At 41.4% G+C, this 288,358-nt stretch overlaps 6 protein-coding genes across 14 annotated transcripts in view; 4 read left to right on the forward strand and 2 right to left on the reverse strand.

Moving 5' to 3' along the window:
- Nucleotides 1–10,975, forward strand: part of LOC142141004 (serine/threonine-protein kinase Nek3-like) — an 18,873-nt gene extending 7,898 nt beyond the window's left edge. For all 3 annotated transcript variants that reach the window (XM_075199054.1, XM_075199055.1, XM_075199056.1), the window contains 7 exons: nucleotides 172–226; nucleotides 3,192–3,392; nucleotides 4,251–4,341; nucleotides 6,762–6,887; nucleotides 7,618–7,752; nucleotides 10,198–10,327; nucleotides 10,714–10,975. In XM_075199054.1, coding sequence (XP_075055155.1) covers nucleotides 172–226; nucleotides 3,192–3,392; nucleotides 4,251–4,341; nucleotides 6,762–6,887; nucleotides 7,618–7,752; nucleotides 10,198–10,327; nucleotides 10,714–10,786 — 811 coding nt within the window. In that variant the 3' untranslated portion in view covers nucleotides 10,787–10,975. The remainder of the gene's footprint in view (nucleotides 1–171; nucleotides 227–3,191; nucleotides 3,393–4,250; nucleotides 4,342–6,761; nucleotides 6,888–7,617; nucleotides 7,753–10,197; nucleotides 10,328–10,713) is intronic.
- A 6,105-nt stretch (nucleotides 10,976–17,080) lies between these two features.
- On the forward strand, nucleotides 17,081–71,513 carry LOC142141005 (serine/threonine-protein kinase Nek5-like). Of its 5 annotated transcripts, none has more exons than XM_075199058.1 (23): nucleotides 17,081–17,127; nucleotides 24,997–25,133; nucleotides 28,064–28,160; nucleotides 29,132–29,229; nucleotides 33,677–33,760; nucleotides 33,849–33,919; nucleotides 35,880–35,966; nucleotides 36,238–36,292; nucleotides 38,267–38,467; nucleotides 39,370–39,460; nucleotides 40,706–40,839; nucleotides 40,936–41,105; nucleotides 42,718–42,781; nucleotides 47,443–47,556; nucleotides 48,720–48,803; nucleotides 50,010–50,105; nucleotides 52,166–52,243; nucleotides 53,565–53,657; nucleotides 65,620–65,716; nucleotides 66,469–66,603; nucleotides 67,653–67,772; nucleotides 68,178–68,292; nucleotides 69,769–71,513. In XM_075199058.1, exons 2-23 carry the CDS (start codon nucleotides 25,017–25,019, stop codon nucleotides 70,031–70,033), a joined length of 2,466 nt encoding a protein of 821 aa, XP_075055159.1. In that variant the 5' UTR covers nucleotides 17,081–17,127; nucleotides 24,997–25,016; the 3' UTR covers nucleotides 70,034–71,513. The 5 variants fall into 5 exon arrangements, with proteins under 5 accessions (XP_075055159.1, XP_075055160.1, XP_075055158.1 ...); XM_075199059.1 differs by lacking the exon at nucleotides 17,081–17,127 and adding an exon at nucleotides 19,833–19,888; XM_075199057.1 differs by lacking the exon at nucleotides 17,081–17,127 and adding an exon at nucleotides 20,487–20,579.
- Nucleotides 71,514–84,676: 13,163 nt separating this feature from the next.
- Nucleotides 84,677–96,191, reverse strand: ALG11 (ALG11 alpha-1,2-mannosyltransferase). The gene is made up of 4 exons (XM_075199062.1): nucleotides 96,087–96,191; nucleotides 91,457–91,690; nucleotides 89,606–90,531; nucleotides 84,677–85,083 (listed from the first exon to the last, which is right to left on the reverse strand). Exons 1-4 carry the CDS (start codon nucleotides 96,119–96,121, stop codon nucleotides 84,812–84,814), a joined length of 1,467 nt encoding a protein of 488 aa, XP_075055163.1. The 5' UTR covers nucleotides 96,122–96,191; the 3' UTR covers nucleotides 84,677–84,811.
- Nucleotides 96,192–96,312: 121 nt separating this feature from the next.
- On the forward strand, nucleotides 96,313–167,704 carry ATP7B (ATPase copper transporting beta). 3 transcript variants are annotated; one of them, XM_075199065.1, is made up of 22 exons: nucleotides 96,313–96,386; nucleotides 111,986–112,113; nucleotides 127,291–128,494; nucleotides 132,750–132,998; nucleotides 134,812–134,975; nucleotides 135,956–136,117; nucleotides 137,717–137,793; nucleotides 138,912–139,086; nucleotides 140,288–140,521; nucleotides 142,099–142,190; nucleotides 145,225–145,352; nucleotides 146,330–146,484; nucleotides 148,927–149,061; nucleotides 150,246–150,440; nucleotides 154,885–155,067; nucleotides 155,373–155,568; nucleotides 156,924–157,070; nucleotides 157,269–157,411; nucleotides 158,013–158,216; nucleotides 159,994–160,111; nucleotides 161,362–161,464; nucleotides 167,235–167,704. In XM_075199065.1, exons 2-22 carry the CDS (start codon nucleotides 111,991–111,993, stop codon nucleotides 167,491–167,493), a joined length of 4,446 nt encoding a protein of 1,481 aa, XP_075055166.1. In that variant the 5' UTR covers nucleotides 96,313–96,386; nucleotides 111,986–111,990; the 3' UTR covers nucleotides 167,494–167,704. The 3 variants fall into 3 exon arrangements, with proteins under 3 accessions (XP_075055166.1, XP_075055167.1, XP_075055165.1); XM_075199064.1 differs by lacking the exon at nucleotides 96,313–96,386 and adding an exon at nucleotides 96,445–96,583; XM_075199066.1 differs by lacking the exons at nucleotides 96,313–96,386; nucleotides 159,994–160,111 and adding an exon at nucleotides 96,444–96,583 and having other exon boundaries at nucleotides 167,235–167,343.
- Nucleotides 167,705–184,841: 17,137 nt separating this feature from the next.
- On the forward strand, nucleotides 184,842–205,692 carry DHRS12 (dehydrogenase/reductase 12). Its single transcript, XM_075199067.1, has 10 exons — nucleotides 184,842–184,937; nucleotides 188,206–188,339; nucleotides 189,579–189,661; nucleotides 189,989–190,081; nucleotides 193,449–193,530; nucleotides 196,903–196,964; nucleotides 199,502–199,606; nucleotides 200,227–200,317; nucleotides 201,599–201,736; nucleotides 204,652–205,692. The coding sequence occupies exons 1-10, from the start codon at nucleotides 184,882–184,884 to the stop codon at nucleotides 204,771–204,773; spliced, it is 966 nt and encodes a 321-aa protein (XP_075055168.1). The 5' UTR covers nucleotides 184,842–184,881; the 3' UTR covers nucleotides 204,774–205,692.
- Nucleotides 205,693–213,906: 8,214 nt separating this feature from the next.
- WDFY2 (WD repeat and FYVE domain containing 2) lies at nucleotides 213,907–271,867 on the reverse strand. The gene is made up of 12 exons (XM_075199070.1): nucleotides 271,616–271,867; nucleotides 248,884–248,951; nucleotides 239,990–240,063; nucleotides 228,048–228,102; nucleotides 226,651–226,801; nucleotides 225,015–225,127; nucleotides 222,925–223,051; nucleotides 220,680–220,785; nucleotides 218,413–218,514; nucleotides 217,730–217,860; nucleotides 217,526–217,634; nucleotides 213,907–216,785 (listed from the first exon to the last, which is right to left on the reverse strand). Exons 1-12 carry the CDS (start codon nucleotides 271,750–271,752, stop codon nucleotides 216,756–216,758), a joined length of 1,203 nt encoding a protein of 400 aa, XP_075055171.1. The 5' UTR covers nucleotides 271,753–271,867; the 3' UTR covers nucleotides 213,907–216,755.
- Between the last annotated feature and the right edge of the window lie 16,491 nt (nucleotides 271,868–288,358).

Below are 288,358 nucleotides of genomic sequence, written 5' to 3' on the forward strand. Positions count from 1 at the left end.
TCCTAACAAACGCTGTGTATGTGACTCCGAGTAATGGAAGACAAATAATGGATGTAATGTGAATAAGAATAGCAAACATTGTGCAATATTTGGGAATATTCTGACAGTACTGTTCTAACATTGTACATGTTTATTACATTGGTTAAAATGTAACTGTGTTCTCTGTTTCAGTGATATCTGGTCATTGGGATGTGTGTTATATGAACTATGCGCCTTAAAACACCCAGTGAGTACACTGACGTACAGTTCTCTAACAATATTAATCCATGTTTGACAAGTAGTTGAAACACGACTGTTGGTCTACAGTATTACTTACACTTTAATGATGGATGGACCATTGTTTGACGGTTCAGAAGCTAGAAGATAAAACCACAAACCATTTTAACCACAAGCCCTGCTAATATATAATCCAAATGTTATTCTCAATCCTATAATGTGCCATTTTGTAATAGGACAACCTGCACACAGTGGTCAGCCATGGTGGCTGCTATATCTATTGGTTGCTCTGGATCAGGGCCTGATCACCAGTTAGGTGCCCTGACGGGCATGTCAGTCACCTGACTTACCCTAATCAGTTCAAAAAAAAAAATAAAGTATAAAAAAAAACAAGGACAGTGAAAAAGAGAGGACCTTACATAGTATGAGCACAGCCCGTAGTGAGAGGTGAAGAAAGGGGAAAGGGCAAGGAGGGCCTCCCAAATCTACTACGAACTCCGCTATATTTTACTGGGCAGACCTATTTTTTTCTCATTAAAAATACTAAACAAAACCTACTTGGAGGGCTGTGGTGAACCTGGAGCCCAGATCTAGGCAGCCTGGAACTATCTGGGTCGCCCCAGCCTAAGGGGCCTGCCATCACTGTGCTTGCTGGTGACTTGCCCCTGCCCCAGGTTGTGGGTATTAATTTTATGTGGTAGCTGATGAGGAGATATTAATGTTATGTGAGGATGGAGTATTAATGTCATGATGTGGGGGCATTAATGTTATTTGGTTTGATTAAATGGGGATATTAATGTAATGTAGTATTAGTAGGGTTATTAATAGTGCAGGGGCTGTTAATGCAATGTGGGATGTCTATCATATGTGGAGGATATTAATGTAATGTTTGGTTAGAAATATGCCTAATGCTATTAATTTGATATTGCGGCTGGTTGGGGGAAATAGGCCTCATTATTACATTTTAATGTTATTAATTTAATTGAGGCTGGTTGGAGGGAAAGAGATCATTAGTACCTATCCCTTTTCCAAACAAGTCCCCAACATTCCAGGATCCGTGCAAAAGCAGTAACAAAGCTACAGACACCAGCAGCAGGTATTCCAAAAGAGCAGCATAGTCTCTCAATTGTCCTGATTTTAGTGGGAAAGACCAGTGCTATCTGGACTTTGTCCCGAATCCATGGGTAGTTGGGAAATATGTCAGGCTTCACACTGTTCTGCTCGTTTTCACTTAATCTTCCCCTGCCAGTGCTATATGCTGCACCATCCTGATGCTTCTGTTATTACGTGCTGAGCTCCTCCAATCAAGGCTAAGCATTCTCTCTTTTGAGAGTCTCTTGGTACTCAGCCCTACATGAGAGAGGCTGAGTGACTCACAGCAAGCTTACAGAACAGACATAGGCACTGGTATCTGACTGCAATCACCCCCCAGCACGGCAAGATCAACAGAGGGAGTTGTCTGGGAGTAGAGTTAAGTAGAGCATTTTTATAACACTTGATGGCAGAGCAACTTAGTGTAGTCAGATTAAGCAGACTAGTATTAGTCTGGGCAGCACAGTGGCCTAGTGGTTAGCGCTTCTGCCTCAGCACTGGGTTCGATTCCCGACCATGGCCTTATCTGTGTGAAGTTTGTATGTTCTCCCTGTGTTTGCGTGGGTTTCCTCCTGGTGCTCCGGTTTCCTCCCACACTCCAAAAACATACTGGAAGGTTAATTGGCTGCTATCAAAAATTGACCCTAGTCTCTGTCTGTCTGTCTGTCTCCCTCTCTGTGTGTGTGTGTGTGTGTCTATATTAGGGAATTTAGACTGTAAGCTCCAATGGGGCAGGGGCTGATGTGAGTGAATTCTCTGGACAGCGTTGCAGAATTAGTGGCGCTATATAAAATAAAATGATGATGATGATGATTATGCAGCCTGTTGCCTGGCATGCTGTGAGTTGCAGTTCCACTGGAGCATGATGGGGAAGTGGGTTGCAGGGGAGGATCTCTTTAGTATGATTCCTGACCGAGTGAGGCTAGTGGCCAGGGGGCGGCAGGGAATTAATTTCTGCAGTATCTGCCATAAAATGAAAGAATCCAAAAAGGATAAGGATAAAGAATTTTTATCATTCAACTCCTCCTTATTGTTTGTTGGGTCATCTGACTCTCCATGGGGGGTAATGCAGGGGTGGGACTGGGGACCATAATAAATTTGTGATGAAGTAAATTAAAATATATTTTGTGGGGGAGAGAGGGGAATTCTTTGTGAGTGACACTGTGTCTTTGGAATGGATTTGGCGGCAAGCACAGAAATGTATATTTATGCTTATGTGAGGGGAAGGGAGACACGAGGAGGAAAAGGAGAAATAATATAATATTAAATAACATTAAGTAATATCAATATTGTCATTTAGTAGAGGGCTACATTGTGAGCACTGTTCCCCAGGCGTCAGTGCACAGTGCTTCGTAATTCTCCCCAATAATCTGATTAATAAATATTTGCTTTGTACTTTCCCTTGAACAAAATAAGAAGCATATTTAGGAATAGTGAAAAGACTAATAGGTTGACTAGATTTGCCCATCTGAATAGACTATTTGATTAAATAACTGCTTCAATTAGATAATGATTTAACAGTTCAGATATCTTGGCTTATTATTACTTTCTATTGTCTTCTTATTAAACAAATGCGAACGTTTCTTTTGTGTATGTTTCAGCCTGTTCTGTATTATGTAAAGTGTATTATATTTTTCATGAACTACACAAGTCTGCAGTATATATACTGTATATATATATATATATATATATATATATATATATATATATATATATACTGTAATGTAGAGCACAGGTAGGGAACTTGTGCTCTTCAATGGTTGTGGAGCAACTACTAAAGGCTGACGAGGCATTCTGAGACTAGTAGTTCTGGAGAGCCCTCGATAACTCAAGGCTACTGTAGACTATACAATGAATTATACTATTTGTCTTTCTCTTTCAAGTTCCAGGCAGGTAGCTGGAAAAATTTAATCCTGAAGATCTGCCAGGGATCATACAGTCCGCTTCCTCCTCAATATTCCTACGAGCTGCGCAGTCTCATTAAACAGATGTTCCGCAAAAACCCCCGGCAGCGACCTTCAACCAACACTATACTCAACAAAAGATCGCTTCTCAAAGTGGTGAAATCATGTGTGCCCGCACAGGTAACACTACTCCGCAGAGCATAATTGTTTTTCCTTTCTGTATCGAGGTGTGAAAGGTATATTGTATTTGTTAAGTAGGTTCCTCATGCTAATTAGTGCTACCAGCATGTAGCAGAGAGATGGGGAAAATGCATCAGTAGTTTAATATTGTGTATCCCCAAAATGACCTGGAAAATGGGAAACTCTTTAAATCTCATAATGTGACGCTTGTCATTTCAACACAGCATCTCCATTCCTGCGAGCTGGGCTGGACTCTCTGCTGTCTGATGACATACAGCAGATTATTCCTTCGTTTGTCAGCTTGGAATAATTACAGAGTTTGAAAAGGCTTCTGGGAAAATGTTGCTGCAGGCCATTCTGGGGATCTACACTTGTTATTCAAGATACAGCATAAAAGATCATATGAACAAAAAAAGAGTGACGGTATTAGGCAAATATATCAGATCAGACATTATCTGGATAAATGATACAAATGACTTACAGGCCCTACAGCAGGGGTGGGCAAACCTGTCCTCAAGGGCCATATCCAGTTCATGTTTTTAGGATTTCTGTCTGTAGAAACAGGTGGGATAATTACTGACCCAGCCAAATAGATTAACTCAGCTGTACATGATTAAAGAAATCCTAAAAACATGAACTGGATATGGCCCTTGAGGACAGGTTTGCCCACCCCTGCCCTACAGTGACTATTTGCCAATGTCCAATGAATTCTTCTATAATTTAATATTTCTTAGTGTTTCTTATCCTTGTCTATGGGCTGATCCTGTTTTTGGTATTGCAGTGGTTATGTACATTGGTATGGATTCTTTTTAACTTACACATACAGTTGAATTGACATTGTATCTTTTCTTTTAATAGCTTAATGATGACCCATCCGAAAAACTCCTAGATGATGAATCTGCACCTATCATTCAGCCTTTAAATGAACAGCAAAAAGCTTCTACTGATGGTATAAATATGAGACATGGATCTTTGTTCTTGAAGTGTGTTCTAGTACTACTGTCATGAACAAAAGTTTTGAGAATGACACAAGTATTGGTTTTCACAAAGTTTGCTGCTTCAGTGTTTTTAGACCTTTTTGACAGATGTTGCTATGGTATACTGAAGTAAAAGTACAAGCATTTCATAAATGTCAATGGTTTTTATTGACAATTTCATTAAGTTTATGCAAATAGTCAGTATTTGCAGTGTTGACCCTTCTTTTTGAAGACCTCTGCAATTCGCCCTGGCATGCTATCAATCAACTTCTGGGCCACATACTGACTGATGGCCGACCATTCTTGCCTAACCAATGCTTGGAGTTTGTCAGAATTTGTGGGACTTTTGTTTGTCACCGACCTCTTGAGGTTTGACCGCAAGTTTTCAATGGGATTAAGGTCTGGGGAGTTTCCTGGCCATGGACCCAAAATTTTGATGTTTTGATCCCTGAGCCACTTAGTTATCACTTTTGCCTTATGACAAGGTGCTCCATCATGCTGGAAAAGGCATTGTTTGTCACCAATCTGTTCTTGGATGGTTGGAAGAAGTTGCTCTTGGAGGATGTTTTGGTACCATTCTTTATTCATGGCTGTGTTCTTAGGCAAAATTGCGAGTGAGCCCACTCCCTTGGCTGAGAAGCAACCTCACACATGAATGGTCTCAGGTTACTTTACTGTTGGCATGACACAGGACTGATGGTAGCGCTCACCTTTCCTTCTCCAGACAAGCGTTTTTCTAGATGCCCCAAACAATCTGAAAGGGGATTCATCAGAGAAAATGACTTTACCACAGTCCTCAGCAGTCCAATCCCTGTACCTTTTGCAGAATATCAGTCTGTCCCTGATGTTTTTCCTGGAGATAAGTGGCTTCTTTGCTGGCGTTCTTGACACCAGGCCATCCTCCAAAAGTCCTTGCCTCACTGTGCGTGCAGATGCACTCACACCTGCCTGCTGCCACTCCTGAGCAAGCTCTGCACTAGTGGTGCCTCGATCCCGCAGCTGAATCAACTTTAGGAGACAGTCCTGGACGTGAAGCCTTTTTCACAACTATTGAACCTCTCTCCTTGCAGTTCTTGATGATCCCATAAATGGTTGATTTAGGTGCAATTTTACTAGAAGCAATATCCTTGACTGTGAAGCCCTTTTTGTGCAAAGCAAAGATGACTCCACATGTTTCCTTGCAGGTAACCAACCCTTGTTAACAAAGGACAATGATTTTAATAACCACCTCCTTTTAAAGCTTTCAGGCTGTTATTCTAACTCAATCAGCATGACAGAGTGATCTCCAGCCTTGTCCTCGTCAACACTCTCACTTGTGTTAATGAGAGAATCACTGACCTGATGTCAGCTGGTCCTTTCGTGGCAGGGCTGCAATGCAGTGGAATTGTTGTTTTTGGGATAAAGTTCATTGTCATGGCAAAGAGGGACTATGAAATTAATTGCAATTCATCTGATCACTCTTCATGACATTCTGGAGTATATGCAAATTGCCACCATAAAAACGGAGGCAGCCAACTTTGTGAAAAATAATATTTGTGTCATTCTCAAAACTTTTGGCCATGACTGTACATATATTGAAATATATGTAATATAATGTAATCTACATTTCCATATTCCCTCGTGTATGTTAAAAATGCCTTCTACTAAAAATCAGTAATATCAGAATAAAATCTTGTTGAGTAAACATAGATACTTCTCTTTCAAAGGCATGTTTGATAAATGCTAGGCAAACACTAGGTGGCGATGTTCTGTTGTGTAAAGATGGTGCTTCAAAGTTAGCTATTGGGTGATTGGCCTGACGTTCGTTCTGCCCAGTGCCTGGACACAGTTTTCTTTTTTTTTTTGTAAGTATTTATTTAGAAGTGGTCCGAACAATACAGACAAGAGCACTGGCCACACAGAACACTGCCATGCAGACACAGACACTCTGCATATTTCTATATCTATACAAAGTTGATTCTGATCAGAAGGATTTTTCCTGAACTTTGAACTATAATATATATCATTATAATATAATATACAGGCAGCACGGTGGCTAAGTATTTAGCACTTCTGCCTCACAGCGCTGGGGTCATGGCCTTATCTGTGTGGAGTTTGTATGTTCTCCCTATGTTTGCGTGGGTTTCCTCCGGGTGCTCTGGTTTCCTCCCACACTCCAAAAACATACTAGTCGGTTAATTGGCTGCTATCAAAATTGACCCTAGTCTCTCTCAGTGTGTGTGTATGTTAGGGATTTTAGACTGTAAGCTCCAATGGGGCAGGGACTGATGTGAATGAGTTCTCTGTACAGCGCTGCGGAATCAGTGGCGCTATATAAATAAATGGTGATGTTGATATATTAAACCTAGTTATATAGTTTATGATTTTAAATGATATGTTTGTCCTTACACAGCGCATCGGTCCAGCTCTACAGTACCTGGAAGGCGACAGTGGGAGAAGGAACCTACAGGCACAGTCTTAAATGTTTTAGAAAATGCTTCTATCCTCACATTAAGCCTGGGAGCAGACAGAAGTGAAGGTGAGTGCAGGAACATCACAGGGATGGCTGATGTGTCTTTTATGTAATAATAATGATGGAATAATATAAATGTTAACTTTAATATCAACTTGGAAGACTTTTTAATGTTGCCTCAGAATGTGCTATGTAAATGGTAAACTAGTTATATACTGGCATATATATTTGTGTGTTTCTGTCCCTTTATTAAACAGTTGCGTGCTTTGAGCTGTGAAGGGTTGTTATACTTATAAACTGTACAATATTCTAACATACAAAATAACATTTCGGTTCGGAATTTTCAGGTGCAAACTGTCCACTGCTTCTGCAGGAATGTAATATGCATTCACTGTATCAAACTATTACTTTAAGCGGTTTTATGACTAAATATTGAGATATAATACAGGCCACATGGATCATTACGTACAAGTTGTAAATTATAGGTGCTGAAAGTCATGGGCTATATATCTCATTTTTAATAATAAACTTTTTTAAAAATGTTTTAAAATAACCGGACTTATCTTCCCATTGTAGGTTCAAAATGCTGTGGTACAAATCCCTTGTTACTTTATATCATTTTATGCTATGGATTCTGTGCTAACATCTGCAGACACTTTCTGTACTCAGCTTATGTCTGCTCCAGTAAACCAGCATTTACCTATATAGACTGTATCCAGAATGCAACTGACAGACTCCACTGTTACACACTCCTGTCTCACCCCTTCTGTGTTCTGTGCTCTGATCCTGTGTATAGGCGGACTTGTCAAAAAGTATGGCCTGGAAGACCAAAGGAAGAAGTGGAATAAGGAGGCACCAGAAACGCTGCTTAACATCCTAAACAATGCGGATCTCACCTCAGCATTTAAAACTTACACCATCTATAGATCGAGTAAGTATGTATACTGTGTGCTACTGCAGAGTATATTGCATTTTGTTTGCACTTCCATTTGAGAGAATTCTACCAACAGCATATGGAGACTGCACCTCAAAATGCTATTTATACATAGATTTTTGCATATGGAGAGTGTGCAACAAATTTTATGTGTGCATGTAGGGGATACCCACCCCCTGACATTCAGTTACAAAGGAGGTTTTGGACATATGGCTAAACATATGCTAAAATTAATATTTAGATCCTGTAGCAAGTTAGTGCATATATATCAATCATATTCTTTGGTATTGATGAGAGTGGATATACATATTCTTTGGCTTTTTGAAAGATCCTGCAAACGTTTGGGCACCCCTGGTCAAATTGCATGTTCAACTTTAGGTGAAAAGAAGTTAACACAGCCTCTGCAGCGTACAACCTTACAGCGGGCATATTTTAGCACATTTCTATGTACAAATACTATTTATTGCGAAATTTAAAAGGTTGAAAAAAGATTAAACAGTGAATGTGGATTGCGAAATCACAGCTTTCAAACGTTCCTTGTAGCCTGTTCTTGCTTTAGGAATTATCCGCACTTTTCTTAGGTATTCTTAGGTCTCCTTTGCATGCACTACATGTTTGAGATCTCCCCACAGAATTTCAGTAGTACTTAAGTCTGAAGACTGTGAAGGCCAAAACTTTAATATTTTCCCGTGTAAGGATTTCATGGTTGATTTAGAGGTAAGTTTTGGATGGTCTTGCTTAAGTAACCAACCTGTTTTCATTTTCTTCATTGACTCTGGGACATTGGCTTCTTGGATATGTTGATATTTAGTTGAATCAGTATTTCCTCTGGGAAAATATTTCCTGCACCAGTGGCTGCCACAAAGCATAATAGACTCACCCCTATGGTTACTAGTTGATATGATCTTCAAGTGCTTCACCTGTCTTCTCCAAATGTATCTTTCTCGGGCATCTATTCTGGGACATCGGGTACATTGAGGTATAGTATAGGGATGTAGCCATGTAGGCACTTTATGACTCAATAACATGTCCTCGTAGAGTGGTATGCCCCAGGGATGGCTGCCTCTGTTTGTAGGGGCAGCCATTAGATTTCTCGGGTCAGGCTCAGGTGCAGATTACAATGTAAGCCCCTGCTAGACACTGGATTGGGGGAGGGGGCTGTCCTTCAGGACAGCTATCAATCCAGTTCTGGGCACTGGGGGGGAGGAGGTGCTTTTTCACGCTTCCTGCGCTTCTTCCCTGGTGGTCTCTCACTCCACATGTGCAGACACCAGAATTCCAGCCATCTTGGAGCTCTAGCAATCCTCTGTCCTTCCATCTGTAAGGTACCAGGTAGTGTGTTTGGTTTTCTGAGTGGTTAGTCCCTCAGATTGATTGGGTTCTAGGGCTGCAGGCTCAGGCTCACTTTCTTTTTCCTGATTGTGTGCTGCTTCTGTCTTTTATTATATTTTTTTCTTCTATCATTGTCTATCATGTCAGATAAGGGGAGATCCTCGAGGACTAAAGCTGGGGTCATTTCTATGATCAAGGATTTAACCCTAAAATGCCTTCTGAAAAGCCGGGCACAGATGCTTTGTGTGCAGCCTGCCAGTCTGAGGATCTATTGGCATGTGCACCTGGTGGCTCTGGGTCTGACGAGGGGGAGCCAACCTGATCTAGGTCTCTCTCTCTAGCCAACTGTATGGTTGTGATTACTCAGCAAGTCCGTTCCCAAATGAGGGGTGGTCTTTCCCAGGTTCCCTTAGGCTCTTAATGGAGTCTGGTGTTTTTGGATGGGAAACGGCTTGGGTAAGAGGTCTAGCGACTTGCAGGGACTGGTAAAGGTTTCCTAATCTTTAGAGAGAATGTTGAAATCCACTACACCATCTTCCTCACGAAAGCCCAAAAAGCATCTACTCTCAAAGGCTTCAAGCATGCCCTTAAGACTCATTTCTTTATTCAAGTCTATCAGTCCTCCTCCTAACTCCCTTGTCCCGGCTCTCTCCCCCAGTTAGTACCACCCTATTTGTGTCTCCCCCATCCCTTTAGGATGTAAGCTCTCAGGAGCAGGGCCCTCTTTCCTTGTGTGCTCTTTCTACTATTCCATCACCCTCTGTACCTCTTGGCCTGCTTCCCTAGCCCTGTTTTCCCTGTTTTCTTAAGCTTCGGCCTTCTCGCTGATTTCTACTATCCCTTTCACTATCTGTCCCAGAAATAATCTGATTTGCTTTACCCTGTCACCTGTGTTTGCATATATATTTGTATCATGTTGTGTCTCGGTTCTCTGTTTTTTGTATATGTAATGTACGGCGCTGCGGAACCTTTGTGGCGCCTTATAAGTCAAAGATAATAATAATATATTACCGATATTATCTCATTGTGTGGCCAGCTTTAACAATGACCTGGAAGTTATCTATGTTACTTTTATTACTAAGCCAATTTTCTTCTATTTATGTACAATAGAAACTTCTGAAGATTGTCTGAGAGGGCCACTATTCAATAGCAGTCAAGCCCCAGATGCTACAGACAGCAGAGAAGTTGAAATTGACATAGATCCAGAGAGATTTGAGACAAGATCTGATGATGAAGACACGTAAGTTACATATTAATTTCAAACACAAGATCTTGAGGTAATGATATCTGGTCAGTCTCTACAGTGATTGTTTTAGGAGCAACCAGCCCAATCATGATGTTTGGCCAAGTAGACTTTGACATTGTCACAAAAGAATAAATGACTATCACGGTGTTTGGGTGGACAGATAAGTCTATTTATTGGAACAGTAGAATCGATAAAGGACACTGGATCCAGACCCAGTAACTTTATACCCTGAGAAATTCATAACAATTATTAATGAAAGCCTACATGTATAAAGCGCAGTCCATAGCTATAATCTTCTATTTATTTTAGAATTGACATCACAATTACTATGTGCCAGGGCTCTGTGTTCAAAAGAACCTATTTTCCTCTCCTATCTGCAGGGACTTTGAGGAAGAGGATATGGATCCAGACTGGGTGTCTGAGCTGAAAAAGGTGACAGAGGCTCAGCTATAATGAAGACAACTTTGGAATATGTTCTATATCCCTCCCACATAATATGCACCATGAGCCAATGTGAAGAAGTTTTATAATACAATTACTTATGGTCAGACTGTTTTTTATGCATTTCAATATATTTAAATGTTAGAATTAACACTACAGTAGTATGTAAATATTATTAATAAAAGGTATCAAGTATTTATATTTATTGTGACATTGTCTTTGAATAACACAATTTCACTTCTTGCTATAAAGGAAAAAAGCTGCAAAAGTACTAGAAATTGTGAAATGTTTGACATTCACAAAAACTTTTTTACATTTATTTTCTTTTTCAATAACTGTCAGCAGTACTTTTATTTACACAATGCAACTCTTTTGCACATTATTATTTATTTATAAGTCACCACATATTCCGTAGTGCTGGATACAGAAGCAAGGTGAGGTAATACATGTAAGCAGCACAGATGAGTGTGAGTAATGCTATGAGGACTTACACAGAGTGCAGCAAAAGACATGACAGGACGTACGAGGGACAGTAGACAGACGTGGGACAATAGGTAGAGAGGACCCTGCCGCGAGGGCGTACATTCTAAAAGGAGGGGTGATGAGGCAGTAGGACCAACTGGCAGAAAAATGGAGATGGCAGACGAGAAGGAGGAGGTGATGGATAGAATGGTTAGGAGGTGGTAGGATATGAGAGCTTGAAAATGTTAATTTTGAGTGAGCGTTTGAAGTACTGAAGGTTGGAGAGTCGAGTGACACAGGGTAGGGAGTTCCAGAGATTAGGGACAGCACAACAGAAGTCTTGGAGGCGAGCATGGGAAGAGGTAATGAGAGGTGAACTGAGGCAGAGTTCAGAGGCGGAACGGAGTGGCTGGGTAGGTATGTACCTCGAGACAAGGTCAGAGATATAAGGGAGAAAAGTGTTGGTAAGGGCTTTGTAAGTGAGGGTAAGGAGATTGAACTGAATTCTGAAACAGAGAGGGAGCCAATGAAGGGAGTTACGCAGAGGAAAAGCGGAAGAGGTGCGGTGGGAGTGGAAGATGAGTCTAGCTGCAGCATTCTTTATGGATTGAAGGTCAGAAGTGCGAGGGAGACCAGTGAGAAGGAGGTTGCAATAGTTGAGACGAGAAATGATGAGTGAATGGACCAGGCTTTTGGTTGCTTCCTAAGAGAGGAAGGGATGGATTTTCATAATGTTACAGAGGCAGAAGTGTCAGGATTTGATGAGGGACTGGATAAGGGGTAAAGCTGAGGGTTGAATCAAGGGTGACTCCAAGGCAGCGGGCTTGGGTGACAGGAGAAAGAGTGATGATGTCAATCAAGAGGGAGATATTGGGAGGGATAGCAAGATTGGCAGGAGGAAAGATGATGAGCTCAGATTTGGAGATGTTGAGTTTCAGGAAGCGCTGTGACATCCAGGTAGTTACAGCAAAGAGACAGCTAGATACCTGGGATAGGACAGCGGGAGAGAGGTCAGGGGAAGAGAGATAGATTTACGTGTCATCAGCATAGAGGTGGTATTGGAGGTGAAATGATTGAATGAGTTCACCAAGAGAGGTGGTGTAGAGAGAGAAGAGCAGAGGGCCAAGGACAGAGCCTTGTGGGACTCCAATATAAAGTGGAAGAGGGGGGAGGAAGAGTCAGAAGCAGATTTGCCAGAGAGGTAGGAGGCAAATCATGAGAGAGCTGTTTCGCAAAGATCTAGGGAGTGAAGGGTGGTGAGGAGAAGAGAATGATTGACAGTGTCAAAAGTAGCAGAGAGGTCGAGGAGTGCAAGAAGGGAGAAGTGACCTTTGGACTTAGCTGAGAGTAAGTCATTTGTTACTTTAGTGAGGACAGTTTCAATTGACTGAAGGGGACGGAAGCCAGACTAGAGGGTCAAAAGGAGAGTGGGAAGAGAGAAAGTTGGTCACACGATTGAAGACAAGTCGTTCAAGTATTTTAGATGCAAAGGCAAGCAGAGATATGGGGCGATAATTGAATAGAAAGCATGAGTCAAGGGAAGGGCTCTTGAGAATAGGAAAGATGAGAGCATACTTGGAGGACAAGGGGAAGGAACCAATGGAGAGACAGAGGTTAAAGAGGTGAGCAAGGTGACAACAGGCATTGGAAGCAAGGGAGCAGAGGAACTTGGAGGGGACAGGGAGTGACCATTATGGTGGGTGGCGGAAGTTGTCCATTGGAAGAGGCCATGGGAGGAAGTGAAAGTGAGGAATTTAGAGACAGCAGTAGTAATAGGAGAGTCGGTATGGATGTTAAAATCCCTAATGATAATAGTGGAAAGATCAGAAGAGCGGAAATGGGAAAGCCAGGTGGAAAAGTTATCAAGAAATTGAGAGGATAGGCCAAAGAGAAGATAGATGACCTCAACATGAAGGTGGAGTGGGGAGAAGAGGCGGATGGAGTGAACTTCAAAGGAGGAGAATAAGAGGGAGGGTTCAGGGGGAATAACGCTGAAGGTGTAGCCAGGAGACAGTAGGACACCTACACCACTTCCTTGGTGGTCCCCAGGATGGGGAGTGTGGGAGAAGGAGAGAAGCCCGTGGAAGAGTGCAGCAGGGGAAGCAGTATCAGAGGGGGAGATCCACATTTCTGTAAGGGCCAGAAGACCAAAGGAATGGGAGAAGAAGAGGTCATGAAAGGGAGTGAGTTTTCCTATAACAAAGATAAATGCTGATCAGTACAAGAGAAGCCTACATATATACATCAGCATAAACAATAACTAGACATAGTGCATTTTGTTCCTTGGGTACAAAGCGTAGAACGTCCAGGCCAGAGGATCTCAAGACGGCTCAGGGTTCAATTCATGAATAGGGCAGGGAATAACGAAACAGTAGGCGTGTGGCGCTGGACAGAGAGTCAAGGCTTTTATGTTGTTTGCCATGGAGGTAGTAGGTAATAGATACCATGCCTGTAATATGCCATATATAGTTTTTAAGGGCTGCTACGGTAGGGGAATAACTCACTTTTAAACATAACTTTTTGCCAGAATCTCCCCTCTACCTGACTAGCAGAATCTTGTGGGCTCCATGCAATGTGACCCTTGAAGTTTAGGAAAACTTGCCAACTTACCATCACTGCAACACCATACTGACAATCATCATTATCATTTATTTATTTATATAGCGCCACTAATTCCACAGCGCTGTACGGAGAACTCCGTCACATCAGTCCCTGCCCCAATACATTTTAAATTCCCTAACACATGCACAGACAGACTAGGTCAATTTTGATAGCAGCCAATTAACCTACTGGTATGTTTTTGTATTGTGGGAGGAAACCGGAGCACCCGGAGGAAACCCACGCAAACACTGGGAGAACATACAACACAGATAAGGCCATGGTCAGGAATTGAACTCGTGACCCCAGTGCTGTGAGGCAGAAGTGCTAACCACTGAGCTACTGTGCTGCCCACACAATCAGAAGAAGCAGAGGTTAAAACAGCACTTTGCCAGTTTCTAAGCCAGCAGGATGTCTTATTTTTATTAAAATCACTGTGCATACAAATGCGTTTCCTCATTGAGTTAATATCTGTGAGCTTCTGTCTGCTGCGTCCAAAAACAGAAAAAGTCTCTTAATATCTGAAAAATTTATTTTAAAGTCTATACAAAATGTTACTATGAGTATGGACTAGTTGAAGATGGAATCATAAACAGCACTAAACGGCATGAGTTATGGTTTCCATGACTGTCCGGGACACTTGTTTCCAATCTGGGAGGGTCACCAATGTCTTCTCAGATTTGCCGTTCAGTCCCGACGGGGTGATATATATGCCTTGGATGAACTTTTAATCAAGGCAGAGTCCCTGACTTTCCTGTAGGCACATTTCCAGGAGACTGCACAGATTCTGGTGCCAGAGTTGGATTATCAATTGTCAGAAATCCAGTCTGGTCCCTACCCAGAGGCTGTTTTTTTCTGGGTCTGCTGTTAGACAATCTACAGCAGAAGATTGTGTCGGTCGCTCCTCTGGTGCTGTGGTCATTTGCCATTTACAGTTTGACAGTTTTGAAGATGGGCGCCAGCCTGCAGGGCTGTCATTCTTCATTGCAAGTTTCACGGTCTGTTCCCCGGTAGAAGTCATGTTTACAATGTCTTAGAATTAAGGTGGTACTAATCGGTTCAGTTCTGGGACAACTTCTGTTGCGGTGAAAACCAGTAAGGGTTCAATCATACAACAATCTTATTTAAACATTCTACCCGGCACTCACTCACATCAAACACTGAAGTCACCTCGCTGAGGTGCATTCCAGAAACCTAGATGCTCCAGCATAGATATATTCAACAGTAAGTAACAAAACAGAGAAAGAATCGGGGCACTCGCAGACTTCAACAAAGGCTACACTTAGTCATATATATTAACGTTCCACAGCTTGGGACATAGCTGAGATAAACAAAACCAACAACAGTTTTGGAGTGACTTCCTTCCCCAGCTGCAAAATATGTGAATAAACACACCATACCAAAACCTTCCTTATATCACCAGTAAAGCTGCTAATTAGAGCGGAGATTACATTTCTCTTTAAACATTTAACACATTAAGGAATAATGAAGCAGCAATATCGGGGACACACATAAACTACACAGTTAGGAATTATACATCAATAGGTAGCAAATACATATACTGTTAAAAAAAGATGTGTACAAATTACATTCTTGTTTGATTTCACTCAATATCCTTTTTACAAATATAAAAGGAAAATAAAATGACAATACCCCCCCTACTTTACATCTTTGCATAGTTACTGTACCGTACAATTAAACACAGTAACACTTAATTATCACATATGAATAAGCTCCTAAATTTAATCATGTCACATATTAAGGAAACAAGACGTGATAATTCTTATTAAGTCCCATAGGGAATAAAGTGCCCAATTTTCCTTGTAATAGGAGTAACTTCCTACCTCCTCCTCCTCCTCTCCTTGAAACCTGTTCTAACACACCCCACCTCACCTGTGAGCGGACATGTCTAAACTAAGATAAACCTTGTTCTACATACATTTCATAGTTTGTCATATCAGCAGCATCAGTACTGAGGAAAGTCCCCATTTTACTTTCATGTTCTGTTTCATCACAGCTCAACCTTTCTCAATGTCTGGGCAATATAAGCCTTTCTACATGGAGATTTTAAGGTAAATTACCCCCTTGGAATCACAAGAAAATAAACCATTCAGTAGTAAGTAACTGACTGAGGATATGAAAAACTCTCTCCGTAAGGGGCAGATTTACTAAACTTTCTAATAAGGAGAATTGGAGGTGTTGCCCAATAACAACCAATCAGATGCCAGCTATCATGTTCTAGAATGTAGTAGATAAATGATAGCTAGAATCGGATTAGTTGCTATGGGCAACTCCTCCACTTTTCCTTTTCAGAAGTCTTAGTAAATCTACCCATTAGTAATGGCAATACAGGGGCCACAAGACAAACAAGGGAAGGTTCCACATCTTTGCATAAACAAAAAAAAAACAACTTTATTTATTCCTTTTTTGTGACACATCCAATTTAACCAACCTATTTCCTGAAGTCCTACCCTTCTTAAAGGCAAACACAGGTGATTTATAGGAAACCATTTCCTTTTACTCATGATTCTCTTGAGATTATATCTCGTCTTCACAAACTTGTCCACAAATTCAGTTGCATATCTACCCTTTTTTAATCAAACTGCTGGGGTGAAAGCTATCCACCCTCAGCAGATAATTTTTGTCCACAGATTTAACATACAGATCTGTTCTCAGAACTCGCTTTACATTTGTCAATTATGTCCAAGAAGTTCACTTCATTACCAGCGCCACTGACGGTAAATGTAATAGTTGGATGTTTTGTATTCATTTCGGTCTTGGACACAAATTCTTATTGGCTGCCACTTCTTATTGCAAACAAATTATCTATGAAACAAAAAAATATCTTATATCCATTATTAAACTTTGATTGGGCAAAGAAGAGAGACTTCTCAACTTCAGAATTATTAATGTTTGTATAAGTAGGTGCCATGACCACACCCTGTAGTTATTGTAAAGAGCAATCACTAAAAGTAAAAATTGATATATAACAATACCACTTTTTTCTCCTACCTACCACCCGCCCTGCTTGCACTGCAGTAGGGCAGGTGGTAGGTAGGAGAAAAAATTTAGGAGAAAAAATATAAATGTGATACTTCCCCTTTAATTCAGATGGTTATTTTATGATTGTTTACTGCAATGAACAGCACGTGTTTGATTGATAAACGTAGTAGCTGCCTCTATCTCATATCAGTGTAGAATGTTTTGTACTGGGAGGAGTATAGGAGGAAACTTTTCATTTCCTGGTTTTTGAGAGGGTTTGGAGCAGCCCAGCAGAAACAGGAGTTAGCTACGTAAGTGACCTGTTTTCACACCTAGTTGCTACTTGATATAATCTACTGACAGCTCTCTATAGGTTCCTGTGGGTTCTTGTCTCTATAGATTCTGGGAGACATGAGTCAAACAGATAACCCGGTAACGCTGAAGGATTGATCTTGAGGCTCTGGCTTTTGAAGTAGAGCACATGGTTTATGGCTAAACTCTCAGGATCACTTCACTTAGTGTCCCTTATACCACATTTTTTACTGACTGCAGGAGGCATTTACAAATTACAAAAACTAGAAACCCTCAATGCTTCTTTATGTGCCTAATTGCACGTTCTTGTACACCAATCGCATTTCATAGTGTATGTACCCAATTCACAGTCTTTGGAAATATACAAACGCAGTTCTCTTAGCGCTGCCTGGTGGGGGTGTATGTTATGTTGTGCTGCTCTGACTATGGGAGGTAACCCTTCCTCAGGTATGAATGGTAACGTAGCAGGGGCAGGTCTAAGTGCACAAGTGTAGCTGATTACAGGGGCGGACCTAGACTTTAGTTTTTGCTGGGGGGGATAAGCATAGCACGCCCCCTTATTCTGATTGGCTGGTCCCGGTTTGATCTGCCCTCTTTGATCAGCATCTTGACCATTTAAAAGGCGGGGTGGGGTGATTGCCCCGATCACTTCCCCCTGGATCCTCCACTGGCAGATTAAGGTATATGGGTGGACTTGAGAAAAAGGATATATATGCCTTTGAGAGTAAATTTCTTTAAATTAAAATCAATTCATGGATTGGTTGAATTAACGCAATCAAAAGGAACTCAGAATACATAGATGAATCTTAAAGAAACGCCAACTTGATGAGGTTTAGGCCTATCCCTACTGAGGAAACATTATCAGGCTTCACAGCTGAGCCATCTAGTTGTGTGGGATGCAATCCCCGGAGTTAAAAATTGGGTTGAAATTGAAAGGGCCCTCCTGGGAGAGGACAGCCTGGGCTCTATCACTTAGGGACCGAAATACTGGCCTGATAATTAAACTTACACTAACAACTTGGAACACAACTAACCCATATTATAAATGATCAACTACCCTTCACCTCTCACCCCACCTTGGCATCACCCAATGTTACCTCCAGGAAATACAATAAGTTTCTCTCTTCCATGGCTTAAAGTAGATGTTTCCTTCCTTTTTCCATTCAAACGCAGATGAAATCCTGTAAATTAAGACAGCGAACCCAGACTGAGCTCATCGGTACTTATGTAATATAATGCAAAGGGCTGATCTCTATCCTCTATAACTCAGTACTGTGCTCTGAGTCCTGAACCTCAACCAGAGACATGGGAAAGAGACCTAAATATCACACTAGATGAAGAGGACAGTGAATGCATCAGACATTGGGCGGAATTCAATTGTTACTGCTGAAAGTAACGCAGCCTGCGCACTATTACCATTACTACGGCAATAGTGCGTATTATTACCGTTAGTATGATAATCTTTAACGCTGATCTTTGCTCGGGGCTCCAATCCGCGTTAAACTTACTGTATTAACAGTAATAGAGCGTAGACCACGTTACTGCCAAAAGTAACGTAGCCAACTGAATTCCCCCCATAGAGTAGTCAAAGCTTCAATTAATGTATCTCTAAATAAAAATGCTTAGAAAAGTTATACCAAATGGTATCTGGTACAATTTAGGTTACACAAGATATTTCTCCAAACCTCTGATCTCTACTGGACAAAATTGTGGGAACACTCAGTCATCCATATGCATTTGTTTGGATTGCCCCTTAATAGTTCAGTTCTGGAATATGCCATTGATTTAATTCACCAAATAACAGAAATCCAACTACCTGTAGAACCTGTAATCCTACTTCTTAATAAACTGATTCAATCGGTTAACAAACATGTGCATAAGATTATCACTCAAAAGTAATGCAGCCAATCTTTTAATTGTGAGAGAATGGAAGAAGCATGCTCCTCCGACTGGGAACAGCTCATTAAATCGCATCTGGTTTATTTATTTAATGGGATGTCTATCCAGTTTACTTAACAATAGAGTCCATCCATCCATCCCATGGGATAGGAATAAACTGATGTCCAAATATTTAATTCTTAAATGAATAGGTTTGTGGATCTTGATTAAATGCAGATAATGATTGGTCACCTGGACTATCCTTCACTCTCAGATTGAACATTTAATCAAGCTAGTGTTTGTAATCATCATTCTTGTCATTCGTCCCCTTATTTTTAGATTGATATCAGTAAAAACATACTTGCACTTGGTGTAATTTACATTCACCTTTAAACACCAGATTTTGAGTGTTTTTCTGCCACACATTAAACCATTAATTAAATTTGACCTAAATTTGTACTAGAGATTTGTGTTACCATAAAATCCAATAACAGTCCGTAAGCTAAAATGGGAGCCATTGGCATGCTGGATGTAAAATTAACATCTCAAATATGTTCTCCAAACATCTGCATTCTATATATTGGCTATTGTATTTAGGGTGTTTAAAATATACAGTTGTACAATTTATTCACTAGTTTTCACCTAACAAATTATTGGGACCTATATACTAATCCAGCACTGATTTTAGCAAAGTTTTATTTATGACTATTTTATATGCAGTATGCAATAAATTTGCTTTAATCAGGTTGCACACCTATAAATACATGTCCCAGGAGCATTGGTTTAGAGGTTTGTTATCCTTCCTCAGGCATACTGTAATTGATGAGATCTGAACATGACAGTTGATTGCATCACACAAGTCTAGGCTGACATACTAGACGGGTAAGATCATCCAACTGATATAGGTTCTTGCCGTACATAAATTATATACCATGCCAGCCTGGGTAAGTCTAATTCTCCATATGTTGTAGTATATGTTATGAAAGTAAGCATACCACATATGACTTCTGCAAGTCGGGACTGTCCCAACTAAATCAGGACAGCTGGCAGATGTCAGAGAAATTGCAGCATTACAGACTAACTTCTTATTTTAAACATAATTTCTTGCATGGTGGGTCTCTAGAGGGGGCAATATACATATATATATATATATATATATATATATATATATATATATATATATATATATATATATATATATGTATATATATATATACAAATATGTAAATAAGAAATATAAATATATAAATAGTTAATACTGTCTAAAACTGCAATGAATACTATATTTAATTTCTGTTTAATTACATCATGTAATATGTTAGATTGCATCTTGGGTGTTATACATCCTACGTACACTGTTGCGTGTCTCCTTGTTTAGATGTGACAAAGTAGTGACTTGTGGTTCCTTTCTGCTGTCAGTGAGGGGAGCAGCAGCCTGCAGATGAGTGTTGCAGGGTAGGACTACATCTCCCATAATGCAACTGGTTATAGCTTGTGCTCATAGACCAGGAAAGGTTCAGTTTCTGATCAGATTAGCAAGGAGCAGCGGGAGACAGGCTGCCAGGAGCTCTCTGTGAGTATGACTCGGGTGGGTTATTATCTGGTAGTGCCGGGTACTGTGCATACACTGATTGCTGGAGGGACTATATTAAGGATTATATACTAGAGAGTGATAGGGGAATTTGGAGGCGATCTCCCTTGATGTTTGCATCTACTGCCCATAGTAACCAGAAGGAGGAGCTGCCAGGAGTGACCCATCTATATAATGTAACAAGTGCTGAGTAATTTATGTGGGCAGTAGTCTGGCACAGATGGATCTCTTTCACTTCCAATTTACAGTTTGACATTGTAAAATTTTCAAAGTAAAATTCAGTAACTTCAGTAAGTTCTAAAAGCAGCAATATTCAGCAGCACTACTGTATGATGTGATCTGTTTACATAGGGACCTGTGTGGTGATAATAACTGTTATTACATTGTTATATTTATTACACTAACAACTGACTGCACCTTTATTTACATTGTAACATTACACTTTTTTTAAACCATACAATTAAATCATTTATTTCCAAACCAAGTGCAGTCCGAAGTCGTTTACAGTATGTTTATAAATATGGTAGACTGTCTTGACAAAACAGGGGTGGTACCTGTGGGTTGGATGTTTTGGAAATAGCATCAGTAGCTATAGGGCTTTTTTTTGGCATTACAGATGTTCGCTTTGGTTGCCAATTTCAGAGTGAGGTTTAGAAATAACCACTTCTTTGCAAGTCCTTCAGTTTTTCGTTTCAAATCCTGACCCTAAAATGCAGCAGCATGGATCACCCACCTGTATGCATTAATATTTAAAGTGAAATTAACTTAAAAATTTTTTTATTTATTTAATGGGACATTATTTTACTATTGCAAGGTTTTAGGCTTTAAATAGTGCATGTTCTGTTATCAGTGTTACAAAAATAACATTTCAACTTGGCATTTTCTCTCTGTTTTATTAATTAGGTCTGACTAATTAATAAAACAGAGACAATGGCATTAATTTGTTCCATTCATTCAGCAGGAATGGAGCAGAGCTAAAAAAAAAACCTGGGCCTCACAGGCCCGGCGCTCCCATTAGGCAAGGTTAGGCAGTTGCCTAGGGCGCCGGGCTCTGGAGGGCGCCACAGAATTAAAATTACTTTAAAACTGTGCGGCAACCGCTGACCATACCTTCCACGGCCGCCGCACAGCTTCAGATAAATCCACGGGAAGGGGGAAAGGGGCTATGGATCTCCACCGCCGCCCTCCCCTCCAATAGCTGATGGAGCGCTCTGTCTCTTCCCCTCCACTCACTGACTGTCGGGCGTGACATCATCATCACGGCCCGACAGTGTCAGTGAGTGGAGGAGGAGGAGCAGCTTTATGGAGGCAAGTTAAGGTAAGGAAAGACGTGGGGGGCATGGATTTTGAAAGTGTGCCTGGGGGGGCGCGGATTTTGAAAGTGTGCCTAGGGGGGGCAGCGGATTTTTGAAAGTGTGCCTAGGGCGCCAAGGACCCTAGCACCGGCCCTGGGGCCTCACCATTCATACTGCAGACTAACCAGGGCCGACACTGGAATTACCTCACCAAAAGTCCTGGGTCTAAATCCTGGGTTTTCAGACCCGGGATTTTTCACTAACACCATTCATACTGCGCCTAAACCCGGGACGTCTGAGCTTGCCCCTGGCAAAAACCCAGGTTGTTCAGGCAGTATGAATGGTGTATCAGCCAATTTTACCACTCTGGCAGCTTGCGATTGGCTGGTAGATGAAGGGGAGTTCTAAGGATTCCAGACTTTAGTCACTTAGAGCTGTTCAGCGCTAGTATGTGGGTGGGATTTTTTTATGGCAATTTTTTTATTTATTTATTTTTTTTGTCATTTGGGCCATTTTCTATCAACAGAGATAAATTAAGGGATTTGTTTTTACTTAATACAGTAGTGAAAAAAATATTATTTTCTGGAGCCCTTTATTCAATTAAAGTTTATTTCAAAATTCTGCGTAATTTTTTTTTTCCACTTCTTTTTTTTGTTACTTTATTTGTCTGAGGGTCCAGGGATCCCAGTTTTGCTTCCGATCCCCACAGCCAGTCTTCTCACCACCCAGGGAGGTTGGGAAGTGTCCCAGTGCTTTTCATTTCAGGGCTTTCTCATTTTTATTTTTTTACTCTAAGCAGGCAGTGTGCATGGAGTCTGTCCTTCTAGGTAGCAATTTTGTGTTTGAAGTGTGTTATACCAGTATCACATGCAGGCACAAAACAGGTCCCAATCAAAGTATAGGACATAACCTATATATACGGTTATGAGGAATCGCACATTTATAAAATGCATGGGACAAATAAAAGGATATTGTGATGATTTATAACTAAAAACCTCCACTCCCTACTTTCATAGGGAAAAACAAAATCTAACACGAAAGTGAGCAGACCAGATGAACCAGTTTATTTTTGCTTTGCAGTGTTTTGATATATGTTTTGTGCAAAATGTTATCCACACAAAATAACTAAAATGACCGACTATACACCTGTAAAGATTACATTTTAATATACAATCAAACTATACAATTTTAAGAATAGTGTCACTTTAAATAATAAACTATCAGTTCTAGAACCTCACAGTTCCTGATAGGGAGCTGCCATAACGCTCTTATTCTGCAGTATATGCAGAGAACAAAGTTTATTTTAGTTTATTTAAGTCAGTGACTTGGGATGTTTTAGTAACTTATACATACCTATGGCAGGGTGCTGTGACCAGCTTCAGAATAATTTTTTGATTAACTAAAGCCATACTTACCCACTTTTGAAGGCAGCTGTCCGGGAGGGGGTCTGTCGAAGGGGCGTGGCCACGCGTGGTGCACTATTAGGCTCTGCCCCCTGTCTATCTTATGTAATTTTGGCCAATTGCAGCAGGGGGTGGGGCCACAATGGCACATTTAGCCCCGCCCCACCCATCTTCAACAATGGAGACAGCTGGATCCGGGATTTTTGCCTGCTCTCTCGGGAGTCCGGGAGAACTCACACAAATTCGGGAGTCTAGGCAACTATGACTAAAGCTCCCTCTCCACTGCAATGGATAGATTGTTTGTTTAATTTCAGCTAATCAGGGGATTTGTAAGTTATCGTCTCTCTAAGAGCAGAGACCAAAGGGTGTCTTACAGCGCCTCAATTTCCTAATCAGGGTACTGCTGTATACTAAAGTGAGAGTCAGGGGCTGACTGGCAAATTTAGCCTGGGGGGGATTGGGAGAGTCAGCTCTGCAGCCTATTAGGAACATTTTAAAGGAAGAACAAATGCTCAAGGTAGCCCACTATGGGACCGGGTCGGGGGCCAGATGCCCCCTGTTGCCCAGCCAGTACACTCGGAGTATCATTATAGTGAATGGGGGACACTTTTTCCTTGTTGCACCATAGTAATTTTGTCAAAATACTGCAAGTGGCTCTTTTACAGCAAAATCACTTTAGTGTGGTAGTTAATCTTCATTACTTGCGGTCTGAACCTTCATTACATGCTATCTGAACCTTCATTACATGCTGTCTGAGTGCATCGTTCTTTATAACACCACAGTTTCCTGGTAAGAAAATCAAGGTATTCTGAAGCACCTCACCTGAGTGCTCTAATACTCTCCATGTTCATGTGTTCAACATTCTTTGTTACCTACAACATATCATTTCACGCTATTAATTTCTGCTACACACAGAAGTAATAATCTAATTCTGAATAAATTATACATATCGTTTTCCTCTTCTTGCTCAGCGAGGCAATGCATTACCACGTCTGCGAGAGGCTTTGCTCAGTAGTTACTGTTTATCAAAGGCAAACTCCGTTTTCTGTGATTATTTAGCAGAGGTGGGGGAATATGAATTGTTCATTATGAGTCAATAATTCACATAGCAACAACTACGATATATTCACCTCTAAATTACCTATACGTACTAGAATGAAAGGGGAGGAATAAAACGTAGGGATTTTATTAACTTATACGTGTCATCTGCACAGAACAGAAGCAGCCATTTTGTGGACCGAACTATTATTAGATATCGGTTAGATATCGGTTCACTAGGGACTGTTGACAGGCAGAAAGTACAGGACAGGCCTTTGGTAATCATTGCTGATGTTGAACTATTTTATTCAATAGAGGAACTGTCTTCACCCTCATTCACATTATTTTAATCCCCATAATAATATGATTTGTTTGTAAATCAAGTTTGTATACTGTAAAATAGTAATTTACTGTTTATTTATAAATGTGCAAGGTTTTTGAATGTCTTGATAATGCACCCGTGTTAAAGTGTTTCTTCCCTCGGTTATGTCGCCAGTTATGTGTGAATACATGGGGCTTTTTTCTGATCAACATTGGTTCACCCACAAAATGGCTTCTACCCTTTGTGTAGGTGATGGGGGCATTTTACCTGGTCTCTCTACAATTGTAGCGTGTCTTATAGCCTACTGCCTTAATAAATAATTATTTGGTTCCTCTTTTAAGGTGTAATCTGACAGAAAACGATGGATAACTATGAAATCATTCGGATGATCGGGGAAGGATCATTTGGAAAAGCGTTTCTGGCAAAAGGAAAAAAAGACAACATACAATGTGTAATCAAGGAGATAAATCTATCAAAGGTGACATGTTCTGGTACACTATTTTCCCTAATGTGTTAGTATACTAATAATTTGTGTTGCAGAATAGGTTATTGCCTTATAAATAAGTAATAAGGTAGGTATCCGTTATAGCAAGCTCGCACTGACCATTTAAACCAGGTCTCCGTTCAAATTACATTATTGACTGAAACGTGGCAGCCGTTCAGTAGCTTCACTCAACACACTGTCTGAGTTCTGGTTAGATTTAAATGTGCAGTATCTCATGAACCAAAGAGGTACAATGCCCCTATATTAGCTAAGGGAATGTGTCATCATTTTGTGTTGACTGGAGGTCAAATTTAGATTATTTAAGAATCACTCAACTACCCAAGTCGTTCTCTTACCATAACAGAGTATCACAAGTGTTTTATATTGCGTGGACTCCTCTGTAGGGCAGTGAGCAAGGTCATCAGGAGTTGTTTTTTGGCCAATTAGAACCTCCTACTTCTACACTGGAAAATCTTTGTACAGTTAATAGCAAACAATTGGCAATGCCAAAGTGTACAAAGTCCACCAGGAGATGGTTATGATTCTGTTTAGATTTCCCAACAATAAAATTATTTTCCAGTGTGATTCACAGAACACTTTCGCCTTCAGTCAGGAAATGACTTAGAAATCCTCATCTACTGACCTGTAATCAGAGTAATGTGTTAAGTGGTAAATTCTCTCTGTCGGACATTTTGTCTCAAACTGAGATGTCACAATGCTCAATATCTTAACAGTGCTCTGTCTGTTCCACCACAACACCGGTCCATCAGATGGTAGCATGTAGAATCTCAGGTAATGTTTTGCCCAGGGAACAAAGGGATCCGTTTATGAAATTGAAGCGATCAACAAGGATTTTCTATTGCTGCTTATCGCAGAGATAAAACATCTTGGGGTATATCTACTAAACTGCGGGTTTGAAAAAGTGGAGATGTTGCCTATAGCAACCAGTCAGATTCTAGCTGTCATTTTGTAGAGTTCACTAAATAAATGACAGCTATAATCTTATTGGTTGCTATAGGCAACATCTCCACTTTTTCAAACCAGCAGTTTAGTAAATCTAGCCCATTGTCTCGCCTCAATTTATCACTTAAACTTAGGCTGGCAGGTGCAAGAGGAGCCATACCACTCGCCAAGCCAGTGCAGGGTCCATCTGCACATGTATGAGCCAACTTGCGGTTCCAGATGTGTTAAAAAAATAAATAAAGTATAATAAAAACGAATACAGCAGCAGGACTTGTTCTTGTCCTTTACAATTAGCCTTCCCCGATACTTAGCAACAGTCTTCACCGGCCAGGGGCTTTGCTAGATAGGGAGAAACCCTTAAATGGAAGTTTTTGCTGGATTAAGGGCTTTTCTCCCTGTGATAACTAGACCCCTAATTGCCAGATATTAGTTAGTATACTAATGATGTTTTCAATTATTGCATCAATGTTTCATGGGTTGGGAGGGGGTGATATTTTTCTACACATTACAGACTTCGGGCTAGATTTACTAAGCTGCGGGTTTGAAAAAGTGGGGATGTTGCCTATAGCAACCAATCAGATTCTAGCTGTCATTTTGTAGAAGGTACTAAATAAATGAAAGCTAGAATCTTATTGGTTGCTATAGGCAACATCCCCACTTTTTCAAACCCGCAGCTTAGTAAATCTAGCCCTTCCTCTCAGTTATTACATTGATGGACACTGCAGCCAGTCCCTGTTTGTCAACTTTTAGACAAAATCGCTGATAAGAGAAAACAATATCTTGCACGAGGCAACACGGATAATGTAAATAGAATTTCAAACATCTCAAGTTATTTCAAGGAATGGGAACATGTATTTTATATCATCAATTGTTCGAATAAAATGAACAGACCAGCAGAGTACAAAAATACAAAACGATTTTAATAGAAAAATATAAAAAAAAAGACCAAAATAATGAAAGAAAAATATACATTACAAAACATTTCCTACCCAGCGATCGTTACATTTCCCTTTACTTTCATCAGGGGCAATGGTTAGGCACCACTGCTATCCTTCTATACCATTCTGAGGCACCCAGAATCATCTGTCCTAATTATATATACCTGTCAATACAGTGACTAAAACACACTATAAACTGCGTTATATTGTAATAGAAGTATCAAAAAAGCAAATTGCAAACATATCAAACACAAAATCAACATATTAGCAATTGTATAGTAATGCTAATATATATATATATATATATATATATATATATATATATACAGTCAAGTCCATAAATATTGGGACATCGACACAATTCTCATATTTTGGGCTCTATACACCACCACAAATGGATTTGAAGTGAAACTAACAAGATGTGCTTTAACTGCAGACTTTCAGCTTTAATTTGAGGAAGTTTAGATCCAAATCAGGTGAACGGTGTAAGAATTACAACGGTTTCTATATGTGCCTCCCACTTTTTAAGGGACCCAAAGTAATGGGACAATTGACTCAAAAGCTATTTCATGGACATGTGTGGGCTATTCCCTCGTTATTTCATCATCAATTAAGCAGGTAAAAGGTCTGGCGTTGATTCTAGGTGTGACATTTGCATCTGTTGCTTTCGACTCTCAATATGATCCAAAGAGCTGTCACTGTCAGTGAAACAAGCCATCATTAGGCAGAAAAATCAAAACAAACCCATCAAAGAGATAACAAAAACATTAGGTGTGGCCAAATCAACTAAATCAAAATAATAAAAAAAAAAAACATTCTACAAATGAACAGAGAAGGAAAGGTGTACCCACTTCTGGAGTCGGTAGTGCACCCAGACACGTGGCTCACTTTGTATTATCATCTTTTGCACATTGCAGTGTTATGTTTTCTGTTTATTTTTATTGAATATGGTCATCAACACCACTAGATTAGTACAACTGAATGATATTTCCTCTCCAATCTTCCTTCTGCTTTATTCTATAGATGCCCCGAAAGGAGAAAGAGGCGTCTTACAAAGAGGTTACCCTTTTGTCCAAGATGAAACACCCAAATATTGTAACATTTTTCACGTCAATAGAAGGTTTGTTGCTTTTTGAAATCAATTAACTACATTCATGAATGCACTGGTGGAAAGAGGTGAAGGTAAACGACAAAAGCAGTGATATGAAAATCTTTAGAATTTAAATTTGCATCAAATACTTTGGGCAAACATAAAAACATTGCATGCTAATGACAAATTCATATCAATTGTCAACTCGCTTTTATCGTTTGCTTGTTTTTCTTCCACATCCATTGACAGTTACGTCCAAGCATTTACTATACTTTCAGTAAATTATGTAATGACACTTGGCTGAAAGAGGCAAATTGAATATTATAATCTAAATATGCAGAATAGCTGTCATTTAAAATAAAACCTGGGGGGACATTTAAAAAAACTTGTGCACAGAAAAAATGGTCTTTAGTCCACAGCAACCAGTCAAGATGTGTAATTGTCTAGTGCAGTTTCAGGTGGTTGTCACTTCAGCGACTACCCAAAACCTGACACCAATTTACCCTTTAGTATAACACCGATTGTCATGATACCTACCTTGTGTTCATAGCGACTGCTTGTAATACATACTTGAAACAATAGTGGCGAATCAACATTTAAGGAATGCGCCGCGTGTACAGTGTAGAACGGTTTTTAAAAACACATTGTATACACGTCGCTTCCTTAAATCACCACCTGAATACCAACAATCTCAGTGTCGCTGTTTAACGTAACGCCATTTTCCCCAGGATGGCATGTTGCTTTGCCGCTATTGTTTCAAGTATGTTTTACAAGCAGTCGCTATGAACACAAGGTAGGAAACATGACAATCGCTGTTATACTATCGGGTAAATTGGTGTCGGGTTTTGGGTACTCAGCGTTTAGTATCCAATCTTTCGGGGGTGGGGGGTGGGGGGGAAAGGCCTAATTGGTTCCTATGGATCACAGTAGATTTTTCCAATGCAACAGTTCTCCAAAATGTCACTCTGTCTATTTACATAAAGTAAAATGTTTAATTGCAGAGAAGAATAATCTGTACATTGTGATGGAATACTGTGACGGTGGAGATCTGACGAAGAGGATAAAGAAACAGCGAGGTGTCCTCTTTGATGAAGACCAGGTAGGGAATGTTTATGCTGAAATATTAATTATCTTTGGTGCAATGATTTCCTTATGCTGCCTACATGATGTACTTTTGGCTGGTTACTGTGATCATACTGTTTAGTCTAGCAATGCTGGCAGGGAATACAGGAGCAAGGTGCAACATGGTCTAATAAATCGCACTGGGTACAGCCACAGCAGAGATAGGTCTTAGCTTGTGCCAACTGTCAGGAGTTGAGTAGAGAATAATCAGGCTATGAAAGTTCTCTTGCATATCGCTATGATACCATAGGTCACTTACATCTATTTGCCCCACCCACCCCATCTCGGGTCAACAACCGTCAGCTCTCCCTTAGTAGGGTCATTGTTTGACCCTTCCCTGCAAAGCACTGTGAGACCACATTGCAGGTGATCTATGCAGCAGAGGCCAGATCACAATGTGTGAGGGCAGCTTTATAAATTATCAATTCAATAACACTGACCTGATGATCTTACAACCTATGTTGTGTTGTCAGCATTTAAAGGTCACACATTGTCTGTCGCACGAACAGAGGAGAAATGATGCAACGCAATTATTTTTGTTCAATATTTTTTTGATGAAAGGATTTCAAATATATCAGCACATACATCAGTGTATTCTGTTCATATAAATAAATCAAACAGTAGCGTTATACAATTTACACCAATCCAATCTAAATACAACAGCCACACATATTTTTCTCTGAAAGGGACAAAAAATAGTAAAGGCCACAAGAAGAAATAAACAAAATGTTTAAAACCAAAACCCCCAAATTCATCCGGCTCCCACTTTTCAGTATATAGAAGCTAGTTCATGTGAGAACTGTTGCCACAAACCAGAAGGCATTGTTCTATAGTATCATGTAAAACGGCAGTATTTTCAGACTATTACATAATCTTGAAAGTTTGGGAATGGATTCTAAGATGAGTGAATGGATAAGATCTTGGTTGCAGGATAGAAAACAGAGAGTTATAGTAAATAGAGTACATTCACAGGAGGGAAAGGTTACCAGTGGAGTACCCCAAGGATCTGTACTTGGGCCAGTGGTTTTTAATATCTTTATTGGAGACATTGCAAGTGGTATTGAAGGGAAAGTATGTCTTTATGCAGATGACACAAATATATGCAACAGGGTAGATACACCAGGAGGGGTATAAAAAGTAATTGATGATCTAAGTAGACTAGAGGAATGGGCAAGAGAGTGGCAACTACAGTTTAATGCCAAAAATGCAAAATCATACACTTGCATCTCGAAAACCCTAAGGCTAAATATATAATTAATAGCACTATAATGGAAACTACCGAAGAGGAAAGGGATCTAGGAGTCACTATTTCAGGTGACTTAAAGGCAGGTAAGCAATGTAACAAAGCAATGAGGAAGGCAAGTCAGATGCTTGGTTGTATAGGGAGAGGAATCAGTAGCAGAAAGAAAGAAGTAATAATGTCACTGTATAAGTCATTGGTGCGGCCTCATCTAGAATACTGTGTTCAATTCTGGAGGCCATATCTCCAGAAGGATATAAATACATTAGAGACTGTACAAAGAAGGGCAACTAAAACGGTGCATGGTCTACAGCACAATACTTACTTAGAAACTTTCAAATATATCAAGGGTTTGAACAAGGTACAGGAGGGAAACATTCTTCAAAGAAAGAGAAGTACTAGAACAGGAGGACATGAACTGAAACTGGAGGGAAGTAGGTTCAGAGGAAATGTCAGGAAAAACTACTTCACAAAAAAGGGTAGTGGATAAGTGGAATAGCCTCCCATCAGAGGCTAATATAGTAGGGCAGTTTAAACATGCTTGGGATAGACATAGGGATATTCTTACAAAGATAAACACAATTCATTCCTTTGAAAATGTGGCAAAGTGAAACAAAACAGTCACTCTGATTGTGGAAATGAACAGACGTTGCTTAGACAAATACTTCATTTGTCCCTTCCGTAATTCAGTTAAATCTGTATTCTACTATATTTGTTATAAATGTATTTGATGTATAAACGCCATTCATACATGGACACAAGTGGATTCTTTAAGTATATGGCAGAACGGCGATACAGTCACTCCAATACTGGAAAAGTGGACACCGAATACTCACAATGATTTTCATCTGTCCTTTCCATGCATAAAATGTATGTTCCAGCAGCCTTCCACTGTGTTCCTTGGTAAATCCAAGCAGCATATAAAATAAACACTCTTCACTCAAAGTAACAGTAGCTACAGTCAATTATTAACGTAAAATACCACTCACCCGATGCCTAGAATAATTGCAAGTATCCTTTTCGTTGCACATATGTGATAAATGATTGTTATTTATGGACATGTTTCATCAGCTATCAGAGATTTATATAGAGGATAAATAAAAAAAATTGTAGTTCAAATCCAAATACGCAATAGACTTTTCACCCCAATGCTGGGGGTATGTAAGCGTCATCTGAATTAATTGCCAAACGCAGTCAGCTGTGTGGTCTCTTTATACTACCAAAATAACCATCCTGGATCAATTCCTAAAGGCTTACCAATCCCTAATATAGAGCATTAAATCCGCATCACCAATCCTTAAACCTTTTAGATAAAAAATCAGTCAGATTGCCCCAAACTAAGGCCGTTTTGACTGGAGCTTAAGAACTTTGCGTCCCTCTTATTACACCTCAATGTCCACCCCCCCCCCCAAACCCAGGTTCTCCCTCCTACCACTTGGGACACCGTCTCCCACTGTTCACCAGAACAAACTGTTTAGACGTATAGTTTGAGCTGCCTTGTGCCAAATAGCTACTGATTGGAAACAGCCTAGTGCTCCAACACTTTAAGGGTATATTTACTAAACTGCAGGTTTGAAAAAGTGGAGATGTTGCCTATAGCAACCAATCAGATTCTAGCTGTCATTTATTTAGTGCATTCTACAAAATGACAGCTAGAATCTGATTGATTGCTATAGGCAACATCTCCACTTTTTCAAACCCGCAGTTTATTAAATATACCCCTAAGTGATTATTGTCAGACTCTGGCACACATGTACAATGGAATATATGACCAGCATTCTTCACAACACCTCTACATCGTTCCCCAAAGTGTGGGAGCCGTGGGCTCCCTACTTCCATCTTCATAAGCCCTTCTCGGTATAATTTTACAATCTCTTAGTTAGTCCACCTGGTCCTTACCTCGCTCTCCTCTCCTTCCCCTCTTTCTCTTTCTCCTTAGCACTTCATCTTCTCCCTCTTCCTCTCTGCCGACAGGACACACCGCCTCCCTACTTGAATTTATATTTTCTACCTGACTCTCTTTCTCTCATTTAATAAATAGAATAACCAGTTCATTCTTTTCTTTATATTTTCTCAGCCTCTTAAATTATTGTCTGTTGTCATTTTCTCCGTTCTGGTACTCATTATTATGACACATACTGTTTATGCATATGTCCTTGTAGCAGTGTGTATGTATTTCATATCTTTCTGACGTTGTTTGCGATTGTAACGTACTGAGCTTTGCATAAAAAAGTTTTGTAAAAAAAATTAATAAAAAAAAAAAAGTCACTCAGATTGGGCTATAATTACTGTGCAACATTTGGAGTTTATTTAATACTTGTTCTAATAAATCTACTCCACAAAAGGGGTTATGGGCATATATTCGCATGTTTGCCTATGCAATTGTCTCTGTATTAACAATGTCACTTAGAATTATTTCTCTTGCAGTTTCTATGTCTGTTTATTTTCTGTATGTCATGCTTGTTAGTATTTCGCTCTGTGGGCATGGAAGAATAATTGCTGAAATTACTGAACCAATGAAATATTAGTCCTGTACATGAGCAAGGAAAGCCTGAAATCAACCTGCTCGGTGCACAGTGGAAATGAAAACCCCTGGTGTTTGTAGTATACTCAGATTTAATTTAGATGACTACACTATGTTCAAAAGGACCGTGTTATGACCATGGGTATATCACTATACAGTGTTCTCCCCAGAACATATTACCAGCCAGGTGGCATTAAGAAGCAGCCGGGTGGGGGCAGTTGTAATACTTTGTACTAATATTGAAAAATGTTGGAGGTTATTGCCCACACCTGCCTGGACTGGTCAGACTGGTGGTCAGTGGTCTAATACACACTGCTGGCTGTAGTGCTCACATACTGCCTGTTCTAATAGGAGAAACAAAGGGATATTCTATTATAATAGGACTATGCTGGGCTCCAAGAGCCGGGTAACAAGTAAAACCAGCCGGGTGGAGCATCCGGGAAATAGGTGCTGGGGAGAACACTGCTATATGAAGTGTATATAATCACCTGCCCACATTAAGTATGTGACACCAGTATCACTTCCAGAAGTGTATTCATCATCCAACATGTTTATTTAAGAAAAGGTGCAAAAAAAGTATTTAAATCATTATTAGCGCTCTGCTGTAGACCTCACTGGACCTAACACACATGTAAGTGTACATGTCTATTCTCATTACAGATCCTCAGCTGGTTTGTGCAGATTTCTTTGGGTTTGAAGCACATCCATGATCGCAAAGTCCTTCACAGAGACATAAAGGCTCAGGTATAGCTGTATATTACTGTGCACTGAGCCCATAATCTTCCACAGAACGTTGCTATCGTGCCCTCATATCACCTGTCTTACATTGCAGAATATATTTCTTACCAATAATGGGACATTGGCCAAACTGGGAGACTTTGGCATAGCTAAAATGTTGAACAAGTAAGTTTGAGTTATATATTTATTACTAACAAACAGTAATGGTAATTTATACATTTGTTAACATGTGGACCCACTGTGAATACATTTCTACCCAAATGTGCATATTTGATTTTGTGACTGGAACAATGTAAAAAGTCACTTTAAAATACATGTGTACAATTTGTAGTTTTTACATTGTTTTACATGGCCAGCATTGCACATGGGTTGGGTATGCTTTACCGATGTCCTCTACTCCGACATGGAGAAGGCCTACAAGAAAATCTGAAATTCTGAAAAAACAAATTGGAAAATAAACAGACTTACTTTCAACCCGATGCTGGAGATCTCTGATGGAAGCACCATGCTGACAGCAAGTGATTCCGATTGGAGAAGTGTTCGTCACTGCAGGGTGACATCATGGTGACGTCTGTCAATAGAAATTTATTGCCCTTCCTGTGACAGTAGGGATTCCAGTGACCGCGGAGACATTTGAAGTGGTGGGTCCATCATCCTCTCTCGCTAACCCATGCCTTTCCTCTGGAGAACCAGCCTGGTGCTCAGCCTTGGTCAGAGGCCTAGATAGATTAAACCGGTTTCTAGATGCACCAGGACCTATACTGTCTAGAAATAAGAGGCTGCGGTCTGCAAATCCTCTCCTATCCTTCTCTGATTCTGAATGATCATCAGAAGAGGACGGTGAGGCTATTATTGACCCGGAAGAATCCCCTAAATATCAGGGCATTTCGTCTATCCCATCTCCTGCCATTCCTCCAGGTTGGCCTGGATGCAGGTCTCCATTTGGGCTCTTTAAAAGTACACATATCCGCCCTTTCGGGATTTCTTTCACCTTCGATTGGCGGACATGCCGGATAATAGGGCGTTTCTGCAGGGAGTCTTGCATATCCAGCCACCTTCTATCCCGCCTCTTTATGTCCTGCCTACAGCACCATGGGATCTCAACCTTGTACTTGATTTGCTTAAGGGACCTCCTTTTGAACCATTACATTTAGCAGATTTAAGGTTCTTAACGTGGAAAGTAACGTTCCTTCTGGCAATTGCATCGTCAGAAGGAACGCCAGTGTCAAAGTTAGGAGCACTTTCTTGTTGTGAGCCATATTTGTTTATTCACGAGGACAGAGCAATTCTACGATCCCTTTGTTTGAACCGAAGGTTGTTTCTGCATTTAACATTAACCAAGAGATTGTGGTTCCAATGTTTAAGGCGGGGGCATCGTCTTCTGGACAAAATTCGATGGAGTGTTCGGATGTGGTCAGGGCTCTCCACATTCGGTGCACAGATTCTTTTATTTATTATTTTTTATTCCCATAAACGAGGATGGCCACCCTCAAAGCAATCCATTGCAAGATGGATTATGGCAACCATTAGACAGGCTTACGTCCGTGTTAACCGACCTGTGCCAGGTTGACTTACTGCCCATTCCACCCATTCGATGGGGGCATCTTGGACAGTGAAGAATGGGGCCTCTGTAGACCAGCTTTGCAGAGCAGCCACCTGGTCCTCGGCCCATACTTTCACAAAATTCTATCAATTCCATGTCTTTGCGTCTACAGACGCCAATTTTGGCCGTAGTGTTCTACGTGCTGGGCTGTCAGAGCGGTCCCACCCTTAGGGGGGGCTGCTTTTGAACGTCCTAATGATAGCAGTGTCCCCCAGATAGGATGAAAGAGAAACAGATTTATTGTATAAAAATCTTCTTATTTTGTGCTACAAAACGTGTGTGTCTGCCACTATCTCACATTCTTCAAAGAAGGCTCCAATAGTCCCCCCGAGGTCCATCTTGATATTCTAAGCCACCCACTTTTCTGTACACATGAAATATTGTATAAATAGATGTGTGATGTCATAAACCAACAATTATGCTCTGCACCCATATTTTAGGAGATTTGTAAATGATTCTTAATAATTGCTAAGATGATGATAATTATACTGATGGTTTTGCTTATTGTTGTTTCCACCAAAGCACCATGGAGCTGGCCCGGTCATGTGTAGGGACGCCTTATTATCTTTCTCCAGAAATCTGTGAAAATCGACCCTATAACAATAAAACGTAAGTTACAACAAGACAATGTGGTTTTATTTTAGTGTTTTATGCACAAACACATGGGCCCCATCTACTGAGTCTTCATTCTGGGCTATATTTACCATGAGTCCTGGGGCAGAACTGATATCTGGTAATTGGATTTACAGTTTTCATTTCAATATACATTTTTTTTGCTTCCCAGCTCACAATACAGGTAATACAAGAGGGGGAGTTGGTATATTCACTCCAGTGTCCAGGCTATTACTTAAGTTAATTTTCTATTCCCTCTTTGTTTTAGGGATGTCTGGTCTGTAGGGTGTGTGCTGTATGAACTGTGTACACTTAAACATCCGGTGAGTAGCATATATTGCAACGTAGGCACATTGTATAGTTGTGGATACTAGTATTTAGAAATTGCATTCCAAGCATAGAACGGCTGTAGTTTAACAACAGTCACTTGTATTCTGTGGAACATACAAGACAATAAAATACATGTTTCATCAGTTTGCGGTCTTATCCACTTTCATTTCTCCATCTCTTACCACAGATTGATTTAGTTATGGTTTCCTAAAAATGTCTTAAATCTCTGGCTATGAATTTTTTTCCGATTAAAAGATTTTCTTTCCAGTATTAGAAGTTAAAGTAGACCTCTCACCTGCACACATTGAGGACCATGAACAAAGCAGAAGGCAGCGAATGCACAGCTGAAAGTTTTCTGTGGACATTCTGTATGCTTAGATATCTGCCAAGGCGCATAGGAGTTCAGAGTAAGAGGATCGTGTTTATGGAGGAGTGGAAGCCGATGGGAGTTGGGGCGAGGGATGGGGGGATGTTACTTGCTAAGCATTTAGTGGGCACACCGGTGCGGCTAGTAGTACGGAACAGGGCACAAACAAGATTTCCATTTGCAGAGCAGAATTATTTAAATAAGATAAAAGGCTGAATTTTTTTACTAGTGGTCCTTGATGTGCTGAGGGTGCGTTGCAAAAGGGCTTGGTCTCATCCTATAATATTAATAGTATGAATCTTACGCCTTCTGGGTACACTCCAGCAGAAAAGTCCATTTCTAGGTGCCCTTTGTGTAAAACAAAACTTCAGACACAGAAAAGTACCAAACTTGATGTCTCCTGATTAATTTTATCCCAGGTTAGGCTAAACCGAGCAGTGAGTAACGGCTACCAATTTCATTTTTGCTTGCATTTTTCATCATCACCAACATTTTTATTTTACAACTCTGGACATTATATTTCCTTACATTTTCTTTTTGCGGTTCATATCAATTGTCATTTCATATTTTAGTAGCTTGCAAGTGCACTCTAACCATATTTGCAATCACACTGAGTTTGTAGTGTTTTTTACCATTATCATTGTTTTCGGCAGTGTCAATTGATGCATGTTAATTGTTTAACACATCTAAGCTGTCTCGTTCCGGCCGGAGCGTATTGTGGACCTATCCATATTAAATTGATATATCTTTCCTTTACAAGCGCCCAGAACCTGACTATTTTTATACATAAACCGAGCAGTATTTTACCAGAAAAACAGAAATTATTATATTATACATTGTGCACAGTGTTTTTCCTCCTTCTTATACATCTAGGTGCACTTTTAGTTTGCAAAGGCGTCATCCAAGAGTGGAGAACAGGTGTCGTGTGCACAGGACAAACCTAGGTGCATGGCTGCAACATGAAAAAGAGTTTTGTGCTGCATATTGATTGCCTCCTTTGGGGCAACTGTTTTGTAGGCTGACTAATATTCAGGCTGTATAGCCCTCACATTCACTAGGAATCAGCACTGTGTGAATATCATCATCACCATTTATTTATATAGCACCACTAATTCCGCAGCGCTGTACAAAGAACTCACTCACATTAGTCCCTGCACCATTGGAGCTTACAGTCTAAGTTCCCTAACACACACATAGACACACACACAGACTAGGGTCAATTTGATAGCAGCCAATTCACCTATCAGTGTGTTTTTGGAATGTGAGAGGAAACCGGAGCACCCGGAGGAAACCCACCCAAACACGGGGAGAATATGCAAACTCCTCACAGATAAGGCCATGGTCAGAAATTGAACTCATGACCCCAGTGCTGTAAGGCAGAAGTGCTAACCACTTAGTCACCGTACTGCCCAATATGTAAGGATTCATGAATATTAGTCAGACATTGCCTCAGTGATGTCACTGGTTCAGCCCCCAAGATGGGTACCTCCAATGTGTGTAGGTGGCAGGCCCAGTTTCATTGTTGTCATTTTCTTCATAACTGTAGCATCTTTCTTTATGTCACATTTAAATCACCAAATATTGTGCATTTTTAACCAAGTTTGAAGCTGACAGCATGAGTCAACTGGTGCTGAAAATCTGCCGCGGTCGGTATGAGCAAGTTTCTTCAAGGTATTCGTACGATCTTAGGATCCTAATCTCTCAGCTCTTTAAAATATCCACACGGGACCGACCATCCATCAACTCCATATTGAAGAAGCCTTTTCTACAAAAGTGCATCAACAATTTTTTGAGTCCAGAGGTGCGTAAGGTTCCACTTTTATAGTGCTCTTATTTTGTCTCAGATTTCACGTAGCCATTTAATTCAGAATTCTTATCTCCCCCATATTCCGTTTTCTGATTTGCTCGGATTGAAGTGTATCTACACCACACAATGAATCACTGGTTCCTAGTAAATTGATAGATGGCATTCTAAAGAATGTTTTAAACAATGTTCAGCACAAGTAATGTCTGCCTCCATTGTGTGCTGTTGAGGAGTACACTGGAAACAGACACATTTAATTTACTTCACTTGATGGCCACAAAATAGCACAGGGTAGGTTTTGAGGAATGAGGAAACTTTTTGTCTGGAGTGTCCAGTTTATACAGGAAAAATACAATGTAAAGACCAGGGCCGTCTTAACAGAATTATAGGCCCCCAGGCAAAGCAGTGCACTGGGGCCCTACTTGTAGCATGTGTGAGCGGTGGGGGGCGAGGGGAGGAATTGTAAGAAAAGGAGATATTTTTGCATCAAAGGGTGCAGAACAGGGTAAAAGAAAACCAAAACAAAGCCACTGCCTCGTTATAGCCTTCAAACTTCATTGCGCTCTGTTACATTTATTTCATTATTTACATTTAGTAGGTAGGGGGAGGCAACTGATATGGACTGTTTAAAATATTAGAAGAACTTTACTTAACAGTTGATACTGAGGTGATTATTCTACCTAAACATTTTAATAAAGAGGGTTTGAAGGGTCTGAATAACTCTTCCGAAATTATATACTGAAAAGTTGGCAAGCTAATGGACCCTATGCTTGTAGGGCCCCCGGGCAACTGCCCAGCGTGCCCATGCGTTAAGACAGCTCTGGTAAAGACCTAACCTTGTTCTAATAAACACTGTTTATACATCAATCTATAAATAACACTATCTACTGGCTTTCTAGCTATTAAAGGAGGAGTTTAGCCATACAGTACTACACAGGAAACCGCCTGCACCAGTGAAACAGCCCCGAGAGCCACCTAAGCAGTCACCAGGTAACTGACAATTATTTAGAGGGAACGTAACACTGTATTTTTTTAATATTCCTATGTATTATATAATCAGTTTTTTTTCTATTAGGCAGTAAAATATTCTAGCATAATACTCAACAAATGACCTCTTCGCAAATGTTTCTTAAAATGGTGGTTACAAGACCAACCACATGGTTTAAATGTATTCAAAAACAAACTCTTCTTTTCTGTTTTTCGGATGGAATGGTTGGAGGCATCAAAGCCTAAAGACTCACATATTAAAAAAAAAATAAACTTTTTGAAATATGGGACCTTTTATTAAAGGTCTGCCACCTATAATTCAGAAACATGTTTATCATTGCCTTAAAGACACCACTTGGTATGAGACGAAACTTCTACCTGAAGATCCCCCAATCTTGATGGCAGAATAGGAGTAGCACAGAGATTATTGTAAAAGGAAACAACAATAACATTCACTTTAATATTAGACAAGTTACTACAAATCCATCACATAAGGTTATGGTGTCAACAAATCTGGCCACAACTGGAACGCATCAAACACTGTTCAGCAAAAATGTTGGCAAACTATTTGTTATAATTTCTGTATATTTAAGTTGTTGATATTTTTGTTATTGTTAACAATCCATTGCTCATTCATTCATTTTAAACATTGTTTATTTATTAATGTTTTAAATTATGCAGAGATACGTTATTGTTTTTTTTTTTTGCATTGTTTGATATGTTTTGTGATTATTGTTAGATTTCTGTTACCCCAATCAAAAGTTTATAAAAAACAAACAAAAACAAATGCCCTTGTGAGCTGAATAAATTTTCATCTACATATTGGCCCTAATGAAATAAATGGTCCTGTCTGTGAGAGCCTGTATTTCCATTGCCGCTGAAGATTTGCAGGCTGCTTACCTTTACCTTTTTGGGGGTGATTTATTAATGCATGTGATTTTTGACAGAATGAAGGATCCATCCTCCCCAGTAGGGTGTTTTTTTTTTCTTACATTGGACAAGATGAATGACAAACCAGTATGTCAAACTATGTGCTTTAGCAGTACTCCCCCTTTGCCTACAGAAATGGTTTTTCACAATAACATATAGTACACAATACGCCGATCGGCTGATGCACAAAAAGTGGTTTCAGTTACGAACCTAAATATCTGATGCTGATTGCAGCATTCAGAAATTGGCACAGAAGGGCATTTTTTTTATAGAAACCTCTCAGATCTATACCTATTTTATTTATTTTTATATCTTAAGTTCCAAAAACTGAAAAGGTCAGAGTTCCGGATCCTCAGAGACAAAACGTAGTGACACCTTCAAGGCGAGTGGAATACCATTACAGGAATGAATGGAAACCACCTTCACAATTGCAGCAATACAATCCTGTCAAGGTGATTCATTGGTATCTAGTAATATTGCATGAAACATTTCCTACACCTCCAGCTTGAGGAAATAATCGAGTTTGTGCTTTTTGCTGATTTCATTAGGTGCCTGAACAGAATAGGATGGAGGTTCTACAGAAGGTAGCAGCTGGACGGCTACGTGGACAATATGACCATTATTATGCCAGGCTGAACAATGTACAACAGCGACCCTATGTGTATCAGCCTCACTATGGGCCACAGATAAATCAAAGAGTCAATTCCCCATCTCAGTGGTTAGTAATGCTCCAATGTAAATCAAAAGCAACATATGGATCACTTCTGTTGTAATGTGTAGGCTTACTGTAACAAGTAATGGTGGAAATGGTAAATAGGAGTTGCTCAGGGGGGGGTTGCCAAAACATCTTGTCTCAGCATTCAGAATAACTATCATGTGTTGCACAATTTTAAATTGCTTCTATACACGAATATGCATATAATCCCTAGCTGCTACCTCACACTTTCCTGGCACTTGTCTGTCATGCATATGCAACAAGATATTTCCTTATACCAAATTCCCCCCACCTTCTCCATTTCCCAATCCTCCCTCAGTTCATTTTCTTCAGTAACCGAAGACCTAGTCTCTGCAGTCAACTTATCTCTCCCTACAACCTGTCCCCTGGGCCATATTCCCTCCCAACTTCTCTGCTCCATCTCCCCCTCTACATGCCCCCACATGCCCTCATCTCGTCATCCATTCTAAAAACCCATGTCTCGCCCGAACCTTTCTCTCCAACTACCGCCCTATTTCTCTCCTCCCTTTTGAATCCAAACTTAGGTACGCTCTGCAGTCAGGCTTCTGCCCCCAACAATATACTGAAATTGCTCTCACAAAAGTGATCTACTTACAGCAAAGTCAAGGGGTCATTACTCCATACTCATCCTCCTGGACCTCTCTGCTGCTTTTGAATCTCTTGAATACCATATTCTCCTACACACCCTTCACTCCATTTGGCTTTGTGATACAGTTCTTTGTTGGTTCACTTCCTACTTTTTGAACTGCTCTTTTAGTATCTCTACTTCCCCTTCTGTACTATCTTGTGCAGCTAACACACTATCTCCATGTGACCTCCAGAATCCAATTAAAATTACTCTTCTTACACCACCCCTTCATACATCTCAACTCTCATCAAAATAATCTCCCTTTTGCCCTCTTAGATCTACCTCTGACCTGCACCTCGTCTCTCGTAACCACCTTTCACTCCCGCCTACAAGACTTCTCCCGTGCTGCTGCCCCCTTATGACATTCCCTACCCGCCCAATCAGACTTTTCTGTAGCCCTCAAATATTTAGACGCTCTCTGAAAACCCATCTCTTTATTAGAACTTACCCTACTCCTGATACTGCTCACACTAATGCACTCTACACCTGTCCCAATCTCTAACCTGAGACGCACACGTTCTGATAATAATAATAACGCATGGGGAAATAGTTGAGAAGAAAGCGGTGGGTGAGCATAAGTCCTCACCTGCCCTAATGGCTGTAGGGTTCCCATGCCAGTTATCCGTGTAGTTCCAGAGAAGCGCTAGCCGCAGAAGTTGTTTAATTAGCTTTGTCAATACATTTGCACAGAGTATTGTTTTCATTGAAGGTTTCCAGGGTGTTCAGCCCGGAAGAAGAGACTGTTGCACATAGAGGCAGATTTAATTTTCTTAGGAATTGCAGGGTACCCGGGTACTGGAATCCTGTGACTGGCATTTGAGGGGAGGAAAGTTGATTTAAAAAAATAAAATAAAAAATAGATTTGTCCTGATTTTAAAAAAAGTGGACTATTTTCTTTTAAGTTTAGAGCCCTTTTAGAATTAACTTACCTGCTCTTGATTATCATACTTTATTTTATTTTTCTAGGAATGAGTATTTAGAAAGAAAACAGGAGGCAGAACGGATTAAGTTAATAGTTGAAAAACAGCTGGTAAGTAAATGTGATTTTTTTATAAACTTAATAACACATTTGAGAAGGCATTTAAAAATTAGTGAATATAAAGTGCAATTAATTTTAAATACTTGTATTTCATAGTTTTGTATCATTTAAATCAGGGTATTCAATAACAAACAATTCTGTTGATACAGCTGGTTAGTGCAAGCTCTATTTAACAGGAGGTAGCAAGCGATTTCATTGAGCTTGTGATTTCACTGCTTTTTTGATTTCAAGTGCTGTTTTTGTTTAAAGTGTGGAGTTGGTTCCATTAAGGAGTTGAATCCAGGAAGGGGTTTAATCTGGTAAGTGGCTAGGAAAGGCTAGTACTAAAGTTCACTGTAGGCTATAAGAAGTTAGGTTAGCCATAATAAGATGAGTAGTAGCAGGCTTGATGATCTCACTCAATGCATATCTTGTCATATGTATGCACACTTGGAGCAAGTGTTCCAAGGTTTATACCTCTGTGAGAAATGTGAGCAATTGGTCTCTTTGGAAGCCCAGGTAACTGATCTAAAGCAGACCATTGCAACATTGAGAGACATTGCCAACCTGGAGCAGAGTTTACAGCTCACCGTTGATGCGTTATCTGAGCAGGGTGGAGCAGAGACAGAGGAGGATGCACAGGTAGGCAGCTGGGTAACAGTTACTAGGGGTAGCAGAGGGAGGAAGAGGCAGGCCAGTTCTGAGCTAGGCAATCCCAGCAGATTTGCCAGATTGGATGAAGATACTGTGGAAGGCAGTTCAGAATTGGTAGAGTTGGATGACACTGCTTCCTCTAGCAACCAGGGGAATGGTCTCTCCAGCATAGAGGGGACCAAAGTTACTCAGGGACCCAGGCAGATTGTGGTGGTAGGGGATTCAATTATTAGGAAGGTAGTTAGGGCAATCTGTTACCGGGACCGTGCATGCCGAACAGTGTGTTGTCTCCCGGGTGCTCGGGCTCGGCATATTGCGGATCGGGTGGACAGATTGTTGGGAGGGGCTGGGAATGACCCAGCGGTTTTGGTGCATGTTGGCACCAATGACCGAGTTAGAGGAAGAAGGGGTGTCCTAAAGAATGATTTCAGGGACATAGGTCGCAAACTTAAGGCAAGGACATCCAAGGTAGTATTTTCGGAAATACTACCTGTGCCACGCGCTAGTCCAGGGAGGCAGCGGGAGATTAGGGAGGTTAATGCGTGGCTAAAAGATTGGTGTAGGAAGGAGGGTTTTGGATTCTTAGAGCACTGGGCTGATTTCTCGGTCAGTTGCCATCTTTATTGTCGTGATGGATTGCACCTGAATGAGGAGGGGGCTGCAGTGCTAGGGGAGAGGATGGTTAGAAGGTTGGAGGAGATTTTAAACTAGGCTCCGGGGGGGAGGGGCAAGCAAGTATTTATGGGATAGACATTGAGAGTAGTAAGGAGGAATTTAACAAGAGTAAAGGGGGTGGAGAGGGGGGAAAGGGAAGCATAGCCGATAAGGAGCGGCCCTTTTTAAAGCTAAAATAAATACCTAAGGGAGGCAATAGACTTAAGTGTATGCTTGCAAATGCAAGAAGCCTGACAGGTAAAATGGGGGAGTTAGAACTAGTAGCAATGAATGAGCAGTATGATATTATAGGTATTACTGAGACCTGGTGGGATGATACACATGACTGGGCAGTCAACTTGGAAGGCTATTCTCTCTTCAGGAGGGATAGGGTAATTAAAAGGGGAGGAGGAGTATGTCTTTATATTAAGCCAGAATTAAAACCAAGTATTCAGGAAGTTATATACGAGAATATTGGTGATAATATAGAGGCATTGTGGGTGGAAATATCCAGCGGAGGAAAAAGTTCAGAGAAGTTTCTGATAGGGATATGCTATAAACCGCCAGATATTAGTACGATTGAGGAAGCCCAACTTCTACAGCAAATTGAAAAGGCTACACAACTAGGTCAAATTTTAATTATGGGGGATTTTAATTATCCGGACATTGATTGGAGTACTGAGACCTGCGGTACAGCTAGGGGAAATAGGTTTCTGAGCACGCTAAAAGACCATTACATGTCCCAATTAGTTGAGGAACCAACTAGGAACCGGACTATACTGGACCTAGTAATAACAAACAATGTAGACGTAATATCAAATATTCAAGTAAAGGAGCACTTGGGAAAGAGTGATCATAATATGGTCTCATTTGAAATTAGTTTCCAGAAACAACAGTATAAGGGATCAACTAGGACTTTAAACTTTAAAAAGGCAAATTTTAATATGCTAAAGGAGTCTATAAAGAGCATAGACTGGGACAAAGCCTTTGAAGGAAAAAATACGGAAGAAATGTGGGCTGTCTTTAAAATGTTGTTGGAAACATACACGTATAAGTTCATTCCTATAGGAAATAAATGTAAAAGAATTAAGTCTAAACCAATGTGGCTAAATAAAAAGGTAAGGGAAGAAATGCAAAGGAAGAAGCGTGCATTTAAATTGTTTAAGTCTGAAGGGTCAGAGGAGTCCTTCCATAGGTACAAGGAATGTAATAAAACATGCAAAAAGGAAATTAGATTGGCTAAATTAGAAAATGAAAGGCACGTTGCAAAAGAAAGTAAGACAAACCCCAAAAAGTTTTTTAAGTATATAAATGGCAAAAGGATTAAAAAAGATAATATAGGACCACTAAGAAGTGAGATGGGTGAATTGATAAATGATACTAAGGAAAAAGCAGAGATATTAAACACGTTCTTTTCTTCAGTATTTACCAGAGAGGAACAAATGGCAGGAGTAATACATAAAAATGGAAATGAAACCATGCCATTAATTAATACTTGGTTGTCAGAGGAAGAAGTCCAAAGGCGACTGAAGAATATTAAGATAAATAAAGCTCCAGGTCCAGATGGCATACACCCAAGGGTCCTTATGGAATTAAACTCGGAAATAGCTAGACCGCTATTCTTAATTTTCAGAGATTCAATCTCATCAGGCTCAGTACCAAGGGATTGGCGAATAGCAGATGTGGTGCCGTTGTTTAAAAAGGGGACGAGATCACAATCAGAGAATTATAGACCTGTAAGCCTGACATCAATAGTGGGGAAACTACTGGAAGGTATTTTAAGGGACAGTATTCAGGATTACTTGGTACGCAATAAAATTATTAGTGGGAATCAACATGGATTTGTGAGGGATAGGTCATGTCAAACTAATCTAATTAGTTTCTACGAGGAAGTTAGTGGGAACTTAGACCAGGGCAGGACAGTAGATGTGGTCTACTTAGATTTTGCAAAGGCCTTTGATACAGTGCCACACAAGAGGTTGGTTTACAAAATAAGGGAACTGGGTCTAGAAATCAAAATTTGTACTTGGATCGAAAACTGGTTAGAGAATAGGGAACAGAGAGTTGTGATAAATGGAACATTTTCTAATTGGTCAAAGGTCTTAAGTGGAGTTCCTCAAGGTTCCGTGCTGGGACCACTCCTTTTTAATATATTTATTAATGACCTTGGTGATGGTTTAGAGAGTAAAGTTTCTATTTTTGCAGATGACACTAAACTCTGTAAGGTAATAAAATCAGAGCAAGATGTAGCTTCTCTACAGAGAGACTTAAATAAACTGGAGGATTGGGCGGCTAAATGGAATATGAGGTTTAACACAGATAAATGTAAGGTTATGCATTCAGGGATCAAAAACAAGAACGCAATCTATAAATTAAATGAAATTAATTTGGGAGAATCTATAATGGAAAAGGATTTGGGAGTGCTCGTAGACAGTAGACTTAGCAATAGTGCTCAATGTCAAGCAGCAGCTGCAAGGGCAAACAAAGTATTGGCATGCATAAAAAGGGGCATAGATGCAAGGGAAGACAGTGTAATTTTGCCACTGTATAAATCATTGGTAAGACCTCATCTTGAATATGCAGTACAGTTCTGGGCACCACTCTATAAAAAAGATAATTTGGAACTGGAAAGGGTTCAGAGAAGGGCGACAAAATTGATAAAGGGTATGGAGTCATTAAGTTATGAGGAAAGGTTAGCCAGTTTAGGCATGTTTACTTTAGAAAAGAGGCGTCTAAGGGGAGATATGATTACTATGTACAAATACATTAGGGGTCAATACAGAGAGCTTTCATGGGAACTTTTTACCCCAAGGACCATACACAGGACACGTGGTCATCCCCTAAGGTTAGAGGAGAGGAAATTTCACAACCAGCAAAGGAAGGGGTTCTTTACAGTAAGGGCAGTCAAGATATGGAATTCATTGCCAGGGAAGGTTGTGATGGCAGATTCAATAGATATGTTTAAGAAAGGGTTAGACAAATTTTTAGCGGAAAGGTGTATCCAGGGATACGACCGTTAATTTAAAATAAAGGATAATAGTGGATATAGGGTAAAAATTGGATTGCAATATTGAGTCTGGGGGGATTTTCAAAATTGAAACAAATGGGCGGTTGCCTACTCTGGATTAATTACAAATATAAGTGCAGGATCGCAGGAGATCCATAATAGATTGAACTTGATGGACTGGTGTCTTTTTTCAACCTCATCAACTATGTTACTATGTTTTTAAATAATAATCCTTATTAATGTTCCCCTTCTCCACTCACTCGCTCCCACACACTCCCTCTCCTTCATAACTTTATCCATAGAGAGTTGTACTATAAAGTAAAACGCAGCATCTATATAATGTTTTTTTTATACATAGGGGCTGCGTCCATCCTCAGCTGATTACTACGGTCAACACAGACCAGTTTCGAGGCCAGAGATGTGGCTTGATCAGGCAGTGAACAAACAGAAACAAAATGTCAGAAATAATGAGGTACTGCTACTTCCAGTGTAGACCTGCGACATTTAGTGAGTTAGTATCAGTGACTGCAATAAAATATCATTGTCACACTGCCATGGAGAACAGATGAAGAACAAACATAAATGACTCCGATTCAGCATTTGCTTATCGGTCATTCTTACAAAAAACGTGGCTGGTAAAACGCCTTCCAGTCTCCAAGAACTGGATTTTTGTTCCCCGATGGCCTAAAGCTGAATGATATGCATGAAATAACTAGAGTGCTTGTACTTAACTAAATATATGCATCATGTTAGGATCCCTGCTACCATTATGGACACATTTAATTATGTAAAACCACTCCAGCGCTTCTCTAACACACAAGACAGACAGTGACTGACAACTGTACTTGCCTAGATTTTAGGCATCTCCTGGGAGGGGGAAGGTCTAGGCACAAGTACTGAGGCGTCACCACACAATTTGCGTCATCATGGCCCCGCTCTGCGCAATGCTGCGATTATCAGTGAATTGCATCATAAATGCCCCGCCCACTTCACTAGAAAAGTGAATGGAATCCGGGAAGGTAGCCTTTACTCCCGGGAGTCCGCAAAATTCAGGAGTCTCCCAGACGTTCGAGAGTAGACAAGTGCTGACTGCTTGTCAGTTTTGCTTCTCAGAAATCCAATTGGTTCAGAAACGGGGGATGGTCCAGTGATGTCATAGTAGCTCACATGCCTGCATTCTTCGCCTTTTGACCAGTACTAGATCCTATTAGGACACGGTCCTAAAAATGTGGGAGGAGCTTTAGCAGCGTGTAGTAGAGTGGAGAGGTAATACGTAGTTGCAGCGGAATGTCAGAGTAACTTTGAACAATGCTTTGTACCTTCATGGTCATGTCTGAAAATGTCTGTTTTGTGGTTTAGTGGCACTTTATGTAAATAATCATAATCTTACTTTGCCAATATACAATCCTCATTTCTCTAATTCCATCAGCCAACTATCTTCTATGCTGCACATAGAATGTAAATATGATTTAGTTATATATTATGTACTAATTCCAAACTCTGTACTTGGGTTCAAAGTAAGATCTTATAAATAACATGAATATAAACTAGCATTGGATATTTTGCAGTATTATATACGTTAGTAATTATTCAGTGTACACAAATAGATTATGCTAAATAATGTTTACTTGGCAGGATCATCTTAGGCAACTGGAAGTCATCCGCAAGCAGTATCACAATGAAGTCAGGGAGATAAGAGATCGAGTGGATGGAAACCAGGTAAAGGGACCATTCTTCACCAGTGTGTGATTGCAAGCTGCCATTGTTTATGGTCATTAAATGGTTTATGTAGAGACAAAAAGAGCAAACTAAATGATCAGGCATACCATGGTCTGCAAAAGCAGAGAAGAAATAAGCCCGGGCTTGATATATCCCATATTATATATGGTACCAGCTGTGTAGCAATGTAAATGTCCACATATGTATACAAAGCAAAAAGACAGTTGTTGTCAGCTCTTATCCTTAACACTGCATATCTGTGTATATCTAGAAAAATGAAAACATGAGGTATTGGTTCATATTTTGATCAAAACATTTAAACCTGCATCCCAGCGTCAAGGGCACCTCATTGTATACCATGGTCTGCAGCCCTAGGAGGGGGTAGCATTAATTTGTGGCCTCAGAACAAACAGTGAACCTAGACCCCCCCCCCCCCCCCCCGATTCTCAGTTTGTCTTTTAAGCTCATTGTACTTTATTGTCCAATCTTCTAAAAAGTATTCAGAAATGATTATCTTTTAAAGATGTTGTCATTAAAGTGACGTCACTGAGGCACAATATGCCTCTTTTTTCAGTGATATCATTGGTTCCTAGTAACTTGATAGGTCGTAGTAATATTGGTTCAACTCATAAAGGGGGTCGTTTAGAGTTGGCCGCAAGCCCCAATTTTTAATGGTAAAATACACTTTTGTGCACCTTTTTTGCACTTTTTTGTTTCTCTCCGTCCATACTAAGATTTTTTCGTATCCCTATCTTGCTCCTCCTTCTGTCTGTAGAGGGGGAGGGAAGGGCGCATAAGCGCAGGACATGTACAATAACCTAATTGCTGTATAGTTAGAGGTGGAAGGAACTGCACCTTTTTTTTTTTTTTTTTATGTTTTAAAGCTATTTTTAACCCTAAAATGCCATTCATCATCAAGTTGATGGTGGCCATCTCATCGTGATACACTTAAAGCCGATCCTAATGCGCTTTATCGGTATCTTCATTTGGACACATTTACATGATTATTTTGAATGGAACACATGGCAAGATGGGAGCATTGTAGAAAACATTCATCTGTCTGGGCTATTGCGTAGTTGAAACACAATCCGCATATAACCCCTAGACTATGTATTTTGCTTCTATGAAATGTTTGTTATCACTATGGTGTACATGGAAGCATAACAATGTATTGGATATTATGATTAATTACATAATTTTGCACAGGAGGCTCCTAAGACAGATGAGACTTACCTTGTTAAACCAGGCAACGATGGAGGATCATCTCCCAAAGACCAGATTGATAGTAAAGAACCCACTGAGGTAGGTACATAGACACAACGGTACCAGTCTTGGGTGGCCCTGAGTTGGTGACGTGGGTGGTATATGGAGTATATGACAAACATTCACACCCCAATTTACTGCACATTTGCTTGGTTTTTCCTCCCACAAAAGAACTTCATGTTTACACATCAATAGAAGTGTCTGAGATTGAGCCTGGTCTGTCTGATCAATGGGATGCCTTTCCAACCTTCCAGCACGGGTTATATGCATTACGCTACTGATATAATATGTCGTGTACAGTAGTGACACAAGAAGTCCTAATGAGGCTCAGCCAAGCGGTGTTTTAGGAGAAACATGAATATCTTTAAACTTTGCTCCTAACGTTCTAGTAGACAGGACTTAGAAGTGATGTTCTTAGACTTTCCACCAAGCCCATTTCCAACTGGGTCCTCTGTCCCGGCAAGTAGGCACTGAGCAAGATTCCATAGACCTATGTAAGGCGGTACATAAGCTCCTTTACACATAATGTAAAGTTCTGTGGAGGAGTGTGGTGGGGGGTAAATTGTTTCTGGCCCCTGAAAAGAGCCAAATTGTGACTCATTTTATAACCTGATAAAAAGAGCACTGATGTACTGTAACCCATATTAACCACCTTCAGGGGACTTTAAATTATGGTCTTGCTCTTGCCGTACTGTAATATTTACTAAATACATTGCTTTTAATTGCTCTTTCTGATTGTTAAAAATGTCATTCGGATTCTTAATAATTTGATATATACTTAATAAGTGACTTAATGATGATTTAAGTAAATGGTTTAAAAGAACAGAAGGAATGTAGAAAACAAGTTGTTTAGTAAATGTTGCAGTTAAGTGTGCACAAACCAATACATGAAATCATCTGGAGCCGGAAACCCCTTTATATAAATATAACTATCTGTAGGACTGTTTGGGCCTTGGGTCAGCCTCCATCCGGCCCATCTTTCATTTGTGACACACATAGAAACATGTTACATTGAGGGCCACGTTAGATGGACTGTACTTGCCACATGCAACTGGTATCTCTTCAATACTATAGTCACTTAATACTAATAGCTATAGTCACTGTGTCCTAGGAATACATACACCTGATGGTTACTTTACACGTGCCAATATATAAATCTATATAGTTTGCTGTCCTTTCTCACCAGTGCCGCATTCTACAGCAGCCATAGAAATTTTTCGCTCGCATATAAGTTTGTTTAGCAGCAACATGGTATCTAGTCCTCTCTTCTCCTGCATCTTAAAAAGTCAATTTCCACCATCCTTATTTAGCAAAGGACACAAGACACCAACAAGTGCGGAGTCTGCAATGAAGCATCAGAGACTTGTTATTATTGTCTAACTTGCCCTACACTGCTGATTGATTGATGTGGTCCAATGCAAATTTTGCTTGTAAATGAGACCTAATAACAAAATTAAGAGCTAGCACTGTGCCCCCAATAATCAGTATAATACACTTATCAGATTGACGTATCTTTCTTAGATACATGCGCCTGCTTGTCCACTTAACGTCTTTGGCACATTCGTGTTTGGGCAGTTGCTGCCAGAAGCGCACTCTTACATCATGACGTGACGCGGTCAGGTCTGGCATTACCGGATGTTCTCTATTCTTACCTGGCTGTAATTGTTTGTGTGACTATAATGTTGCCTACTGTTGCTTTGTCTCCTGATCGTTGAACCTTGCCGTCTGCCTTGACTTACTGACCACGACCTTTTCTTGCTGGTTTGGTACCACTTTAACTGATTTGACTTAACCCAGCTTGTTTGACTACGCTTGACCCTCTGTTGTCCATTAGCTGAAGACCAGGATCAGCAACTATAGTTGTTTGCGCAAGACCTAGGGGAGAAGTGAATACAGGTGATCACATATAGCTGTAATATAAATAGGTGCTACTAAAAGTGAAGAACATCACTAGACCTGGCTGCAGATCTACTGGTATCACTTGTGGACATCACAATAAAGACACATTCATCGTGTCCTTGTCATAGTTCAGTAGTTGTTTTGGCATTTCAAATTCAAATTTTCAAATTCAGGTCTTGTTTCTTATCACTATTTTTAAGGAGATGCAACAATTCAATAAAATCATCATACAAAACCGACAAGAGAGAAAAGCATTAGAAGAAAAGCATAAAGTAAAGGTATGTTCAATAAAAATATACAGAATATTATACACCATTCATTACATTTTTAATGGCAAGATACATGCAGACTGACTTCACCTTTCAGACACTGGAAACAAAGGACAGTAGCATGCGCATTTCTAGTACAACTTGAAATATGTTGAGCTGCGATATGGTTGCTCATCCTAACTACTGAATGATGAGATCTGTGGGCAGTTCAGCCTCACGTTATGTTCTGGTTATTCAATGGGTAGGCTCAATGACTGGAGAGCAAGGAGCACAATGTTCCCACACATGAGGCAGTTGCCCGAAGCAGTTGTCAGACAACAATGTTTACTGTCTGGTACCAACAAAGTTCCAGCCCATACAACCACATTTATTATTATTATTACCATTTATACCACTTTCATACTGCCGCCCCGGCAATATCCCGGGTTTTTGCAGGGGCTCGGAGCGTCCCAGCTCAGAAACACCATTCATACTGCACCTCGGACCCGGGAATTTCCCGGGTTGACCCCATTCATACTGCACAAGTCTGTGCCCTGGCAATTTGTGGGAGTCATCACCAGAGCAGTTTTCATTGGCTGAAAGCTGGAATATGAAAAAATAAAATCTCTCTCTCCCTCTCCCTCTCCCCTATGCAACTATGCAAAAACCCGGGTTGCACCATTCATAGTGCAGGCAACCCGGGTCCGACCCGGTAATTACCCCTCGATAAATCCCGGGTTGAAGACCCGAGTTTTTAGACCCGGGATTTTTCACTTGTACCATTCATACTGCACCAAGACCCGGGTCGTTTGAGCTCGCCCCGGGAAAAACCCGGGATTTTGGTGCAGTATGAATGGGGTATTATTTATATAGCGCCACTAATTCCGCAGCGCTGTACAGAGAACTCCCTCACATCAGTCCCTGCCCCATTGGGGCTTACAATCTAAATTCCCTAACAACATCTTTATTGGTTGGATGATGGTTTTGAGCAGTTTGGACCAATTTTAACTAAAATGATTAAAATGTCTGCTAAAATCACCACATGGTGGCCAGGTATGAGATGGGAACATTTGTGAATGTGGCATAATACCCTTTCATGTTGGATCAGCATGTATTTGAGGTTGTGTGGCCCTTTACTTTGGTACAGATAATTTCATTCAAGAAACGTATATTCTCTCCTCATTTCCCATTTAAAAGTGTATAGATTAGTGGGAACCCTTATATTGAGACTATACAAAAGCACCATCTCACTGTCAGGAAGTTATAAGTGTAATGAGAAACTGTCTCCTCCCCCCATTACTTGAAAATCAAATATTTTGTAGTACAGATTATAATATTTGGTGTTTTGTAGGGTGGAATAAGATTTGATATAAATGACGTCATCACAGAGGAGTATGAGGTAGATGGACCCCCTGCAGAGGACTCGAACAGAGAAGATGAAGAGGTGGGAACAGTTTGATTCCTATAACATCAAGGTTTCTAATTCTATTTAACTTTGTTCCATTTGTTTATAATTTCATATACTGGGTTGGATTAACAGGGTAACTGTGCTCTCAGGCTCCACGTGTACATAAACTAGGCCACAAGATCTTTCTCAAAAATCAGTTTGTCTCCAGGGAATACGAGCTGGAAAATGCTTGGAGCAACCTCCAATCAGTGGTTGGGGATCTATATACATTCATAATTTGTTGAGGAAATCCATCTATTTGTATTCACATTGGAGAGTATGAGCAGTTCAGTGGTGATAACAGGACCACCATAGTGTTCAACCTCAAGCCCAGCAGGCCTTAGGGGAGGGGGTTTGCGATCAGACAGGATCATAATAGTCGCATCCTATTTGGGATGGTCCCGTCAGTGGAGAGCAACAGGCAACGATTCGTGAGGCTGCTTGTTGCTAAGTGGGATGGGGGCTGCGGGCTCACACTGAAGCCACGCTGTGCTGTCCCTGGACATCTTATGGTAAGTCATTTTTCAGAAACTGAAGTACATTCACTGGGACAGACACAGTGTGCACACATTACAGTCTTTTGATGAAACTAAGGGATTTAATGAAAGGGGTTAATGAATATGAATGGAATTAATAGATGACGTGGGGATTAATAATGTAACTGGATGTGGGAGTTAATAATTAGAAAAGGTTGATGATGAAGGAGTTCTGATGATGAGGCTGGAGACAATAATTTGACAGTCACAAGGATGCGCTCTGCTTTGTATGACGGTCACTAGGATGCGCTCTGCTTTGTATGACGGTCACTAGGATGCGCTCTGCTTTGTATGACGGTCACTAGGATGCGCTCTGCTTTGTATGACGGTCACTAGGATGCGCTCTGCTTTGTATGACGGTCACTGGGATGCGCTCTGCTTTGTATGACGGTCACTGGGATGCGCTCTGCGCTCTGCTTTGTATGACGGTTACTGGGATGCGCTCTGCTTTGTATGACGGTCACTGGGATGCGCTCTGCTGTGTATGACGGTCACTGGGATGCGCTCTGCTTTGTATGACGGTCACTGGGATGCGCTCTGCTGTGTATGACGGCCACTGGGATGCGCTCTGCTGTGTATGACGGTCACTGGGATGCGCTCTGCTTTGTATGACGGTCACTGGGATGCGCTCTGCTGTGTATGACGGTCACTGGGATGCGCTCTGCTTTGTATGACGGTCACTGGGATGCGCTCTGCTGTGTATGACGGTTACTGGGATGCGCTCTGCTTTGTATGACGGTCACTGGGATGCGCTCTGCTTTGTATGACGGTCACTGGGATGCGCTCTGCTTTGTATGACGGTCACTAGGATGCGCTCTGCTGTGTATGACGGTCACTGGGATGCGCTCTGCTTTGTATGACGGTCACTAGGATGCGCTCTGCTTTGTATGACGGTCACTAGGATGCGCTCTGCTTTGTATGACGGTCACTGGGATGCGCTCTGCTTTGTATGACGGTCACTGGGATGCGCTCTGCTGTGTATGACGGTCACTGGGATGCGCTCTGCTGTGTATGACGGTCACTGGGATGCGCTCTGCGCTCTGCTTTGTATGACGGTTACTGGGATGCGCTCTGCTTTGTATGACGGTCACTGGGATGCGCTCTGCTGTGTATGACGGTCACTGGGATGCGCTCTGCTTTGTATGACGGTCACTGGGATGCGCTCTGCTGTGTATGACGGCCACTGGGATGCGCTCTGCTGTGTATGACGGTCACTGGGATGCGCTCTGCTTTGTATGACGGTCACTGGGATGCGCTCTGCTGTGTATGACGGTCACTGGGATGCGCTCTGCTTTGTATGACGGTCACTGGGATGCGCTCTGCTGTGTATGACGGTTACTGGGATGCGCTCTGCTTTGTATGACGGTCACTGGGATGCGCTCTGCTTTGTATGACGGTCACTGGGATGCGCTCTGCTTTGTATGACGGTCACTGGGATGCACTCTGCTGTGTATGACGGTCACTGGGATGCGCTCTGCTGTGTATGACGGTCACTGGGATGCGCTCTGCTTTGTATGACGGTCACTGGGATGCGCTCTGCGCTCTGCTTTGTATGACGGTTACTGGGATGCGCTCTGCTTTGTATGACGGTCACTGGGATGCGCTCTGCTGTGTATGACGGTCACTGGGATGCGCTCTGCTTTGTATGACGGTCACTGGGATGCGCTCTGCTGTGTATGACGGCCACTGGGATGCGCTCTGCTGTGTATGACGGTCACTGGGATGCGCTCTGCTTTGTATGACGGTCACTGGGATGCGCTCTGCTGTGTATGACGGTCACTGGGATGCGCTCTGCTTTGTATGACGGTCACTGGGATGCGCTCTGCTGTGTATGACGGTTACTGGGATGCGCTCTGCTTTGTATGACGGTTACTGGGATGCGCTCTGCTTTGTATGACGGTCACTGGGATGCGCTCTGCTGTGTATGACGGTCACTGGGATGCGCTCTGCTGTGTATGACGGTTACTGGGATGCGCTCTGCTTTGTATGACGGTCACTGGGATGCGCTCTGCTTTGTATGACGGTCACTGGGATGCGCTCTGCTGTGTATGACGGTGACTGGGATGCGCTCTGCTGTGTATGACGGTTACTGGGATGCGCTCTGCTTTGTATGACGGTCACTGGGATGCGCTCTGCTGTGTATGACGGTCACTGGGATGCGCTCTGCTTTGTATGACGGTCACTGGGATGCGCTCTGCTTTGTATGACGGTTACTGGGATGCGCTCTGCGCTCTGCTTTGTATGACGGTCACTAGGATGCGCTCTGCTTTGTATGACGGTCACTAGGATGCGCTCTGCTTTGTATGACGGTCACTAGGATGCGCTCTGCTTTGTATGACGGTCACTAGGATGCGCTCTGCTTTGTATGACGGTCACTAGGATGCGCTCTGCTTTGTATGACTGTCACTAGGATGCGCTCTGCTTTGTATGACGGTCACTAGGATGCGCTCTGCTTTGTATGACGGTCACTGGGATGCGCTCTGCTTTGTATGACGGTCACTGGGATGCGCTCTGCTTTGTATGACGGTCACTGGGATGCGCTCTGCTGTGTATGACGGTCACTGGGATGCGCTCTGCTGTGTATGACGGTCACTGGGATGCGCTCTGCTTTGTATGACGGTCACTGGGATGCGCTCTGCGCTCTGCTTTGTATGACGGTTACTGGGATGCGCTCTGCTTTGTATGACGGTCACTGGGATGCGCTCTGCTGTGTATGACGGTTACTGGGATGCGCTCTGCTTTGTATGACGGTCACTGGGATGCGCTCTGCTTTGTATGACGGTCACTGGGATGCGCTCTGCTTTGTATGACGGTCACTGGGATGCACTCTGCTGTGTATGACGGTCACTGGGATGCGCTCTGCTGTGTATGACGGTCACTGGGATGCGCTCTGCTTTGTATGACGGTCACTGGGATGCGCTCTGCGCTCTGCTTTGTATGACGGTTACTGGGATGCGCTCTGCTTTGTATGACGGTCACTGGGATGCGCTCTGCTGTGTATGACGGTCACTGGGATGCACTCTGCTTTGTATGACGGTCACTGGGATGCGCTCTGCTGTGTATGACGGCCACTGGGATGCGCTCTGCTGTGTATGACGGTCACTGGGATGCGCTCTGCTTTGTATGACGGTCACTGGGATGCGCTCTGCTGTGTATGACGGTCACTGGGATGCGCTCTGCTTTGTATGACGGTCACTGGGATGCGCTCTGCTGTGTATGATGGTTACTGGGATGCGCTCTGCTTTGTATGACGGTTACTGGGATGCGCTCTGCTTTGTATGACGGTCACTGGGATGCGCTCTGCTGTGTATGACGGTCACTGGGATGCGCTCTGCTGTGTATGACGGTTACTGGGATGCGTTCTGCTTTGTATGACGGTCACTGGGATGCGCTCTGCTTTGTATGACGGTCACTGGGATGCGCTCTGCTGTGTATGACGGTGACTGGGATGCGCTCTGCTGTGTATGACGGTTACTGGGATGCGCTCTGCTTTGTATGACGGTCACTGGGATGCGCTCTGCTGTGTATGACGGTCACTGGGATGCGCTCTGCTTTGTATGACGGTCACTGGGATGCGCTCTGCTTTGTATGACGGTTACTGGGATGCGCTCTGCGCTCTGCTTTGTATGACGGTCACTAGGATGCGCTCTGCTTTGTATGACGGTCACTAGGATGCGCTCTGCTTTGTATGACGGTCACTAGGATGCGCTCTGCTTTGTATGACGGTCACTAGGATGCGCTCTGCTTTGTATGACGGTCACTAGGATGCGCTCTGCTTTGTATGACTGTCACTAGGATGCGCTCTGCTTTGTATGACGGTCACTAGGATGCGCTCTGCTTTGTATGACGGTCACTGGGATGCGCTCTGCTTTGTATGACGGTCACTGGGATGCGCTCTGCTTTGTATGACGGTCACTGGGATGCGCTCTGCTGTGTATGACGGTCACTGGGATGCGCTCTGCTGTGTATGACGGTCACTGGGATGCGCTCTGCTTTGTATGACGGTCACTGGGATGCGCTCTGCGCTCTGCTTTGTATGACGGTTACTGGGATGCGCTCTGCTTTGTATGACGGTCACTGGGATGCGCTCTGCTGTGTATGACGGTCACTGGGATGCGCTCTGCTTTGTATGACGGTCACTGGGATGCGCTCTGCTGTGTATGACGGCCACTGGGATGCGCTCTGCTGTGTATGACGGTCACTGGGATGCGCTCTGCTTTGTATGACGGTCACTGGGATGCGCTCTGCTGTGTATGACGGTCACTGGGATGCGCTCTGCTTTGTATGACGGTCACTGGGATGCGCTCTGCTGTGTATGACGGTCACTAGGATGCGCTCTGCTTTGTATGACGGTCACTGGGATGCGCTCTGCTTTGTATGACGGTCACTGGTATGCGCTCTGCTGTGTATGACGGTCACTGGGATGCGCTCTGCTGTGTATGACGGTCACTGGGATGCGCTCTGCTTTGTATGACGGTCACTGGGATGCGCTCTGCACTCTGCTTTGTATGACGGTTACTGGGATGCGCTCTGCTTTGTATGACGGTCACTGGGATGCGCTCTGCTGTGTATGACGGTCACTGGGATGCGCTCTGCTTTGTATGACGGTCACTGGGATGCGCTCTGCTGTGTATGACGGCCACTGGGATGCGCTCTGCTGTGTATGACGGTCACTGGGATGCGCTCTGCTTTGTATGACGGTCACTGGGATGCGCTCTGCTGTGTATGACGGTCACTGGGATGCGCTCTGCTTTGTATGACGGTCACTGGGATGCGCTCTGCTGTGTATGACGGTTACTGGGATGCGCTCTGCTTTGTATGACGGTCACTGGGATGCGCTCTGCTTTGTATGACGGTCACTGGGATGCGCTCTGCTTTGTATGACGGTCACTGGGATGCACTCTGCTGTGTATGACGGTCACTGGGATGCGCTCTGCTGTGTATGACGGTCACTGGGATGCGCTCTGCTTTGTATGACGGTCACTGGGATGCGCTCTGCGCTCTGCTTTGTATGACGGTTACTGGGATGCGCTCTGCTTTGTATGACGGTCACTGGGATGCGCTCTGCTGTGTATGACGGTCACTGGGATGCGCTCTGCTTTGTATGACGGTCACTGGGATGCGCTCTGCTGTGTATGACGGCCACTGGGATGCGCTCTGCTGTGTATGACGGTCACTGGGATGCGCTCTGCTTTGTATGACGGTCACTGGGATGCGCTCTGCTGTGTATGACGGTCACTGGGATGCGCTCTGCTTTGTATGACGGTCACTGGGATGCGCTCTGCTGTGTATGACGGTTACTGGGATGCGCTCTGCTTTGTATGACGGTTACTGGGATGCGCTCTGCTTTGTATGACGGTCACTGGGATGCGCTCTGCTGTGTATGACGGTCACTGGGATGCGCTCTGCTGTGTATGACGGTTACTGGGATGCGCTCTGCTTTGTATGACGGTCACTGGGATGCGCTCTGCTTTGTATGACGGTCACTGGGATGCGCTCTGCTGTGTATGACGGTGACTGGGATGCGCTCTGCTGTGTATGACGGTCACTGGGATGCGCTCTGCTTTGTATGACGGTCACTGGGATGCGCTCTGCTGTGTATGACGGTCACTGGGATGCGCTCTGCTTTGTATGACGGTCACTGGGATGCGCTCTGCTTTGTATGACGGTTACTGGGATGCGCTCTGCTTTGTATAACGGTCACTAGGATGCGCTCTGCTTTGTATGACGGTCACTAGGATGCGCTCTGCTTTGTATGACGGTCACTAGGATGCGCTCTGCTTTGTATGACGGTCACTAGGATGCGCTCTGCTTTGTATGACGGTCACTAGGATGCGCTCTGCTTTGTATGACGGTCACTAGGATGCGCTCTGCTTTGTATGACGGTCACTAGGATGCGCTCTGCTTTGTATGACGGTCACTGGGATGCGCTCTGCTTTGTATGACGGTCACTGGGATGCGCTCTGCTTTGTATGACGGTCACTGGGATGCGCTCTGCTGTGTATGACGGTCACTGGGATGCGCTCTGCTGTGTATGACGGTCACTGGGATGCGCTCTGCTTTGTATGACGGTCACTGGGATGCGCTCTGCGCTCTGCTTTGTATGACGGTTACTGGGATGCGCTCTGCTTTGTATGACGGTCACTGGGATGCGCTCTGCTGTGTATGACGGTCACTGGGATGCGCTCTGCTTTGTATGACGGTCACTGGGATGCGCTCTGCTGTGTATGACGGCCACTGGGATGCGCTCTGCTGTGTATGACGGTCACTGGGATGCGCTCTGCTTTGTATGACGGTCACTGGGATGCGCTCTGCTGTGTATGACGGTCACTGGGATGCGCTCTGCTTTGTATGACGGTCACTGGGATGCGCTCTGCTGTGTATGACGGTTACTGGGATGCGCTCTGCTTTGTATGACGGTCACTGGGATGCGCTCTGCTTTGTATGACGGTCACTGGGATGCGCTCTGCTTTGTATGACGGTCACTGGGATGCGCTCTGCTGTGTATGACGGTCACTGGGATGCGCTCTGCTGTGTATGACGGTCACTGGGATGCGCTCTGCTTTGTATGACGGTCACTGGGATGCGCTCTGCGCTCTGCTTTGTATGACGGTTACTGGGATGCGCTCTGCTTTGTATGACGGTCACTGGGATGCGCTCTGCTGTGTATGACGGTCACTGGGATGCGCTCTGCTTTGTATGACGGTCACTGGGATGCGCTCTGCTGTGTATGACGGCCACTGGGATGCGCTCTGCTGTGTATGACGGTCACTGGGATGCGCTCTGCTTTGTATGACGGTCACTGGGATGCGCTCTGCTGTGTATGACGGTCACTGGGATGCGCTCTGCTTTGTATGACGGTCACTGGGATGCGCTCTGCTGTGTATGACGGTTACTGGGATGCGCTCTGCTTTGTATGACGGTTACTGGGATGCGCTCTGCTTTGTATGACGGTCACTGGGATGCGCTCTGCTTTGTATGACGGTCACTGGGATGCGCTCTGCTGTGTATGACGGTCACTGGGATGCGCTCTGCTGTGTATGACGGTCACTGGGATGCGCTCTGCTTTGTATGACGGTCACTGGGATGCGCTCTGCTTTGTATGACGGTCACTGGGATGCGCTCTGCTGTGTATGACGGTCACTGGGATGCGCTCTGCTGTGTATGACGGTCACTGGGATGCGCTCTGCTTTGTATGACGGTCACTGGGATGCGCTCTGCTGTGTATGACGGTCACTGGGATGCGCTCTGCTGTGTATGACGGTCACTGGGATGCGCTCTGCTTTGTATGACGGTCACTGGGATGCGCTCTGCTGTGTATGACGGTCACTGGGATGCGCTCTGCTGTGTATGACGGTCACTGGGATGCGCTCTGTTGTGTATGACGGTCACTGGGATGCGCTCTGCTGTGTATGACGGTCACTGGGATGCGCTCTGCTGTGTATGACGGTCACTGGGATGCGCTCTGCTTTGTATGACGGTCACTGGGATGCGCTCTGCTGTGTATGACGGTCACTGGGATGCGCTCTGCTGTGTATGACGGTCACTGGGATGCGCTCTGCTTTGTATGACGGTCACTGGGATGCGCTCTGCTGTGTATGACGGTCACTGGGATGCGCTCTGCTGTTTATGATGGTTACTGGTATTGTCAGTCTGCGATGGATGATACCATAGGTGTGCAGCAGGAGGTCTCATAGATAAAGAATCACCTCAGGAGTTACCTTATATTCAGACAGAACGAGTCTTGAGATGTATATATTCTTTATATAGTACTAAGTACCAGGATCAGTATAACAACAGCTTTCAGTAATAGCTTCTTAACATAACATATCAGTAACATGAGCTGCTCAGCTCACCTCCTTTCCCCGGAGAGAATCTTCTAGAACACAGAGAGTGTAGACAGGAAATATACAAACAAGTACATGCATATACAGCAGACAAACAATACACCTCTGTATGAATACAGCGCCATCTGCTGACCCTCCATGGTAACTACATGCATATAAACAAACCCATAGTCTGTTGTACATATTTCAACAACTGGGATGCTCTCTGCTGTATATGACGGTTACTGGGATGCGCTCTGCTGTGTATGACGGTTACTGGGATGCGCTCTGCTTTGTATGACGGTTACTGGGATGCGCTCTGCTTTGTATGACGGTCACTGGGATGCGCTCTGCTTTGTATGACGGTCACTGGGATGCGCTCTGCTGTGTATGACGGTCACTGGGATGCGCTCTGCTGTGTATGACGGTTACTGGGATGCGCTCTGCTTTGTATGACGGTCACTGGGATGCGCTCTGCTTTGTATGACGGTCACTGGGATGCGCTCTGCTGTGTATGACGGTCACTGGGATGCGCTCTGCTGTGTATGACGGTCACTGGGATGCGCTCTGCTTTGTATGACGGTCACTGGGATGCGCTCTGCTGTGTATGACGGTCACTGGGATGCGCTCTGCTTTGTATGACGGTCACTGGGATGCGCTCTGCTGTGTATGACGGTTACTGAGATGCGCTCTGCTTTGTATGACGGTCACTGGGATGCGCTCTGCTGTGTATGACGGTCACTGGGATGCGCTCTGCTGTGTATGACGGTTACTGGGATGCGCTCTGCTTTGTATGACGGTCACTGGGATGCGCTCTGCTGTGTATGACGGTCACTAGGATGCGCTCTGCTGTGTATGACGGTTACTGGGATGCGCTCTGCTTTGTATGACGGTCACTGGGATGCGCTCTGCTGTGTATGACGGTCACTAGGATGCGCTCTGCTGTGTATGACGGTCACTAGGATGCGCTCTGCTGTGTATGACGGTCACTGGGATGCGCTCTGCTGTGTATGACGGTCACTGGGATGCGCTCTGCTTTGTATGACGGTCACTGGGATGCGCTCTGCGCTCTGCTGTGTATGACGGTCACTGGGATGCGCTCTGCTGTGTATGACGGTCACTGGGATGCGCTCTGCTGTGTATGACGGTCACTGGGATGCGCTCTGCTTTGTATGACAGTCACTGGGATGCGCTCTGCTGTATATGATGGTTACTGGTATTGGCATTCTGCGATGGATGATACCATAGGTGTGCAGCAGGAGGTCTCATAGATAAAGAATCACCTCAGGAGTTACCTTATATTCAGACAGAACGAGTCTTGAGATGTATATATTCTTTATATAGTACTAAGTACCAGGATCAGTATAACAACAGCTTTCAGTAATAGCTTCTTAACATAACATATCAGTAACATGAGCTGCTCAGCTCACCTCCTTTCCCCGGAGAGAATCTTCTAGAACACAGAGAGTGTAGACAGGAAATATACAAACAAGTACATGCATATACAGCAGACAAACAATACACCTCTGTATGAATACAGCGCCATCTGCTGACCCTCCATGGTAACTACATGCATATAAACAAACCCATAGTCTGTTGTACATATTTCAACAACTGGGATGCTCTCTGCTGTATATGACGGTTACTGGGATGCTCTCTGCTGTATATGACGGTTACTGGGATGCTCTCTGCTGTATATGACGGTTACTAGGATGCGCTCTGCTGAATATGACGGTTACTAGGATGCGCTCTGCTGTATGTGACGGTTACTAGTATGCGCTCTGCTGTATATGACGGTTACTAGGATGCGCTCTGCTGTATATGACGGTTACTAGGATGCGCTCTGCTGTATATGACGGTTACTAGGATGCGCTCTGCTGTATATGACGGTTACTAGGATGCGCTCTGCTGTATATGATGCTGTATATGATGGTTACTAGGATACGCTCTGCTGTATATGACGGTTACTAGGATGCGCTCTGCTGTATATGACGGTTACTACGGTTTGTATGGCAGTCACTTGGATGCGCTCTGCTTTGTATGACGGTCACTGGGATGCGCTCTGCTGTGTATGGCGGTCATTGGGATGCTCTTTTTATTGTATATGTATCACTAATACTGGCCAAATTATCATGCAGAATAGTATAAACCATTCAATACATTTTGTATGGTGCATCAATGGGAGTATTTTTGTTTAATTTGGGGGGGAAAATGCCCATGCTAGCGTATTTACAAGTAATCACAGTTTTATTTAAAAGTAAGTGTTTTTTATTTTTGAATACCCACTTCTAACCCCAATAAGAGGTATAGATGGCATTGAGGGGGGTGAGTGTCTACTTGTGGGTTAGGGCACACTCCTGCTTCTCCACTCACATAACCAAAGTGTGTACTTCACCCACTGGTGTGCCTACTTGTGTTTGTCCGCCTACCAGTCCAATGCTTTGCCCGGGTGTTTGATAGCTCTGCCAACTGTGACAAGCAGACTCTGCCTACCATGGCGTTTTGTATTTGCTGTGTCTAAAACCGATGTGGCTAGGGCTAATGGTGTGCTAACCAGTGGGGGATCCAGGTGGGGGGGCGATCGCCTTCCCTAGCAGGGGCTTGCTGCCAGCAGCTGCACACTATGTGCAGGTCCGTTTGGCAGAGACAAACTATTACAGTAATAGTGCGCGTAATTACCGTTAATACGATACCTTTAATGCCAGCTTTCTGCTTGCAGCTCAGGGTTCCGGGTTAGAATTACTGTAATAATGGTAATACTTTTAACGCCGCGCGTTACTTTTGTGACTAACGCAGACAATTAAATATGCCCCTAAGTTCCCAATCCGCTTCTGGATATTACTATTCCTCTTGGTGTCGACAATATATATCTACACTGCGGTTATATACAGTATGCTTATTACTTAGATTCCTGCCAGAGTTATCGAGGGCTCGGAGACTGTCCATGACTCTATTTGTAACCAGTTAGCTGTGCTGCTACATTTTATATTTGTGAGTTAGTATCTAATATATTAATGTATCGCAGTTAAAGTTCTTCAATTGGATATCTCAGTTGTGTGTCTGATTGTCTATAATCTTAGGTGCATTAACTTTTATCAGTAGCCATATAATACCTTAGATTATCGATTCTACAGATATTATTACACTGTTTCACCTGTTAGTAGGGGATCTCTGATCCATCTATTCTATCCCTCACAATCACTACATCGCTATCTAATCCTGGAACTTCCTCATTTTTTATCTGTCTGGCTACTAAATTTAATAATTTAACAAAATGTGTAATAGACAAAATGTAGGTTGATTCTTCTGATTTGGATTTGAAGTTGTCTGTTGTATTTTTATTTTTATTTTTATTTTAGAGTGTAACAGTTGTAGGGCTGGATGGCGCTTCCCCTTTTAAAACTGAGCTAGAGGTTTGGATGGTTATGTAAAAATATTCTAAAATATAGACTGTCTCTGAGTGCTCTGAGGGGAACATAATACAGCTGTTCACACGTCTTACCATATAAAGCAGCCACAACTGAGCTGTAATATGGTGCATATATCTCACTAATTATATATTATTCTCATTAATGTTGTTTGTTTGTTTTTTTACAGGAAATCGATCCTCTCAATGATACTTTAACCTTTGACCATGGAAGGGCACTGGAGGGTAATAACTGGCACAAGATACATGAGGATCAAGGACAATCCGGTACAAGACCATATTATTTCAAGACCATATTATTTTGTGACATATTTCTATGAAAATGTTGATTTTGCACCAAAGGTTTTACAAGTGATCGATGTTCAAATGATTTTATGTTATTTATCAGGTGCAAATAACCCAATAAATCTGATCAAGTTATTACATTTGCTAAGCAGTGCTATAATATCATGTTCATATGCTCTATGTGCATCATTGTCATGTGTCATTGCATAGAGCTGCCAGCAGCACCTCCAGGGGGTAAATTGGTGTACTGGAAACTGGGCAAAGATCAACTGCATGGTGCAGTGTTATATAATATCTATGTAAAAATTCATACCAACTACTGCACATTGTCACAGTAATACTTAAATACGACTGTGTATGTAAATCCAGTGAACGCATTAAACACACAGCAGACATACTATATTATACTACACCTGGACAGGTGCTTTTATCTATATTATAAGCCTTATATTTTGCTCCTGTTATGTCCAGCAGCGTTGAACATGTGCTGTCCTCATTTTCCAAGTGTGTACATTTTTATTTTACAATCCTATTCAAGTGAATGGAGAAGCGTTTCAGGAGTGTTTACTTCTGGTGTCAGAATTGCTTTAAATACACTAAAGGGGGCTGGGGGATGTGGTCCATTTGGATGTACCCTAATAATGTGGACAGTATGTACAACAAGTCTTTACCTTTTATAGAGGTGTCTCTATCTCTCTGCGGGTAATATATGACTATATGTTGTTATTTTACAGATGATGGGAATCTGGACCATAAACCATTGAGGAACAGAAAGCAGTGGACACCAGGAGCGCCTGAGACCCTTCTTGGTAACCTAATGGATGCCGGCATCACATCCGTGTATGATACTGTGGCTGACACAGTGCGTGGTGAGGATTCACAGACACTATGTCAGAACATGCATCAGTAACTAATATCATAACCTATTATAAGCCTTTCATTGTATTCATCTTATTCCCCCGTCACTGCAGCTAATGTTAAATCTCACTCCCTTAACTCATTTTAAACCTATTTTCTAGCTGTACAATTAATAAGATTAATCCTCTGGGCATTGTTAGGCCACTACCAAATGCTCTATCATCCAGCTTGTTAAAATAACTTTCCATAGAGGTCGGTGATCTTCTATATGTCCTTTGTTAGTTTGTCAAATATGAATCGTAGGAGGAAGAATTGACTTAACTAATGCCTATATGAAAAAGGCCCTAAAGACAAATAAATTGACTTCAATATGGATCTGTTTATTAGACTGGGAACCAGATAGGTCTCAGCGTATTTGACTTGGCAGTAGATATGACTCAGATCATTATACTTGGTATCACGTATGGTTCAGCATATCCTACTTGGCACCAGATATGGCTCTGTATACTGTATACTCTGTACTTGGTGCTTGGCACCAGGTACAGCTTAGCGTATGGAGTATAATACCTTTTTGGAGCTGGTGTGTAGGTTTTAGAAACATGTGTAAATGCCTGCTCATACTGTACATGCCTCTGGAGCCTGCTAGTGGTTTACGGAACCAGAGCTGAACTTTGTGAGATGTGACTTATTGCAGGTAGCATTAGAATACTCAGAGTGTGAATAATAAATGATTTAGGCTACCCAGCAAGTTTCGCTGCCCTACTCCACTTTTGTGGCATTTTCAAAAATTGAACATTGATATCTGCAGTGGGATTAAAGTTAAATCCTGCCTGTTTTGTTGGAGTGTGGCGGGGTGCTTCTCTTTGTAGACTGTTACATTGTAGAATTTTTATATAGTGTATTTACCAACAATCTAGGGCAAAAAATTAAATAAAACTGTCCAAGCACGGTCTGCCCACTAAGTACTGGTGTCCCATTTGCTCCTACATAGTGTCATGTATCAGTTATAGGGTATGGGCTCCATCTTACTTTTCTGACGCATTTATTTATTTCAATGAAGATGACGACGATACATCAGGAAACAGGAAGCAGTGGGGACGGAAGACACCTGGCACACTGATGAGGGTCTTGGGCGAGGCGGACATGGATGATTCCATTATACCTCCAGAAGACGTGCATGGTAACAATATATCTTTCATCTTCCTTAAAATAAATAAATAAGTTGTTCAAGAAGCGATGACTAAGACTTGGGACTTTGTTTAAAGGAGCAAATAAGCCTCAAAAACAGTTGTTGTCTTAAGAGAATTTGTTTCAGTTTAATCACCGTAATAATTAAATCATTATTTTGCTTTTTTAGTTTTTGTTGGTCAATAACTGTGATAAGAAACTGATTGCAGTGCTGCTAAGTGGGCTTTTTTTTTTATCCTGCAATGACAATATATACCGTAATAGGATTTCTCATGTTACTTTTTTTTTTTTAATCAAAGCTATATTCCTTAAGGTTTTATTAGACCATACATCTTTGTATAAGATTGGCAGTCCAGCTGCATTAGATAATGGTATTTATGAAATATGTCTTGTCTAGATGGAACATTGCGAGAATGGCCTCCACAGCAGAGGGGGCTGGAGGAGTCGGACATAACCTCAGATGATGATTTGGATGAAGATCGATTTGAACCAAGATCGGATGATGAGGACACGTAAGAACGATAGGATTAAAACTGATATGAGCATATTTAACAGTACTAAAAATATAAGATCTGCACTCTAGTAAGATCCTAGAGCAGTGTTTCTCAACTCCAGTCCTCAGGACCCACTAACAGTGCAGGATTGCCAGGTGACCAGTGAAATAATTATACCACCTGCTACACTGTGTCAGTCAGTAATGAATACACCTGTGCTCCAGCAAGGAGATATGGAAAACATGTACTGTTAGGGGGTCCTGTGGACTGGAGTTGAGAAACACTGTCCTAGAGGAAGGCACTAGCTTAATGTATATGGTTAAAGCCAAAATCTAACAGTAAACCCACCAATATTCATCGATTTGCCTCCAAGAATTTACTGTTATGTGTAACCATGGAAAGATAAACCGAGCAGGGCAACATAAGAATCCCATCATAAATAATAAAATATAACATTAATATTACAGGAGAAAAGGTGAAGTGATTCATAGGGGGAGATTTAGTCCAGTGCGATGTGTCTCCGTAATGCCCACTGACACACATTGCGCCGATGTTATAGCAGGAATCTACACTCCTTCTTCTTCCAACCCCTTGGAGATGCGGGGGAAAAAAGCGGAGATTTCTACCGTAAGGGGTGGCAGTGTGCGCTGCTGAACATCGCGGTGATGTCCACTCGGCACATCGCCAGCAATTGAATACCCACATAAGCTTTTAATGACTCTATTTGTATAAACAAGGTAAAAAATGACATTAGCCGTTATTGTAACAAAAGAAAAGATAAAACAAACGATATACAAATCCCTATTTGTTGGCATATACATAAGGAGAATTTTGTGCAAAATATATCTATATTGGGATGAGCTCACTTGCCAACGTTAAGGCATCTCCTTTAGGTGAGTCCCTAGCAAACCTAGCATGTGAAACAAAGGTATACACAGGGTGTCACTATTAAAATCTTTCCTTCTTTAAAGCCTGCACCACTTGAGGGGAGGGGTCTGACTCCCAAAAAACACATTAGAAATCTGTGAAACCAGTGAATGAAATGTGTATGTGAAATCAAAAGAAAAGATAATCCAGCGCTCTGAAACAAACAATATATAAATCACTATGTGTTAGCTTATACATAAAAAGGGTAATTTCAGACCACACAGTCTTAATTGTCCTGGCTGCACTTTTTCAAATGATTTTATTCACATTTCACATTTATTTAAATAAGTGCGACTTGGTTTCACTGTTTTCTGATGTGTTCTAATATGCATCAGATTAATATTGGCATTGTGCTGACTCTGGGCCATACACGTGGCGGTACCAGGCCGTTTGATGTCACCTGTGCCAAATGTGTAGCCAGCTTTAAAAGAATCCTGGCTCAGATTTGTGTTCTGTACATTGTAAATCTAAATAACATGCCTAATGATGATTCACTCTTAAGCTAATTGAAATCTATGGCGCCTCTATCAATTTTGCTTTGATGTGCAAATATTCTCTTTTAAATAGCACTTTTGAAGAGTCTGAGGATGAGCTGGAAGTCATGGAGATGATGGAAAAGGTTTTAACACCCAGAGATGATGAATCTGATGTTAATGAAGATAAAATAGACAAATGGCTCATTAAAGAAGATTCTCCTGTGGAAACCTCCAGCGAAAATGTGCAAAATCCAAATAATCTGCATGCAGCCAGTGTAGACCAGACCACAGTGGTGGATGCAGTAGCTAAAGAGCAGAATGCAGTGGGGAGAACAACAGATGATGTGGCGTCCTAGCCTGTGCTGGGGGTGCATAAAGTCCTGAGTCTAAGACAATGAGCAGTTTACTATTTGTTCTATAGATTATATACAGCAATGGGCACAGCTGTTAAGCTATGACTTCTGCGCAATGAGAGATCTGCTTTATAGTTGTGGAGAACAATAGTGAATGAGAAACATGACATAACCATACGGTATTTACTTATTTTATTTTTTTAACAACCACACTTCACTAGATATGTCATATATTAAGTGTACCTGTCACATACACATAGTGGAGGCAGTCATTATGTTGGCTGAACTAATACTCTTGCTTTATGGCTTTGAAATGATACTGCTCACTAATGAATATATAGGCTTGCTCCAGCTGCAGGGCTAGTCTACGTCCTGATCTCGTATGCATGCTATAACATGTGTTTGCAATCAGGTGCAACTGTAAAAATGTACTTTATGTTCAGTAGACATTAATATTTTTTTTATTATTTGTTTTGTTTTTAACTGTCATTAATGCTTATATTATTAACATGTGAAATTGTTTTTTTTTTTTATGTGCTTTCTTTTGCGAATGTATATTCCACAGGATTTGGACGTATCCTTCAGTGTCTTGTGTATTAGAGCAGAGCAGACTTACACCCAAATTCATCAGATCTGTTCCTTGTTGAATTCGGGAGTACTCTGAGCTGATTTACATGCGTTTTTAAATTAACACATGTTGTGCTATATGCGTATCGTGATGAATCAGGGTCTTACACTTTTGCACAATGCCCCTCTTCAAATTTTTCACCTCTTTGCACACCTAGGCATACTTCTACTATATGGCGGTGTCTGCGAGCGGAGAGTAGACGTGCATCAGTGCGCAGTTGGGCTAAACCATGGGACATGTCAAAGGAGGCTCACTGAGTTTAGGTGACTGGTACACTTTACCCTATGAAGGCTCACAGGGTTAAGCATTATGATGTTAATGGTTCCTAGTGAGTTGATAGGCTGAGTCATGAAAATTGGTTCAGTCTGCCAAATTGCTTCCTCCACTGTTTGTTGGCAGTAAGTGCACTTAAATATTCTTTCCTGTATTTTGTAGAGCTGTACATAGATTTGTCAAAACGATCTGGTGTATTGTTTGTTGCCCAAAGGAAAAATGTACACATTGCCTCGTTTATTTGTGCTAGCAGTGCTAATACCTTGCAAGCCACTTTTGTAAATGGTCAATGCGATCCAGAAATAGCTCCAGCATAGGACATATATTGGACAATAGTCATTGCCTCACAATTGTTGTCTCCGTTACACTGAAATGCCCAGACCTCATGATAAATCTCCATTTGATACTTTATGAAACCTGCTGGATCAGGTCTGAGTACAGATGAAAACGTGTCTTTGTTTATACGCGTGTGACTGACATTAATAGCTTTAAACGGATTGCTACCTAAACACTGTGATGAGGAAAAAACATTGACATTTTTTTATTATATATTATACTTTCAGTTTGACTGATTAGATATAAAACTGTACATTTCTTTTTGACATGTTCAAACAACATACTGTAGTGATGTGTGATTATCATAAAATGTCTTTTGTTATGGTTACAATGCTGTACTGTTATTTATTTCAACCCTCTCCTCTAGTACCTCTAAAGGAAAACGTTGTGCTTACTGGTCTATTAATTGCCACTACTTTGTTACCGACATCCACAAAACATGGTCACTTTAGGTTACCTGGAAACAAGGATAAGAGATGTTAATAGTAAATAGGATGGCTGCTCCCTAGTGATTTTGAACTTGCTGATATCAGGCATATGATGATGATGATGATGAAGACGAGGTGGTGGTGGGGGGAAATGTATGCAGAGAACTGCACTGCAATAACAGGTACCTGTTAGATACACTCTCTGGAAGCGGGGATGTAGTCTAAATGTCGACAATGAACATGTTGATATTCAGAAAGTTGACACTATAATGTTGACAGTTATTATGTAGACAGTTAAAAGGTCAACATTCAGATTGTCGACATGTTCATTAGGTCAACAGGGTTAAAATATCAACATTCTAAATGTCGACCGGTTGGAAAGTCGGCAGTCACAATGTTGACATGTAGGGTTAGATTTAAGCCAGCATTTAAAACCCAACACCGGGCATAGAGTATCTGATAATTAAAAAGTAGGAATTCAGTTGACAAAATAAACCCTTTGTGCTTGTTATGCATATTTTAAGGGGGTAAAAGTCCACAAAGATGAAACTATCTGTCGTGAAAATAGTGAACTTACAGTTATTTTATAAGGGTTATTCCATCACATAATTGTGGGGAATAAGGCCTAAATCATAACTGCAGTGTAACTACGGTATATCAAATGAATCCATTGATAAGTTGAGCTACTAAAATGTAAACTGTGGAGTCAGAAAGTCTGTTGTGCCTGTATTTGGTGGCTCTGCACATCCCAGTGCTAGAAGACAGTAGTGTCACCTGTAGGAGCTTCAAAGGGCCCCTGCTGTGAGCTGTATCCTGACACAAGTTAGGTTTTGGACACCTGAATAGACTTTGTGGGGCCGGTCACAGCTGGACATCCTTGCAGCTAAAGGCAGCATTTGAAGGCCTGTACAGGGATATAGCAATATGAGCTTCAAAGGAAAATGTCTTCATAGTTCATATTTTGGAAAATCTGGGTGGCACTCCATATTGAAGAGCAGAAATCACAGGTGCTAGCGGAATCCGGGAACAGCAATAGTAACATAGTTGATGAGGTTGAAAAAAGACACCAGTCCATCAAGTTCAACCTATTTTGGATCTCCTGCGATCCTGCACTTATATTTGAAATTAATCCAGAGTAGGCAACCGCCAATCTGTTTCAATTGTGAAAATCCCCCCCAGACTCAATATTGCAATCCAATTTTTACCCTATATCCACTACTATCATTTATTTTAAATTAACGGTCGTATCCCTGCATACACCTTTCCGCTAAAAATTTGTCCAACCCTTTCTTAAACATATCTATTGAATCTGCCATCACAACCTTCCCTGGCAATGAATTCCATATCTTGACTGCCCTTACTGTAAAGAACCCCTTCCTTTGCTGGTTGTGAAATTTCCTCTCCTCTAACCTTAGGGGATGACCACGTGTCCTGTGTATGGTCCTTGGGGTAAAAAGTTCCCATGAAAGCTCTCTGTATTGACCCCTAATGTATTTGTACATAGTAATCATATCTACCCTTAGACGCCTCTTTTCTAAAGTAAACATGCCTAAACTGGCTAACCTTTCCTCATAACTTAATAACTCCATACCCTTTATCAATTTTTTCGCCCTTCTCTGAACCCTTTCTAGTTCCAAATTATCTTTTTTATAGAGTGGTGCCCAGAACTGTACTGCATATTCAAGATGAGGTCTTACCAACGATTTATACAGTGGCAAAATTACACTGTCTTCCCTTGCACCTATGCCCCTTTTTATGCATGCCAATACTTTGTTTGCCCTTGCAGCTGCTGCTTGACATTGAGCACTATTGCTAAGTCTACTGTCTACGAGCACTCCCAAATCCTTTTCCATTATAGATTCTCCCAAATTAATTCCATTTAATTTATAGATTGCGTTCTTGTTTTTGATCCCTGAATGCATAACCTTACATTTATCTATGTTAAACCTCATATTCCATTTAGCCGCCCAATCCTCCAGTTTATTTAAGTCCCTCTGTAGAGAAGCTACATCTTGCTCTGATTTTATTACCTTACAAAGTTTAGTGTCATCTGCAAAAATAGAAACTTTACTCTCTAAACCATCACCAAGATCATTAATAAATATATTAAAAAGGAGTGGTCCCAGCAGGGAACCTTGAGGTACTCCACTTAAGACCTTTGACCAATTAGAAAATGTTCCATTTATCACAACTGTCTGTTCCCTATTCTCTAACCAGTTTTCGATCCAAGTACAAATTTTGATTTCTAGACCCAGTTCCCTTATTTTGTAAACCAACCTCTTGTGTGGCACTGTATCAAAGGCCTTTGCAAAATCTAAGTAGACCACATCTACTGTCCTGCCCTGGTCTAAGTTCCCACTAACTTCCTCGTAGAAACTAATTACATTAATTTGACATGACCTATCCCTCACAAATCCCTGTTGATTCCCACTAATAATTTTATTGCGTACCAAGTAATCCTGAATACTGTCCCTTAAAATACCTTCCAGTAGTTTCCCCACTATTGATGTCAGGCTTACAGGTCTATAATTCTCTGGTTATGATCTCGTCCCCTTTTTAAACAACGGCACCACATCTGCTATTCGCCAATCCCTTGGTACTGAGCCTGATGAGATTGAATCTCTGAAAATTAAGAATAGCGGTCTAGCTATTTCCAAGTTTAACTCCATAAGGATCCTTGGGTGTATGCCATCTGGACCTGGAGCTTTATTTATCTTAATATTCTTCAGTCGCCTTTGGACTTCTTCCTCTGACAACCAAGTATTAATTAATGGCATGGTTTCATTTCCATTTTTATGTATTACTCCTGCCATTTGTTCCTCTCTGGTAAATACTGAAGAAAAGAACGTGTTTAATATCTCTGCTTTTTCCTTAGTATCATTTATCAATTCACCCATCTCACTTCTTAGGGGTCCTATATTATCTTTTTTTAATCCTTTTGCCATTTATATACTTAAAAAACTTTTTGGGTTTTTCTTACTTTCTTTTGCAACGTGCCTTTCATTTTCTAATTTAGCCAATCTAATTTCCTTTTTGCATGTTTTATTACATTCCTTGTACCTTTTGGAAGGACTCCTCTGACCCTTCAGACTTAAACAATTTAAATGAACGCTTCTTCCTTTGCATTTCTTCCCTTACCTTTTTATTTAGCCACATTGGTTTAGACTTAATTCTTTTACATTTATTTCCCATAGGAATGAACTTATACGTGTATGTTTCCAACAACATTTTAAAGACAGCCCACATTTCTTCCGTATTTTTTCCTTCAAAGGCTTTGTCCCAGTCTATGCTCTTTATAGACTCCTTTAGCATATTAAAATTTGCCTTTTTAAAGTTTAAAGTCCTAGTTGATCCCTTATACTGTTGTTTCTGGAAACTAATTTCAAATGAGACCATATTATGATCACTGTTTCCCAAGTGCTCCTTTACTTGAATATTTTATATTACGTCTACATTGTTTGTTATTACTAGGTCCAGTATAGTCCGGTTCCTAGTTGGTTCCTCAACTAATTGGGACCTGCAATGGTATTTTAGTGTGCTCAGAAACCTATTTCTTTGGGAAAGGTATGTCACATTGTCATAATTCCATCATGTTTGGTATTTAAATGTGCGGAAGATTATGACTGGTTTATTGAAGGGGGAGTTATGTCTCTGGGATATATCTGTGATGAATTACCCAAAGGTCAAAACCCCGCTATTAGCATTAACACTGCCCCTGTGAAGGCCGTCCCATTTAATTTTGCTTAAGAAAGCTGTGTTGGGTAGGGTCAAATTGTCAGCTTCTTGGGGATCAATCTAATTGAAATACTGTCCATCTTTTCTGCCTACCCCCAGGCCTACAGATTATTATAGGTAAGTGATGTTCTCTACTTTTATTCCATTTGCTTTTTAGAACTGTTTGCAATTTTTTATTTGTATGTCAAATCTTTATCTAATTGTTTTTTATTATCTGTAAGCATTGTACATTTTGTATATTAAATCTAAAATTTAATAGTTCATGTCCTTATTGCTCTGAATGAATCCATTGATTGTTTGGAAGACAGATTGCTTGGTTGGATTAACCCTTTAGAAACCAGTGTGTGAAGGGTTAACTGTTTATTTACCAGAGCACAGAGTGTGCGCAATTGGGTGATTAAGTCATAGGTTTGCTACAGGCCTTATACGTAGCTGGTGGCAGTTGCTGAGAGGTGTGAAGCGTGCATCTGTTGGGAAAGGGACCAGCTATATCTGTAGCCTTAGAGGAAGAGGTGAGTGTGAAATATGGGCTGGAATCCTGGGTGTTCCCTTACAGTAAACTTCCAAGTCACAAGTGCGCAGAGGGCCGTTTGTAACAGATAAAGGGGTTCAGGAGCGGTTTCTTGACAAAAAAAGGTGATATATTGTATGACTGTTGGAATATATGATAAGATATCTAATCAGGGAGTAGGTAGAGAGGCTTATCGCTGACACTATCCTTTAATATACCTACTGAGAAAATATATAAATCAAATTTTATAGTTATAGGGGCCAATTAGGTTCAGCATTATGTGCCACGGAGTGCCTCTGGAACGCACTCCACACCGATGTAACATCATAGATTTTGCCTCACAGCCCATAGAGTTCTGTGGAAGTGGGAACCAAGGACCATGTTGCTGCTCAAATTAAACTCTGTATTCCCTAATCTGGTAGAATGCATCTTCACATAGAACAGGTGTTTTTATTCCAATATAAAAGTGTGACTAATCGCAGAAATGCCCCATCCAGCTACAGGCTCTTCTGGAGGTGGTCAACCTCTTAGAGGCAGCGTGCAAGACCAGTAGATCATCACTTATACTCAAATGTTTTTTTGACCTATGTCCTTAAGGCCCTGACTGCATGTGGCAAGTGAAGAGATCCCTCGTCCTCTGAATTTGAACCAATGTCAGAAACACAATGTCCTGATTTAAGTGGAACCTAGAAACCACCTTAGGCTGAAAAGATAAGTTTCATACAAAGAATAGCCCTATCCTCATGAAAAAGAGATTGGGTGGTCTGTAAAACAGAACCCCCATTTAGAGACCTTCTAAGCTGTCGCAATGGCCATGTGATGACACGAGATCCACGGATTCTAGCAGTTCAAAGGAAACCTGCTACAAATATTCTACCCTAAATTAAAGTCCTAATGGCTAAAGAAGGACTGAATAATAGTCCCAAATGCATCACCCCTTGCAAGAAGGTCTACACCTTTGGTAAGAGTGCGGATATCGGATCTCTGAGCGAATGCTATTTTTTAAGCATCCAAACCATCCTGTAAGAACGATAATAGATGGTCCAATTGGAAAGAAATTGTTGGGAACTTCTCATTCACTCACCAAGAAACATAGGTCTTCCAGATACTTGATAATTTCTAGCCGAAACAAGAATCATGGCTTCAAATGCCACTCCGACCAAACCAGTCACACTAAGCACTTCGACAGCTTCAGATTGTCCCTGTACCATGACTGCCTTGTTTAATCTGCCGCTGCCATCAGCACACAAACTTTTTTTTTTTAATTCTTTAAATCTATTGAAAACCTATGGTAACATTGCCATCAGTGGAAATAAGAGGATTTTTATACTCACGATAAATTCGTTTCTCCGATTCCATCTGGGGGACACTGCTACCATGGGGTTGTGTGAGGGGAAGAGGAGTTTGGCACTTAACTAGTTAACTCTGTTTATGTATGCTGCTGACAAACCCTCCCCTCCGCAACCGCCCTGTAGCCTTCAGTTTAAGTATAAAGCCCCCAGGAAGGGGAGTCAATCAACCAAAGAGCAAACAGCAGAAGGGAGGGATGGAATCAGAGAAACGGATTTATCGTGAGTATAAAAATCCTCTTCTCTCTTTCATCCTATCTGGGGGACACTGCTACCATGGGGACTTTTTAAAGCAGCCCCCTTAAGGGAGGGAGGGACGGCTCTGACAGCCCGGCCCATAGAGCACTACGGCCAAAACTGGCGTCTGCAGACGCAAAGACATTGAATTGGTAAAATTTAGTCAAGGTATGGACTGAGGACCAAGTGGCTGCTCTGCATAACTGGTCCGCTGAGGCCCCATTTCGCGCAGCCCAAGACGCACACACAGAACGGGTAGAATGGGCAACAATACGATCTGGCACAGGTCAGTTAGCATTGATATAAGCCTGCTTAATAGTCGACGTAAGCCAACTAGCAATAGATTGCTTGAGAAGCCAAATAAAATAAACAAAGAATCTGTGTGACGAATCTTTGATGTTTTATGGACATAGAGTCAGAGAGCTCTGACTACATCCAGAAATTCCATAGATCCTGTTAGACACTTGTGGATTGTCCGTGAACACTGGAACCACTATTTCTTGGTTTACATGAAAACTGGAAACTACTTTTGGCAGGAAAGAAGGAACTGTTCTGAGAACTGCCCTATCGTCGTGAAACACCAGATATAGTTCTCAACATGATAGCGCCCCCAGCTCGGAAACTCTACGGGCTGAGGCAATCGCAAGAAGAAAAACCACTTTCCATGTTAAGAACCGTAACTCCGCAGTCTGCAACGTTTCAAAGGGAGGTTCTTGAGGCATATTAAGGACCATATTAAGATCCCAGGGTGCCGTGGGCGGAACATATGGAGGCTGGATATTCAGGACTCCTTGTAGGAAGGTCCCGACATCCGGTATGGCTGCCAGGCTATGGCGAAAAAACACTGAAAGAGCCGAAATCTGCACTTTTTAGGATCCTAGTGGAAGACCCCCATCCAGGCCATCCTGGAGAAAAGCAAGAAACCTTGAGCGGCGAAACAAATCCGAGTGGCAGGTTCGGTTCTCACACCATCTAATGTATGTAAGCCAGATACGGTGGTAGATCCGAGCAGGTTTCTAGCTTTAAGGAGGGTATCCACTACTCATGAAGAGAACCCTCTGGATTTCCAAAGGTTGGCTTCAACAGCATGCTGATAAATTCAGCCTCGGTAAGTCATGATGTAGGAATGAAGTCTCTGAAGTAGAAGGTCTTCTCGAAGAGATAAACGAAGACCTGGACCTACCGTCATCCACGGTATTTCTGGATACCAGACCCTCCGCGGCCAAGCTGGAGCCATCGGTACGACTGGTAGTCCGCCCTGCTTGACTCTTCGAAGGACACGGGGAATCATGGAAATGGGAGGGAATAGGTATCCTAACCTGAAGTCCCAGGGCATTGTCATTAAATCTACGGCCACTGCCAAGGGATCTCTTGCCCTTGGGCAAAATTGTAGAACCTTTCTGTTGTAACGAGATGCCATTAGTTCTCGGTCCGGGGTCCCCCATCGGACGACCAGAGACTGAAATACCTCTGAAGAGACCATTCCCCCGGCAGAATTGTAGATAGTCTGCTTGCTAGTTCTGGATGCCAGGAATAAGGACTGCGGAAATGGCGGGGACCTGGTTTTCGGCCCAGGTGAAAATCTGAGTAGTCCCCTCCATTGCTCTTACACTCCTGGTGCCTCCCTGTCTGTTTGACGTACGACACAGCCATGGCCATGTCGGACTGCAGACGGACCGGTTGGCCCTGAAGGATGGACCCCCTCGAAAGGGCTGTCTAAATGAGCCTAACCTGGGTGTCCTAGGCTTTGGGACATTGACTGGTAAGAAGGTACTTTTGCCTCCTGTGGCCTGGGAAATTATGCTATCCAATTCCGGCCCAAATAACACTCCACTGGAATAAGGGAGAGACTCCAAGGACTTCTTAGATTCAGTGTCCGCATCCCAGGACCTCAGCCATAGGGCCCTCCTTGCTGAAACAGAGGAGGCAATAGAAGCTGCGTTCTGGGGAGCTTCATACACGTACCCTGAAGCCTCCTTGAGGTGAAGGGCCAGGGGACGTAGGTCAGAATCTCGCAAAGCTGGTCAGCCCATGTTGCCATAGCTCTGGTAACCCAGGCTGATGAAAACTTGGGTCTGAATGAAGTACCTGCTGCCATGTAGATGAACTCTATCTATGAAAGCCTCTATCTTACGGTCAGTGGAGTCCTGCAGGGATGCTGTCCCTGGAACAGGGAGTGTGGTGTGGCGAGCTAAGCGTGCCACTGGCGTATCCACCCTTGGGACCTGTTCCCAACGGATTAGATCATCTGCCTGTAGCAGGTTTAAAGCCAGGTACCTTCGTGGAATAACAAACCTACGGTCAGGATGCTTCTGCGATCTCTTAAAACTTCACAAATGGAGGGAAAACGGATCATCCATCTTCTGACCTTTTTAAATAGACTACGATCTATAGATCTAGTCTCCTATGTCTAGAAGTCCCAGTGCCTGACGCACTGCTACCACCAGGTCATTAATCCCCTGATATCTGCTAGACTCTGGGTCCGTAACCTGTGCGGAATCGAAATCTTCCAAAATCTCACCCTCCTCTTCTGAGGATCTCTCCGAATTAGAGAGGGACAGAAGTGGGTTAGTGGATCTGTGTCCAAAAAACAGTTTAACCTATCTAGGCCCCTGACCAATGATGTAGACCAAGCCGGTTCTCCTGTAAGGGGGGGCTTGAGATGTTAGTGCGGATGGCTCTTCTGCTTGTCCAGAGACAACGGACTCAGTTTATTTGGGACCACGGAGACTACTAAGGGGGGCCATCGATCCAGAGGTTGAAGGGAGTACCACAGCAACCGCTGGAATTTCTATGGGTTTAGAAAGCAGTTGCACCAATTTGGTAACCCACTGCATCAGGACAGCCACCCAAGCTGGTGTTTCCATTATAGTTTGGGCGTTAGTCTGTGCCTACGCTACCATGGGATCCCCACCGCAGTCAGTACAAAGCTCCCCAGGTCCTGCTGTTCAATGGGTAATTTAAAATTACATTTGAAGCAAGTATAATATTTAGCACAAGGTGCTTTCCCCTTGTCAGACATTTTCAGGTAAGAGTACAGCAATAAAATGTAATACAGGCAATCACACAAATAATAGACAGAAGATACTAACTAATCTATGACAGGAATCAAAAGATAGTATCCCTGTAGAGACTATGTGAAAGCAAAAGTATTTATGCAAATAATATTCTTACTACTTATATATATGCATAAATAAGTTTTCTAATACCCCTTTGTCTATTCTAGTGAGTATTGAAAAAAAATAAAACCTTTTGGTGCTTAGCGTTCCCAAGGCTAAGCTGGAGCAGGAGAAGTTTGTCAGCAGCTCTGCATATTTCTCAGAAGGAGCTGATGCTTTTCCGGGCAGATCTTGGTGCCTTGGATAGTCCAATATTACTCTGCAGGCGGGGGAGCGCCATTACCCTAGCTCTCCCCGTCCTGCATTTGCTCCATTTTAGCAGAGTAACGATGTTAAAGGCGATTTACTGCTTCTCTGTAAGCAGTAATCACCTCTGTGTTTTTTCCTGGCCCCTGCAGATAAATACCAAGTTCCCCCCACCTCCTTTTCTGAGGGGACTTGGAACAGTCCATCATCCTCCGACGGCGGGTGTTACCGGCGCTCTCTGCCTCCGTGGCAGTGCCGGTAACCTGTAGCGATCAGTGTGACAGCAGCTAATATAAGCCGCCTGTCATCACTGTATAGAAGCCAGCACAAAAGTTAAAAAAGAATCTGTCTGCTGTCTGTGAGCCGTCCGGCTCTCAACTGACAGCTGCTTCTTCAACAAACGAGTGTGCTCTGTAAGAGTACAGAGCATACCTCTGTTAAAAAAATAAAAAATAAAATCAAATTTAAAGAAGAAAAAAAAAAACAACTTACTGCCTTGTTAAGTGAGCCCAACTCCCTTTAGGCACTCAACAGAAACTGAAGGCTACAGGGGGGGTTTCGGAGGGGAGGGGTTTGTAAGCAGCATACATTAACGGGGTTAAGTGCCAAACTCCTCTTCCCCTCGCACAACCCCATGGTATCAGTATTCCCCCAGATCGGCTGAAGGAGAGATAAATTAACTGAAAATCCCACAGAACCATCATGGCATCTGCAAGAATAGTCTGCTGAGCAAATATGCTCTATCTTGTGTTAACACAGCCCAAAAAAAAAAAAAACATATTTGAGTGAAGATAAGGTATTTAATAGTTGCTGAATTCAAACAAGTTTTTTTCAAATTGTCTATAATTCTTGAGAAAATGGATACTCTCAATTAATAGGGAAGATAGTCATAAGGCATGCGTATGGGAATCTACCACTCAACAAAACTTCTATGAAAATATCAAAATGGTCTTGCAGAAGCTCTGCTATCATGCGCACCAGTTGTCAATTTGAGCTGATCTAAAGATTGTATATCCACTTTGGTGCCCAAGCAAGAAGTTTACTAAGAACTCTTGTTTCACCTGCTTGTGGGATAGTAGGGCTAAGCAAGATGGCTTTCAAGGAAAAAAAAAAAAGATGACTGTTGGTTCAGTGAACATCATTAATGGGCCATTGGTAAACAAGGAAAATTAGTATAGTATACCAAGGAAGGTAAGGGGAAAGAGGGAAAAAAGTCAGTGTGATATGAGGCACTACCAAGAGGCTCGTTAAAATATAACTTTTATTAGGTTTTATTAAAGGAAAGATTGAGCGAAATAGTTAAAAGAAGATAAAGTAAAAATGTGATTGGTATATAATAAAGCAACCCTAGATTGCATAAATAAACCTCTGATGCCTTTGTTATAGGTTCAGCCCGATGCAGGTTAGCATTTTCAAGGGTAATTGATCAGTAACCTCGGGCTGTCAGTGTTGTGATACACCGCTAACTGATCTCCGCAATTTATGCAATATAGGGTTGCTTTATTATATACCAACTTTAATGCAGCCTTAAGCGCTATTTAGCGGGTATTGATACGATTAGGAGGTCAAGTGGGACATTGCAAATTATTTTGCATTTTAATCACATATCACGTTTTTACTTTATCTTCTTTTAACTATTTCGCTCAATCTTTCCTTTAATAAAAGTTATATTTTAACGAGCCTCTTGGTAGTGCCTCATATCACACTGACTTTTTCCCCTCTTCCCCCTTACCTTCCTTGGTATACTATACTAGTTAATACAGGGTTGGGTGCACCCCCCCCATTTAACTTGTCTCTAATCGGGTAACAATTGTTATTCATTGAATGCTTGTATTATTTTGCCTTGTGCGGTTCTCCACCGTTGTGTTTTTTGTTAAACAAGGAAAATTACAAGCAGTTGATGAAGCTGAATTAAACAACTGTCTACATGAACTTCATCATGTTCTTCCACAAATATACCCTTCTTGGTTTCTGTATATCAGACTGTGGCAGTAAGCCCACTGAAGAACACAGCAAGTAGCCCCTTTGTAGCTTTATATGAAGCTATAAAACAATATGAAATACATTTTGAAATGTCTCAAAGAAGAACTTCACTGCCCTGGAACATTCCCCCCAAGTTAAAGTCCAGCACAGGGTCCCTCCTTTAGGACATCATTCCTTATCTTACAGTTGAACTTGAACAGCAGCTGCCATCTTCTGCTTCCTGCAGATGCTGGGAATAATGAGCCCATGGGTTAGGTTTAAACATTTGTGAATATGGAGTGTGCTATAACAGGTAAACATAGATGGACGGGTGCCCCTGTAATCCAAGCCAGGGCCATTTCCAGTGCACACTTGTCATTCACAACTCTTTGGATTTTACCCACTGACTCAATGATTCCACCATTCTGAGGGATTAAAAGATGACAGCTTCTGTGCATGCGTCAATCATAGGATGAGGCTAGGTAACCCAAGTGAGGGACCCTCACCACATGATGGGCTTCCATCTTGAGCGTGGGTCTTCTAAAAAACAAATGTTCTCATGGAAACATTTATACATTAGCTATTTATATAGCACCACTAATTCCCACACTAATTTTATAGAGTATGTATGTATGTATATATATATATATATATATATATATATATATATATATATCTATATCTCACACACACACAGAGCATACTTTGCCCTTTCAAATAGAATAAACTTGTATTTTGGTTCCCTCTTGTACCACTTATTTGCAAGCTGCTGAAAAACAGAAAAGGAGGAAACTTTAAGAAAAGGCAATAACCAAAAATTAGCATTTCAGTGAGAAAACATGCCATATAGATGGTTTTGTTTAAAATTTGAAGGGAGAATACATGATCTGCTATTACCTTGATTTCCCACTTCCTCTGTTTAAAAGGTAAAGTATTACCTCTACTCTGAGCTGGGCTATGCCAACATCTGATGGGGTCTGATACAGTGGAGAATTCAGTACTTTCAGATACTCACGGACATCACTAGCCCTGCGTGTATGACTTCACAGATCCGTACACTACATTTCTGAATGTCTGCCAAAGGGTCATTCACCCTGTGTCTGCTTTGTTGGAGAAGTACCACCCTCTTAACATGGCAGATTGCAGCAAAGAGCATGGTCAACTTATTTGGTTAAATAAAAACAAACTTTCCTGTTATTTCATGTACAGTATTCAGCTCAGGTATATATATATTTTACACAGACAAAGAACTCATTAACAGTAACATTGCCTAGTGCAAGAAAGCCCTGCAGATCATTATTAGCCTGGAGTTCACTCCTGGAATATTATATGCCATATGTTCTACACAATTTGCCAGGCTTTGGATTGGTGAAGCCAAGTTTTTATAAATAGTCTTGTAACCTTCTCTAGCCTGATGAGTATAGAGCACTTTGAGGTCCTCCAAAATCTCCTTTGATCAAAGCATGGCATGTGTCCTCTATCCTGTGTGGTGAAGGCTTTGGTAGGGAAGACTCAGGTTTATTTTTCAAAATAGGGCAGAGCCACCCCAAGTGTCAGTCAATGTGATAACACTCTTGACTCTAGGGGGGGGGGTATTCAATTGTTCCTCTGGGCACCGCTGGAACGAGCACGTTAAAACTATTACCGTTTATACGGTAATATTGCGCGTAATTACCGTTCATACGGTAATTTACTCGTTCAATTTCAGCTCGCTGCTCAGGGAGCAAAACTGTAGTCAGTAGTTTATAGTTTGGGTAGTTTGTGTTATACTACTATATTATATAATAAAAAAATCCAAAATAAACCACACATAAAAAGTAACTATGAAAAATAATCCACCTTTTGAGGAATTACTTTTAATTTACAGCAGATCAATATATACAACTAGAGTGTTAAATATAAAAAATGTACACTTTTTCCCCCTCCCAATTCCCAACAAAAACTCCCAAAAGGGTTGTTAATTAAATAGTAGCTCAGTAGCAGAGAGAAAATTGGTTTCAAACTCCTGGTCTGAGAATCTAGAGACGGAAGATCGCGCATTTTGTCTGATCTGTAGTCTACTCTGTTCAGACATGGAGAGGATGTGGTCCATAGCAGAAGCATAACTGTCCTCACTGTCAGCCAGGAAGCCAGTTTCATGTCCTTCATATTTGACTACAATGTCGAGTTTGGGACCTCCCGAGTTGTGAGCCAGAATTATTGTCCCTGCGGCCATACATTCAACCACACCTACAAAGACAAACAAAGCACAGAAAAGGTCATTTACAAATAAGCAGGCATGCAATACATTTCTATCTCTGCAAACACACCCAACTGTCCATCTTGCACGTATTGAAGAATACAACTTTGTCAGGATGAGGGCATAAAATATGATACAATAGAATATTAACATCAGGGCCCAAATAAAATCTTACATTGATAAATAGAAGTGAACATGATTGTCCCCTCAGATAAGTTTGTTTTCTTTTTAAAACATTTGGTCAAGTAGCCTAGTAGGAGGTAATTAGGTTGAGAGGACACTCTGGGAGGAAACTAAGAGAAGCAGATCACAGACATCCTTTGTTTTTGATCATATATTCCACTTCCTAATTGACTTCCTTTCAATAGGTATTGTAAATACAAAATAACCACTAGGTGTGAATCAGGGAGAGCCATATGTCTAGGTGAGAATCTTGGAGACAGAAGGCATAACCTGAATGCTTTCTAGGCAGGTATTTAGAAATAGTAACTTCCAAGAAAATGCCTTCATATTTCGGGAAATCCATGTGGCACTCCGTACAGAGGGGCAAAAACCACACAAGGGGTTTAAAACATAGATACTAACTATACAGTGAACAACCATAGTCACATGTATTGTGGGATGAGATCTGATATCGCTGTAACCCCATCATATTTGGTATTTAAATGTACTGGAAGTTATGACCAGTTTATTGAAGGGGAAGTTATGTCTCTAGGATATATCTGAGAAAAGTTACCAAAGGTCAAAACTTTAGGCATTGTTTTGAACAACCCCTAGATGACACCCAGGGGACATTTCTGCCCCCCACATTAGCATCCACACTGCCCTGTGAATGCGGTCCAATTTAATGTTGCTTAAAAACCTGTGTTGTGAATGGACAAATTGTCAGCTTCTTGGGGATCAATCTACTTGAAGCACTGCCCATCTTTTCTGCCTATCCCCAGGCATACAGATTATTATATGTAAGTGATGTTCTGTACTTTCATTCCATTTGTTTTTATAACCGTTTGCAATTTTTTATTTGTATGTCAAATTTTTATAGAATTGTTTTTTAATATCTAAGCATTGTACATTTTGTATATTAAATCTAAAAATTAATAGTTCATGTCCTTATTTCTCTAAATTAATCCATTGCCTGTTAAGAAGACAGATTGCTTGGCTGGATTAACCCTTTAGAAACCAGTGTGTGAAGGGTTAACGGTTTAGCTACCAGAGCACAGAGTGTGTGCATTTGGATAATTAAGTCATCGGTTTGCTATGGGTCTTATAGTAAATCTGAAAAAAGGAGGAATATATACCCAGCGCTGGTCAGGATAATTAATATATATTGTATAAGTGTTATTTTAGCAGGATAAAATATGCGTTTTGATATGCACACCTGCAGCCAGCCACAAATGACGAGTACTGGTCTCATCAAGCAATTGTAAGAGCAAAAAGATATATAAGTGGCAGCGCTGGTGTGTAAAATATATCTAATTTATTAAAACATATAAACATACAAGTATTAAAAGATGGTTAAATCCGTGGATCGAATTGGATGATGAAACACCTTCAATATTTATAAGGCTCTGAAGATATATGCATAGACAGAGTATGCGATTGATCAATAGCGGCAAATGGGTAATAACCAGCGGAGAAATTTTGGAATAATAATCAGTTTAAGCAAATCGTAATTACTTTGAAAACAACTCCTCCTTCAGAATGAGAAGCGATTTTACATATCCAGCTGTGGACAAGATAATCCAACCAATGAAGCTCACACGCTCCAAGCACATTGAGTGCAGCAAAATGTCACATAAGTCCACAATTTATAGGTGAAATACCTTGCTGGAACTAGGTTCTACTCATCGCTTTCCTGTAAATAAGTCCTCCTGTGTCGCTATGAAGATATCGGGTGCCACAGCCGTGGGATGTAATATCTCTATGTCTCCATATGCAGATACTAACAAAAAACACGTGTATACACGGAAATCCAAAAAGGTAGGTGTGTCCAGACTCTTCCATGTGGAAGAGTGTCAGTATGAGGAAACAGGGGCCGAGGCAGGAGAAGGGGACTTTCTCCAGTTACCAGGGCACAGCCCTGGAACCACTAACATATATATGTATGTATAATATATATATAATATATAATATATTATACATATATATATATACACACACACACACACACACACACACACACACACACACACGAGGATGGATTTATTTGGGTTTTCTACAATGGACGGTATAACAGATACAATTGAATGCCTATTGGGAATATTTCAAATCAAATGACAATGTAACCTAGTTTACAGCTAATTGGAAGTGGGTTATAAGAATGGATATATTATAGTGAAGGAGACCTACTATATTAAAGAGTGATTTTTAAAACAAAAATTGGAACAGATGTAAGTTTACATATAGTGTTACTGAATACTAGTAACTAGTTGTACAATTATGGATCATTGCTCCCTATAATAAGTCTTCATTAGTACAACTTTATTATAACTGGTAGATCATTTTTATTTATATTGGCACAAAGATCTTTTCATTTTAAGTGTAAAATTCAAGATGAAATATGAAAGAATATATAGGACAATAAGAGTAATATACATGAGAGTAAGTGCCACATACTGCATATTGGTCCAGCCAGGTTGTAATAGCAAAGTGTGTTTAATGGCCTATATGAGCCAGTCAAACCAATGTTGGCTTGAGGGTCAGTATAGACGGTAAATAAACGTTTTGAGCAAACTGTATACAGGTAGAGGGGTAGTAATTGGGTACAATATCCTAGCGAGATTAAGGATGTGGTTCTGGGATTTGATAAGCTTGGAGTTGAGACTCCAGGGACCACTAGAAAGTTTGGAGAGTTTTGTTGTATGGGAAAAGGAATTCTGCAAAGTGGGTGCAGCACAAAATAAGTCTTGTTACCAGGAATAGGGGCAGGAAATTCATGCGAATGAGACACAAATCATGGGCAGAGCAGAGAGGCCGAGTCGGGAGATATTCTAAGACAGAGGTGCTCAAGCCCAGTCCTCAAGAGCTACCAACAGGTCATGTTTTCAGGATTTCTGTCTGTGGAAACAGGTGAGATAATAACGGACCCAGAAAATAGAATAACTCACCTGTGCATGATTAAAGAAATCCTTAGCACATGAACTGTTGATATCTCTTGAGGACTGGGTTGGGCATCTCCTGGAAGACGTGTAAGTTGGTGAGCTTTTGCTAATGGTTTTTTATATTGAATTCTGTAGTTATTTTAAGAACTGGAGCAACAGTAGAGGAATGTTTTGTGAGAAAAATTTGTATAGGCACTACATTCAAAATAGCTTGTAGGGTGAACGTCTGGTCAGGGTAAAAAATAATTAGTAGGGAATTGCAGTAATCAATGTGAAATAATTAGCCAATTCAGTTTTTGCAGTGTTTTGTGCGAGATCTGTGCATGTTCTGGAAATGTTTCTTAGATGTAAGTAACTGGATTTGGATAAAGATATAACAAATATTTGTACTTCATACAAGATCTGACATAACTATGGGGCTAGAAACCAGAATGTTATTTATTTTACAATTTTATTTTTAACCAGACCTTCAGGTATCATGGGAACCACCAATAGTATTTCTAGCATTCAGTGTACACTAGATTTATAGGGAAATTACACCTATGTTTTTAGGTAGAAAATAGACCCCAATTATAACCACTATACTATCTTCTGCAGCGCTTGCCATCTTTGGTGGGCTGGTCATATTAAATCCTCCATCAATGGTCATCACTGACCAGTGCGTCATCTTGCAGACATCGGCTTTGAACAAGAATAGAGTGAAAAGTAATTTGCACTACTCGGTTCAAGCCGGATGACATCATGTTTGTGATGCAGTGGACAGGAATGGCCCTAGACCAAGGACATGCCAAATGCTTTTAAATGTGTTGTAGCAATGGTCTATTAGTACTAGTCAACAGTCCTGGTCCTGCATTCACACAGGACAATACTCAGCGCAGCATGACTCCTGGCTCTTCCACATTTAAAACACACAACGTACAATTTGATCACTGTGTGCTAACATCAAAAAGCAGTCACTGACAGCAGGATGATGCAAGTGTGTTCTGGAGCTTAAACATCCAAGCAGTAATAAGTAGTTATTGAAGCTATTGTATTTCATGCCTAGACAAGTCCTACATGCCAGGTAGCTGCATCCTTCCCTTAGGATGTAAGCTCGCATGAGCAGGGCCCCTCTCCCCTCCTGTCTCCATACCGAATCTTCTGCTCCGTATTTACTCCATACGTCTGCCCGGAGTTTCTGAAGCATTGGTACTCTGTTTATTGTTCTGTAATGTTTCACCCTGTATGGTCTACTGTTTGTACTATGTAAGGCGCTTCGGAAACCTTGTGGCGCCCAACAAATAAATGATAATAATAATAATGTGCCTAGAGTAGATACAATAAGGGTCTATGGCTATTATACTTTCCATATAGCCTCAGGCTGCTCAACTGTTTCAAATATAAACAAATGTGAACCACAAGAGATTCTTACCAATTCCAAAGTGCTCGTTCCACATTGTATGTAACCCAATGGTGGCTTCACTGAGATGTTTCTTCAACTCCTCAAATGGAATGTTTACTTTAAACTCCACGGAAACTCCTAATTCTGCAGACAGTTTCTTCAGTTCCGACACACGAAGTTCATCTTGTCTGTTGCGGCACCCACCAATGAGGAGGAGTTTCAGATTTACCCTTTCCTCTGGAGTCTTTTTTGACAGCAATGTGCTAAAAGCACGGATCTGCAGTCCATGGTCTTTCTCCGGTCTGAATTGACCAACAGACACCACGGATTGTCCTTTTCTCTCTTGCTCCTGGTTCAGACCAATATCCAAGAATGTCTGCACATCACAGGGTGGGTAGACAATGCTGATGCAGTTACTACATTTCCATAAATCCATGATGTGGTTGAATGTCCACGTGGAGTTGACCATTACCAGATCACTACAAGATCCAACCCATCCATAAATCAGCGCAAATAAATAATAGTAAATCAATTTCAGTCGGCTCAGGACAGGGTTGTTTGAGATGAATGCAGAGTTGTTGAATCTAGAATGGTGGTCCCGAACCACAGACAGCATATCTGTACTGATAGTTGGGTAGTGCACATAGCATCCCACTCGGCAGCCCCCCAGATATTTAAACAGGGGCAATGTAAATGCATAGCCCATGGAATCAATATACACATCAGGCACGCATTTTACCAATGCTTCCCACCCTAAAACAATGGAACCCAAGCTCTGTCCCAGCAGAGTGAAATGAGGATAAAGTCTGTCTTCAACTAAGTCACGCTTTTCCAGGAAAACAAACTTAACAGGATACGATAACTTGATGTTAAATCTGCCAACTGCCCCATTAAGAATCTGTTCTCCAGAGACATCTTTGTCACCAGTGTAAACAACATATACAGCATCTTTGTACCTGGGATACAAAAAGATAAAATTCATGCTTTATTTAGCAGCATATACCACTGAATTAACACACACACACTTTGCTGCAGTACAGTCTGACTGCTGACTGTAGTAGAGCAAATCAATACACAGATATAATGTGCTGATCTCTATGGACAGTATACTTGAAAGCTGCACTTCTGGACATTACTGGAGTGGGTGGGTATAAATATTTTTTAATTCACAATAAGCTCTGTGTATAGAAACAGCCATCACGTTATTGATGGGTCTGTAGCAACACCAGAATTTTCTAGCATGAATGTAACTACCATAAGGCTCATCCAGGAAGCATTAAAGAAATTCCTATAAATGTTATTTTATTTCTGTTGGTTGGTATGGACTAGGCACACATTTCTGCAAAGTGTGTAAATGGTAGATAGTCGTGCAGAAAGAGAATGCAGCTCATAAATGACCAAAGGATTGTTTAATCACATTGAATGAGGGCAATACAATACTGTAAAGCTTGTCTGGATGCAACATGCCCCATGAGTGTCTCCCATCTTTAAATTACTTTAAAATTAGTTTGTACATGGTCTCCTGAAAATTCTACTAAAGGCATTATTTAACTTTCCGATTTCGTTCTGTGATTTTAATAATCCAAACAGAACTGTTTAGTTTGGTTACCCTTGGATACGACACAGAGCTGCACCCTGGATGTAACTCTGTCTTGATCAGATAAAGACATGGCTGAAGAGCGTAGATGAATGAAGCATGGGCATTGCAGGAGGACAGGTGCAAGACAATACAAGTGGTAAAAAAATAAATACCTTAAAGCTAACAGTAAATGTGCCACAGAGAGGATATAAAAGTATTAAGCCTTTTAGTCCTTACATCATGTCCATGAACATTTACAATAAAGGATTAGATGGAATACACATTACACAGGAATTACATACCTTTTCTGTAAAGCTCGCAGTGCGCACCAGAGCACTCGCTCTCCTCCTCCTCCTGCGTTGCAGTACGGGTGAAAGAAAGCCACTACTTTTTGTGCCTTACCATCTTTACATAATTTCACAGATGACTTTTTCTTCTGCGCAATCCACAATCGGAGGCAGCAGAAAAGAAAAGCCAAAACCAGGGTGACGGTGACACTTGCAAAGAGTGCAGGAATAAACAGGGAGGTCAGCAACCTGAACAGGAAAAACATCATTTACATCTTCAAAATTTAGAATATAAAGAAGTGCACAATTTGAGATAATCTCTGTATCAGCCCAAAAACATGTTAATGTAACCAGAGTTTTATCATATCATGTAGATTCATCAACATGGAATATTTTTAAAGTGCATTTGAATCAGGTCAACGTCCCTTTTTATCATCATTCTTAATCTGATGTGGAAGCAGTTTTGAAGTGGGTGGAGACAGAACAATATGTAGCCAATCAGGTCATCAGAAAGCTCCCAGAAGCACATATAACAGGAAATGAGTGCACTGTATTTATGGGAGGCACTGAACGATCCACTCATATGATTGCCCAAGGTCAGGACAGCTCCATCATATGTAAAGGGACATGGAGGCAAGCAGGAAGCCACAAACTTATTTTACAGAGGATTATAGTGGAGGGAGTAAGGTACTCCAAAAGCACAAAGTAGTGATCAAATTAAAGCAAGAAGATTGTGGTGTGAAACGCACCTCTATATGGAGCAAAGTTCACAAAAGCAGCTCATTAGTCAGAGAGCATGTGAGAGGCAGTACATTACTGTACATGACCCACATATGTGCACATGCATCTCTGATATGATCATTAATTTACAACCATGTTTATTGCTTCCACCTCATAATGTGCATGATCACATGAGTACCATGTAATCTATGTGCCAATGTCTCACTGACAGCACAAAGTATAACCATACACACCACCCTGATGATGACGACTAAGGGATGCTGCATATGGTAATGGATAACTAGGGAAAGGTGGGGGCATTTTAACATGGTAAAATATAGCTAGAAAAGATTGTGGTGCTGATCAACCATGTATCCCAAACACAGTTAGTGATTCCAGCTCCTGCAGCTGTGAAGAACCTGAGAGTTCTTAAATGAATCAAAATAGACCTGAAAAGAACCACAGCACTGAGAGCAGCACTCAATTGTGAATAAATCCACAAAACTTGATATAAATAAATCACATTTAAATAGAAAATTAATACAAACAAAATAAAAAATAAACAGCATAAATTCATATTAGTTCCTATGATCAGTGCACTGATCTATAAACATCACACATGAAAAAAATCATTCAAACCACAACTATTGGTGATCTCCTAGATTCAACATTCAATAATCAATAAGTATTATTTCAGAAATCATCCATACTTCTAGATCTCATCCACCTCGAATATATTATTCCACAGAGTCCAAAACAAGACCTTATCAGAGGGCAGTTGTAGGTCTTGCTAATAATTAATAATGGGCTATTGTGCAAATAAGATATTTCATGTGATTCTTGTTCCTCCTGCGGGCAGTGTATAACTCTCCTAGAAAAACTCACAGAGAGAAAGGGTACTGAGTCTGTACAGCACCGTTTCCCATACACTGTCTAGCAGCCTTATATTCAATAATCGTAGCCAGCAGGGAATGGAATAGACATGATATATATTATTACAGAATGAATATAGGGGGTACATCCTGCAGGGAATGGACATGATATATATTATTACAGAATGAATATAGGGAGTACATCCTGCAGGGAATGGACATGATATATATTATTACAGAATGAATATAGGGGGTACATCCTGCAGGGAATGGACATGATATATATTATTACAGAATGAATATAGGGGGTACATCCTGCAGGGAATAGAATGGACATGATATATAGTATTACAGAATGAATATAGGGGGTACATCCTGCAGGGAATGAAATGGACATGATATATATTACAGAATGAATATAGGGGGTACATCCTGCAGGGAATGGACATGATATATATTATTACAGAATGAATATAGGGGGTACATCCTGCAGGGAATGAAATGGACATGATATACATTACAGAATGAATATAGGGGGTACATCCTGCAGGGAATGGAATGGACATGATATATATTATTACAGAATGAATATAGGGGGTACATCCTGCAGGGATTGGAATGGACATGATATATATTATTACAGAATGAATATAGGGGGTACATCCTGCAGGGAATGGACATGATATATATTATTACAGAATGAATATAAGGGGTACATCCTGCAGGGAATGGACATGATATATATTATTACAGAATGAATATAGGGGGTACATCCTGCAGGGAATGGAAATGATATATATTATTACAGAATGAATATAGGGAGTACATCCTGCAGGGAATGGACATGATATATATTATTACAGAATGAATATAGGGGGTACATCCTGCAGGGAATAGAATGGACATGATATATAGTATTACAGAATGAATATAGGGGGTACATCCTGCAGGGAATGAAATGGACATGATATATATTACAGAATGAATATAGGGGGTACATCCTGCAGGGAATGGACATGATATATATTATTACAGAATGAATATAGGGGGTACATCCTGCAGGGAATGAAATGCACATGATATACATTACAGAATGAATATAGGGGGTACATCCTGCAGGGAATGGACATGATATATATTATTACAGAATGAATATAGGGGGTACATCCTGCAGGGAATAGACATGATATATATTATTACAGAATGAATATAGGGGGTACATCCTGCAGGGAATAGACATGATATATATTATTACATAATGAATATAGGGGGTACATCCTGCAGGGAATGGACATGATATATATTATTACATAATGAATATAGGGGGGTACATCCTGCAGGGAATGGACATGATATATATTACAAAATGAATATAGGGGGTACATCCTGCAGGGAATGGACATGATATATATTATTACAGAATGAATATAGGGGGTACATCCTGCAGGGAATGGACATGATATATATTATTACAGAATGAATATAGGGGGTACATCCTGCAGGGAATGGACATGATATATATTATTACAGAATGGATATAGGGGGTACATCCTGCAGGGGATGGAATATACATGATATATATTATTACAGAATGGATATAGGGGGTACATCCTGCAGGGAATGGACATGATATATATTATTACAGAATGGATATAGGGGGTACATCCTGCAGGGATTGGAATGGACATGATATATATTATTACAAAATGAATATAGGGAGTACATCCTGCAGGGAATGGACATGATATATATTATTACAGAATGAATATAGGGGGTACATCCTGCAGGGAATAGAATGGACATGATATATATTATTACAGAATGAATATAGGGGGTACATCCTGCAGGGAATGAAATGGACATGATATATATTACAGAATGAATATAGGGGGTACATCCTGCAGGGAATGGACTGGACATGATATATATTACAGAATGAATATAGGGGGTACATCCTGCAGGGAATGGACATGATATATATTATTACAGAATGAATATAGGGGGTACATCCTGCAGGGAATAGAATGGACATGATATATATTACAGAATGAATATAGGGGGTACATCCTGCAGGGAATGGACATGATATATATTATTACAGAATGAATATAGGGGGTACATCCTGCAGGGAATAGACATGATATATATTATTACATAATGAATATAGGGGGTACATCCTGCAGGGAATGGACATGATATATATTACAAAATGAATATAGGGGGTACACCCTGCAGGGAATGGACATGATATATATTATTACAGAATGAATATAGGGGGTACATCCTGCAGGGAATGGACATGATATATATTATTACAGAATGGATATAGGGGGTACATCCTGCAGGGAATGAAATGGACATGATATATATTATTACAGAATGAATATAGGGGGTACATCCTGCAGGGAATAGAATGGACATGATATATATTATTACAGAATGGATATAGGGGGTACATCCTGCAGGGAATGGACATGATATATATTATTACAGAATGGATATAGGGGGTACATCCTGCAGGGAATGGACATGATATATATTATTACAGAATGGATATAGGGGGTACATCCTGCAGGGATTGGACATGATATATATTATTACAGAATGAATATAGGGGGTACATCCTGCAGGGAATAGACATGATATATATTACAGAATGAATATAGGGGGTACATCCTGCAGGGGATGGACATGATATATATTATTACAGAATGAATATAGGGGGTACATCCTGCAGGGGATGGACATGATATATATTATTACAGGATGGATATAGGGGGTACATCCTGCAGGGGATGGAATATACATGATATATATTATTACAGAATGAATATAGGGGGTACATCATGCAGAGATTGGAATGAACAGGACATATGTTACTGCAGCAGTTCTTTCAGACCAAGTGTTATCCAGAATAAATGACATATTCCCAATACCACAGTACATGACGGACACCATTACCGCACACTGCACCTCCCCACCCATCAGAGGGAAGTTACTATACATGGAGAGCAGCGCCCGGGTAGGTATAAGAATAACAGAGACATCCTCACCTCATCACACCACATACGCACAACACTCCGGCCATGATCACATGACACGGGCTCACACGTCACCGCAAACAGCAGACAGTACTGTCTGCTCTCTGATTGGCTTGCTGCTTGTTAATGACGTCCCTGCGCGATGACGTCACACGGAAAAGGGCAAGCAGACAGCAACGTGTATGCAAAAGGGCGTGGCGACACGGCGGGCGTGTCCTGACATGGGGAAGGCGTGGCCGGTCAGAGCCTCAGTGGGCGTGCATGTGTTTGAGTGACAGCGGAGAGGGCGTGGCCGGTTATCAGCCAGAGATGGTAGGTCTGTCTGTGTTACATGATTAACCTGTTCTGCAGCAGTCTGCTGGTAATCAATGCATGTTATAATAAAGGCATCACAGGCTGGCTCCTAGTCATCACAAAGTTTATGAGTCCATAGTCCAAGTCTCTGCATACAACACTGAATGGCAGAAGTGCACAACTTGTCCTGGAGGGAGCTCAGAGGGAACTGCCTGGTAAATCTCACATTATATATATATATATACCGTCATTATTCAGTACTTTATTGTATATTCAGCACACTACTACCCATCCTGTCATTTACTATCCAGCTGCAGCTACTATGTCTCTGATGGTCATTAGGACAGATTGCAGATTCATATTTCTTCACTGTAAGAAGAGAGCAGAGTAGTTTAGGATTAATGTGCAGAGAACTTCCTGAGAGTTTGTTTTTTATGGAACGATTTGTCTTCCTCATCTTATTAGGAAAATTGTAAGTTATGATGATTCCTAACTACTAGTATTAACATTGAGGTATTGCTAATTATTAATTGTGTTCAGGCCAGGGGCTAGTGGGCTACCTTGGGCTCGTGGGACTGGCTACCTGCATTTATTTTCTTTAAAATATTTCTAATAGACTGATGAGCTGAGTCTCGCTTCCCACTCCCCGGTCTAAAATTTACCAGCCTCTGAGTGTATTGCTGTTGTTTGTTATCATCTACATCTATTTTTTTTTTTTTTATTATTATTATTATTATTATTATTATTATTATTATTATTGTACTATATGGCCTACGTCGTAAAAATAGATTTTGCCTGTCTTTTGTACGTCTGTCTATTGCCATCTGTAGTCATGAATGTGTCCTTAACCATCTATAAATATTGTCTATCATGTAGTACATGAAAGAGTTAGGCTGGTATACACTACAGAAAATTTCTCATGATCTGCAATGCTTTTGCCAATGATTGAAAGTGTCGTTGATCATAACGATTTCTGTGTACACACCTAGACGATTTGCCTTCATGATCTGTGCTCTATGATCTGTCATAACCAGGGGCTGGCTGGCAGACTTTAGCCCGGGGGGCAAGCACACAGCACTGGCCCATAAGTAGCGGCCCTTCCTTAAAGGGTGGTTTTTGGTACAATATATATTTATCAATAGAAAAAGAGCCTATTTTAGTGTTGCTTAATCCAGCGATACTTTATTATTATAAATAATAAATCTTAAATAATAAAAATAAATAATGCAACAAAATATAAGACCTCCCTTTATATTGCATTTTATTTTATATGTTCCTTCTCCCTACACCACTTTTTTTTTTTTTTTTTTTTTTTTAAATACCCGGTTAATTATAATGGGAAGTATCTAAATGCAAAAAGACTGTTTGCTTTAAAAACCTGATGTTTTTGGTTCACCCTATATACTAACAGGGTTATTTGATTTAGGGTTTACCTAAAGCAAATAATATTAGCGGTGGTACTGGAAGGAGAAGTAGAGCACTAGGTGTCAATCTGACACACTGGCCCAGGGCTGGATTAAGATGCTGGGGGGGGCTGGGGCACTTTAGGCAGGGGGGGGGGGGGTGCTATGATATAACCCGGTTATTATTTTAGACAAATACACAGGCAATACTGTGTGCACTACTTTTAGGTGTACGCAGCTCTGCCTTCACGAGCAGTACACAGTGAAGCAGGACATACCTCCCAACTGTCCTAATCGAGACAGTTACCTAAATTCAGGACAGTCCCACCAGATACAGGACAGTTGACAGACTGTCCTGCTCTCTCCTACCTGTTCTTGTCACTTTCACAACTTGTGAGTGCTGGTTTTTTAACTCATTTGCTGTTTGTCTGAATCCTGGAATGTTGGATGCCCTATTTTGGAAAAAAAATTGGAAGTGTGTACACACTGCATAATTTGCACGACATTGTTCCATCATTTATAGAGATTTTTATTCTGGTTATAAAATCAAATGATACAATGTGCTTTGAAAGCATGATTGTTGGAGTGTACACATTAATGCAATATCACACCTAGGAGTCGTTTATTGTGTGCTTGACATGGTAATTGGTTGAAAAACCTGTAGTGTGTACCCAGCTTTAGACTAAAGTAATTTACATTAAAAATATCATTATCATTTACTAGAACTGCTGAACCTGTAGGTTTCTCTCCAGAAAGTAGGATAACTGAGTGTTCTTGAGCAATATGTACTTGAAAAAGATTTAGTGAAATGTTCTCTGGCATGTTTACAAGGCTATTAGTGGCACTAAGAAGTGTGTGAGGATCCTTACTAAGTGAGGCACTGTAATTATGACCACTGGGTGGCAGTGCAGAGCCCTTGCATGCATTTTAAAACTGTGGGTGGAATCTACTAAAGGTCGACCTATAAATTACCAGTTTTCCAAACCTTCTCAAACAATGCGCCAAACTAACATCTGCAGTAAATTACCTCAGTCACCGATTCTAAGTTAAGTATGGAACAAGGTGAATCCATACCGCACAACTGTCCAGATGCTTTATGGAGATTTTCTATTCATTTCAATAGCCCATTTGCTTCAGTGCAATTTTCAGTGCATGCATCAGGTGTAGAAACCTATTTAAAGTAATGGGAAAAGCTCAGATAACAAATAAATAAAAGACTGGGAAGCATGCACCCACTCCCTAATCCTGAGCCAGCCCCAGCAGCAGACAGCCTTGGCTGGTTTCCACTATAACAGGAGGATCATATCAATATCTGCATAAGCCAATAAACAGGCTGAGCTTGAGGATTTGGACTCATTCTTGTAACAGAGTCTATTGAGGTTTGCAATACCACCTTTGTGCAAGTGTGACCCTACTTTCAGTAGCTGCTGGTTATATATATATATATATATATATATATATATATATATATATATATATATATATATATATATTGACTCTCCAAACAAAATACGAAGATAAATTGCTGCACTAACATTTCCAGCACTGTACAAGCACTTGCACTGAGTCCTTTTTTGCTATGGGGTTTCATTTGTCACTCATGAAGCGAGAGATAATTTGTTGTTATGCCACAAAATCAATCTGTCTCGCACATTAACTTTCTACCATAAAAAATACTCAAAATCCACAACATTTGCAAAATAAAATAATTTTGGGATGCTATAATATAGATTTCGTGGCACAAAATAAAATAATTTGCTACTTAATAGACTTTGGGGGGTATTCAATTGTTGCTCCGGATCGCAAAAAAACGAGCGCGTTAAAACTATTTCCGTTTATACAGTAAACTTGCGCGTAAAAACCGTTAATACGGTAGTTTACTCGCTGAATTTCACTGAGCTGCGAGATGAAATTCAGCGAGTAATTACCGTATAAACGGTAATAGTTTTAACGCGCTCGTTCTTCCGGCGGCCGGAGCAACAATTGAATATGCCCCTTTGAGTCACAGAGCCAGTTTTGTGAGTTCCGGAATATTTGTGTGCCTTTGTTTGGTACAATAGATTTTTGTACCAGAAAATCAAGTGTATGTTACAAAATGATGCCTGAATACAAAATAATTAACCTTCAACACAAGTTAACATTATTTGGAGGATTTAACTAATTTGGCAACTTTGCCTGCTGTAAATTTAGAATTACTGTGTGTGTGTGGGGGAGGGCATAAGGATAAAATAATTATGCATCATTGTAAGACACAGTAGTAACAATGGGATGTCAAAGCTTTGTTTGTGTATGTTGTTCACTTTTATTACTGATTTGTGTTTTGATTTGGTCTGCATCACCCCTGGGGCGGTGCCAAGCACTATGATAGCGGTAGGCTGCCGCTTAACCTCCACAGAATACCCTTTCGTAGCTGCACGTACCAGTGCATTGAATGGATATACCTCCCAAAATTCTGGCCAGAGTGGTACACAGCTGACCCGATTGGGACAGGGGGACAGAGCCCAGAAATAGGGACTGTCCTGCCTAAATCAGTACACCTGGGAGGTATGTATATTCACTTTTAAAACCTTGCTTGTATGATCTACACACGCTTCAGTTGGTTGACATGCATGTGCATTGGCTGCAGCCTTTATTTATGGCATAAAGCAGTTTCTGTGTGAACTGAAATAGAGAATTTGATGATTCCATATGAAAATAGATGGCCTATTGTGATACACCTAGATTACTTGCACCCTCTTCACACCCTGCTCCAGTCCTTCTAACAGAACTCTCACAGTTAACCTTGACAAAGTCTCTGTATCAATACTATAAACAGTATATCATCATCATCAGTTATTTATATAGCGCCACTAATTCCGCAGTGCTGTACAGAGAACTCACTCATATCAGTCCCTGTCCCATTGGGGCTTACAGTCTAAATTCCCTAACACACACACACACAGACCGAGAGAGAGAGAGACTAGGGTCAATTTTTATAGCAGCCAATTAACCTGCCAGTATGTTTTTGGAGTGTGGGAGGAAACCGGAGCTCCCGGAGGAAACCCACGCAAACACAGGGAGAACATACAAACTCACAGATAAGGCCATGGTCGGGAATGGAACTCATGACCACAGGGCTGTGAGGCAGAAGTGCTCACCACTAGGCCACTGTACTGCCCATATGCCCATATATGGGTATATTTCATTGTTACGGTCATACATAAACTTGCTATGGATACCTTCAGGGTTGTGCATTGTACCGGGTCTTACTCCAGTCCTGACTGCAGCATCATCACCTTACACAATAAAAGAATACTGGATTATTGTCACAGTGCCGATTGCTCCCAGGAGAGAACAACTTGGCTGGGATAGTTATCAGAGACATGACCTGCCAAGCTGCTTTGTCCTGAGAAGACGGGTCATGAGGGACATAGCTGGAGTCGATGGGTTGGAGAATGTAGAATCCAAAATCAATACAGTAAAACAAAACAAGACACCTTGAAGCACCAGCAGAGATATTAAATTCCAACTCTGCCCATGCAAAGATTGGTAACAATTAGAGCCTTATAAAGGCTACACACAGGTGAGGTCCTGATTGACTTGACCTTCAGCAAAGAGCTGATTGCATTAAGTGAAAAATAATGTGCAGTTGACAGACCTATCGTCTGGTAGCTGGTATTGTGGAGGATCCTCACAGTGCTCCCCCACCCCCTCCACATTTTAGGAGCAGACTCTGGATGCAACTCTCTATTAGCACAATGCAGCCTGAAGAATTTGGTGAGCTGGTGCGTAAACATCAGTTGACCTAATCTAAGAGCCACCCTCAGGACCGAAGCCGTCCAGGTTCTGCACACCTCATCCAAATCTGTGGGAGTCATTGGTAGACTGGTTGATGTAGTTCTTATTCTACCAATACTGTGGTAGTAGGAACCATCCACAATGGCGGCACAAGAACTGTTCATCGGCAGCTTCATAGGTTGGTTTTCCATGGTCGAGCAGCCACACATATGCCTCAGATCACCATACACAATGCCAAACCTAGATTGTAGTGGTGTAAAGCACACCTCCATTACACTCTGGAGCAGTGGAAATACATTCTCTGGAGTGACATATCACACTTCACTATGTGGTAGTCTGACGGATAAATCAAAGTTTGGCGGATGACAGGAGAACGCTGCCGACCTGAACGCGTACTGCCAACTGTAAGGTTTGGTTGGAGGAAAAGTAATGGTCTGCGGTTGTTTTTCATGGTTTGGCCTGGACTCCTTAGTTCAAGTGAAGGGAAATCTAAATGCTACAGCATACCGTGATGTTCTAGAGAAATGTGTGTTTCCAACTTGTGGAAACAGTTTGGGGGAGGCCCTTTCCTGTTTCAGCATGACAGTGCCCCTGTGCACAAAGTAATGGCCATCATCATCATCATCATCACCATTTATTTATATAGTGCCACTTATTCCGCAGCGCTGTACAGAGAACTCATTCACATCTGTCCCTGCCCCACTGGAGCTCACAGTCTAAATTCCCTGGTATAGACACACACTCACACACACACACAGACAGAGAGGGAGACATACAGACAGGTACAGACTAGGGTCAATTTTTTTGATAGTAGCCAATTAACCTACTAGTATGGTTTTTTTTTTGGAGTGTGGGAGGAAACCGGAGCACCCGGAGGAAACCCACGCAAACACAGGGAGAACATACAAACTCCACACAGATAAGGCCATGGTCGGGAATTGAACTCATGACCCCAGTGCTGTGAGGCAGAAGTGCTAACCACTACGCCACCGTGGAAAAATGTTTTACACAGTTTAGCATGGAAGAATTTGACTGATCCGCACAGAGCCCTGACCTGATGAATTGGACACCTTTGGGATGAATTGGAACACTGACTGTGAGCCTGGCCTTATCGCCTAACATCAGTGCCTGACCTCACTAATGCTCTTGTGGCTGAATGGATCCAAATCCCTGCAGCCATGTTCCTAAATCAAGTGAAAAACCTTCCCAGATGAGGGGGGAACAACTCCACATTAATGCCCATGGTTTTGGAATGAGATGGTCAACAAGCAAATATGGATGTGCGGTTCGGGTGTCCACTTACTTTTGGCCATGTAATGTACATACTCCACACAGATAGGGCACACAGATAGGGTACTGGTCGGATCGTATTACAAATACATTATGGTAATTATTGGCTGTTCAAAGTAACTTTTGTTCTACACATTTAATTTTGTGTTACAGAATTGATTTTCTGGCTCAACATTTGTGAACCCAATTAAAAAAATTATTTGCGAGTGTAAGGTGAATTGTGTTACAATGTTTTGTTCATACAGTTGATTTTGTAAACAAAATATACCATTGATAAACGAAAGCTCACATTTTGCGGGGCAATGTATAGTATAACATTTGCTGCATATGTTGTATGAAATACTTCGTATACATATACAGTATATACAATGACTATCTGGTGAAAGACAAACGTGTAGTCTCCACCATTGGTCCTGGGATTTAGTGAGTATTCCTTTCTAGTAGTTCCACAAGCTCCAGCATACTGGTGGCCCCTGTAGTTTTACAGTCACTGACTGTCAGGCTTGCTGGAGCTTGTAGAACTATAAGAGAAATGAACACTCACCCATATCCCTCCGTTACCACTTTGTTATTCTCCTAAACACATGTGGAATCTCCTGTCCTCTGCTCCTGGTAGAGATGTGAAGCAAATTAATGAAGGAGGTCAACAAATGTACTTGTGATTTTCTACCCTTAAACCATTACCCTGGCACCCTCCATCCAGTGAGGGCCTGCATGAGCCCCATAGCGTTTCAACACGTGACTGATTTGCCCTGGAGGAGGGGGCACACATTTTTGCGGGCCTGTTTCCACTTGAGCTGAGCAGACTGGGGCTGGTATCACAATATGAAAAGGGGTCTCCAACCTACTAGTCTCAATGTTATAGTGTGAGCAGCCCAACTTGTCCTAGTCTGGTGCTGGTTGCCTCTTTTTCAGGAGAAGCCTGTTGTCCCAGTTTTAGCGGTAACCAGCCCAGGCTATAGGAATGGTGCTAGTTACTTATTTTGGGGTGGGGATGTTGGTTTGTATTTTCATTGACATTATTTTTGATCTAGTGAAGATAAATGCTGATTTTTAACAGAGGTAACAGGGCCCTGCTCGCAAGTTTTCAATCTAGCAGTTTGAAGAGTCTTTCTCTGCCAAATTGGATTAGCACTGGCAGTAACACATACTTGCCAACTCTTCCAGAATGTCCGGGAGACTCCCGCATTTTGGATGAGTCTCACGGACTCCCGGGAGAATATGGCAATCTCCCGCATCTGCCCACTTCTTAGTGAAGTGGGCAGAAATAGGTCCAAAATGCATTTGGCCCCATCCCCGCTGTAAAATGTTTGCGTCATTACCTCACGGGGGGTGGGTCAAAAATGACGCGATTTTCAAAGCCCCGTCCCCCGCACGTCCACCACCCCACGGGAGTCTCCCGGGTGCCAACTACAGAAAGTTGGTAAGTATGCAGTAATAGAGGCGCAAATTCTAACAAACCCCCAGTTGTCACCAGGGATCCATCCCCACAAGGGGATTTGGGCTTCGCTGCTGCTGGGTTCTCAGACCTGTGCCCTGCCTCCAGGTATGACAAGCTAGTATCAGATAGCAAGCAGGGACTGATACAAGATGGACTGCAGAGTACTAATAACAGGTAGGAGTGTTAGAACAAGCCGGGTCTATAATCAGTGAGGTAAGCTGAACCCCAGGACAGTCAGAAGAGAGGACAGGAACGGTCCAGGTCAGAATTCACAGAAATCAGCCACAAGATGTACAGGAATGTTGGAGTAAAGGTTTGGAGCTAATACACAGGCCTGAGCACAGAGCAGGGATACATAGCTGAGCTGATGAATAGGGTGGGACTCTGGTCAGCAGTTACATGCCGATATCATCATCATCATCATTTATTTATATAGCGCCACTGATTCTGCAGCGCTGTACAGTGATCTCACTCACATCAGTCCCTGCCCCATTGAAGCTTACAGTCTAAATTCCCTAACACACACACACACACACACACACACACACACACACACACACAGACTAGGGTCAATTTTGATAGCAGCCCATTAACCTACTAGTTTGTTTTTGGAGTGTGGTAGGAAACCGGAGCACCCGGAGGAAACCCACACAAACACAGGGAGAACATACAAACTCCACACAGATAAGACCATGGTCGGGAATTGAACTCACGACCCCAGCGCTGTGAGGCAGAAGTGCTAACCACTAAGCCACCATGACCATATGTTCAGATCTCTTACAGGACCACATGTTCCCTGTAGAACAGAGTGCGGCTGTGGCACAAGAGCAGAGGGAGCGCACCAGACAGCGGATTTGATAAGTGACAGACTGATTCCAGCGGGTGACAGTAGCCTACTCTAAATAGGCCACACTTACATGTAAACGCACCCAGGATATTTCATCCCTCTTCTTATAACGTATTTTGTTTGTTGTTCAGTATTCATTTCGGTCCCCTCATTAATGGATCATTGGCCGCCGGGAGTCTCGAGTTAGGTCTAAGTACTTCCCCCTACCCACCCCCTTCCTACTCTCCCCCCCCCCTTCCCCCTCCACACTTTCCTCACTACATTATAGAAAGAAAAAATAAAAAGGCCTCACACTCCTATACATTGGTTAGTGGTATTGTGTTATTATTTTTTTGCACTTTTCATGCCTGCTAAATGCATGTGTTTCCAGTGTTTTTTTTTTTTTTTTATATTTTTTAATCTTTGGCACAATAAAATCTTAACACTGTAGTTTGATAGGCTGGTGAAATGTGACAGTAGGCAGTGAGAACATGTTTACCTCTGCAAAACATGCGCGTTTCAGTTACCGCCCAAAATATTGCACAGCGTGCTTAAATGCATGCTGAATATCATCATTATCATTGTGTATTTGAATGCAGCTGTTTGTGCAAATGGCAGTAAAATAGGTGCAATAATAGTACATCAAAAGAGCGCTGTGCTGCCGCATTTTTAGCTTAGTTTCTTTTTATGTAACACCGTACTTGCCCACTCTACCAGTATTTCTGGGAGAACAATAAGTTGGCAAGTATGTGTAACTTGTTATGCAAAATAAGCATCCTGAGAAAAAGAAGTGATAATGTGAATGTACTGGGGCACTAGGGATGTGTGCAGTTCAGAGGTGCAAAGTCATACTTGCCTTATTCTTTCTACACAGAGAAACATGTGGAACGAGGTCAATATTCTGTGGAATATTAGTAAAGATTTTGCTCATTGCTTCCTGCCATCATGCAGAGCACATACAATGTCTAATCCGTCTCTTCCTGTGCTTTTCCTGTCAGCAAATGCAACTCCTAGCCAGTTTGAGGTAGTTTTGGGGACAAGTTTGAGTTTTTAACCTGCTCAGCTAGATAAATATTGAATGTTTGGTTATCCACCCTGGCACTACATAAGCTGTACACTGACTCTTGTTACTATAAAGGCAGGGGGGAGTATTTTCCAACTATGTGTAGAATAGCAGAGATTGCGTACCTCCTGCTGCTCTGTTTACCCTCAATGGTGCATTGCCCTTAGTTGCTAAATGTCATCCAAAGTTCATTTTCTGGATCACTAGTACTTTTGATTGAATATGTGATGTAAGATTTGATTATTAAAAAAGATTTGAGTATTAATTTCCATTACAGACCTGAGGGTAAATCTGTCAAGTGGAGATGTTGCCTATAGCAACCAATCAGATTCTAGCTATCACTTTGTAGAATATACTAAATAAATGATAACTAGAATCTGATTGGTTGCTATAGGCAACATCTCCACTTTTTCGAACCCGCAGCTTGATAGATTTAGCCCCAGGTGTTCTGGAACTGCATATCCTATCTTTTGATGCCTCTCGTTGACAGGGCATGATGTGATTTGTAGTTCCACAGCCGTTAAAGATCCATAAAGTGGTCTACATGAATAATGAAACAAAAATACCAATTTATAATTGTGCTATTTAAATAACACATGTATTATAATACAATACAGATGTAGCTTGAGTATACTGCTAAAAACACTAGTCTGTATTGTGGCAGCTAGGGGTGCAGTGTTTGAGCATTTATAGCAGGCCTGTCCAACATGCGGCCCTCCAGGTGTTGTGAAACTACAAGCCCCAGCATGCTTTGCCAGTAGACAACCAGTTGATAGCTGGAATGGCATGCTGGGACTTGTAGTTTCACAACACCTGGAGGGCCGCAGGTTGGACAGGCCTGATTTATAGTATTTGACCATTGTCTCTGCAGCCCATCATCCACGTGTATCTAACAGCTTTCTGATTGCCATTTCTGTTATATGGACCGTGTGGATTTTTAAAGCAATGAATAAAAACTGGTGCTTTTGGCAATTGACTTCTACCTGTATTGCGTTATTATACTTCAGTTGCTTGGAGCTTATGCAGTACCTGTTCCTACCCTCCATATTACACAACATGTACAGAGAATACTTTAAGCATTCACACCCCAGTCCTTGCCCCAATGTGCAGCCGAGCTTAGAATACTTTGAATGTTTTTTATACTACTCACAACTTAGACATTTTTATTTCCACAACCAGTACAAGTATCTGTGGTTGGTGACCCTTGAAAATATATTTTCCTGACACACTATTTAAATAATATTAAAGTATTTCAAAAAGTAGTAAGAAAAAGGGTGCAGGAGCTGAAAATAAGGGGTGCATTACCTTACACATATCCTAAACCAGATGTAGTATAAATACTAATTGTAACTTATTACTATAAATGTCTTATCTCTACTGATCTGGGGTTTTTTCTTATTAACTGGCAACAATATGACTTTTTAATGTCTGTCAATAAACTCACTGACGGTTGTCAATCATACTGACATTTGTCACAAAAAGTCGTTTTTCCATACATTATTTTTTCTGACAAATGCTGGAAGTAAAGTGACATAAATTCAGTAATTGACTTTAAGCTGGCACAAGAGGTAATATGAGCACATACTTCCAACTTTTTGAGCTGTGGAAACGGGACGTGCGCACGCCTCAAATTGGGACAGTCCCACTTATATCTTCAGGCCTGGACAGGCAATGTGGCAGTTCTGGTGTTTGCTTGAAGGGCTGGTGTAGCTGAGGGGATCAGTAACCTAATTTAGGTTCCCAATCTTTGTTTTAACTGGCTGTCAACCCTGCAGACCCACTTTTAATTAAAATGTCATGGGCTGCAACACTGATCTCGGCCTCTATTGGTGTCCTGAGTCAGCAGTGGCACCAATGATAAAGTCCTTTGTTACGTTTTTATTGAATTCGTTCCCTCCTTGTAATGACAAGACATAAACTTTCAGCCTGACTGTAACATGTGGATAATATGCTCAGCAAATCTAACAAGAATCTATAGCCGATAATGTAATAATCATGCGGTCTAAGATGTTAGATCATTGTGGAACGTTGGAACTTGAATTGTCAAATGGAAAAACATGGTCATATGACATATTGTATGCTGCCTGTAAGACCCCATTCATACTGCACCAAAATCCCGGGTTTTTGCCGGGGCAAGCTCAAACGACCCGGGTCTTGGTGCAGTATGAATGGTACAAGTCAAAAAACCCGGGTCTTCAACCCGGGATTTATCGAGGGGTAATTCCCGGGTCGGACCCGGGTTGCCTGCACTATGAATGGTGTAACCCGGGTTTTTCAACCCGGGTTGCACAGAAAACAAGCTGATTGGCTGTCTGCTTGTCTCTGGAGGTAAACAATCACCACCCACTTTTGCATCATCTTTATGCGTCAAAAAACCAGTCACCTTTCAATGACATCGCCATTTTTCAGCCAATGAAAACTGCTCTGGTGATGACTCCCACAAATTGCCAGGGCACAGACTTGTGCAGTATGAATGGGGTCAACCCGGGAAATTACTGGGTCCGAGGTGCAGTATGAATGGTGTTTCTGAGCTTGGACGCTCCGAGCCCCGGCAAAAACCCGGCTTGAAAAACCCGGGATATTGCCAGGGCGGCAGTATGAAACAGGGGCGGATCTAGACTTTATGTTTAGGGGAGGCGACTTTGCATAATCCCGCCCCTCCTTCGCTCTGATTGGCTGGCCTGCGTTAACCCCGCCTTCCGCCCGCGATTGGCCCCGCCCCCTCCCGTTGTGGTCGCCGGCTGGGACCACTCTGATTGGCTGGCCCACATTTAGCCCCGCCCCCCATTCGCGCTTAGCCCCGCCCCTCCCGTTTTAATCGGCGGCTGGGACCTAGCTTTTTGCTGCTAGGGGGGCAAATGCCCCGATCGCCCCCCCCTGGATACGCCACTGGTATGAAAGCGGTATAAGACGGCGTAGATCTGATTGTATCATCATTGGGAATAGAGTTTCACCAAAGCTGGTTTATAGAACACAATCATATATCAGAACATAAGTCCAATGTTGATACAATTCTGTTTCACAATTATTTAATAACATTCCACTAATTAACACATGGGGGTATATTTACTAAACTGCGGGTTTGAAAAAGTGGAGATGTTGCCTATGGCAACCAGTCAGATTCTAGCTGTCATTTTGTAGAATGCACTAAATCAGGGGTCCTCAAACTTTTTAAACAGGGGGCCAGTTCACTGTCCCTCAGACTGTTGGAGGGCCGGACTATAGTAAAAACAAAAACTATGAACAAATTCCTATGCACACTGCATATATCTTATTTTGAAGTGAAGAAACAAAACGGGAACAAATACAATATTTAAAATGAAGTAAATTTAAATGAACAAATTTACCAGTATTTCAATGGGAACTATGGGCCTGCTTTTGGCTAATGAGATGGTCAATGTCTGGTTCCAGTGTATGTGTGCCCAGGGTGTCTGTACCAGTGTATGTGTGCCTAGTGTGTGTACCAGTGTATCTGTGCCCAGTGTCAGCGTGCCAAGTGTCTGTCCCTTTGTATGTGTGCCTAGTGTGTGTGCCAGTGTATGTGTGCCTAGTGTCAGCATGCCAAGTGTCCATACCTGTGTATCTGTGCCCAGTGTCAGTGTGCCAAGTGTCTGTACCTGTGTATGTGTGCCCAGTGTGTGTACCAGTGTAAGTGTGCCCAGTGTGTCTGTACAAGTGTATGCGTGCCTAGTGTGTGTACCAGTGTATGTGTGCCCAGTGTCAGCGTGCCAAGTGTCTGCACTTTTGTATGTGTGCCCATTGTCATCGTGAGAAGTGTCTGCACTTTTGTATGTGTGCCCATTGTCATCGTGAGAAGTGTCTGTACCAGTGTATCTGTGCCCAGTGTCAGTGTGCCTAGTGTCTGTACCTGTGTATGTGTGCCCAGTGTGTGTACCAGTGTAAGTGTGCCCAGTGTGTCTGTACAAGTGTATGCGTGCCTAGTGTGTGTACCAGTGTATGTGTGCCCAGTGTCAGCGTGCCAAGTGTCTGCACTTTTGTATGTGTGCCCAGTGTCATCGTGCCAAGTGTCTGTACCAGTGTATCTGTGCCCAGTGTCAGTGTGCCTAGTGTCTGTACCAGTGTAAGTGTGCCCAGTGTGTCTGTACAAGTGTATGCGTGCCCAGTGTGTCTGTACAAGTGTATGCGTGTCCAGGATGCCTGTCCCAGTGTATGTACCAGTATATGTGTACCAGTATATGTATGCCCAGTGTAAGTGTGCCCAGTGTGTGTGCGCCTAATGTATATATCAGTGTATGCGTGTCCCTGTATTTCTTGAAAATTACTCACTTTAAGATTCCTAGCTGTTGTAAAGGACGGCAGGGCACAGCCACAGGTCAGAAGAAGTGGGCCCCACCGCGGAGTTTGAACAGGAGTGGCCATCAGACGTGAGGTAGGGGCTGTGCACTGTATCAATAGACTGCACAGTCCCCACTTTGAAAAGGAAGCAAGGAGAGACTAGGGCGCGCTGCACATTCATTCATTCATTACTTAGGCAGACTCCGCGCCCATCCTCCCGCGTAGTACCCCGCACCAAGCGCTGACGTGCGCGCTGCGTGTACTTGGGGAAAAAAATGCCTGAGACTGCCTCTTGGCGGCGCTGCAGGGTACCCCTCCCTCTCCCTTGCGCCGACTGCCAGCACACACGCCGAGTGTATTTGAAAAAAAAATCCTGCGCTGCTGACAGGTGAGATGATGTGGGCGGCGGGGGGCTCTTGGAGAGAGGGGGGCCCGGGGCACGTGCCCCCAGTGCCCCCCCCTTAATCTGGCCATGCCGGCGGGCCATATAAATGTCCTCAGCGGGCCGCAGTTTGAGGACCCCTGCACTAAATAAATGACAACTCGAATCTGATTGGTTGCTATAGGCAACATCTCCACTTTTTCAAACCCGCAGTTTAGTAAATCTAGCCCATGAAGTCTAGTTGCTTTTATTAGTGACATTACACATAAGAAGGACTCCGGATTCCACAAATGTAGTTCTAGTAAAATACAAAGCTGTAAGTTTATCAGAGGGGGTGGGGTCAAATACGTTTAATCACAAGGAATTCTGTAGTATCATCCCGATCATCCAACTAGTGGCAAAGGTTTTGCAAACCAATAGATTTTTTACCATCCACACAGAAATTTGTGTGGATCCTCCCTATAACTCATATATGTGAACATTCCCTCTTATTTGTTATGGGTATTCTCCCAGAGCATAGTGGGTTTGAGTCATTAAGGAGAGCAAAGCAAAAAAAAGGAGTAAGTTTGCTCTTGGAGAAACTATGTTACAATGCAAGGGGTGCAGATTAGTTTATTATTTTGCACATAAGTTAAATACTGGCTGCTGTTTCATGTAGCACACAAATATTTGATAGCTTTATTCTTACACTGAAATTTAAGGTTGATCTAGGACATGCCCTACCCAAACTATAAATCTGTCTCCACATTTTAAATTTACCTCCCCCTGCAATGCAACGTGGTTTTGCCAAGGTGCAAAATTACTTTTTTTTTTATTTTTTTTGCTTTGTTCTCCTTAATTACTCAGGTCCAGAGAATTAATTTGATATTATTAATTATAGTTGCAAAGTTTTCTAAGCTTCCATCAGTAAAGTAATGCGTAGACAAAACAAGGTGAGTTTCACTTCCATCCTTAGCAGCTGGAGGGAGATGTCAGGGTGCAACTTTTCTGTAGAAAGGACCAGGAAGAGATAAACAGGAATTTGTATGCAAGCATACATTAAACACACACAGAGAAAGGCATATAGAATCCTGCTCATAGGAAATTACAATTTTACACCTATCAATAAATAATAATTTGTGCATTGTCCTGTTTTCCAGTAAAGATGATGCCTAGAAGAACATTTCTGGAGGATGAGGAGGAGGAGGAAGTACGATTATTACGTACTGAAGAGGAATATGTAAAGAAACCTAGTGCGAATCTTTCACCTCACCGCTACGTGAGCAAGGTAAGACAGAGACGTAGTATTACGGAGTGATACATCACCTTAACACTACCAGACCTTGGTCTATAACCCAGTGCCAGAATGAGACTTGGGGTATATTTACTAAACTGCGGGTTTGAAAAAGTGGAGATGTTGCCTATAGCAACCAATCAAATTCTATCTGTCATTTTGTAGAATGTACTAAATAAATGATAGCTAGAATCTGATTGGTTGCTATAAGCAACATCTCCACTTTTTCAAACCCGCAGTTTAGTAAATATACCCCTTTGTCTTATGGACAGCTGGGACCTATGTACCACTTTCATACTGCCGTCCCTACAATATCCCGGATTTTTGAAGCCAGGTTTTTGCAGGGTCTCGGAGCGTCCCAGTTCAGAAACACCATTCATACTGCAGCTCGGACCCGGGAATTTCCCGGGTTGACCCCATTCATACTGCACATATCTGTGCCCTGGCAATTTTCATTGGCTGAAAAATGAAGACTGGATGCTGCCCCAGTGTTTAAATCCTAGCAGAAAAACCTGAACTTTGCTTCCTTTCACACAACTAGTATTTCCCAGATAGATAGAGAGTCTCTCTCTCTATCTCTCTCTCTCTCTCTTTCTCTCTTTCTCTCTTTCTCTCTTTCTCTTTTTCCATTCATAGTGCATGCAACCCGGGTCCGACCCAGGAATTACCCCTCGATAAATCCCGGCTTTTTAGACCCGGGTCGTTTGAGCTCTACCCAGGAAAAACCCGGCATTTTGGTGCAGTATGAATGGGGTATAACCTGACACTAATTCCAGTGTGATGCCAGTTGGGAGGAACATAACCACAGTACTTACTGTCCACAGAACACATCACCCTGGTGCCAGTATGTGCCCTCTTACCTGTTTGTTTATTAATTTGGATTCTTATTTTATTAATGTGTTTGCTTTGAATTGTAAAGTGCTACGGAGTAGTAATACTATATAAATGATGTTAATAGTCACACTTAAATGGTTGTATTATTATTTCCCTACTTAATATAATAAGTGTCAAGCAAAGCAGTTGGGAGTAGAACCCAGTTTGCCTGGAAAGTTGAGCAGTTTTGACGGTGTTGAAGGCTGCTTGTCAACGCCCAGGCTGGTTCACACACGTTAGAGTTACATTTTAAGCATTTTGGTGTTTTTTTATTGCAAACCTCGGACTGCAGATTAATTTAAAAGAAAATTTATTTAGCTGAATCACTAATGTAATTTTTTATATTAGTTGTTAATGACGAAATGATAATTTCACAGTATTGTGTTTCTGATGACAAACTTGACCTCTCCCCCTACCCTCCCCTGTCTTTCGTTATGATAAGGAGGTTAACTTTGATACAGCTTGTAGGCAAAGATTGTAACTTGCACACAATGCGCTGTTTACTATTCAGCTACAGTACAATTTAAAAAAAATTTTTTTTATATAAAACAAAAATATGATATTGATTCGTGTTTTTTTTTTTTATAAAAAAGGGAACATTAAATGCGATTGACAAACATGAGCTACAAAATTTGAATTGAAACTTCTTCTAATCGTGGTCCAAAACCAAAAATACCATAAACATGTTCTAGGTTGTCAAACCAGTAAAATGCAATCAAATGTCAAAATATTCCATCACCTCTAGTGGTAATGGCATCTTACGCAAACTGGATGTGACACTGTTGTAAAACTGCAGCCCTTAAACAAAATATACAGTTATCCTTTAACATAGGGCAAAGAATTAGATCCAAGCTCAAACCAGCCCCTTCCCTCCTCCGCACCCTCTGCAGTTACTCTTTAAAGTAAACCTTTTACCCATTTAAAAATAATGTCTCTTATCCAGTAGATGTATTCCTTTGAACACTGATGGAAAATATTTTATTCCACATCCACATTTTGGGCCTGATTCATTAAGGCACGCAAAACGTGTTTTTTTTTTTGTTTTGTTTTTTTTAAACGCACATAATTAGGGCACACACACAACTATATGCAACTACAAGTGGACCTGAAGAAACGTCTCTTTTTGATCACGGTTGTAGGTACGCTCAGCATATACGGCACTTGTTCTATTGAGACAGACACAATATATTGCAGGGTACGTACAAGACATATGTGAAATATAAAGTCCAGCAGAACGCAGAGAACATAAAGAAAATGGAATAATTGTCACCTGTGACAATGATCATTAATGAAAAAACATAAAAAAAAATACATTTATCAGGATGTTATTCATGTCTACTGTACATAAAAGGCATCTTTACAGTTGCTTCAGATTGCAAAAACATGTTCTAGCTGCATATGTGACCGTCATCACTATCACTCAGCACTTACACCTAAACTGTATCTGGAGCAAGTGATACGACTGAAACACACGTACCTTAGAGATGCCCAAAGCTTGAGTCGGATGTTGCTGTGTGCACTCCAGCTTGGCACACCCTTACTGTACATTGATACGTGCATACACCACGTACCTCCTCCGTTCTGTCCATGAAATCATAGGCTGTTTTGAGTGTTCTTTGTGCTGGAAGATGAATTGCATACACTTGTGTTCTCTAGCGTATTGTCTGTTTCTGGCCATGCACAGAGTCATATGGCTCTGTGCATTAGTCTTGGAGCCTGTTATGGCTCTGTGCATTAGTCTTGGAGCCTGTTATGGCTCTGTGCATTAGTCTTGGAACCTGTTATGGCTCTGCGCAGTAGTCTTGGAGCCTGTTATGGCTCTGTGCATTAGTCTTGGAGCCTGTTATGGCTCTGAGCATTAGTCTTGGAGTCTGTTATGGCTCTGAGCATTAGTCTTGGAGCCCGTTATGTCTCTGAGCATTAGTCTTGGAGCCCGTTATGGCTCTGTGCATTAGTCTTGGAGCCTGTTATGGCTCTGTGCATTAGTCTTGGAGACTGTTATGGCTCTGTGCATTAGTCTTGGAGCCTGTTATGGCTCTGCGCATTAGTCTTGGAGCCTGTTATGGCTCTGAGCATTAGTCTTGGAGCCTGTTATGGCTCTGTGCATTAGTCTTGGAGCCTGTTATGGCTCTGTGCATTAGTCTTGGAGCCTGTTATGGCTCTGAGCATTAGTCTTGGAGTCTGTTATGGCTCTGAGCATTAGTCTTGGAGCCCGTTATGTCTCTGAGCATTAGTCTTGGAGCCCGTTATGGCTCTGTGCATTAGTCTTGGAGCCTGTTATGGCTCTGTGCATTAGTCTTGGAGACTGTTATGGCTCTGTGCATTAGTCTTGGAGCCTGTTATGGCTCCGAGCATTAGTCTTGGAGCCTGTTATGGCTCTGTGCATTAGTCTTGGTGTTTAATATGGCTCTGTGCATTAGTCTTGGAGCCTGTTATGGCTCTGCACATTAGTCTTGGAGCCTGTTATGGCTCTGCGCAGTAGTCTTGGAGCCTGTTATGGCTCTGCACATTAGTCTTGGAGCCTGTTATGGCTCTGCGCAGTAGTCTTGGAGCCTGTTATGGCTCTGTGCATTAGTCTTGGTGTTTAATATGGCTCTGTGCATTAGTCTTGGAGCCTGTTATGGCTCTGCACATTAGTCTTGGAGCCTGTTATGGCTCTGCGCAGTAGTCTTGGAGCCTGTTATGGCTCTGCACATTAGTCTTGGAGCCTGTTATGGCTCTGCGCAGTAGTCTTGGAGCCTGTTATGGCTCTGAGCATTAGTCATGGTGGCAGGTATGGTTATGCAGGTATGGTTCTGTGCATTAGTCTTGGTACATGTATGGCTCTGTGTATTTAAACTTGGCAGCAGAGGTCGTCAGCTCCAGTTCATTGAACATATAGCAAGGTGGGGCAGAAAGAGAAACACGAGGCAGGAGCTATAACATTATGTCAGACAAAGCACTAAATACCATTTCAGACCATCTACTATAGCACGTACTACACAGACCTAATTATATTCCATCACATCTGAATCTGACTTTTTCTTCTGATGTTTAATTCTATATTAAGCTAACAAGTTATTTTTTGTGTTTTTTTACAACTATCATTTGAAGTTTGTCAATTTGCAGAAAATTGCAGTAATGTGAGACTTGTTGTCAATCTGCCATAAATGGTTCATAGTAAGCAATGGCAGGTTTGAAGAAAGGCATATGCTAAATTAGAAAAGTCACTTACAAAGTGCAGACATGTATCTGCGCAGAGCTTTACTAAATGCGGAAAATGGACATATCTGTCTGCCTAGTGCATTTATTAGTGCACACCAACATCTCCTACTTTCCCACAAAAGACCTGCAAATCCCAGAAATCCATGTTCTTCCACATAAAAACAGATGAATTTGCACAAATATAGGTGCAAGTGGCATAAGCACTATGGAGAGTGCACATTTTGCACTTTCATAATTACTTGTTATATGTCACATAACTTGTTTTAAAATAAGGGCTTATGGACGATAGCATTTTTTTAATTGCTTGCATTGATTATTTTTTACCATACTTCCAAGTTTTAATTACCGGATGACACATCAGTGATCCCTATTCCTGCAGCATTTTGTCTCTTTTTTCACTAGAGAGTTTTAAATCACTCCTGTAACACTCCTTAATCCATCTATCCATCTCCACATTCACCTGCATAGTAAGTAAACACAGATCAGTCAGATGCTTTGAATCTTGAATAACAACCCTTATGTAATTAATCTGGGTTATTATCTTTAAAATTACCTTATTGAAAATGAACTTGAAAGGACAAAACAAGTAATGAATGTGTACAGTCATGACCAAAAGTTTGGAGAATGACACAAGTATTGGTTTTCGCAAAGTTTGCTGCTTCAGTGTTTTTAGATCTTTTTGTCAGATGTTGCTATGGTATACTGAAGTAAAATAATAAGCATTTCATAAGTGTCAAAGGCTTTTATTGACAATTACATTAATGCAAAGAGTCAATATTTGCAGTGTTGACCCTTCTTTTTGAAGACCTCTGCAATTCGCCCTGGCATGCTGTCAATTAACTTCTGGGCCACATAGTGACTGACAGCCGCCCATTCTTGCCTAATCAATGCTTGGAGTTTGTCAGAATTTGTGGGTTTGTTTGTGCACCCGCCTCTTGAGGATTGAGCACAAGTTCTCAATGGGATTAGGGTCTGAGGAGTTTACTATTTAGTTTCTGCAACAAATACTTGCAGAAAAGTTGTATACGATCATTTGTGGGTTGTTGTTGTTTTTTTTAAAAAAGAAAAACAAAAAACATATCTTGTAAACATATAACAGAGAGTGAGATTGTTTTTCTACCGCTATGATTATGTGCGTATATGATGCATACAGGTCTTTGTACTAACCTAGTACAGAAAAATGAAACTTTTGCCTGATAATGTAAAGTAGTTGAGAAAAAAAATACAAAAAGAGATAGTGAAATGTGTTTGTAGAAATACCAGGAGCCATGTGCAAACCAATCAGTGCCGGATTAACCCGAGGTCTAACTGGGCTATAGCCCAGGGGCCTCGGGCATCCAGGGGGCCCTTCAAAGTCCTCAGCAGCATTATTGATCGGTCCGGGGGCGGGGGCGCCCCCAGCCCGATCAATGCTGCTGAGCACTGTCACTGTAGTCCTCCGTCCCCGGCGCTCAGTAATCTGCTTACTGAGGAGATCTCGCGAGTGAACTCTCGCGAGATCTCCTCAGTAAGGAGCTTACAGCGCGCCGGGGACGGAGGACTACAGTGACAGGTAAGCGCTTGGGGCGGGGGGCCCTCACGGGGTATGTGGGGGGCGGCGGGTGGCTCACATTGGGGGCCTCACGGGGGAATAGAGGCGCCCTTAGCCCAGGGGCCTCCATTCCCTTAATCCGGCCCTGAAACCAACCAATTAAAACTGTATGAAGATCTAAAAAAAACTATCTTGAATAAAAATGACCTGGATCTACAGAACTCAGAACTTAGGTTAACAAATTATACAAGAAGTAGCTTTTTGTTTTACCTGCAATAATAAACATAATAATAATAATAGTAATGAAAAGAAATAGCCCTATGTTAAGGTATGAGAAGAGTGCGTTGTGACTGTGATTTTGCACACGGGTGAAATGCAGCCAAGTCACTGTGCACACACACAGTTCACATGTTACCTGATATGCATACGAGGGACTGCCCTCTTGTGTTCAGCAGCCCGGCTGTGTGCAGAGACCGTCGCTTCTCAGTGTAGTTTGTCAAAACACCAAAAATGCTAATTCATGGGAAGAGATTTAAATATTACCAATGTATAAATAGCTGAGTGCAAACCTTTCCAGCATATAAAGCCTACAGATAATGATCAGTAATGCTCCTCTCTTCTATGGATTACATATTTATCAAGAGATTTGTAGTTTAGATTTTTTTGTTTTGTTACCAAAGTGAGAATTTCAAGGCATTTCTTCATCCTGGCATTTTTGTAGGATTCTCTTTTTTTCCAGAATGAATGAGTTTAGACAGCAATGTAGAGGGAAAAAGTGAGCAGGTTAAAATGAAAAGCAGCAATGTAACTCTGATTAGCTGCGGAGAGCTGAGCGCAATGCAGGGGGCCCAGGACCGAGCAGAGACTGAGGAGGGGGGCGCATACATAGGAGTAATGACCGCAGATCCCAGAGCCCCCCAGGAGCAGGTCAGTGAGTTTACATTCATGATTATTTACATGTATCTTATTCATATTGTGTACTGTAATGCACAAATAACAATAAGTGTCATACAGCATATTCAGCAGTGTTGTTTGCAGCCTAAACAGCCCTCCAGTGACAATCACTGTATATCAGAGAGTCCAGAGCTGTAACGTAGAATTCTAGCGCCTGGGGCGAGAAAGACAAATGCCGCCCCCCTAGCCCTCAATTTTAACCAAATTAACCTAAAATATTCCTAAATTGCACCGCCCTTCAGCGTTGCACCCTGCGCGGTCGCCCCTATCGCATAGCCCTAGTTACGGCCCTGTCAGAGACAAATAAAAGCATGGCAGCCCAGCAGCACACGAGAAGAGACAGCGCCTCCACTTCGTGATGTCATTAAATAGAATATTTTATCAGAAGTCCAGTGTCCGGAGAAATCTGTTCTATGGGAATATCACTGCCCACTGGAGCCATAAAAGGATTAATTGTACTCGCTACGAACAATGTGCAGAGATGGAATTACTGCTAAAATGTATTTGCTATTAAAAATGTCAGATAATCAAGGAAGTTGAAATAAATTCATTGATGGGTTTTCTCCTAATTTTCAAGTATAAAATGATTTTTGTTTAACCTACATAAATGCAAGGATGAGTCACAATTCTGGTTTCCACTTGTTTTTAGAACTGAAAGGGTTAAGGGCAAACAGGAAATAAATATATGAAAGTTTTTTCCAGGCTACAATTCCTTTGTTAGATTAAGAAGAATAATCACATTATATAAATTTTCTCTAATGAAGGTACCAAACCCTATCACCATTCAGATACTCTCAGATTCTCCTCTCAGTTGAAGCAGCTTTGGTGCAAGGCAAACGTAGGTAAAAGCAGAATCCGGGTCATAAGACAGCCAGTACTGAGTTCTGCCCATATAATATAGTCGTGTATATGTTTTTCTTTTTCCAACACAGGTTCCAACTGTGTCTACAGTGTAAACTAATTATCAACATTTGCAGCATATCAACATTTTATATTTACGCCTTATCTATAGTGTATATATGTGGCAGTATATATCTACTACTGTGTATTATAGGAATATTATTAATCACCAAGGAATTCTAATTCCATATTAGGTCAAAAGCTGAATGCTTTTATACAGGTCCTGGATGTCCGATCGTAGGCAATGATGTCAGAAGTCACTGTTTATATTATTTACAGGAGCTTTTACATATATTAGCCTCAGTTATGTTTTCTAAATTAATGACCCACTTAAGAGTCACAAGTGGTTGGTTAACTCGAAAAACTTTTTACATTTGTTCGTTTGTTATTAGTTAATATTACAACCATTTTTCTCTCCTACCTTATCCACAATGAACATGGTACCACTTTCTCTAGTAGTGTAGAGAATTAACTTTCACACGCAATACAGACAGTGCTTATGGAGCACTACAGACAAATGTACTGAATGTAGCACAGGAAACAGGCTATAAAGTTAGTTATATGATTATATATGATACATAAAACTTTCAGTTATTTCTTCAATTTAGTGAAGAGTATCAAACCTGATGTAGAATATTCACTGGGCAAGATGGAAGTTGATTATTGCTTAAAGCAGGGTTTCCCAAACCCAGTCCTCAGGGCTCCCCAACAGTGCAGGTTTTCTGGATCACATGTGACATAATTAGGACCACCTGTGGATCTGTTACAATGTGTCAGTCAGTAATGAATACACCTGTGCTCCAGCAAGGAGATATGGAAAACCTGCACTGTTAGGGAGCCCTGAGGACTGGGTTTGGGAAACCCTGGCTTAAAGTCTATGGGGTAAATGTATCAAGCTGAGAGTTTTCCGGCGGGTTTGAAAAGTGGAGATGTTGCCTATAGCAACCAACCAGCTTCTAGCTGTCATTTTGTAGAATGTACTAAATAAATGATAGCTAGAATCTGATTGGTTTTTCAAACCCGGCAGAAAATTCTCAGCTTGATACATTTTCCCCTAGATGTCATTTATAAGCAAAAGAAATAGTGTAGTTTATCGATGTAGCTGCATAATAATGTATGCATGAATGAAATGAAACTTAGACATTTTAATGTTTTTTTCCTAATATGTTTTGATCCTCCCTCTCCAATTCTTATGTTAGCTTTGCTGTCAGCGTGATGCAGTAATGGCAGATGGGAACATAGTGCGCTGCCTGATCTGAGGCTGAATACACAATGGTGTAAATATGACCACACTGTGGAACTGTAATAAGGGGCAGTTGTGGGTGCATGGTGCGACATAATTTGGAGGGCAAACATGTCAGCAAAAAGGGGGATTTTAGTAGCTGGGTAGACATCTAATATAGACAATGGAAATTATCATAACATTTTAGATATACTGACAAGTCCACTTTAAAAATTCAGGGCCTGATTCATTAAGGCACACAAAACTAATGCATTGTGCTTTTTGTTGTAAAATCGCATGTAAATTGCCATAAACACTGTATTCAACAAGGAGCCAATCTGAAGATACGTCTGTTGATGAATATGGGTCTAGGTCCACTCTGCTCTAACAGACAATACACTGCAGGATACGTCCAATACATCTGAGGAATATAATGTTCCAAAAGAACGCACAGAAGAAAAAAATATATATTAATGCACTAAAACAAAAAAAAAATATATATTTTTTTATCAATAACATACGTGTATTAGTAGGTTATGAATGTCAATAAATTGCATTTTTACAGTTGCTTTTGACTGCAAATACATGTTGTATCTTGTATATATGACCGTCATCACTATCACTCGGCACTTACACCGACCTGTAGCTGGTACAGGAGATACCTTTCATATGTCCAGAGCTTGAATTGGACGCTGCTGCTCTATCTATCTATCTATCTATCTATCTATCTATCTATCTATCTATCTATCTATCTATCTATCTCTATCTCTATCTATCTATAGAATATCTATCTATCTATCTATCACATATCTATCTATAGAATATCTATCTATCTATCTATAGAATATCTATCTATCTATAGAATATCTATCTATCATTCTATCTATCTATCTATAGAATATCATTCTATCTATCTATCTATAGAATATCTATCTATCATTCTATCTATAGAATATATATCATTCTATCTATAGAATATCTATCTATCATTCTATCTATCTATCTATCTATCTATCTATCTATCTATCTATCACATATCTATCTATAGAATATCTATCTATCTATAGAATATCTATCTATAGAATATCTATCTATCTATCTATCGAATATCTATCTATAGAATATCTATCTATCTATCTATAGAATATCTATCTATCTATCTTTCTATCTATCTATCTCATATCTATCTATACAATATATATCTATCTGTCTATCTGTAGAATATCTATCTATCTATCTATACAATACCTATCTATCTATCTATCTATAGAATATCTATCATTCTATCTGTCTATCTGTAGAATATCTGTCTATCTATCTATACAATACCTATCAATATATCTATCTATCTATCACATATCTATCTATAGAATATATATCTATCTGTAGAACATCTATCTATACAATACCTATCTATCTATCTATAGAATATCTATCATTCTATCTATCTGTAGAATATCTGTCTATCTATCTATAAAATACCTATCTATCTATCTATCTATAGAATATCTATCTATCTATAGAATATTTATCTATCTATCTATCCATAGAATATCTATCATTCTATCTATCTATCTATAGAATATCTATCTATCTATCTATCCAATATCTATCTGTCTGTCTGTCTATCCATCCATCCTACTGTATCTATGTAACCTATTATTATTAAAGGTAATTGTGTCTCCTGCTGTTCAGGCAGCTGTTCAATCAACTCACTCTCTGTGGGACCAATTAATTTATCTCTCACAGTAACTAAACACAGTCACTTCCGAGGCCAGAGACCTGTCTTCATTATCCTCATTTCCCTATTCATCCTTCCTGTGATTACTGTGTTTTACTTCTGTACAAGGAGTCCATGGGTACATTTATTTAGTCATAGCCCAGCTAAACACAACCTATAATGTGACTTTCTTGGCTCTAAAAAGGAAAACACTTCTTGTTTGAACAAGAGTTACTCCGTAAACTGTATTTCTTATCATCCCTGGACCTGGCCCAAGTCCTACCTTTTACTCTAAACCTACTCTCAAAGATAACCCTAACTCTAGCTTAAGTTGTAACCCAATTGCTGTAGAAACCCTGATGTTACTTCTGCACCTCAAAGACTGCTAAAATATATAAGAGCCCCTTCATGCTGCCTAATTTAATCTACTGGATATAAAAACTAATGTTGTAGCTATATTGGCTGAAAACACGCAGATAAGTTTTGGGCTTTCTATGTGAATTAACCCTTATTCTATGCATCTGCTTGTCCAGTTTCTGAAATTGTATTATTTGCTTTGTTTCTAAGTTTTTTAAAAGTATATATTAGAATTAAAGCGAAAGTACGTCTTTTGTCCAGAAATTTAAAAAAATCAAAAGTGGCATGGGCACCTCCCAAACCTGTATTTAGTAACTGTCATAAAAGTTCTCACATTCCAGATCTGATGCACTTTTGTATGTTAGGAGCACCCACAATAACACAGTAGACAGAGGGAGAGAAGAGAAGTAGTGTAACTAATGCAATCCATCATCAACAGCTATTTATATAGCGCCACTAATTCCGCAGCACTGTACAGAGAACTCACTCACATCAGTCCCTGCCCCATTGGAGCTTACAATCTAAATCCCCTAACATAAACAGACCGAGAGAGACTAAAGTCAATTTAATAGAAGCCAATTAACCTACCAGTATGTTTTTGAAGTGTGGGAGGAAACGGAGCACCTGGAGGAAACCTACGCAAACACGGGGAGAATATACAAACTCCACACAGATATTGAACTCATGACCCCAGTGCTACCCACTAAGCCACCGTGCTGCCCTGTATCCGTACAGGGGCAGTCAAGTAACTTGGCCAGGTCTATAACCAAATCACATTTCAGTGTTCCCTACATGCTTGAAAAGTGTCCATGTGAACATAATCTTAGACATATAAAAGAGTGATAATAATTGATAAAGGATTTTGAATAATATTTAAACACGCAAAGAGCTGGGAAAGCCCCTTCCTGCCCATGTTTCCTCTTTTGATTTCCTGGCACCGTTCTATTATCCAGTGACTGGAAGCGACTCTTCTGTGCCTTTATCCGTATCATTGGCTAATAATAATGAGCGTGCACATCATGTATTTAAGCCACGTAGCAAGTGTACACTGGGCAACGGATGCAGTCTCTGTGTAAGTGTAAAACTAATGGGTGGATCAGAGTGCAGGATAGACACATGAATGTGCCCTGTTATACTCCCACATGCAAGAAGGTTTTGAGGAACAAAATAACTCAAATGAGATTAATGGGATGGAGAAGACACATTTGTTGGGGATTCCCATTTTAAAATGCTCCAGAGTATCTTTCTACATGCTCAAGAACTTTTATTATACACGTCCAGGGAGGTAGTAGAAATAATATCTTGGTCTATACTTTCAGTGTGTGCCCTCTACTGCTAAGCATGATTCTAAGTGCTCCTCTGTGAATGCAAAACAAACATCAAACAAACATGACTCCTGTATTGAAGACAGTTCCAATGTTCCCTCACTGATGGCTCCTCACGCTTATGATTGATTTTAGGTAAACTTGAGCAGGGCCTGATAGTCCCATAGGAAGATTAGGGCACAAGGCTTTTGGGGGTGCAAAACTTTTGGGGTGTAAAGCTGTGTGAAAGAGAGAGGTATAAACTGAAACTGATTTTAAAATATAAGAGAATAGTTGTTCTCCAAAGTATAAATAAATCATGAAAGAAAATTGTAGTAAGGTTTTAATCTTGACATATTGCCAGGATAATGTTCGAAGACAATGAGTCATCCTTGGACACGCGCTTGCAGATAAGTGAGTAGGGGGGACAAGGATGGTGACAGGTGCGGGCATGACAGCCCTCCCCCTTCACACCCTCTGCAGCGCTTGTTCATGCCCCCGTTCTGTTATAGAGTTCGAATTTGAATGAAAATTAAATGATTGACAAAGATTACCGTGACTCTTTTAAAAAGCCAAATGGAGCTGAGTTTTGAAAACTCAGGAACATAAACACCAGTGGGAGGTGAATGAAACTGGATTTTAAGTTAAGGACGAGTTTGTTTGTAACTACAGTGTATTAGCCTGGCGTGGAAGGCGAAGACTAGGGCAGTCTGAACCTTTATCAGGCCCTGTACATGAGACTAGAACAAGCAGGATAGATACTTAGGTGACCTACATCATGCCCACTTTACCCTCCTTTTCTATATAAGTTCTACACACAATCAGATTGCAAGTATTTGGATATGATAATAATGTACATATGACCTGGAGGGTACAATAGTTGTTTACTATAATACAGTAGATGTTGCTTCAGATAACAAATGAGGACACTGTGTGTATCTGACATGTTTGTATCTGAAATCTGTGTGTGTTTAAATAACGTCTTGATTTTAATCCTCTGCTATTTAATAGCTGTTATTTCATCATAGAGTTATTCAATATTTGGCAACAAAGAAATAGCCCAAATGCCAAATCCAGATTAGTATGTCATTTAAAACGCATCACGTTTATTTCCTTATAGATGGTGACTTAAAATATGTAAATAATATGAACGAGGTGTCCCTGGCAACTTATATCCCCAAGCTTTGAAGTTGTTGTGTGAGAATCATTGGCCAGTGTGAGACTTTCCTAATACAGACCACCAAATGAAAGGACCACAAAACCCCAAAATTGTAATTTGCGCATATGAACCATGAAGGTTAAATATATTGATTTGATATTTTGCTGCAGCTCTGTTAACAAATACATTATCACCCGTCTCCCCATTATCCCTGATTATAGCAATATGATTTTCTACATTAAAGGTCATGGTCTGTCAGAATGGAGGTGTGGCTTCAGTAGAATGAGGGCGTGATTGGGCAGATCAGGGTGTGATTAGGAGCATAGCTAAGACAAATTACTAAAATTGCTATGTAAAAAATCTCAGTTTGACCGCCCGTTGCACTCCAGGTAGCTCACAACTGTTTCCACTAGGCCACGCCTCTTTTCAGAAAGATAATTGGGATTGTCACGCCTAAATTTCTACTATTGGAATTTATGCATTTGAAGTTTTTTGAAGAAATTGCTAAATAAACTGCTCAGAGTTTAAGACCGTGATGGGCAACCTGATACACTTTGGGGGCCGCTCTAACCTCGATAAGGGCCGGAGGTTCGATTAAGCTCAGTAATAAGTTGAAATAATACATTTTATCAAAGAAAGACAACTATCTGTAATAACATCAACAGAGATTTTAAATAAGTGTTACAATAAGCTACAAGAAACACATCTGACAATACAGCAGGAAGGAGCTGGGGGCCGCAGGTGAAGGCTCTGGGGTCCGCATGCAGCTTTAGGACTTCCTAAACATATACATTGCTTTAGGATGTGTTCTAACATTGTATTTGTATATATTGCCCTGTTGTAGATAACAGGTTACTGATAATTTTATTGGTTGTTAGGGTTTCTGAATGAAGATCGTGATGGAATCTCTCACTCACTGCACAATACATGAAACAATCACAATTTGAAAGGTTTTATTGTTTCAGCTCAAAGACAGATATGCTGAGCTCATCTAACTGCATGTACATTAATGGAAATTAAATAACACATTTTGAACAAAAAGGTGTAACAGAATAGAAAATAACAGTTGTTTGTTAAGGGATAGCAATCATATTTTAAAAAAGTTATATTTAAAAAGGTATATTGTTAGTAATGCATTGTAGATCCTCATTTGGACAAAGGTAATAAACTTGTGCTTCAATTTTGTCATGAAATGATATTCAAAGAAATCGACTTTGCATACAATTTTTTTCAGTTCAAATGCATCAAACCTGATAATTAATTTGACACATACATCATCAGCTATTTATATATCACCACTAATTTCACTGCGCTGTACAGAGAACTCACATCAGTTCCTGTCCCATTAGAGCTTACAGTCTAAATTCCTTAACATATATACACACACACACACACATATTAAGGTCAATTTAATAGCAGCCAATTAACCTATTAGTTAGTATGTTCTTGGAGTGTGGGAGGAAACCCACGCAAACTTGGGGAGAGCATACAAACTACACGCAGATAAGGCCATGGTTGGGAACTGAACTCATGACCCCAGTACTGTGAGACTATCAATAACAGTCACAATTACCAGAACATTTTGCATATTTGTCACCAGCTTTGGCCAATTTATTGACCATTCTCTAAGTCTGTAGTTTGATATTGCCACTTTGATGTGTTTTAGTACCGTGTTCCTAGCTTTGATGAAGAACATACTATGCTCTTACCGCCAAGCAATTGTTCAAGTTCCAAGTCTTCAGTGAGGAAACTCCAGGATGTTTCAATAAATGTTGGTGTTATCAGAGTACACTAAGGCATAAATACAGGGTCACTTGGCATAATTTAACAATAGTACATCTCATGTCTCTTTGAATAGCTGACACCCCACACAGTTAATAGAAGAATGGCCATACGCAACTCTCGTTTATTTTTTGTTGTTCATATTTATTTGTCTTTTCTTTTTAGACTTCAAGTTATGGTGTTTCCAAGAGTAACCATGCACCAGCATCAACAAAACCAAGATTTGCTTTCGACAACAGGGGCTACGAAGGTAGCCTAGATAACCTTACCCACTCCTCTTCTGATGTCAGTTCCTTGGTGGTGGGAATAGAAGGCATGACCTGTCAATCGTGTGTTCAGTCCATTGAGGGAAGGATCTCCAAAATACCAAGTATTATTAGAATAAAGGTGTATCTGGAACAAAGCAATGCCACAATATACTTCATACCTTCAGAAATAACACCACAAAAGATTTGTGAGGAAATTGAAGATATGGGTTTTGATGCAAACATACAAGAGTGCAAAGAGACCTCAACCTTTACCAAAGGCATGCAGTATAGAGAAGATCTTGTAAAGATAAGAGTAGAGGGCATGACGTGTCAGTCTTGTGTCAACACCATTGAAGGGAAAATTGGGAAAATTCAGGGAGTAGAGAAAATAAAAGTGTCTCTTACAAGCCAGGAAGCTGTGATTATGTATTATCCACAGTACATTCATCCAGAAGAGCTGAGGAAACACATAGATGATATGGGATTTGTGGCATCAGTCAAAAGCAAGCCAGATCCATCAAAGATTGGAACGATTGACATAGAGCGTTTGCAGACTCTCTCTACTCAACACAAGGTCACAAACTCTGGTGGAGCTGCAATAGCAGGCAGTAAAGAGGAAATAACTATTCATATAGATGGGATGCATTGTAAATCTTGTGTGCACAGTATAGAAGGATCCATATCTGACCTCCCTGGTGTAGGGAGTATCAAAGTCTCCCTTGAAAACAAAACTGCTGTAATTTGTTTTCTCAAAAGCATCACTGACCTGTTGACTTTAAAAAAAACAATTGAAGAACTTCCTCCAGGAAATTTTAAGGTTACCCTTCCAGTGGGGGGAGATCTGAGCCCTACATCACGATCAAAGTCTAACCTTCACTTATCCTATAAACAAAACCAGCTTGCGGCTACAGACAAGGCTGTTATCAGCATCGGAGGAATGACCTGTGGATCCTGTGTCTCATCAATCGAAAGCATGATCTCACAAAGGAAAGGCATACAGTCCATATCGGTTTCATTACCTGGAGGGGTAGGAACAATTTACTATAGTCATACGGAAACAAACTCTGAGGAATTAAGAACAACCATAGAAGACATGGGCTTTGACGCTACACTTGTTTCTGGTATGTTCAGAGTTTTTATTTATGTGGCATCGTCATAGTTTATATAATCCTAATTTACCTTACAGAAACATTTAGTATCGTAGTTTAACATAATATATATGTTTTGTGGTTATTATCTTCTGATATATTAGGCGGATTCATAAACTATGTATAGTGTATTGCCATGTTAAGTATTCGGTTTGGATGGAGCAGATCTGCAATGGGTGCGTGTAATTTTATTCACTGAGCAGAGTTTATAAGTAGCTGATGTCTAGTTCAAATGTTTACTAATTTCTAGATACCTTTACTAGGGACCCAGTAATTTCTAGGTACATGCCTGGGGGCCTTCACTACTAGCATAGTAATTTCTTGGTACATGAATGGGGGCCTTTACTAGGGGCCTAGTAATTTCTAGGTACATGCATGGGGGCCTTTACTAGGGGCCCAGTAATTTCTAGGTACATGGCTGATGGCCTTTACTAGGGGCTCAGTAATTTCTAGGTACATGCCTGAGGGCCTTTACTAGGGGCCCAGTAATTTCTAGGTACATGCCTTGGGGCCTTTACTAGAAACCCAGTACTTTCTAGGTACATGGCTGATGGCCTTTACTATGGTGCCCAGTAATTTCTAGGTACATGTCTTGTGGCCTTTACTAGAAGCCCAGTACTTTCTAGGTACATGACTGGGGGGTTTTACTGTGGCACCTATTCATTTCTAGGTACAAGCCTGGGGGCCGTTACTGTGGGACCTCTTAATTTCTAGGGACATGCCTGGGGGTCTTTACTGTGGGACCTCTTCATTTCTAGGTACATGTCTGGGGCCCCTTACTGTGGAACCTCTTCAGTTCTAGGGACATGCCTGGGGGCCTTTACAGTGGGACATTTTCATTTCCAGGGACATGCCTGGGAGACTTTACTATGGGACCTCTTCAGTTCTAGGGACATGCCTGGGAGACTTTACTATGGGACCTCTTCAGTTCTAGGGACATGTCTGGGGGACTTTACTGTGGCACCTCTTCAGTTCTAGGGACATGCCTGGTGGCCTTTACTGTGGCACCTCTTCAGTTCTAGGGACATGTCTGGGGGACTTTAATGTGGCACCTCTTCAGTTCTAGGGACATGCCTGGTGGCCTTTACTGTGGGACCTCTTCAGTTCTAGGGACATGCCTGGGAGACTTTACTATGGGACCTCTTCAGTTCTAGGGACATGCCTGGGGGACTTTACTGTGGCACCTCTTCAGTTCTAGGTACATTTCTGGGGGACTTTACTGTGGCACCTTTTCAGTTCTAGGTACATGCCTGGAGGACTTTACTGTAGGACCTCTTCAGTTCTAGGGACATGCATGGGGGACTTTACTGTAGGACCTCTTCAGTTCTAGGGACATGCATGGGGGACTTTACTGTAGGACCTCTTCAGTTCTAGGGACATGCCTGGGGGCGTTTACTGTGGGACCTCTTCAGAAAGAGTAATGACTTATTCACATGATCGTATTTTAATTCCCCTTCCTCCCATTCCATTTTGGCAGGTGAACAGAGACTAAATGGATAGTGATCATTGATCTCTATGGCGAGACGTAGAAACAGCCAATGTACATAACGATTGATGGAAGAGGGTCAGAGGAAAATAAGGCAAACTCTGCTTTCCACCATCCCTGTCTGCTTTGTGTGTACTGTATCTGCATCTCCATGTAAAGATCAATAATCTCTTTGTGTCTGTCTCCCCTCCCGCCACCTGCCAGAGACATAACAGAGGAAAGAACGATTAAAGAGACACCTTTGTTTCTGTACCCTGAGTCATATGCACATATGTTTGGGGACTGCTCAGCTGCAAACTATTGTAATTACATCTTAGTTGCTTGTCAACCCATTGGTCTACCAACTGATATACTACATCTCAGCTGCTTAGTAAAGCTTATAGGTATCTTATAAAAAGCATGAGGATGAAGGACATTGAATATTGAATAGTGTCACGGGGGATGATGCAAAATTACTTTTGATCCATACTGTGATAATGCCATACTTAGGAAAGACTGATAATGCTTTTGGTTTAGTGCAATGTAACCGAGCATTACTTACAGGCATATGGAAGTTATAGATCTGTCATCTGTAATATTCAAGAACAGACAGGAAATTGTCTGTGCCAGGAAAACAAATGCTGATTTCTCGTATCCAGTATTCCTGCAAAAATACAAATTTATGCACAAGGTTAACTGGGCACCAACACTAAGAATTTGTAATATTAAACTGCTATTACATAATGACATAATATATAAGAATTACATATGTGCTGACAATTTTAATTAATAATAGACTTGCCAATATAAAAAGTCTGACTGATTGACACTTGAGTGGTACAAAGAATATTCATTAAAGGGTTTAAAGAAAATAATACACACTGGGCCTGATGTAGAGTTGGAAGCAATTTACGTAAACAAATGCTGATATAAATGGTTCCACAAAACCCTGTAACCCTAGCCTACTCAGCACTGGGCTTAAATCAATAGGAAAGGGGCTTACAAATTATAAATGTGCACCCCTAGGAAAACCCAGCACTAGGACTCTTCTCATATCCCTTGTACAATGGGAGTGGGGTAATGTTATGGTTAAAAAAATAGATGAAAGTGATTTTTTTTTTTCTAATCATCTACAGGTCCCAGCAGACCCTGTCGTGCTTTAATTGATAGGTGTCTGGCGTTTGTAAGTTTCAGAATGGGGCTGACGTTTCTCTGCTGGCCCCTTTCCCCAGGGAATACAGCCCTGTGCTTAATGTGCTAGAGCTGGTTGACAATATGGCAGGTGGACCCCATGCTGCGGATTCCCATATTATAGTGTCACCAGGCCAGCCTGTCATAGCCTAGTGTTGGTAGGAGCTTTGTAAGGGGGATATCTGATTTCTCCGCTACCTGCCTAGGCTATGAGCACTAGTGCTGGTTGCTCGTTTTATAACATAATTTCAAGGTTTGTGCTAATCCTCATCATCAGCACTTATCTTACAAATGGGTTTGAGCACCCACAACAGATGCCCCTCCTGACAGGCAAATCTGTGGGTGCTTCCACCGCTGCATGCCTCAAGATTACCTGAAATGCCCTCACTGTACTTGCCCTATTTTGAAATGCCCCTTCCCGTTCCATCTCTGAGTGTAGATAATAGTAAGTTTAAGATGCGTCAGAGTCTGTATTGGGACTTACACAGTTTTCATGCACATGCGCAGTAGGGAAATGCGTATCTTACCTTAATAACATGGAGTTCCGTCCAACACTACATGAAGTTCACTTCTAGTTAACAAACAAGAAAACATGCAACCCACGGTACATTCTATTTTCTGCATTGCGCCCATTTGCTCGCCTTGCATCCACATGGGTTCATGCCCACATTTTACTTTTGGGAACAGTACCTGGAAAATCATTCTGTAGTTACTTTTGCAGGATTGTGAGCTTAGCTCTAAATGTGCTAGAAATACTAAGTAGGTCCTCTAAAATTTTGCACTACACGGGTGCTGCCATCTCAGCTGACAAATCCATGAGCTTCCCTGTAAAAACAGGCGTATTTGCATAAAAGTAGGCACATGACATCACAGAATAGCTGTGGACCTAGGGCTAGATTTACTAAGCTGCGGGTTTGAAAAAGTGGGGATGTTGCCTATATCAACCAATCAGATTCTAGCTGTCATTTATTTAGTACTTTCTACAAAATGACAGCTAGAATCTGATTGGTTGCTATAGGCAACATCCCCACTTTTTCAAACCCGCAGCTTAATAAATCTAGCCCCTAATCTTTTTTCAGTTTGTAGTTGGCCGTTATTGTGCTGACCATGTGATTATTGCACTTCTATAGAGCAGCTTTAAGCATGGATTAAGAGTAGTTTATTTTCTTACAGTTAAACACTACGGGCCTGATTCATTAAGGCAATAAAAGCAAAAAAAGGAGTAAATTTGCTCCTGGCAAAGCCATGTTACAATGCAAGGGGTGCAAATTAGTTTATTATTTTGCACATCAGGAAAATACTGGCTGCTTTGTCATGTAGCACACAAATACTTGATACTGTATTGTTACACTGAAATTTAAAGTTGATCTAACGCATGCCCTACATCAGCCATAAATCTGTTCCCACTTTTTAAATTTTCTCCCCCCTCCAATGCAATATGGTTTTACCCAGGTGCAAAGTTACTCCTTTATTTGCTTTGCTCTATTTAATGAATCAGGCCCACCACGTACAGTAGTTTGTAAGTCATGTTTTGTTACTAATATGAAATGTGTGTGTTTATGTGCATTGTAGATTCCCCATTGTCTGTCAGCAATAACCAGCCAAGCTCCACAGAGCCTGAAGTAAAGAAAAATTCCCCAGATATGACCAAGACTTTAAATCTTCATCAAGATTATATTTTAGATGTTCTCCCTAAGAAGCCTGACCCAGACATCCCTCTGAGAGACAACACTACAGCTCAGAAATGTGTTTTACAGATCACAGGGATGACGTGCGCTTCTTGTGTGTCCAACATTGAGAGGAACCTGAAGAAAAAAGATGGTACCTGTTTTGTAACGCAGTTCATAACATTGCCAGCGGAGTAGGCTTAATAAGGCCAACAAGTTTTATAGAATAATTGTGTGATTAATACTATGTTTAAAGTGTAATATTATTTGTAAAAATATCCAATATATCTAGCATACTATGTGTATTTTATATAAATTTATATTAAGGAATTATTGATGCAGATGTGGATAATCCATTTTCTTGCCAACAGCCCACACAACCAAATTAATATTAATACTAATGCTGTTCTTGTCCTGGTGTAACTGCTATTATTGACTTAGTGTTACCCTTTCCATTTAAAGACACCAGGAGGTGAATGTATCAGTGGCTGGTTTCAGGTCATTATTTAAAACGGCAATTTTATTAAAGGCAAAACCCATTGGGTTTTACATAACCAGCGATTGATACATTTATATACTAACATTGGATGTAGGTGTAACGTTTAAAATGAACCACAGCAACCAGTCAGCAATTAACTTTTAGCAAGATATACAATGAAAAACAGTGTTTGATTGGTTCCATTGGTTTAGTGCAAATTTTAGTGCAGTTTAATGCAAATAGGCCACTAAATGAGCAATTATGTCTTTTGAATGATCTTTTGACTCACATGACTCAGCCCAAAAATCAAGTTTATTAACTTGTTAAGCACCTCTGCTTGATTGACTGTTGTGTTTTTTTCTTTGATCTGATCATTAGGTGAAGCATAACCTAAGTCACCTTCAGCTGACTTTAATTTAATATTTTAACATGTCCTCCTGCAACTTTCTTTTACTTCCTAGCTTCCTTTTAGCCATGCATGTAGTTGTTTTTTTTATGTAGTTGTTTATTTAGTTGTTTATGGGTCAGCACCGTGGCAGAGTGGTTAGCACTTCTGCCTCACAGCGCTGGGGTCATGAGTTCAATTCCCGACCATGGCCTTATTTATGTGGAGTTTGTATGTTTGCGTGGGTTTCCTTCGGGTGCTCCGGCTTCCTCCCACACGTACTAGTGTGGGAGGAAGCCCAAAAACATAGTAGTAGGTTAATTGGCTGCTATCAAAATTGACCCTAGTCTCTCTCTCTCTCTGTGTCTGTCTGTCTATGTGTTTGTATGTTAGGGAATTTAGACTGTAAGCTCCAGGGACTGATGTGAATGAATTCTCTGTACAGTGCTGTGGAATCAGTGGCGCTATATAAATAAATGGTGATGATGATCGATGAGTCAGCACAACTGACCAGATTTACATTTCAGATCTGATCATTCTCACCATTTCACTCATTGTGAAGCCAAACAAAAAGTGATTTTGAGTCAATTAGCCCATATCACTAGTAACATTGCTTCTGAGGTGGTCATTACAAGCCCCAAACCCGTATTTGGAGCAACATTTGACCTGTAAGCACTTTAAATTATAATAATGAAGCAAAAATGTAAACAATGGAGTCTACAAGAACAACATGCTTAAAGTTTTTCACCTTTTCACTTTTTGATGTCTATGAACTTAATGTGATACTTGGTTTCAACATGTATATTTGTAACTTCTATAGCCTTACAACTTCCCAACACTTATTTTGTTGCATTGTTATTATTACACAAGTCTTTCCACTTCATGAAGGCAGTAAAAAATATAGACACATTACATTGTCAGTCACTTACCCAGGTATTAACATTTGTCGTCAGTAACTTTGTGACAATATCAGACTACAGACAAAAGAACCAATCAAATTACATAGCAAGCTGTCTAAGCCAATGGAGGAACACCACAGTGCACATTGTAAGTTAGGTACCATGTGTTTAATGGTGATTTTACTCATGGAATCTCATTCTGTAGGTATAATTTCAGTGCTAGTTGCACTTATGGCTGGTAAAGCAGAGGTCAAGTACATAGCGAACATAATTGAGCCAAGTGAAATTGCACAACTTATTGAAAACCTGGGGTTCGGAGCAGTGGTCTTGGATGGTTGCACAGCGACACATGGCAGCATTGAGCTTGTTGTGAGTATAAATGTAAATGTCCCTGTGCTTTCAGTGCTCACTCGTCTGCATTCTACATGAAGATTATGGTTAGATTTATAATTTAGGTGTCTGTCACAGACGTGACCTTAGTACCTGCAAGTATTGGCACTACTACACCAGGAGGCGCGGAGTCTAACACGCCGCTGGTGTTCACCAGGGACCCCCGCAAGGAAGTTTGGACTTAGCGGCAACGACGTGCAGGTCGTGGCCCTCCCAGGTAGCTACTTGCGAGATATAGAGAAACACGTAGCCAAACAGGCAGTCAGGAACCAACCGGGCAGATGAGGTACCAAATCAGGAGACAGAGAATGGTCAGCAGGCCGAGGTCAAAACCAGAATATCAGGATGGAACAAAGGGAGAATCAGGAAGCCGGGTCAAACACAGGAGACAAGAACACTATACTGAAATGCTGGAGACTAGATAAACCAGTTGCTCTGGCACCCTAATGGTGTCAGAGCAGGCTTTAAATAGGAAGCAGTAACTCCTCATTGGTGGGCAGTGGATCGGCGGTCAGCTGTTCTGACCGCCGACAGGAAACTGGAAAGCGCGTCCCGTTGCTATGGCGATGGGCGCGCCTGCGCACCGCGTCGCCGGAAGACGCGTCCCCGTTGCTTAGCAACGGGGCGTTCAGAAGACGGACGTCCGTCCCTGCCCGAGGAGGAGGCGCAGGGACGGCGTCTGACAGTGTCCTTGTGTCATTACTAATGACTACCCTGACCATAATACAGTGGGTGCGGTTATCTGTTTACAAGTAAGTCTATAAACAAAGGGGTCTCTGAGCTTCGCTACTTTCGCTCCATACACTGTCTCAGTGCCAGTGATGCCATGTAAACCCTTCTCGAGATGAACCCTGCTTTGGGGGATTACTAGTTATCTTGCGGCTATATTGCTGTCTACAAATGTTTTCCATTTCTGATGCATTATTCTCTATTCTCTATTCTGTTGCTGTTTTGTGTAGATCATAGGGATGACCTGCGCATCATGCGTTCACAACATTGAGTCCCGACTGATGAGAACAAGGGGCATTCTGCAGGCCTCTGTGGCTCTTGCTACCTGCAAAGCTCAAGTCAAGTTTGATCCAGAAATGATTGGTCTAAGAGACATCATCCAAGTTATTGAGGTACAGTAAATATAAAATGCTGTAGAAAGAGGGAGTAGTATCAGTATCTACACACATTTCAGTCTGCAATCAAAGAAAAAAAGTAAATTAACTCCTTCCTCCTTCAACTTAAAGAACATTAAAAGGTCAGTTTTTTGTGACCCAGAGCTCAACAGCTACTTATTCCTGCAGGCACCAGTTACAGTTGTTACTTCAGAACACTTAGAGTACACAGGCGGCACTAAATAGTTGTAACACAGTTAATTGGATGGCAATGGCAGCTGGTCCAGGCGGCTGAACCAACAATGTTCAGTGCAGCCTCTGTATTTTCATACTTTTCCAAGCTATTATGTCTAGAGATTAGCATTGACCACTGCAGCTGGGGAGATCGTATAAAAGAATATCTCATTATCGTAGCCAGATAGCACCTAATAAATATGCAGTAAAGAGATGATAACTTAGGACTCTGGGGGTAAATTTATCAAGCTGCTAGTTTGAAAAAACTAGAGATGATGACTATAACAACCAATCAGATTCTAGCTGTCATTTTATAGAATGCACTAAATAATGATAACCAGAATCTAATTGGTTGCTATAGGCAACAACGCCACTTTTTCGAACCCACAGCCTGATAAATTTACCCCTTGGGGTTAAATGTATCAAGCTGCGAGTTTCCGGTGGGTTTGAAAAAGTGGAGATGTTGCCATAGCAACCAATCCGATTCTAGTTATCATTTATTTAGTACATTCTACAAATTGATAGCTAGAATCTGATTGGTTGCTATGGGTAACATCTCCACTTTTCAAACTGGCAGGAAACTCGCAGCTTGATACATTTACCCCTTGGAGTGAATGCAAGCAACTGGTTTATAATACCTAGCGGTACTGGGGAGTTAGCCACCACATCATCAGGTCATCCGTCTACAGTTGTGACCTGGTACAGAGTAGTCATTCTCCTGAACCCTTACTGCTTTGTGTCTTATAAGGGCCAGTACGAGAAAAAATAGTGTGGAAGTCCCCTCCTAAACCCAAACAGTATAAAGATGTATAAGGTATTCAGAGAAAAACATCTCTCAAAAGATAATACAGTCAGATTAAAAGTCGAAAAGCAGGTTGCTGCACCATAGAAGTATTTTGGTATTTGGGATTTTGAGACTGACGAGTGTTCTAATGGTGACTCTGGAGGAAGCCTACTCTTCTCTCAGTACTTACCTTTATTATTAAAAACAGAATAGGCACAGTATGAACCAGTGTTGAGAAATGTCAGCGACCTTCTGATTGTTCTAGAAAACACCTTATTCTCCCCCAGACCTTTCTATCCTTTCTTTCCCTTTTATCTTCCTTCATTCTTCCTTCATATTGACATCATAAATTGTATTTGAGTACACTCTACAAATATGCAACTGCTACACTGCCAATCTCTAATCTTATTGTGTATATATTCTGTATTATAGTTTTGAAATATTCCATCCATGAATGGTCAGTCCTTTCCACCCAAGCTGTGCTGAACTACCGTCCACTTGAGGTGTAGAGGTAGTTTAGGAAGAGCTGAAGGATTGGCCGTTGCCTATCCTGTATTGTATAAAACATTTTATTTGGTAATACTTTTTATTTTTTTTAGGTGATTGGTTTTCAAGCTTCCTTACCTAAAAGAGATCTAACAGCTCACAACCTGGATCATAAACAGGAAATAAGACAGTAAGTATACAAGTAACTACGTAATGAATGTATATGAATCGATGTAGTAAATTGAGAGATGGTCTGGGTTCCATGTGCATCATGTGACACCATCTTTCAGTAATGGCCTAGTTGTCCCATGTTGGTGCCAGAAATCTTGCTACTGGCTTCCTGGTCCCGTGGTCGTGGCATGCAGTGTTCATATGCGCTCTTACATTATTAATGGCCAGTCATTTGCCATCATCGGGACAATCTCCAACTAGACTGAAACCCAGGCAGAATGAAGGGAGATTTAAATTAAATATTCCCTGAAAGGCAGCACTAGCAGAATAGAAACAATATTTTAACATGAATGGCAGACTTTGATTGTGACTGTGAACACGAGCTGCAAATTTCGAACTACGAATTCAAATTGGTGTCCATTGATGATTGTACCGTGAACATGTTTGTAGCCATTGAAGTGGTGAATTTCGACCAGATTTCAAAATTGTTGAGAATCTCTATTTGGAAGGTGGTTTTTGCTCAAAGTATATCTGGAAATGTCCTTTCCCACAGATGTGCAAATGATGGTGTAAAATGATTCCCATTAAAATATAGAACAAAACCCGACCTCCGCTACCTCCGAGGTGCTGGAAAGATCAAGTCTTTTGTCTGGGACTCATACACCTAATCTGTGCTTCCCAATATTGCCTCTGATTCGCTCACCTCCTCCCAGCCTATGGTGTTTGAAACCCTAAAGACATTGCTGTTGGCACACAAATCCACGCTTCCAAAGGCATTCTCAAAAATAGGCACATGTTATAACTAAACAGCATTTGCACTGCAGGTTTTGCGGTGTTCTGGTTTGTAGATGACCCTTAGGGGGGAATTCAATTGGCCGCGTTACTGTTAAAAGTAACGCAGCCTGCGCATTATTACGGTAATAGTGCGCGTAATTACCGTTCTTACGGTAGCCGGGTTAATATTACCATAATAACGGTAATATCTTTTGCACTGCGGTACTTCGAGGGGAATTGAATCCCTTCTTAATGTTAGAACGATCATTAAATGCAACTCTTGACCAGTTCCCACCAATCTGGTAAGTGGCTGTAAATGAAAATACAAATGTGAGTATACATAATATTTGTCTTGAATTCCAGGTGGAGAAAGTCCTTCTTGTTCAGTCTTATATTTGGGATCCCTGTCATCTGCATTATGATCTACATGTTATTTGCTCACAATAATCACTATGGCCCTTCAGCGATGGACACAAACATTATCCCCGGGCTATCCATCACGAACCTCCTCTTCTTTATACTGTGTACACTAGTCCAGGTATGTGCAGTCTTTGTTTTCCTGACATATTTGGGGCACAATTTAACTAGACTTTGGGTGGAATTGGGCATTTTGGTAAGTTAGAGCTGGGCTGCCAAGGGGGTACCACCACCCTGAACATCACCCCTACCTTGGTGTTACACATCATGCTGCAGCCCTTGCTTTAGTTTTAGGCTTCACATCCACTCTTGGGAATTTCTGAAGCTGTATCAAGAAACAAAACACCTCTTTGTCCTGCAAAAAGTAAACAGTATCCACCATTGTATTATACTAGTAACAAAATATTTTCATTTTCTGCAGTCAGTAACATTTCACTTGGTGGTCATTGCCAATATCCATGCTAGTTCTCAAAATCAGTTCACATAAGTGTTATTCCTAGTTGGGAAGCAAGAGGACACTTTTTTAGGCAAAGTGAGTCAACTATTAATAACCTTTTTTGTTATAAAAGGTGTAGTAAAAGGACTGAAGTGTGTCATTTGTCAAAACTTCTCCTCATGTATTGTAATTAGAAATGCCCTTACTTTAAAATATAGGTGTAGTAGAAATAATATGTGGTCTTGTGTATTTATATTATGGTCATGGAACTAATTGGTTATGTATGGGGGGAATTCAATTAACCGCAAAGTGTCTGGCGGACAGAGGGGCGGATCTAGAAAAATGCTGTACCCGGGGCGATTTAGGGGGGGGGGGGGGGGGGGGTTTAGGTCCCGCCCCTTTCTAACATCTTAGGCTGCGGACGGCTGCACACTATGTGCAGGTCCGTCCAGCCGTGACAGGCAGGGACAGTGTGCTGCCCGGCTGCTCTGATTGTGTTTTAAACACAGTCAGAGCAGCCGGGCAGCACACTGTCCCTGCCTGTCACGGCTGGACGGACCTGCACATACTGTGCAGCCGTCGGCAGCAAGTGTCTGTAAGGGGGGGCGATCCCCCCCCCCCCCCCCCCCCCCTCCAGGATCCGCCACTGGGCGGACATTCTGGAGATACTTTACCTCAGAGATTTTGACAGAAATCTCCACTCATTTTTTCTCGCATCCCCATAAAGGTGCGAGGAAAAGTGAGCAGAGATTTCTACCATAGTATCAGAAAAAGTGGGGAACATCACGGCTGATTGATTGATTAATTGTGTTCTTATAGTTAAATGTAAATAGTACATTATCCCATAATATACCACTTTCATTTACACTGTGTGTCTGATCCACAGTCCTTTGGAGGATGGTACTTTTATGTCCAGGCTTACAAGTCTCTGAAACACAAAGCAACCAACATGGACGTACTCATCGTCCTAGCCACCACCATCGCCTACATTTACTCGGTGTGTATCCTGATTGTGGCCATTGCAGAGGAGTCTCAGCAGAGCCCAGAGACCTTCTTTGATACACCCCCTATGCTGTTCATGTTCATTGCTCTGGGGAGATGGCTGGAGCACATAGCAAAGGTAATTGTGCTAGATTAGTCCCAGTGCGGCTCAGCAGGAAATCTCTGAGAATCTGATTTATCTCTGGAAATGTTTACCCATTACTACTGCTTGTGGGTGTTGGCAACACTAGTTGGCGGATGATGATGTGCCCATTACACTAAATCCTATAAGCTCAGCTGTATCGCCTTACATATTATTGAACCGCTAATCCTTGCCTGTAAACTGATATCACTATTTACAGGAGCTGTGTCTCAAGGGGCGTATTGCTGGACTAGATTTTAATATTATTTGCTCCACTCTGTGTGTTTGTACTTTTACAAGTGTATATTGTTTATTTATTGTTTTTTTATGTTTATTATGGTAATTGTTAGTTACTTCTTGTTAACCAGACAGAGATAATTGTCAGTAGTGGGGACACCAGTTTTGCTTTGGGGAGATTCACTAACATAAGGTACAAAATGCAAGTGTACAATGTTAATGTGACCAAATGTATGATTGGTTGCTAAGATTTTAGTTGGATTTTTTTTTCTCTCCTATTTTATACATTTACTGGTATTGAAATCATCATCATCACCATTTATTTATATAGCGCCACTGATTCCGCAGCGCTGTACAGAGAACTTACTCACATCAGTCCCTGCTACATTGGTGCTTACAGTCTAAAGTCTCTAACTTACACACACAGACAGACAGATTAGGGTCAATTTTGATAGCAGCCAATTAACCTACTAGTATGTTTTTTGAGTGTGGGAGGAAACCGGAGCACCCGGAGGAAACCCATGCAAACACGGGGAGAACATACAAACTCCACACAGATAAGGCCATGGTTGGCCTTATCTGTGTTGAAATCATGTTTAACTATTTATAAACAACATATTGATGGCAAAAGGACAGACATGAGAATATGATGGTTTCAAATTTGCATTTGAGTTGTGTTTAGCTTTGCTGTACACAGTGTGTATGTATGTGTGTGTGTGGATATAGATATGTGTGTGTGTATATATATATATATATATATATATATATATATATATATATATATATTTGTATAGCAGGTACCTGGTTCTGGTGCATGAAGCGGCAAATTAACTGGGGATTAGAGGGGTTGTGTATACTTTACAATACAAGTTATTTTAAGCATTATTTTATCTATGATCATGACAATAACGTTTAGGGCCCAATTTGCAAGTTTTTGCTCCCGCTCCATCATCAACAAGGCTGGGGTGCAGTCTTTTAAAGTGGCCCAGGATGAACTTCACAGCACTGGGATCATGAGTTCCATTCCCAACCATGACCTTATTTATCTATTGTACGTAAATTTGTTGTAAATTATGAATTTAGACTCCAATGGGACAGGGACTGATGTCAGTGAGTTTTCTGTACAGCGCTGCAGAATTAGTGGCGCTATATAACTATCTAATGATGAAGAGGATTGGTTAACCTCCTGTCGTGCTTACTGTGCTTCGCTGGCCATGGTTAGGTTTTATCTGCCCTGGACAGAGAGGTTGTCCAAATATTGTGGAAAATAAATATATCTGTCTCTTGTGTGACATTTGTTTCCAACCTGTAAACTCTGTGACTTCCTTGTACCATAGAGTAAAACATCGGAGGCTCTTGCCAAGCTCATATCCTTGCAAGCTACCGAGGCGACAGTAGTAACTCTTGGATCCAATCACTCAGTTGTGAGGTAAACTCCACTGTGCTATTTTTAAAGAATCGTTTGATGCATTTTTCTTTTCAAGTATTTTATTGGGCTCCAGTAGTCTTCCAGATTATTAGTGGACATAAGTTTCTTTCAAACCACATCATTAACCTGGGGGTAAATGTATCAAACCTTCTAAAAAAGTGGAGGTGTTGTCCATAGCATCTAATCAGATTCTAGTTAGCAAGTATCTAGTACATTCTAGATAAATGATCTAAAGTCTAAAATCTGATTGGATGCTATGGACGACACCTCCACTTTTACTTTTTTAGAAGGTTCAATCAATTTATCCCATGATATTACCTGTGTTAATTTAATAACTTTTTTTGAAAGTCTTCTTTTTTACCCTCCACACCCTATAATGGTAAATTGTTAATTAAGCAATTAGAGCAGAATTTGACTCCACATAGCAGGTGGAAGCGACACTCAAAAAGTAAACAACTAAAAAAATAAACATTGGTGGATAAAGTGGTTAATGTGATGTTTAGCAAAAGATTCTGCAGAATGCCCAAATGAATCCTACACTTTTTTTTGCATATGATAATTAAGTGAAGCCTAAGTAATTAGACAGTAACTATAGTTTTGACTTGAGAAAGCAATAACTGTACCCTGATAAATAAAATCACAGGGAAATCAGGATTCCTCTTGGCATTAATGAATCCACACTGAATCCTGCATTTGACTCATCCCAAATCCTGATATAGGTTGTTTGTGATGTTTTATTGATTTTGTAAATGTTACTTTAGAGTGAAACCACAATAATGCTTATAACTGAACATTATCCATGTGACGGCACCACTTGGCCCAATTAGTGGTACATCTTGCATGCTTTGCTGCAGGGCCGGACTGGGACTAAAAATCAGCCCTGGCATGTAAAGCACACAGGCCCACCTCTGTTGATTAGCAGGAAAAAAAATGTGTGCCGCAGTGCAGTGGCGGTGCCGCCAAAGGCGTAGCTACAATATGTTGGGGGCGTGGTCAAAATGGTGCGTTGATACATACATTATAATAAAACATTACATTTATCAGACCCTCCCCATCCACATTACGCCACCCCCCCCAGATACATTATGACACCCCCAGCCCACTGTACTTATCTATGCTTCTGATGCTGCTGACATTCCTGTAGAGTGAGCAGGGAAGCTCTTAGTCTCATGAGATTAATAAATCTCGTGAGACTTAGAGCTCCACGGCTTGCTCTGCAGGCTGTGCCCTGTCCAGGACGGAGCACAGATCCTCCTGCTGACCAACTGGATTAAGGCTCGGGGGGCCCGGGCACTCAAGTCAGGGGGGCTCCTATGATGTAATTTGGCTATTAGACAAATTTTTGACAAATACACAGGCAATACTGTGTGCACTACTGTTAGGTGCATGCAGTTCTGCCTTAACAAGCAGTACAGTGTGAAGCAGGACATATCTCCCAACTGTCCTTGTAGTCAGACCAAATCCTGACTAAGTGGGACAGTCACCCACCAAATTCAGAACAGTTGGCAGACTGTCCTGGTGTCACACAAATAGATACCCTGTCACACAAATAGATCCCCTGTCACACATATAAATAGATACCCTGTCACACAAATAAATAGATCCTCTGTCACACAAATAAATAGATCCCCTGTCACACAAATAGATACCCTGTCACACAAATAAATAGATCCCCTGTCACACAAATAAATAGATCCTCTGTCACACAAATAAATAGATCCCCTGTCACACAAATAGATACCCTGTCACACAAATAAATAGATCCCCTGTCACACAAATAAATAGATACCCTGTCACACAAATAAATAGATCCCCTGTCACACAAATAAATAGATCCCCTGTCACACAAATAAATAGATCCACTGTCACACAAATAAATAGATCCCCTGACACACAAATAGATACCCTGTCACACAAATAAATAGATCCCCTGTCACACAAATAAATAGATACCCTGACACACAAATATATACCCTGTCACACAAATAAATAGATCCCCTGTCACACAAATAAATATATCCTCTGTCACACAAATAAATAGATCCCCTGTCACACAAATAAATAGATCCCCTGTCACACAAATAAATAGATACCCTGACACACAAATAAATAGATCCCCTGTCACACAAATAGATACTCTGTCACACAAATAAATAGATACCCTGTCACACAAATAGATACCCTGTCACACAAATAAATAGATACCCTGTCACACAAAAAGATACTTTGTCACACAAATAATTAGATACCCTGTCACACATATAGATACCCTGTCACACATATAGTTACCCTGTCACACAAATAAATAGATCCCCTGTCATACAAATAAATAGATACCGTCACACAAATAGATACCCTGTCACACAAATAGATACCCTGCCACACAAATAAATAGATACCCTGTCACACAAATAAATAGATACCCTGTCACACAAAAAGATATTCTGACACACAAATAAATAGATACCCTGTCACACAAATAAATAGATACCCTGTCACACATATAGATACCCAGTCACACATATAGATCTCCTGTCACACAAACTACCCCCCCCCTTTCTTACCTTGTGCACTCCGCGGCGCTGTGTACAGTCTCTCCTAACACATGGGACGGCACCTATCACATGGTGCACGTCCCATGTGACATCTCCAGAGCCATTCATAGGAGCGGAGGGAGGAGGAGGGGACACGCGCCACCAGGAAGTAAGTGTAGTGCCGACCCCACCGCTCAGTGCACAGACTGTCTTGCCGAATTCTGGCATGACAGTCTGTGCGCTGAGCGATGGGGCCGGCCAGCTAGCAACCGGCCCATCTGGCCATCGGCCCTTCTGGCATTTGCCAGAAGTGCCAGATGGCCAGTCCGGCCCTGCTTTGCTGTATCCCGTTCTGTGGACGCCATAGATCCTATGATGGCTCAACATTCCAGCTGCCATTCCCACATTGTACTGAATGGAACATTGTAACTTGATGAGAAATTCTATAATTGTGTAAAAGAGATTGGTTATTTATGGTTACTCACCCTTGCTCATTACAGGGAAGAGCAGGTGGCTGTGGAACTGGTCCAGAGAGGAGATATTGTGAAGGTTGTACCTGGGGGCAAGTTTCCAGTTGATGGGAAAGTAATTGAAGGGACATCTATGGCGGATGAGTCTCTTATTACGGGTAATTATATTGTATTGTTACGTTAAATTACAAATGTGAACTGAAGAGAGTCATAAGCAGGGGTGTGGCTAATTGAAAGCCTGTACCTGCCCACTGGGTGCCAGACCATGCTGTGTCGTAGTCAGCAGAGCTAACCACAGTGCATTGCTAACCACTGTGCAATGCTAACCACTGTGCTAAGCTGCTTTAGTCCACGTTAAAGATTACAGTTGCTAATTCATTGAACCTCATTGGATGTGCACAGCAAAATGTCTTGATTTTGCACCAACATGCTTAGAAGTGTGTGTTAGCTTATAACAGCCTGATATTGATTTTTAAAATGAGCAACAGTTAAATCAAATAGATAAAGCACGCCACTAATACTAACTAAGCAGCAACAGCGCGGTGGGAAGGTTGCGAGGTATTCAGATCACTGCTGCTCTGCACAGGGGTGTAGGAACCAGAATTTTAACGCGGAGGGGGGGAGGGGGGTTCATAGGGGGCAAAAGGCCAAGGACCACTATAGGGTTTGGAGCCCCTTTTACTCACGTATGGTATCTCATTTTACGACAGTTGTAACAGATTCTTGTTTTGTGCAGGATGGACAATGACAAGCAGTTATGCAAATAGAAAGATATTGTACACACACCCTTTGATATTTTAATTCATTAAGCCATCTCTCATAATTTGCCACCCATAGTCCATATGCCTACTGTGCCTAGTGTTAGATTCTGCCCTGATGCCTTCCACAGTATTTTTGGATGGGAGATTCAGAGTCTTTGTGAGATAACGGATAAGATTGTGCGTAAGATAATACAATTTATAATTTTATCTTGTGCATTAAGAATAATCTTGTACATTAAGAATACTAATTAACTCTATGAACCAATTGATATCGCAATAGATAGTAAGTTCCCTGGCCAATTGGTATATATCCTCTATATTTCCTTTATATTTGTGTTTCATCTTTTTAATAAGCTTGTGACAATGTCATGTAGGTGAGCCTATGCCTGTCAGGAAGAAGCCGGGAAGCATGGTTATTGCCGGGTCCATTAATGCTCATGGTTCTGTGCTTGTGGAAGCAACTCATGTTGGCTCTGACACCACATTGGCACAAATCGTTAAGTTAGTGGAAGAAGCGCAAATGTCCAAGGTAAAAATATAATATATAAATATAGATAAATCACAAATATTGTTTGTCATAGTTTCCATTAAAAAAAAATCCAGCAAAACAAGGTGAATGAGACAGAAGAAACAGTGCAAAGTTTTATGAGTAATGGCAGTCCATGGTCAGTATTGGGAGTAATGGCAGTCCATGGTCAGCATTGGGAGTAATGGCAGTCCATGGTCAGTATTGGGAGTAATGGCAGTCCATGGTCAGTATTGGGAGTAATGGCAGTCCATGGTCAGTATTGGGAGTACTGGCAGTCCATGGTCAGTATTGGGAGTAATAGCAGTCCATGGTCAGCATTGGGAGTACTGGCAGTCCATGGTCAGTATTGGGAGTACTGGCAGTCCATGGTCAGTATTGGGAGTACTGGCAGTCCATGGTCAGTATTGGGAGTAATGGCAGTCCATGGTCAGCATTGGGAGTACTGGCAGTCCATGGTCAGTATTGGGAGTACTGGTAGTCCATGGTCAGTATTGGGAGTACTGGCAGTCCATGGTCAGTATTGGGAGTACTGGCAGTCCATGGTCAGTATTGGGAGTACTGGCAGTCCATGGTCAGTATTGGGAGTAATGGCAGTCCATGGTCAGCATTGGGAGTAATGGCAGTCCATGGTCAGTATTGGGAGTACTGGCAGTCCATGGTCAGTATTGGGAGTAATGGCAGTCCATGGTCAGTATTGGGAGTACTGGCAGTCCATGGTCAGTATTGGAAGTAATGGCAGTCCATTGTCAGTATTGGGAGTACTGGCAGTCCATGGTCAGTATTGGGAGTAATGGCAGTCCATAGTCAGCATTGGGAGTAATGGCAGTCCATGATCAGCATTGGGAGTACTGGCAGTCCATGGTCAGCATTGGGAGTAATGGCAGTCCATGGTCAGCATTAGGAGTAATGGCAGTCCATGGTCAGCATTGGGAGTAATGGTAGTCCATGGCCAGTATTCGGAGTACTGGCAGTCCATGGTCAGTATTGGAAGTAATGGCAGTCCATGGTCAGTATTGGGAGTACTGGCAGTCCATGGTCAGTATTGGGAGTAATGGCAGTCCATGGTCAGCATCAGGAGTAATGGCAGTCCATGGTCAGCATTGGGAGTAATGGCAGTCCATAGTTAGCATTGGGAGTAATGGCAGTCCATGGTCAGCATTGGGAGTAATGGCAGTCCATGGTCAGTATTGGGAGTAATGGCAGTCCATGGTCAGCATTGGGAGTAATGGCAGTCCATGGTCAGCATTGGGAGTAATGGCAGTCCATGGTCAGCATTAGGAGTAATGGCAGTCCATGGTCAGCATTGGGAGTAATGGCAGTCCATGGTCAGCATTGGGAGTAATGGCAGTCCATGGTCAGCATTGGAAGTAATGGCAGTCCATGGTCAGTATTGGGAGTAATGGCAGTCCATGGTCAGCATCGGGAGTAATGGCAGTCCATGGTTAGCATTGGGAGTAATGGCAGTCCATGGTCAGTATTGGGAGTAATGGAAGTCCATGGTCAATATATTGGGAGTAATGGCAGTCCATGGTCAGCATTGGGAGTAATGGCAGTCCATGGTCAATATATTGGGAGTAATGGCAGTCCATGGTCAATATATTGGGAGTAATGGCAGTCCATACATAACATATAGAGAACCAGGACAAGGCTAGACAGATACAGAAATGATTAAGGATGCTGAAGAACAGATGATGGGACCAGTTAGTGTTACAGTACAAATGCAGCACTGGACTCTCTGCCCGCCTTGATTTGTGTAGGCGCACCTAGATTTCTGGGGAACATAAGTTGCAGAGCACGATGGACACATTTGTGGAGATGTAGCAGCTTTAAATTACATTTTGAATTAAACTTTAATTGAATAAAACTCTCCAGAACCGTTTGTTCACCACTTTATTAAAATCTTGTATTCTGTCTCTTAACCCGTCACTGTCAAAATATTAAAAAAACACACCAAAACCCTGCAAATCACCATAAAAAACCACCCACCAGCACACTAAGAATGACTGACCCAATGATTATAATCGTGAGTAACAGAGGCACCCCTTAGCCAGCCAATCATTTGCAAGAGGTTTATTTTTTTCATTTGGACTGAAAGATGAAAAGAAGAAATGTTTTAATACATTTAATAAATTGGTGAACAAAGGATTTTCAGTTAAAATTGAATTTAAAATTACGTTGTTGTCTTTTTTTTTTTTTGTACTGTTTTGGTATTTTTCCATTAGGACAGGGGTCTTGCTAATCTTGCTAATTACCTCACTCAGCACAGCCTAGGGGTGTAGAGAATAGCCCCTCTGGGAGTGGGCACACTGTCTAGTGCACCTCCAGTATAAATGTCTTACACATCTTAGATGCAGAACTGTGTATTAAATATACTCTTGTTTATTTCATTGTTACCAATATAGTTGTACATTTGCTCTCTCGTTGTTTCCCTGTCATATGCAGGCTCCGATCCAACAGTTGGCGGATAAAATAAGTGGATACTTTGTCCCGTTTATAATTTGCGTTTCCATTTTGACACTGATGGCCTGGATGACAGTTGGCTTTGTGAATTTTGATGTCATAATTAAATATTTTCCTGTAAGTTGCTTCTTCATTAATTATTCTAATGAGCGTGAAATTTCATAGCTCATCCTCACCTCTCACACATATTCCAACCACCACCCTCTAAATTGTATAATTGTCCCATAACTGTCCGTGCTCATCCCTCCCTGCTTTATACCTCCTCACACTCATCCTCTTCTCTCCAGATGGTATGCTCTCCTCACATTCTATTCTCCTGTATATAGACTCATCTCTGCCTTGTCACTTGTCAAACAAATATATTACCAATTTCTCATAAGCTCACTACACTGTAAATGAGGAATTACAGTGCTTAGTCTTCTTCATAGTACCTAGCTACCAGTAACTTGTTCTTTGCCCATGAATAAATACTTCAAAAGAAAAAATATGGACTTGAAACACAAAATATTCCACCGCAATACTCTGAAACATACAGTCACCAATCATTGACCTTATTACACACATGATGGATAATTTAATCTTCTGCTTTCTTGTTTTCCTCTCAACTCAATGCAGCACTTCCAAAACTCCAATATATTTTTTTTAATAAATAAGGCTGCACTTCTCACAGCTGTGTTGCTCCAGATATGGCTCTGGGGCTTAATTGGAACAGCAACATCCGCTAATCTAAATAGAATACAGTAAATCTAAATGTTACTGTAAAAACTATGCTCTCATACACAGCTCCATGCTGCTGCTCAGCCTGACTATACAGCAGCTGGTTCTCCGTCAGATGCTACACTTACACTTGTGGCCAATTCTGACCTATCTGACCGCTCAGTGCTCAGACTGCAAAGGGCACGTGAATGAAGTTGGATGGTAGCCGCATACACAGATGCAGACATTGTATGATTGACTTTATCCTCTATCCTGACCAGCTGTTGATCGGGACTGGGAATGTTTTTGAGCCAATACACTTGCAATTTGCGGCCAATTAGATCTAAAATAACCTAATAATTGCAGCATATATGGGCATGTTAAGGAGGTCTGTTTACATAGACTGACGTCAAATGACATCTGTTGTTGGTCAATGGCTGAAAGTGGAGAAGACTGTTATATATAATATATTGGAATTCCAGAAAAAACAATGTGCTCATCTAGTACAAGTCAAAATATTAAAATGTTTAGCTCTTTCATTTCTTGTTACTTTCAGTGCCACCCTTTCTATTATTCATTTTGTGCTCATTTCCACTTATTTTCAGAGTTACAGCAAAATAATCTCAAAGGCTGAAGTGATAATTCGGGTGGCGTTCCAGACTTCCATCACTGTGCTGTCTATTGCCTGCCCTTGTGCTTTAGGTCTGGCTACACCCACTGCGGTGATGGTGGGCACTGGAGTGGCTGCACAAAACGGTATCCTCATCAAAGGTGGAGAACCTCTGGAGATGGCGCACAAGGTTGGTTATGTTCTATCTAGGCTACTAGTTAGGACATGCTTCATGTGCATTAGTGTCTACCAATTCTGTACATACATTCAAGGCAGACAATTTTGATGCTTAAGCAAAATGAACCAGATTCTGTACAGTTAGTGAACACTTGTTCAGATCGCAGTCATCATTTATCCGTCTTTTCCGTCAGTCTGGATTTATTAATGAGAGAACACTGGTAGATGTTGATCAGGGTTCTCAGTCTTTAATGGGATACGCACTGCAATTTATGCTCACTAAATTCTGAAACAAGACTTATAAAGTTTAAAAATGAACGTTATGTCTTAATGGTTTAGAAGAAAATTATATTTCTCTTTCATCCTATCTGGGGGATACTGCTACCATGGGTTGTGAGAGTGGAGGTGGAGTTGGCACTTAACAAGTTAACTTTGTTAATGTATCAAAGTCCACAAACCCCTCCCCTCTGCAACCCCCTGTAGCCGCTCCAGTCTTAGTTAAGTGCCCAAGGGAGTTGGGCTTACTTTTATGACACAAAGAAATTATTCTATTTTTTTCACCTATAATGTAACTTAATTGTAGCAGCAGTGTGCTCTGTTAGCTGGCAGAGCCCACTGAGCCAGACAGTGACAACGATAGTGTTTTTTATTTTTATTTAACAGACTCGATCAGCGCTGATAAGTGGATTATAGCCACTGACAGGCTGCTACAAAGCCCAGATACCAGCGCTGCCAAAATGGCAAAGAGCGCCGGAAAATTGGAGCGTCGGGGGCCGCCATATTGGATTATACCAAGTCCCCTTCTCAGCAAAGGAGGGGGCGGTACAATAAGAAAAACGGCCACCAGAAATCTGCTAATAGCGACTGCTACATAATATAGATGCAGCAGATCACCCTCTTTAACAGCAGAAAACTCGAGGAGCAGGAAAAAGGTGCAGTTGGAGGGTACTAAAGACAGATTCCCTTCCCCCCCCCCCGCAGTCTGATGCAAGTGGGCTGTTCCAAGGGCGCCAAACACTGCCTGGGAAAAGAGCAGCAGACATTATCTGGGACACTGAGTTGCTGACAGACCTCTCCTGATACATAAGAATCTTAGCCTGATTGGAAGGCTATGTACCATTTTCTAATATCTCTATATTATAGATAGGGTATATTGAAATAAAGTTGTTGTTGCAATAGCATTTTTTAATAAAATATAGAATACTAATTGCATAACACATAGCCTTTGCAAGAGATACTAATTAGTCATAGATTAGTTAGTATCTTTCTGTTTGCTTGTGAGTGATTGCCTGTATTTCATTATTTTACTGTTATACTATTCCCTTAAAAAAAAATGTCTGATAAGGGAAAGGTACCTTGGGCAAAATATTATACCTGTTCCAAGTGTAAAGATAAGTTACCAGTGGGACTACAGGACCTGGGGGCGCTTTGTGCTGACTGTAGCGGGGGTACTCTGACCGTGCAGGCTCAAGTTAGAGGAAACGCCAGCATGGGCAAATGTCCTAACACAGGGCGTTGAAACATTGGTTATACAGCTATCTAAGCCAACAGAGATTCCAGCGTTTGTGGCAGTTCTCCCCTCTACCTCAGTAGCAGTTGACCCCCTAGTAACAGGCAGGACTACAGGGAGCGCCGAGTCCACAAACTTAGGACTGGCTGGGGCTCTCTCTGTCCTTACCTCACAAGACCTACAGGAGAACCGGCTTGGTCGACTTCCTTAGTTAGAGGAATTGATGGGTTAAACCGGTTCTTGGATGCGCCAAGACCCTTACCCAGCAATAAGAGACACCAATCCACTCACCTCCTTCTGACCCTCTCTGATTCGGAGGGATCGTCAGAAGAGGATGGTGAACTGATAGAAGACTCTGATTCCACACAGGTCATAGACCCAGAAGAGTCTTCCAGACATCAGGGTATTGACAACCTGGTGGTAGCAGTTCGTCAGACATTAGGTATTCTGTATCTAGAAGAGACTAGAACATCAGATCAAAGTCTCTTCAAAAAAGCTAGAAAACAAGCGATCTGCTTTTTTCCATCAGTAGAACTGAAGGAAATAGCGGAAGCATCCTGGAAACAACCAAATAGGAAATCTACTGTTCCACGAAGGTATCTGACTTTATATTCAATACAGGAGGGATATCAACCGTTGGGAACAAGTTCCACACTCCCTATCCCAGGGACAGCCACCCTGCAGGATAATACTGACCGCAAAATAGAGGGATGTTTAAAGTCTATCTACATTGCGGCAGGTACGTAATTCAGACCTATGTTTTCATCGGTGTTGGTTGCAAGGGCTATGAAAACATGGGCAGACCAATTAGCAGCTTGTCTGCAAAATTCGGAATTGCTTCCCCTTTCCCTGCATCTCAAGGAGGCTTCTGGATACTTATACAAGGCTGTACATAATGCAGCCTCCATTTCTTCATCTATTTCTGAATTTATGTCAGGAGGACATCAAAGATTCGCCGCACCGATTCGTTATTTGTTTTGTTTGACTCCTCTAAACGAGGATGGCCGGCCTCTAAGCAATTGATTACTAGGTGGCTTACTTCTACTATTAAGCAGGCTTATGTCAGTGCTAACAGACCTGTGCCAAATCGTATTGTAGCCCATTCTACCCGTTCAGTGGGGGCATCCTGGGCTGTACGAAATGGGGCCTCAGCTGACCAGTTGTGCAGAGCAGCCACATGGTCCTAGGTCCATACGTTTACCAAATTTTATCAATTCAATGGGGCATATTCAATTGTCGGCGGAAACGCCCAAAATCTCGCACTCCACGCACTATTACCGTTATTACTGTAATAGTGCGTGTAAAAACCGCGAGCTAAAATCAAGCTTGCTATTACCGTAATAACGGTAATAGTTTTAACGCGGCGGGATATTCAAACAATTGAATATGCCCCAATGTGTTTGCGTCAGCAGGCGCTGCTTTTGGCAATAGTGCTCTACGTGTCGGGCTGTCAGAACTTTCCCTCCCTTAGGGGGGGCTGCTTTAGAACGTCGCCATGGTAGCAGTGTCCCCCAAATAGGATGAAAGAGAAAAGAGGATCGTTATACTTACGATAAATCCGTTTCTCTGATTCCACCTGGGGGACACTGCTTTCGGTTCTTTCTGCTTTTCTGCTGTGTGGTCTCTGGTTGGTTGGCTCCCCTTCTTTGGGGCTTTATACTTAGACTGGAGAGACTAAAAGGGGTTGCAGAGGGGAGGGGTTTGTCAGCTTTGATACATTAACAAAGTTAACCTGTTAAGTGCCAACTCCACCTCCACTCTCACAACCCATGGTAGCAGTGTCCCCCAGATGGAGTCAGGGAAACAAATTTATTGTAAGTATAACAATCCTCTTTTTGAGCTTTCAAGACTCTTTGGTCTGTTCACCAAGGACATATCTTATGAATAACGTTGACAATACAAGATATGGGTGTACACAGAAAATTAGACATACACAGTGGAAGTTATTTTGTAACAAATGGCAGTAGCAACTAATCAGCAATTAGCTTCATTGAATCAGTGTCAATTTAGACATTTTATTTTGTAGCCTGAAATTGCTCCTCCATTTATTCATTATACAACTATTATAATGTACAATTTTTACATTTTGTCTGACTGGGGTTTTTTACATTCAAACAGTTTACGGAAATAACTCCTATAATTCCCATAACACTCCTAATGGTAAATGTATTATGCTGCGGTTTTTGCAAATTTCCGATATTCGGTGACTTTGAAGAGCAAATTTCTTTACGGCAAATTTGCCCTTAAAAACATTGACATTTTAAATTAAGCTGTCAAACTCGCTGAATATCAGCGACTTGCAAAAACCGCAGCCTAATACATTTACCCCCTGCAGTGGAAACATGAAATGGGTCATGTGGTCATACACTTTAAACCAATTCGCTGAAAACTAGATTAAAAAAGGGCCCATATTGTCTGCAAACCCTGTAGTGATTTATTCTTCTTAATCAGCCACTAAGGGGGGATTCAATTAGCTGCGAAGTGTCTCTGAACCATCCCTGAGACACTCCATGGTGGAGATTTCACAGAAATTTCTTTTCATTTTTCCTCGCACCCCATCATCATCATCATCATCATCATCATTTATATAGCGCCACTAATTCCGCAGCACTGTACAGAGAACTCATTCACATCAGTCCCTGCCCCATTGGGGCTTACAGTCTAAATTCCCTAATATAGACACACTCACACAAAGACAGACAGACAGAGGTATGAGATAAAATGAGCAGAGATTACTACTGCAAATTGCTGGCAATGTGCGCGGTGTGTGTCACATTGCTGGCAATTGAATTCCCCCCTAAAAATGTCAAGTTCATGAGACTTTTACTTTTTAGTTGATTACAAAGGAACATTTATATTTTCAATTACTTGCTAACCCTAAGCATTCTGTTTCCTTAGTCTTTCATAGGAAAACCACAGTGAAACATGAGTTTGTTTTTTGTTTCAGATAAATACGGTAATGTTTGATAAAACTGGGACCATAACACAAGGGGTCCCTAAAGTCATGAGGGTCCTGCTATTGGGTGATGTAGTCAGGATGCCTCTGAAAAGGATGCTGGCCGTGGTTGGAACCGCAGAGGCCAGCAGTGAGCATCCCCTGGGGATGGCAGTCACAAAATTCTGCAGAGAGGTAATAAAAATGTATGTTACTGTAACGAAGCAATACTAAGGGCTGGAGCAAATGTAGATCAGTCTCACACATGCAAGATGATCATGATTATTATTATTATTATTATTATTAATAATAATTATTATTATTATTATTATTATTATTATTATTATTATTATTATTATTATTATTATTATTATTATTATTATGTGGCACAGCACAAAAATACTATAGTTGTTGTCTGTGATGATTTACTGCATGCGTCCAGGTCTGTAGAATTCTAAACTGTAAGAATTAGAATAACAGATAACTGAATGTTTATCTAGGAGCTGGGTACAGAATCCCTGGGATATTGTACAGATTTCCAGGCTGTCCCAGGATGTGGGATCCGTTGTAAAGTGAACAATGTAGAAAGTGTCCTGATGCAGAGTGAAGAGGGTTTGAATGAGCAGAATATCTACAAGAGTGGCTTCACCCATCCACAAGAAGACACATTTTTGATCATGGCACCAGACCTACAAGGTATAGTTATGGATGGGCTCATAGCTCTGTGTGATAATCATTATGAGAAAACTTGTCCATTATAAACAGCATGCACAACCCTGTGGGAGCATTAGAAAAAGGATGGCATAGCAATTGCTCTTTAGGGCCCATACCTGTTTTTTAAAACTAGTGAAATGATATCAATAGGTATTGGAATGGAACCCACTGGTTCAAATGTCCCCATACTGAAGAGCATTTGTGTTTGGGAGCATTTGTGCTGAGGTGCCGTTATTTTGGACCACGTGTCCTCTATTGACCTCTCTTGACATCAAAAGCAAGTGCTCGTTACCACCCTATGTTGAACATGGTCATGTTTAAGTTGCGATGTCACTGGCGTTTAATACAACGCCACTGGGTGACCAGTTTTATAGGGCAGTTACCCCATTTTTATTATAAAGATCAGAGGTAAGTATATCAAGCTGTGATTTTCCGGCGGGTTTGAAAAATGGAGATGTTGCCTATAGCAACCAATCAGATTCTAGCTATCATTTTGTAGAATGTACTAAAGAAATTATATCTAGAATGATTGGTTGCTATAGGCAACATCTCCAATTTTCAAACTCGCAGCTTGATAAATTTACCCCCAGGTGTAGAAAAACTGGAACAAGCACGGTTTCGCGGGAAGATCGCCCTTCATCAGGCTCCTTCCCAGTTTTGTTGAACAGGGCTAGCGTATTGTGAGCATCCTGCATATTGTCCTACTGGACTTCCTGTTTGGCAGCCTTTTCGCTACTGACAAAAGCATTAGAAAAGCAGGCAATCAGCAGCCCATCAAATAACTACTGAAAAAAGCTGACTCCGAACTGCTCCACCCGATACACAAACACCTGGCTACCATTCTCTCCATAGTCATACCACCACCCTCATTAATGTGACGTTCAGAAATCAGCCCACCACTGCTCCCTACAGTAATTAATGCAGACCTGGGGAAAGTCAATTGGTACAATTAGGAGAGTAGAAGAAGGAGAAAGTGAAGGAAGAGAAGAGAAAAATAGTATAGGAACACATGGAAGGTATGGAAAAGAAAACAAGAAAGAAAAAAAATATTATATCCTCCACTAGACCATGGCATGGGTGATGGACTATGCAGAGGTCCATTTGAAAGCTTTTTATGTGAACTGTGGAACACACTGTTCACCATGGATTCCGCTGTGGAAAGAAATGTGGCAAATTCATCCCACTTAAAAAAAAAACACACAAAATTTCTGCCATCAAACTATTTCTGTTTTTAAAATAAAACACAGACAGACTGCATAAATTCTGTCCTATAATGTTTTTCAATAGTATCCATTGGTGGTCATTCACTGAGGTCTTTATCTTTCTGTAAACTAAAGGTGCCGCAGCCCCAGAACCTCACTCTGTTTTAATCGGGAACCGGGAATGGATGAGACGCAACGGCTTACACATATCCAGCGATGTGGATGAGGCAATGACTGATCATGAAAGGAAAGGACAGACAGCAGTGCTAGTAGCTATAGATGGTAATGTCTTACATTTTGTATCCACACATAGTCATGATATTGACTGTGCTGACTTGTAGTATGTCTTGCTTCACTGTTCAAAAGTGGATAAGAGCTGTATTTTTATGACTTGAAATCCTATACCTACTACACAGCATATGCCGGTAATTCTGCAGCTAGAGTGCTCTTGTTCCTGAGACAGACTCTCTTCTTCCAAAGGTGCATTGTGTGGAATGATCGCTATAGCGGACATGGTGAAGCAGGAGGCAGCTCTTGCTGTGCACACACTGAAAGCCATGGGAGTGGACGTGGTACTGATCACTGGGGACAACCGGAAAACTGCCAAAGCAATTGCTACCCAGGTATAACAGCGCAAGTGCATAGCTGTATAATTGCCTCAATGCCCTCAAATTATGGAACTGCGGTCGATTATGGCTGCTGTATTAGCGTAAAAATTATATCGCATTTGCATGTTTCGTTACTACAAGAGAACCAGTATATTGGATGAATGCTGCTTATGGGGCTTCTTGCTCTAGTGGAAAAGATTTGATAACAGCTATTCAGGTACAGGAAAGTACCTTACAGTCATTTCACAGGCAGGCACTTAATGGTGTATTTCTGAACAGGTGCAAAAGAAAAAGAAGTTGTTGCCTATAGCAACAAGGCGGATTCCATTTTTCTTCTTCAAGTTAGACTATGAAAGCAGACATCACATTGCTTGCTGTGGATAACACTACCTTTATTTTGCACCAGTTTTCATAGATGTCTACTTGAAAGTTTTTTTGAGTAACGTAATGGTGTTGTGATATGCACTGAAATAAACATAGTGAACCTGTTGGATATCATCTGTAAAGCTACAATCACAGCATACTGTACTCATATTGTGCCGTGATATAAAACCATATAGAAGGGCATTTCCTCTGTACTCTGTTTGTAGGACTAACATTGCACTGATTCTTGCAGGTTGGGATCAGGAAGGTGTTTGCAGAAGTCCTTCCCTCTCACAAGGTGGCCAAAGTCCAAGAACTACAGAACGAGGGGAAGAGAGTGGCCATGGTGGGAGATGGCGTCAATGACTCCCCAGCGCTGGCCAGAGCTGATATCGGTATCGCCATTGGAACTGGAACTGACGTGGCCATCGAAGCTGCAGATATCGTCCTCATCAGAGTATGTTCCTGTTTAATTATGCATACACTAGCAGGCCGCACGCAATCCCGAATAGCCAATCAGAGTGGAGTCTGCTCTCATTGGCTATGCGAGTGCTGACCCTTTTCATTCATTCATATCGCAGTTCTGCTAGGAGCAAGCACCCCTCACTTATCCTGGGGTTGTTTTAATACCTAGACCAATTGTATTGTGATTAAGAATAAGCTTGTGCTAACTGCTTCTGTTCAATGTAAAGGTATCGAATACCAATTTAAATAAAGTAGACTTCTTATAGGTTTTATTTTGACTAAAGAAAAGCTTACATTCGAAGAAGAACAGATAACATACCTGATTAAAAATACAGAAACTAAGCTTAGATAATAGTGTTTAGTGTGAGCCTTAGGTGGCAGATCTCCGTTTTATCCCCAGTCTGCCATGCGCAAAGCTAAAACACAAAGATTGAATGGACAGATATCAGCCATCTGCTGCCAATCATGTCTGTAATCCAATGAATGCATCTGTTTGTATTCTATGAAAACGTCTGGAGTATTCAATGATTGATTTATTGATAAACACTAATGGGTAAAATTACTAAGAATCATGTTTGGTTTCGTCTTTAAACTGCCAGATATCATCAGCGGTTTGTGCTCCAAATCGCTGTATTTACTATAGGGCGGTTTGAGGCTGCGATGTAAAATGCCTGGAGATGTGTGGTGGATTGAAAACAGCTCAACCGCCAGGAAAAAGACCTGGGGGTAAATGTATCAAGCTGAGAGTTTTCCGGCGGGTTTGAAAAGTGGAGATGTTGCCTATAGCAACCAATCAGATTCTAGCTGTCATTTTGTAGAATGCACTAAATAAATGATAGCTAGAATCTGATTGGCTTTTCAAACCCGCCGGAAAACTCTCAGCTTGATACATTTACCCCCTGCTTCTGATTGGCTTGATTGGCTTAAACATGCTGTTTGAGGTATCTTCTCATTGAGAACATAAGAGAAGACACTATTGACATATACATTATGGGGGCAATCATTATTTATTGAATAAGGATAATGGGCAAACTTAAGTTATAATTAACTTTATGGTGGTAAATTTTATTTCTCATTATATTACAAGGACAATATTATTGTATTATATTATGGGGGAATATGAATATATCATTATATTAACTGGGCAATACTATTTGATTGCTAATGGGAGCATTAATTATCTCCCCATAATTAATAAATATTGTCTTTATAATATAATGAACAATAAAATGTACCACCATAATCTATTTTTTATTAAATTAATTCTGCCCCTTAATCAATAAATAATGATTTTTCCCATAATGTTTATGTCAATGGTGCTTCCTCTTATGTCCTGAATGTCCAGATACCTCAACCAGCAGCAGTTAGAGCAATCTCGCCACTCACAACCACCTCTTTTGTTGTGGCCGTTTGGATGGCAACCCCAGATTAGTAAATCCGGCTGTTTGTATGTTCATCATTGTTAAAGTCCGGATGGCGATGTGTAAAGTGGTGGTTTTCAAAAATGTCCATTCTGGCTGTTTTAATAGTGGTTTGGCCTGTAGTAAATTTGCTGATTTTAAAACCACCGGAAAAATGTCTGAAAACTTGAGGTTTCATCAAATCGCCCTCTAGTACATCTAACCCTAAGATCTAATGTCCACATATGTATTTTTTAATTTAATTAGCTGTTACTATTCCAATTGGAGACTGAACAAGGTGCACATAACTGAGACCCACACAATATATTACTTTATAATGACTCCCTTTGTTTGTGGTTTATGCTGCAGAATGATTTGCTTGATGTTGTCGCCAGTATTCACCTCTCAAAGAAGACAGTGAGGAGAATAAGAATCAACTTTATGTTTGCACTGATATATAATCTTCTTGGCATCCCTATTGCAGCAGGTATCATGTAAACTATATTTATTATTATCACCATAATCATGTATATTTTTTATTGTTTGATACAATATTCCTCTGAATGAACACACAAGCCTGGATGGACATTATTGGCACTTTATGGTGTGGGTGCTTCACTTTTAAAACACGTTCCAAAAAGCAATGTACTGTACACAGACATCTTCATCTGTTCATGTGACAGGATAGTTCCACCGTAATGGTTGCGGGAGTTGAGATATTTATTCTTTACAGAGACTCTGTTTGAGAATTTGTATAATAAGATATAGTTTATTAGTATGCTGTATATAGTAAAATGGAATACACTTGCAGAGTGTTTTATTAGAAATAAATGAGATCAGAATAATTGGTCTATTATAATGCTCCTACACTTCTCTGGTTTGTTGTCTAAGGAGAGCTTCTGTTACTGGTTAACCTCCTTTGTGAGAAGCCCTTTAATTTTACAAGTCCTACTTTATCTTTCCTTTTTAAGATAACTGACATATATAAGACAGCTTCTTAGTCATCAATCCGTTATTGTGGGGGATATGTTTTTCGTATGCATCCCAGGCTTTCTATCTTTAGAGCAGGCCTGGGCAACCTGTGGCTCTCCTGGTGTTGTGAAACTACAAGTCCCAGCATGCCTTGCCAGCTATCGTTTGAGAATGCTGACGGTTGTAGTTCCGCAACACCTGGGGAGCCACAGGTTGGCTAGGCCTGCTTTAAAGGAAGACTCTCAGCAAAATATAGAAATGTAACTTTTCATATTTAACACAGCTCTTACTGTTTCTCTGTCAGGCATACTGGAACTTGTAGTCCCACGATAGCGGAGAGCCACATGTTGCATCAGTCGGAGCATATGTTGGATTAAGAACATAAGATTTATTTTTTAACTTATTTGTATAATTTGTTTGTAAACGAGGGGTGTGTGTGTATTTTTCAGTTAAAATGTATTTGCAAAAGACATGAGAATGTTTATTTATAACTTACTTTGTCTTGTGGACCCCTCTCGCCCATTACACAAGGACCACTAGGATAAAGAAGTTGCCATTTTGGGGGTCCCATTCATTCATTACTCGCCCCCACAGTGCAGGGCTGGTAACCTCTAATAATCTGGAGTTGCACGCTGCCTGTTACTGCGATACACTGAGTACACATACTATACAATGTACCATTTATCTCACTACAGCTCTGTCATGATGTAGTTCTCTCACAGTCATGTGGTAACCAAAGAAATGTGTCTACTATCTTTTTACAAGGTGTCTTTCTGCCACTGGGGTTGGTGTTACAGCCATGGATGGGGTCAGCAGCAATGGCAGCTTCCTCTGTCTCTGTGGTGTTATCTTCACTGCAGCTGAAGTGGTAAGTTGTCTTGTCTCAGTTCTGCTTCTTCACCACTGGATGATACGCTCTCTCCTGAGCCGCCCGCCCCACCCGTTGTATTCACATGGTTCTTATTGGGTCTGATTCATTATGGCACGCAGAACGAACGTAAATTATGTTTTTACAAGCGGATCAGAAGAAATGTCTCTTTTTGAATACAGGTCTTGATACCCTCTGCACATATACGGACACAACGCACTGCAGAATAATACGTACATTACCTAGGTGGACTATAACATCCCAGCAGAATGCACAGAAAAAAACCCAATTATTGTCACCTGGTAATAATATAGTCTTTTTTTTTTTAACAAAATACATTTATCCAAATGTTCTCTATATAAAATAAATTTTTATAGTTGCTCATAGCTGCAAACACATGTTGTGGCATGGTTACACGACCGCCACCACCATCACTCGGCACCTACTCCGGCCCTGTAGCTGGTGCAAGTGATACGGCTCAAAAAATCACGTACCTGAGAGATACCTAAACTCTGAATCAGACACTGACGCATGCTCTGCCTTGGTACGCCCTTACTGTACATTGACTACATTAGTCTTCTCCCTCCCATTCCGTCCTTCAAATCGTAGGTAGTCGTATGTGTCATTTATGTGCAAACATGAATTTGGTTTGTCCCAAATCTCGGTTCAGAGCAAAAATACACCACGTAAATGGACTTATGTTCCTTAATGAATCAGGCCCATTATGTCTGCCCTGTATGTCCCTGTTGTATGTATACACACCATAAACAGGCCCTGACATGGCTAATTTTGATAGTTTTCTACAGTGGAATGCATCTCGATAATCAATACATAATAACACACCTAGACATGAATATTATTTAAAAGAGAATGTCTGTCAATTGGAATTTTGGGCTGGTAATGCCACAGAGCTATGCTTCACTAATGACTGCGAAATCCTCATACAGATATGTGATCAATGACCCAGTATCCAGGAAGTCTGAAAATCAGAAATAAACCCTAAATAACACACAGTCACTGTGAGGAGCACTGCTACACACAGAGAATGTTGAATGGGGAGAGTGATGGTGTGTGAAAATCTTTAGCACACACACATATAGGAGATGTACTTATCCAGAAAAGACAAGAAGAACAATGGTGATACTTCAAATAGGTTGTTTGGCTTTTGTAGCAGACACTGTACAGAAAGCCTTTCTGTACATAATGTTACATAAATATATTCTTTTATAACTGGGATAGTGTGCCTTCAAATGTGTTTTAGTAGAATTGACACTCTCTGGCAGAGCGTATCCAGCATTTACCATTCCTGAAGACTCCCATTTTTCAGGTAGCTGGGTATATGCAGTGCTTTGCCTGGCAGTCCTTTGTGTACATCCATAACTGCATGTCACCAACCTGCCATCATTGAGTGTGAACTCAGTGCGAGCCGGAGAATGTTGTGTCTGAAGATAGAGAGGCCGATGAGTGGGATGTATGCCAGTTTGCGTAGTGTACCTTGTGTGAAATCACTCTGCCCTTGCTAGAAAGTGGGCACACGTACCTATACATATTGGTGTCTGCTCCTGGAGAGGTGGGATGGGGATGAGAATGCAGACACATGACCAGTAAAGAAGTGTTCATGTAAATGCAGCTCATGTAGACCTGCAGAAAAACACACACACGCATGCTACAGGGAAAACTCGCTGATGATGATAAACCATATTCATGTGCAGCCGACGCATCTTGATATGTGTTACATATGATGAATATACACTCTTTTTTTTAATAGTAATTTACTCCCATTATACAACCGACTCTGCCCCAGATTATGTAGGAAAGGTTTGTGCTACATACACTGCTGGATGCAAAGACATAGGCTGAGGATTAGACATAGCATAGAGATGGTATTTGATGGATAAACCCTCATAAAACATCCACAGTGGAAGCTCAGAGGTTGTGTCCATCTACACTTTCATTTTTATTACATGAGAGGAATAATGTTACATGCAGTGGGAGATGCAAGTTCTGTTACATACTGAAGGCTCTATTACATTGTATGAGATCTGTAAGACCTTCATCTACTGAACGCTATATTATATTGTATGAGATCTGTAGGACCTTCATCTACTGAATGTTCTGTTACAATGTATGAGATGTGTAGGACCTTCATCTACTGAACGCTCTATTACATTGTATGAGATCTGTAGGATCTTCATCTACTGAAGGCTCTATTACATTGTATGAGATCTGTAGGACCTTCATCTACTGAACGCTCCATTACATTGTATGAGATCTGTAGGACCTTCATGTTACGAACGCTCTATTACATTGTATGAGATCTGTAGGACCTCCATCTACTGAACGCTCTATTACATTGTATGAGATCTGTAGGACCTTCATCTACTGAACGTTCTGTTACATTGTATGAGATGTGTAGGACCTTCATCTACTGAGTGTTCTGTTACATTGTATGAGATCTGTAGGACCTCCATCTACTGAACGCTCTATTACATTGTATGAGATCTGTAGGACCTTCATCTACTGAACGTTCTGTTACATTGTATGAGATGTGTAGGACCTTCATCTACTGAGTGTTCTGTTACATTGTATGAGATCTGTAGGACCTTCATCTACTGAGCGTTCTGTTACATTGTATGAGATCTGTAGGACCTTCATCTACTGAACGCTCTATTACATTGTTTGAGATCTGTAGGACCTTCATCTACTGAACACTCTATTACAGGCCTGTCCAACCTGCGGCCCTCCAGGTGTTGTGAAACTACAAGCCCCAGCATGCTTTTCCAGTAGACAACCAGTTGATAGTTGGAAGGGCATGCTGGGACTTGTAGTTTCACAACATCTGCAGGGCCACAGGTTGGACAGGCCTGCTCTATTACATTGTATGAGATCTGTAGCACCTTCATCTACTGAACGCTCTGTTACATTGTATGAGACCTGTAGGACCTTCATCTACTGAACGCTCTATTACAACCTCACAGTGAGTTAACATTTGGGTTTAAACCAAGGTCTACAATGTCATGGTTGAATCAGTCCCTGTAACCACTGAACTACTTCCCTTCCCTTCATTTATTGATTAGAATGAGGATGTAGTTTAAGCGCTATCACTGTATAATGTGCCAGGGTCATATCAGCACTATATAGTGCTTCATACTACTATTCTCTCCCACATATTTCCGGCTGGTGCTTTAAAGTGGCTTAAACACTATGAACTGAAATATTGCCGTTGTGCAACACAAAAGTTTGTTTCCAATTCCACATAAGCGCAGGAGTTGGTGGAGCAAGATGGCGAACGAGCAGGGAGGTGCAGACGGGAGTTGTTGGAGCACTTGCACCGCTGCGACTAGTAATAGCAGAGTAGTGCAAAAACAGGATTTAATTTAGCGGGTTGAGATGATTGAAAATAGATAAAGGGATGAAGAAGTAACCTTTTGGGGGGCATTCCTTGCCATGGGGATTGCCACATGGCCATTTCTGCTCTTCAAGCTGACTTGATTTTTAGTGGTACTCTGTACCCTGTAGTTGCACAATGAAATAGTAGAGCATTTCGAGGGAAATGAAAAAGACATTTTCAAACCCCAAAAAGTGTCACATGTAATACAGGAAAAACAGAGGTCTACTCATTTTCATGACTCATTAAAGCCATAAAGGTGCTATACTGAGCAATATTTTAGAAGAAACAGAAACGTTTGATGTAATGTTAGTGGTGGTTCTAGAGATTGGACTGTGGCATTTCCATGTTTCTACAGTGCGTCTCCTCAGATATTGCTGTATCTTTTCACATTTCTACAGTCATGACCAAAAGTGTTGAGAATGACGCAAGTATTGGTTTTCACAAAGTTTGCTGCTTCAGTGTTTTTAGACCTTTTTGACAGATGTTGCTATGGTATACTGAAGTAAAAGTAGAAGCATTTCATAAGTGTCAAAGGCTTTTATTGACAATTACATTAAGTTTATGCAAAGAATCAATATTTGCAGTGTTGACCCTTCTTTTTGAAGATCTCTGCTATTTGCCCAGGCATGGTGTCAATCAACTTCTGGGCCACAAACTGACTGATGGCCGCCCATTCTTGCCTAATCAATGCTTGGAGTTTGACAGAATTTATGGGTTTTTGTTTGTTCACCGGCCTCTTGAGGATTGACCACAAGTTCTCAATGGGATTAAGGTCTGGGGAGTTTCCTGGTCATGGACCCAAAATTTCGATGTTTTGATCCCCGAGCCACTTAGTTATCAATTTTGTCTTATGGCAAGGTGCTCCATCATGCTGGAAAAGGCACTGTTCGTCACCAAACTGTACTTGGATGATTGTGAGAAGTCGCTCTTGGAGGATGTTTTGGTACCATTCTTTATTCATGGCTGTGCTCTTAGGCAAAATTGTGCCCATTCCCTTGGCTTAGAAACAACCCCACACATGAATGGTCTCGGGATGCTTTACTGTTGGCGTGACACAGGACTGATGGTAGCGCTCACCGTTCATTCTCCATGCAAGCATTTTTCCAGATTCCCCAAACAATCTGAAAAGGGATTCATCAGAGAAAATGACTTTACCCCAGTCGTCAGCAGTCCAATCCCTGTACCTTTTGCAGAATATCAGTCGGTCTCTGATGTTTTTCCTGGGGAGAAGTGGCTTCTTTGCTGGCCTTCTTGCCACCAGGCCATCCTCCAAAAGTCTTTGTTTCACTGTGCATGCAGATGCACTCACAACTGCCTGCTGCCATTCCTGAGCAAGCTCAGAACTGGTGTTGCCCCAATCCCGCAGCTGAATCAACTTTAGGAGACTGTCCTGGCGCTTGCTGGACGTTCTTGGGCACCCTGAAGCCTTCTTCACAACTATTGAACCTCTCTTCTTGAAGTTCTTAATGATCCGATAAATGGTTGATTTAGGTGCAATCTTACTAGCAGCAATATCCTTGCCTGTGAAGCCCTTTTTGTGCAAAGCTATGATGACTGCATATGTTTCTTTGCAGTTAACCATGGTTAACAGAGGAAGAACAATGATTTCAAGCACCACTCTCCTTTCAAAGCTTCCATTCTGTTATTCTACCTCATTCAGCATGACAGAGTGATCTCCAGCCTTGTCCTCATCAACACTCTCACCTGTGTTAGCGAGAGCCTTTTGTTTCAGGTCTGAAATTCAGTGAAAATGTTGCTCATTGTTATGGCAAAGAGGGACTTTGTAATTAATTGCAATTCATCTGATCAGTTTTCATAACATTCTGGAGTATATGCAAATTGCCATCATAAAAACTGAGGCAGCAGACTTTGTGAAAAATAATATTTGTGTCATTCTCAAAACTTTTGGCCATGACTGTAATTTGCAGGTGCAACTTCCAAGAGCAGAGAATAAGCGAGCACCATGATGTGTGCCGGGCAGACCTTTAGGCGCACCCATGCATAACCGCGCATCCAGTAAAGGCAGTCCTGTTTGGTGATGAGTGATCACGCTTGCTAGAAAGACATTATGTACTGTATGTACAACAATTTAACAATCAGTAAGGTCACTGGGAATCTAATACATCATAGTAGACCTGCACCACACAGAATATAATGCAAGCTGTGAGTCCTTGAGCTGAGATCCCCACAGTCTCTGCTATACCACCCTGACTCTGCAAGTAACAATTAATTCTCCATTGTTTGACATCCTAGAGAATGTTAAGTGACTGTGTATCACTAACACCGATTGGACTGCACAGCAGCCATGGAATCAGCATTAGAGATAGATTTGTTTCTTATCTGTTCTGTGCTGTTCTAATATCTCCCCTCTCTCTCTAGCTACAGAAAACCAGACTCAGACAGATATGAAGCACAAGCCCAGGGCCTCATGAAGCCACTCACCCCATCACAGATAAGTGTTCATATTGGGATGGATGATAGGAGAAGGGATATTGAAATGGCAAGTACCTGGGACCAGATCAGCTACATCAGCCAAGTGTCGTCAAACAAGAACTCTCAACAGAACCCCTTAGCAGAAGACAGACAAGACAAGTGTTCTCTACTGCTCACTGAGGTTAATGAGGAACAGTACATGTAAACCAAGGCATTGTGGTAAAGTGTAATAACAGCTGGAGATTGCCAGGACCACATCGGTACTGTGTTAGAGTGCAGTCATTTGGATCTGAATCTTCTCACATTAAAGCACTGTCAACTGTTGGTTAATGATAAGCAATGCATGGAACAATGAGCAAAATACTGATACATTGAAAGCAAAAGAAACACACTTGATATGTTTATTCAGTACATGGGTCAAAAAAAATAAAAAAATATATATATAAATATATATATATATATATATATATATATATATATATATATATATATATATATATATATATATATATATCTATATATAAAATATATCTGTGTGTCCACAATGTGTATTCAGGGATAGGATGGAAATTAGTGTAAAACAGACTTCTGTATTCATTGCAGATTAAAAACTATAATGTTACACATTAAAGTGACCGGGGACCATCTATGTAAGTACACAAATGTTCTAATGTAATGCACTTATTTTTGCACTATACACCCAATCTTATGGGGAGAGCATAGGGGAGTCCTTGGTAAGATGTGAAGGGTGGAAATGTTTCTAATGAGAGTAGCTGGGCAGATCAGGGTAGTCCTTTATGAATGCGGGCGAGGTCTACATGTCCCCATTGTCTTGCACCCAGATTTAAGATTGAGATTTAGTTATTTAAATGAAGTTCACAATGAGGAAGATACACATTTTGGTAGGGGGGATTCCAATCTAGAGGGGCCTGCAGAGCAGTTTCCTTTCCACAAAAGCACATGGCAGTGGTTGGGGCTCACTCTTCTGAACCCCACAGACTGCTGATGGTGGATACTACAAGCAGATTAAAGAGGGGAACCAAAAGAAGGTTCATGGTGGGAGTAATGTTCTATGGAAGGGTTTCTGTGAATGGCAGTGAGTGCAGACACTGGAGACAGTTTTATTTGAAAGGGGATAGGACTCGGCATTTCTGGGATCATCATTATTTATTCACATGGCGCTACAACATTCCACATCGCCGTATGGGGTGGGGGTGGGGGGGGGGTAGAGTACATAAAATGTAGAGGTCCAACAAGCAAAGGCAAAATACAGAACAAGAGCGTAGATGCAACAATACCAATAAAATAAGCATAATAATAATAATATATAATAGGTAAGAGTAGACGAGGTGCCTGGGGCTGTATGTGATCTCTATGAAAGCAGTAATTTGCCTTCCAAACTCAACATTACCACTTCCAGGAGAGAAAGAGAGAGAACTAAATTGTATCCTTCCCTGCCTCCTGATCAACTCTCCTTTGTTTGTGTTCTACCAACATGTCTCATTTGTTACACATAATAATATAAATATGCTTAAATAAGAGATTATTTATTTTAATAATTGTCACTCTTTGTAAACATTTTAACCAACACTGTCACAATTGACATTTCTTTTTGAACTGGACACACAAGAAGGCTGTTCATTCATAAATATGCTTGTTAGTTTTTATTTAATGCTGCTGGAAAAGTAAAATGTTGAATACAATGGATTTTGTTCTCATAATCATTTACACATTAAAGTTTGTTTTTCTTTTTTAAAAGTTGTCAATTATTTTATATAGTGACAAATTGAAAAATAAAAACCATGAAAACTTCCCAACAATTTCTATCTATGTTCAGTAAATAATTTCAGTAAAATAGTTTTATTTTTATTTTTTTTACGTTTTGTTAATATTATCTAAAATGTAATTATTTTATGTTAGGAATCTAATAATGTAAATGCAAGGATTCCTTTAAGAGAAGTTTGGAACAATTACACCCTCTTTATTTTTCTGCTTAATGTTAATTGTTTTTTTTTACTGTAAATCATTTTAGTACTATATGTTTATATTTTACTGTTTCTTTACTGTTCTTCCATGTAATTGTTATGATATGTTGCCCAGACAGATAAATGTATTGCGAAAAACCAAAAAGATATTTTCAGACTGTAATGTAATACAGGAATCTTTGAGCATTTGAAGCAGTTGTGAATGTTTTCTTTTTTTAATATGAAGTATAGACACAGTTACAGGGGATGTCCGTCTTCAGAGAACTTTATTGTCTAGGCAAATGTGTTTATTTTGTTGCTATTGTGTAGATACAATTGTAGCCAATGTACAGACCTGATCTGTTGTTATATCCATGGGCAAAAATAATAAACAGGTCTGACTGGACAATCGAATTCTCTGACTGGGGACTATATAATTTGGAAGCTGTTACACTCAGACACAAAACCTTCCATGGCTGGGTACATGACATTGCCTAAAAACGTAGTGCTGGTCTTTAACATTCTGGGGTACTTGTTATACAGCTAAAGACATCCTCTACCTTGGCTGCAAGATTTTACATAAATATATCCCTATGGTGTCTTTTCTTTATAGTTCACCTTCAATTTAGTGTGTAATGGAGTTGCCTGATTCAAAAACAAACGGTTAGTGCCTGTGACCTGCTTTAAGTGTGCGTTAGAGAGATCTCAGGCCATAGAACCCTGTCTTTGGACATAAGTTCCTTCTCAGAAATTGGACCAAACAATGTTCTGAGTGTGGGCTCATTATACCCGACTGAAACCTTATTGCATTAGGTAGGATTTAATTAGGGAGAAAAACTGTGTTAACAACATTCCCAAATTACCTTGTGTGTAGTGTTATCAATCAACCCAGCAAAAGGGTACAGGGGGGTCTGCTAATCTGGATGTTTAGCCCAGTGCCTGAGCAATCAGTTTAGAGAACAATTTAGTCACACATGTGCATTGAAAAAGTATCCTGATCGGTTATACTGACCAGCCAGATATCTACATGAGAGTGTGGAGCATTAGAGTCTGGTGCAATTAATCATAGCTACACAGTAAACAGGTGAGAAGCATACAACCCAAATACTTAATGTCTGTGTAGATAGATGCTCTTTTCATTTGTAGACATAAAGGCAGATGTATGATTTGTAACCTTGTCTGGCATCTTACAAATAAATGATGATGATGAGATCTAGTGCCCAATATATATTACTACAAACAGCACATCGGGTTTATTGAACCAGACAGTTAATATTTACACATTTATGTATTCTACCTAAAAGGGAGTTATTTGGTGTGGTTGGCCCAAAAGAGGGGCATATTCAAGATATGCAGAGGTTACTCCAGGGGGTAAATGTATCAATCTGCGATTTTTCATATCCAGCGATTTTCTCGGGTGAGTTTAAAACCGACGATTTAGTAAATGCTGATTTGAAGTACAATCACCAGAGATGTGTTTCTTTCAAAATCACAATTCTCAAAATTACAACATATAGCAGTCCTGACTTATTGCCACTCTCGCTATACAAATCGCCAAATGTATGAAGCTGCGATTTTGCAAACTCCCGAGTTTGAATTAAAAATCGTCAGATACAACACGCTGCTTTCTATAGGCGATATTGCCAAACACATCACTGCAGGACATTGTCAATATAACAGGAGGCACAATGGGAGTTTCAGTAAAGCACGATTTATGTTTTAGAGGGGTAGAAATGTTTATATTTATTGGGTAACAAATTATTTTGCAAATTAATAAGTTATGCACATTTATGTAATATTGTTTAATCAGTCTACAGTATGTGCTACATTATTATCTTTTCATTATTATGCACCAACATATTACATATTAAGGTACATTGCGGGGATCATGACACACCAAAAAATAATTGCAGTGACGTGGAACAGAAGGTAAAGTTGGGCCTGGGCAATTTTTACAATAAAAAGAAGTGTGGGAAACAGTTGATATTTAAGGTAGGAGAATAACTATTGTTGCTGCTGGTGAGTAAACTGCCTGTGGCTATTCTTAGCCATCCGCATTATCATCCTCTGACAAAAGCAGGTATTGGTGGCGGGCATTAATGTGCAACATCTGTATACATCTACCTATATGGATTTGTTTAATTTAGACTTGGATGTAAATGCTTCAGAATGTTGTGATTTTGTACATTTTGCAAAATGTGTTGCACTGCCCATATGGCACCATTATCTTAAGATAACACCTGCAGCCTCTTGCACTTCAAAAGGAAGATAAGGGGCATTCAGGTGCAAATGCATTATAGCGGCGGTTCCCAAAGTGTGCGCCGCGGCTCCCAGGGGTGGCGCGGCGCTGTCACTGGGGTGCCGCGAGCCAGACATAAAAAAAAGAGAAGACAGAAACTTACCAATCAGCGCGGCGCCGGGACCCAGCAGCCTCCTCTCTCCCGCAGCAGCTTGTCACTGACGTCTATATTCAGTGACAGCTGCGGGAGAGAGGAGGCTGCTGGGTCCTGGCGCCGCGCTGATTGGTAAGTTTCTGTCTTCTCTTTTTTTTTATGTCTGGCGTGGGGCAGAGTTAAAAAAGGATGGTGGCACCGGAGGGGGACAGTGTGGAAGCGTAGGGGGACAGTGGACAGCGGAGGGGGACAGGGTGACAGCGGAGGGGGACAGGGTGACAGGTGGCAGCGGAGGGGGACAGTGTGGCAGCGGAGGGGGACAGTGTGGCAGTGGAGGGGGACAGGGTGACAGCGGAGGGGGACAGGTGGCACCGGAGGGGGACAGTGTGGAAGCGGAGGGGGACAGGTGGCAGCGGAGGGGGACAGTGTGGCAGCGGAGGGGGAGAGGTGGCAGCAGGGGGGGACAGTGTGACAGCGGGGGGGGACAGCAGGCAGCAGAGGGGGACAGTGGGCAGCAGAGGGGGACAGTGTGACAGCAGAGGGGGACAGTGTGACAGCGGAGGGGGATAGCGGGCAGCAGAGGGGGGCAGCGTGACAGAGGGCTGCAGAGGGGGCAGCGTGCCTGGGGGTAGAGGAGGGGGACAGCGTGGCAGAGGAGGTGACAGAGGGCAGAGGGGGCAGCGTGAGAGAGGGCAGAGGAGGGGGGACAGAGGGCAGAGGAGGGGACAGCGTGACAGAGGGGGCAGAGTGCCTGGATGCAGAGGGGGCAGAGTGCCTGGATGCAGAGGGGGCAGAGTGCCTGGATGCAGAGGGGGCAGTGTCCCTGGATGCAGAGGGGGCAGTGTCCCTGGATGCAGAGGGGGCAGTGTCTTTGGATGCAGAGGGGCATTTTTGCATACAACTAAATAAGTATTTTTGTCGTGACCTAAATACATATTACAATTTTTTGACCCAACTACTTCTAAAACAGGACTGCTCAGTAATTATTTTGGAGGGGTGCCTTGAAAAAAATTGGAGACTCTAAGGGTGCCGTGAACTGCAAAAGTTTGGGAACCACTGCATTATAGTATAGTAAGGGGCATTAGATGCATGTTAAGCAACCCTTCCCCTTTGGATCCCTTACCAAGAGCAAATTCAATGCCTACACATGATTTGTGCAAATTTCTGTAATGAATATGTGTATTTTTTTTTCCTTTTCTTTAATTTTAATATATTGGCTTACTATCCAATTAACAATGGGGCAATATTTTTTTCTCATGTTAATAATTCCTGATGGGGACAGCATTTGAACTACATACTTGTGACAATACAAGTGCTCATGTGCATGCTGACACTTGTAGTACCACAAGTATGTACTTTTTTTTTTTTTTTTTTAACTATTTATTTTGAGAAATCGCAATGATATACAGATACGAGTCAACAAATTAGTGCATTGCGGAAGTAGAGAAAAAAACAAAACAAAACAAAACAGGAAGCAAAGCAAGACATGAATAAATAACAATGTAACAGAAAATTAAGTAATGGATATGCAAGACATCAACAGAATGCCATTGAGGAAACAGTAAGTATACCATTGTTACTCAGGATATTCAAACATCAATAACATTTTATAATAGTATAGAGGGGGATAAGGGAGGGGGGGGGGCACTGGTCGTCACCTAAAGAAAATAGATAAATAATAAAAATAAAAAGAGAACATTCTTCCCTTTATCTTATTTTTTTTTTTTTTTCCCCCAATAAAAGAAGTTCAGAAGAGAGTATTACCTGGGTATTTGGGACAGGGGTAACCGCTTCAGGAGTCAGGTCCCCTATGCCCATCACTTAACAGGAAGGAGTAGGTGCAGGAGCTAAGGGGTTATAAGTAAAGCCAAGGAGCCCAAATCTGGTGGAATTTATCGTCCTTATCGTGAAGGTGGTATGTAATCCGTTCCATCCGTGCAATGAACCAAATATAGGATCGCAGAGCCGCCATAGTGGGGGGTTCAACTTGTTTCCATGACTTAGCTATTAGGCAACGCGCAGCTGCAAGGACATGGGAGGCCAATTTCGCAGACTGTCTATCATCATCAATCAGAGGGTAACAGAGAAGAAAAGACCATGGGTCTTTCCGGACGGGGCACGGAAGGAGGGAGGAGAGGAGGGCCCTAACTCGGTCCCAAAAGGAGGATATTTTAGGACAGGACCACCAGATATGTAAGAAAGAACCCATCTGGCCACAACCCCGCCAGCATAATGGAGAACTAGAGGGGAACATTTTAGTAAGTTTGTCAGGGGTGTAGTACCATCTATAGTATATTTTATAAGCGTTCTCCTTAACTAAAGTGGAAATAGAACTGGTGGCAACCTGTTCCCTTATGGTTACCCAGCAATCTTCCTCTGGGGGGGGACCCAGGTCCCTCTCCCACTCCCTCTCATGCCTACCGCCCGAAGGTAAAAGTACATCAAGAATAAGGCTATAGATATAGGAAATCGTGCCCCTACCCGAAGGTGAGGAGAGACATAAAGTTTCAAAGGGGGAAGCACGAGAGGGGGAAGGAGTCCCCCCGAGGAGAGAGCCCACAAAGTGCCGTAACTGGAAATACTCATAGAATTTAGGATGGAGACTTGGGAATTTAGAGCGCAGATCATCCCAGGAGATAAAGGCAAATCGAACACCTGCAGAGACCCAGGGACTATAGAAGGCAGAGGAGAGCCCAGGAGGAAAGGCAGGGTTACCCCAAAGAGGTAGGACAGGAAAAGAGGATATCGGGATTTTGAGATGGGGTCGGCAGGTCTCCCAGATCGTAGTTGAAAATAATAAGGTGGGGCATCGGCAGGTAAGGGGAGATCTAGCTTGTTTTGAGAGACCCCAAATACAAGAAAGAACTGGAAATTTAAGATAGGCGGATTCAATGTCGACCCACGACAATTTCGCAGGGGGTGCAAAGGAGGCTACAATATGGCTCAGGTGAGCCGCCCAGTAGTAAATTTTCAAATCCGGGAAACCCCTACCACCACTTCTGGTGGGTCTCTTTAAGAGAGCCAGCTTAATCCTGGGAGACCGACCGTTCCAGACAAATCTAGAGAGACATTTTTGGAGAGATGAAAGATCCGAAAGGGGGACTCTAACAGGAAGGGTCTGAAAGAAATAAAGAAGCTTAGGAAGGAGGTTCATCTTGACAGAAATGATCCTGCCCAGCCACGAGATGATCAATGAGCGCCAGGAGAAAAGTTCTGATTTGATTTTAGCAAAGAGGCCCGGGTAGTTCTCCCGATACAGAGAGTCGTAGGAGTCGGTAACAAAAATACCTAAGTATTTAATTTTCTTTCTTTGCCACCGAAAGTTAAAACGGGAGGTGAGTGCCAGTCCCTCCAGGGAGGGGATATTAAGGAGGAGGGCTTCCGATTTTGCAATATTAATTTTGTAACCTGAAAGGTGCCCATAATGGTGTAAGATGTTGAAGAGTCCGGGAAGCGACTCCCCTGGCTGCTGGAGAGTCAACAGGACATCATCCGCAAAGAGAGAGAGCTTACTCTCTAAGTCCCCCGTTCGCACACCCCGTATATCTGGACAGGCCCGGATAGAGGCAGCAAGAGGTTCTATAACGAGGGCAAAGATGAGAGGGGACAGAGGACAACCTTGGCGGGTTCCGTTGGATATAGTAATAAGGTCTGAGGGAGAGGCGTTGATCATAACTCTTGCAGTGGGTCGAGAATATAAGGCTTGAATACCAGTAAGGAGGCTACCGGAGATGCCAAACGCCAACAAGGCTCGGGACATAAAGCTCCAAGAGATCCTGTCAAAAGCCTTCTCGGTATCGAGGGAGAGAATGATAGCTGGATCCTCCCTGGTATTAATGATATGAATCAGATCAACGACTCTCCTGGTATTGTCTCTGGCCTGACGGCCCGGTATGAAGCCAACCTGATCGTAATGTACAAGGGAGGGGAGGACCGAATTTAATCTATTAGCCAAAATTTTAGCATATAATTTAACATCTGTATTGAGTAGGGAGATAGGGTGATAACTAGCGCAGTCATGAACATCTTTACCCTCTTTATGAATGACCGAGATCCGAGCCTCCAAAGAATCCCTGGACCAAGAACCTCCAGTCATGATTGAGTTGAAGAGGGTGTGCAAACGAGGGACCAGAAGCCCAGCAAACCTCTTATAGTAGACAGCCGTGAAGCCATCAGGCCCCGGAGCCTTTCCAGATTTCTGGGACTTTATAGTCTGCACAATCTCCTCCTTAGTAATCTCATCCCCCAGTAGAGTACTAGCCTGTGGAGAGAGTTTTGGAAGCTTAGCAGAAGAAAGAAAAGACTCAATCAACTGCGAGTGTTGCTGGGATACCAAGGGGTCAGAGGGTTGGGGAAGGTTGTAAAGTTTGGTGTAGTACGATTGGAAGGCGGCACGTATCCGCTGAGGGTCATAGTGTAAAACCCCGTCTGAGTCCCTGATAGCAAGGAGATTCCGGGCCGCTATCTTAGCTCTGAGTTTGGTGGCCAGTAATTTATCGGCCTTATCGCCCTTTTCATAAAAGCGCTGATTGAGCCACTTCAGTTTAGTAGCAACCTGGTGGGATAATAAGAGATTTAATTCACCTCGCACAGAAGCAATTTCCTGGAGAACCAAGGGATCAGGGTTCAATTTGTGACGTTGCTCTAGAGCTCTCAGCGAGTCCGTCAGTTGAATAGTTTTAGCCAGGCGAAGTCGCTTAGTCCGAGATGCTAGAGCAATAAGATGACCCCGTATTACCGCCTTATGGGCGTCCCAAAGAGTCATAGGGGAGATATCAGGGGTGTCGTTCGTCTCAAAGTATTCAGAGAGAAGAGATTGAAGGTAAGTATGTACTTTTAATGGTGTCCCCATCAGGAAATATTAAGTGTTGCCACATCATAAAAATATTGCTCCACTGGTGATGAAATATTAAGCCACTGTAATATAATAAAAAATTAAAAAAATCCCCTACATATAATCATTAAATATAGCCCACTAACTTATTCATAAAATATTTTCTCCCCCATACAAAAATGAATAATAATTTTTGCCCCTCTACAACCAAATACATGCTTTCTTTAAACCTTCATTGTGCCTCCTGTTATATTAAGATTAACCAGATAGCTCAAACTACATGCTTTTATTTCTGTTCAATCTCAGGCAAGTTTCAGTTTAATCTCCGGTGAGTTTGACTGTAACATGGAAGAGATAGGTGTTTAAAAATCAACACAAAACGCCAGAGATTATTACATATGGCAATTTTGCAATCAAAATTGCTGGTTATCTCTCACGATTTGCATCGACTTTAAATCACTGAAAAAAATCGCAGATTGATACATTTACACCCAGATGGACAACATACTACCAATAGTCTTATGTCTGCAGTAATAAAGGTGACCTACTGACATCTAGTGTTTCATTTCATTATTACAGTATATAAATAGTATATTATATTTGACATCAGTTGTACTGTAGTGGAGATATTTAAACACAAGACTGGAATAGTTGACTTAATAGTATATTGTACAATAATAATAATTACACACCCATAAAGGTTTACATAAATGGGTAGATTTTTCTTTGTTTGCTTTAGCTAGATCCTGCTAGTGCAGCTGGCCAATGCTCGCAGACAGGATTCAGCTGGTTGTTCCCTGCATCTAGATTTCAATCAAGTCAGAGCTGCTGTGCCTTCCCTGAATTGCTGCACTATATAAAGACCCCTCCTGCTTTTGTGCTTTGCCAGCGATAGCGTTCGATGGTGTTTGACACACATGCTTCTTAGTTCCTGCATCTTGTCCAAGTTTGTTCCTGACCTTGCACTGGTTACTGGTTGTACATTATTTGTATTCTGATGTCTGGATTACATCATACAAATCTGCTGGGTTCCGGCTATGTTCAAATTGGACTCCTAGGAGTAAATGTATTAAAGCGCAAATTTTGCAAGTTGCCGATATTCAGCAACTTTCCTGCGGAAATTTAAAACGGCCATGGCTTTATAGGCAAAACTTGCCTTTAAAGCCATTGCCATTTTAAATTTCCCTTGCAAAGGTGCTGAATATTGGCAACTTTCAAAATCCGCAATCATCAGACATAATGGCTGAACAGATCCCATTGAGCCAAATGACTGCTGACAACCACAACAGCACAGAAAGTTCCCAATAGCCCATTACATTCTGAAAATGTTTTTATTGCCTATTTGGGCGACCAGATTTTTCCTCTTGCCCAGTATGACGAGAGGCATTTGAGACAAACGCACTTAAACGAATACGTTTGGGCTCACATACACTGAACATTTACCTGCAAGGGTTAAGTTTATGTGGTAGTTTCAAAATAGCCAATGGGAGTTGGCGGGGGAATGGTTAGGTGATGTTATATAAGTCCTCTCTGTTCGTTGCTCAGCCTCAGTTTTTCTTAACAAAATTCTTCCCTCACACCCTGGTTTTTAGGGATCAGTTTTTTAAAGGTTTTTGTTGTTTGTCACTAGCCTTGTTTTTTCCCTCGATACAGAGCAGGCACGGTTTGGTGGGAAAGCACCGCGATCAGCAACAGATACACACGGCACTATAGGTGAGTGAACACCGGTGACTGCCCTCTTGGAGATAAAGGTGAATCTTGGTCCTTTTGTGTGGATGACCCCTTGACCTGCTTTGTGTGGGCACGTCATTGTGAGCCTAGAGGGGGTGTAGTCACTCTGATATCAGGTTTATTGCCGGCCATTCAGTAAGGGAGGTTATCCTTGGTTGGTGGACTCTAAGCCATTTGGTCATCCACTTGTTTGGGCATCAACGAAATGCAGTTTAACAAAGCTGATATTGTCCAGAGAGAACATTTGCGGCCATTTTTGATGCACCAATACAAAGTAATGTCAATACAGTGAAGTTGAAAATTATTCAATTGTCTGATTGCTGTACAAATGGGTAATACTGTATATATATATTTAAAACACACATAAAACATACATACAATTCACCCATGTTATATAACAGTCATAAAATCAATCTGTGTTTATATAACTAAAATAAAAATGTTTACTTAACAAAACTTTATGGAAACAAACATCAGCTCCTTCTGTGAAGCTGCTGATTCAGAAGCTGAATGTATAAGGGATATAGGTCGACTAACCGGCGTCCCACGCAGTGAGCTAATAAAGAAAGACTCTGAGACAAGTATTTGGCAAAATTATTTCGGTCACAGCTTTATTAAACTCTTCCAAACTTGGCAGACAAGCGGCGTGCAAGGCTAATAAAATATATCACCTTTTCCAGTTCCATCTGGAAAAATGGGGCGTGTTCTGCCTACTACCATGTAGGCACCGCAACAACGCCCTCTGGAGACCAGCCCCTTGGCATTAATCACCCTCCAATTGCTGAAACCTGGCACGCCGCTGGTATTGGCCCAACCGTTGAAGCTGGAACCAGGCATGTGGCCGTCTACCCAGGGCGATACTGCCTGGTGTTCTCTCTAGAAAAATATTACCACCTTTTCCAGTTCCATCTGGAAAAATAGGGCGTGTTCTGCCTACTTCCATGTAGGCACCGCAACAATGCCCTCTGGAGACCAGCCCCCTTGGCATAAATCACCCTCCAATAAACCTGGCACGCCGCCAGTATTGGCCCAATCGTTGAATCTGGAACCAGGCGTCCGTCCATCTTCCCTGGGTGATACTGTCCGGCCCTGCTGGCTCCCCACTTCCAATGCCTTGCTCGCCGCTTTCCCGTCAAGCATGGTCCTCGTGACCCTGTCCATGGGGACCGAAGCCCCCCCACCGCTATGACCTCCTGTAACAACAACCTCCAAAGCGCCTCCTGCATATTGTTAAACATATCAAGTGCAACCACTTAAAGGTGCACCCCGTCACTCCTATAAAAACCTGCACAATTGAACCAAGATTTTTGCTTCTGCTGCTGCCACAGGAGGTAATAAACAGATTTCACTTTATTTCTCACCCTATTAATGCCTGCCCCTGACATGTCTGACCCTAGAGCTCCACTACTCAAAACATTTAAGCACAGTCTCCAACTCACGTGGCCAATTCTTACACTGATCTGACTCTGTTGGCCCTGCCACCAAAACCATGCACCACTTATTTGCATCCTGTGCTTGATTCAAAAATACCACTGCTATAATAAGATAAAGGCTTCGAAAAATGCACCTGATACTGAACAGGCCATAGGCAAACCCTTGTCTATGAAATAATATCCATCAGATTGAAAAACCCATCAACCTAAAGCTGCCAACATTTGAAAGGCAGACTGTATGTCTAATTTTGCCATGAGGGCCCCTTTTCCATGCTTTTTGACCATTTTTACAACCTTGACAAAGGATTGATCTTGGACCGAACACCTCTCCTGTCCAGCGCCTCGCTAACCGATGCCCCTGCCGGGTAATATAAGTGCTGGATCAGCCTAAAATTTTCTGCTGCCTTCTTAGGATTCAGCCCCAGATGCAAAAATTACTAAATTCTAACTGGGAGACTCCTGGATTGGGCCAGTCATTCTGTGCAACATCAGCTCCTTGACAATCTTATCACTGACTATTGTAGATTGCATGTTAATTTGACTTCGAATTCCTGTGAACCCACCCTCCCCCCCCCCCCTCCACCCCCTTGGGGGGGATACTTCTCGTAACAGAAATCCTTAAACCTTTCATAAAAACAAAAACCTGCCTGCAACAAATGCCACAACTCAGCTTCTTCCCTTTTTGGATACCTAGCCAGCCACTCTAGCATCCTGCTCCCCTTTACTGGCCTCTAAACCTTATTGCTGCACCATTCCTTTCCACTGATGAACCACTGAGAACTTAGCCAAATATGTATCCCGTACTCCGAAACTTATGGGCCTTTGCCCTTGTGATTTCAATCGAAAAGCCTCATCACATCTCCACCCTACAGACCCCCATATTCTCTGTAAACTGAATGAGTAAAGTTTATGCACTTTACCATACACATTGCAATGCCTGGGAATGCCCCCATGTAACAACCAGAGTACACAATCATCCTGCTCAGCCAATTATCTATAGTTTCGTACGCATCTGATTGTGCTGCTCCCTCTCTTTTTCCTTGAGTCCCACCTCGGTTAATGTAAATAGATCAACAAAATTACCCTTCTCAGTTTCCTTGGTGGTGTGTTTTGGCAAATATCCCATCACTGCGCTCAACTCACCACCGACAGCTACGCTTCCCTGTACGAACAAACTTTCTTTCTGCGACTCCAGTCTCCACCTGCACAAGTCTATTCCTTACCGCCTCCACCCCGAGGCCCACCAGCTTCTTCTTCCTCCTATTATAACTTAGCACGTGCTGCTGCTCCTTCAACGACTTATACATCTGCTCACACTCCGACTCGGATGAACTATCGTCACCTGAACTGTCACCCATGCCCTCTCGATCCTTATAAACATCCCTTAATCTTAATATTTGCATTACCTCCATCCTTATCAACAATTATACGTTACAATTTTACACAACGTTATTATTAATCTCACCATTCCCTTGCCATGCAATGCATGTTCTTCCGGCCGCGCTGGAAATGGCGTCAGCCATTGACGATGCACCGCTAACTGCGCTGGACGTGGCGTCAGCTCTCCGGTGTCTCCTTCCCCCTTTCCTTTAACTACTCTCACCTTGTCCTGCCTTTTGTCTCGCCCCCTGCCCCCTCCTTTCCCTGAGTGGCTACCTGCACTGCGCAGCTGTAACAAAATAGGACGGACTTCGTTGTCTGCACCCCCCTTTCTTCATGTCACTTGCATCGGGCCGCCTAGCGACCATCCTCCGTTATTCCTCTTCGGCGCTATTGCTGCGCCTGCGATTCCTTTTATGTTAAAGGAAAAATGTTCTCTTACAGCCAAGGACGGCCTATCGACATCCATTACCACTTGGTAAGTATGGTTGTAGTGCCAGGAAATGCTGGACTGGAAACGACGGGTAATGTCATATTCTTATACCGCTATCTTGAGTCAGAAAGTCTCATAATAAAATGTGCATAGTAGATATATAAGCTGGAATACATTACAATCCTAATTCATGACCAGTCCAACCAATGTTTATCTGTATGGAGTGCACGGACTGATGTAGATATGATATGTAATATAGAAGCAGCGTAGGAACTCCAACTCTCCTTTTTTTTTCTTTCCTCTACCCCTTCCCTGTACTTTCCAATACTAACAACCCCGTTTCCCTCTCAGCTTTTCTTATGTTCTAACCGTTGTTTTACAAATTGGAATTTCCTCTGAAGTAACATTTTATTCAAGGATGAAGTATTTTTAAGTGTGATGCTTCCCTACTTCTCCCTTCACTATTCTGTTTTTACGCACTTGTTATATAGAAAATGTAATAAAATACTATACTACTTGGGGTGCCCAGACTCGAAGGCTCCTCCATTTTGTTCCTACTGCTGGCTGCCCAGGAGGTGTGGAATGGACGGGAAATAGCCTGGGATTGGTGGGTGCAGCGGGTGAGGAGATAAGCATGGCTGTTCATTGGCTTGGAGGAAAGAGAATCAGGCAGCAGTGTCTGAGTTATGCGAACATGTTCTGCAATCAAAGTGCTGCTTGTAGAGCATGTGAGCAGCTTCAAAGGAATTGGGGAGAAGAGATGTAGCTAAATTCAGATCTGTGAACCTCAAAATGTGCACACCTGTAATACTTCTTTATAGGCACAAACAGGGGCAGCGGGTAAAATTACCGGGACCCAGCCTGCCTGCGGGCCCTGGGCAACGCACAGTCAGGCAATTTTTTTAATGATTATATATATATATATATATATATATATATATATATATATATATAAAATGTTATAATTTTTTGTATTGTAAGACATAGGCGGAGATTCAATTACAATCAAGGTGTCTCAGGAAGAGACACCTTGTGGGGGAGATTTTTATTGTAATGTGGCACACGAACATTGCGTTATGCACATTGCTGGTAATTTTCCCTTCCCCTGCTATTTGTGGACGGGAACCCAAAAAGTTGCTGTACCGGGACCCCAAATTCCTCTTGACGTTCCTGTGCACAAGTGCGCTACTTGTCCAAATTGTTACTTTATGATTAAATTAGTTTGGAGTTGTAATTTTCTCTCATCATTATTGAATTTATGTTTAAAGGTTTTTGAGCACCTCTTAATTTTTAATGTGTGTTTGTCTTTGTATAGAGCTGCAGAGGCCCTGGAGGCAGCCATTTCTCTTATACACTTACAATTGTGTTTCATTATCTGACCATTTCCAAATATATAGATATGTGTTATTATTTTTACCACACATATTTTGCTTGTTATATAGTTATATACTGCGTGATCTGTGCTGTGTACTGTGTTACTAATTATTTTCCATATTTCATGTAATATACATTTTCCAAACAGGTTCCAACATTCCAGGATCCAGACAAGAATCCAATACCAGGTTGTGAAAGCTACAATAACAGGTAGGTGAGAGCAACACCATTTTATTGCATAATGGGGGGAATTCAATGCTGGTGAGGCGGCGCGCAGACATGGCGCTGCACTCATTGCCAGCAACTACGGTAAAGATTTCTGTAAAAATCTCCACCGCGAAGTGTCTCACGTACGTTCCGGAGACACTTTGCGGCTAAATGAATTCCCCCCATAATGTCATGTGTAAAGAGGCATAGCCACAGTCCATGTTGGCCACACCCCATCACTATGTGGCCATGCCCACTTCAATGGCACTGCTGTGCAGTAACAGCACACATCCATTCCCCTGCTATGTGTGGAGGGGGGCCCAGAAAGTTGCTGTACCGTGACCCCAAATTCCTCTTGACGTTCCTGTGCACAAGTGCGCTACTTGTTCTGGTGTACATCAAGGTGCACACCCTATAATATCTATCTGCGCCATTCACAGAGACAACAGTAACAACATCACATGAAAATGACACCTTCTTACAGTTTCATTAATTTTTGCCATTCTGTTGTTCTTCTACATACTGCTCAGTTAAACCTCAGTATTTTTAAATTAATTTGAGTGAGGAGACTCTGGGACTGTGTTTATTACATGCGCCACTCTCCAGTGTTCTAAGTTTTTCTTTATTACATTGGTGGAAGTGCCCCTAGGAATTGACTCACTAAGAAGTTAAACTGTTTGGTGCAAATTACATCCCATTAAGTCCATTTACAAGGAGGAAAAAAACAGTTTATTCCCACAAAGCAAGGAATGTCCCTGTAAATGTGCCCTCTTTACCCTTTCAGGTCATTTACATAATCTCATCCTGCAAAACAAAATCATCCTAAACCAGGGCCGTAACTAGGGCTGTGCGACAGGGGCGACCGCCCAGGGCGCAATGCTGAAGGGGGCGCAGTTTAGGAATATTTTAGGCTAATTTGGTTAAAATTGAGGGCGGCATTTGTCTTTCTCGTCCCAGGCGCTAGAATTCTATGTTACAGCTCTGTCCTAAACACTGGCACCACACAGATCATCTGGGCACGTAAACCAGGGCCGTCTTTCCGACTGGGCACGATGGGCAGTTGCCCGGGGACCCAACGGACTAGGGGGCCTGAGGCAGTAGGACGCCTGTTTAAAAAAAATATATATTTTTTTTTTACCTTTTGCGGTCACTAATTATATATATATATATATATATATATAAGTCAGATTGTGAGGTCACAAATGATCATTGGCGCTGTGGTTTTCCTCTTTTGCAGTTTATAACCCAAATTTGGGATTAGGTAAAAGCCGGAACGCTGGAATGAGTCAGTTTACTAGAGCGCCCTCTGCTTCTTGGTGTCTTTAGTGAAGCGCTTCACTCATCAAGCAGCAGAGGGCGCTGCAAGGGGCAAAATAATTCCGGCGTTTCTGCAATCCCGGTTTTCATCCACACCCACCAAACTTGTATTTTTCCATATGCTTAACAAAACACAGACCATATTTTAACTATTACTTTCCTGCATTTAACTCAAATATTTTTTTAAAAAAATGTGATTCTCTTTAACAGCATGTAAGTACAAAGACCAATGGAGGTGCGACCCCAGGTGAAAATTATAAGGTTTATAAATATATAACATCACCTATTTAACTTCTAATATTAAATAACTGATAACAACAGGAGAAGAATTAAAGCAAAAAAGGCACCGTCCCCAGAGTTATTCTACTTCTGGATGTGTCACTATAACACACTGAGCAATCCCCATCCACATTACACAACTAGTGGAGGAGTCTGGTCATTATATAGTAAGGGTGACGTTACGCCCCCCTGTTGGGCGTGTCTCTGATGGACTAGGAGCAGACAGTCTGCATTGTGCCAGGTCTAACATGTCTCTGTACAGAAACACAGTGTGGTTCCTGAAGGGGCTCCGGGAATATACCAAGTAAGTAACGGGGGGAACAGAGGTTTGCACAGACATTGTGCTAGATGGATCAATGCTGGGATCAGCTGGCTGTATACACGGACGTCTTGGTATATTTACCTGCATACATTGCTCTACAGCTGAACTCTGTTCATGCAGTTATTACATGCACATGGTAGCAAGTAGTAAAGGAAATAATGTAGTCTGAGCTATGAGCCTATATAGATATATAATCAAACCGAGGACCTGTTCCTATTACTTCTAGTGAATTGTCATAGTTTCTGGAGTACTGAGTGGCTGACATTGTCCTGGATATATATCTAGCACTGTGTGCTCCTTATAGCTGTCAGTTTGTGTAACATACTGAGGAGGGGGCGGGATATGTGTGTGATATAATCCTGTTACATAGTGAAGCTATTGTTTTCCTGTTCTTAGAGAACAAAGTTTACTTATGAAACCATCTCAGTGCTCAAGGCATAAAGGTTTAATATAATGGAAACCTAAAGTTACTCCTTAATGCTGATATTACCACCGAATGATCAGTGAGGGGAAGATTGTAATGTGGGTATCTGCACCATAAAATGTATTCAGTAACTAAGAATCTATCCAAACATATTAGTGTTTTTAAAGGAAATTTGTTGGTTCCAAATGCTGATGGCATCTGTGATTAAACACTGATGGGTAGAGGAAAGCTGAATATGTATAGAAGTAGCAGATTTGATATATTAGAGAAATAAAACAAATCTAAAGATTACCAGTAAGTTGTTTGTTTGTTTTTTAAAAATACAAATAATATTCTATGTATTGCATACATAAGGTATGGTTCTCAAACCTTTACCTCACCACATTACTAGAGGTGAATGTCAGGACTAGTTTCACACATTAATTGTGCCAGATGAAACCTCATATTAGTTAGTCTTTTATACTCCTATGCAAAACCCCAGGATAAATTTGCAGCGGCATCCCACATCTAATACAACAGGGTAATACACTTGGTGTAAGATACACATTGTAAAGGGGTTGGTTTTTTTTTTTACATTCTTAGAATTTAGTCAGGCATTTTTAAAAAATGTTTTGACCCAGTAGATTGTATCACCTTGGTCAAGACAATAAGACCAGAGCGGTAACTAAATATTCTAGTGGCCTGGGTGAGAGAGAACAGTGGTTGAAGTGATCATGGTTGCTGGAAGTGGTATCCAGAGCCGGAGGCATGTCCCCCAGCCTACATAGGCGGGCATGCCTAGCCCTTTATAAGCACTAGACCTCCTTACTCTAGTCAGTGTCCATTCACCATGTTGTGGCCTCTTATTGATCTTTGTGTCCACATGAAAGGGCATAGCTACCCCTGTACTAGGCTGGCTTCCATCCCCTACCCTTCTCTTCCCCTTCAAACAAACCAGAAATAGAATTGGAACAGTTGTCAGACTGTGATGCTCTCCTACCTGTTATTACAGACTTTACTAGCTGGTGCTGCTGCTGTTTAAGCTCAGTTGCTTGGCTGGATCCTGGAATGTTGGGGCTCTGTTTGGAAAAGGGATAGGTAGTATTCAGCTCCTGGAAGCCAAGCAATGAGTAAAAACACTCTAGGCCTCCTTCCCCTCAACGAGCCTGACATTGCTTTAATAGTGTTTATATTTAATATATAGGTCTGCTTTCCCCCAAACCAGTCCCAAAATCAAGTTAATAGCAGTCATATTTACCCCAATGAACCATGACATTAAGTTATTAATACTGCCACAACACATTCCATTAATATTCCCCACATAACTTTAATTCTCCCCTTGCTTTACCTGCTCACCAGTTGGGATAGTGGATCTATTCAGTAACAAGCCATTCTCCCCCAGCTAACTTTGGTTTCTGGAGTGGGAACGAGGGGAGGGGAGTAACAGATCTCTGATTCACAGGACATAAAATAAGGTATCGGGTCCGGAGTGTGTTCCCCGTATTCCAAGGCTCATGGTCACTGTGTTGTTCTGAGTAAGCTGTGGTGATTGTCATTGTCTGTATTCAATGTGGCAGTCAGTGATCCTGAATGATTCCTCTGCTTTGCACCATGGGCTGATGCACATGCCAGGCTGCCATAGTTATGGTCCAGAACTGAACACATTGATAAAAAGTAATACAAATATTGTAGGGTTTTGTTTAATTTGCCACATATTTTTAAAAGTATTGTCTGCCATATTCCCCTTTTTATTGGACAGCCCAATTATCTATGTCCTTAAAATTGTCACAGTCTTATTTATGATTATTTTTTTCAGCATCATTATTTATATTCGACGCATGCAACCTGTGGGTTGGAACCCCAATGTCGATTTTTCTGGGTCTCCAAAACTACATTGAGGCGCTATTTATTTTTAAATATAAGCACTAGTATTCTTCTCCCATGAAAAAAGCTTTGTTATAGTTACCTACTTTTTTTGTATAAATCATGATCAACTTTTACATTTATCCGATCAAACACATCATGTGAAACTGCCCCCTTTTCTGTGGGCCCGAAGGCTAGCCCCCCTCCTCGTCTGTGGGCCCAAAGGCTAGCCCCCCTCCTCGTCTGTGTGCCCGAAGGCTAGCCCCCCTCTTGTCTGTGGGCCCCAAAGGCTAGCCCCCCCCTTGCTGTGGGCCCCAAAGGCTAGCCCCCCCGCCTGTGGGCCTGAAGGCTAGCCCCCCCGCCTCGTCTGTGGGCCCGTAGGCTAGCCCCCCCGCCTCGTCTGTGGGCCCGTAGGCTAGCCCCCCCTCCTCGTCTGTGTGCCCGAAGGCTAGCCCCCCTCTTGTCTGTGGGCCCCAAAGGCTAGCCCCCCCCTTGCTGTGGGCCCCAAAGGCTAGCCCCCCCGCCTGTGGGCCTGAAGGCTAGCCCCCCCGCCTCGTCTGTGGGCCCGTAGGCTAGCCCCCCCGCCTCGTCTGTGGGCCCGTAGGCTAGCCCCCCCCGCCTCGTCTGTGGGCCCGAAGGCTAGCCCCCCCCGCCTCGTCTGTGGGCCCGAAGGCTAGCCCTCCCCGCCTCGTCTGTGGGCCCGAAGGATAGCCCCCCCGCCTCGTCTGTGGGCCCGAAAGCTAGCCCCCCCGTCTCGTCTGTGGGCCCGAAGGCTAGCTCCCCCCTCGTCTGTGGGCCTGAAGGATTACCTCCTCCTGGTAGTTATGGATTTCAAGGAGTGAAAAAATATGTCTGTATGTTTGACAAGCTATACAACTATGGTGTGGTCCTCATCAATGTAGTAATCATAGGTAGGGATGATTTACAATAAGTTTACCATAACTTTTAACTGTTTTATTAATGTAATGAACTTTTGTTTTGTAGAGGTGGATATGAGGCTGCAGCCAAACACTTTGTTGCAGAAGATTTGCAAGTTGATGTCACTGGAAAGTCCTATATGATCACAGGAGCAAACAGTGGAATTGGCAAAGCAGCTGCTTTGGCTATAGCTAAGAAGGGTGAGGTTACGGCACTAACATGTATACCAGGCATGAAGAAATAATCTACTGATGTGTCTGCAGCATTAGATCTTTATCATTCTGCTGCTTTGGAGCCTGGGTCAATATTACCAATGTGTTTTGGGTGGACATTCCTTTCAATTAATACTCTTGTCTTGTAATGTATTTAGGTTTATTACATTTTTTGTTGTTTTTATTCTTGGAACTTGTTATCTCTCCAGAACTTTTCAAGAACTTTTCAGGGGTTACTTTTGTGCTTTGTTTAATTATAGGAAATCTAATGTTGGCTTATACATTATAATCTTTCTGCATTAGCATGAACCTAATGTAAATAATGATTTAATTATTTTCTCGTTAGCTGTGTATATGGTCAGTATTGTTTATGGATTGTACACAATATTTAGGACACAAAAGTAGCTTTCAAAAACTCTGTCACTTGTGCCACTGTTAATAAAAACAGCTTAACTCCATATTCACAAATGTCTAGAGTATATTTTTGTTTTGTTTTTCTTAAAACGTTTTTTCTTAAAACGCGTTCTTATAATTGACCGTTCTAAAAATGCCGTTGAGATGGATGTGAGTGAGAAGCCACCATGCCCGTGGCTTCGTATTGGTCTTTGTGGCCACACTCCGCTCCTCAGCAAATGACGGAGCCCTAGCTACATGGAGCAATCATCATCATCATCATCATTTATATAGCGCCACTAATTCCGCAGCGCTGTACAGAGAACTCACTCACATTAGTCCCTGTCCCATTGGGGCTTACAGTCTAAATTCCCTAACATACACAGACTAGGGTCAATTTGTTAGCAGCCAATTAACCTACAGTATGTTTTTGGAGTGGGCTTAAGACAGGGAGGCCATTAGTAAGATGTTTTGTTTTTCCACCCTACCCGGGTATGCTGGTTTTTAGCGAGGATACGTTAACCAAAACTACCAAAATGATCTCAAAGCTGTGAGTGTCTACAGGTAACACCAGGTCAACTACGAAATTTGTAAATACAATGGTAACTAGATCAGCCATTTTTAAGGTTAAAATTGGAGTTACTAACTCTAAATTTTTAATTTTTTCGTGAATTTTAGTATGAAAGTCATGTTTGAAGAGGGAATTCATATCTAAGGCTGTGGCTTATTATTTATTTTCTGGGGCCATAAATGTTTTGTTACCACACCAATAGTTGTTTGAATTTTTTTTTTATGTTTCCTTTTTTTTTTTTTTTTTTTTTTTTTTTTTTTTAGGTGGTACCGTTCATCTAGTGTGCAGAAATAAAGACCGAGCTGAGGAAGCAAAAGAGGAGATTGTCTCACTCAGCGGTAGTCAGGTGAGGAGCTTGTATGCGGAAGGTTATATGTGTGATTGAGATAGATAGATATATATATATATATATATATATATATATATATATATATATATATATATATATATATATATATATATATATATATTACTATGAGCAGCAACAAATGACGTAAGGCTGCCTTTAGTGAAGACAGTCAATATTTTACATGCATGTCACCAACCTCATACTGATTATACATTTTATCTCTGATATTGTTTTTATGACGGCCGATACTGATCAGCTGTTTACAGATAAAACAAAGCTCTTTGGTGTATAATGAATAAATGATTTCCTATGTTTTCCTATCAGAGTATTGTGATACACTTGCTGGATATGTCTAACCCAAAAGCAATCTGTGAATTTGCTGAGACGTTTAAGACGGAAAACAAGCTAAATGTATTGGTGAGTTTCTATGTTTTATTCCTTCCTTGGTATAATTATGGGATGTAATATTTTTGTCCAATCCCTGTATACAACCCAGTGGTAAGTGCTGGATTTCTGCTGCCAAACTAAACCATATTTTATTTGCCTCATTTACGCCTTCGTTAACGTTGAGTAAATCTTATGGCGGAGTATTACACTGCAGACTGACTTTCCTATGCTCTTTCTCTTCCATCCGTCATATGTTAGCGGACACACCACCTGCCCCTCCTCTCAGTCTCCCTTTACATGGCACTACCAGGACTTTCTGCTGTTTGGCCAGAGAAAGTTGGTTGGGGACATCGTTAAGGGAACCAATCAGAATCTGCAGTCTTTGGTGGTTCGAGCTTCTGATTGGTCCTCCTGATTGCACCCTCTGTCTGCAGCTCCGATTTACTCCTGGGGCTGTGCGACGAAACACAAAGCCCTGGGGACAAATGGCTGCAAGAATCAGCCCCCGGGTATCCAGGTTTGGGTGGATGTTTCAACTTATTGGGAGCATTGGGACTACTGCTTTAATTACATAAGCGGGATCTTCCTTACAATGTCCCCAGCCAATGTACAATCTTATTAACTAAGAAATTACGAATATTCAATTATTGTTGTCACTTGGACAGGATAAAAGTCCAATTTGGCTACACAGATAAGTGAGCAAATTGGAGAAGATATGGCTGCTCGGATACAACACTTCCAGCGTACGTTTAGACCTGGAAGTGTGGCTGGAAGATCTGAATGGTGTTTCCGAGTATTTTTGAGGCCACACATCCTGTCATATTGGGCCAATTGTCCTATACTGGCTGCGATTGTGTGTGTGTGTGTGTGTGTGTGTGTGTGTGTGTGTGTGTGTGTGTGTGTGGCCCGTTGCAACCACTTGCCAATTGGCTTTGATAAATCTACTGCAAGTGAGGCAATGAAAACAAATGTGTGATTATCTCATCTACATTTTTGCATTTTGTTTGTAAATAACTCCCTATAGGCTCCTTCAAATATGCACCCCTACTGGTCAATTTTATCATGGCTAGTGGTAAAATAGTTTTGTGTTAGCAAAGCAATTCATTTTAAACAACTCGAAGGTAATGTGAACACAACTTGTGTTTAACAAATAAATACACACATATTCAAATAGATACCTTTTCGCTTTAATCTAGGTATACGCATGCTCTGGCTTTACGTTAACAGACAGAACACAGTGCAGGATAGACACATGCGCGCAGTCAAGTCCATAAATATTGGGACACCGACACATATTTTGGGCTCTATACACCACCACAATGGATTTGAAATGAAACTAACAAGATGTGCTTTAACTTCAGACTTTCAGCTTTAATTTGAGGGTATTTACATCCAAATCAGGTGAACGGTGTAGGAAGTACAACGGTTTCTATATGTGCCTCCCACTTTTTAAGGGACCAAAAGTAATGCGACAAACTAAACAATCCTACATCAAACTTTCACTTTTTAATACTTTGTTGCACATCGTTTGCAGTCAATTACAGCCTGAAGTCTGGAACACATAGACATCACCAGACGCTGGGTTTCATCCCTTGTGATGCTCTGCCAGGCCTCTACTGCAAATGTCTTCAGTTCCTGCTTGTTCTTGGGGCATTTTTCCTTCAGTTTTGTCTTCATCAAGTGAAATGCATGCTCAATCGGATTCAGGTCAGGTGATTGACTTGGCCGTTGCATAACATTCCACTTGTTAGCCTTAAAAAAACGCTTTGGTTGCTTTTGCAGTATGCTTCGGGTCATTGTCCATCTGCACTGTGAAGCGCTGTCCAATGAGTTCTGAAGCATTTGACTGAATATGAGCAGATAATATTGCCCAAAACACTTCGGAATTCATCCTGCTGCTTTTATCAGCCGTCACATCCTCAATAAATACAAGGGAACCAGTTCCATTGGCAGCCATACATGCCCACGCCATGACACTACCACCACCATGCTTCACTGATGAGGTGGTATGTTTTGGATCATGAGCAGTTCTTTTCCTTCTACATACTCTTCTCTTCCCATCACTCTGGTACAAGTTGATATTTGTCTCATCTGGCCATAGGATGTTGTTCCAGAAGTGTAATGGCTTTTTAAGATGTTGTTTGGCAAACTCTAATCTGTTCTTCCTGTTTTTGTGGCTCACAAATGGTTTACATCTTGTGGTGTACCCTCTATATTCACTCTTGTGAAGTCTTCTCTTGATTGTTGACTTTGACACATATACACCTACCACCTGGAGAGTATTCTTGATTTGGCCAATTGTTGTGAAGGGGTTTTTCTTCACCAGGGAAAAAATTCTTCTGTCATCCACCACGTGGTCTTCCGGGTCTTTTGGTGTTGCTGAGCTCTCTGGTGTGTTCTTTCTTTCTTTTTAAGAATGTTCCAAACAGCTGAATTGGCCATACCTAATGTTTTTGCTATCTCTCTGATGGGTTTTTTTGATTTTTCAGCCTAACGATGGCTTGCTTCACTGATAGTGACAGCTCTTTGGATCTCATATTGAGAGTCGAAAGCAACAGATGCAAATGTCACACCTAGAATCAACGCCAGACCTTTTACCTGCTTAATTGATGATGAAATAATGAGGGAATAGCCCACACATGTCCATGAAATAGCTTTCGAGTCGATTGTCCCATTACTTTGGATCCCTTAAAAAGTGGGGTGGAAGGCACATATAGAAACCGTTGTAATTCCTACACCGTTCACCTGATTTGGATGTAAATACCCTCAAGTTAAAGCACATCTTGTTAGTTTCATTTCTAATCCATTGTGGTGGTGTATAGAGCCCAAAATATGAGAATTGTGTCGATGTCCCAATATTTATGGACTTGACTGTATATGCAAAATAAAGTCCCACCATAAACTACAACTTTTTTTTTACATGAAATACATATATTGGGATGTTCTGTACATAAAATTAATTTTTATAGCTTATCTTCAAGTTGCCTTGAACTTAAATCTGTTTCAAGTGCATACGCGCTGTCTCAGCACGCCCTTACTGTACATTGCTTACGTCTGTCCACCCCTTCCTATCCCCTTAAAGTCGTATCCAGATGTAAGTGTCAATTGCGTTGACATGAATTGTATGTAATTGCGTTCACTGGCGTATGAGCAGAGCAATATCACGCAAGATACGGAACGCAACAGGACTTGCATCTGAAGATTAATCGGGCAAGGAATCTTTTTTTAAAGGAGAGTACAACTAATAAGAATAATGGGGTGGTCACCAGGCTCAATGTCCTCACCAAATTCTAGTCATTGAGAGGTCATATAGTCCTCCAACCAAAGTGGTGTTACTTGACTAGTGGACCCTTTAAATGTCTTTGAAACTTAAGTTTTGCCTTTTCTTTATATCTAGATAAACAATGCTGGGTGTATGGTGAACGAACGTGAATTAACAGAAGATGGCATAGAAAAGAACTTTGCAACAAATGTGTTGGGTAAATTATATATGTTTTTATCTGACAAGGTTTTGATGCTTTTATACATAAATGTTACTAGTAGTATTATTTATATAGAGCATATGCAGTGATAACATGTTCTGTACCCCCAGTACAGTGGTGTAGCTCTCTTGAATTGACTGTGTTTAGGGACTCGTTTCTGGGCAAAGGTTGACAACTTTTAGCCCAAAGTGACCAACCAAGGCTCAGTGTTTGCCACTACTAGAGGATGTATGGCCAAGCTACAGACGGGCGTGCTTCGCACTAAATGGCTCACAGCACCACCCCCCCCCCCCCCCCCTCCTGCACCCCATGCATTGACACACCTTAAAAATGTTCAGTATCTGCCCACAAACCAGGCAATGCCCCCATAGATACTGTCTCCATCAAAACAAAATAGCAATTTTTTTTTCTGGATGTAACATAAGCACTTGAATGTGCCTAACTTGCATTTAGTTTTCAGCAGCCCGGTCCGCCCAGCTCCTTATATCAGAACATTCTAAATTCTAGTAGAGAGTTGTGAATAGTGGAAGGAACAAATTAGGGACTTGCAGAAGGATGGCTGAACCCGGATAACGGGTCTGCCATCAAAGGCACAGTAGTACCCAGGCCATGTGTCCACACGACAAGGTTTAAGAAATTATAAAATAAAAAAAAAAGAGTCTTTGCTTTCATGGCCTCTGTCCTGGCAGACGGAGCTCTGTTTCCTCATGCCTGGTTCAGCCTTGCTAAAGCCGACAGGCAGTTCTTTAAAAGACTGGTCCAGGGGGCATATTCCACCATGTCCCTCTGCCAGCCTGGTTCTGGAACTGCTGCTGGCATAAAAATACTGCAAAATCATTTTGTCCCTGTACTTTCCTGTATTAGCCTGCCAGCATGAGGACTCTATAATATTCATGTACTTTGACTGCTATTAATTGAAAATTTTGGGTTTCCTAAGAAGTGATGCTATTCTCTATCTACACCACTTCTCCAGGAAAACTAATAAACTCCTTTGGATTTCAGTATCATCTCTATGAGGATGATACACAAATTTATTTATCCTCTCCTGATTTCTCACTATTTGTGTTGTCTTGCGTTACTGACTGTCTTTCTGCCATTTCATCTTGGATGCCCTCTCGCCAACTCAAACTCAATCTTTCAAAAACGGGATTCTGCCTGACATCTCTATTTCTGTTGACAACATGACCATATATTCCACCCCGCAAGCTCGCTGTCTAGGTGTAATTCTTGACTCACAACTATCCTTTGTTCCCAACATCAACTCTACATTTACATCATGCTGCATACATCTAAAAAACATTTACAGAATACGTACATATCTTACACAAGACACTGTAAAAACTTTAATACATGCACTCATCATCTTCCGCATCGACTATTGTAATTCCCTTCTTACTGGTTTTCCCAAAATCAGACTCGAGCCCCTACAACTATTTTGCACACAGCGGCTAGATTGGTTTTTTTTTGTAAATAGTATTACATCCGCTGAGTCACTCTGTCAGTCTCTACATTGGTCGCCTGTTGTTTTTCAACGAATCCAGTATAAAATTCTTCTACTAACATACAAGGCCATCAACAAATTTTCAGCAGCATACATCTCCTCACTTGTCCCAAAATATCTCCCAACTCAACACCTCCGTTTTGCACAAGATCTGCGTCTCTCTTCCACTCTCATCACTCTCCCCCGCCCCCCACCCCCTCCCATTCTTGGTTACAGGACATTTTTTAGCTGCACCCACTTTATGGAATTCCCTCCCTCGCACCACAAGACTTTCTTCCAGTCTTCAAACCTTCAAGCGTTCTCTGAAAACTCACCTCTTCAGACAAGTTTATAGTACTCCTCTACCACCCTCTTAATCTCCCTAGATTACCCTATTACCAACCTCTACACAGCTAACACAAGACAACAACCCTCTGACCAACACAGTTGTGTGACTGAGCATACAGCCCACTGAATACTTTGTAGCCTTTGCATTCTAGCTGGACAAATATTCAATATGATTTAGCACTTACCCTTGTGTGTCAAACCATTGTCCCATAGATTGTATTATGTATTGCCCAGTATTGTTTAATTACTGTTTGTTCCCAATTGTAAAGCGCTACAGAATCTGCTGGCGCTATATAAATAAATGTTGCCACTTCCTCTGTAAAGTGGTACAGAGAGAGAAACACAGAGAACTCTATTGTTCATGTTGCAGAATGCTGTGTAGAGATCTATGTGCTGGGAATCTGCAGCTTTAGTGCATTACTGGCTGCATGCCAAACACTGACATCTTCTACAATCTAATGAACAGACAGACACTGAGTGTCAACCCCATATTTTAACCTGCAGCTCTCATGGGCTTCTGCTCCGAGTCAATACATTTGGTGGTTATGTTAAAAAAAAACCATTAGTTTTTTTTAATTGCCTGTTTAATTACAGGATTAATTACTTTTATACAAACGTGTAAACCTTTCATTTTTGCCACAAGATGATTGTTCAGCATTTCTGTTGCATTTTATTCATTGAAGACAATTATCCTTCTGTAATAAATATATATATAAATATATATATATATATATTTAGAGAGAGAGTAATATATAATTTTATGAAAGCATTAGACACTGCTGACGGTATACCAGGGCCCATCTGTAGTGCTGTCTGGAGTCATGAGCATTGCTAGAACCGTGATAACTGGCCATGGTCTAGAGGTAGATGTTCATAGTAGTTGGACCAATATAACCACATTCTGTATGATACCCGATTTGTGTTAGTAAGTGTAGTTGTCGGACGATCTGTCAGTCTGTGTGTAGTCATCTTTCGTCCTCGCCAGCGGGCCCCAATGTCAGCTGGAAAAAATCTGCCTGCTCGGTCCAAGCGCTGAACTGCCGCAGTGGATGCTTTAAGTCTTCGGTGCTTGTAGCTAGTTAGTGAGGTGTAGCGAGTGATTATTAATAAGCCGTAAATGACCAGTAGTTGGGACAGTCATTGTAAGCCCAGGAAGCCGGGGCACTGAATAAAGCTCCTATATTTCCAGAAGAAAAATAGGACACTTCTGGTGCACTTGTGTCATCAAGGGAATCGATGTATGGACTGAAGTCACCTTATGAAACATGATACAAGAGTTCACATGTGGCTCCTGATGTTCTGTTACATAATTATGAGAGGTCTTCAGAGAAGATTGTAGAGTCAGATGTGCTCCCTATCTGGATCCAAATCCTGAGACCTCCTTGTCAGTCCCTCCTGCACTGATAGTCACCTGTCTGCTGTCCTAGATCTGCACTGACACTTCCTGCTGTAACATGACTGAATCACGACTTGTATCTGTATGAAGCATCGACCCATACATATGCTTTTATGCCCAGTAATCTCTGTGTTATTGTCCTTAGGTACATACATGTTAACAAGAGCTCTGCTGCCTGCCTTGGAAAAAGAAGATGATGCCAGAGTAGTAAGTCCCCTGCTCCTTGACATGTGTTAGACTGCTGTGTGTGTGTGTGTGTGTGTGTGTGTGTGTATATAAACAATCAGTTGTCGGGTAATTCACTTATGGGAACAAGAAGTGTTAATAAGAAAACTAAAAGACGGACAACTATGGCGTCCAAAAAGGATATCCCAGTGAGGGGTGGTCTACCACCCCCAATTGGTTTAATAGACAAGTGAATAATTACTTACTTACCCTCTAAATTATGATTGAAATAAGGTAAAAATGTTCATGTGTTTAAAAAGAAAATTGCCATATAAGAAATAAAATATATATATATCTAATATATATAAGCCTAGCGGCGTGTTAGTGTGTGTGTGTGTGTGTGTAAAAAACTATTTTCTCAGAAAGGGCTCATCCAATTGACCTGAAATTTGGTATACTGACATTTGACAAAAAAATTATAATAGTGAAGTCGTTAACTTCCATCATCCCCCCTTCCCCCGTGGGAGGGGTAGTAAAGGCTAAATTTACGAGTTGAGGGCTCATACTCTTGACCGTGTGGGTATTTATTTACCAGAGCCTGTGTTTGGTCATGGACAATTGTATGTCGCATTTTCACGAGTACGGAGAAGCAGTGATGTGAAAGTGCAGGTTATGAATACTGCCCTTCAAGGAAGACTGATTGAGCACAGCGATAAGGTGTTTAGCAGAAACGTTGTGTATCGAGAGGTTTTAGAACAGTAAGACGATGGAGATTAAGGATGTGGCGATGAAGATGAAGGATGAGGTGATGGAGAAGAATGATGAGGTGGTGACATGTGGACAAAACCACGTTAAAAAAGGGCGCTTGCGTCGGGAAGTAACGCTCTTCCCCTGAGGAGGCCTGGCCTAGCCCCAAATGCATGACAAGAACCTTTTTAACACCTTAAGTAGCTTGATTTGACTAGAATGCATGAGTATCATGCACGGGTTAACTTGTGTGTGTGTATATGTATATGTGTGTGTGTGTGTATGTGTGTGTGTGTGTATATGTATATATATATATATATATATATATATATATATATATATATATATATATATATATATATATATATATATATATATATATATATATATATTCAGGTGTGAATGTTATTTCCCTTCAATGACAGCACCTTGCACACATATAAATGCAGTAAGGATTGTTATTACTCGCGGTCGGTTCTATTACCAGTGGTGACCCGTGCAAGTACACATTTTGAGGTTGCTTTCCATGTACTTTTTAATAAGTTAATGGTGCAGAGAATAGTTGTTTAGCTACAGTATTAGTTGGGGTGGGAACAGGGAGATTACTTGTCTTATAAATATGTGAACACTGCGTAACAATAAAACCAGCATACTTTATTTGTGTATTGCACCATACATTTCTATCAATACACTTTGCTCTACATTTTTTTTTTCCTGTAGACCTCATATGCTGAACTGGGAAGCTAATTTTTAGTGTATTACAGTTGTTTTCAAATCACACTCGCACTCTTATATTTAATCCATTAAGTAGTGAAATCTGTAAAAATAACAAAACAAGAAATAAAGCTTTCACATTTTGACTTGGTTTTTAACACGCCAAAGGGAAGCAATCCAAGATCCTGCACAATGTGGGTTTTACGCCCTTTAGTAGATCTAGCTCTATGTCTTGGGTGACAGGGCTTTACACGCTATAGCAGATCTAAGTCTATGTCTTGGGTGATCCGCTTTACGCCCCTTAGTAGATCTAGGTCTGTCTTGGGTGATCCGTTTTACGCCCTTTAGTAGATCTAGGTCTGTCTTGGGTGATCCGTTTTACGCCCTTTAGTAGATCTAGGTCTGTCTTGGGTGATCCGCTTTACGCCCCTTAGATCTAGGTCTGTCTTGGGTGATCCATTTTACGCCCTGTAGTAGATCTAGGTCTGTCTTTGGTGATCCGCTTTACGCCCTTTAGTAGATCTAGGGCTATGTCTTGGGTGACAGGGCTCTACTTACAGGCTGAGTGAAGAATGATCATGCTTTGTATTGGGAAGCAAACTAATCCAGACATGAAAATAGAAAACCAGTTCTAAGGGGACGATTCAGTTCTGCCGCGAATAGCGCGGCGTTAACAGTATTTCTGTTAATACAGTAATTTTAACCTAGATTTCATCTCGCAGCTCAGGGAGCCACGAGTGAAAAATCCACCGTAGAAATTACCGTATTAAGGGTAAAATTGCTAACGCCGCGTTATTCTTGGCAGAATTGAATCTGCCCCTAAGAGTACTACAGTTTTAGAAGGTAAATGTACAGGCATTCATGAATTGGACCTAACCCTTTGGCTGCTTATTACTGACATTTGTGTGGCTGCTGTTTGTATTGATTTTGGTCTAAATATGCTGATGCATTAGTTTCGAAAAGCCAGCATTACAGTTACTAGTACGTCTCCACGGCATGTGCTGAATGCAATCACTTTCTTGCTCAGCGTATGTTGTACTCCATGATTACCAGCTTCTGCACCGAGCATGGGAGCCTGGGGTGTGATGATTGTGTCACTAATTATTACCACATTACAGGTAATGGTCTCCTCGGGTGGTATGCTAGTACAAAAGCTAGATGTGTCAGACTTTCAGTTTGAGAAAGGCACATTTGATGGAACAATGGCCTATGCACAGAACAAGGTATGTTCTCTCTATCAATCAAGGTTATTTAACAAAATCAAATGCTTATGTCTAATATTACATACATGTTTTTTATATGTTTATATTTTTTTTGTTTATAACTCTTATGTTAAGTTTTTTGTGAAATGGTACATTGAATTATGATTCATATTTACAAAACATGTCAACTTATATAGAGCACTATAATGGATCTTGAGCTGATTAACTTAACTTGTGTTCAGCTTTCCATTTTAGCCACAAACATGCAGATAAACTGAACAGATCCAGACATTGTTAACATCTGTTAATCTGTGGGCCAAAGTAGTTTTGTCAGCTGACGATGTCACACATTGGAAGATCACTCATTGGGGACTGGACTCTGTAACAACATCTAATCAGATGGTTATCAGGATTTCCAGTCGTATTGGACATAGCAATATGTGGCTAGTTTGGTACAATCACATTGGCACTCCAACTCTCTGCATGCATGGGCAGATTTACTTGGGTAATTTTACCAATTTACAACTGCAGACCACTGCTAAACTCCTCACACATTCTTGCAGTTAAATTAAGTTAGATGCTCCTTAATATATTATTTATTATGTAATTTAATATATGGATATGTTTATTTTGAACTTCAGAGACAACAAGTAATACTGACTGAACAGTGGGCTAAATCGCACCCAAAAATCCATTTTTCTGTTATGCACCCAGGCTGGGCTGCCACTCCAGGTAACCATGTCACAATATCTGATACATAGGATTATTTTTAAAATTTTGATAGGTCTCGCTTCATAGGTCAGCACTGCTAAACAATAAAGGAAGATGGTCGCTTTAGAACGCAGTTTTCTGATTAAAGCCATGATGCTCTTAGTTGAGTATCCTGAAAGTGACTGGAGAATGCATCAGTTCCCCATCACACAACTGCGATTCAGCGGTCATAACGTTACATGCGCCATATTGACAGTGGGATCACTATGGCGTTACAGGGAAGGGGTCTCCCTTTACTTTCAGGATATGCTGACTGAACGTGTCATTGCTTTGGAGCCCCACTGTTTGCCCTTAAGAAAATTGTGGCGTCTGACGCTTTCCTAAAACACACATCACCACTATAATCCATTCTCTAGATCCAGGGGCGAACGGAGGATTGTCGGGGGGGGCGGCGGGGGGTTTCCCCCCAGACCCCCCCCAAAAAAACCACCCCCCACGAGAGCTGCTGCGCATGCGCAGCAGCTCCGTTTTATTCAGCGCTGTCCTATACAGCAGCTGCGGCGCTGTCTAAGAAGCGTCCGCGGCGGTGCTGTATACACTACAGCACCGCCGCGGACGCTTCTTTGACAGCGCCGCGGCTGCTGTATAGGACAGTGCAGCTATAGCGGCCACCTAGTTAGAGCGCGCGGGGGGGGGGGGGGGGGGGGGGGGGGGGTTCTGGAGACTCAGAAACCCCCCCTGCGTGCGCCACTGAGATCAGGGACATAAATAGATTTTGATAACTTCAATGGACACTTCAACATTAAGTTGTTCCTATGCAAGCAGACGCAGATAGAAGAGTGCTTTCTAAAACTTTCCTTTGCCCAGGATTTCATAATTGTTGTATTATGTCTCTAGTTTTGTTTCACTCGATGATGGTAAATGTAAAGTCTACAGGCTTGGCTGTTCCCTTAGGGACCTGGGTTAAGTAGTCATGTTTGTTTTTCATAATTGTACCCTAAGGGGTGTCACATGCCACATCATTGAATGGTCTTAAAAGTAACCTGACTTGGCTATGTGATATGATGGGTAGGTCCCAAAGAGTAAGTTTTGAGAGCTTTATTCCTTATCTTGGCTGCTCCCCCACCACCCTAAGATACATTATTTTATATATAGTGATAATCTATGCTGGAGTGCGTTTCTAACAAGCAGACAGGATAAGGGTTACATGTGTAAATATGCTACCACTGAACTGTACAAATATGTAATGTATGAATGCCTTGTAAGTTGTATCTCATTATTAATTTTCTTGCTATTAATAAGCTGTGAGGTCGTCCATGCCAGACTTTTATGAGAAAATGAAGAACAAATTGCGCACTGAAGAACAAGGAGCGGACACAGTGGTTTGGCTGGCAGTGTCCTCTGCTGCCACAAAGCTTCAAAGTGGCCTCTTCTTCCAAGGTACAAACTGTTAACTTTTTGGAGTTCACACTATTAAATTATTTGTGTGTGTGTCAAATACTGAATCCATAGGAATGGCTGTAGGCCCTGTTGTTCTGGGGAAAAGTGTTGTATGCATGCATGCCATCTTCTGAGTGTAATAAAGTAAGACTCAAAAAGTGGTTACTTTTTGGGAGGTGGATGTGATCACGACGGTTCTCTCAGTGGGTGCGTCCTCGCTTCTTTTCATGTGGGAGGAACGCACTAAGGCAGACATGTAGTTATTATATTGTCCCGTACTATATGGGCGTCAGGATTTGTACCAATTTGATCCATCAGTTGGGTATAGTGGGGATGATGTTGGTAACGGGACTCCAGATTACGCCAAACATATAGTATCAGTTATTAAATGGTAATGTAGTTTTACAACTACTACCCAACGCTCCTGATTTAAAGATCTGAACACATTAAGAGAACCAACCAATCTACTGGCCAATGTTGAGTGTACTGTAATATTGAGGGCCATGTGTGGCTAAGTTTTCTTTCTATACACACTGGAGAAGGTAGGAGCACTAGTGGGATTCAACCGGTTCGCCAGAACAGATACCTAATTTAAAGGTGAGTTTGGTGAACTGGTTGCTCCAGCCAGAGTCCACCCTCTTCGTTGGTGAAGGGAGCAAAAAACAAATACTCACCTGTTCGCGGCATCGGCACTCCTCCTCCTTGCTCCATCTGCACTGAATGTCGGGCGTGACGTCAGTGAAGAGCGGCGCAGAGAGGAGCCAGCAAGTAAGAAGACGGAACACAAGAAGAAAAGAGAAGAAAGACGCCGATAGAAAAGGTAAATGAAGGAACGGAAGCAAGGGGGAGCAAAATCGGCATGGCAGAGTGTGATGAAGAGGGCCTTTACTGTGGCATAAAATAATATGCACACCTGGGTTTGACTAGATAACTGCCTCTTGATATTGATATAAATAATTTATCATTAAGCAGTTTGTGAAGATATGTGGTTCCCAAATCACTCAGACACAGTATTAGAGGGAAAAATAGACGGATGATTTTTTCTGCAGAACAGGATTAATTACAGCACGGCCCCTTAACGATAGCAGATCCAATAAGTCAGGAAATTAGTTCAAATAAATCCAGTGGGATAGGTTCCACAGCGCATCTCTGGCAGAGCAGCACTTCTTGGCCCAAGTCACATACATGTCCAGCTCCCAGGGTCGCCTCTTTCATCACCTCATCCCACCTTGGGAACTGCCTGCCCATGGGAGTTGCAAAAGGTCTCGATTGGTGGGCTTCTCATACTATGCAGCCCCCTCCCCTACCTCCCCATGTGACCCCTGCTGGGTCTGGCTCCTAGCTGTCTGTAGAGCTGTCTGTCTGTAGCTCTAGTGGACAATAGGGAGCAAACAGAAATAACAATGGTAGCTTAATTCACTTTACTTCTGAGTGTTCCCTGTGGAGGTGAATTTTTTTTTTTTATAAACGTTTTATTTTTGCAAGGTCATGAGAACAGCATAGGACAAATGACAAAGTGCATACTGACAACACAAGTATACAGGAGGAAACAATATCAGCCACCAGCATGAAACATAAGAGGATACCAAGTCAACCAGTCCAACAATCTTAGTAATGACAGATGACCCAAGGTTTTCTAGAAAGAGGAAGAAAGAGAGAGAACACATAGAGGAGGAAAGGAGAGAGAAATGAAAGAGGAGAGAAGGGAAGGAGTGAGTGACTAGATCCATTGTTAGTTGGAAAAAGATCCAAGAAGAATGAGGTTTTAAAGCGGAGTTAAATAAAGGGTGGGCACGCCTGGAAGAAGGATAACCATGGGTCCCAAACCCTGGAGAAGGCTCCGGAGGAGTTGCGGATAATACTGGTCATGTATTCCATCCGCTCAATCTGCCAAATTCTGTTGATTATGGACTGCATGGAAGGAGGGGATTGCGAACGCCAGTCTGCCGCTATTTGGCAGGTAGCTGCCGAAACAATATGTCTAATCAATTTGTTCTCATGTCGGGATGCCGAGGGAGCCCCCATAGGGAGAAGAAAATTTTTTGGCTCCATGGGAATATCCACCAGGAGAATTGAATTAATCAGGCCTCTTATCTGCATCCAGAAGCCTGTCAATTTTGGGCACGACCACCATATGTGGAGAAATGTGTGGAGGTGAAATTTAAACCCTGAAGTTCTTTTCCAAGTAGATGTTATAGTTACATTACTGATACTTCCTGATAACAACATGGCTAAAAAGTGCAGTACAGGTATGGATTAGATTAAGGGCATGCCAGTTGCTTTACACAGCTTTTATAATAATTGTTGTTTATTACTTTGCTATTGTCTGTGTAATGTCTTAATAATTTGTACTCTTTTATTACCTATATTTAAATTGAATTCCTATTGTGATTCAATGCTAAATATTAAACTACCTTTTGGTATATCTTTTTGTATACTTAAAATGGTCATTAGGGCAGAGAACCGGTTGTTAATTTATTTGAATCCCACCACTGGGTAGGAGACTTGAGAGTTCTCCCTCCATTGGCTTGTTGCAGGTATATTGTCGTAAGACTACTGCCACGATGGTGGTCAACTCAATCAGTACCCACAAAATATATACTACTTGTTGAAGTACAAGTTAGACTTAGTGCTGCACAAAGTAAGGCCAGGTGGTCTAATAAGGCTCTTCCCATTTCACCATGTTCATCGGAAGATGTACTGCCTTAGAATAGTGAGTGCACTATCGGTACAAAATAGTGCTGTGAATGATAGCCCAATACTCATAGTGATCTGTTAATAATTATTCTGGGGTTCCCCTTCCAATGAATCTACAACTTGTTGCGCATTGGTTTGTATGTGAATTGTGCTATCGAAGAAGAAACAAATGTAACAGATTGTAAGGTTAAATACAATTGTATTTTTTTTTTCTTTAGATCGGAAACCGGTCTCTACTCATTTACTCCTGGCAAGCACACACTCGTCCCCTGGAGATGAAGAAAAACTTCTTCAAAGTTTGCAGGACATCTCCCAAAAGTTTTCCCCCTGCGGCCTGTAAATTTATACCTCTAATGTGAAGTCTGACTCTTCCCGTATTATTGGGATAGCTTCTGGTATTTAGCGTTATGAAGTCAGGTAGTGTCTCCAGTAGTTATTTCAGACAAGGTTATACAGTATTAAATATCATAATGCTCAATTTATATAAACAGGGAACAAATACAGTAATAAAACAATACTGGATAATACAGACAGAGTTAAGAAGTGTCTGCTTACAATTTATAGGACAATGGGAGTTTGATACAGGAGGTTAAGTGCTACATATTGCATATTGGTCCAGCCAGATTGGAAATAAATAGTGCTTAGTGAACTATATGATCCGGTTACACAGCAGTGCTGGTCAGAGGTTTATTGTCTTGTGTGAAATGTGTAGAGGGCGGTAATAGGGTAACCTAGTGAGGTTGAAATGGTGGTTGAGGAATATTATAAGCTTGCCTGAAGATGTGGGTTTTCAGAGAGTGCTTGAAGGCTAGAGGAAAGTCGTATTGTGTGAGGGAGGAAATGCCATAAAGTGGGTGTAGCTCGAAAAAAATCCTGTAAACGGGAATGGGAGGAAGTGATGAGTGAAAGAGAGACGCAGAACAGAGGTGTCGAGTTGGGAGATATTTGGAGACAAGTGAGGAGATGTATATTGGTGCAGTTTTGTTGATGGCCTTGTATGTTAGTAGAAGAATTTTATATTGGATCGGGGGAAAAAAAGGCAACCAATGTTATCTGGCTATGCAGTTTTAATGCTAGTGTGTCTCGGCCCTAAGTCTAGATGACTGCACATAAAAACCTTTGTTTCCCTCATTGACAAACTAACTTCTGCTTCTGTGGGATACATTGGTGCTTTTTAAATATCATAAAATATTTGTGCTGCATAGAGGGATTTTTTTTTTTTTTTTTGAGAATTCTTCATACTATACTAAAGTGTTTACCTAGAAGATAACCGTTTACCTAGAAGATAACCGTTTACCTAGAAGATAACCGTTTACCTAGAAGATAACTGTTTACCTAGAAGTTAACTACCTCCTCTGAGAAAATGTCGGTAATGAATGGTATTCAAATGAATCCTGTTCCCACACAGGCCAAGGTCTGTAAAATCAATTTTAGACTTTTAGCTACAAGGTGAAGAGTCACATTAGTCAAATGTGTTCTTAAAACTGCCATGACAGGTTTTGTTGCTCTAATAGTTGTTGCTTCCTAATCAATCATTGGTCCTTCACTGAATTCGGGTTACTTTTTAGTTCTGTGATTTAAATACATCTTGTGCCACTTGTTGCACTTTCTGGCCACATTATTACAGATTCAGTCTTTAAACAGCGATCTTCTGCTTTATGTCTCAGAAATATGTTATTCATGGCTCAAAGACTTCCCCTTAATGGACTTACTACCCTGCCACATCAGGCTGTCCTCCAACCTAACCTTCTAATGTTTCCTCAAGTAGCTCCAACTTGGCTCTTCAGTTTAGCTCCATCTCTGCACCCAAATGGAACACCTCATTCAATAGAATAATTGTGTTGATTCCCCTATGCTTAGGCTCTTGTTATGTTATCCACATCTAACCATCATGTGTTTTTGTTGCCCAACTCAAGAATAGCCTACTGTGCTCACCCAATAATCTCCCTGGCCCTATGTAACTTCAGCAGACTCTGCCTATTGTTCTACAGCAGAATGCATAATATTCAGTAAAGGCAGAACGGACTACAAGCTAGTATCCATTCACGTTTACAGCTTACTGCTACCTCTATACAAGCTTGCATGTGTTGTACTTTCCTTGTTTATTCAAATAATGTTGTGCATATTTATCACTGTACAATGACATCCATCTGCTCTTCATCTTTTCTTCTAATTCGTAACTTAAATTCATCAAAGTAGAGTTTGATCAAACATTTGTTTATAGCTGCACTTTTTACGTACCTCTAAATTCACAAATGTCAAGTGATTTTTAAGACTACAGACAAATCAAGTGTACTTAAAACTGATTAGCTCAAAATTAGCTCAAATGTATTTATTGCTAAAATCTGTGAATATGTTGTTAGCATTGATTATAAACATTAAATCCCATTGCAATCATTTTACAATTTTCTTTCCTAATAAATCTGATGCAAGGTGCCCTAGTAGGATGTTTAGCCACATGTAATATACACGTATATAGAGGGGCTATAAAAGATATTCACCCCCTTGGACTTTTTCACATTTAGCTGTGTTACAACATAGAACCATAATGGATTTATTTGAAATTTATTCCCACTAATCCACACAAAGGGGGATATTCTATTGCCGGCGATGTGGCGCGTGGACATCTGCGCACATTTCCGGCAAGTAAGGTTGGAATCTATGGTAGGATCTTTGTCAAACCTCCGCCGCTAGGTGTCTCGTGGACGTTCTGGCGATACCTCACGTCTAAGTGAATCTCCCCCAACAAAAATGTAATACAACCAAATTAGTTGTGAACGAAAAAAAACAAACCCTGAAAAACAAAGTGTGTTTGTGTGCTGACCTCTGGGTCTAATCATTTTCATTACTTTTCCTAGGTTCCCTTTTCCCAGTATATTTTACTTACCTCACTGTACTTTCTGCTTTTCCTGTGTTAGTTTCCATGTCCTGCCTGTCCTCCCTGTTGGTGTGTCCTTATCTAATGGAGAGCACAATGCCTTCCCTGATGGTAGTGGATGAGAGGGAGAGATGTTTCTTTGAAAGACTAGTTAGTCTGAAATTGTCTGCTTTTTGTTTGAGTTGAGTTTTGGATAACAGAATCCATGACTGTCTTTGTGTGAGAGATCCTACACCCAGCTCAGCTATCTCTGTGCTGGTACATATGAATGTGTATAATTAATATTGGTGACAAGTAGGAGAGAACATTATATTCCTTTGCACTCTGCCAGATCTGCTATTTTTTCAATTCCTCTCTATACCTAATCATTATCACCATTTATTTATATAGCGCCACTAATTCCGCAGCGCTGTACAGAGAACTCACATCCGTCCCTGTCCTATTGGAGCTTATAGTCTAAACTCCTTACCACCACTTACAAGGCTCTCTCCCAGTCTACTGCCCCCTATATCTCTAACCTCCTCTCCATTCACACTCCTGCCCGCTCACTGCGCTTGGCCAATGACCGTCGCCTCTCCTCCACTCTTATCACCTCTTCCCACTCCAAAATCCAAGACTTCCCATGGGGCCCCCCTTCACTGGAATGACCTCCCTCGCTCCATCCGTCTCTCCTAATCTGTGCTCCTTCAAACGCGCACTTAAAACTCACCTGTTCCTCAAAGCCTACCCAACCATCCACTTAATCCCTCATCTACTCTGCTCATTCTCCCCTCTCTCCCCCATGCCTCAACTGGCTCCCCTTGAGCCTGTTCTGTTTACCCTCCCTTAGGATGTAAGCTCACATGAGCAGGGCCCTCTTTCCTCCTGTCTCCATATCTGTTCTTCTGCTCCATTTTTATTGCATTAGCCTGGCTGGAGTTTATGACGTATTGGTATTTTTGTATTGTTTATTGTTCTGTACTGTTTCACCCTGTATAGTCTACAGTTTGTACGGTGCTGTGGAAATCTTGTGGCGCCTAACAAATAAATGATGATAATAAATTCCCTAACTTACACACACAAAGAGACTAGGGTCAATACCTGGCACTAGGTTAGATTCCCAGTTATTGTTTTGTGAGAGGATTCTAACCCTTGAAAAGAAATTAAATATCTGTTTGATAATGGGATTTTGGGGAAGAGAGGTCAAATAATATCTACATAATGGTGAGCTTTGCAAGCAAACTTACAGTCATAGAAACTAGATATAATCCTGTAACAGAAGTGTTGTACATTTAACCATTAATATTTACATTAAACAAAGAAAATAAAGATACAAAATTAGTGTCATTAAATAGGAGGAAAAAGTATTTTCCCAGTTGCTGCAATAGGATTATACCTACTTCAAACTTCTATGGCAGCATTATTTTGGACAATGACCTTCATAAAACATCTGTCACTAAGGTCTTTCTTCCATAATAGCCAAACTATTGCCAGCACAGCATTTTTGTAAAGGACTGTGAGCACAAGATGTTTATTGCTTAATTAGTGCAGGGAAGGGTTTATTTTTGTAATAACCTGTAGCTCCTTTGCCCTATTTACTATCTTCCCTAAAGAAGAAAACAATATCACCAGAAAGTTTACATTATATTAAATTTAGTTCCTCACAAATACTTTCTATAAACTTTTGTTAGAATCACGCTTTATTAAATGATACTAAGCATATCTGCAATTGTTTTTTGTCTTGACCTGTGTAAACTGAACTGCAAATTTATATTTAGACATTTTAATATATAATTCAAATTATTAAAAAAAAAACATTCATACAAGGTAACCTGTACATTAAGTTGTCTTTATTTTTTTAAGGGCATGTAAAGCTGCTGTTTGACATAATGGGGCATATTCAATTGTGAGCGTTAACACTGAAAAAAGAGCGCTCGAAAAATATTACCGTTCATACGGTAATATTGCGCACGAAAAGCGTTAATGCGGTAGTTTACTCGTGGAATTTCAGCTCGCAGCTCAGGGAACAGCGAGCTGAAATTCCACGAGTAATTACGCTAAGATTTTTCGAGCGCTCGTTTGTTAGCGTTAACGCTAACAATTGAATACGCCCCTATGAATGTACATTTAATACTGAACATTAGAGTAAGCAAACAGACAAGCATAGGGCCAGTGATGTCACAACAGATTGCTAGCCTGCAAGCTCAGCTTTTTGACTTGTATGAGATCCCAAAGAGGACACTGTTGATAAGAGAGAGGTGTTTCAGCTGTCTGTAATAGAAAGGGGAGGCCAGGCATGGGCAGGGGGGTGAACACCTCCACCATCACCACAATTTATTTATATAACGCCACTGATTCCGCAGCGCTGCACAGAGAACTCACTCACATCAGTCCCTGCCCCATTGGAGCTTACAGTCTAAAATCCCTAACATATATACACACACACACACACACACACACACAGACAGAGGTCAATTTTGATAGCAGACAATTAACCTACTAGTTTGTTTTTGGAGTGTGGGAGGAAACTGGAGCACCCAGAGGAAACCCACGCAAACACAGGGAGAACATACAAACTCCACACAGATAAGCCACTGACAACAATGTATTTACATGTCCCAGGGGGCTCGGCCTGGATTGGATGAAGGGACAGAGGGGCTGCTTTATCCTCTTGCTCAGCATTTTGAATGGAATCTGTAGAAAAGCATAACGTGACGTAGTAGATATGAAGCACTATAAGAGGAAGTCACAAAAGCCTTCAGTCACTTGTGTGGTACATTGAGTGAGCCTGGTATTCACACAAGAAGATGAGGACAACCTCTGTCACGTCGGCACTGGCTGTAACTTGTAAGGGTAGCAGCAGGTTTATCAGCAATTGTATGAGTTTCTAAAGGGTGTTCTACTTATTTCAGATTTTATATGCTACACTATTGGCTGCCATTTCGGATTGTTATTAATGTGCAGATATTACCTATGGTGCACAGACTATACTGATCTGTGGTCAGAATAGGACTGCAGACCACATCAGCACAAACAATATATTGAACATATAGGCCACAATCTATATAGGATGTGTATATTTTTATTGTAGACTAAGTTGTGTGTTTGAGTCATTGTCTTGCTGCATGACCTACTAGCTTGAGATCACGGACAACTACCCCGACATTCTCCTATAGAATGTACTTGTACAACTCAGAATGCATAGTTCCACCAATGATAACAAGTCATCCTAGTCCTGGGGCATGAAAACAGCCCCAAACCATGATACTGCTACCACCTTGTCTCACAGTTGGGATGAGGTTCTTATATTGGAGCGCAGCGTTTGGTTCTCAAAACTATGTTTCTCATTTTAGCCAATAAGTTATTATATGCCGTGCACATGGAGCAATTTGTGTTGGATGACCACTCTTGGGGACAATAACCGTGGAGTTTCATTTTCTCCATTTATACAATCTCTGACTGAAGGTGGATTGGGGAAGTCCTTAGAAATCGTCTTGTAACCTTTCCAGCCTGATCAGCAGAAACTCTTTCGGAGGTCTTTTGCTGGAGCTGTGGAAAGTGTTCACAAACCTGTGTGGTGAAGACCAGTCTTTGGTAGTGCCCAATTTAAATAAACATAAACCAGATGGTCATTCCATTGCTTGACTAATTATCCCATTAACTGAACTGATAATCTTTTGGGGTTCACAGTTTTTTCAACAAATATATTTAATGTTGGATCATGGGTTAATAAGAGAATGAAGAAGTATATCCTTTTGTGTCCTATGTGGGTTCTCTATTTTTAAAACTTCAATTGTAAAGGGTTCACAAACTTTCCAGCATCCTTAGGTGTGTATATAATCTTATCACTGCTTTTAAGTGGTAGTATGAACGCCTTCTGAGCAATAAACATCAGTGCAACTGAAGATCCTGTGCTGGTCCTGTAAGAAACCTAAACCCACTCCTCCAGGTATCTGTTTTGCCCTTGTTAGAGTAGTCTGTAGGTGGGAGTTCTGTCTCAACAATGACTTAAGTGGGTTGCCATGGAAATTTCCTTTCATAGTAGATTATCTTGGAGAATCAGGGGGTGTATCTAACTGCTCCAAATCATGTTATTGTTTGAATAACATTTTTGTATCATGCTACATGCAGAAAATCCTTCACTGGCAAGACCCAAGGGCAAACCATTCCTATTAAGTCCTGATCTTCTGTGACTGATTTACAGACAAAATTAAAGTAAGCAAAAAATGACAACACACCACAATGTTTAGTGCTTGCAAACACTTTGTATTAACAAAAATTGTTGTCTTAAATCAGAATAGACAGAAATCAAAAAATACAGTGTAAGTGCAACTATTTAAAAGCACAACAATATTAAAATTAGAAGTTACACAGAACAAACAATTAAAATCTGGTCCCTTGTGGCTCATAAATCATTTTATGAAAAGAAAAATATAACATAGCAGCAATAATGTCATAATGACAAGGAGGGGCAATAAACCTTTAAAAATGTTACTGATCCATAATAACACACAGTGACATGGCTCCTCTCGCTAAACAATCTAGTCACAGGTCTGATCAGACAATTCTTTAAGAGATGCTTAGGACTGAGATATCAAACAGGTCACTGAGCTCCTGTGTTTTCCTCAAATACAAAGTGACCTTGGAATGTAATATTGTGCACAAGGTTGCTTTTACCTGCAGATAGCCCCAACAAGACTTTACTTTTAAAACCACATTTTCTTTTACAATAACGCAAGCTGGAGAACATTGGATGAAGTCAAAACTTTCCCTTTGGAAGTTTATTTCTAGAACTAAGCTACGACGGCAGGTTTCCCTGCGAGTTACTCTCACGCTCAGCGTGTTTCTGATAACCGAGAAGGACGCTTGAGATCTGCGATCGCTTACTTTGCAGTATTCAGAAATAAAATATTTACATATTTAGAAATATAAATGCCATAGGTAGACTGCACAACTCACCTCTCTGTACTAAGGCTATGAGAATAATGGAGATTGAAAAGCCTTATTAAAACTTGTGTGAAGCATACAAACCACACTGCATTCATCCGATATGGAGATAGTGTAAGTGAACGTTATTACCGTAGATATGTAAAGTGCCATCACAGTGCTCTGTAGCACCGTACAGTGGGGAAAAACCAGGACACACAAGGTCAACACAATAAACGTATACATGAAAAAGGGTGGGGAGAATGTGTAGGCTGCCTCATGAGCAGGGCCCTAAGTCAGCGAGTGAGAAAAAGTTTGACTGCTTTCACTGAAGTGGAACAAGAAGCATTCAAAATAGCACAGGAATTAAACAAAGGTTTGTACACGTTTGTACTGGTTTTTTTCCTTGTGTTTTGAAAATGTTAATTAAAAATATTTGATTTATAAAAAAAACAAACAAAACCCACAAATCTGTATAGTCTCATTTGCAATTTCTACATCCTCTTCCATGCACTTAATTTGCATTAAAAAATGCATGTTATATGCATCATTTTAACACCAGTGAGTACATAGTCTTAGCTGAACATAGGAACTTTCACAAGGACAGCAATAGGTACAAGGCAGCCACTATTATGAGCTGCATCTATTCCCAAAATGGTATGAACTGCAGGTAGAGGTCCAGCGCGGTGGCATCATTAAAGAATTATGTTCACTTACTGTAAGCGGGAGCTACAGCTACAAGTAACTGGAATTAGTGAGCAGTAAAAATAATGGAGGAGATGTCTCAATACTGAGTACCTGAGAAGTGTTTTGTTGAATTGATCACTTTGCTGGTAGTATAGGTCATTAATATATATGCACTAAATAACTGCACAGTACCAATTCTCTCATTCTGCAGACTGAATGTAGTTCTCCATGGTGTTAAACGTCCACCTTTGGACATACCATTCCATAGTTAGCAGTCTAGTGCATGGCCCTCCACTGGCTCTCCTACAATAACTTTAATGTTAGGACTGGATAAAATAATGTAGAATGCAGATGCCAGAAGTATATCTTAAGGAGCCAGGAAAGATGTACGTACATCCATTGACATCAACAGCAATGACTCCTAAGCGTTTATCACATTCAGCTATGTTTTAATGGCACACTGGCTCCTATTTTAAGCTGCATCTTTCTTCTGGCCGCTGGATGATCATTTACAAAGATTGGGCCTGGATAAATTACAACCTGGAGAAGTGCTCCATACCGAGCGAGCAATGACCCCTCTTGTCATTGGCCACTGTGGCCCCAGCCCACCAATCTCGCAGCTAGTCAATGACAAGATGCAAATGCCTCGTTATGGAAGATGTCTCCAGTTTGACATTTCTCCCAATACCGATATGCTGAATTTTGGTTCTGTCTACAAAAATGTCTGCTTCAACTAGAAGTGTAGAACGATTTTTAATTGGTAACTGCACTTTCAAAGAATGGGGGGAAAAAAAACCAATACATCAGGGGAGCCTGGCACAGATTTGCGTTACAGCCATGCCTCCTCTTTCCTCACCCAGATATGTATTATAAATAACTATGACCAGAGCCTTTTACCAAGATACAGCACGTCAGAGATAGGCTATTCATTAGACAGCCCTATAATATAAGAGCCATAAGCTAAAAGTACCGATTAATCCAATATGAAATCTTGTAACAGCTTCTCAATAAAACAGCGTTGGACTTACAGTCCATACAGCCCTTTTGAACCTTCCCTGTAGAGGAAACTTCAGAGGAAGATGTAAACAGAGATATATATATATGTACTTTCCAGTCAGTGTTCAAACACAATTTTCTAGCTCGGCATAGTGTGGGTACACTACACATTTATTATACGGATAACCATCATTTTACCAGATTTCTCTTACTACTATGCGATTTCCATTTAAACACTGAATGGAAAGCTGTCCTGTTACTGTGACTTTTAAATACAATTCATATCTGGGGGTCGGCCATCTTTTACCTCAGCGTTTCTCAACACGCTCTTTAGGTCATGTTTCCAAGAGGTACCTGCATGAGGACAAGTGGGATAATAATATATCTAGTAATAATATTATTAAACACAATTAAATTAATTTCATATGGACACACCTTCCATCCACACACATTTGCGGCAGCTTCTACTGCACCTGGGTCTATTAACGTTGGAGAGTACTCTAAGTGATACAGGTTGGTCTGGTCTCCTGACTGGCACAGGCTGGATCTACAACCAGGTAACGTCAATGTTTCTTGCACACGGACAGAAAAAATAAATTAGGGCTTCTATTGGAAAAGCAAGAGTCAGTAATAGATTAACTTGTGCACAATTAGGAAAACCCTCAGCACGTGACGTTTTGGTTACAAACAATGCTTTACATCAGGCCTGTCCAACCTGTGGCCCTCCAGGTGTTGTGAAACTACAAGCCCCAGCATGCTTTGCCAGTAGACAACCTGCTGATAGCTGGAAGGGCATGCTGGGACTTGTAGTTTTACAACACCTGGAGGGCCACAGGTTGGACCGGCCTGCTTTACATCATGCTTGGATGACATACGCATGGCTGCAGCACTGAATACCACTTGGCAACAAAATAAGAGAAGAAACCGTAGCAGGACAACAATCTGCAATTATTTTCTCCTGCTTTAGTCACATTACACAATATAAATATAGCATTTAATAATAAAATCATCGTCAGGATTTTGTGCAGATTATAAGCAAATATGTCATTGTTCTATTTGCACCTATATTCAAGCTTTATTAATATTCAACTCACTTCATTATTTATGTGTGTACCTGTATTCCATTGGATGGATTTTGTTTTTATTTATTTTTTCAAAAAAGGCTACTGTACTGGTATAGTGCTTAGTACATATGCAATGTGATGCTATATACTATTAAAACTACAATTCCAACATGCTTTGTGTAACCCATAAAAATCTAGAACTAGCAATAAAATACCTAAATATCTACAGCCCTAAGAAATGCAACTTGTTCCATTCCAGGTACTATAGGAGCACCTCCCACGGTCCCTTATTCAACCGCAGAGTTACCACGTTAGGGTTACATAGCCACAGCTAATGTGATAGAGGTGACCTCACCCCTTCTAGAGGGTAAAAAGAGTATCTCTAGCAGGCATGGGTAACCTTTAGTCTTGTGGAACTACAATTCCAAGCAATGCCCACTTGGTCTTACCTCAGAGCAGGGATTCCCAAACTTCTCTTACAGCTTTACCACCCATACCCCTATAAAGGTTTACCTCTAACCCAGCGATGGGATACGGGGGTATCACAGTGCCAGGCTGGATGTCTCATAGGACTTTAGGTGTGACTTTGAAAAGGTCACAAACGAAATCAATTCAATTACATCAGCTGATTTTTTGCTATGCTTATCCTGTATTTATAAATGTATTCATCCATTTTTCGATATTTCAGTTTTATTTACTACACTAATTCAGTACTGGCGTTTCCCTAAAAATTAATTAAACTTGTGATGCGTTAAAAGGCTGGAAATTACTGCTGTAATTGAAGTGGTTGCTGGCCGCCCCTAAGTTTTAGAACATTTTATTTTTTACTGTAACTGTACATGGTTGTTTTCCATAGAGTTAGAAAATGGAAATAATCCCGGACTGTCTGCCGGACCCTGGGGGTATACGTACTATAGCAACAGAGCAGTCTATCAACCTGGGATCTTCTTGAACACTAATACTGCATTCAGACTTTGAAACGTCCTAGTGTTACTTAAATCCAGGGTTCTTTTCCTAGTTCAAGCCTCAAAGCTAGGCAGTAATAACCATATGTTAAACCAAGTGGTTATGAACTGGGATCCAAGCAGGTTATGACAAAGTTTTAATAGTTCCCAAAAATACTAAAGACCCCAAGTAAAAAAAAATAAAAAAGATTTTCATCCAGATGAAAAGTATCAGTGATCTTAAGTTCATAAGAAATATTAAATTTAAAGAAGACATTTTTGATTACCCAATTTGCTATCCTCATAACACCATGTTTTTGATGTGTTAACCGGTTACGCTCCTTGTATGGATTTGTGGCGAGCGGAAGCAGGGTAACACTGAATTAGCTGCCATTAAAGTAATAGATAATAGCGATTTGGGTTGTTTGCCGCACGCTTCCTCCTCATGTGCTGACAGACGTGGTCAATTCAACACTGCAGCAGGAAGAGGTGATGCAGAGAAAGCATGACAGGCCAAGGAGGGTTACAATTAGAAGGGTCCCCATGAGAAAGAGACCTCAATGGAGGACACCAACTACAATTACAAAGGCCAGGATATAGCACAGAAAACGTCTGCATAGCAAACGCCAAGCCAAACAAATCAATACACTCACTAGGAGGTTCAAACAGGGAATAGGAGCCGTGTAAGTCCAGGCTCAGATTGGTTAATAACACTTTCCATTTAAAGTAGCAATTCAAAAAATTACAGTATCGTCTATCCAGGTCCTCCGGCTACTGTGCTCCTTCAGAATCCACATCGATTCTTCTACTCTGCGTATTACTGGTGACACGATCCGGCCACAATGTCATCAAGATACCACTGGTGTCATGTCCCATAGCTGTAGTAATAAACACACACAGAACTAAGTATTTATGTACCCAAATAGAAAATAAAAACACTTTTAATGTTTAGCATTTAGTTAGTTTACATCAGGATAAACAACATGACCTTAACAATAATAAAATTATAGTATAGTATATTTTCAAAATGCTAACGGTTTAAAAAACAAAAACAAAACAAAAAAAAAAACAGAACAAAATGCGACATTTATTCAGCGTTTGCTCTTATTCCCACTTTCAGCTGAGAATGGAGATAACAGCATAGGCTGAGCCGTACAAACTGGCTGTTCCCAGAAATCAGCAGGTTCAGACACCAATACCAAGCCCATTAATATGAGAAAATAAATCAGAGTATAAGAGATGGGAGACAGCTTTGTCCATATATATTTTCACAGGCTTGAAACCATTTTAATTATGAACATGATGCATCTTATTTCTGACCACCAACACTATATTTATATTGGTGGCGGATGGGCCTTTGGCTGAGTTGCTGCTTATAAGAGATGTGGCCAGGAATTGTCACTTACGGCACCTAGTCACTGTAGTGTTCAAAGTGAATGTACAGATCAATGGGAAAGTCTGGTCACAGGACACCCAATAAAAAATCACTAAAGATTTTCCTGTGTGTGGATCCCTGGCGGTCTCGGCTCTCCCCTGTCTGTCCGCACCAATAAATACACTGTAGTCTGAATCTATTCACCAATCATCACCAGTAGGAGGCTGGAACTACATTACTGACCTTAATAACCTTATCTGTTCCCGACGTCAATAACCAAATCCTTGTTGGGTCAAAGTTGACATGGACTATAGTGTGCTTACTATCATGGAAAGATGCTGTTGGGGCACGTCTGAAAAGAGGAACAAAGCAGAAGAAAAGAATCATTAGCGTACAAGTAAATTTCATTTTACACACGGACATATATATTTGTATCAGCTGACTTACTGTTCATCTGTGATGGTCTCGATACAACTGTCACATACACGTACTTCAAACTCAAAGCCCATGAGAGGAATGGTGGACCTCTTGGAGCTGCATTTACCACAAACTGCTTTTCCGCATTTCCTGCAATGGTGCTGAAAGGTTAAAAGAGGAAATATTCAGAGGCATCTCTATAATGGAATGCAAGTGAAGCCTGATCTATTCCGGTCTGTGACAAAACCACCACAAGACCGCCAGTCAGCGCCGAAAACACTACAAGACCGCCAGTCAGCGCCATGCTGGTACAGCTAGAAGAACGATGAAGAAGATTTGGTCAACAAAACACCAAAACAACAAGCCGTGAATCCTCATGCGATGATTATTATTAATTATTGTTGCTTGAGTTACAGGTAAACTCTGCAGCAACCCAGGTTATTTACATGGTCACAAGAATCAATAGTACCTCAGACTATCTGCACTTCTGAGATGTATGACATGCATTGACTGCGCATTAAATTTACGTTGACTTTTCTTATATCTATTTCTAAAGTTTCAAAGGACATAAAGTTCTTCATATAATTCAAGTTCATATATGAACAAAGGTTTCAAGGAAACATATCAAATTTAAAGACAGTAGTCTTTTGATGGGTCTTTAACCATGCTGTCATCTAATTACTGTATTACGCACAATGTCTCAGTACACACACCTGTCGGAGGCCAATCTTCTTGTTGTCCCACATCTGTTTGAAGTTCCAGAAGAAAGGCTGATCACACTTTTGACAGGAGTCGCTGTCCAACCATTCAGGAGTCTGGAATACAACAGACACAGCAACATCCATCAATAACATAATAAAGAATTCAGTAAACATCTCCTTATGCAATCAGCTTAGTATTTACATTTAACTGTATAGATAAGAAGCACCACAGAACTAGCAGAGAAAAATGGCTGTCTGAACCGTGGGTGCTCCATACGAAGGTCCACGGATGACATATACTAGTTCTAATATGCATCTCTGCTCTGAATGAAACGGAGTTGAAGATAAAATAAAAAAAAGTGTTCGCTGTACTCAGTTGACATAAACAATGATTATCTGTGCTCTGCAGTCACAGCTCATTGTGCAAATCATCTCTGACTGAAGAATACATTCCTTGTCCAACTTTATCTTTCCTACATTATTTTGCAACAAATTCTTAGAATTGTGAAACCCTAATTCACAGTGATGTTGAGATAAATAAAAGGAAAGAATGTAAAAAACAATTAAACACAAAGTTTAGAACGGATGTTATTACAAGTACAGTGTTTTCCACAGAAAATTTTGCCAGCCGGGTGGCATTAAGAAGCAGCTGGGTGGTAATAATAAAAAATGTTGAAGATTATTGCCCACACCTGCCAGGACTGGTCAGACTGGTTGTCTGTGGTCTAACACACATAGTGCCTATTCTAATGGGAGAAACAATGGTTTATTCTATTATAATAGGACTCTGTTGGGCTCCAAGAGCCGGGTGGAGCACCCAGGAAATAGGTGCTGGGGAGAACACTGCAGATATTTAAACAAGATAATGCAAATATATTGTTATTGAGTCTGGACAAGTAAAATAGCCCATATGAAAACTACTTTTTTTTGCAGTTATAATTTGAAGTTTCTTACTTTGTAATCACCCTCCATTATATTACACTAGTCACCTATACCCCAGAGTGGAGACATTTTATGAAATGAACCAATAATCATTAAAATACCGCCTATAAATTCACTAGGAACTATTGACATGAATGGAATACTAATGTTCTTAAGGGGACTTTAAGCTCTATGTGCATAAAGACTGGGCTCTAATCTCTGGCATCAAGCAACAAGGGAGACTGGCTATTAACACAAGAGATGGGTGGAGGGCGACAATTAAGAAGGGGGGGGGGGGGGGGGGGGAGTTCAATTCAGCGCAATTAGTCTCTGGAACATTCACGTAGACACAATGCTCTGGCTGGAATGTCCGCGCGTTTCGCTTATACACCATATTGATGTTTAAAGAAAAGTGAGCAGAGTTTTCAGGTGATGCCCAGTGGCACCTCGCCAGCCACTGAATTCCCCCCTAAGTGGTAAATGTATCAAACCTTCTAAAAAAGAGGTGTTGCCCATAACAACCAATCAGATTTAGCCATCATTTTCTATATGTACTAGATAGAGGATAGTCAGAATCTGATTGGTTGCTATGGGCAACACCTCCACATTTTCATTTCAAAAAGTTTGATACATTCACCCCTTAGTGGGGAATTCAATTAGTGCAAAGTGTCTCGCAACCATGCCAGAGAGAATTTGCGGCAGCGATTTTAACAGAAACCTCTATGGGGTGCAAGGAAAAATGAGCAGAGATTTCTACCATAGTAACAGTAAACATGTACAATCACAGAACATCGCACCTAATTAAATTCTCCCCCTTAGTGTCCGTGTACACCGTACTCAAGATGGACTCTTCTATGCAAGGTAGGGACAGTTTTCATAGCCTGCGAGTACAGAAGATTTGTGATTCTACATGCAGGAAGGAGGCCATCTTAGCTTCTTTAATATACTGTACACGGTGGGGGCTTGATACAGTGTTCATGGCTGTGTGGTACTTCATTCATAGCTGGCAAATGTCAGCTCTGAATAAAACATCCCACGGATATGTCCACTGCAGCAAGTACATAGCGCCTGTATACAGAAGGGGAGAGAAAGGAGCGGTCTGAAATGATGGTGTACAATACAGTTCTGAATGACATGGCAGCATTTTTGGACAGCAGAGGTAAACAGGAGGGTGCATGAGCAGGCAGTATGGCTTAGTGCACCATCTCTGAACAGAGATGTTCTTCATCTCCACAGGCAAAAAAAAAAAAAAAATTGTAAAAGGAGAAAGAAACTGTGGTCAGCAACATAGTGCAGTTAACTGAAGTTTGAAAACAAACAAGAACAAAAAACAAAACAAAACCCCAAAACAAGCTAACCTCCTGTCTTTCAACATCCATGTTCCAGACAACAATCCCACCGTCGGCACTGCACGAAATAAGCTGCCTGGAGTGGTGTGCATAGGAGATGGACTGAATTTTATCACTGCAACACAGGAAACATCATCTTATAAGTTACCAGACATTTTTACAATGTGGCATAAAACAGAGATATTGCTGAACAATGGACTAAGGTAACATTTACATTATTATACACGTAGGTTGTTGATTTGAAATGCGTCACAGTGCCGAACAGTGGGGAAAACGATATGAGCATCACACTGTTTAAAGCTGAAAACCCCTTTAAAATCACATGGATTCTCAATCAAGTTGTGTATGTATTTAAACAGGTGACTAACAGGCTCAAAGGACAGAACAGCAGTGCTGAGCAGCTTCTATGTCCATGCTTTAGCCACATGCAAAGAGCAAGGCGGACTGCATGACAAGACGACTTCAGCAGAGTCACTCGGTGCTGTGTGAAGCTTGTCATCACTATAGAAGTGGGTTGAGACACTGCAGTGTATTGTGGGCTCCAGATGATAGGAAGATAGTGAAGCAATCATGATAAATAGAGGAATTATCTCCTCACAGCAAAGTGTCTGAACACTCAGCTAAGAATATAAAATCCTTGCCAATGCTGCATGACCCGTCCCTAAGCAAGTCACTACTGGGCCTCCCTGGGTACAAGAACGATTCTCCGTGGGACTCTGTACAGAAAGCCATCATTGGACACAGACATTTTATTTTTCTTACATAAATACAACAGAAACTGTAGTCATGGAGTTATCAACGACCCTCATGCCATACAGAATATATACATATACAATGCACATGGAAACTATCATTTGACAGAGGCCCTCACCCTGGTAAAGATTAGATTGCAAGCTCTATGTAACAGTGCCTGTGCAATTATATGTACACTGGTCTGAGGCCTTTGATACAGTGCCACACAAGAGGTTGGTTTACAAAATAAGGGAACTGGGTCTAGGAATCAAAATTTGTACTTGGATCGAAAACTGGTTAGAGAATAGGGAACAGAGAGTTGTGATAAATGGAACATTTTCTAATTGGTCAAAAGTCTTAAGTGGAGTACCTCAAGGTTCCGTGCTGGGGCCACTCCTTTTTAATATATTTATTAATGACCTTGGTGATGGTTTAGAGAGTAAAGTTTCTATTTTTGCAGATGACACTAAACTCTGTAAGGTAATAAAATCAGAGCAAGATGTAGCTTCTCTACAGAGGGACTTAAATAAACTGGAGGATTGGGCGGCTAAATGGAATATGAGGTTTAACACAGATAAATGTAAGGTTATGCATTCAGGGATCAAAAACAAGAACGCAATCTATAAATTAAATGGAATTAATTTGGGAGAATCTATAATGGAAAAGGATTTGGGAGTGCTCGTAGACAGTAGACTTAGCAATAGTGCTGAATGTCAAGCAGCAGCTGCAAGGGCAAACAAAGTATTGGCATGCATAAAAAGGGGCATAGATGCAAGGGAAGACAGTGTAATTTTGCCACTGTATAAATCGTTGGTAAGACCTCATCTTGAATATGCAGTACAGTTCTGGGCACCACTCTATAAAAAAGATAATTTGGAACTAGAAAGGGTTCAGAGAAGGGCGACAAAATTGATAAAGGGTATGGAGTCATTAAGTTATGAGGAAAGGTTAGCCAGTTTAGGCATGTTTACTTTAGAAAAGAGGCGTCTAAAGGGAGATATGATTACTATGTACAAATACATTAGGGGTCAATACGGAGAGCTTTCATGGGAACTTTTTACCCCAAGGACCATACACAGGACACGTGGTCATCCCCTAAGGTTAGAGGAGAGGAAATTTCACAACCAGCAAAGGAAGGGGTTCTTTACAGTAAGGGCAGTCAAGATATGGAATTCATTGCCAGGGAAGGTTGTGATGGCAGATTCAATAGATATGTTTAAGAAAGGGTTAGACAAATTTTTAGCGGAAAGGTGTATCCAGGGATACGACCGTTAATTTAAAATAAAGGATAGTAGTGGATATAGGGTAAAAATTGGATTGCAATATTGAGTCTGGGGGGATTTTCAAAATTGAAACAGATGGGCGGTTGCTTACTCTGGATTAATTTCAAATATAAGTGCAGGATCGCAGGAGATCCAAAATAGGTTGAACTTGATGGACTGGTGTCTTTTTTCAACCTCATCAACTATGTAAAACTATGTAAAGTATACATCACCTAGTAATTATAGAAACATTTCCTTACTTGTGTCCTTGCAGTTCTAGCGCAGTCCCTTTCCTTCCCCCGATGTCCCATATGATGATGGAATGATCGGAACTGCCTGAAAACAAAAGTCTCTGTACTGGGTCCCAACACAAAGCAGTGACTCCAGCTGTGAGGGAAACAATGTACACAGATTTATAACGTCAGTAGAGATTGCTGAAAACTGTGTGCATCCTGCCTGCACTTCATTTTAGGAGGTGCTCGTGTTTAAATAGGATTCAGTTATACAATCCATTATAGAACGCATCCTAGAAGTGATTAATGTCACAAATGGGCGGAGCCTGTGCGTCATGTGAGCCACAGAAGTGAATTCTCTTATTAACAAATCTTAATGGCACACAGGGCAGCAACAGCCAGCCCAGGTACTACATATTTGGAAAAGTGTCATTAAGAGAAAATTTTTATATATATATATATATATATATATATCTATATCACATACACCAACACACCATTGTATGTAGTACAGTGCTAAGAAAACAGGATACAAGGAACAAAGAGAACAATCTCATTTCTATTAAGTATAAAGCAGATCCCGCTAATGTCTTATGAACGCATACTACAAACACCAACGTTAGACTCGCTCCACCACACTACAGTCATGGAAACAGCAGACAGCTTTATATTGCTGTAATTAAAGGTTAGTGTCAATAACTTGATGCTTAACAGAAGTTTCAAAAACAATCTACAAATAGAATATACAATGTCATAGTTTACGGCTTAAGACAGAAATGATAAGCATGAAATAGCAAAGAATTTTTGGTGAAATATGTATAATTACTTTAATGGTTTTCATAAGATATTTTGAAGGACACGATTATAAAAGTGATATTTTTAGCAGTTTTTAAACATAGTTTAGTGTTCTGTAATCACAGCAGAGAGGTTACAATTACTGTCTACATCCACATCATCATTTAGCAATATTATAAATTACAATTCAGATATATCGTGTAAACACCAAAGCAATTTATTACATCTCATAAAGGCGGCGCTACTTAAAGCTGTCACCTACTATCACCATCTGCCACCTAGGAGAATATTTTTGCCCCTCCAGGTGGAGACCCCATGGCTTCCACATACCACTGTTTTTCCTGGAGCTTTACCAGTTATTCAAATGGTGGCAGAAAGACAAGTATGAGCAAAAGGACCAATGGTAAACTACCTCCCTCTGGATTACATCCAGGGTAGTACCAACACTCAGGCTAGGGAGAGGGGATATCTAGGGAAATTATTTTCCCATGTGGGAGTGCGGCTTTAATATGGACCTGCTATTCCCAAACAATTGTTGTCTTTCAAAGCTTCCAATAATGATTTGTTTATATCACACACATAATGGACCAAATTGCACAGCGCTGACTGAATAAAAGGGGGCCTCAAACAGTGTAGTCGGCCAATCACCCACACATGGAAATGTATTTATAAGACAGTGGGGTTAAGGAAGGAAAACTTTACAAGGAGGGTCCTTGGAGCCAGTTGGGTGCACACAAGCTGTCCGACCTGATCATTAAATATGCGACTTGTTGAAGTGCAGGAAAGCTACGGATTCTTTATTTCAAAATGTGACATTTTAATGTGTTTTAAACTTACAGCATGGTACGAGACCAGACTACTGCTGGAAGACCCTCCTATTACTGTTTCCATTGATTCCGTTGCGTCTGCCTCGTTGATAATGGATTAGACCTTTTGTATTTTACTAAGGGACCCTTTGTGCTTTGAGACTATGCTTATTGCAGAACATCGCTTTCTAGTGTTCAACGCATCTGTTCTGTGTGTGAAGCACCTTAATGACTCGATTTCTGACCGCACTTGGGCTTAGTTCTGTTTTATATTGCTTGATCTCTGTTTATTTTGATGGTGTTTTCTTTTGACATTTTATTTTTATTTATGTTGCTGGATTGTAAATTTCCTGTTTACTGTCTGCTTCAAATAAAACAGAAATAATAATAATAAAAATATGTCACTTGCATCAGAGAAGATAAGTTCCAGAGCAGGGAGAGAGTTCCACCTGCTGACGTTACATGATACCAGCACCACTGTCCATCCAGCATAACCTTTGTTATGTGTCCACTCACCTGTATGTCCCTTAAATGTTGTAATGAGGCTGCAGTTGTCTTGTTCAAGTTTTAGTATCGTAACCTGCCCAGAATGGTCTCCGACAAACACATGTCTTGTCTCCACGTCAAATCTATCAGGCCAATGTTAAGGCACATAAACATGGAGTTAGTGCTGTCCTTTTCTAAAAAATTTTTTTCTTTAATTATCAACCTCTTGTCTTTATGTGACTGCACCCTGAAGTGTAGATAACCACCAGCTATGAGCTCTGTCCATTATAATTTCACATCAGTTGTCAACCCAACTCCCAATGGTGGTACACAATCGGGTGTCCCAGCTTGGGAGGATCTTCCTACAGCAGAGAATGTTAGTACCCAGTGTTGATTTATGAAGTGTACCACAAAATACCACAGGTTTTGCACCAGTGTGCCTCGATTTGATAAAGTGACAAATAAGGGTTTTGGGTGTCTTGTATAATTAAAGTTTCTTTGGAAAATTGTGTGGTTTTTTTAACTTTTTTGTACAATGAGCAAAGAGTGTGTGTGTGTGTGTGTGTGTGTGTGTGTGTGTGTGTGTGTGTGTGTGTGTGTGTGTGTGTGTGGTGTTCCAAAAAGAGTTTGAAAACTAAACTTCAGGCCAAATGTTTACTCCCGTTGCCATATGAATTTCATTTCCACAATAAACTCATGTTGGGCCCCAGATCAAACTATAAACCAAATCACAAACGTTATTTCCATCCACATCACTGATTGCCACATTAAAATGATTACGCTCAAGCTATATATTAACACTTGTTTACTGCATCTCAGTTCTGCCAAATCTTTAAGCAAATCTTCAAGCATTAACAGTAAGTTATAAATACTTTGCATGGTAAGATGAAAATAATAGTCACTGCAAGGTCATCATTCTTTACAGACCGAGTTTTACAGACAGGTGTATATTAAAGAATTGCGTACAACATGGGTATAACAAACTCTATATAGCTGCTGTAATTGGAGGCTTTGAGCTATAGGCAATGGGAGGCTCAGAGGCCACTGCTGTATGACTTCTACAGAGGTCCTCCAGGTGAGATTTACGAAAAAAGGTTTAAGGAGCCGAAAGCAAAGAGAGAAGTTAGTCAAACTAGCAAACAAACAAAAGTAAAAATAACCCATATATTTGCTAGATTTAAAAAAAAACTCAAATTATGAAATATATTAGAACACAGAAACAAGGGTGAAGAGGGGACACTTTGCTTACAACCCCCATTATCAAATGTACTAAGTCAGTTTGCCTACAAGCTATAATCCTCGGACAATACAAGAGATTGGAGGCAGTGCCTGGTTGAAGAGGGTGTTCTAATATAATTAGAGGTGTAGCCAGGACTGAATGGGCAAAAGAAAATAATAGCCGGTCAAACCTTGTTCATAGCCAGTAGAGATGAAGCTGTATCTAGCACATGGATTCCTTTACGCTGGACACAGTAATCATATAATTATAGGCCAGTATTCTCAGAAAAACTTTACTTCAATGAAATTAACTATTTGTGCAGTTTGCACTACTTTATATCTTCTGTTCAACTTGTCCTCAAGACATATAAGACACACACCACAGACATGGACACACGATGGGAGGGAGTAGGAGTAACAGTACTGCAGTAGGAGTGTGAAAGGATACTGTAGACATGAAGCGCAGGCTGCGGTGCGGTAGTGGCCGAGGCGTTCCCCAGTCTCTGAACAGTGCCAGGTGAACTGCTTGTCCTGCCCCGTGCTCAACATCCACTCCATCTCCAGGATGAACAGAACCATGGTCACTCTGCTTTGGTGCGCTGTATGGTAGCAGAACAGCCAGTTAGTGTACTTCCTGATGTGCAGTAGCTAGTGTCTGTTCCTTGGAGGAATAGTCTATCGCCGCCCCCCCCCCCCCCACAGAAAATGTAAAAGAAACATAAAAACAAAATAAACAATAATATTAAAAAAGCTCAGAACACCAGGTAGGCACCTTCCACATTCCCCAATGGCACTGTAGCTAGTTGCCCCTCTCCTACCACCGCTGCCCCACTCTTACAGATTCTATTCTAGATGCGGTTCTCCAACATAAAAGCAGCACATCCGCTGTCTGTTTCAAGATCAAGGTTGATGACCAGGGTATGACCGGGCCCTAACGAGATCCCATTGAAATTCAAAAAAAGCTTTCCCAATCAGGATGGGAAAATACATAGGCTCCAAGACCGCTGCAAATAGCAGCAATTATGAAACACTAAGCGGATACTGTGCTTCTATGGCTGATCAAGTGTGGGGGAATTCAATCATTACTACATTGCCAGGAAAGAGGGAATCCCATATCTGTAACATTTATTCAAAGGGGCCCATTACAAACAGCTGTGTGGCTGGAGCATATAACAAAATATTTTTTCTCTTTAGTCCAGAGAGTCAGCAATGAATTACATGTATGTATGACATGTATGTGAGACAATGACACAGATGACATTAGAGTCACATCGGTGCCACATATAGGATTACGGTCAGATCTCTATGGTGCTGTATTTTACAGGTATGTTTTCTTTATGTGTCGGACAAGCCTTTAATTTTGTATGATACGATATTTGGTTATTTTGTGCCTATATGTACTTAATAAAAGAGGAAATGTGTTTTATTTCACAGTGAATTGTAGAATAGGGATTTTTCACTTTTCAGGAAAATATTTGCATTGTTGTTTTTTAGTTTATGATAACATTGAATGAAATCTTTCAAAAGTATAATCTGATTAGTGACACCAGTGACTGTACATATATAAATTAGTATTAGGAAAGTCGAATTTTCCAGGGAGTCACTAAATAGGCCCACCAAAATATAACACGTTTTGATGTGAAAGAGGCAAGGAAAATGATCTTCCCATTCAGCTAAGTCATACATCTACATAAATTGAGGTAGGCAATAGGGGATTGGTCCACTTTAATTAAATTATAAGTGTTCTCTCCTTTATAAAACACAGACGCTCTGTCCAGCCCATTCTCTCCATAGAGCCAACCCATACCTCCTACCGGTGGGACTAGAATATTGTTCCTTTCTTACCAAGATATGTTCTTGATGGGTTCATTTTGTTATAATCTTCAGCTAAAATAAATTCCTGGGGAAAGAAAAAAAAAAAGAAAGGTTTCTTCTGGTGTCAGTTTTATATCTACATAATACCTCCTATCCATGTGTGTAATGTATCTGCTCTTATGAGACAAAACCTCCCATTGATCACTTCTATGGTCCTATTCATATTTTGTAGTGTTGTAGTAATAGGTGGATGGAGGAAAAGGAAAATCCTTACCAACAACATAATGGCAATCTGATCAAATCCCTGGATCAATAAACCACATTATTATAAAGAGTATTATAGATACATATTTCTTTTTTTTTTTTCTTGCAAGAAAAGCATCCAGACCATTTAAATGCTTTAATAATAGAATTCCTTCCATTGCAGTAGATGTCCCCCTGTCAGATAGGGTATGAAACATTTCCTATAAATTAGTGTTCAGACTGAATATTGTGTGTGAAGTTATAGTTTTGGTTTACACTGCGTGAGAAATCCATAATTAACGGCTGTGTGTTGAGCATTATTATGTAAAATCTTTTATTGGGCTACCAATGCATATTTCTAAACACAGAGAAACAAGTATATATACACTAACAAGACTGCCCAGATACAGTGGCCAGCACTCTGCTACTTGTGACCTTAAATTGGTTATTGGAATCCAGGCCACTTGAATTACTAGTTCCCAGTTCGTGCAGTAACTGGATATTCCGGCAGTACTGATCTACGTCTGATTAATCTCGATTAGGGGGTAAATGTATCAAGCTGAGAGTTTTCCGGTGGGTTTGAAAAACCAATCAGATTCTAGCTATCATTTATTTAGTACATTCTACAAAATGATAGCTAGAATCCGATTGGTTGCTATAGGCACCATCTCCACTTTTTAAACCCGCCGGAAAACTCTCAGCTTGATACATTTAACCCCAGGTGTTGATTATAACTGGCACTAATTTTTTCCCATTTGTCTAACCACTAAACATGAGGAGGCTTAAAGCAGTTTGGAAACCAGCAACAATGACCACATTAACAGATAATACAACAACTGCATGTAGTCAGTGCAGGGTTAAACCATCTTTGCCCATCTGTTGGGACTCTGCAAATAGCTCACCTAAAAAGTGCCTAGTCGCTCGGTTTGGCTTGGTTGAATGACCTGTGTGTGCATGGAGACCGACTACTGGACCTGCTAGGCTTTAGGGGACTTTCTAGAAAAGGAAAATTAACTCCTTCATCCAAGGATTGCGAGGCAGAAACCAGTGATACAATAAATGGATGGCAACGTCTATGCTAGGTACACACTGGAGATTTTTCAGCCAACTATCGGGCCAATCAACCGATAAACCACCTCTCAGTCACATATTGCATTAGTGTGTATAGTTACACAATGCACAACAGTCGTTCCAAAGTGCCGACTGCCTTTTCATTTGCTTGGTCATACGGTTTAATAATCTCGTTCCAATCACCTTCCGATCATGTAGTGTATATAAACTCTATGGAGTTCATGAGTGCACACAGTCATAGGGGTATATTTACTAAACTGTGGAGATGTTGCCTATAGCAACCAGATTCTAGTTATTTATTTAGTAAAATTTTACAAAATGACAGCTAGAATCTGATTGGTTGCTATAGGCACCATCTCCACTTTTCAAACCCGCCGGAAAACTCTCAGCTTGATACATTTAACCCCAGGTGTTGATTATAACTGGCACTAATTTTTTCCCATTTGTCTAACCACTAAACATGAGGAGGCTTAAAGCAGTTTGGAAACCAGCAACAATGACCACATTAACAGATAATACAACAACTGCATGTAGTCAGTGCAGGGTTTGCCTGAACCTGCGTATACATGGCCTGGATGGGGCATGAGCAGACTGGTCATATACTACGGTCAGTGAAGTTGTATTGGTGGGGGCACCCCTCACAAGTAATTTGCCCAAAAGGTCTCTAACAAATCTTAATCTGGACATAAACTCTTTCTTAACCCCGGTAAATTACACTTGAAGACCCCTTATGATAAATTACAATTATTTGAGAAGACGACCTTGCAGCTGCAAAGCTGTCTGGCAGCATAACCAGCATCAAACACGCTCCTCCATATAGCTGTATGGCAAGTCACCCAGCCAGTAAGTCAGTTTGGCATTTATGAGTGTTTCAGGCACCTGTGCCAGTGTGGGGTATAGTTTAGGTATGGAGGAGATCTCAGTGTCTGGCAGTATCAGATTGTGACAGGAAAATAAATTAAATTAGTCTACAGCTTCTTGGTGCATAAGCTATGCCTTTGGTCAAAGGTTTTTGACTGGTAGCAGCAAACATTTAAAGTGCACCTTCCCTTATACAGAATGGATACTATGGGGGTATTCAATTGTTAGCGTTAACGAAAAAAAACGAGCGCTCAAAAAATATTACCGTTTATACGGTAATATTGCGCGCGAAAAGCGTTAATACGGTAGTTTACTCGCGGAATTTCCGCGAGTAATTACCGTATTAATGCTAAGATTTTTTGAGCGCTCGTTTTTTTTCGTTAACGCTAACAATTGAATACCCCCCTATGACTGTAAATTCACTGAGAACCACTGACACCAATTGAGGAAGCCAGATACTGTCCGTGAATTTGGTTGTCCGTTCAACAAGATGTCAGCCTCCATTTGTTTAGCAAGTAGTATGAGTAGCAAGTGAACTACGTGTCATTATTGGGATTACAGGTCAAACCTTTTACTGGAATCTTATTAATTTTAGGATTTGTTTTGTAAGGAACCCAGTAATTGCCGATATGGGTCAATTTTCAAATAAATTCTTTGATGTATTATAAAATCAGCAGAATACAGGGACACCTCAAAAAGCAATCTCCAGGTCATGTGTCCATGACGAGTCGTTTTCACATTTAAAAATGAAGGGGAATGAGGACCTGTGCCACCTCCCACAAATATCTGTTGTATTTATACTGTTTGTGAAGCAAAGTCATAATTTCTTAGATATTGAATGTTTCGGTGTTGGCCATAAGGATACACTTCCGTTTGAGGCTATAGATGATCTTTAATTAGTTTCACAGAGCAATTACAATGACAACTGCCATTCATGTCCGTTAATATAACAATTCATACAAGTGCTTTGTGTAGAATTACTTCAGATCACATCTTACTAACTATTGACAAAAAATATAACAAAGGAACATTAATAGGAAACCAAGATGAAAGTCAGTTCTGAACATTAAAATATATTTCATTTGATTATCCTTAATATCAAGAAAAATACTGGCAACACAGTATTAAATGCCAAAACATCGTGTGAAATCCCTTGAAAACAATGCAATATAAACTTCTTGTGAAATATCTGTTAATCTATAACTAGAACAGACTGGAAATATACCGGAAAGAAACAGAACTAAGCAGGGCTCTATACAGGGAAAACCAATAAACAAGATAATCACAAAACGGTAGAGTGCAAAGTAGATTTTTATTAGACACAAAATATCTACATCATTAAATAAAACAAGTAAGAACAGTGCTGGAACTACTACTCCCCATAGTAGTCAAAGGGTACAGAGTGGTAATAAACAGTAGTATATAAAACAGGGGGGAAAAAAGAACTCGCCACCAAAAAGGCTCCTACACTCAGCACATGGACTCTAATAGTTATTGCAAAATACCCTGTCAAACTTTAACATAGATCTAGACACAAAATATATATATATATATATATATATATATATATATATATATATATATATCTATATCTATATCTATATCTCTATCTCTATCTCTGCAAAACATACGGCATAGTCCCTGGAGTTGGTGAAGGGGAGACTACAGGAAAGTACTGACACTGTGGAATGGCTGTGCCACACTAGAATGAAAGAATCTAATATAGAAGTCTCCATACTTTCCTTCTAGCCTATAGCGGTCGCTGGGTAGTGCTATTAATATCCCAAACATGACATATTACAATAACCCAAATATCTCCCAGAGCTACACAGCACTGTGTTCATTAATGTGCAGGGGCTATTTACATTTTTAAATCTATAAGCTTAGGCTCTCACTGGGTTACAGCCAAATGATGATCTATAATGCTCTGTACTGTTAAAAAATATATATCAATTCAGTAGGGCGATTCCCATGGCCAATTTTTTTTTTTTCATACTTCTCCAACCCATAATTCGGTTCCACTCTTTATACTGACATTGAATCATAAATATTTTTTTTTATTCACTGCATATTTTCAACTTGTAGAACGTCAAACTTTTGACCATCTTGTGTGATTTTCCACAATATCAGACGTAGTGACTTTGCCAATACACAATTTATGTTAAGAATATGCATTATAAATATTTCTGTTAATGCCGTATAATTGCAGGAACAAATAGAAGTGAACATTAATAACCTAATGCACTGCAGTCATGTGAATGAGTGATAATATGGGGGATATTCATTGTTATTACAGTGTTTCCCAGAAAACGGGTTGACAGGCTCCCTATTCTGGTTTCAGGACAGAATGTAATAAAGCTGCTCTCATTTCCGAAACTTCAGGATGGAACTGCAAAAACTATGGCTAAGACAATGGTAGAAACCATAGATGAGTGGGGATTGCAGGACAACATCCAAGGGCCATGTTGATACCACAGCATCTAACACTGGAGTGAAAGGAGTGTGTGCGCGGCTGGAGTCTGATATTGGACGACCACTACTAAATTTGGCTTGTCGACATCACATCTCTGAAATAATGATGGAAAAGGTCTTCAGTATCCATGGTGTTTCTAAATGTCCAAAATATGGAGCTTTTCGTCCACTTCCGAGACTTTTGGCCTAGAATCGATACTGGTTCCAGAGCTTATCACCAACTGCAACTCCAAGAAATTACCTTGCCTTGTTATATGCACTGTCTGTGTAACCAAAGAAGTTGCAACGGTAGCCAAAAAGGCATTTAACAACCATTAATGGTATCTTTCAGAAATACTGGTCGGTTTCAGTTTCTTTGATGAAGTGTCAACAGAAAAAAAAAAAACAAAAAAAAAAAAACAAAAAAAAAAACACACAACAACTTATGGCGGCTGCTATCAAACACTCAGATGGATCTGACAATCCTCTTAAAAACATATCCCACCACTTCATTGGCAGCAACAAAGGGTTAAGATAACTTCATCACAAGATCAACGCTGAGTTTGTTCAAAATTCTTGGTCTGTCTGAGGAATTCTTGGAGTAAGACCCAGCGGAATGGCAAAACCTTGAATCATACCAAAACAGTCAGAAGATTGCAGACTCAGTGAAGGTAGTAAATTGTCTCGCTGAGAGAGGTACTGCGCTAATCCAAGAATTCAATGCTTCGATAATACGAAACGAGTCGTGGAGGAGCATTGCAGTAAGTTCTGCACATCAACAAAAACTGTTGCCATCAAGAGATCATTATCAAAGTGACCAACATACACTTGGTGACTGTTTAAATATTTGATGAAAAAAACATTACTATTTCATATTGTATGAAGTAATTTACCATTCTGCATTATCGCAATGTAATCGTCATATTATAAACTTTGGTTGAGTTGTGCAAGTTCTAAACAGAATATGATTTCAAAATAAAAATTACAGTCATGTTTTTTCACATAATGGCACATTTTGGTGGGTTGATGGTTGTCATTTTCAAACAAAGATTTTTTGGAATCACCATAGTGTGCAGGCCGAGTCTCATGAAAATTGGTTCATTCCACATAAAGGCTGGTCCTGCAGCATTCTACACAATCAGCACAATACACAGGACATTCTAACAATGCCAACACAGATCTCTGCATAGAGATAGACGATAGAAAGTAGGACCCGGCTCGTAAGAGCTTTCAATCTAAGGAGAAAAAGGGACTGAAACATATGGTGCAGGATCACACAGATGTTAGTGAGGACTGTGCATTGTAAAGTAATTTGTAGATTAAGAAAAGCATAAAATAATTTAGCAGTTTATATATGACATGGAGCCAGATGAAATGTTTACTTTCAGAGCAGCCTTTCCAGAAATTCAAGTCGGTGGGTAATATAAGCAGTACATTGGCAGCTTTTCTATATAAACATACACACGCTTGTCACCAACAAGTTCCTCTTTTACATCCCATCAGCTGGTGCCCTAAAATTACTGCTGACCAAACTTTTAAAATATGAACAAATCATATTAATGTACAAACTGACACTATAGAGTCATACTGCCTTGAGCAATATAGGGTTGGAAAGACAAAAGCGTTTAATGGGATATGTGCTCACTGGAACATGTTTATAGCAGCAGAGAGAAAGTGCAGCTATCCAACCAGTAGACAGTGGTAATCTTACTGCTCAGAATACCCCCGTCGTGTCCTTGAGCTAATTCCTCATAACTGTCCAGCTACTTGGAGCTCTTCATAGATAAAACTGTCCTGTTCTACTAGTTGGGCAAATGAAAATGTACCAAATAGCAATTTCATAATAGCTCAACACAGTTGTCAAAGCTTTCTTTGTTCCCGAGCTTTCAATAAAACTTCCCGTTTATATAATGAATTGCTTTCATTAATAAGAATAGCAGGAATGCTTGTACAAATAAAAATAATACAAATTAAATTGCGATCGTAGGATGTGCCCGAATATTTGCCAATTGCATTTAGGTCACAGCTGTGCTCCATGTATCTAGGATAAACCTTTTCAGTTTTATTGATTGATACTTATTCTGTTTTATTGATTGAGTTACACTTCATGTATCAAGAATATACTTATTTGGTTTTCTATATAACAATTGGAAGGGCTACATTGCTGAGCACATGGACTGCTATGTGAAATCTGTGGCAAACAAGAGTGAATCTTTCAGGTAAATCACATCGGTGAGAATCTTAGGCGAATAATGGGTTTCCCGAATCCAAAATTGAGCTTTAAATGAGACAAAAATATCATGGAAAAATAAATAAGATTTAGGGAAAAAATATTGTACTATCCTGTAGGAAGAAGCTCGTTACTGGTCCATGGCGAGCAAAACAATCTAAAGTTTCTATGTTATGCTACTTTATTTTACAAAACATGCAATTTAAAATTAATTCTAGAAACTCAAACCCGGCTCAGACCACCACATTTTACCAAGTGAGGGAGGGACTAGATGATCATTATAATTCATATGATTTCTGAATATCTGACAAACAAGGACCAAAAGTAAATGACACTACAGAGAAACAGCAGGAATCAGCCTGAACGTGTACAGTACAATATCCAGCATTCAAACACTAGATTACTCTCACTGTATCTTGATAAAACAATGCTAAAAGCATCAATTGTTCTTTTCAGAATGTCTAAACTATTTCTCTAAAATGATGTCATCCTCTACTGTTTTGCTTTATTTGTAAGTTGTTTATGAGCAAAGTGTAACAAGAACTCTCATGGCACTATTCAGCTGCCATCTGTGGTTAGTAAATCATTTTACCCAGTCATAATAAATAGAACTGCAAAGAAAGTCATCTGTGCAGAATATAATACACACAAGAAATTAATGAAATTGATGCTAAAAAAAAATGGAATATTTATTACCATTTATTTCTATAATACCAATCATACCACGCAGCGGTGCACAGATGATATGTAGTCATTCAGTAGCTGCCCCATTGGAGCTTACTGTCTAATTCCCTATGGTCCACTGGGAGGAAACCAGAGCACCAGAAGGAAACACACGGGGAGACCATATAACTTCACCTAGATAGGGCTCTGGTCGGAATCTTTGTGGGAATAGTCAACAAATGTCACTAGTTCTGATGTTCTCAAGCGTATACATTTCTCCCACAAAATTGCTGCCTCCAGTGTGTATATCTGAAGGGTACATATTATATGTAGAAAATAACATCAAAAGAAAGAATAATCATCACCGCTTCGGAGAGGTATGATTTCTTCAACCTATAACTTGCTTCTAGACAAATTGCTGATCTCTGGGAGTAGCCGGGAGAGGGAGAGGGAGAGGGAGAGGGAGAGGGAGAGGGAGAGGGAGAGGGAGAGGGAGAGGGAGAGGGAGAGGGATTTGGGTTCCCCCCCCCGGAGGAGGGCTGCTGGGAGACCCTCAGATCGAATGTAGCCTCTAGCTCCATCTCCACCTTAATTAAAGAGAATGCATACAAGATTCTCTACAGATGGTATCTTACGCCTGATAGACTGGCTAAAATGTACCCAACTGCCTCCCCTGCCTGTTGGCGGGAATGCGGACATAGAGGTACCTTCTTTCATATCTGGTGGTCTTGCCCTGTCATCTCCTCCTTCTGGGATAAAGTAGCTACCCTCCTCTCCTCCCTTCTTCAATTCCCTATCCAGAAGGATCCTTGGTCCTTCCTCCGTTGCTACCCTATACAAGATACCGATGTCCCCTCTGCAAAATTGGCTTTGCATGTTCCGGCGGCCAATAGGTGCCTGATAGCCAAATCTTGGAAAAGCGCAGCGCCTCCCCGCATCTCTTCTCTAAAGTCCTATGTCTGGTTCATTGCTAGCATGGAGAAAATCACCTTTCACCTGCGAGATAAAGATGACAAGTTTTACCAAATCTGGGCCCCTGGTTACACCAGTAAATCCCCCAATACTTCCCCCTCCTACAGAGTGACTCGTCCGCGTCAGATACTTCTGCTTATAATAGTCCCACAGATAAAGATACTCCCTCTGATGTCTGAGATACCGACCTGTATTATCTCACTATCTCAGACGGCCCCCACCCCTTACCTTTCTAATAATATGGATATTGCTGGCGTCAATACAATTCCTCAGTTTTGTACCATATACTGTTAAGAGCAGCAATTAAAAAAAAAGAAAAGGCAATCGCCATCACAATACATGTTAGTATTATATTCCTGTCTACCTTTTGCATGATTGCGGTCACCCATGTTGATTTAATTGCTAGTTGTGACAGTAGCTTGATACCAGTGTGAATCTCATATCTTCTATTCAGGTCACCTGTAATTGTCTCTTTTTATAAAGTCAGGAAGGCAAAGACAGAAGCCTGAAATGTCTAAATAAAGCAGCACATTCGGGAGGTATTTGAGGATACAGAACTGCTATTCTCAGGATCAGTTAGAAGTAGGATTGACAGACGCATATTACATGAAATCTGAGGGGTTTATAAATAACATCTGTACAGTGCATAAGTCACCTCCAGTCTGGTGACGCCACCTGAGGGGATCTGTGCAGTAGAAGTGTAAGAACACAACAGGAGCACCAAGATCTGCACATTGGAAAGCAGAACTGGTTACAGACCATGGGCATCAGGTAAAGTGTGAAGCATTACATATTACATATTTTACCATTACTCTTGCTAAACCTAATAGGATTCTCCCTACCAATATCTCTCTCCCTTTCTTGATTATCTTCTTCGTATTTGTGTTATGTACAGGAAGATGTTACAGTTTCCAGTAAAATTCAGACCCCATCAATATAATTAGAAGACAGAAGAGGATTCAGCACTACAGGAATCTACGGGACAGGACATTCAATGTTCTACAAAAGGAAGAGACGATTGGATGGATGTCATGGCTGTCCAATCAGTTGTCCTATTCACTTCCACATCCAGAAGATCTTAATCCCTCACCTCGTCTTTCGCCTGCCATGAAAATAGCATATCCCTGTGGAGTAGTTTGTACTTATGAATATTTGTTTTCTACCTACAAGAAAAGTATTTTTTTTCTTTTACTCACAGGTAGGAAACGCCGATGTTGTCAACCGCATAGGACAGATAACACTGCCGCAGGAAGGGACAGACACAAGGAGGTGCAAGCAGGGTGGGGGTAGGAGAAAGTCCATGACTTACTATGAATCTTGTGAATGTCTTCTTTTATGAAGAGGGTTTGTATTACTAATAAAGCACTCTCTGGATATTTCTTATACAATTTGTAACATAATCTGATGCCCAGAAGGCTGCTCTACTCAAACATTCTTTGGGGCTGGATCCCACCTATCCAGTTTTACTGGGCTTTTCACATCTTAATAAATAGGTTATTCCCACAAACACTGTATTTAAAATATTATAACAGTATGCCCCAATTCTCTACTGTTAATGCATCTACTAGCGCTATAAATTAAACCAGTAAAACTGCATTGCACGAAAAGCACAAACGCATCACAAAATCGCATCTAAATCACACATGTGCCTTATAATCGTGTGTGTGTGTGTGTGTGTGTGTGTGTGTGTGTGTGTGTGTGTGTGTGTGTGTGTGTGTGTGTGTGTGTGTGTGTGTGTGTGTGTGTGTGTGTGAGAATGAGTCCTTGAGGTGAAGGGCACTAAAAAAATAAAAAAAGTGGTAACAAATGGAGAGGAGGCCTGTGGTACAAGGGCATCTAGTGACAATATGCATTCTAGGTGAACGAGAAGCGGACAATATGCGGTAACACAATTGGGCATTGAAGATAGGAGTGAATGGGCTACAATATCTGTGAAAGTATAATAAAAAATTATATATATATATATATATAAATATATATATATATATATAAATATATATATATATATATATATATATATATATATATATATATATATATATATATATATATATATATATATACATATATATATATACACACATACACACACACACACCATAAGATTGCAGGAGTAGTGAGTTAGACATGCTCGGTAACATCCACAGAACACGAGAAGGGAGGGCTTACTGTCCCATGTAGGTCATGCTGCAACAAGAGGTCGGCTGCATTGTTTTCCGGTCCGTTTGCATCTTTGTTTTCCCGACTATTTCACTGCACAAAACCTGTTTCTTATCAGGGCCAGTAAGAGACATGGAAAATAAATTAATTTGGCCAGATACTGCAACTACAATTTTTGCCCCTTCGTAACCAAAAGCAGCTTGATGTAATCTGAGGTAAACCTCACTGTATTCATGATTATTCTTTATGTATGGGTATAGTACTGTTTCCATTGCTCTGTATGCTGGAGGGGACACCTCATATTGGATAGTATTTATGTATGGGTATAGTGACGCTTCCATTGTTCTGTATGCTGGAGGAACTCTTCGTATTGGATAGTATTTATGTATGGGTTTAGTGCTGCTTCCATTGTTCTGTATGCTGGAGGGGACACCTCGTATTGGATAGTATTTATGTATGGGTATAGTGCTGCTTCCATTGTTCTGTATGCTGGAGGGAACCCTTCGTATTGGATAGTATTTATGTATGGATATAGTGCTACTTCCATTGTTATGTATGCTGGAGGGGACACCACGTATTGGATAGTATTTATGTATGGGTATAGTGCTACTTCCATTGCTCTGTATGCTGGAGGGGACACCTCGCATTGGATAGTATTTATGTATGGGTATAGTGCTACTTCCATTGCTCTGTATGCTGGAGGGGACACCTCGCATTGGATAGTATTTATGTATGGGTATAGTGCTACTTCCATTGCTCTGTATGCTGGAGGAAACCCTTAGTATTGGATAGTATTTATGTATGGGTATAGTGCTGCTTCCATTGTTCTGTATGCTGGAGGGGACACCTCATATTGGATAATATTTATGTATAGGTATAGTGCTACTTCCATTGTTCTGTATGCTGGAGGGGACACCTCATATTGGATAATATTTATGTATAGGTATAGTGCCGCTTCCATTGTTCTGTATGCTGGAGGGGACACTTCGTATTGGATAGTATTTATGTATGGATATAGTGCTGCTTCCATTGTTCTGTATGCTGGAGCAACTCTTTGTATTGTTAGTAATTATATATGGATCATGTGCAGTAGTATTGTTTTACTGTTTTGTATTCTGGAAGTAATTCTCTGTATCTGTATTTCATTTTAAGTTTTTAATCTTATAATCTTATGTATGGTAGATTTTATGTCCAGTTGCAATAATTGACCCACCCATAATTAATGTCCACCTATTGTTGTCTTCCACCCCAATAATGTCGGCTTTAACAATGATCAGAAAACTTGCTTTAATTGAAGAAATAGAATTTACTTTGTACTTACGGAGATTGAACCATTGTCTAGACCTACGGACAGCCTCCTGGTTTCCGGGTTAAAAGACATGCATGAACATGGAGCTGAAAGATATGAACATGTGGTGACGTTAACAATGCAGAGGTACCCAACATGCCCAACGCCAACTAGTGAAAAAGTGTCAATTATGTCTCATTATAGTGCGAGTGTCTCTTTCAATCTGTCCATTAGCGTATCTGTTGTGTATTTTATGTGCTACAGCTTACATTAGTGTACATCTTGCTGCAGGATCTGCTCAGATTAGACAGCTTCCTACTTGCATGTTCATTCTGCTTCATAATACAGTGACCAATATAAGAATCAAAGTGTCAGGTTTTCCAGGTAGGGGACTATTCGAGGTTGCATTACACCTTGGCAAATCTTTGCTGATTATTTTCTCTATAATAGTGTCTGCTAAAACTGTATACTGTAATTAGGCTTTACTGTAAAACCTATATATGTTTTTAAATGTTTAACATCTGTGTAATTTTACAATGTCATTCTCCTATACAGTATAAAAACAAAATATTTTAATGTAAGTAGAATATTGTGCAAAGATCTAGTAAAAATACATTGCATCATGTTGATTTTTAACAGTATTTATAGATTCAGTATTAGGATAGCTCCATCCATACCCTTCAGCTCCTCAGTCCTTTTTCCTCTAGGATAGATGTCTGTTACACTGATTAAGTTTTATTTTCAGCTTAGGTAGTCTGTATCTAGAGTCTAGACTATAGATACAGACTAGCTAAGCTTAAAATTTATGTACGCTGTCAGACAGGCTAGCTAGTCTAGACTCTAGAATATCCAGCTTGTCTGACAGCGTACTGAAAGGTTAACCACTACAGGGGCCAGTTAGTGAACTGGGGGGCAGAATAAGAAGTGTGTATGTGATAACATCAGACCCATTTTGGCACGGTTTTCAGCTTCTATTAGAAGACCAGGTGTTTATTATTTGTGTTTGGGTAGGCACACTTTTAGTAGTGCTCGTTAGTTAACATTTATTTATAGACAACCATCTTTTAGCTGCCCAAGTACTATGCATTGCATCTAGAACAGTGGTTCCCAGCCAGGGTGTCAGATTTGAGGCAAGGAAGTGGGCATGACACCGACTGTCCATCTGCAAAAGATCATTCATCTCCAGTGGTGGCAGTAAGTTCAGTCACTCATTGGCCACATGTCTGCCAATCTGCATCAAAGCTTCACTGTATAGTGGTGTACTAAAGTCATAATGCAATAACATCCGCCCATTGAGAAACACAAAGATTGCCCCGCAAATTGGCCAAGTTGTCTTTATTGACCTCAGGATAGAGAGGAAAACAAGTTGGTGGGAGAATTAGTACTATTTCTGTAGCAGTTTAATATTCATGACTTTGGGATTACGGAGTAATTTGTGGCTTGAGTAGAGGCAGCCCACATGAAAGGAGGGGGAGAGAAACATTAAATAAATAGACAACCTTGAAAGCAGAAACCGGCTGAATAATGTGCTCATCAGAGAGAAGCTCAGACACACAATTCCAAATCAAGCCAAAAAAGCACAGATCCAACTAGACCAAAGCATGACGTACTTTACTACACAGCTAAGGCACAAATCATGGGTATATATTGTCCAAAGGCATTGTCACTTTACAAATATTTATACAACTACACTCTCCAAGAAGACCCTGAAGCTCCTGCTGAGTATGAGTGGAATGGAGCCACTTACACCTGGTGAATAAACTGATGGGAGCTCAGCCTCCCTTTGCACACTGTGAGGCTCAGAGATCGACTCTAAGTAGTTATATTCAGCAGACAGTGAAAAGTGATCTCACCCCTCCCAAAATGAAGACTACTTTGCTTGGAGGACCTCGGGTTAAACCCTCTTGCCCATCTGTTGGGACTCTGCAAATAGCTCATCTAAAAAGTGCCTAGTCGCTCGGTTTGGCTTGGTTGAATGACCTGTGTGTGCATGTAGACCGACTACCGGACCTGCTAGGCTTTAGGGGACTTTCTAGAAAAGGAAAATTAACTCCTTCATCCTAGGATTGCGAGGCGGAAACCAGTGATACAATAAATGGATGGCAACGTCTATGCTAGGTACACACTGGAGATCTTTCAGCCAACTATCGGGCCAATCAACCAATAAACCACCTCTCAGTCACATATTGCATTAGTGTGTATAGTTACACAATGCACAATAGTCGTTCCAAAGTGCAGACTGCCTTTTCATTTGCTTGGTCATACGGTTTAATAATCTCGTTCCAATCACCTTCCAATCATGTAGTGTATATGCACTCAAACTCCATAGAGTTTACACAGTCATGGGGGTATATTTACTAAACTGCGGGTTTGAAAAGTGGAGATGTTGCCTATAGCAACCAGATTCTAGTTATTTATTTAGTACATTTTACAAAATGACAACTAGAATCTGATTGGTTGCTATAGACAACATCTCCACTTTTCCAAACCTGCAATTTAGTTAATATACTCCATGGCCTTTTCAGCCAAAGCCAGCAATGAACATTTCCTGGTGACTAAATGTAGATAGTCCTGTAGATGGAATAATTTGCTCGTTCTGAGACTGAATATTTAGTTTCAGAGTCACAGAAGGTAACGAAATTCGTTATGACATGTGAATAGCTATAACAAGGTGCACAATCAGTGTGACAGGAATGAATGAATGAATGAATGGCTGATTATTGTGCTGTCATTCTCTAAATGACTATAGGACCAGATGAAGAGCACAGAACTGAAGGTTAATCTTGTGTAATGTGTATGCATGAATTGCCCGACCCTCCTTCAGTCCTAGGTACAATCGTTGTAGATAACGGATTGATTGGCAAATTCTCCAGTGTGTACCGAGCCTTACTAGGAGGATCAGATTAACAGTTACTCAGATAATTATGTTTGTTTTAGTTTTCATTATTGCTCTACTGCTTTTAACCTAGAATTGAATGCACTGCTGATTATGTAATGAGATATAAATATCATTGCATCTGGTTGTATCCCCATACTCTGATTTTGGTTCCCCTCTTTTTTTTTTCTCCACCTTGCCACTTTCTTCTCTTCCTCTTTGTATCCCGTTAGACACCAAATGCCCGTATCATCCCACTTTACTTTTCTCCCATGGTTGCCTCAAATATTATATTACTCAACGCCAAAAGCCTGATTCATCAGAAAAATAAATCACTAGTTTAGAAGCAGAAGGACCAACGGCCTCTATACAGGAAACACAATTTAATGCTGATCAGGCACCCAATGTGATTAGTCTGAAAGTGCCAAGTGCCTACACATACATAAACAGGTTACGTACATCTTTCCTCTCCAGACAATGAGGCTTCGTGGAGGGTTGTTTGTGCTTTGGGAAGATTAATTTGGCCCAGGACCCCCTAATGCCTATTCAGGTGTATCACATCTTTTACCAAGCTTTAGTAGCATTTGTCTGGCATGTTAATCAGTAGTGTGAGATTACCCCTTCTTCTCAAAGTCACATATACTATATAGCAGTACTGATCAATAATGGTCATCACTCTGTTCTCTCTTTGGTGGTATCATGTATTCTTTGTAAGAGACATCAGGCATCATAAAGGTTACAAACACGAGGACTTCATCTCAGAATGATTCGCTGAGATCTTCCAACAGTACCATTCATCTCTTTATAACCTTAAGTACACTGAGACAATGGGTTCACAATCTGAGGAGTGGTATATACTGTATAGATATTATATTCATAAGTCTTGGAAGTTAAAAGACTGAGATCTTTCAAAACAAAAAGGTGTCATTTATAAACTTTTTTTAATGATATAACTTTATATACTCTGCCATAACTAGGCAGGGAAATGAATGTTACACTGCAAGATTTTTAGAACATTGGTGATGGCAGCTCTTGGCCTTTTAAATGTTCTAGAGGTACCTACTTACAATGCTCAAACCCATTCGTTGCAAACTGCAGTAGAAACTCTACAATAAGACTACAGATAAATGTATCAGACTCGGACTGGTCTGAACAATACTGGCTTGAGCACAAACAATCTCACAGCAGTGGAATAACCAGTGTTTCATTCAGCAGCAAGAGCCATACAACATATAGTATAACATGTTCTTCAAGTGTAGCGATTATTAATCTGCGGATCTCAAACCCAAAAAAATGGGTTGTAATGCGGACCTCGGCCCTGCACAGATTACATCTGCAAGCTTTAAATGAATCATGTCTTTTCTTTACATCAATTTACTGTTGTCCAAGTATTAAGATTAATAAATATTAGGAAACTGGAAAAACAAATCAATGCAGTATTAAATTGGATGATTCTTTTTTTTTGTTTTTTTTTTATTTCGTAGCACTCAATAGGTTTGCAAAAAGAAGAACATGGCAACCATCCATAAACAGCAGAACCTGAAGAAAGGGGAAAATGCTATAGGCAGGCGAGGTTCAACAGCACTGTGGCTGGATCACATAGAAATAATATATTGTAGAAAATTTATATAATTGTAAATGTACTGATTTTGATACTGTTCATATTTCTGTATTAGCAATCTACAGATTTCTGAGTCATAGGCATATGCCAGGGGAGGGAATGTGTTTTCTGTGATTGTCTGAAGGCAGGTAATCTCAAGTCAGTTAGACGTTTTAATCCAGTATCCAACACATCCCTTTGCCTGAAGGCACAGGGGGGTGGGGGGTGGGGGGGTTCCTATGTGTCTGAGACAGGAAGCAGGAAATCAAGAGATTGATGTCAATTTTGTTAAAGCTTAAATCGTGTTAACACCTAGTCTGGAGGATTTTACATCCTGAGATCTGATGTAACATTTCAGACCTTGCGGAGCCATCTAGGATCAGGGGGCGATGTTGACTCCTGCCAGACTGTGTCCAAAACTGTATAACAAAAAAGCACTCTTTGACCTTAATGTATTATTCCATCTGTACACTTCTGGAAAGATAGCGCTAGTACCACAAACTGGAATGTGTAACTGTCCTTCTAAGGACTATTTGAGATAATAAACCATCAATGCCTTAAGATCCTGCTTTGACGACTACTTACCTGTGCTTTAATTCCTGTGACATGCAAATTAGAACAAATCTAATCCATTATCCAGTTGTTCTGAGGTTGGGACCCTGCATCCAGTACAGACGCTTTGCCCGCTACCTGCAGCTCTGGCCAGTGTGATAGGTCTGGGGGAATCATCCACAGTAACCCTGATCTGAAGGCAAGAGGTAAAGTGTACCAGCACAGAGTACTATGAAGAGGGTACCTTAGCAGTGAGAGTTACCCATAAGGAAGCGGTTCTTGATGCCACAAAGTTGTTCAGTGGTGGCAGCAGCAAGAGCCCCTCCCACAGCAGTTACAGGGTCCATTTGGGAGAAAGAAAGGGGAGGTGGCAAGGTAAGCCCAGCCAGTTCCCAACAACACAACAGACAGGGTGGCATAGGAGGTCCATCCTGTCACAAGCACACTTACTTAAAGAGCAATAAATACCAAATAAGTGTAATCATCCTTGCGCTGTCAGGTATCAATAAATCTCACAATAATCAAATTGCAAATACAGAATGTGCCCTCCAAAACCAACAGGATATTGAAGAAAACGTGTTTTGTTCGGGGGACTTTTTTGACACTTACAGCATAGATCAATTTTAAGGAAAATGGTCTAAATTATTGATATACACGCACACAAACGCACAGCGGGTGAAATAAGTATTGAACACATCAATATTTTTTCTCAGTAAATATATTTAATATGGCTATTGTAAGGAAATTTACACCAAACGTCAGTAACAACCTATGCAATAAAGTTTGGTGTAATAATGTGAAATGACACAGGGAAAAAGTAATGAACACATGAAGAAAAAGGAGGTGCAAAAAGGCATGGAAAGCCAAGACACCAGCTGAAATCTATCAGTACTTAGAAAACAATCCTGCCAGCTGGTTCAGCCACAACTGAAGGCCTATAAAAAGGTGTCTCATTACGAAGGTGTCACACAAGAAACATCTCATGATGAGTAAAAGCAAAAAGCTCTCTCAAGACCTTTGCTACCTTATTGTTGCAAAACATACTGACGGCATTGGTTACAGAAGGATCTCTAAACCTCGAAATGTTCCAGTGACCACTGTTGGGGCCATAATCTGGAAGTGGAAAGAACATCATTTCACCATAAACCGGCCACAATCAGGTGCACCTCGCAAGATTTATTGAAAAAAAAATAAAAAATACATCAGAAGAGTTGTCCAAGAACCAAGGACCACTTGTGGAGAGCTTCAGAAAGACCTGGAATTAGCAGGTACATTTGTTTCAAAGAAAACAATAAGAAATGCAATCAACCGCCATGACCTGTATGCACGCTCACCACACAAGACTCATTTGCTGAAGAAAAAACATGTTGAAGCTCGTTTAAAGTTTGCACACAACATTTGGACAAGCCTGTGAAACACTGGGAGAATATAGTGAGGTCAGATGAGAGCAAAATTTAACTCTTTGGATGCCATAATATACACTATGTTTGGAGGAGAAGTAGCACTGCATATCACTCCAAAAACACAATAACAGTGAAGTTTGGAAGTGGAAACATCATGGTGTGGGGCTGGTTTTCTGCACATGGTACTGGCACACTGCATATAATTGAAGGAAGGATGAATGGAAATATTTACAGATACATTCTTAATAAAAATCTGCTGCCATCTACCAGGATGCTGAAGATGAAACGAGGGTGGACAGTTCAGCAAGACAATGATCCCAAACACACAGCCAAGGACACTCTCAGTTGGTTTCAGAGAAAGAAAATAAAGCTGCTAGAATGGCCCAGCCAATCACCTGACTTGAATCCAATTGAAAATCTATAGAAAGAACTAAAGATCAGAGTTCATAGAAGAAGCCCAAAGAAACTTCAAGATTTGAAGACTATGGGCTAGATTTACTAAGCTGCAGGTTTAAAAAAGTGGGGATGTTGCCTATAGCAACCAATCAGATTCTAGCTTTCATTTATTTAGTACCTTCTACAAAATGATAGCTAGAATCTGATTGGTTTCTATAGGCAACATCCCCACTTTTTCAAACCCGCAGCTTAGTAAATCTAGCCCTATGTTTTGAAGAGTGGGGCAAAATCACACCTGAGCAATGTATGCGACTAGGTACTCCATACAGGAGGCATCTTGAAGCTGTCATTACCAACAAAGGCTTTTGTACAAAGTAATAAATAAATTTCAGTTAGAGTGTTCTATGCTTTTTCCCTGTGTCATTTCACATTATTACACAAAACTTAAATTTATGGACATCTATGGTTTGATTTCTTTGCATGTGTGGATTGCAAGGGTTGTGGCTGACATTTGGTGTAAATTTCATTACAATAGCCACATTAAATATATATTTACTGAGAAAAATGTAGATGTGGTCAATACTTCTTTCACCCGCTGTATAATAATAATAAAACTTTTATTATTATTATTATTATTATTATTATTATTATTAACAGATCAATAAAAGTTGGAATTAGTTGGGCGGTGTGTATCCGGTCCTTTTACGCTCACTTTGCAGCGAAAGAAGCACATTTACTACTTTGTGCGCTCCGGAGAGGAGCCCGGTTTATTGACATCAACAAACCAACTCCATATCTTATACATGGTCAGTCTGCCATAGCCCTGGCAAGTGGTCCTACTCTCTATTGCTTGGATAAGTTTTGTTTCTCTGGTGAGTGCATCTTTGTAACTAGAGTTATATGTCTACTTGAAGCTGTTATATTTTATCTGTTGTGTGGGGTACACAAACGATGGTAACTAAGAAACTTTTCACAATAGAATGAAGTATTGAAAATGAATAACCTCCTAAATTGTATTGCTCATTGATGGAATGTAAGGGCTGTTAGGGGCTGTGTTTTGATTCCAGTGTATTTGTTTTTTTGGGGGGTTACTGGAGACCAGTGGTATATCTAACAGTACCTATTGGCTGATTTGGTAGATTAGGTTATTCACATGTTGCTTTTATCCATATGCTTAAAAGTATCAATAGTTGCAGACTATTTAAGACAAATGAATCTATGTGCAGCGGGAAGAAGGCCCCACATAAAGCTGGGTACACACCTATGCAATGTTACCTCTGATACAATGTCTCTAATGATTGAAAGTCCAGATGAGCATCCCTACACAATTTACCTTCAGATCTGTGATCTTCATCTTTCATAACCGCTGCACACAAGAGTCACAAACTTTTCTGCTGAACAGATTGTAACTCTGCACAGTCTACAGAGATCTACCTACACTGCTGGTGGGGAGTGCATACCAAATCACACAATACGATGGGTTTTGGTACAATAAAACATGATCAGGGCACAGATGTCTGAGGGGACTTCTAATATATGTAATAATTCACAGTAGGGAGTGCACTATTCGTTACAAGGCAGACGTTTCCGAATGAGCACTGAATCAATGCCATCAGAACTCACGTTTGTTACATCCTAGATCAGGACTGGCCAACCTGTGGCTCTCCAAGTGTTGTGGAACTACAAGCCTCAGCACGCTTTGCCAGTAGATAGCCAGTCGATAGCTGGCAGTGCATGCTGGTACTTGTAGTTTCACAACACCTGGAAAGCCGCAGGTCCTAAATTAACGCATCACTTGTGTATTATAAGAGTATTTATGGAGAATTGCAACAACCACACAGAACATAAGTAACACTAGTCAAATCTACCGACCTTGCACATTTGGGACAGTGATGACCATTAGAGAACAATGCATGGCATGTGAACCATATATTAATATACAGCTTATGTCACAAATCTGCATACTGATTTTGGCAAGCACATTTATGAGTCACATATCATTGTCTTATTACTCCTGGGTTGGCGCACCAATCATTTCACAAGTTAAGAATGAAAATAGTACCGATATGTTGTCATGGTCTTAAACGTTACACAGGCTTACCTGGCATAGCATGATAAATACTGGGCCAGTACTGACCACTGTCCCTCTTCATCCAAACACGTACGGTCCTGAAACAATGGAGAAGGAATGGTTATAAAACACAAGAATGCAGAGTAAATCAGGACATTACTACTGTTTTTCAGTACTCATTTTATTTTACTTTTTCAGATTTAATAAAGGATCACAAGTAAACTGCACTGTCCATTTAGAAAAAAAATAAACAGTGTCTACAGCTTTTATTTGAACAAAAGATGATTTGGAATTGGTTGTCATTAGGGATGTGCACCGGCGACTTTTGAGGTCTCGTGTTTTGTGTTTTGGATCCGGATTTTCGTTATTTTTGAGGTTCGGATTTGTCTCGCAAAACACTTGACGAAAGGTCTCGGTTCGGATTTAAGGTATTGGATTCGGATTTTTTTTGAAAAAAACATAAAAAGTTTAAAAATCAAGTTTTTGGGCTTATTTTCACTCCTAGGCTATTATTAACCTCAATAACATTCAATAACAAGCATTTCCACTAATTTACAGTGTATTCTGAACACCTCACAATATAGTTATTAGTCCAAAACGTTGCAACAAGGTATCTTTCTGGACTGCGTAGAGGAGTGGGTCACCACAATATATATTAAAAACCCTGAACTTTTATGAATCGCACCAATAAATGTACCTGGACTGCGTAGAGGAGTGGGTCACCACAATATCTTAAAAACCCTGAACTTTTATGATTCGCACCAATAAATGTACCTGGACTGCGTAGAGGAGTGGGTCACCACAATATCTTAAAAACCCTGAACTTTTATGATTCGCACCAATAAATGTACCTGGACTGCGTAGAGGAGTGGGTCACCACAATATCTTAAAAACCCTGAACTTTTATGATTCGCACCAATAATTGTACCTGGACTGCGTAGAGGAGTGGGTCACCACAATATATTAAAAACCCTGAACTTTTATGATTCGCACCAATAATTGTACCTGGACTGCGTAGAGGAGTGGGTCACCACAATATATTAAAAACCCTGAACTTTTATGATTCGCACCAATAATTGTACCTGGACTGCGTAGAGGAGTGGGTCACCACAATATCTTAAAAACCCTGAACTTTTATGATTCGCACCAATAATTGTACCTGGACTGCGTAGAGGAGTGGGTCACCACAATATCTTAAAAACCCTGAACTTTTATGATTCGCACCAATAATTGTACCTGGACTGCGTAGAGGAGTGGGTCACCACAATATCTTAAAAACCCTGAACTTTTATGATTCGCACCAATAATTGTACCTGGACTGCGTAGAGGAGTGGGTCACCACAAGATATATTAAAAACCCTGAACTTTTATGATTCGCACCAATAAATGTACCTGGACTGCGTAGAGGAGTGGGTTACCACAATATCTATTAAAAACCCTGAACTTTTATGAATCGCACCAATAAATGTACCTGGACTGCGTAGAGGAGTGGGTCACCACAAGATATATTAAAAACCCTGAACTTTTATGATTCGCACCAATAAATGTATCTGGACTGCGTAGAGGAGTGGGCACTGGGCACCACAATAAAATATATAAAAAACCTTCAACAGATCTGCATTACACTACACATACGGCTGCTCCTCCATCCTCTCCATCATATACATGTTGGAGTTTTAGCGTGTGACAACCTCTTGTTTTTGATAATGTCAGTGCATTTGGAATATTTTTCAATTTGCCCCACACCACTGAATGTACTTTATCTATGATACGCAATACGCATCTATCTATCTTGACTGCGTAGTGTGGTGGCCCCGGTACACAATTTGGTACCGAGGCCACAATATAATTAAAAAACCCTCCACGTGTCGGAATTCCACCAAACAAGTATCTGGACTGCATAGTGGGGTGGCCCCGGTACCCAATTTGATACCGGGGCCACAATACCTCCTCCAAACATGCTACAGACAATTCGTCATTGAGAGACCCCAGACAGACAGGGTCGAAGTGTTATTGTTTGACTTTGTAAACCCAAAAAAATGTCCCTGTTGCACATAGTCGTGCAATGAAGACTGACTTTTTCATTTAAAGGCACGATCTTTAAAGTGTAGTGTTTGTAAGTCTAAGTCATATTATACTTTTGGTAAAATTGGTTTATTTTGTTCCTCTTTATGGTAATTAATTAGTAATAGAATTAAAGTAGGAAATAGAATTAAATAGAATTAAAGTAGGAAATAGAGTGGTATAGAGTTGTAGTGTGGTATAGATAGAGTGGTCCACACAATATAATAATAAAACCCTCAACTGGTCTGAATTCCACCAAACAAGTATCTTGACTGCGTAGTGTGGTGGCCCCGGTACACAGTTTGGTACCGGGGCCACAATACCTCCTCCAAACATGCTACAGACAATTCGTCATTGAGAGACCCCAGACAGACAGGGTCGAAGTGTTATTGTTTGACTTTGTAAACCCAAAAAAATGTCCCTGTTGCACATAGTCGTGCAATGAAGACTGACTTTTTCATTTAAAGGCACGATCTTTAAAGTGTAGTGTTTGTAAGTCTAAGTCATATTATACTTTTGGTAAAATTGGTTTATTTTGTTCCTCTTTATGGTAATTAATTAGTAATAGAATTAAAGTAGGAAATAGAATTAAATAGAATTAAAGTAGGAAATAGAGTGGTATAGAGTTGTAGTGTGGTATAGATAGAGTGGTCCACACAATATAATAATAAAACCCTCAACTGGTCTGAATTCCACCAAACAAGTATCTTGACTGCGTAGTGTGGTGGCCCCGGTACACAGTTTGGTACCGGGGCCACAATACCTCCTCCAAACATGCTACAGACAATTCGTCATTGAGAGACCCCAGACAGACAGGGTCGAAGTGTTATTGTTTGACTTTGTAAACCCAAAAAAATGTCCCTGTTGCACATAGTCGTGCAATGAAGACTGACTTTTTCATTTAAAGGCACGATCTTTAAAGTGTAGTGTTTGTAAGTCTAAGTCATATTATACTTTTGGTAAAATTGGTTTATTTTGTTCCTCTTTATGGTAATTAATTAGTAATAGAATTAAAGTAGGAAATAGAATTAAATAGAATTAAAGTAGGAAATAGAGTGGTATAGAGTTGTAGTGTGGTATAGATAGAGTGGTCCCCACAATATAATAATAAAACCCTCAACTGGTCTGAATTCCACCAAACAAGTATCTGGACTGCGTAGTGTGGTGGCCCCGGTACACAATTTGGTACCGAGGCCACAATATAATTAAAAAATTGGGCATCAACTGTCACCGTTGTTTAATATCTGATACACCTAAATATGGACTGCACAGTGGAGTGGCCCCGGTAGTAAATTTGGTGCCGGGGCCACAATACCTCCTCCAACTTCCAAGTGTAGTGTTTATAAAGACAGACAGCGTCGAAGTGTTATTAGTTGACTTTCTTAACCCTAAAATTGTCCCTGTTGCAAATATTCGTGCAATGGACAGTTACTTTTTTATTGAAAGACTCAAGCTTTCAAGTGTAGTGTTTATAAAATATAAACAACAATACAGTAGTTTTAGAGCACGTCAATACCTCTTGTTTTAAATTATGACACGGCATTTTACTTTTGGTTTAATTTCTTGAATTTTTTTAAATTTGGTTTTACTTTTTGAACATGGCAAACGACTGTTGATTGGTCATATAATGCAAAAAAAAAAGTTCCAAGATGGAATTGTCCTTGGGCCCTCACACCCACCCTTATGTTGTTGAAATAGGACATGCACACTTTAACAAACCAATCATTTCAGCGACAGGGCCTACCAAACAACTTTGGCTGAAATGATTGGTTTGTTTGGGCCCCCACACCAAAAAAGCTATTCATCTCTCCCTGTACAGACTAAACAGGCTCTACTGAGGCAAGATGTCGTCCTCATCCTCAACCTCTGATTCCTCTCCCCCTACAGTGTGTACTTCCTCCTCATCACACATTATCAATTCGTCCCCGCTGGACTCCACAACCACAGGTCCCTCTGTAGTATCTGGAGGGCAGTGCTGTACTTCATTGAGGAATTGATTATTCATTTTTATAAACATCATTTTTTCAACGTTGTGAGGAAGCAACCTCCTTCGCCGCTCACTGACCAGGTTCCCCGCTGCACTAAAAACTCTTTCCGAGTAAACACTGGAGGGGGGACAACTCAGGTAAAATAGAGCCAGTTTGTACAGGGGCTTCCAAACTGCCTTTTTTTCCTGCCAGTAACAATATGGACTGTCTGACATGTCTACTTGGATGGTGTCAGCAAAGTAATCATCCACAATTTTTTCTATTGTGACAGCATCCAATGCAGCGAGAGTAGACATGTCTGCAATGGTTGGCAGGTCCTTCAGTCCGGACCAGATGTTATCAGCATCCCCGCCAGTGCCTCTTTTGGGAAAACTGAGCTTTTTCCTCGCAGCCATAGATGTGGAAGAAAATGAGGGTGGAGCTGTTGGCATGTCACGGTCCTCTTCAGAGGACAATCTCCTGACCAGCAGGTCTTTGCACCACTGTAGACTTGTGTCCGCCGGAAACAGAGACACAACATACGCTTTAAACCGAGGATCGAGCACGGTGGCCAGAATGTATTCCTCTGACTTTAAAACACTGACCACCCTCGGATCCTGGCAAAGCGTACGAAGGGCTACATCCACAAGAGCTACATGCTTGCTGTAATCGCAATGGCTTACCAGCTCCTCCCTCACTTTCTCCAGCTGCTTCTGCAACAGCCTGATCAGGGGAATGACCTGACTCAAGCTGGCAGTGTCGGAACTGACTTCTCGTGTGGCAAGTTCAAATGGCTGCAGAACCTTGCACAACACGGAAATCAGTCTCCACTGCGCTTGACTCAGGCGCATCCCCACTCCTTTGCCTATGTCGTAGGTGGCTGTGTAGGCCTGAATGGCCTTTTGCTGCTCCTCCATCCTCTGCAGCATATAGAGGGTGGAGTTCCAGCGCGTCATAACCTCTTGTTTGAGGTGATGGCAGGGCAGGTTCAAGCTTTTTTGATGTGCCTCTAGTCTGCGGTAGGCACTGGCTGAATGCCGAAAGTGTCCAGCAATTTTGCGGGCCACCGCAAGCATCTCCTGCACACCCCTGTCACTCTTGAGGTAATGCTGCACCACCAAATTAATGGTGTGGGCAAAACATGGGACGTGCTGGAAATTGCCCATATTTAATGCCCGCACAATGTTACTGGCATTGTCTGACACCACAAATCCCCATGAGAGTCTAAGTGGGGTAAGCCACTGGGAGATAATTTCCCTCATTTTCTCTAATATGTTGTCAGCGTTGTGCCTCTTATTAAAGCCTGTAATGCACAATGTTGCCTGCCTTTGCATGAGCAGCCATTTTGTAGATGCTGCTACTGATGCAGCTGTTGCTGTTGCTGCGGAAGGGGATGCATCTACCCAGTGGGCTGTCACAGTCATATAGTCCTTCGTTTGCCCAGAACCACTTGTCCACATGTCCATGGTTAAGTGGACAGTGGGTACAACCGCATTTTTAAGAGCACTGAGGACACTTGATCGTACTTCTCTGTACATTTTTGGTATCGCCTGCCTAGTGAAGTGGAATCTCGAGGGGATTTGGTACCGGGGACACAATACCTCCATCAACCCTCTAAATCCCACTCCACTGATGGCGGACACCGGGCGCACGTCTAACACCAACATTGCAGTTACAGCCGCAGTTATACGCTTTGCAATAGGGTGACTACTATCGTATTTGGTGGTCATGGCAAACGACTGTTGGACGGTCAATTGTTTGGTGAAAGACTTAGCGGTCTTACGACTTCCCCTCTGGGAAGATGACCGACTAACAGCAGCAACAGCAGCAGTGGCAGTAGTAGGCGTACCGCTGCAGGATTCCTCGGATGAATCCCGTATTGAGGAGGACTCAGTCTGGCTGCTGACTTGGGCTGCAGGACTGAATCTGATGGAGATTGTGGAGGAAGTTGACGAGGAGGGTGTTGCTGGTGTGTATCCAACTGGACCACGGGATTTAGGTGTCCCTGTACCGATGAGGGTCCTAGCCCCAGTTCCTGAACTAACCACTGAACTATGAAGGTTATTCAGGTGACGTATAAGGGAGGATGTTCCTAGGTGGGCAAGATCCTTACCCCTGCTTATTTGAGCTTTACATAAGCTACATATTGCCATACATTGATTGTCTGGATTTGGATAAAAATAACTCCAGACCGAAGAGGTGCATTTTTTGGTCTTCTGACCAGGCATGACGATGGGCTTTTTCATCCCATGGACAGCTGTTTCCCCCCCTGGTGCCTCATTTACAATAACCACATCACCATCCTCATCATCAAGTTCCTCCACAGCGCCAGCTACATCATCAATAGCCTCCTCCCGAGCCACCTCTTCCCGTACAGTGATGGGAAGGTAAGGCTTGACAACCACCAACACCCTTGGACTCGCCTTGGGGATTTGTGATAATTTCTCTTTAGAAGGCAGAGTTGTTTGCTGTTTTGTTGCTGACAGCATAACTCTCTTCAATTTTTTGTAGGGGGGGGAGGAGGAGGAGGGCTAAGATCCGTGGGTGAAGCTGAACCACTAGTCATGAACACGGGCCAGGGCCTAAGCCGTTCCTTGCCACTCCGTGTCGTAAATGGCATATTGGCAACTTTACGTTTCTCCTCAGATGATTTTAAGTTTCTCTTTTTGCTACTTTTTCTTAACTTGGGCTTTTTGGATTTTACATGCCCGGTACTACGAGATTGGGCATCGGGCTTGGAAGACGACGTTGATGGCATTTCATCGTCTATGTCATGACTAGTGGCAGCAGCTTCAGCATTAGGAGGAAGTGGGTCTTGATCTTTCCCTACTTTATCCTCCAAATTTTTGGTCTCCATTATATGTAGCACAAGATACTGCAGAATGTGTGAACTTGGTAATATTGCAGTACCAATGGACTTATAATGCTGGATTGGTTTTGCAAATTTGGTTATAATTATTATATATTTTTTTTTTTTTTTAAATTTTTTTTTTTTTTTACTTTTTTCTTATTTTTAAAAAACTTGGGAATAGTGGGGAAATAACTATGCCCTTAGAAGCACAGAGCACAGGACACAGCACCACTGGACTGAACAGGACACGGCACAGGACCCAGCAGCACTACAGAACTCAGCAGGACAGAGCACAGGACACAGCACCACTGGACTGATACTGCAGAATGTGTGAACTTGGTAATATTGCAGTACCAATGGACTTATAATGCTGGATTGGTTTTGCAAATTTGGTTATAATTATTATATATTTTTTTTTTTTTTTAATTTTTTATTTTTTTTTACTTTTTTTTTATTTTTTAAAAACTTGGGAATAATGGGGAAATAACTATGCCCTTAGAAGCACTGAGCACAGGACACAGCACCACTGGACTGAACAGGACACGGCACAGGACCCAGCAGCACTACGGAACTCAGCAGGACAGAGCACAGGACACAGCACCACTGGACTGATACTGCAGAATGTGTGAACTTGGTAATATTGCAGTACCAATGGACTTATAATGCTGGATTGGTTTTGCAAATTTGGTAATAATTATTATATATTTTTTTTTTTTTTAAATTTTTTTTTTTTTTTTACTTTTTTTTTATTTTTTAAAAACTTGGGAATAATGGGGAAATAACTATGCCCTTAGAAGCACAGAGCACAGGACACAGCACCACTGGACTGAACAGGACACGGCACAGGACCAAGCAGCACTACGGAACTCAGCAGGACAGAGCACAGGACACAGCACCACTGGACTGATACTGCAGAATGTGTAAACTTTGTAATATTGCAGTACCACTGGACTTTTACTGCTGAATGTGTGAACTTGGTAATATTGCAGTACCAATGGGCTTATACTGCAGGATTGGTTGTGAAAATTTTGTGGTAATTAAAAAATATTAAAGTAGTTTTTGGTATTTTTTAAAAAAACTTTTTTTTATTTTTTTAAACACAGGGGAATATTGGGGAAATAACTATGCCCTTAGAAGCACAGAGCACAGGACACAGCACCACTGGACTGAACAGGACACAGCACAGGACCCAGCAGCACCACTGACCTCAGAAGGACAGAGCACAGGACCCAGCAGCACCACTGACCTCAGAAGGACAGAGCACAGGACCCAGCAGCACCACTGACCTCAGAAGGACAGAGCACAGGACCCAGCAGCACCACTGACCTCAGAAGGACAGAGCACAGGACCCAGCAGCACCACTGACCTCAGAAGGACAGAGCACAGGACCCAGCAGCACCACTGACCTCAGAAGGACAGAGCACAGGACCCAGCAGCACCACTGACCTCAGAAGGACAGAGCACAGGACCCAGCAGCACCACTGACCTCAGAAGGACAGAGCACAGGACCCAGCAGCACCACTGACCTCAGAAGGACAGAGCACAGGACCCAGCAGCACCACTGACCTCAGAAGGACAGAGCACAGGACCCAGCAGCACCACTGACCTCAGAAGGACAGAGCACAGGACCCAGCAGCACCACTGACCTCAGAAGGACAGAGCACAGGACCCAGCAGCACCACTGACCTCAGAAGGACAGAGCACAGGACCCAGCAGCACCACTGACCTCAGAAGGACAGAGCACAGGACCCAGCAGCACCACTGACCTCAGAAGGACAGAGCACAGGACCCAGCAGCACCACTGACCTCAGAAGGACAGAGCACAGGACCCAGCAGCACCACTGACCTCAGAAGGACAGAGCACAGGACCCAGCAGCACCACTGACCTCAGAAGGACAGAGCACAGGACCCAGCAGCACCACTGACCTCAGAAGGACAGAGCACAGGACCCAGCAGCACCACTGACCTCAGAAGGACAGAGCACAGGACCCAGCAGCACCACTGACCTCAGAAGGACAGAGCACAGGACCCAGCAGCACCACTGACCTCAGAAGGACAGAGCACAGGACCCAGCAGCACCACTGACCTCAGAAGGACAGAGCACAGGACCCAGCAGCACCACTGACCTCAGAAGGACAGAGCACAGGACCCAGCAGCACCACTGGACTGATACAGCACAGCACAGCACAGCACAGCACAGCACAGCACAGCACAGCACAGCACAGCACAGCACAGCACAGCACAGCACAGCACAGCACAGCACAGCACAGCACAGCACAGCACAGCACAGCACAGCACTAAACAGCACAGAACTAAACAGCACAGAACTAAACAGCACAGAACTAAACAGCACAGAACTAAACAGCACAGAACTAAACAGCACAGAACTAAACAGCACAGAACTAAACAGCACAGAACTAAACAGCACAGAACTAAACAGCACAGAACTAAACAGCACAGAGGACCACCTAACACACCCTCCCTCTACCCTGATCAATGCCCGAGTGAAGATTGCGGCGACTAGCGGGGAATTTATAGGATCCGAGTATCGCGAGATCCGACAACGGGATTATGAGTCAGAGCCTCAGTTTCACTTTTGAATTTGGCGCCAATACCCGGATCTGTCTCGGATCCGACTCGGATCCGCAACGTTCGGGTGGGCTCGGATTTCATAAATCCGAGTGCGCTCATCCCTAGTTGTCATTAACTGCTGCTCATAGTACATGTATGTAGGCATTTAAAACAATTCAGAATGCCAAAAGTCACCTATTAGAACTATCAGGCATGTTCAGCCTGTGCATGTGGTCATCAGACCATACTAACAGCCCTCAGCGACACCAGTATTGATATTATGCTTGAGAGGCCAAATATCCGGGTCACACACCCAGTTTGTTTACCTACGAGGTTGTGTGCAAATTGGGCAATAATCCTGAGGCTGTATCATCCTTTACTACTACACAACATATCAAAATTTAATTGAAGAGGCTCCTTTTTACCCTCACTTAATGCAGTCCACAGTTTTCTCTTTTTCAATCAGCCCATGAAACCCACTCCCTTGTAAGTTTATGTTACTTCGTAAATATGAAAGCAAAAGTTGGATGCCCAAATTCTAAGTGAAGTAAAGCCACTATTTTGCATCAATACAGATAAAATGATTTGATTTACAGAGCCAATTACAATACATGAATTAACGGCTTTGTTTATGTCCATCATGCTTTGTGCAGTAGGATGCCATGTTAGGAGGAAGGTAAGACTAACAAGCAGACAGTATCTACAGTTAGGCATGTTTCACAGAAACTCACTATGTGCACAGGTTAAGTCATACACAGGTATAAGTCAAGTGGTGTCACAATATGGGGAACAAGATACCAACTATACAAAAGTTTCTAGGTGTTTTCTTTTCTTTTTACGCAAAACAGATCTACTGCAAATATTATCCTGTTTCTCAGCCCATTCCTACATGTCCAAGATCTCAGCCAGGTGGGTCCACCAGGAAATTTAGCGGGGTCTATCATTAACATTCGTCATATGACTAGGTGTAAATAAATAGTGGAGATTAGGCCTTTTGGGGAGATACGGCACAGACAAAGGGATGCACATGTTTTTAAAGGCCTAGAGAATACGTTTGGTTGGTGCCAGAGGTATCAGAGCTGCAAGAAGTCCTACAAGTTTTTCGTTGGTATCGAGAATTCTTTTTGGAGCGCAGACAATTAAGGGAAGATGCAAGCTCGTTCTAGGCATTTAAAAAAAAAAAAAAAAAAAAAAAAAACACACTTCACCTACTTGCAAGGGGCTGAAGGGATAGGTCCTGCAACCTGAAGAAAAACTGGGGTTATTGCAAAGTGAAATAATTGCCAAAGGGAAGGGATCTAAGGGATAACTTGAGGGAGCATAGATCCAGATTGATAGAGAAATCAAAATCCCTGTATGTGATTTCAATTTGGAAGGTCGGTAAAGTCTTGGGAGCCATAGGGAGAGGAGAGTGTTAAGACTCTGATGGTCTCTGTTCTTATCATTGTCCATATTTTGGCCAAAAGATGAGTGTTCCACTGTACACAATTGTCAATCTGTGTTGCCAAATAGTATCTTTTAAAGTGTAAGATGCCCAGACACCAACATTGGGTAGGACTTTGTAACCGAGAGAGCTTTATCTGAGGAGGTTTTCCCTTGCAAATAAAATGCGAAATGTAATGTTGGAGTTTGGAGGGACCATAAAGTTTAGCATTTGAACTAAGTAGCAGAGTCTGGGTAACACGTTCATTTTAATACAGATGATAGCTCTTCCAATCCAGGAAATCAAAATCCCTCTCCAAGAGTAAAGGTCTGTTTTTATTTTGCGAATAAGTCCGGATATTTGGCTTGATGAAGTTGTTGGTAGCGTTATGTTATATATATCCTAAGATACTTTTGTTTGTGGGTTTGTCAACTAAAATAATAATTTTGATTCAGAAAGGAAGTTATGTCTTGTGGGATGTAGAAATTGAGAACTTTTTTCAAGGGATGATTTTGTACCCTGAAAGTGAAGCACAGGAACGCAACTCCTTCCAGAGATTTCAGATGGATGATTGGGGATTAATGGTAATATTAGGAGTGAGAGAGGGCAGCCTTGCCACACGCCATTGGATCTTGGGAAAGGAAGAAGATATTACGCTAATTGCTGAAATCAGAGGGATTGTGAAACAGGGCAGCTACTGCTACTAAAATTTTTCCAGAGATAAACATTAGAAAGTTGGCATGCGGAAAACAAACAACCAAGAAATACGAACAAAGGCTTTTTCAGCGTCAAGCGCCAACAGCTCTTGCAGGGAACTTCTGGCAGTGAAAATTGTGGATAAGAGCGATTGTACAGCTCACCTTGTAGGACACATGCCAGCCTTGGATAAACTTCGACCTGTTGGATAAACTTCGACCTGGTCCTCTCATTTCACAGATATGCCACTTTAAAGGAGGGGTTGGTAACCCCGTGGCACATGGACCAGTTTTGTTTGGCACACCGGAACTCCAAAGCTCCTTCAATAAATCAGCCGAAGATGGCCAAAATGGAGCTGCTGCTGCTGGGGGCACAATATCAACTGAAGGGCACCACTGTGAGGCATAATTTGAACTGGGGGCACTACTGAGTGGCATCACAAACGTTTATGCGTCTCATTACTATTAATATTATCATCATGATATTAGCAGTTGTACATGTACACACACACACATATACATATATACACAATGTTCAAAGTGGAAACTTAGAAGTGGCGGTACAGAAAATATAAGAGAATGGAAGTTGATAGTTTTACAGTCAATGAAGTAGAAGTAGTGACTGTATCGCATACCACTATATAACAGCCCACTTCCACCACTGTATGTAAATATATACGTACAACTGGCACACCTGGGCTTGACTAGATTTTAACTGGCACACTGATAGAAAAAGGTTGCCAACCCTTGCTTTAAAAAGTTGGGGTCTGTGAAGCACCCCTGGGTGTTCCTAATATGGTACCCTCCTCCCCTGCAGCTTGACCAATTTTCCCAAAAATTAATTGAGCACATACTGACCGCTGCTAAATAACTTATTGCACTAAACTGGAAAAACAACCCCCCCACCCACCCCATCTGCCCTTAGAAAGCAAACTTGACACGTCGCAGCCATGGAATAGATCACCTATTACCTCCACGATAGGGGTCATGATTTTAATAAAGCTTGGGCCCCGTGGCAATTGCCCCTCTGGCAGTTAGCCCTCCCACGACCATGTGTGGGGAATATAGCTCCCTCTCCGGCCTCCGAGTTCTTACACTGCCCTGCTCTGTGGCCCCCACCCCCCACACCCAACTACCTTCCTTACAACTTCCACTTCCTCAACAGTTACATTTTCTTTGACACTGCATGTAAAGTTATAAAGATTGGTCGCTTTTCATCATAAGTTTCTTCTAGATGCAACATGTTGATTTTATTCTACCGTCTCTGTTTTTCCATGTCTGTACAACAACATTATAATGATGTTCCTTGTAATTCCTTACTTGACCAACCAAAATAAAGAATTATAAAAAAAAAATAAACAGATTTTTAACTCTAATCCAGTGATGGGCAACATGAAACACTCAGCGGCCGCATGAGCAGCACATTATCCTTAATCTCATTATCATCATTTATTTATATAGCACCACTAATTCCACAGCGCTGTACAGAGAACTCATTCACATCAGTCCCTGCCCCATTACAGTCTGAATTCCCTAATATATAGACACACACTCACACACAGACAGAGAGGGAGACACAGAGACTAGGGTCAATTTTTGATAGCAGCCAATTAACCTACCAGTATGTTTTTGGAATGTGGGAGTAAACCGGAGCACCCGGAGGAAACCCACACAAACACAAGGAGAACATACAAACTCCACACAGATAAGGCCATGGTTGGGAATCGAACTCATGACTCCAGTGCTGTGAGGCAGAAGTGCTAACCACTAGGCCACTCAGCAATACATTAAAACAGTACATGGAATCAAATACATACATCTATCTGTAATGACATATCACCATGCATTTTAGACAAGTGCTATATGGTACAACAAACAAACCTGACAATAAAACAAGAGTGGGCTCAGAGGGCTGCCTGTTGCCCATCACTTCTCTAAACCTTCCTGTGGGATGTGCCAAACTTTCTGTAGTGAAGACTGATTAGCTGACAAGCTGCAGCAGCTTCCACCTGGGTTATCCCTGGCAGGTAATGGTGACCACAATTTTAAGAAGTATGCACAGTCGTTTCATATGAGGCTTGGAAACAACATTGATGGTAGTTGTAATATAGGGATATGCATATTATGGGCGCTGTAAGTGGTATTTCAGCAATCACAGTTGACTTAAGTAACCTGTGACTCTCCAGCTGCTGCAGAACCTCATATCTCAAAATAAAAACACCACCACATCAGCCTACTGTGGTTCTGCAACATATTTAAGCCCTAGTTACCCAAACTAAAGTCAGAATCCATCCTGTGTCAGACATATTCTGTGGATTATAACAAGATGAATGGAGGACACATATTTCTTAATACAGTTTAAAAAATAAAAATAGATTTTCTTAGCACAGGATTTCACACATTTCACTGCCATCTGCTAATGAAAAAATATAATTGACAAACATGAAGGAATACTTGCAAAAAAGTAACTGTAATACAATGGCTTGTAAAGCAAAATTAAGAACAAATGTAACAATATTTCAAAAGGAATTATGATTGCAGGACACCCCGTCAATTCTGTTTTCCACAATTCAGCAGAATTGTGCTCCAAAGTTTTTAAGATTAACTCAATATCAGTAGAAAAAACAAAAAAAACACACATTATAAAAAGGAAGCATGGTTAAAATAATAATTATAAACTTTAAACATTTTTTTTTTTTAAATGTCTTATTGTTCCTTGATTTGTTCCAGGTCATTAAATAATTGCGATCGTCTAGGACACTAGTGATTATTTACATCACAGGTAGGTAACACATGAGGGAAGATTTGTGTCTATAATTAATCCTTGTGGGGGTCAAAGTTTTCAATGTGTATATCTATTTTGTCTCATCTTTGAAAATTGCTGATACATAAAAACTGCCTCTCTGGAATTTCTTGATTTGTTTGATACTCATAAATTTTAATATGGATATATCTTATTGTCCTTAATGAGAAAATGATTGGAGACACTGTGTGTGGTTACTTCATTCCTAATATATTCCCCACATGCTCTGCTATTCTGAGAAGAGTTTAGGAGCACACAGTCACCTTACAGTAGTAAAAGAGTTGTGGATACAAAAACAATGATACCTGTGCCCTGTAGCATGTTGTTATACACCTATGACTGAATCACCTAGAAATGACTTATTGTATAAATTTGAATTAGTGGCACTCTGCGCCAATGTATATCATTGCAAATGTATAGATTTTTGCATTGAAATCCCATGCTAATTGGGCCTTTCATCTGTGAGTGACCAACATATTTTTAGCTGAATAGACAGCAGGGGGTCATTACCTTTCTATCCTGTGTATTCTGTCCTGTTAAAAAGATAGGGGACTATTTGAATAATGGAACACCAAGTAATTTTGGAAATCACAGATCGATGTAAATGTTAAGTTTAAATTCCGTTAAATCCAAGTTTAGAGAATAGATCACATCCTGATGTAATATCACAGACTTTGTGGAGCCAGATAGAATCAGGGGGCTGGGGTACCACCTGCCAACGTGTGTCTCAGAAACCGTATATAAAGAGCTTTATTTTGTATTTTAACTGTAGTATACCATCTAAACTTTTGAAAGTACCTCCAACTAGAGTGTAAAGGTCCTTGTAAGGACCCATGAGCAACAAACATCGCTGTTTATAGATTCTGCCCGACACCAATTGTCAGCTGTATCCTGTGACCAACAGATACTAGCTTACACTCTAATCCGTTCCCCTGATGTCTGTGTTGAACCCAGCGTCACAGTGCCAACGCTCTGCCTGCTAACAAGCAGTCCTGATCCATAGTAAGTAGTCAGGAGGTACCAGCCAACCCACAGCAAAGAGGTGTTACAGCAGCTATACAGCTATCCAGAAGTAAGCAGTCCCAGGTTTTGTTGCAGGATCCTGGTGGTGGCAGCCGAATCCTCCTACATCTATTAAGCAGTTGGCATTTCCATGACACCAGAAGGAGTTTTCAGCCGGTTACTTACAGTGAATGCGATCCAGATAAACTGTGTAATCGCTCTTCTCCTCTTCCCCCCCCATCAGACCAGCTGGCAAAGTAAGCCCATTCGTTCACAACATCATATTATTGCTATAGGTGATCCGTATACTGAACCATGTGCCAACTGTGGCAAGATTAAACACTTGGCTTGCATCAGGTAGTAGAGAAAGAGAAAAGTAACTAAACCAAACGGTCATATAATGTGTGGAAGACACCCAAATGATGGGCGTCATTGGGTATGGGAAAGTTGGACCTATACCAAAACGACTGTGCCAGGCCTCCCATACTCTGCTTAATGATATTGCGGAGTTATTAAGGTTACTGATCCTTATGTATTTATGCCAGACCCCAGTGATAATGGATGTGAGGGTGTCAGGATCCGGTGATGGTCCCAGCTGTTTGTCCTTCTATTAAGCAGTTAATATTAATTATGGTTAGGCGCTTATTTTTTATTCTGATTTCTGCAGCTGGTTCAGCAATCAAGGACACTATATAGTCCCTGCAAGATTATTCTGTTTTACCTGCCTGAAGGGTTTGGCTTCTTGGTTCTAGTCTGGCACAGGTCCAGGTTACTTTCTGTCCTGTGCTGGATTGCCTGGTCTACCTGAACTTTGTTGCTTGTCATCTGCCTTCTGACCTGTCCCTGGCTCTGAAATATTCTATTGTTCTTCTGTCTTGGACTTCGCTTTAAGAGCTTTTTGTGCATTGTGACTCTTAATATGCCTTGTTTTTGTTCTGGCAGTTTGGAAATAAACAGTTTTATTTCATGTGTTTAATATATAGTATCTTACGGTATTAGCAGTTAAGTGAGGATTAATATGCGAGATGAATGAATGGTTTGCATTCATTTATAATAGATTGTGGTTTAGAGGATGACAGCTTTGTATTCACATAGCGATTGGGAAGTAGTGGTGGGTTATTTGGCAGATTTGTCAAGAGATGTGCGATATCTGGGTGGAGTTGACATGGTCATAACAGGAAGTCACATGAGTAAATCTCACAGACCTCTTGTTGGGAAATATGAGTAATTGCAGGGACTTCTATGGAGCTATGGTACGAGACGAATGTTTAGAAAGGCTCTTGGGAACATCTTTAAAGCTCCACGGTTGCCACATTATGCAAAGTGACGGAAAATAGTGGAAAACATACAAGTCTTATTATACCCCAATAATTAAGTGCATTAAATATTAAATGGTCATATGGAATTTGCCCATCAGCCACCATATTTAAACACAATTATCACCACTATTGTTTATTTTGCATTAGTATGCCTCTGCAACCAACATTTTCTTCTAAATGCGCAAGTTTGAAATTCTTCCATAAAAATGCAGCACAAGGTTTAAGGCTATAAGAAAAGTGCTGACAATAATTCCTATAATGCTGAAATCACTAGACAGCAGAATGACCCAAGGGCAGTGAAACAAATGTCTGCAAGTTTCATATTTAGCTTCACAAAATTACATTTACAAAAAATGAAATCTACAATGGAGATCATACTACCCAGTTTAAGAGGAAGTGAAAAAGGGTTTATGAAAGTTTAATTTGCAGGCAATAGTAGTTCAACTTAATGTGCAGGCAGCTGTTTAAAACATTTTTTTCCCTTTCTTTTATCAATAATATTATTTCTTCCTTGATTGACATATCTATGTATATAAAAAGGTATCTAGCAGAGGCACCATATGACCGGGAAGCCGAGCTAAGGGTCAGGCGAAATCACTCATGTACCTACTCCAACACCTGATAGTAAACGCACAAACAACCCTCAAGAAAAATATTCAGAAACTGTGGTTAGCACTGTATAACTAACTGTTTCCACCTAACTGCTCAGTGTCTACAATGTAATACAGTGTTACATATCTATTTAAATAAAAAACCTGAATGAAGATTACACCGAAACTTCTGTGCGAAAGATCCGAGGCAGGATTCTAATACTCGGTTAGTCTAGGTTCATCAAGTTTAGAATACAACCAGTGGTGGACTACCATTGGTGCAGTAGGTGTGGTGTACCAGGGCCCATGGAGATAGTGGGGCCCACTGCATGGGGAGCTAGCAAACTGTGGGTCCCAGTTCACTCCTCCCCACTTCCCTGCACAAGGGCCCACAGCTCGCTAGTACCGCTTCTGAACACAACCTAGTCGGGAATATAGGCAACACGCTATCTTATTAGTGTGCCTACTGCACCTTAAATAAGGTAGACGTTGGCCTTCTTACCCTATGCATAAAGACGCACTCAGAGTAGGCCAATGTCATGTCTATACCTGATGGACATTTTTGTCCTGAGCATGGGCTTCTTCTTTTGTTTATTCACTCTTACTCCCTCAGGAGCACCCTAGACAAACCAATTGGCAATGGCAGGATCTCGCCTCATTTTTCTAGTATTAGCTTTTTCTGAAGACGTATCAGGAAAAGGAGTAATCTCTAAACTCTAGAATATTAAATGTAATGCCTCCAATTTCAAGCTTGGTCTATTTTTCGATACACAGTTACATGATCATCATGATATTTTCGACAGTTACATGATCATCATAATATACACAGGGTTAGAAAGTCGTCAGTTCAAATGTAGACAGTAATATTAGGTCGACAAAAATATCCATAACTAACCCACATAATACTGTCTACACTTGAATTGTCAACCTAATAACACTGTCTACCATGTGAATTGTTGACCTAATGTTGTCGACTTTTGGAATGTCTAGCCATCGACATGCCATACCATTTTTTCTGTTACTGAAATTACATGGAATTCACAGACCCCTCCTTACATGTTACTTGGCAAACGAAAAAAACAAAAACAAAAGAAAAAACAAAAAAAAGAAACAGTTTCTTTTGATTGATGGTCCATGTCTGTGCAATGAATATAATGGAGTTCATCTTTAACCATTTACATAGTTCTGATGCTATACTATTTAGCAAACACCAGTGGAACAAACCGAGATGTTTATACTTAGAGATTTCCATCAGACCAAAAGAACATTTGAGAGGAAACAGGGAAGAGAGACAGCAGTTTATTGTGGTGTCAACATTTCAGTTCTCAGACGAAAGCTTTTTCCTGATAAATGTTCTATGGTGAGCTGAAATGTTGACCCACCATAAAACTGCAATTGCTTCACAAGATCGGTGACCACTGTCCTATTGGATTATGTATCTTTGCTGACAAATTACCAGGCCGTGCTCCTTTATCTTTGAAATTTATTTCAAATATTAAGCCAATCAAGCCTAATTGGCTTAAATATAACTTTACAGCCAAAAGTGAGCAGTGTATCCTAGTAGTTAGCAATGGCCAATATATTATACAAGCAGTACAATCTTATGTCCATCGCTGCTAGCAAGGTGGTTCATCTGTAATAACTAACATGACGAATAATATAACATCTGCAGTCCTGGTGAAGACAACTCCCCCAAGCCTCTATTACACTGCAGTGTGATAATCAGAGGAAACAGGATGCACACTTATATTAGTGTAATCATGACAAGGCTCTTGTTGTGCACTTTCCATTGTTGAGAATATAGTATAGATGTGTGTTTAGCAGAGGAAATCAGATACCATAGTACTGATATTTGCTGAGATCAGTGCTGATACTTTTGCAGTACAGGCGACTGGAGACCAACTCTTAAACTGTACTCATCTCGTCCACAAAGTGGAAGTAGACATTTTGTGGGTAGAGCCAAAATTCAGCCAATATACTGGGAACAAGGCAGATCCTAGTGAAGCGAGAGACTGCACTCACATGAATACTGGTTTAACCCATAAAATAGCTGTCTCTACTGTATGTAGACAAATGGCAAAATTTAAAGAGCACTGATACTAAAACACATGTTAATCCAACATAAAACAGCAACATTCAAAATTGTATAGACTAAAGAGTTTACATATCTTGACATGTTTGATGTTGTATTTAAACTGCAATCCTAAACCTATAAGAACGTCAGTAGGGCTGTTCTAGCGTGTAAATGCAGCTTCACCTCAAAGTACCACCTCAACTGCTCACTATGCCCATCCCAAGAACTATATTATTCATCTAGCCTCCTTGTACCGGCTCACAAGCACATCTAAAGCACACATTCAATCTTTGGAAATGTATCTCTTGCTCCATTACATGGTCCCCCATATGTGCAGGAGGGGGGGGGTTGGAGAATCACCCTATCAGTTTCAGCTTACCCCGACTCCTCAGACTCTATCCTCCCCTAATGCTGTCCAATCATTACACTTACAAACCTCTCACTACCCAAATTTTCACCTCCCTTCAGAGTGTATCATCATCACCATTTATTTATATAGCGCCACTGATTCCGCAGCGCTGTAAAGAGAACTCATTCACATCAGTCCCTGTCCCATTGGAGCTTGCAGTCTAAATTCCCTAATATACATACACACAGAGAGAGAGACTAGGGTCAATTTTGATAGCAGCCAATTAATCTACTAGTATGTTTTTGGAGTGTGGGAGGAAACCGGAGCACCCGGAGGAAACCCACATACACACGGGGAGAACATACAAACTCCACACAGATAAGGCCATGGTCGGGAATTGAACTCATGACCCCAGTGCTGTGAGACAGAAGTGCTAACAACTAAGCCACCGTGCTGCTCCCATGTGCAGGCCCACTCAACTCATTTGTTTTGGTTTGTATTACAGGACTTCCTCTCTATGCTGCCAGCTTAAAGGCAAATTCTACCCCAGGCTGAAGACTCATGTGTCCATTGCTGCTCTTTGCGCTCTTGCTGGCAGCGTGTTTAATCTGTAATAAGACCTGACCAGCAGGTGTCAGAACAGTGAACAGACAGGCATTGGGGGACTCAGCTCCAGACACCTTATCATTTATAGATGATGCAGTCTATAGTCTACTGGAATAGTTCACATGGAAACTGATGAAGATGTATTTAGACAAGTAACAGCACCGGCTATGTGTACCCCTATCCAATTAAAGCAAAAGTATTTGCATTTTAGTACAATGTCTCAATTCAAAAGTAATTTACTCAGTGCAAGGTGACATAATATCACTTACAGAGGGCAGCACTGTACATACTGAAAGCCAAGCACACACCTACAGACTTGTACAGCCACCATATAATGGAATAAAGTATGTTCCAACTTGCCATACAAAATCATAATATTATTATTATTAATTATTATTATTATATATAAAAGGTGTAAGAGGAGAAAATTGTTATACTTGTGTGTATTATTTAGTTTATTTCTATTTTTGGGAACTTTCTGGAGGGTCTCCGGGATGCACAAAGTAGTATTTCCATGCAGCCTATGAATATGTTATAGATGTTAATGAGGAGAAATCTATGAAAAACACAGGGATCACAAAACAATACAGAGAAGGCAACAACTTTCAAGTCCTGCTGTAAATTAAATCCAGCACTCTGATCACTTGCTGAAGAAGTTGTTGTATTGTTTCAAACGGACTGACTATCTCAAATTCTGCAAGTATTCATACAGCAGTTTCCTTCCCTTCTGGAAGCTACAAAGTTACAAGGATTGCACATTTACAGCACAAGAGTGTCAATGATTCATACGTGGTATCCTGTACAGTGTATATTGTCAGCAGTGACACACAACTGTACAGGAATTAACTTTTGGAATGTTTTCAATTCGATGGTCACATAATTGCAAAACAAATACATGTATTCAAAGACATTGCAACAAAAAACAATATACAGACCGGAAGGGTAATTAAACCAAATTGTTAATCTTATCTACTGTAGATATGTTTTGCATTAACTGATGATTAAATATTTATACTGCCAATTGGCGATCTCCATAGCTGTTCCTATTGTTTCAGTGAGGCTCTATCTATATCAGTACAAAGGTTGACCAGAAAATGCCATCGTGCAGCAAGGATGGAACAGGCTGTCTATATGTATATAATCTGTCATGCACACCAAAGCATTGACACAAAGAACTGCCATGTATGTGGCATTGCACAGAAATGCATGACATACAGGGAAATAATTATCTGCAGTACAAAAAAGCATCCTAACTCTAGTTTTGTTACCAATACCATTCATTAGTGACATTCATTATATTATGTTCATGTTTTATTATGTTCATGTTTTATTATGTATAAACAGGGTTAAAATAACCTCAATTTATAAATGGGGCATTTATTAACATTAACTGGTTTATCCACTATGAGGCAATTCTATCTCTTAAACATAACACCCAACCCAAGGAACTCGAGAAGAGTTACCAGATCAAGTAGTTACAGAAGAGGAGAGCAGTCACTCCTGGAGAATTGGACAGGCCAGGTAATTCAAATATGCCGGTTTGAGACGGTTACAGTGAAAGTAGAATATCACTGTACAGGAGCAGTGTCCAGTCAGTGAAATGTACCATTGTGTACACAGTTCATATCCTAGCAGATTTATTCCTGCAGTACTGACAAGTCTCTGTAACGGTGGAGGAATGCAACCAAAGTGCTAATTAAAAAAGAAATGGTTTGTCACAATCCACTCAGTTGTTAGTCATGGGGCACATCGCTAAACAATAAATGATGCACAATGAATAACAAGTTCAGCGTGAGTGAACAGCTGTTAGGTCAGTGTGATGCGTATGTCATTATTCAATGAAAATCTAATGACAGATAACTAGGGTTATTTATATGCGCTCACTCATGCAAGTAGTCAACCACCAGTCACACATTTACATTCCATGCAAATAGTTTTACTACTACTAATGTGCAGGCTGCACCAACATGGACAATGTTGTTGTTTGTTAAAACAGCAGCTTACAGAGCATCATCTATACCATGTGTTAACAAATTACGGGTAACCATGATTGTGTACAACATATTTCCAATACAACTTGCACCATGGAAGGCCAATTAAGATCACCAGTGGTGTCCACACTGTCCATGGCGATAGAATAATTTAGGATACTAAACCTTTTTATTACCATAGCATAAAACTTGCTGCTGTGTGCAATGATAATGCATAGTAAAGTTTACACAGAACTTACAGCAGTTAAATTAGAAAATCATGAATGCATTCATTTTTTATGGAACATTCCAATACCAACAAAGTGCCCGTGTTAGTCCTGCACCTGACACTGAATTAGTAAGTAGTCTCGGTGCTTATTAATTCATGGATAGGTACAGGGAATGAATAATAAAATAACACGTGTCCGGTTTGCAGGCTGCAGCATAGTGATAGGGGGTAGATAGGATGTACAGGTACCTGTCCTCTGAAACACTGATCACCCCGTCCTCCTTGGGCACAATCACTGCCATGTTCACCACGTCCTGCGATCCCTCCACCTTGTTCAGTAAAATTGGTTTGCGGGTCAGAGGCTTAGGGTGAATCTCAGCGGCCATCTTCAGCCACTGAAGTGTCAGTGCCCAGGTACAGTGTCTGTATCTTCCTCCTGCAGCAGCACAGCTCGTTCTCTGCACCAACCTGCACCCTGCGCTTCTAGTCGCTGTCAGGTGACTGCACGTCACTCCGATAAACACGCCCTCCTTTTTTTTTTTCTTCACAAATCTTTATTAGATACATGTTTATTTACTTACCCAGCCATGGCCATGCGCTGTGTAGTTACTGATCAGATAACTTATAGGACGCCCTGAATTATAACAAAACATTACTTTGTACATCATTTATACAAGGGTGCAAAATAAGAACTTCTGCCCAACCTTTATAAAACCGGTACACACAGATTTATAAATGCCCTTTAATGGGAGCAAATGTGCACTAACCTATAGTAACCAATTAGTAACCAATGTTTCTTTGTCAAAATTTAATTGGATTAAAGCTACTTGCTAAGTAGTTATGAGCAGTAGCATTTACATATGTGCACTCAGGGTCTGATTAAGGGTTCAGGCTGCCCAAATACGCTCATCGTAGCGCCCGCCTCACCTTCCATGCCAGGCTAATACAAGGTCGGTCAAAACAAATTTATTCCTCACCAATGTTTATTTACCTGTGTTTTTGAAACTCAGCTCAAATTGCCTTTTTAAAAAAGTCATGGCAATCTTTGTAACTGTATAGCAGAATGGCATACTTGCCAACTCTCCCGGAATGTCCGTGCGACCCCCTGAAATTCGGGTCGGTCTCACAGACTCCCGGGAAATCTGGCAAGTCTCCCGCATCCCGCAATTGCGTGGCTAAAATGACGCGATTTGCGGTGAATCGTGTCATTTTTGACCCGCCCACAGCGACAAACAGCATATTTTTCGCGGGGGTCGGGACCAAAGTGACGCGTTTGGCTGTGCCCCGCCCCTTCCCACCCTCTAGACACGCCCCTCTCCCGGATACAACTTGCCAAAAGTAGGCAAGTATGCAGAATGGAGGCAGAAAAGTAAAAGACACTTCAGTCTCTAGAGATTCATTAGCTGCTTTTCTTTAACGTATAGTTGCCTTCTCTCCCAGAATGTCCGGGAGACTCCCGCATTTCTGGGTTACCTCCTGGGCTCCCGGGAGAGCAGGGCAACCTCCCGGTTCTTGTCCCCGCAATAGATAAGTTGTGAGGGTGGGGCTTAATGATGCCAATATTACATCATCTTCGCTCTGCACCCTGCTGTGATTGGCCAAAATTGTGACAATCATCAAGCCCCGCCCATGCACACCCACCTCCCCCGGGATCTCCCTGAAGCCAACAAGGAAAAGTTGGCAAGTATGTTTAAAAATGATTCACAGTTGAAAAAATGCATTATTTGAATAATAAAGCATTTTTTCATTAAATATCTCCTGCTATTGCCGTCCTAAGATGGAGATAGCAGAAGGAGAATGTTACTGGTACATGTACCACCAGTATCCTTGCTAAATAGGCTTCCCCATTCTTTAGATAGGAAAGGCTATGACCGGAGAAAGCGGGAGAATCTTAATGCCGACGAGTGTTACCTCTGGTGATAGCAGTGCTATAAACGGTGTTTACTCCTTGATAGAGAGGGTGAACCCTATAGTGTTAGGGTTACAGATAGGAGTTTTTTTTCTTTGATAAATAGAGCTCTAAGTAACATAAAATAAAAACCTTAATAGTTAAGCTCACTGTGGTGCCACACCCTGTAATCACCTGTGGTTACCAGACAACATAACACAACACTATATTCATCATTTATATTTACATGCATTTATTAATATTATTTTAACAATTAATCTTTTCTACATGTTTAATATGATATTAGCCTCACCTTCAATTAAATGAAATCCACTGTTTAGCATAGACACCCCCACTGTCCTGCTTAACTGCTCACCCTACTTATAAGAACACATTGCAATTTAACTCCTTTAGGAACTTCCTTTATAATCGAAGTTCGAATTCAAACACAGAAGAAGCCAAACCCAGGAGTACGTTCGTTATATTCAGCAACATTTGACTGCTTTAAGAAAACTTGAATGTTGGGTGTGAAAGGTCTGTCCAGGGGGATGGTGGCTCCCATAGTTGGAGTGACTCCTATGTTCGCAGTTTAATATTGAGTGGTGCCACCACACCTTAAACTACAACCAATAACCACACAATATATAATGACTAATTATACAACCTTTTGACAGATTTATTACCTGATATTTAACAATAAAACATAAATAATGAACTTGATTATAACAAGTGTCCATTAATCTTCTTCTAGGAACAATGTCCAAATTTACATTACAAAATATTCCAAATGAGTAGTGAAAAATCCAACCCAACATATATATACAAGAGAAAACTAAAATAGTGTAGTAAAGCTTATAACAATCTATATTAGATATCTTTTCACCACTATAAATTGTAATTTTTAGTGAACAAAACTACCAACTCCAACAATTAGGTGAAAAAATATGTGGAAGTCCCCAGGCCTGGATTTGGGAAATGGTCCAGGTGAAGACGGCAAGGGTGGCACTGTGCCGAATTTCCATCATTATTAATACATTAATAATTTACTACTTGCCCATTAACATTTGAATTAGGATTTATATGTACTGAATTATTTAAATTTACTTAATTACTAAAGATGGGATGCTGGTAGAGGGGCGGCCAGATGCAGGTGTGGATCTAGACTTTTCTGGTGGTTTATTGATTAAACCTGACTCCTCCCCCTATCTAGTCCTCACTCCGACTCCTCCCCAGTTCCGACTCCTATAGGTCCTGTGCCCTACAACACTATGGGGGGGTATTCAATTGTTGCTCCGGCCGCCGGAAGAACGAGCGCGTTAAAACTATTACCGTTTATACGGTAATTACTCGCTGAATTTCATCTCGAGATGAAATTCAGCAAGTAAACTACCGTATTAAGGTTTTTTACGCGCAAGTTTACCGTATAAACGGTAATAGTTTTAACGTGTTCGTTTTTTTGCGGTCCGGAGCAACAATTGAATACCCCCCTATGTGTTTCACAAATTGATGTATTTTAGGATACAAGTTGGTCAGGTTTTTTAATTTGCTTTGGTTTAGGTAAATTACTCTATAGCTATAAAATTCGAACAAATATCAGATATATCTGCCTCATCATCACACAGCTCCCCCTTCATCACAATGCTCCTCTTCATCAAACTGTGCCCCTTCATCACACTGCTCATTTTCATCACACTGCTGCCCCCTTCATCACACTACTGCCCTTTCATCACACTGCTCATCTTCATCACACTGCTGCCCCCTTCATCACACTGCTCATCTTCATCACACTGCTGCCCCCTTCATCACACTGCTCATCTTCATCACACTGCTGACCCCTTCATCATACTGCTGTCCCCTTCATCACACTGCTAGCCCTTTCATCACACTGCTCATTTTCATCACACTGCTGCCCCCTTCATCACACTGCTGCCCCCTTCATCACACTGCTAGCCCTTTCATCACACTGCTCATCTTCATCACACTGCTGCCCCCTTCATCACACTACTAGCCCTTTCATCACACTGCTCATCTTCATCACACTGCTGCCCCCTTCATCACACTGCTCATCTTCATCACACTGCTGACCCCTTCATCACACTGCTGACCCCTTCATCATACTGCTGTCCCCTTCATCACACTGCTGCCCCTTAATCACACTGCTCATTTTCATCACACTGCTGCCCCCTTCATCACACTACTGCCCTTTCATCACACTGCTCATCTTCATCACACTGCTGCCCCCTTCATCACACTGCTCATCTTCATCACACTGCTGCCCCCTTCATCACACTGCTCATCTTCATCACACTGCTGACCCCTTCATCACACTGCTGACCCCTTCATCATACTGCTGTCCCCTTCATCACACTGCTCATTTTCATCACACTGCTGCCCCCTTCATCACACTGCTAGCCCTTTCATCACACTGCTCATTTTCATCACACTACTGCCCTTTCATCATACTGCTCATCTTCATCACACTGCTGCCCCCTTCATCACACTGCTCATCTTCATCACACTGCTGACCCCTTCATCATACTGCTGTCCCCTTCATCACACTGCTGCCCCTTAATCACACTGCTCATTTTCATCACACTGCTGCCCCCTTCATCACACTACTGCCCTTTCATCACACTGCTCATCTTCATCACACTGCTGCCCCCTTCATCACACTGCTCATCTTCATCACACTGCTGCCCCCTTCATCACACTGCTCATCTTCATCACACTGCTGACCCCTTCATCACACTGCTGACCCCTTCATCATACTGCTGTCCCCTTCATCACACTGCTCATTTTCATCACACTGCTGCCCCCTTCATCACACTGCTAGCCCTTTCATCACACTGCTCATTTTCATCACACTACTGCCCTTTCATCATACTGCTCATCTTCATCACACTGCTGCCCCCTTCATCACACTGCTCATCTTCATCACACTGCTGACCCCTTCATCATACTGCTGTCCCCTTCATCACACTGCTGCCCCTTAATCACACTGTGTCCTTACATCACACTGCTGTTCCCTTCATCACACTGCTACCCCTTCATCACACTGTTGGCTCCTTCATCACACTGTGCCCCTTCATCACACTGCTGGCCCCTTCATCACACTGCTGGCCCCTTCATCACACTGTTGGCTCCTTCATCACACTGTTGGCTCCTTCATCACACTGCTGGCCCCTTCATCACACTGTTGGCTCCTTCATCACACTGTTGGCTCCTTCATCACACTGCTGGCCCCTTCATCACACTGCTGTCCCCTTCATCACACTGCTGGCCCCTTCATCACACTGCTCATCTTCATCACACTTCTGCCCCCTTCATCACACTGCTCATCTTCATCACACTGCTGACCCCTTCATCATACTGCTGTCCCCTTCATCACACTGCTGCCCCTTCATAACACTGTGTCCCTACATCACACTGCTGTTCCCTTCATCACACTGCTACCCCTTCATCACACTGTTGGCTCCTTCATCACACTGTGCCCCTTCATCACACTGTTGGCCCCTTCATCACACTGCTGGCCCCTTCATCACACTGTTGGCTCCTTCATCACACTGTTGGCTCCTTCATCACACTGCTGGCCCCTTCATCACACTGCTGGCCCCTTCATCACACTGCTGCCCCTTCATCACACTGTTGGCTCCTTCATCACACTGTGCCCCTTCATCACACTGCTGGCCCCTTCATCACACTGCTGGCCCTTTCATCACACTGCTCATCTTCATCACACTGCTGCCCCCTTCATCACACTGCTCATCTTCATCACACTGCTGACCCCTTCATCACACTTCTCATCTTCATCATACTGCTGTCCCCTTCATCACACTGCTGCCCCTTCATCCTCACTGTGTCCCTACATCACACTGCTGTTCCCTTCATCACACTGCTACCCCTTCATCACACTGTTGGCTCCTTCATTACACTGTGCCCCTTCATCACACTGCTGGCCCCTTCATCACACTGCTGGCCCCTTCATCACACTGCTGGCCCCTTCATTACACTGTTGGCTCCTTCATCACATTGTTGGCTCCTTCATCACACTGCTGGCCCCTTCATCACACTGCTGCCCCTTCATCACACTGTGTCCCTACATCACACTGCTGTTCCCTTCATCACACTGCTACCCCTTCATCACACTGTTGGCTCCTTCATCACACTGTGCCCCTTCATCACACTGTTGGCCCCTTCATCACACTGCTGGCCCCTTCATCACACTGTTGGCTCCTTCATCACACTGTTGGCTCCTTCATCACACTGCTGGCCCCTTCATCACACTGCTGGCCCCTTCATCACACTGCTGCCCCTTCATCACACTGTTGGCTCCTTCATCACACTGTGCCCCTTCATCACACTACTGCCCTTTCATCACACTGCTCATCTTCATCACACTGCTGACCCCTTCATCACACTTCTCATCTTCATCATACTGCTGTCCCCTTCATCACACTGCTGCCCCTTCATCCTCACTGTGCCCCTTCATCACACTGCTGGCCCCTTCATCACACTGCTGGCCCTTTCATCACACTGCTCATCTTCATCACACTGCTGCCCCCTTCATCACACTGCTCATCTTCATCACACTGCTGACCCCTTCATCACACTTCTCATCTTCATCATACTGCTGTCCCCTTCATCACACTGCTGCCCCTTCATCCTCACTGTGTCCCTACATCACACTGCTGTTCCCTTCATCACACTGCTACCCCTTCATCACACTGTTGGCTCCTTCATTACACTGTGCCCCTTCATCACACTGCTGGCCCCTTCATCACACTGCTGGCCCCTTCATCACACTGCTGGCCCCTTCATTACACTGTTGGCTCCTTCATCACATTGTTGGCTCCTTCATCACACTGCTGGCCCCTTCATCACACTGCTGCCCCTTCATCACACTGTGTCCCTACATCACACTGCTGTTCCCTTCATCACACTGCTACCCCTTCATCACACTGTTGGCTCCTTCATCACACTGTGCCCCTTCATCACACTGTTGGCCCCTTCATCACACTGCTGGCCCCTTCATCACACTGTTGGCTCCTTCATCACACTGTTGGCTCCTTCATCACACTGCTGGCCCCTTCATCACACTGCTGGCCCCTTCATCACACTGCTGCCCCTTCATCACACTGTTGGCTCCTTCATCACACTGTGCCCCTTCATCACACTACTGCCCTTTCATCACACTGCTCATCTTCATCACACTGCTGCCCCCTTCATCACACTGCTCATCTTCATCACACTGCTGCCCCCTTCATCACACTGCTCATCTTCATCACACTGCTGACCCCTTCATCACACTGCTGACCCCTTCATCATACTGCTGTCCCCTTCATCACACTGCTCATTTTCATCACACTGCTGCCCCCTTCATCACACTGCTAGCCCTTTCATCACACTGCTCATTTTCATCACACTACTGCCCTTTCATCACACTGCTCATCTTCATCACACTGCTGCCCCCTTCATCACACTGCTCATCTTCATCACACTGCTGACCCCTTCATCATACTGCTGTCCCCTTCATCACACTGCTGCCCCTTAATCACACTGTGTCCTTACATCACACTGCTGTTCCCTTCATCACACTGCTACCCCTTCATCACACTGTTGGCTCCTTCATCACACTGTGCCCCTTCATCACACTACTGGCCCCTTCATCACACTGCTGGCCCCTTCATCACACTGTTGGCTCCTTCATCACACTGTTGGCTCCTTCATCACACTGCTGGCCCCTTCATCACACTGTTGGCTCCTTCATCACACTGTTGGCTCTTTCATCACACTGCTGGCCCCTTCATCACACTGCTGTCCCCTTCATCACACTGCCGGCCCCTTCATCACACTGCTCATCTTCATCACACTGCTGCCCCCTTCATCACACTGCTCATCTTCATCACACTGCTGACCCCTTCATCATACTGCTGTCCCCTTCATCACACTGCTGCCCCTTCATCACACTGTGTCCCTACATCACACTGCTGTTCCCTTCATCACACTGCTACCCCTTCATCACACTGTTGGCTCCTTCATCACACTGTGCCCCTTCATTACACTGTTGGCCCCTTCATCACACTGCTGGCCCCTTCATCACACTGTTGGCTCCTTCATCACACTGTTGGCTCCTTCATCACACTGCTGGCCCCTTCATCACACTGCTGGCCCCTTCATCACACTGCTGCCCCTTCATCACACTGTTGGCTCCTTCATCACACTGTGCCCCTTCATCACACTGCTGGCCCCTTCATCACACTGCTGGCCCTTTCATCACACTGCTCATCTTCATCACACTGCTGCCCCCTTCATCACACTGCTCATCTTCATCACACTGCTGACCCCTTCATCACACTTCTCATCTTCATCATACTGCTCATTTTCATCACACTACTGCCCTTTCATCACACTGCTCATCTTCATCACACTGCTGCCCCCTTCATCACACTGCTCATCTTCATCACACTGCTGACCCCTTCATCATACTGCTGTCCCCTTCATCACACTGCTGCCCCTTAATCACACTGTGTCCTTACATCACACTGCTGTTCCCTTCATCACACTGCTACCCCTTCATCACACTGTTGGCTCCTTCATCACACTGTGCCCCTTCATCACACTGCTGGCCCCTTCATCACACTGTTGGCTCCTTCATCACACTGTTGGCTCCTTCATCACACTGCTGGCCCCTTCATCACACTGTTGGCTCCTTCATCACACTGTTGGCTCCTTCATCACACTGCTGGCCCCTTCATCACACTGCTGGCCCCTTCATCACACTGCTGGCCCCTTCATCACACTGCTCATCTTCATCACACTGCTGCCCCCTTCATCACACTGCTCATCTTCATCACACTGCTGACCCCTTCATCATACTGCTGTCCCCTTCATCACACTGTGTCCCTACATCACACTGCTGTTCCCTTCATCACACTGCTACCCCTTCATCACACTGTTGGCTCCTTCATCACACTGTGCCCCTTCATCACACTGTTGGTCCCTTCATCACACTGCTGGCCCCTTCATCACACTGTTGGCTCCTTCATCACACTGTTGGCTCCTTCATCACACTGCTGGCCCCTTCATCACACTGCTGGCCCCTTCATCACACTGCTGCCCCTTCATCACACTGTTGGCTCCTTCATCACACTGTGCCCCTTCATCACACTGCTGGCCCCTTCATCACACTGCTGGCCCCTTCATCACACTGCTCATCTTCATCACACTGCTGCCCCCTTCATCACACTGCTCATCTTCATCACACTGCTGACCCCTTCATCACACTTCTCATCTTCATCATACTGCTGTCCCCTTCATCACACTGCTGCCCCTTCATCCTCACTGTGTCCCTACATCACACTGCTGTTCCCTTCATCACACTGCTACCCCTTCATCACACTGTTGGCTCCTTCATTACACTGTGCCCCTTCATCACACTGCTGGCCCCTTCATCACACTGCTGGCCCCTTCATCACACTGCTGGCCCCTTCATTACACTGTTGGCTCCTTCATCACATTGTTGGCTCCTTCATCACACTGCTGGCCCCTTCATCACACTGCTGCCCCTTCATCACACTGTGTCCCTACATCACACTGCTGTTCCCTTCATCACACTGCTACCCCTTCATCACACTGTTGGCTCCTTCATCACACTGTGCCCCTTCATCACACTGTTGGCCCCTTCATCACACTGCTGGCCCCTTCATCACACTGTTGGCTCCTTCATCACACTGTTGGCTCCTTCATCACACTGCTGGCCCCTTCATCACACTGCTGGCCCCTTCATCGCACTGCTGCCCCTTCATCACACTGTTGGCTCCTTCATCACACTGTGCCCCTTCATCACACTGCTGGCCCCTTCATCACACTGCTGGCCCCTTCATCACACTGCTGGCCCCTTCATCACACTGTGCCCTTTAGTACACTGCCCCCCTTTCTATGGTCTTTTCTTCTTGCTTCTTTTTCTATCAGCTACTCTCTTCAGCGCAGTGTCAGGACGTGATGATGACATCACGCCCCCCAACAGTTAGCAGGGAGGAGGGAGCGAGGCATTGGAGGCGGCATTGTGATAGGGGGACGCCCAATCACACCCATCCATCTGGATCCGCCCCTGGCCAGATGGGCTGGGCTGAGGCACCATTGGAGAAATAAGCTCTTCACTTCCCCAAACTAACTAGAATTGAAAATGAGGGACAATCATCATCATTATTGATTTGTAAGGCACCACAAAACTCCGCAATGCAGGACAGTTGGTATAACAAATGTTGACAAAGCCATTAAAAATTATAATGTATTTTGTATTCTGACAGTAAAGTGTGAACAAATACTCCCTAACCCCAGCACAAGTACAGACACACATAAAATAAGTTGGAAATTTCAAAACACATAAAAATTGTAAAATGTGCATGATGGCCCTTCAGTTCTACAGCGTTAGACTCAGGTATCTGTGGACTAATTGGACTCTTTCTCCAACTTAAATGGAAGTTTTGTATATTTTTAACCTTTACTACACAGTGCTGCAAGACACTGATAAAAAATGAGAGCACATACCTTCAGGAAGGTGTCATAAGGTGTCATATACAACTCCAGTGAATCAGGGCCTTCTTTCCCATTGGGCACAATGGCAGGTGCCCGTGGGCCCTGCAGCCCAGGGGGGCCCGTCGGAGGCAGCACAAAAAAAAACCTGAAAAAAAAGAAGAAGAAAATACTTACCTTGCTGTCAGCTGGCGATCAGGCTCCCTCCCTGGTCTCCTCCTCCGTGCGGCGCTGGCAGTTCATGTCCCTTGTGGAGCGCGACGGAGGAGGAGACCAGGGAGGGAGCCGGATCGCCAGCTGACAGCAAGGTAAGTATTTTCTTCTTTTTTTTCAGGTTTTTTTTTTGTGCTGTCTCCGAGGGGCCCCCCTGGGCTGCAGGGCCCATATATATAGCCACTTTTTTATATATATATATATATATATATATATATATATATATATATATATATATACATATGTATATATAGGGGCCCCAGTGCACTGCTTTGCCCGGGGGGGCCAAAAGGTTGTTAAGAGGGCCCTGCAGTGAATATGTACTTTAAAATGCAATGCAAACCTTCAAGATATTCCAGGATGACTTCATTCATACTGGTGATAAAAGAAACATCAGTAAACATGACAATGAGTGTCTTAGTGTAGTGTTACTGTGTAACTAGAACACATAAGAGATCGGAGATACAGATAATTTTAGGTTAATTTGGGGTTAATCCACGACTGCATGATTGAACCGAAAACTGCCATTTCCAGGGGTCTGCTAATGTTGGAGGCACACATATCTGTTTTTAAATACGTTTCCACTTACTTATTTTTTATTTATTTAATTCAAAAATAAAAAGTTGTTTTCAATAGCATATTATGTTACAAAATGTATGTTATTCATAACTTACAAAAAGCAGACAAAAATATTATTATGTAGGATTGCTCTGTTGTGCAGGATTCATACTGCCACATATGTAGTGCAAGTATTTACACTTTTTGTTTTGTTTCATGTATACATATTTGCACACCCACAATTTCTAAAGTTCTTTGTCGTGTGAGAGGGCTTCGCAGCCCTGTTGCATAGCTTAGCCAGATGCAGCTGATGTGCTCATACATAATGGCCAAAATTATGTCCTGGGACATGTTCCTTCTGGACAAATGCCTCATACTTTATATATGTAGAACCAGTGGTCGAAGTGTAAATTTAGAAGTGACGGTATGAAAGATGTAAACGGAATGTAAGCGAATGGAATTTGATAGTATTATAATGAAGGCAGTAGGAGAAGTTACGATATAGCATCCTACCGTATAGTCCCCAACTTCAACCACTGGGTAGCACTTTGTGCACTGAAATCTCCATCATGACATGTTTAGTGAACTAGGCTGTAATGTAAAGTTTTGCCATTTTAATTATTGATGTGGGTTTCCGGACTATCAGGGTACAGCTGTGCAAAACCAAGGCGCTTTGAATTGCGTATCAGGTTCTTTCCTTAAATGACCTCCACTGGCTTTCTGACTGAATAAACCAGGGCTAAATGAATTCATTGATCTGAAACAAGGCTCTTAATGAATTAATTGAAATGATGTTGATTCAGTCAGAAAGTCAGTGCTAAGAACAGACAAATATCTTTCAGATAAAACAGGTCAGGTTTACAGTCCTATTGTAGGTTGTTGGGGCCCTGGGGCAGCTCATTGTAATGGGGCCTTTGTAAAAAAAAACACTAGGCTGTTTTTTTATAATGCGTTAAATATTCTGTACTGCAACTACTACATAAGATTTACGTTATGAATGAACTGCAATAGTATTATCACTATAAGCAATGGGAAAGGTGTTTAACGTTTTTCTAGCGTTAGTGTATTGTCGAGAAGGCGTAGTGGCGATAAGTGGGTTCTTTTAAAATATAAAGACAATAATAAATTAGTCATTACTACAGTTACTACAGTCTTAAAAAAATAGCACAATTGATCGCTTTCAAACATAAATAACACAAGTAGTCCAATTTCGCCAACTTGCATAAAAGTGCTGGAGGGTTTTAAAGTGCTGTCTTTTGGGGTCCCTTTTTGGCCAGGGGCACTGCCCATATCTGCACTTATTCCTGTGAAGCTTTCAGCAGCAGTAGATATACAGTCTATAGAAAAGTAAGTATATGAGGATAAATGGTTGTGATTGCTATCTGCAGACTTCCACACTATTAGCTGTGTATAAATCATCAGCGAAAATTAGTACAACTAAGTCCTAGGAAGCTATTTATTGACTCTCCTGAAATAATCTCTTTTTAATTGATTCTGGTGACATTTGCAGCTGAAAAACAAAAAGAAGACGGCTACAACATCTTACTTTACTGGCTGTATAGAGCATAACTGCACAAGTCACAGTTTCTACACATTCCTTTAAGTGCTTTATAAATCATCATCATCAACAACAATATTTATAAACAAAGGCGTCCCAATTGCGCTCGCAGTAATGTTGATATTGTATATCAGATATAGAGATAACAGTTCAAAAATATACAATGCTGATATTGTTAGTCTGTAGTACAGCTCAATAGCGTGAAATACTGAAAAAAGACAACATCAATAAATACAAGATATAAAAATGGTTGATCTGATCAAATACACTGTAAATAACCATGTATTTAGAAACCCAACATCAAAGGATGGGATGTCATAGGGAGACTGTTCCAACCGAGTGCACTGTGTATAGTCAATGTGTGACACATAAGTACCAAAGGACTCCAAGGAAGGGGAGGTAGGTATGTGGGCCCACTCTTGTTCACAAAGTCCTGGACTCAATAATTTTAACGGTCCCAATGGCAACTTGATATGAATGTTCTTGATAGAATCACAAAGTCAATTCACGTGATACTATCAACTTTTCATAGGAACCGCAGATCAAGGGCACAGCACCGAGATGTTCCTAGGTGGCAGCGTCTCTCGTGTTGTCTCACAGGAGTCCGCAATCCATGTGCGTTCCACTGCGGAATGCACGTAACGTTACTTCCTGTGTACGGAGTTGTGGATGATCAAAAAAGGGGGTGTTTCCAACGCGTTTCATCTCTAGGGAGAATGTTTTGAAACGCGTTGGAAAAACAACCCCTTTTTCACTCAAATGGAATTGGAATTATAGGGTGAGGTAACAGGAGAGCTCAATAGTCTGGTTTAGGGGCAGTCCTCTTGCATACTGAGCAGGCTTGACAGTATCTCTTGATAGTCATGTGGATTCCCAGCCAGTGAAACCCCAGGAGCACCCGATTTAGAGTCTCCCCTCCCCTCAATGCCCCCCAGAAGGTGTGCGTGATCTGTTGTTAATACCAACAGCTCACGCACAGCCTGAGGGATAAGGGGGAAAAGTGTCTTTAAAAAGATAAAACCACTTACAAGATTTTGTTAGTCCTTAGGAAAATCGATCAACATTGATAAGCTGTCCATCCTTCAAGCCAATTTCCCTTGGAGCAGATTATACAACTTGTATGTATTTTATACTCTTAAACTTTATCTTTTTATTTTACCTGTTTGCCATATATATATTGTCCTTTTTAATTAATTGTTTTTATTACCTGTAAGTATTGTACTTTTTTATATATTAAATCTAAAAATGTAATAAGTGGTGTCCTTATTGCTCTAAACTAATTCACTGCCTGTTTAGAAAAGGTTCAGTGCTTGGCTGTGTTAAATACCAGTGTGGGAAGTGTTAACTATTTTCGCTATCAGAGCTCAGAGTACGCAGAATTGGGTAATTAAGTCATAGGCGTTCTACGGGCCTTGTGCGTAGATGGTGGCAGTTGTGGAGTGGTGTGGAAGTGTGTGCTTGTGTGTTAAGAAAAGGGACCAGCTAGATCGGTAGCCTAATAGATAAATAAGAGCGAGATTGAGACTGGAATCCTGTGTGATCCCTTACAGTAGATTTCCGAGTCCTGAGTGCTCAGACTACAGTTTGTGAAAGGTAAACGTGGATAGAAGCGGTTTCCTGACAAAATAAAGGTGATATATTGTTTGGCTGTTTGAATATATGATAAGATATTAAATCAGGGAGCTGGCAGATTCGGCTATCCCTGACAACCTATATTTCTTCCTTTGTCTCACGAAATCTCCAAATTGACTCCTCTACTCTACCCAACATCTATGCCTCTCATTCACACTCATCACCAGCTTCCATTGCAAAGTTACAGGGCTGTTTTGGGCTGTGCCCACTCTGTGGAATTCCCTCCCTTGTACAACAAGACTTTCCTCTAGCCTTCAAACCTTTAAGTGGTCCCTCTTCTCTTTAGGCAAGCTTATCAAATATCCTAACCGAATGCTTAACTTCAGTAACTAATTTTACCTTGTTACCCATACTTACCAACTTTTTCCAGTTGGTGTCCGGGAGCCTCTCGGTGGCAGGTGGGCGTGCGGGGGGCGGGGCTCCGAAATTGCGTAATTTTGGCCCCGCCCCGTGACGTAATGACGCAAATTGCGTCATTTGACAGCGAGGGCGGGGCCAAATGCCACGATTCCCGGAGAATCGCGGCATTTTGGCCCTAATTCGGGCACATGCGGGAGATTGCCACACTCTCCCGGGAGTCTGGGAGGCCCACCCAAAATGCGGGAGTCTCCCGGACATTCCGGGAGAGTTGGCAAGTATGTTGTTACCTCCATCTTAACAGTGAACTCAAAAATTATATTTTATGATACTGAATAAAGCTACTGGACTGCGTTGTCTCTTTATAGATCCTATTGAATAATCACAATGAAAACAGAGTTCTGAACAAGAAAACTGTGGGTTATATTTGCAAAAACTGGTGCACAGAAAAAGGTAGTGGTATCCATAGCAACCAATTATATTATCTTTCTCATATTTCTAGAGCAGTTTAGAAACAAGCAACTAGTTTGTGATTATTTGCTATGGGTAACACCACTTCTTTTCCTCTGAAACAGTCTTCAGAAGTGTCCTTGTTCATGTGAGCATTATTTAATGGCAACCTATATAGTGCAGTCATTTTTATCATGTGTGGCAATAGGGACAGTTTGCCACATACTAATGCCAGAAAGACTGTTTGTTTCCCTGGGAATCTGCAGGCTGAGGATGCAGACAGGGTTAACCAGTTAGGGATCTGTAATAGCAAGCGTTAGGGCTATGGGACTTTGTAAATATTTGAATATGTGTGACTGCTGAAGACACTACAGAGACTGTGTTATCCATCCTGACAAGAAAATAAATACCAAAGTGGTTCAGCAAAATCTGTGTGAGGAGCAGTTTCTTTGGTATGCTTTTCACACATGTTGATAACTGTAGTGGGCTTCAAATACATTAGCTGGTATCTACGGCTGGGTCCAGGCTTTAGAGTCGTGTCTGCAGGCACCTAGAGTTAGAAGTGAATGTGCAATTATAGCAATTTCATCAGAAAAATAAAATACAGAGAGTGAATAAAAATAATTGACATTTTATTTCTGCCCAGGTATATGTTACATAAAGACAAACAAACCAAACAGCTTTTTATAATGTATCCAAATTGAGCCACAGAGGGTAATTGTGTTGTATAATTTTGTCCTGTATAATTGTTTGAATAAATATAAGGGTTAATCATACTTCCAGGACAGACTGTTCCATTATATCTCGGTAATAGCTCCTATACTTGTTAATGTTTTGACAACTCACCAAGCATACAATCATCCCACTGTTAAGTAATTGTAGTAAACACCCTTTTTGCATGCGCCTAGTCATGAAAAATGATACGTTAATTTAAAAATAAAGACATCTTACAAAACCTTTAAATAAAACCTTTAAAATGATAGGAAACCTCTGGTAGCATCACCACATTTACTAACATTTAATGTCATCATTACCCAAGTATGTGAGAATTTGCGTGGTATAGAATTTATACTGTAAGCTGCTACGGGTCAAGGACTGCTGTAAATGATTAAACATTCTCTCTACAAAGCTGCATAATATGGTAGTGTTATATAAATAAGCAATACTATATAATATACATTTGTTGTTATGCGGCCTAGGAACTGGATAGCAGTGGGACGTCTGTTGCAGGTGCTTATTTCCAACACTAAGTCACCCTCTTCAACTTGGTATGCTCTAAGGCTGTCCTGTCCATTCGCTCCATTAAAATAAACATTGTGAAGCAGCCAGGGCTTTTCTACATCTTTAATACTTTTGCCCAATTTTACAAGACAAGTTCACTGGGACCGTTGAGTTATACTAGCTGGCGACACTGGCTGGCAGCGGCAATACTCCTCCCGGCCAGTCTGGATGCCTCTGTGCATGAATGATCGGGCTTTGCCAGCTCACACACACGCTGTGACTTGGGCTTCCAGATCCACTTTCTCCAAGAACAAAAAAAGTAAAAAATATTTTAAAAAAAATGAAACGAAAATAAATAAGTGTCTGCAACTCCGGGGAGATAAAATGCTTTATTTAAATACATAAAAATGTTTTATCTAAATTCATAAACTATGTTTTCAGTAATTTTCTGTTATCGCCATCCTGAGAAAGCAATAGTGATAAGAGGACAGTGGTGGTACTTCTACCATCTTGATCCATGTTAAATAGGCTTGTCCCCATGGAAAGGTGAACTTATGTTGAGAGAACCTGGTGAAGGTCT

This window comes from Mixophyes fleayi, chromosome 2 (assembly GCF_038048845.1).
Source record: "Mixophyes fleayi isolate aMixFle1 chromosome 2, aMixFle1.hap1, whole genome shotgun sequence".
Taxonomy (NCBI): domain Eukaryota; kingdom Metazoa; phylum Chordata; class Amphibia; order Anura; family Limnodynastidae; genus Mixophyes; species Mixophyes fleayi.

Bases quoted from the DNA above. Each gene is read 5' to 3' on its own strand.
- ATP7B (XM_075199065.1), top strand. From the start codon at position 111,991: ATGATGCCTAGAAGAACATTTCTGGAGGATGAGGAGGAGGAGGAAGTA. The intron at 112,114-127,290 runs GTAAGACAGAGA...TTTTCTTTTTAG, and splicing joins CTCACCGCTACGTGAGCAAG to ACTTCAAGTTATGGTGTTTC. The intron at 150,441-154,884 runs GTTGGTTATGTT...TTTTTGTTTCAG, and splicing joins CTCTGGAGATGGCGCACAAG to ATAAATACGGTAATGTTTGA.
- WDFY2 (XM_075199070.1), bottom strand. From the start codon at position 271,752: ATGGCCGCTGAGATTCACCCTAAGCCTCTGACCCGCAAACCAATTTTA. The intron at 226,802-228,047 runs GTAAGAAAGGAA...GCTACCATACAG, and splicing joins CCCATCAAGAACATATCTTG to CGCACCAAAGCAGAGTGACC. The intron at 220,786-222,924 runs GTAAGGAAATGT...CCTGTGTTGCAG, and splicing joins CTAGAACTGCAAGGACACAA to TGATAAAATTCAGTCCATCT.
- ALG11 (XM_075199062.1), bottom strand. From the start codon at position 96,121: ATGGCCGGAGTGTTGTGCGTATGTGGTGTGATGAG. The intron at 91,691-96,086 runs GTGAGGATGTCT...TTTCCTGTTCAG, and splicing joins TGCGTATGTGGTGTGATGAG to GTTGCTGACCTCCCTGTTTA. The intron at 90,532-91,456 runs GTATGTAATTCC...TTTGTATCCCAG, and splicing joins CTGCGAGCTTTACAGAAAAG to GTACAAAGATGCTGTATATG.
- DHRS12 (XM_075199067.1), top strand. From the start codon at position 184,882: ATGTCTCTGTACAGAAACACAGTGTGGTTCCTGAAGGGGCTCCGGGAA. The intron at 188,340-189,578 runs GTGAGGTTACGG...TTTTTTTTTTAG, and splicing joins TTTGGCTATAGCTAAGAAGG to GTGGTACCGTTCATCTAGTG. The intron at 189,662-189,988 runs GTGAGGAGCTTG...TTTTCCTATCAG, and splicing joins TCTCACTCAGCGGTAGTCAG to AGTATTGTGATACACTTGCT.
- LOC142141005 (XM_075199058.1), top strand. From the start codon at position 25,017: ATGGATAACTATGAAATCATTCGGATGATCGGGGAAGGATCATTTGGA. The intron at 25,134-28,063 runs GTGACATGTTCT...TTTATTCTATAG, and splicing joins AGGAGATAAATCTATCAAAG to ATGCCCCGAAAGGAGAAAGA. The intron at 66,604-67,652 runs GTGAGGATTCAC...ATTTCAATGAAG, and splicing joins TGTGGCTGACACAGTGCGTG to ATGACGACGATACATCAGGA.